At 39.7% G+C, this 275,186-nt stretch overlaps 3 protein-coding genes across 7 annotated transcripts; 2 read left to right on the forward strand and 1 right to left on the reverse strand.

Moving 5' to 3' along the window:
• The first annotated feature begins 22,237 nt into the window (after positions 1 to 22,237).
• On the forward strand, positions 22,238 to 160,012 carry LTBP1 (latent transforming growth factor beta binding protein 1). 3 transcript variants are annotated; one of them, XM_075146696.1, is made up of 29 exons: positions 22,238 to 22,823; positions 44,839 to 45,063; positions 48,594 to 48,871; positions 63,474 to 63,576; positions 69,251 to 69,322; positions 83,344 to 83,466; positions 85,000 to 85,167; positions 88,542 to 88,610; positions 90,588 to 90,610; positions 91,627 to 91,729; positions 92,302 to 92,397; positions 94,464 to 94,589; positions 95,759 to 95,884; positions 96,586 to 96,708; positions 100,224 to 100,343; positions 105,413 to 105,535; positions 107,596 to 107,718; positions 113,539 to 113,661; positions 117,298 to 117,423; positions 125,238 to 125,363; positions 127,643 to 127,786; positions 134,995 to 135,177; positions 136,495 to 136,581; positions 139,216 to 139,344; positions 140,670 to 140,810; positions 143,133 to 143,303; positions 153,846 to 153,968; positions 157,557 to 157,706; positions 158,972 to 160,012. In XM_075146696.1, exons 1-29 carry the CDS (start codon positions 22,601 to 22,603, stop codon positions 159,139 to 159,141), a joined length of 3,897 nt encoding a protein of 1,298 aa, XP_075002797.1. In that variant the 5' UTR covers positions 22,238 to 22,600; the 3' UTR covers positions 159,142 to 160,012. The 3 variants fall into 3 exon arrangements, with proteins under 3 accessions (XP_075002797.1, XP_075002796.1, XP_075002798.1); XM_075146695.1 differs by having other exon boundaries at positions 22,463 to 22,823; positions 92,299 to 92,397; XM_075146697.1 differs by lacking the exon at positions 140,670 to 140,810 and having other exon boundaries at positions 22,463 to 22,823; positions 92,299 to 92,397.
• Positions 160,013 to 174,414: 14,402 nt separating this feature from the next.
• On the forward strand, positions 174,415 to 239,568 carry RASGRP3 (RAS guanyl releasing protein 3). Its single transcript, XM_075146702.1, has 17 exons — positions 174,415 to 174,601; positions 207,334 to 207,524; positions 209,048 to 209,150; positions 209,822 to 209,884; positions 211,046 to 211,177; positions 212,466 to 212,613; positions 214,968 to 215,141; positions 215,522 to 215,638; positions 215,942 to 216,217; positions 222,797 to 222,874; positions 227,100 to 227,216; positions 229,504 to 229,619; positions 230,414 to 230,561; positions 234,064 to 234,100; positions 237,104 to 237,229; positions 237,767 to 238,131; positions 238,640 to 239,568. The coding sequence occupies exons 2-17, from the start codon at positions 207,455 to 207,457 to the stop codon at positions 238,646 to 238,648; spliced, it is 2,079 nt and encodes a 692-aa protein (XP_075002803.1). The 5' UTR covers positions 174,415 to 174,601; positions 207,334 to 207,454; the 3' UTR covers positions 238,649 to 239,568.
• A 7,362-nt stretch (positions 239,569 to 246,930) lies between these two features.
• Positions 246,931 to 265,503, reverse strand: FAM98A (family with sequence similarity 98 member A). 3 transcript variants are annotated; one of them, XM_075146700.1, is made up of 9 exons: positions 265,345 to 265,461; positions 265,071 to 265,149; positions 261,899 to 262,047; positions 260,235 to 260,369; positions 257,149 to 257,333; positions 254,662 to 254,742; positions 253,247 to 253,363; positions 250,345 to 250,512; positions 246,931 to 248,821 (listed from the first exon to the last, which is right to left on the reverse strand). In XM_075146700.1, the coding sequence occupies exons 2-9, from the start codon at positions 265,121 to 265,123 to the stop codon at positions 248,063 to 248,065; spliced, it is 1,647 nt and encodes a 548-aa protein (XP_075002801.1). In that variant the 5' UTR covers positions 265,124 to 265,149; positions 265,345 to 265,461; the 3' UTR covers positions 246,931 to 248,062. The 3 variants fall into 3 exon arrangements, with proteins under 3 accessions (XP_075002801.1, XP_075002802.1, XP_075002799.1); XM_075146701.1 differs by lacking the exon at positions 261,899 to 262,047 and having other exon boundaries at positions 265,447 to 265,503; XM_075146698.1 differs by lacking the exon at positions 261,899 to 262,047 and having other exon boundaries at positions 265,345 to 265,491.
• Positions 265,504 to 275,186: the final 9,683 nt, after the last annotated feature.

The following is a 275,186-nucleotide window of genomic DNA, read 5'->3' on the forward strand; positions in this document are numbered from 1 at the left end:
ACAGGCTGAGGTCTTCCTGGTGATACTTCTTATCGGACTGTGGTGAATTCTGAGCTTCCAACATTCCTGAAGCCTCTCTTTTGATCTGCTGGTAGGAAACCTAAAGACAACATGGAAAGTACAGTATTCTCTCTTAATCTGGGGAAGGGACTTTTACTGAATATGAGACTGTGTAAGCACTGTATTAGAAAAATTTGACTTGGAGGTAGTCTGAGGAGTTATGTTTCTGTTGTATGTAAGAGTCATAGAATGTCTCTGTTAATGAATGCACTTTTTCTCAAACTGATCCAAGTTAACAAGAGCATCTGTGTAGGACAAAACCTCATTGTTTGTTCTAACCACAAATCCATTGGCTACAGCAGTTACTAAGCATCCTCAAATAACATGACTAAGGAATCAGGCATTGCTTTGGAGATAGGGGCTGGCTCAGGCTCCACATGTTGGAAAACAATACAATAATCATCTGACTTCTCACTCAGCTGAAACTCTTCAGTCCCACCACTGTGGGGAAGTGCTGCTGAGCTGTCCTCTGTGATATAGGGCCTGTGCCTTATTCTCAGAGGACAGTTATTTACTCTGCAGAACTCTGGCTCTTTGAGGGATGGTTGTTACAAATCCCATGACTTTCCCATTTTTCCACTTTTGCAGACCAAACTTCTTGCAGACCCTTAGTTGAGAAGAAAGTGAGGGAGGCTTACAGCATCCCACTCTTTATACCTTCATTTGAGCAAAGGACACTGTACTCCTAATAGCCACTGTTATTAGGTTACTAATTGATACTGCTCTCTGAGGAACGTACATCTCTACAGTATGATCTACATTAGCTACAACTTCTTGAAGACTTGCTATTAGTAGGTTTGTTACTCGAAGATGTGCTATTACTTGCTAGGCAGTGGAACTCTGCAGCTCAGGGCCCCAAAGCAGCTCGCAGTTTCATTGCATGTGGCTAACAGCTGCACGATTTGCTCCCTTGCTTGTTTATTGCTGAGAAGCACTGTGGAAGAGTGAAAGCCAGTTTGTCTGTTAGTAAATAAATGGTTCCTACTGCTTATGGTGGCTAAATAACCTGGGTTTTGAGAGAGGGAGAAGGGAATTTCTGTTGAAAGTTGGCAAGGTCTTGTGCAGTGAGAAGCTGAGGTCTTAGGGAGGAATCTGACAGTACAAGTAAGGAACTGGGATTGGCAGTGAGAGAATCAGCGAGCTTGAAGGAATCATCTTGTTAAACAGGAAGAGGAAATAGTTTTGCTGTGAAAGGAAGCCGTGTTGTTGTGGGACATTTGTCAGAGATGTTCAATAGTGCAGGCAAAGAGAAAGTGGATGGGGAAAGTAACGTGGAGCTGGGAAACAGAAACAGACCTTCTGATGAGATGGGAGACAGGCTGAAAAAAGGGAAAAGGAACAGTGCTCTGCTCTATGGCTAGAGGGGTATGGTGAGGAAGGGAACAGAGGGGGGAAAGTCAGCTGGGCTTAGGTTCTACTTAACGTACCTGGTGTGAAATGACAGTTGTAAGAAATAGAGAGCGGTTTAAATGCACCACTGCTTCTCTGACCATTCTGGAAAGCTCTGTGTGCTAACAAAATTGAGCTCCAAATCATGACTTTGAGGAAGACTTTTTCCTATTTTTTCCCATTCCTCCCTGTTTTCTGAGCTGTCCATGATACTTCTCGTGCTATGTTGAAAAGGAAGTGATATAATCCTTGTAGTCTTCATTTGTTACGTGTTTGTTGAGCTGACAAGACGATGAGAATGCTAAATGCATGGAAAATCAGGTGCTTAATTGGAAGCTAGAAAGTTTCCCAAACTGTATTTTGAGAACTTTGAATTTATCTTTAATTTTTTACCAGTAGTTTCTAAGTCTAATTTATTAATTCTTACATCATTCTGTCTCTTCTATTTTTTTTTTTTCTTAAAACAGGATGATACCCCTTTCGTCTCAGACATTGATGATGAATCTTCATCATGGCCAAACACAGGAATATGTGATCAAACCCAAATATTACCCAGTAAAAAAAGTGATTTCAGGAGAACAGTCCACCGAGGGCTCCTTACCACTGAGGCTGGGCCAGGATCAACCTGCATCACCTTTTCAATGTGAGTACAACTGCAAAAAGTGTACTCCCTTCTTTCTCCCCCCAAAAAGCCTCCCCCCACCTTTTTAATATCCTGAAAATTTCTTTTGTTCACCTGAATTGCGGTAACACTTCAGGACAGAAAAAGGTTAAAATACTGAAGCATGACATAATTCTTAGATTAGCAAATGCTCCAATATTCTGCATCCTTTTGAGAGGCAAAACGGATTTCCTGGATGAAGAAAAAAATTGAACCTGATTCACTGCTGGAATCTCATAATACTATTTCTAGATGATAGTTTTTCCTTCAGATAAAAGGTGCTTTGTGAGCACTTGCTAAAGTAGGCATAACTGTGAGTGTAGTCAGTGTAAGATGACAGTTCCCTTTACTTCAGTATGATGGATACCGTTCTTGGAAAGCTGGAGTCCAGGACTGTGGTCTCGTTGGTGACTATTTTTCTCTATATTTAATTTATTATGTGTTTATGAACTTCTACACAGTACGGAGGCTGCATGAGAGTTTCTTCTTCATGCTTATAAAAAAGGGATTGTGTAGGTGCCCAGCTTGTGGCCTTGGCTCATGCCCCATTGTGTGGCGAGCTTGAGGACAAGTTTTGGCTTAAAAGATGAAGAGCTTGATGAATTATGGGTTAGGTATTACAGAGCGTCTGCTGGCTTGATTTGGAGAAAAGTTCTTGCAGTTAAATAATGGACTGATTAACATGGAAACCTAAGGTACTTGCAGTCTCCTGACAGACTTCCTCTGCTATAGCATAGAGAAATACGTTTTGCTGAGGATTTACGGAAGAGCCTTTCCTTCTAAATCTGTAAGTATGGTTTCTTTGTGCGAGTATCTTTGCATTTCTGTATTGCACATCTTTATGGTCTGTCCATTTATACTTAAGTGCAACCCCCTGCTTCCTTTTCCTCAAGTGTGAGTTCATCGATGGTTCATTAGAATCTTGGCCCTAATGGGAAGAACAGGGGGCAGCCAGAGGTCTTCCGATTAACACATTTAGAGTGGTGAAGTATACTGCTTGCAAAGCACATCCCTTTCTAAGAAGCTTCAAAAAGATATTTAATCACATTGTCAACATCAACCAATAGTCCCTTTTGCAAATAAGATACTATTGCTTTTCTTCCAGCCAGCTGTAATTTTCCTGCAAATAAGATGTTAGTGGCCACCGGGATTGGATTGTGTCCCTCTTCTCTGACAAAGAGTATGCAAATCCCAGATTGTATAGTTCTTGCAGTACTTGGAGTGACTGTTGCTGGTTGGATTCTGGCCAAAAAATCTTCACTTTTGCCTCCTTCTTTCAGGCTGTTTGAGTCAGTCTACCTTAGATACACTCAGCATTGCTTGCAAGTACCAAGCTGCCACTAAACGAATGGGTTGTGTGAGATTTTTCTCTTCCATCATTGGATAAGGAGGTAACTCCATGCAACTCTAAGACAAAGGAGCCAATGCTTCTAGCTCTTTCTAGCTTATTGGAGCTCCTCTGTTAATTACAGTACTCTAAGGGACATGACTGGGAGAAGGAAAGCTAGGAGCTGAAGATGTAGAGTATTTGTTATCAAATCCTAAGAAGACGCTCAGTGAGCAGTGCATTAGTAAAACATTCTACCTTTATCGGAAAGCCTATGATTCCTAAAACACCCAAAGGACAGATATTTAAAACAGTTTTCGGGGCCCGATAAGATCAGTCGTGACTTAAGTGTTGCCTCAGAGGTAAAATGCAGGACTAAGTCTGGTGTTGAAATTTCTGATACTGGGCTTTTGAGCAGCCTAAAAAAGGTCACTTTACCTATTTTGCCTCTACTTCTACATCTGTGAGGTAGGAGTCAGTGATTGTGACTTCTGATGAAGTGGTTTAGATATCTGCTAGGGCAGAGTGCAGTTTGAGCTGTGTGTTGTTAGAGTTTAAGATTGTATATCCCTAGCCTGAACAGGAGACCTAGAACATAGCCAGCTATATCTATTTAGGATGGCTTCTGGTTTCTAGAGGTGCTGGAATGGACTCCAAGTACAGAAGATTACTTATTTCCATAAAAATTGAGTGTTAAACTTCAACTGTCAGTATTTTAACGTTAGGGATGTTTGAATTTGTTACAGCGAGGTAAGATTAGGATGTGAAATTTCATGTCAGGTGTTCTGTGATAACCACCAATATGCAGTTCCTAGCCCTGTTGTGAACTGAGGGATGAGCTCCTGTGAATTATATCATTCTTATGGCAGGGTTGACATTCACTGTCTAGTTAATAGGAAGAAATTTATGAGAGTAGCTGATGATCTCATGGTATTTTGTCACTGCTGTTAAATATATAATCTTGTTTCATGGCAGAGCCTCTTATTTCATTGAGCGAAGGAATCAGTAATGGCAATGTGGAGATACTTGAAAAGGAAGAGGGGAAAAAATGTAATAATTCTATTAAAAAGCAAAAGCCAGAAAGTTAGTATTGAATACTTCAAGACCTTTTTTTTTTTCCTTATCATTAAATATTTCTTTTTCACAGAAGAGAAGAAATAGTAGCCATATAATACTTGGTGGCATTGCCTAAGAGTTCATAGTTATCAATTAGCATGGGGTACAAAGCAAGTTATTCTGTTATTTATTCTGAGCATTTCTATGCATTTTATTTTAAAGTATTAACACTGTGACAGAGATTGGCATCTATGAAAGATATACTCCATAGAATAAATATCTTTTTCCAGCTGTAGCTGCAATTGGTGTTGATTTTTGTGGACTTCTACAGATGATTTCAATACTGTGAGATGAAATGGATAGAATTGAAACTGGAACAAATGTCAGTCCTGAGATACCTTTAGAGACAGGTCTGTCCTGGTAGAGCCAAATGAGATGTGGGCTAATGGTGCTTTGGGAGGAAAACTGAGTAGGTGCTTTTGGGCATCTTCTGATTCATAGACAGTCAGTTGTGTTTGAATGTCCCATTATTGTGTTGCCAGATCAGCTTTTGGAGGTACTAGGAAAACATGTTAAAGATTAGTCACATTAAATATTTTTCAATTAAAATTCAAGGTTCCTCCTGGAACATTTACTGTGGTGTATTTATGAGCAGTTTCATTTCTCTGATAGCTTTCAGAACATGCAGTAGTCTTATTAAAGACAGCAAAATGGTCTATTCTTTTTTTGCCTCTTAAATGGAATTTTTTTTGCCTCTTAAATGGAAAGTTATATGTCGCATCAACAGAGCTTGAAAATTCAGTAAGCCATCAGGGTTACAGTAATAGCACTTAAAGTTACTCTGGGACGTGAAATGCAGTTACCTGCCAGTAGCGATTTCTACTATCAAGCATTTTGATCTTTTGTGCTGTGGGATATAAGCCTTCTCCTAAGAATAGCTAGTGTAATTAGTCATAAAGCTCACATAAAATTTTTAAGTTCTTTAGTGCTAAAGTTGTAATTCTCATCCATTTTATCTAATGGGGGAGGCTGTTACAGTTGTTCATAGTGATTTTTTTAAAAAGTCTTGTCTTTTAAAAAGAAAACAAACCAAAAACCCATGCTGGAAATAATATTAAAGATCTTGAATTAAACATTTTTTGAGTCCACCAACTCATTCGAATTTTCAGAAGTCACAATTTTACTCTATAATTAATTCTGTCTCCTTATGCCTAGTATTGTAATACGGTTTTATTTATATGGCCATATATTGCTTTTTTCAAAGGGCTCATACCACATTCAGTACAGAGAGAGAGAGAAAAATCAGGACCCATAAATATGGCATTGTATAATTTTAAAGTGCTTGTCTTCAGAGCTGAAATGCTATTCTGTTCACATGCTTCTAAATCATCTGTTGTTCAAGTTATTACACTGTAAAGCATCTATCTGATTCTATTTAATCAGTACGCTGGTGTATTTAAGCTACTGCAAATTAATCTTCAGATATCTTTGTGCAGAGTTAGCAAATACTTAAAGATAAGGCTTTGGAAATTCAGAGCCTTCTCAAGCAAATGAAAATAGCTCATGTTGGATAGACTGACAGCTGCAGAGAAAGTATAAATATGCTTTAGCACAAGTAGGAAGACTGAATATATAGTGATGAAAATAAGCTTGCAGTGGAATTGATATAATCAGCAAAGAATAACTGAAAAGGATGAGATCATGTGGATCTCAACATTTGTAATGTAAACATCAAAAATACTTTGATACATAGCTGAGGCCAGCCAAATAACCTGTCTTATATAAGCTCACTGTGAGCTCTGAGTAATTCTCATGGGATGCCTTGCTTTCTTAAAAGTACGTACCAGCACACTTGACCTATAATCTGCCTGAATATTTGAAAATTCAGGGTTAAAAATCCTCTAAGAGTCTAACAGTAGCAATGGTATCAGCACAGAAACTTCAACTGTAAAATTCTATTTGCAACTTAGTAACCTATAAAATGGTAGGAAGATGATACTTTCAGTAATTCAGGTACATCTAGTTCAGACATTTTCCACTACTCTTTTAATGGCACTGTTAAATAGTAACTACTAGTCAGCCTGAGCTGAGCATGGATCCTCTAAATATCAGTGCTGATCTCCATGGCTTTATAAATCTAATGCTGAAGAAAATTAGTTAAAGGCATTCTGTGCTGTTTCTATTGGTCTAAAATGTATAAATATATCATAATAAGCAAATTGTAAACTGAACATGTGCTTTCTAGAATTCCTTTTAACACAGTTATTGTGGTAACTGCTTATTACAGCAGTAAGAGGCTAGGAAGTTCTCAGTTTCACTCTATCCACTTCTGGTGTTAAATGATTCTTCAGAAAATACACTTAAAGGTACGCTTCATTTTCCAGCCTGAGGCAGTTGAGGGCTAGTTTTTAGTGGCATTGTGCTATTGTGTTTTGTCTATTGACCTGAAAAAAAGTGGAATTTCTGCTTCTGAAACCAGTTGTCCGGTGGTGTTGGAGTTTGTGTTGCCTGCATGTGTAGGACACTTTCAAACACCCCTCACCGGGCTATATTTCCCCATGTGTACAATGATGGTGCCACCACTTCCCTATTTTAGAGGCATGTTGTGAAAATATATTAATTAGTGGCTGAGGTGACCAGAAATTGCACTAAAAGCAAAAGGAAAACTCAAGAGTGGGTAGAGAGTACCTTACCTGCAACTGGAAAGGCATTGTGTGAAGCAAATAAAGCATGTGTTTATATAACAGAGTTATCCCAAGGATAAATATAAATTTAAGAAGAAAAATAAGCCTAATCTGTTTATTCAGGAAGACAATATGAAATGTATGTGAGTTTTGCTGTTCATAGAATCATTAAGGTTGGAAAAGACCTCTAAGATCGAGTCCAATCGTCAACCCAACACCGCCATGCCCACTAAACCATGTCCCTAAGCGCCTCATCTACATGTCTTTTAAATATTCAACCACTTCCCTGGGCAGCCTGTTCCAAGGCCTGATCACTCTTTCAGTAAAGAAATTTCTCCTAATGTCCAGTCTAAACCTGCCTTGGCACAATCTGAGGCCATTTCCTCTCGTCCTATCACTAGTTACTTGGGAGAAGAGACCAACACCCACCTCGCTACAACCTCCTTCCAGTAGTTGTAGAGCGCGATGAGGTCTCCCCTCAGCCTCCTCTTCTCCAGGCTAAACAGTCCCAGTTCCCTCAGCCGCTCCTCATAAGACTTGTGCTCCAGGCCCTTCACCAGCTTCGTTGCCCTTCTCTGGACACGCTCCAGCACCTCCATGTCCTTCTTGTAGTGAGGGGCCCAAAACTGAACACAGGATTCGAGGTGCGGCCTCACCAGTGCCGAGTACAGGGGCACGATCACCTCCCTACTCCTGCTGGCCACACTATTTCTGATGCAGGCCAGGATGCCATTGGCCGCCTTGGCCACCCAGGCACACTGCCAGCTCATGTTCAGCTGGCTGTCAATCAGCACCCCCAGGTCCTTTTCCCCTGGGCAGCTTTCCAGCCACTCTTCCCCAAGCCTGTAGCGTTGCCTGGGGTTGTTGTGGCCGAAGTGCAGGACCTGGCACTTGGCCTTGTTGAACCTCATACAGTTGGCCTCGGCCCATGGATCCAGCCTGTCCAGGTCCCTCTGCAGAGCCTTCCTACCCTCGAGCAGATCAACACTCCCGCCCAGCTTGGTGTTGTCTGCAAACTTACTGAGGGAGCACTTGATCCTCTCATCCAGATCGTTGATAAAGATATTGAACAAGACCAGCCCCAAAACTGAGCCCTGGGGAACACCGCTCGTGACCGGTCGCCAACTGGATTTAACTCCGTTGACCACAACTCTCTGGGCTCGGCCGTCCAGCCAGTTTTTTACCCAGCGAAGAGTGCACCTGTCTAAGCCGTGAGCCGCCAGCTTCTCTAGGAGAATGCTGTGGGAGACAGTGTCAAAGGCTTTACTGAAGTCCAGGTAGACCATATCCACCTTTGAATTTAAGTTGAGTGTTAAGTTTATGCAATTAAATAGTATGGAAGACTTTTTTCGCTTCGTTTAGCCTGATGGGGTTTTTTTGGTCTTCACCAAAATTCCTTATAAAATGCATTAAAGAGACTTGTCTCTTTTCTACTTTAGGTAGAAAATGAAAACATATCTCGAATTTAAGTAGTACAGGTTTCATAATGGTTAGTGAATACAGGCTTGCAGCACCCTACTATGGCAAGTGTGTTATGGCTTGAAGTTGGACAAGTACGCGTGTATGGGTATCTGCACGTGGTTCTGTGGGCAGCACTTAAATCCCTGTGTAAAGATGAAGCTGAAACAATCATATAGAAAGTTGTGTAACTGTTCTAATTATCGATGAAATAAGATTAATGTGGAAAAAAATGTCCCACCAGTTATGACCGTGATGTGCAGAATACAATTCTAATAGTAGCTTTCCTACTATTGGAAGCATAATACACTGGTAACTTAGAGAAGCTCTTTTTTAAGCTTATACATAATTTACACATGCTGATTTCACTGATGACTTCATATGTTAATTTAAGCAAAAACAGGTGTCGCTTTGAAATTTGAATTTAAACTATTTTTATGACACTTATATAATAATAATAGTATTTCCCCATCAGTAAATATGGGTAAACAGCTGTAAAACACATAAATGTTTTACTGTTTTAAAAAACGCATACAGAGATATGACACGTCCTGGTTCCGGCTGGGACAGAGTTAACTTTCTTTCCAGTACCTGGGGGATGCTGTGTTTTGGGTTTGGTATGAGAGGAATGTTGATGGCCCATTGATGTTTTGGCTGGTGCCGAGTAGGGCTTGCACAGGGGACTTTTCGGCTTCCCATGCTCTGCCAGGTGCATGGGAAGCTGGTGGGGAGGGGGGAGCATAGCCAGGGTGGCTGACCCAGCTGGCCGATGGGGTATTCCATACCATGTGACATCATGCTCAGTATATAATTAGGAGGCGTGGTCCAGGAAAGTGTGGGGGGGTTCTTGCAGCTTGGGACCGGCTGGGTGTTGGTCAGTGAGGGGTGAGCAATTGCATTGTGCGTTGCCTGCTTTGTATATTCTGTTATTGTTGTTGCTATCATTGTTATGATTACTGTTCTACTTTGTTTTATTTCTTTCTCAATTATTAAACTGTTTTTATCTCAAACTGCTTTTTCCTACTTTTGCCCTCCTGATTCTCTCCCCCATCCTACCGCAGGGGGGCAGTGAGCGAGTGTCTGCGTGGTGTTTAGTTGCTGTCTGGGGTTAAACCACGACACACGTGTTCCATGTAAATGCATCTGTATGATTTGACATTCTATGACAATTCAGTGTCTGTTGACTTCAGGGGAAAAACTCCCTCAGGTCTTCAGTGAGTCAGATATTCTTTCCACCCTTCTTGGTATTTGTTTGTGGAACTGCTTGCGTAAACAGCAAAATAATTCTCTCTAGCTTGTCTTAACTAGAGCATTGCACTGTGTTTCTTGTAACTTCTGTCTACATACGTATGGATGGCTATTAGAGTTGAACACTGGTAACTTCTCTAAATAGAACTTTTGGGAAATTTGGAGGTAAGGGAGGGATGTTAAGGCTATACTCTGATTAAACAAGGTATAGCCAGCAGAATGAGATGGGTAAAAAGAGGATGAACAGTAAGAAGACTAACAAGCAGAAATAACTGAAAAAATCACAACACAGTCTATTTGGAGGGAATGTAGAGTCAAATTCACTTCAGTCACTCATGGGAACTGATATTCATGTCTTGCTCCTGAGGTTGTACGTAATCAAATACAAATAAGGGAATGGGGTAAGTGTATAAATGTCAGGGACTTTTTTGTTTTGTTTTTTTTGAAATGCAAAACACTTGCATGTGTGTTCAATGCCTTTGCTCCCCTTCAAGAGGCGAGGGGGATTTTTCAGGGACATTCTAAAATGTTTTAAGAAAAAAATTTTTGGTGCAGTCAGGGTCAAACAACAGTGTGGCTTTTTTGATTACAAAACCCGAACAATTCTAGTAAAGCATCCTTTTCCTCTCTCCCATTTAAGAGCATTACCCATACTGCTATTGAAAGGCATGACAGTTCATAACAGCCATTTAAAGTTTGCGTTTGATTCCAGTGGGACTTGGAAACAAGAAGCTAAACTCCAAATATAAATTCAGTTTCTTAACTAGATTCAAGCTAATGCAGTTAACTCTATCAAATCAAGCAGCACGCTTACTTTGCTTTTGCTTTAAAAAGTAGAGTGACAAATTCTGAAAGAAATAACTTTAGCAAATGAACATAGTTTATTTAGCAATTATAAAAGACTATGGAGTTCTTTGAAATCCTTGGAGACAGAACAACTCTGTATAAATACAAACTGCTTCTCTCAATATACTATAGCTGCAGGCATTTTAACAATACCCTTTCTAAGCTGTCGTTGTGATTGTGTATCCATAAAGGGTTCATGACTGAGGAGGCCAGTAAATGAGCATCCCCACAAAAGTACTGTATTTTTCTCTTTGGACTCCGAAAAGTTTTTATGGCCCTGAGCTCACCAATAATTGAATGTCTGCGTGACAGGCAAAGGGTGCTGGTGCTTTTATAGGAACTAATTTAAATGTTACATTCACCCAAAAATGAATTACCATCTTTCTATGCTTTAAAATGTGGAGGCCAAGACTGATAAACAGCAGTGTGGGGAAAAATGTTGGAAAAACGGATTGGTGATCTGGCAAACAGAATTAAAATCAGTTCAAAACGTGTTACAGCTAGGGGAAAACATAGACTGAGACAAATGCATCTCAACTGCTGTGATGAAAGAGAATTGGCTCCAAAACCAAAGATTTCTCAAGAAGAAAAAGAGAAGAGGCTTTCCAGAAAATTCTGTAGGGGAAAACCTCTATGACGTGTTTGAAAAATAGTAATTTAGCTGGATATAGAGACCGATTGAACCCACACAAGTAAACATTAAAAGTCCCTTAGCCAGGCTAACTCCAGAGTTGCTGTGATACAAGTCTTGGATACCAAGAATTGGTTCTGACTGTTGCAAGTAGCTAAGTCTGGTTTTACTCATAGGAGATGTGAAAGTGCTCTTCTCTGATGTTAGTGCCGTCGCCCATGCCAGAAGGAACAAACAAATGTTGACAAAAAAAGTACTGGAAGAAGAAGGTCCTTTCATACCCAGTGAAACTGAGATTTAAGAATCAGTAACATCCTTATTTCTGTCGTTGTTTTTCACCCCTTCAGAAAATTAAAGGAAAAAAAGCTCTTGGCTTCATGCAGTGCTGAGCGCGCACCATTTTTAATGGTGATTCAGGATGCAGAGAGGGCTATGTTCATTTATAACTTAATTCCATGACATTCTGTCCTTTGTCACTGTTTACAGTTTGTTGACTTCCTCAGTGCTTTTCAAGTTGCTTCCTTTCAGGAAATGGAATGTTAAGTGAAAATACTTAGTAAGGTAATATTAATTTAATTTTCATTCCATATTCTTCCTGTAAATGGTAAACACTTTTAGAGTGGTGCACCTAAGACTTGGTTTCTCATTTAAGGGAGTCTGCTTCTTCAGAGCAAAGCACCTCTCCTGAAACAGAACTTCAAGCGTCTCATGCTTGAAAGTTCACATCCATGCTTAGGGTTTGAGGCAACTCCAGCTGTAAGCAATCCAGCACAGGATTCAGGTCCACAAGCCTTTTTTAACTCCCATTCAAGTTATCCAGATTCTTAGGTACCTAAAGCATATCCAGACCCAAAAGGCTTTCACTTGAGGGATAAGGGAACAAAAGCCAAAGAGCCACATTTAGACACAGACAATTGTCTTTACGTCTAGGACAGAAAGCCATTCTACACAATGCTCATCTCAGCTGTAATGAAGCAGCAATGACTTCACAGCCCATCACAAGCAATTTTTTGCTGATGGGGGGCTACTGCAGGTACTACTGCAGGAGTTGCATGCACAGATAGTGAAGTCAACATCTTTACACACAAACTTACAGCCTTACAGGAGCTCAGATGAACACATTATTAGTGTCATTGACACTTTAGTATTACCAGCTAAATACAAGCACTACTGTCCACTTTATCAACAGGACTCTTTCAAGAAGGTCTGAATTAAGCCTTTATACACTGGGAATGAGACTCATTCCCACCTGATCTCACTCATCTGAAATTATGCATATTGCCTAACGTAATTATCTAGGCTCCTTTCACAATCAAGACAACAGACTTTATCCTGCCCTATGATAGTATTACAAGTCTTAAGTTGGAAGAGTGCTATTTCTTTAGAAAATAAATTCTGGAGATAAACAGTTTCCCCCTGCTTACAGCTGGAGTTGCCTCCAGCCCCAAACCCTAAGCATGGATGTGAACTTTCAACATGAGACTCTTGAAGAGCTTGAAGTTCTGTTTCAGGAGAGGTGCTTCGCTCTGAAGAAGACAGGTCATCTGGGTGCTAATATTTTGCTTAATACCCACCCGGACCTGCAGCTGAAGCACTTGTCTGCCTGCCTATCCTTAGAAGTGCAGTCAACTAAGCCTTGTTAAACTCTCCTGCAGGATTAAGCTCCTTAAGGAGCACTATAGCATAGTCATGGTGGGGTTTGGAACCCAGCTGTAGTGAAGACGCCCAGTTCCTCAAAGAAATGTGTCTGAGCCCTAAAAGGATTTGAACTAAGCAGTCTTACGTCCTCAGTGCTTCCTGTTTAATGGGTTGGGCACATTCCTGTTCAGTGTGCTGGTTAGGCTGCTTGCTCCATGCAATTAATCTCTCTCATCCCTTGTACAAGAGACCTCGGACTGATTAGTAGTGTAACTCAAGGCTAAAATGTAAGCTTTTAGCATTGTATCTATTTGTGGATCTAGTCTACATGTAATACCTTTAAAACAAATAAACAAAAAGCAGCTTAAAAGAATTGTCCTCCAATAAATTCAATTGAACAGAGTTGAGGCCATTCAGTCAGACATCTCAAACCACATTGCAGTCTCTACGAGTTTATTTGGGTTGGTATATTTTTCTGGAACATCCCAAACTATGTAGAAAGAAATGATAGTTATATTTCTCACTACCAACTATTGATTAGTGTTTTAAAAATTGCTTTAATCATGGAAAATGCTGTAGTTCAAGATAGGATGTTCATTGCCTGAAGATTGCATATGGAGAATCTTTGTAGTGGTAAAAAAGACGAGGAAGACAAAAGGTGATTCATAAAACCTGCTGACAGAGATCCCAGATTTCAAATCTGTGTGATTTGTGTGTTATGCATTTGCACAGGACAAAAGTGATTGTAATTACTGTGAATTCCTGTGACTTGCCCTAAAAAGGCTGTGTCAGTAAGAGAATTTATCAGCAAAGGGCTCCTGGGCGGCATGTAAATACCACTATGAATGTCTTTCAAAACGATCTCAGCACTTGTGCCTGCATATGCTCCTTTGATACTCAAGTGATAGCCATCCATATAAAAGAAAACACAACAAGCCTGTGTTGTAGATAGCAGAGAGTTTGTAAGAATCTGTCAAAATTCATGAAGAAAACTGTCCTGGTTTCGGCTGGGATAGGGTTAAATTTCTTCCTAGTGCTGTGTTTTGGATTTAGTATGAGGAGAATGTTGATAACACACTGATGTTTTCAGTTGTTGCTAAGTGCCCTCCTAGTCCAAGGACAGCTCCCCTGCCTACTGACTGAGCTAGGTACACAAGGTGGGAGGGAACATAATCAGGACAGCCAGCCCAGCTGGCCAATGGGGTATTCCATACCATGTGACATCATGCTCAGTATATGAAGGGTGGGCGTGATCCAGGAGGTATCGATCGCTACTTGGTTATCGGTCAGCGCGGGTGGTGAGCAATTGCATTGTGCATCACTCATTTTGTATATTTTATCATTATCATTATTATTTTCCCTTATTTTTCCCTGTTCTATTAAACTGTCTTTATCTCAACCCACGAGTTTTTCTCACTCTTACCCTTCCAGTTCTCTCCCCGTCCCGCTGGGGGTGGGGGGAGTGAGTGAGCGGCTGCGTGGTATTTGGCTGCCTGCCAGGTTAAACCATGACAAAAACCTACTTAAATGGAGCAAGTTTTGCTGTAGTAAATTTCTTCAAACAATACACTGTTTACCTTAATCTTTATCTTAAATTGAGATTAAGAGAACTGAAGAGTGGGTTACTTGCCTCTCCTAGAATAGACCAGAAATTTTGCTGTATTTTAGGGTTTTTTTGGGGGGCGGTGGGGGTGATGAGGAGGAAAACAGCAGAAGTCCCTCTTCTCTCAGCTGTGACAGGGAGCAAGGAAGAGATTGTATCCCTGTGACAGTGAGGAAGGAAAAAGGCTCTTCCAGATACCTTCTTTTCAGTTATCTTCCTCCTTACCTTGGAAGCATCAAGTCTTCCAGATTATTTCTTTGCGTGTCAGTCAAGGATGCTGAAGAAGCAAGCAAGGCTTAAAAAGAGGGTAAAGAAACAAGAGTGCAATAGAAGCAAAGAAGTCTGAGAGCTCATTTCTGAATGGAGGGAGAAGATTGTGGTAGGAACATCTAAACAAGACAGAAGGAGGAAATTATGTGAAGATGTAGTGACATAGCTAGTCAGAAATAGGTGTATAGAGAAGCGTGTATAACAGCAATGGTGGCAATACGAATGGCAACAAAAAGAAGCTGTGGAGGTCACTGTTCACTTACTGTCGTAATAGGTAGCTGGATCGTGTTTTGCTCTTTGAAGCCTCATTGGTTTGTATAAAGGCAGTAGAACTGAGTACTTGAAGAGTGACAAAATATCAAAGGTTAAGCTGTATTAACTAATGAAATACCTGTAAGATCATACAAATGCAACAAAAATAAGGAGTTACAGAAATAACAAAAAGTAGAAGGAATGCTGGAATTGATTACATGTCAATAGTGTGTAGCTGTAGCTGTCTAGACATGGTAAATAAAGTACAGCTTGACATACTGCCTTCTTGTTTAGTATGTTTGACTGGGTGGGTATGCACACATACACCTCACCTCATGCAGAACTGTGGGGAGTACTTTTAAGCATCAGAGAAGGCATTGGATCTTGGATGAAATAAAGCTGGGTCATCTTATTTTTAATTTCATTGCCATGTCTAATTTCTCCCAGAGCTTGTGAAAAGAGAACCAGGTGTGAGGTGTGCCAGTGCAGTGTAACAAAGTTTCTGGAAAGAGCGAAGATGCACTGCCCTACTTGAAGATAGGCATTGTATATTGAAGCAAAAAATGAAATTACTCAGCAGCTGTGTGTTGCTTTTTTGAATCCGTGTAATTTTCAGACTTGTTTGTGCTTGTGACTGTTACAGAAAGAATAAGGCTCATATTCCGTCTGGTTTTCAGATGGGCGAGGCTTGAATGCAGGAGGTTTGAATGCAGAAGGTTTTACTCAGAGCAGAGTAAGGACTGAGTTCAGTCCTGCTAAGGTCATGTAAGGAATGTTCCACATTTACTTCACTGGGATGACATCCATATCAACAGATCAGAAAGGGATTTGGGAGATCTGTGCCCCTTTGGCCTAGCCTGCAGACTGGGTCTGAGTATGAAGTATCAATAGTGCACTGTTGGGGGAGAAAATAAGTTATACCAACAGAAGCATTTTATGTAAGCTGTATTAAGTAATTCCGCTGCTTTCCCCAACACTGATCAGACCTCAGCTGCAGTATTGTCTAGTTTTGGACAGCATATTTGAAGAAAGATGAGGACCAAGTGACTGGTATCAAAAGCAAACGAGAAAGAATTGAGGTCTGCAAAATATGACCTGTTAGACTGAAGAAGTTTAGATGGTTTTGGTCTGGAGAAAATGAGACTGAGGGAGATTCACGGTAGCAGTCTTCAGGTATGTTAGAAATCGATCCACAGAGGAATAGGGTTTTGTTGAAGTTTGCTGTAGATAAGGCAGGGCAATAATATAATTGAATTGCAACTGGGGAAATGTGAGTTAGATATTCCTAATACCTTTATAATTAGAGAGGCTGAAGCACTGGAATACGCTCCTTAGGGAGGCTGTGGAATCTGCATAATAGAAGGGTTTTGAGAATAGGCTGGACAAATGTTTTGTGTAATGCTGCTGTTTCATCTTATGTTGAAAAAAAGAAGAGAGGAGATTAGGTGCTCTCTCAGAGTCTCTTTCAGTCCTTTCTATGCCTAGCAAGGGCTGTATTCCTCTCAATGTGTAATCTGAAATTTAGGGAAGATCTGCCTCTGGTCTGTATGTGAATCTAGGGTGTCTTTATCTCTCTTTCTTCTTTTTTTTTTCCTCTCCCCCCCCCTTTTTTTTTTCTTAGCTCTTAGCATTAGTGAATCTTCCAAAATTGTCCAGACTCTGATATACCTAAGACATATGATAGCCAGTTTTCAACTTGTTCCTATCTCTGGGAACGAGGTTTTTGGGGTTTTTTTGTTTGTTTTTAATTGATGACTAAGTGGTGATAAGACAGGATGTCTTCATATATTGTCAAAAGTGTAAAAAGGTCATTCGCCAATAGTTCTAAAAGCTTAACTATTTTACTTATGTGGTTGATTTTTATACATTGTCAGCTTTTCTTTTGGCTGAACAAGCATATCTAGTACTAAGAACTAAACCAGGTGGACTGGTGAAATAACTGGGAGACACCTGTTTTAGGAAATAAGTAATTTCCTTCTGCTTCTTTCTTTTTCTTTTCTGTCAGCATTTAATTAAGAAAAAAGAGAGGGTATTGATTATCTGAGAATTTAAAACGTTGAATCTATTTGCTGTTTAAAAGCTTATCGGCTTTGATTTAAGAAGACAAATTTTCATTCCAAAGTTCTCCTCATGCATCATGGTTATCATTTGAAAACATGAAATTGCCTGAGTTAATCTATTGTCTTTGGAAAGAGAATGTAATTTAAGATAGAATCTTCAGGTCTGATGAGATTCTGTGTAGATACACATATGAAAACATACTGGGCTCAGTGCAGAAGTAGGGTGTCATGAAAACAGAGTAGTGTATATCATTCTTGGAGGTACTAATGGAAAGCCTACAGTTTGCTTAGTTCTGTTTTCTCAAGAGATTTGCCTCAGGATATTTGTCGTAAGTGAAGGTATTAAAAAAAAAACCAAACCAACCAAACAATCCCTCCCCCCAAAAAACAACAACAACAAAACCTCCACAAACCCCTCTAAAAGTAGAGTCAGAAAGACGTTTTGTGCAAGGATTATGGGAGAGGTATGTGTAAGCTCTACCAGCTGAGTCCACAGTATAAGCCACTGCTTGTGATTTTTATTGTGAATCCTTTTGATTAGATCACTGTGAAGCACAAAAACATCATACACACAATAACATAATAATTTTTTCAACACATTAAAATATTTTCTTCTCTTTGCCCCACTTGACCTATGCGACAGTACAGTGTAGTCATCTTTTTAACTGAATACTAGTTCTGCTTTCACTAGTGTTGCTAGCCCATTGTCTTCCCGCAAAACAGGGACATGCCACAAATCTTCTGAGATCCACTACAGCTATTGAATACTGTCTAGTTAAATCTTTGCAGAATGCTGGAGCTGTGAGGGCGGCCATAAAACGAAGAAAAAAATGTGTTTATAGAAATTCTTCTAGAAAGAAACGAAGGCTGAGTAGCATTACAGACAAAGGAACCAGGGAGGTTGAGGAGGAATCCTTCCCCTAATACAACTCTGCCCAGGCATGGCTGTGTGAGCTGTTGTGACCACCAGGATCTAAAACCTGTCACCTGCCTTGTCTTAACTCATTCACCTTTTCTGCTAATGCAGAAAAAAAAATCAGTTTTTCATGGTGGACAGCAGGGGCAGAAGGGATTCTATGAAGAAAGCCTTTTGCTTATATTTTCCATTTCTCCTGCAGTTGTTGTTAAATCATAAATTTATCACAGCAGGAGCTTGCCGTGTTCATATTATATCATAGTGACTTACAGAGATGGAAAGCGAATCACATAGATGCGGTGCCAGTTTTCAACTAAAATCTCATCACTTTAGCCAGGCATCTTTTTTTTTTTGAATCTGGCTCAAGAGAGTTTCACAGATTTTGGAAATTATGGGTACATTCTTCCGCTGATCTCCTTTGACAAATGTATCTTAGAGTTCTTAGGTATAAGTGGGCCTGGACTATGAGGCAGGATGATGGCGCAGTTGGCTGAGCCTCCTCATTGTGAATTTGCTGCCTAGCTCAGGGATGAAGTTTAACCCAGTATTAGTAATCCCGATTGTCTTATCTTTGTTAAAACAACAATCTGAGTTTATCTCTAGTTCTGCCATTTTTTCTGTAGCTTTGCTATTTACTCAGTGTTTGTATCTTCTGCTTTTGTTGTCTTTCATTAGGCTTATTTATTTATCTGGTCTCACATTTGTATTTCTTCAGTCTGGTGCTATACTTAAGAGCACATGTTTACAATTGGTTTTGAAGAATTTATGATACATTTCTGTCTATATATATTTGTCGTGGTTTAACCTGGCAGCAGCCAAATACCACGCAGCCGCTCGCTCACCCCCCCCCCCGCCGGGTGGGATGAGGGAGATAATCAGAAGGGTAAAAGTGAGAAAACTCGTGGGTTGAGATAAAGACAGTTTAATAGGGAAAGCAAAAGCCGCGCACGCGAGCAAAGCAAAACAAGGAATTCATTCACCACTTCCCATCGGCAGGCAGGTGTTCAGCCATCGCCAGGAAAGCAGGGCTCCATCACGCTTAACGGTTACTTGGGAAGACAAACGCCATCACTCCGAACGCCCCCCCTCCTTCTTCTTCACCCAGCCTTATATGCTGAGCATGACGTCATATGGTATGGAATAGCCCATTGGCCAGCTGGGCCAGCCGCCCTGGCCACACTCCCTCCCAGCCCCCCGCACATCTGGCAGGGCATGGGAAGATGAAAAGTCCTTGACTAGCGTAAACACTACCTAGCAACAACCAAAACATCAGCGTGTCATCAACATTATTCTCACACTACATCCAAAACACAGCACTATACCAGTTAATAGGAAGAAAATCAACTCCATCCCAGCCAAAACCAGGACAATATTTAAAAAAAAAAATTATTCCAGGTACATTGCAGTGCTGTAGCACCATCATTTTTTTCCAGAAATGAATTTGAGATAATCTAAGTTGCAGATCTTGTCACGTGTATGTTACAGTGGCGTCATCAGTAAAGCTTCTGGAGTTTAAAGAGGAAAATAATCTGTATACTACCTAAAAAATGTACTGTCCTTCTTTAATACGAACTAGCCCAAAACCAAAAGAGGTCAAGGCTATACCAGTAATGGGCTTTTTCTAGCTTGAAATTGTGGCTTTTAACATTAATACTGCCAAACCAGCTAAGAGATATCAAAGGATATAGTTTCTCACTAAGAATTAAATCATCCCCTCTTTGGAGAAGAGGGGGGAAAAAAACCAAACACGAAACTACAGAAGAAAAAAAAGGGAGAGGATTCAAGGAAGTGCAAGAGTCTAACCTTGCAGAGTTTCTGCCAAAAGCTTCCTTTCAGGAGAAGGGTCTGTGGTCTGTTTTCAGTTTAAATCTGCTTGTATTATGCTCACTGTTAAGGTCCCTAAACCTTAGGATGTGTGAGGATAGTACTGTCTACTTAGGTAGAACTACATAGAAGGATGAAGATTATGTCTCTGCCTTGAATCACCTCCTCATAAACTGGTCCATTTTCAGTTCAGAGGCCATCATTAGCTTTGTATCCTTCCTAAATGTCTCCAGAAGAATTGAAGAGATTAAAAGCTGTGGCCTGCTAGGCAAGGAGAAGAAAATAATAGTTTCATTATAGTTTTCGTAAATATGAGAAAGATGGAGAAAATCTTCCCATGTCAAAAGAATACGAAGCTGTCTTATTTCTGGCTCTTTGCAACAAGTAAAACAGGAATGTCTTTGAGAATTTAATTTGTTTTATAGCAAAAGCATTGCTGAATAATGATTTGAATATTTGTAGAGGCTAAGGCTTACATCATGTTCTTTTTCAGACTTCTTACTTCCCTGAAAAGCTGCATTTAAATATTCTTTCATGGATTCTCTTTACCTCTGTAGATACTGGCCTTTGTTGAAGGTACTGTTCAACTGCTGTTCCTATGTTGTTACTCCCAAACTTACATGCTAACATTTTCTCATCCAAAAGGGGTGAGAGGCAAATTTTCAATCTCCATTCAGTCTCATACTAAAGTGTCTCTTCTACCAAAAAAAAAAATGCTACAGAATTTTTCTGGTAAAATCTGAACTACGTGATAAAAATTATTTTAAAAATAAGATTTTTTTTGTTTTAAACATTGTGCCCAAGTTTGGCTACAGCTCAGGACTCAACAACATAGCGCAGAATACTATGAAGGAGAATTAAATAATGGTTTAGTTCCATCCATACTGGCAAAGCCAAATTTTTTTTTTCTTTTCAGTTAAGCTGGAAAACTTGTGTGCATCCCCCAATACTAGGTTTTACAGTGCAGGCAGGACTGACTTTTGTGACTCAACTAACCATGTTTTTTTAATTAGATCACATCCTAAAGGAAAAATGTTAGTAAAACATCTGAAAATATAAAATGGATTGGGCTTTTCTAGGAAAAGATATATATATATATAAAACTATGCAAATAAAATACAAAGATGGCAGTATTGCTTGTGAAGCTCTGTTTAACAAAATGAAAGCTTAGAAGTTCTAGCCTCAGAGTTCTCAAGCCACTTATGTCTATTCATTGGGAAAGGTGTATTAATATTTGTAAGAAATGTTTGGCATCCAAGAATCCAGGGTGTCTTCTAAATCGACTAAAATCACAACACTAGCCTTTAATTGAAATATTTTATTCTGTCTGGGCTGTGCTTTTTCTAACTATTGTTTGGGGAGAATAAGGTGGGAGCATCTGTATTACAGCTGCTGTTCAAATAGAGCAATGCCTTTACTGTAGACGAAACAGTTGGCACAGTTGTTTTAATTTATTTGTTTATGAAGAGGCAGAAATAAGAAGGCTTTATATTCTTTTGAAGTGGGAAGATTTTCTTCATTTTCTTGAGATTTTCAAAAAAATGTATGTCTAGAGGGTATTTCATAAACTAGGTTAGACAACTATCCAGCAACTTTTTTATTTCTATGACATGAGGAAGAAGGAGATTCTTCTCTTTCTGTGCGTCATTTCTTGGAATTGTTAGGTTTGATACAAAAGTATTTATTAATAGTTTCCACAAAGATGCTGTGATATATTTACAAGAACTTGCTGAATTTATTAGTAAGTGTGCACAGGACAAACTGTTTTCTTTTTAAATAATTGCAAATTGAATCTGTTCTTTTCCCCTAATTTTCCAAATGAGTAGTTTTAATCTCTTTTTTGTCTTCAGCTGTTAGATGAGGAATCAAATACATCTGTTTTTAAATCAAATTCTGTAACAAGAAGTTCTTCTAATTAGCTTAGTTTAAAATTAGTGTTTGCTCAGTCTTCATTACGTTCAAGTTTTTTAAATGACTGTAAGGAAGTATATAAAAAAAGAGAATCTAGTCATTTTTTGTCTTTGAGCTCAGAGTCAGTATTTTCAAGCATTGATACTTCCTCACCCTTTTCTTTGACTTATTTATTACTTAAAGAAAGGCTGACAGCAAAGCTCAGTCTATAATATGTAAATCCTTGTGGAAAAAATAGTGCCAAAGAACTGTGAAAAAATGGGTCCAGGCAGCTGCGTCACAAGGCTTGACCACTTCGGGCTGGGGTGCCAGGAGATTTGAGACAGATGTTTTCAGACATGCCGCATGCCTAAAACATTTCCAGGGGTCGAGCTACAAATAGTGACTTAATAAGTGCAGAAACAGGAAAAGTATGCAGGAGGACACAAGAGTTTATTCACCCCTAGGTGCACAGCCAGCCTCTTTACATTACATCTGCCTGTCAGGGTTGGCTATTTAAGCTGTCATGCCCTTGGTATTGCTCTTTGTCTGCCTGTGAATAAAGTGCAGCATTGTGATTACTAATCCCACTCCAGTGACTTGACTTTAAATGTGGTTTTGGAGCGGATCCCGGAGTTCTGTTTGCTAAGCTTCCTACTCCTGTTTCAGAGACACCACTGGAGATCTATGAGAGAGAGCACTGCAGACTGCCCTCCTCCTGTAGACCTGTCGCCTTTTTCTCCCCCCTGCCTTTTTTTTTCCCCCCGAAACTTTTTGAAGGAAATCAATGGATACCAAAGTGATCTGTTTATTTTTCTTTTTTTCTTTGCCTCCGCTGACAGTGGGAAATCACACTGGTCGCATCAAGGTGGTCTTTACACCCAGCATCTGTAAAGTGACTTGTACCAAAGGCAACTGTCAGAACAACTGTGAGAAGGGAAATACCACCACCCTCATTAGTGAAAACGGCCATGCTGCTGACACTCTGACAGCCACTAACTTCCGAGTAGGTAAGTACCCTGAAACTGTATTTGTCCTTAGCTGTCCTCTCTTGACTAACAGAGGGAGGAGATGCTTTGTTATTAATACCAGTTGTGCATCTGTTACTCTTTGTTTGGAGGGCTGTGCTGAGTAGGAACCATTGTGTGTTAGACAAGCTTTCTGGTATCCTTCGGAACTGTTCCCAAAAGTTCCTTTTGTGTCATAGAAAAAAAAAACCTCCCATATTTTGCATCTGAATTTTCAGCTGCAGGGCTACAACATGCTAAGCTGAAGCTTTTGGTAAAATTCATCCCTCAGAGTTTGTGTTGGTAAATAGAGAAAATGTCAGATTCCACAAAAAGTTCTGTTTCCTCTTTTTGCTTGTCGAATAGATATCAAATGCACATAAAATCTAGCTAACACAGTGAATCTGTCTTCAAAAAATTGTTCAGGAGTTTCTTAAAACTACAGTCCTTTTTAAAAATACATCAGCTTAAAACTTTTTCTTACTGCTGACAGTAAATCAGATTTCATATTTGTCATTTTTAGAAACTGAAATAATGTTAAGTCCAATTGAAGTTATTGAAGCTAGTCATTTCTCTGTTAGTGTTTATTCTTTCTGCTTGCTCAGTAAGAGTATCAGCAGTATGCCAGTCTAAACCCTACAATTGCTTGACTGTGTTTAAACAAATCCTGAAAGCTATCTAGGATAATGATTAGCATATTTTAACTGTACACTGTAGGATGTTGGTAGGAATTTGTGTGCAAGTATCAATCTTGTAAGCTAAGAGAAATACAGATATATGGATACATACCTAAACACTTTAGAATTTGTTGTTTCACATTATGATATCCTTAACTGCTCTTGGAAAGTATTATGTTGTTATCCTGAAATATCATAGTATCATTTTCTAAAAAAACTTTTAAAATTAATTATTTTGCCAGTTTGTACTCAAAGAATGCCAGATATAAACACTGTAATTTTAGTTTCCATCTAGTATAACATAATATCATGCTGGCCAATGCTGCCCTTTTTAAAGTGTACTATATTTCAGCCTTGGGGGGGGGGGGGGGAGGGGAGGGAAGCTATTCCAAATTATTATTCTTTTCATCCGGACAGAAAATACAAAGAGCAGTTCTCTCTCTTAACACTCCTACTAGACTATCGGACTGTGGGTGAAAGCTATTGAAATTAATAACACATTCCTTGATAGTATGCATGTTTGTAAAAATATATATGTTTTGGACTAATGATAATAAAAAACGTTTTAAAAGAGCAATACAGCACAGTTTGCGTTTGTTTATGGTTGTTTTGAGGCATTAAGAAAGAAAAGGATTTTGTGAAGGAATGGTAAATCAAACACTTTAAACTTGTGTTTACTGTCAGTGCAGATTTTTACCAATGTTTTGGCAAGAACCACAGCTAAGGAAGCTTTATGTTTAATTTTCTGACTACTGTGAAAGGATAGGGTTATTCTCCCCCCCTTTCATTTGACCTAATTTTTTATTGAAATTATGAAATGCTGAGAACGGGCAGTCATGTAATTTGTCTGCTATGTAAATCTGTGCTGTAACATGACCTTCTCTCAAATACTTGAAAACTTGGAGAGTGGAAATCGACCTGTGAAGACGTGTTCCACACCTTCCTTCCTGGCCTCAGGCCATGCAGCTCATGATGCACTGTGTACAATAGGCTGCTAGAAATATTCAACAAAAGCAGCTCATAATAGTATTTGATGGAAAGATAGGGGAGCGTTATGTTTAAAAATGTATAAAAACAAGTTGCTACACACGTATAGGGATTTTTAACCTGCCTGTAGCTATCTATCTTCCCTATTACCTTTAAAAGACCAAAAGATTCACCACCTCTCTAAGTATCGTCATTTTTACAGAAGCGCAATAAGAAAGAAGTCTAAACTGTGACTTCAAGGCTCTCCAGTTAAAAATAAAAATGCTGAGTGAACTTAACTTCTTAATAGCCAGAGAGGAGAGATCCTACACCTGTAGATTGAGTTCTTTCACTGATCGCAGATTTTAAGAAGCTTTTGAATCAGGGTTTAAAACATATAGTACTGAAATAATTTTTATATCTGTTCTTTAACTAGAGCCTCTCATTAGCTTAGGCTTGTCCTGATAGAAATGTCTCCTGATGCATAAAGCAGAAGTAATTTGGGTCTTCTGAGATCATTTATTTTTGTTATATTTTTAACATCTGTATTATGTTTTGCTTGTGCTTTTTGCCTTTAAGTCCCTGTTCTAAACTTGTTTACTTACTGTTTATCCAAAATGCATGGAAATTCTTACCCTTATCATTTGACATTTTAAAAGTGCAACCATGAAACAGAATGTCGTGTCAGAAAATACATATCTAAAACAGTGAACAGCACTTCTTCACTATGTTTTTTTTAAAGTATTTGTTCTTCCTAAAGCCAGAAAAGATAAATTCACATGCCCTATTTGGCAAACTAACCCCTATTACTAATAATAGATACCTGCTATGAGTGGGGAAAATAGGAAACTGCTTTAGGTTGTTAGATCTAAATGTATTTCTGTAGCAGGAGCAGCATTCTAGTACACAAGATTGAATTTAGATTCTCTGATGACAGATTGCAGTTAGCTGTCACTTTGTTTTGTTCTTAATAATCCATTCTTTCTAATAATGAACTAGCATAAAATTCTGTGTATATGTTTTAAACTTTGTGCTGAACTTTGTAAACACTTTTTATTTTCAAAGAGATATAAGTTGCAGTGCCTGTACTAAAGCTACTCAAGTTTTTCCATGGGTTATTTCAGATTCTTAAAATTCGCTCACTTTGTCATTTCAGCTGAAACTTGGTACCAGTGGGTCCAGGCAAGGAACAAATCCTGTTTCCTGAAAAAGTTACTAGATATGGATAAGCCATTAAAAACAAAAAAACACAACAAGAAACAGATTGGGGGAAATGTAGCTTTTCAGGTAGCTGAGATTTTGGCTGTTCTTATGAAGAGCTCTAGCATTTCAATTGAAGGTGATGAAAGCTTGGTATTTAAAAGGAAGCATCTCCTTGATTGCCAGTCTGCTTTAGTGAAACTTTGGGGTTTTTTGTAGTTTCATTTTGTGAATGGGATATGTTGCACAGTTAAACTAAGCAACCTCAAATATTTCATTGGCTTGGAGAATGAAAGCATTTAGTCTGAGTGGAAGCTTCTGCTGAATTGATGATTCTTATTATTCTATTGGATTGATGCATATGCAGTTTGTATGGTATTTCAGTCCTGATATATCTACCGAGGCTTGTAAAACAGGGGTCGATATATGTGCATAGGAAAGGATGCGTATAGAATAACATATGAGGTTTCTGTCTCATCCACTGTTGAAGTTACTCAATGATGTATCCTGTTTCTCCTCTAAATTATTCCACATTCCAAAATATCTATTTTTGAAATGAATTTTCTTTCTGTAAGGAGTGGGAGGACAGCAACTAATTTGTAACTGTAAAATGAAGAAGTAAGGAATTAGGAAATGCCCAAATTAATGTTCTTCATGCTCTTTAATTTTTTCCCTATTGTGCATATGTATTTAATTATAGATTTACATTCTATTTTTTTCCACAGGATCCCTGCCTCATTCATTGCACAGGAATGGCAGAACTTAGTAAAGGAAGCAGTCATTTAATATTTAGGTTTATATTCACTGTTCATTTGCAGCCGTGCGTCTCATTTAAAGCGGTTCGTTCAAACTATTATAAATGAGAAGTTAAAAAGAGTTGCATGCTATTCAGTGGAAGTGCATATCTTTCTGTAGAAATTTTGTGACTGCGCACTTGGCATTATCTGCGTCAAACAAGGAATAGCAGCATTCTGCAGATGGAGGCCAAAGAGAGTTTAAGAATTTTTTCCCAAGAAAGACGGTTGTGGCAGAGGTGGTGATAGAATTCCTGCTCTACTACTCCCCTTTATGTCACTCTTTAATGCTCATCGGTATCTTTTCTTTTAACATTCCCCTCCCTTTTCTTCTGATCTCTTTTCATATAGCCTGCACAGCTGTCCTTCCTCCTGGCTTTGCTGTGCACAACCATAGTTTACTTAGGCTGTTCTTGGGGATGAGGGGTTATTTTGTGGTGTGCTTTCCCTTGGCAGAAGGGCAAATTTTTAGGAACACTTTGTTTCTTGTTTCATTGAATTTGAGTGAAAGTTAAAGTGTTTCTCCTTCAGGTTCACTGGTCTTTGTAGGGAATTGTTGTGATGTCAGATGTGTGTGTTGTGGCCTGCAGTCCATGTGAGCCATTCTTCCTTGTGACACTAGAAGAGAATGAGATGTTTATCCATCCTCCTTTCTTCTCATCTATAAAAGGTCTATTTGCCTCTGGTCCTATATTAACATGTTAATAAAGATCCGCCGGACGGTAATGTGGTGTTATGGTGTCCGAAGTGAAAATGTATCTGGTCCTTCATATTTTGAAGGACTTTCATATTTTGAAGGACCAGATACATTTATTTAATCATAAATTTTAAAACTTTCAGCATGGATCACAGTGAACTGCATATCCTGTACCCTGTTGCAATAATGCTCAAATTATATTGCTTATTGAATTTTGGCACTTTCCCTATTGGAATTTTGTATCAAAAAATTTTCCTGTTTTACCGTGTTGACTCTGTACAAATGTTTTTGGATAATTGAGGTTATCCAGAAGTTTCCCATTATGTATAGACAGAAACTTCCAAGAAGCAGCATAAACATTTTGGTCAAATTTTATTTGGTCTTCTGTTGAAAGTAATGAAAGAATATTTGACCAATGTATTTTAAAACAATAAGTTATTCAAAGGGAATTTAGTAAAAAGACTCACGATGTAATTATTATTCTAATAGAATTTCCTATCTAGGAAAGAGTCTAGAGAGCATAATTATTTAGAACTGTGAAAATGTAAAGCAGTAATTTTACAAAAAGTTGATAGAATTTCTGAATTTTATTCAGACATACATGATCATTAATTTCTATCAATGATGTAGAAGTTAACATTGCTTTTTTCTTCAAGCACTTCTGGTCTTATAAAAGAATTGTGTTGGTTAAAAATGGCAATGACCTGTAAGCAAGCCAGCACATTTTTATTTTGTGTATGACAGGAAATCCAAGAGCAATGAATGCCGTTTTCTTGCTGCCATTTGCTATGTAATAAAGTTGTTGTTTCTTTGCTCCATGTGATACATAATACACGTATCCTACTACATTTAAGAGGTACTGTAAGACTATGACATTTGAGGAAGATTTATCAATATTGTTTGGTATGAAAAGGCATTTATTGTAAATAATATTGGAAGGCAAATTTGGTGACATATAAAGGCATATAAAAGACCAACAGCTTGTAGAAGTATTTGTGTAGATTTGTGAGAATTTACAGACTCTTCTGTAGTGTACGCTGTTCAGTTTTCTACCCATTATATTTTATTCTTTGTTTTGTTGTACTGGGTTTAGTAAGAGTTGCTAGAATGGCAACATGTTAGAAGAGATGCTTTCTTCTCTATTATGAAGCGGTGTTTACTACTTGGTGAATGGTGTCTACCCAGGTGTCAGCCTGGGTAGATGACTCATCATGTCTGATCTATGTAATTTCTGCCCCAGCAAAACACTATTCCTATGGCTTCAGCTGAGACTTAGCAGATGTACGTGTAGCTTCTCAAATGGAGGATTTAAAATAGTTGATAACAAATGTCATGCAGAGATTTTTTAATTCCTTTTGGTAACATAACTGATGAGAATTTTTTTTTTTTTTTTTTTAATGCTTTGGTTTTCAACTTGATTATGTTCCATTAGACATCCTAACAGATGAGGAGCTTATTTCTGGAATAACTGCTTAGCTCAAGAACAGCGTATGATAATTCATAGTCTGTTCTTAATAGTGTATTCTCTGTGGATAAGAGTGAAGTGTGACTTTGAAATATCCTTAGGTTTTGCACTTGAACTTGCCATAGTATCATTCTTTAGTAGTTATGATGTAAGAACCTTGCTATTCCCCCAGTATTATCAGTTTAGTCCTTTTACTGTCTCTATAGTAGTACCTTGTAGCCTTATTTGGTAAAAGTTTTGTTTCTACTGTTCGTGCAGTAATTATAATTTCTGCTCTGTCAGGCTTTATTGTTTTATGCTCTTTTTGCTGCCAGATGAAATATTTTTTCTTTTAACAGACACTGGCAAACACTTGAAAATTTCAGAATTCTCGGACAGCTTGGTTAAAAGATTAACTTTTTAAACTTTCTGCAACAGTAGTCAAGGAAGTTGGTCAGTCTGTCAGAGTGTCTCTCTCAGAAAAAAAAAAAGAAAAGGATCAGGACGTTAGAGTTTATTCACTGCTTTAGCTGATAATTCGAAGTTTAATCTGTATAAATGATGACCATGCTTGAAATATTTATTCATGCAGCAGCATTGTAACAGCTGTAACAAAATGAAGGCCAAGTATTTTTCCTCAGACACTGGACTGAGTGGCTAAAATAGAAAGAAGGACGAATAACGGTGGAACTATTTTATGAATTGTTTATATCCTCTGCCTTATAGAAGATACTAGGAAAAAGGTATTTCCCAGCCTGAAGAGTCAATGTAAAACAATGTGGGAGGAACCACTTATCATGAGCATCAATCGAACAGATATTCCTTTTTTCCAATTTCCCTTTGTTCTATAAAGTAAATTTGAGCAGACAGGAGAATGAATTCATTTGCTTACAATCTAGGTAGTGTAGTGTAGGCTTTCCTAATCTGAACCACAAGTGGACTAAAATTCTACCTGTAATGTAAATGTATCACTCTTGTAGTCTGAGCAGTGCTCAGGGTTTTAATGCGTTTTCAATTATTGGCCACCTATACCCAAGTTACAAAGAAAAATTATATCTTAAGGATTTTGTTGTTGTGATATCCACATCTGTTCAGAAGGAATGTTTTCTTTCTCCCAAGTATTTATCAGTACTTGTCATCAACAAATAGTTCTGGTTTCTACCATACAGCTTATAGCATCTGTGAGCTCTTTCTTCATAATCTTAAAATAATTATTCAACTTTGACATCTTTCCCTCTGATTGTAACAGAGACCAGATGCTAATTTAAAGAAAGTACATTGTTCAGCCAGATGATTTTAATGAGGTTGAACTTAGACAAGCCTGTTAGCAACTCATTTCCACTCCCTTGCTCACCTTAAGGACTTCAGACCATCACTGTGAAGCAAAAGTCCATCTGCTCTCAAAGCACTCACCAAACTGTGTATTATAGAGAACACAGTTTTTTGGATGTGCAGTCATAGGAAAAACCACAAATGGAAACGGTACAAAATCCACACCTGCAGCCATTCAAAAACATATGGAGTATGTTTCCCTCAAAGTTAAAGCAAAACAGGACACAAAGTTAAAATGCATAATGCTTTATTTTACTGTATATGGTTTTAATTTATAGGGATTAGTTTATGTACATCTGACTTGAAGTACTGTAAAAAGAGAACTAAGAGTGCATTTATTTGAATGATTACATTGTTGCATATTCAAATAAACACACTACCTTGTACAGCTATAATTTTGTTATTGCTAAACCAAATGTCTTTGCACGTACCTCACTGAAGATGAAGTATATGCCAACTTTGGCTTAAAAAGGAAGAAATTTGCCTTTGAATTATGCAAGCACAGAAGAGTCTGACAAATTTCTTTACTGGTTAAAATATGGAATTTATCATGGATAGATTTCTTAGCAAACGGGTTTGTATGTAATGCATCCTTTTGATCATAACACAATCAGAAAGAAGGAAGCAGCTATCACTGCTCTACTAATTGCAGTCTTTCTCTGTTCAGCCTCTCCACTGTCTATTCTGTTTTTTTTTCATTCTACTCCAGATAATTCCTCTGTTTCTGCATAGTGTAGCCTGTCTAACTTTCACCTGTCCATTCCACCTATAATTAGTTCTTAGATTTGAGTATCACTGTAATTGAGAGGCCTGTTTTGTAGCATAGGGGCACAGAGATTTCTGGATCTTTCTTTTGGAACATGAACTGTATCTTCATTATGCACACATTTAAATTCTTTGAGTTTTCTATCTATCCATAAAGAATCTGAACTGTTAAGAGGGAACTGTGAACTTTCAACCAGGGATTTACTAATGTGAATCAAGTTGAAGTCCATGGGAATTGTAAACTTTTTTTACAAACCTCTTACAAATTCTCGAGGGATGCCAGTCAATGAATAGAAGGAAAATTGGGTATTTGCTGCTTGCACAGGAAAGGGGTTGAGTTTTAAGAAACCCAGTCACAGACAGTATTTCTCATGTGTATTTTATTCAGCCAAATACTTCGTTGTTTTGTCATGTTAATTGTATTTTTAGTTTAATTTAAAGATGACAAGCTGAGCTATGAAGTCAAATTTTTTATATTTGATATTATTCAGGTACTTCAAGTTTAGGAGAACTTTCAGCAACTTTTCATGTCATAATTTAGGAACACAAGTTCTCTTACTTCTCCCTGAGAGGGACTGCCTCTGTCCATAGATTGTATAGGGCAGCGGTCTCCAAACTTTTTTGATCGCACATCCCTATCAGTAAAAGTTTTTTGAGCATGCACCCCCAATATATGTATATTTATTTGTTTATAAATTATATACATGTACTATTGTATATATCATATATATGTACATTATAAAACATATACAAAATAAAAATTAAAAATGGATGAGATAAAGATGAAGTAAACTCCATTTTCAAAATTTATTTTATTTATTAATGGTACAAAATGGTACATATTTCTTTTCAGCATCCCAGTAGGTTGTCCTGCAGACTGCCTGGGGTGAGCACACCCTGCTTTGGAGACCACTGGTATGGGGAACCAGAGGAGACCAGCTTCATAACATAAGCTGTAATACTATCTTCCTGCAGTTAGTATGTGTCCATCATGTCTCTCTTACTTATTGTTTGATTATATTAATTTCAGCCTGTTATGTTAGATGCTATATATGTAGGTGCTAGGACACCTTTTTTCAATCTAATCGGAAGTTACATAGGTACAAGAATGCCTATTGCGACAATGGGTGCAAAAGTATTTTTTGTACTTGCAAACATTTCAGCGTACAGGGTCAGGTACAGCACTGCAGTGTGAAGCTTGTCAATGGGGTTGTACGCAGCTCAGGGGAGTTGGGTGCACGGTTTAATTGCTTGCAACTGGATATGGCCAGTCAGAGTGCTGACTGCATTTTAGGTTTACACAGCTTGCGCAACAATTTATACAGCTATTATGTGTTGTTAAAAGAACCACAATGAGAAGTGTTGAAGTTGTGTGTGTTTTAATGAATTTCCAGCTGTACGTTCTCTGCAGAGTAACCTTTATCCTTCCTACTCATTAGAACTGACTCTGCTCCTTTCCTCCTTCGGAACTCCAGGATTTGAGTCTCTTGCTTTTCACTGGTCTCCTATGACCTAATTTATTACTCAAACTCTGAATACTATCCTTTCCAATATTCTCATATTGTGTCACCTCCTCAAGGTCAACTCCCTAGAAAACTTTCCAATTTTTGTGATCTAGCGAGTGCCAGAAAAATCTTAGATAGCTTATGTTTTTCATGTTTTTTAACTAGTCCAGGAAGGTCTGGATTATGAGCTATTATTTTTATGTTAATGGGTATCCACTTGAAAGAATCTCTTCCTACTTTATTCTTCTTGTAAACATTTTCACATAAAAATGAGCACTCTGGTAATGTTACAGTAATCAGAGAGCAGTCTCCTGATGTTTGGAAATTATGGAAATTTTTGTAATGACTACAGTTTTGGTGGCTTTTCTTTTTCTATTCTAAACATCATTTGGTTATTGAAGGATGTCTTGTGGCATGGGATGCAGTGGATCAAAGTTCATAGACCCTTTGGATCTAAGGTTGGGGGTTCATCCCACTTACCAAATCTTACTGGGGTGCCTGAGTCAGGAGCCTAGCAGTTGGTGATGAAAGTCACCTTTATGGCAGGATGGCCTGAACGGCCTGCTGGGTGAGCCTCTCTTCACTGACAGAGTGAGAAACCTCGGGTAACAACACTCCGAATGTAGATGGATCAAGAAGGTATAAAAGGTTAAATGGGATGAATCTCAGCTTAAACATCTAATATTCTGTTGCCAGAAATGGTAAGGATGCTGACGTCCCTGGCCAGTGTCAGCTTTGCTGCTTCTGTGGTCTTCAGAGCCTTTGCATAACAGAGGTGTGACCACACCGCTTAAATGTTTCTCAGGACATTTTGCTATTTTGTCTGATGGTAACCAAGTAGTTCGATGTCTAAGAGCAGCTCTTTTCTCCGTCTTTCACTGGGTTGTTACTTTTTTCCTCCATGCAAGAGTCCTGTACATTTTTTGGAAACAGCCTAGTAGGAGAATGGTGTCAGAACAGAGGGTCAGCTCAGTGACTTCATCAGATTGTAACAGTGCATGAGTAATAACAGTTTAGTGTCGTTATGGTCAAGTTACTCATTAATCCTGTAGTCCTTGAAGGTGGGTAATGCTGCTCACCTGATACCAGAAAGGAAGAGTACAGCCTGGAAAGATCTTGTAGCAATAAAGATGCTTGTTGTTCGTTGTTATCTGTCCTTCTGCTGAATTCTTGCTCTGTCTGTTGAAAACAGATAAATTACAACATTAACTAATACATGTTAGTATTACACATGCTCAGGCACACGTATGCTATTCAGAGGAGTAAGAGCCTTAAAAGCACTGGGAACATAGGAGGAGTTAGTTTTCATCAGACACTGGGTACCTTGATTTCAGCATTCCCACTTTGACTATGGCAATTAATAAATTATTCAGGACTGCCTCAAATGATACCTATAAAGTCTTTATATTGCAGCATACTATTTTGCAATCTGTTTACGTTTTGTATTCTGCAGGAAATTGTTTTAAGAATAATGGTTTTAAAATGTTGCTAACTCGCTACACTTTCAAACTCAGCCTTCCCTAGAAATTTTATTTCAGTTGCATATGTCTTGCATAAAGAGGAAAATTAATATCAACACACTGTAGAAATCTGAAAAAATGCCTGGAGTAGCTTTTCTGTATGTGTTAGCATCATTATCCAAGGTCTGACAGTAGCCATTTGTAGTGCATTTATTCAGATAAACAGCAATTAGTGGTTTTTTTTTTCCTTAATATACTGATTCTAGGCCTAACTCTTGTGTTATACTCAATATATCAGGATCAGCTCTAATAAAACAAATAGATTCACCAAATATGATGAGGGTAGGAGTGAGTCATCCCTTAACACTCTCTCTGTCCCCTTGCCTCTAAAAATAGTGTCTGAATCGTCTCAGATATTGAGAAGATTAGAAGCAGATTTAGCAAAGACTGAGTGTGAGCATCATGCCTGTCAGTGAGCCAGAATCTTCCTGTCAACCATTTCTCAATTACCGTAATTTTTGCTATACCGTTTTTATGTTGAGTAACCACAGCTTTAGGCCATTTTCCATGACAGAGCATGCCTTTTATTTTTCTGATAGCATTTGAATATTCTAATATTGTTTTTCAGCCATCCCATTCTTTCCACACTGTAACACTTTAATAGTTTTTTGGCATCTGCTCATTTCAGTCACCTACACACAGGCCTACAGTTGCATTTGACATGTCTGAGGGTAGCTGGCTTATCACATGAGCTTGGAAGGATATGATATGAGTCCTGTGAGACTCCCATGCCCTTCGGACCCACACTGAGGGATGAGTGAAACACATGGGGGCATAGCAGATGTCTCTTGCTTGACTTGGTGTACGCATCTTCAAGTCACTAACATCCAACTTCCTGAGGTATTTTAAAGTACTGAGTTTAAAACTGATGAAGACATAGGACTAGTACAGTGAAACTATCCTGTGTGTGTTTGTTCTGGATTTCTTGCTGATCATGATGCTCATTCAATAAATTAATATTTCTCTGAAATGTATTGCAGCCTTGTCCTTTACGATCTGAACCTGCTCCTCAGTTTTCAGTATCAGGATCTCCCATAGTTAACAAGGTAGCCTTCATTAAAGAATGACTGATACCGCACTATTGATATGCTTTCATAATGAAAAACTGAGACATAGTGGGACAAGCATATAGACTGAGACAGCTTAAATGTCAGCATCTACATATGAGGTGCATGTTGAAACTTACGTTACAGTCAATGGAGACATAGAAATTTGTTCAGCTCACTCCAATACAGACACAGAGAACTAAGGCAATACCTACTTGACAGTTTTTCTTTGGATGGGATCTCACAGCTTTCCATCCCCAGTGAAGACAACATCTCTCCCCCTTTTTCATAAGAAGACAATTCTTTTTTTCTAGTATATACCTAATTTGTTACACTTACTGCACCTTATTTACAGTGAGTTGACACTACCATTAAGTGATGCTAATCACTAGACAGCCTTCCAGCAGCTCAAATAAAGCTCAGTTATTCATGGAGATAATGATCATCTCAGAAGCTGAGCCTGTACTTACCAGCTGAGTTAGAGAATGAATTTTAAATGGAGAGTTTGGTGTTGGGAAATATGAATATGTAAAATGCCTGAAGATGTAGGTGATCTGATTTTGTGATGCTGTCTTCTACTTGCCTTCCTTGGTAATTGCTGTGTAGTACTGCGTTAAGTAGAATCACAGATATTCCTCCAATTAGGCTTTAAGGTACTACATGATTTTTTAAAGCTTGGTGCTGATAGTGGTACATGGAGGAGTTTGAAAGGAACTAGTAAAGTACAGTTTCATTTGAAGAGATACATCTTCCAAAATTGTGAGAACAGTGAAAACATTAAGAGAACAGCTAGACTGTATTCTAGCAGTGGGCTTTCTTTTTTCAGTGTTTTCTTTCTGTTTATTTTAAATGTATTATTCTAGATCTGTCATAGAATTAGAAAAAACCTGCTGTAGTTCCTGATTTTGGAACTATGTTGTCAACATGTATAGTGCAAAGAAAATGCATGTTTGTCTATGAAAAAGCATAGAAAGAGTTTATTTTGTAGAATTCTATGACTGCAGCCTGATAATGGTTATGGCTACAACAGACACATAGTATATCCGTAAGGTTTTTCTTCACAAATGTAAGCAGCAACTTTAAAATAATTGAACTGATAAATCATCAAATAGCCATAGGCATGATGACAGCTATTGAGCTTCTTTAGTACAACGTTTCTTTTTTATTATTTTTAATATGTGCAGTATGGCATTTCATGGAGTAGGGAGATTGGCAGAAAGAGAAAGCTGTTTGGGAATTTATTTTTTTTCTGTTGAGAGGAAGAATCCTTCTAGAGCAAGAACAATTCCCTAGGATTCTTGGCAGCATATTTTAAAGTGTAAAATCATGCCTGTCCAGATGGCTTTAGTGGCTATTACTTGCTCTTCTACTCAGTGATTCTCAACTATACTGAATTCAGTCGTGAGTTCAAGCTAAGAACAGTGCTTTGAATCCAGTCCTCAAAGCTACCTGCATTTTCCTCTAAATCTTCGTATATGATTTTTCTTCAGTAAGGTTTCTTTGACAAGAGAAAACTAAAAGTAGAATTGATTAGGAGAAAAAATATGGAGAAGTGTGAAAAGATTGGAATTGCTTTTGGAAGTGTTCAGTCATGATTCAGCAAGGAAGAAGAAAGACACCAACCTGATTTTGTAATGATGAGCGGGACACAGGGGGATCACTGATGACAAATGGAAGGGGGGAAAATAGTGATAAGTACAAACTAAAAGTTATTAAATATAGAAAGTTGGTAAGGACAGCTAAAGAATTCATAGAAAAATGTTCCAGGGTAGGTATTAAATATTATACGAGAAGAAGCCCAGTAGTGGTACAGGAGATAACATACGACAGACACATTGATAAAATTGTTACTGCTGATAAAATAAAAGCAGAAGGATTCAATAACTGTTTGCTTTGTGTATGGAAACAATCTGTCCAACATACGTGCATCATACAGAAATGCCTGATTACTTTCTGGAATGTTAGCAACTAGAAATACTGGTTAGAGATGGTTTCAAAGTAGACGTAGGTACCATCTAGTACACGAGAGCTGTTAAATTCAAGATAGTGATCTTAATAAAGGGCTGAAAGGATGAAATCTTATGCTTTGTGAGAAGGATACAATATTCTTTACTCTTCTTTAGAAATGTAGGTCCATGTTGGATCAACAAAAACTAGATTTCAAAAATATTTATCAATTTCACAGTGTAAGAGATATCTCTAAGTAGCCTTCAGGTTACATTAATGAGCCTTTTAAGTAGAGAAAAAGAGAATCTCATCCTCAACAACATTTAGTCCATCTCAGAAAGGGCCCAGGCATACCATTGTTACAGCATGTCCTTGGAAATTGGCAAACAAATGCTGTGTTACACCATTGGCAGGAGATGGAGGCTAAAACTCCCTTCTCCTTAATTGCTCTGCCTGGATTCCTCACGCTTAAATATGGGTATTTCATCTGTTCTGTCATAATATGATACAATGAGGGATGGATTTCTAGGACAGTTTATCTTCTCCCTAAAGCAATCCATTTTTAAAAGCCCTAGGTTCTCATAATGTTTAGAAGTTTAGGGTGCTCTCTGCAGCAAAAAATCATTCAAAGACTCATGTATCCTTGTTAGTATAGAAGTTATATATAAAAGTAAAGTGCGTACATCTGTATGTGGCGCGTATGCAGATCTCCTTACTCTGGGATTTTTAGAGGCAGCCTGCTGCTTTGGTCTTCCTGACAGAGTCGAATGTGGTTGCAGTTGGGTTAGAGCAGAGTAAAGACAGTTGTCGTTACTTGAATGTGATTTGTTCTCTTGCTAAAGAATTCCATATTAGTTGAGTTCATCCTTGGACTCTGATGTTTGCTTACATCTTTAATGTTAATAGTCTTGAAATGTCATGTGCGCTCAACTGCAAACCAATGAAATGACCCCTGCAATGCAGCTTAGCATTAATATTATTTTGTGAGAGGTGGAGATGTTAATAATAAGTGATTATATATAATTCCTGAGAGATGTCATCATTCTGCATTTATCCCTAGTGTTGTGTGGGGTTTTTTTTATAATTTTAACAGTGCAAATGTAAGAAAAACAATTTACCTACCGAAAATAACATTTACATGTGGAAAAGATTGTTTGTATTTTGGAAGTGTTAAACTTGTTTCAGGACTGTTCTTCGTGGCTAACTCTTGATTTTCTTTCAGACTTTTTTTTTTTTTTTTTAAAAATGTGCATGATCCAGACAGGCTTGTTTATTTTGGCAATAATTTGGTTTCCTTGTGTGGATAAACAGCAGTACTTATGATCCCATTCCCAAGTGGGGCTGCATTACTTTGTTAAATATCCCTTGGTAATAATAGTTTAAAAATATAAGACAAATTCTAATGAAGTCAGCGACTATGTTAATAGCTGAGAACCCAGTTTAGTAGCTGCATATTTTTCCTTATCATACCATTAGGTTTGAGCTAGGTTCCTGTTTGAAATTTTTCCCTGCAGTTGCAGATCTTACTTCTTTCCAGAGGAAACATCTGGAGTGCCTTCAGTATCGTGTTCAGCCTTTTAGGATGATTTCTATTGATGTATTGCAGCATTCAGAGTAAAAATTTGTTTGATAAGATCCTTGTTATAATATTTACACATCTACTGATAAGCAGTGTTAAGGTGACAGTGTAAGAGACCACATTCAAGACAGTTCCTCTGTATCACTTTCTGGTCAGAAGTCTGGTATAATGCCACCTTGAATGACATAAAGTAGCTTTTTGCCACTTGTGAACATTTTTAGTGGTTTTATTTCTTTCTCACTGAACAGATATGAATGTTAATGCACCCACTGAAATGACTACTGCATTTTTTCTCAAGTAGGTTTTTTTCGCAAGAATTAAGACTTGGGAGTTCATATGTGAAGGAACATGCATAAGAGCTTTGAATATATTATGTTGATGGTAATTATAACTACAGAAGTACAGAATAAGGAGAAGCAAAATCTTGGGACTGTATAAACAAACTAGATTTTGGTGTTCTTGTTCACAAATGGTATCCATGAAGTCTGATAACAGCTTCTGATAATAAAGAAATGTACTTCAGCAGGGACGTTCTTTGAAGTACACCCCTTACCTATACTATTCTGTTGTCTGTTATTCCGACTAATTTACACTTATTCGTTGTAAAAATATTACATGTTTAAATTCATGCCATTTGGGGGGAATCTATATTTGTGTAAGCTAATTTAAACTAATTAAGCTAGTAGTAAACTAAATGAAACTATTTACTAGAGGGATTTCTATATGACACCTCTTTCATGTTTTTTACTTTGTATCTTTTTGGTGTACCCAAGTGAGAAAATGTGCACTGTTTTACCCACCTTTCCTGCACTGATTTTCCAGCAACACTCTTTCTTTTACAAGCATTTTTCAGAATATAATTGCATGTTATTATGCATATTACAGGGTATTAATCTATCTGATTTCATGCCTTATACTTAAGCCGTTGTTTATGCACAAGATTGCATTCAACAAAGGAAACCAGAGGAGAGGCTCAAAACATTTTTCCCCTCCTGTTGAATACTAGAGATTTCATTAAAAACTGCTGTGATGGGGAGGCTCATCCCCCACGCCATACTGCCATTTGTCATATACCCAGACTCCTCTTTCAGCAGTAGCAGAGAGTAGCCATTTCTACAGGGTTGCTTGTGTCTGGAACCAAATCTGGTGCTGTCCTCACTGTTTGGATCAGTGAATAGCAGTGGTACACAACAAGCGATTTGTGGGTGGTAACTAGGCTATTCACATGAGCGGGGCATCACTTTCCTGTTTTCAGTGGTGAGCAGAAAAGAGCATTTTTCATCTGCTGTTGGAGCTCTCGCCATCAGATTTACTTTTAAAAATTGTGTTTGGTTGTTGCAATAGAATGTTTCTCTTAAAAGTTGTCAAAATACAAACATTAGGATAAATTCAGGGGTGAATGTAGAGGTGTTATACTATTAAACCAAGGCCACTTAAAGCTTCTTTTCTGTTCTCCCTCTGCTTCCCAAAGCACAAGTTTGTAATATCAAGATTCTCTTAATCTTACTTTAAAAAATAATTATTTGGTTACTTAACTTGCAATTTTTTATATAACACCTCTGAATTACAACCAGGAATCTGAGGAGAAAACTGTTTAGGATGAAGTAGTTAGAAAATTCAGGGACAACAAGAAAGACATGGCAAAAAAAATAAGTAGGGGAATAGGGAAGAGTCTAAACTGGAGGACAGCATTATTATTGTAGCTCATAACTCTGTGCCTTTTGTGGGTTACTGTTAGAGTTTCTGCAATTAGAAAGTAGAAATAAGTTTGGAGCAATTGCGCAGATCTATATATAGCAGCTCTGGGTTTCAATTTTTACCTAAAATGTATGGTGTTTAGAGGCACTACATTATAAAAATGTTCTATATGGCAGTGCTTCCCCTCAGGGAATGCCATCTCTTCTTTCCTATGAAAAATTGTGTTTCGTAGATCTGTGTGCTAGTCCCTGCATTTTCTGTATGCTTAGTAACAGCATGGAAGAAAGATGCCCAAACAGCTGTAGGGCATGTAGTAATGCTGGATAACCATGTAGTACTCGGAGACAAAATTAATCTGCTGATTCGTGATGCATCCAGCGGAAATACTGTAATCTAATGAGCAGTTTAAGGTTTTCCTTGGAGAGCTTGTTGATGTAATTGAATAGTGCTTACGCTTGAGTAGTTGATAGCGTGTAAGTAGAAGAGGCAAAGAGTGATGAGGGAAAGCGAGACAGAAACTCACATGTTCCCTGAGGTGTAAAAGAAAAGGCATTTGGAGAGTCAGATGAGGAACATTTCAAAACCCATCTTCATTTTCTTCAACACTGGTTACAGGAAGGGAGTTTTTATCCATCCTAAGGGCTTGTTTGGGTAAGCATGGGCTGTTTTTTAAGGATTAGGAGGATTTAGGTGCTTGGAAATTGTTTTGTTACACATTATTTTGATTAAATGAAAACATTCGGACTTGATTAAATTAGTTTTTCTGGAGCTGTTCAAGGTTGTTGGAGTGTCTTGAAAACAAATTAGATGATGTAATTACATGGACAAACTGTATATCAGTGGTTTCCTAGCTTCTTTGTTGATGATTTCATGCCCTATTCTTGTGTCTCCAACCCATAGCTGTGGCAGCTTTATCGGGATTCACGTAGCAAATGTTCTCCTTTTTTTATGCATTCAGCCTTTCAGAGACTCCCTGGGGGCGTCTCGACCGCACCTTCTCTGCTTGGCTCATTTTGAACAGTGATACCCACCAAGCTGTCCCAGGCTGGGGGGAATTAAGGCCTTTGGATGCCAGGGAAATCAAAACTTGTTATTGCCCATTAATTGCCCAAGGATGAGAAGAATACTTGAAATGTTTGTTATTCCTTAAACCTGTCTCTACATTTCTAAAGGATGGTTGTTCATTTGTATTAAGAAACCGTTAAATTTGTTCAATCATATGTTGGCTTAAGAGACAGTTGAGAGACTTGGCTTACAGCAGATCTGAATGAAGAATTTGTTGCCTTTCTTAGGTCCATTAATACTTTTTTTGTTTTGTTTGTAAGATACCCACATGTGAACTGAAATTTCTTGTCGTCTTGTGCAGACCTATCTCCACATTTTTATCAGGCTCCGAGCAGCTAGAGGATTTCACACCATAATGGATATTTTTATTTCCGGGTTGTTTTTTTTTTCCTTTTCAGAGGAAATGGCAACAGCCCAGTGAGAATCAAGCTCCAGTGCACCCTTTGTCTGAATGCCAGTTGTGAACATACGTGCAAACCCGGTATCTTCTAATGGTCTCTCCCAGCACATGGGTCTGGGTTTTGTCAGGAGTGTCCCCTATGCCTCTGGCAGCATTCAGCTGTTCTGTTTGTTTCAGTTCTTTAACCTCAATGACAAAACAAAACAAAGCAAAAACTTTCATTAGAAGTTGAGCTGTTCAAACATACCCTGGCTTTATATCCTGTTCCTATCTTAAGTGGTCCTTTCCCCAGGGCTCTTTGGTCTTTGTTAACCTGAGATTCCCAGAGCCTTGTCGAGGAAAAGTAGCGTTTCCTTCCTCTGCCTTTTCAGAGGCTTACCCCCTTCAGCTCGCTTTTCTCAAATGGTCTGTGTGTAATTCCAGCTCTGGTGAAGTTGTGTGCCTGTGATTTCCAGCACCAGTGTCATAATCAAATGTCGCCCTTTCTCCTGGCCATAAACTGCCTGAGGAAATATTGCAATTAGTGTGTGTGTGTGTGCTTATTATACCTATTTAAAATTATGACATATTTTATTTCAACATGTTTCATTCTTAATTTTTTGTGTTTTGTTTTGGTTTTTTTTTTAAAGTTCTCATAACGTTTGCCATTTGAGATTATCAAGTTTTCAGTTTAACCTGGCGATCACGTCCTATTTGTTTTTACATGGCTGAGTATAACTTAAAATGGTGTATTTCAGAATTTTTAATTTTTTTCTTACAGAATTTTATATGCTCAGAATAGATTTAATGTATTCTCATTTAAAGTTCATTCCTCATACATTAGGCCAGACCTTCAAGGATGTAAATCAATATATCTGTATATAAGTCAGTTGACTGAGTGATTTGCCTCACATGATAATGTGGGCAGCTTGGAATTTTTTTTTTCTGTTACATTTAAATACTGAGAAATTAAACATTCTTCATTATTTACCTCATACTAGACCTTTCAGTGGCATTTGTTTGCTCTTACTTGCACAAGTTATTTATGTGAATATCCACAGCAAACAGTTATGAAAAGGGACATGAATGAACTCTTTTCTATCGGTATCTTCTTTCCCAGTATTTTTAACACAAACTTTTGTTTGCTTGAAAGCAAAGCTTTTCACATGCCCGTTCGTTACTCGGCGGGCTCCTGCAGGAGAGGAAAGCCTGAAGAGCACCCTGTCATGCAGAGATACCCGCGTGACATGGCCTTCCAGACGCTGACTGCTTTATAGGAACAGAAGCTTGGAAGAAAGTAATTTATTTTGGTGGAAATATTGGGTATATTTATATTGTTTAAAAGCTGTATTTTGCACGTTACCTTGTAGGCCTTGAGGCTGGAGAGGGCAGGAAGAAAACCTATGGGATAGGCTTCTGGCACTGAAGGAATTCCTCAGTGAGACTATTTCTGTTTGCCTTTGTTTCACTGTACTTCTTTCAAACACCAAATTGCTGTCTCCTTAAGGCTACTTTACACTATTTCATTGTGCGATGTTACTTTTGCAGGAAGACCACCTTAGCTCTCAACCTTGCTCAGGCAGATCTTTACAAGTACCTAAAATTCTTTTATGTTGTCACCGTTGCAGTAAACCTTCTCGTTTGTGGCTGCTCAGGAAGAAATGGTACCAGAGAGAGAGATAGCTGTCATGCTTTAATTACTGCCGGGGTCAAAAATCCTTCATTTTGCCCCGAAGTAACAGCCGTTCTGTAAGGATGTCTTTCATACACTCAGATAAAGTCCCAACAGCGTTGGGACCCAAAAAAGTGAGGCCTGCGCTGGCGTGGACAGTCTTCCGGAGTCAACCAGGCCTTTTAGCACAGTGCTACAGCTTGAAGTACTTTCGGTCAGTTTATATGAAATGAAAAAATGAGATAAGATGAGGAAAATATTAAATATACATTTGCAGAACGGAGTGGAAAAACAATTCTGGCTGTTTACATTTGTGCGTGGACCTATCTGCTGATCAGGCAGCACCGTTCCGGACCCTGTCAGCACAATGTGAGGGTGCTCTGCGACGAGGCGGGTTGATTGCGCTGTTTCTTGAGCCCTCTTCCTGGGCCAAGTGAGTTACGCAGCTGGGTTGGAACTCCTTGGGCTGCTGAATGTCCTACTTTGTCTTCTTCTGAAGACAACACACAGGTTCCTTTTCCAATACTGATGTTTTATGCTATTAATAATAGCAATAGGCTGCAGTTGTCCAGAGATTACACCACTTGGAATAATAAGCACTAGGTTCCTAATTACCTTGCATTATCTACAGTTTCTCATTTTTATTGTAATGCAATATAGACTGAGCAATACCAATCCAGCAAAATGCCATAATTACTGTAAAGTCTAGATTCTTATTTATTTATTTTTACAGTCAGAATCTTATCTTAAAGCTGACAGATGGATACTGTGTGCTATTTCTCCAAAAATCTTGGATTTCTGCACAAATTACCTTAGTTTGTCTTGAACAAAAACTTACGTTTTTTTTCCTGTTGTTTTTACATCATTTAGTCCTGAAAATGTTGACAGCTCAGCTAGATTATGGTTGATTATAAAGTCCCACATCATATTTTTAGAAAGTGCTGAACCATGCCTATTACTGTTTGTAACTCCGAGTTAAGAAATATTTTTCATTCGATGTTGACATTTTTCATGTTTCATCTGATAATTTATATTGCTGTAAATGTGCAAGTACTAGCTGGCACAGAAGTAATTACCCTTGTCTTTATATTGGAGTTAAAATATTTTAATACTTTGGAATTTGTCACTGAAATTATTTGAGTAGAATCTCTTGATATTTTTATGATCTTCATGGGTGGGTATACAAATTAGCTTCTTTCATCTGAGAGATACATGTTAAGCAAAAATCTAGATGGTTTTCCAGAGAACAGGCAAGGCTTACAGTGAGAATGGAAAATTTATCCCCAGTACTGTCTACTTTCCAGTGAGTTTCTCCCCAGTCTTCCAGGGAAGTGTAGGTAGCCTAGGATTTTCATAAATGGGAGGCTGACTAAATAAAAATACCCGTACCGAAGTGAGAATAAAAGGTGCAGCCAGGCACCATATTAATTTAGCATCTTGCTTAATAGCATAATGAACTAAAATAGCTGGGATTTCTAAGGGAAGAATGTGCTTGCCATGTTTGTCATGGAGAGAAGATGCAAACCAGGCAGAGGTCTCACAGAGGGAAAGGGAAGTGGTTCTACCACAAGGCAATTAAAAGCGCATGTCAGATGGGTAGTCATTCTTCAGATATCAGAAGAACAAAGGGCCCCAGCCCTATTTCTTTCCCCCTTGACTTCTGCGTGATATGTGGTCAGATAATACTAAAACTAAAAGCATTAAGAAATTTTTCTTTCTGTTTTCATTTCAGTTATTTGCCACCTTCCATGCATGAATGGAGGCCAGTGCAGTTCTAGAGATAAATGCCAGTGCCCTCCTAATTACACTGGTAAACTTTGTCAGATCCCTGTGCAGACGGCCAATACTCCAAAACTGTACCATCACCCACAACAGGTGAACAAGGCTGTAGGATCACAAATTATCCACTCAACGCATACTTTACCACTGACGATGTCAGGACAGCAAGGTGTAAAAGGTAACTTTTTTCTTGATAGATATTTTTTCCTTTGGAGTTTATTTTATTAACTAATTCTGGGTATCCAACCAGTAATGATAGTGATCTGTCTACGTAGTTTGAATCTTGACACCACAACTTGAATCGTGAGCTCACCAGAATGACTGGAAAGTATTTTGCTCAATGACTGAAATAATAAGAAATAACAGTGCTATTGAAAAGAGTTTATAAGTAAATGTACTTTGCTTTTCGGTGGAATTTAATGCAGATTGCAGAGTCAAAGGATAATGGAGGGGGCTTCCTCCAGGAGTGTAGACCTGTTCAAAAAGAGGATGATTGTGGCTGAACAGTGTCCATAAATTGCAGTATACCTAGATAGAAAGTTGCGGGTGATTCCATGGTTACTAGTGGAGGGAGGAGACAATGCGTTTCAACATAACAAAATTTAAATCTAATGTAAAACTAAAAATACAATCCCCATTTATCTTTGTTATGCCATTTGGTAGAATCCTGTAAGTTAATTTTGTGGTGAACTTTTTAATGTAGACAGGCCATGATATGATTCAGAGAAATAGAACGTTCTTTCCAGGTCATGTAACAATATCATAGAAAAAAATGGTAAGGATTTTCTACTGCTAATGCTGTGAAGAAGGCAGAGGATAAGAAACAAGAAAAGCTGTGATGTTCATCAAATTTTGCCCAGTCAAAGAAAGTTCAGTCGGCTTCAGGTTTCCTAATACTTTTTTGTGAGGTGACAAATTCTGATGACCTTGAAGAGGAGTGCTGAATTTGTTTCCTGCGTTTTCTAGGACTCTAGGTAGCGTTTTACCTAGGTGAGATCCTGTCCCTATGAAGAGACACCTGCAATTCAGTTTCACAACGTATGAGTTAGTGTGAATTTTATTTGTTTATTTGAATTGCCAGATTGTTTTTTTGTTTGTTTGTTTGTTTGTTTTTTCTTTTTTCTCTTTTCTCTTGTCAAGGGTAATTTTACAATTACCACTCCAAGATTGCTACCTCTAAATAAAAACAAAATACATGGGGGAAAGATGTGAGGAGGCACAGTTGTTGGCAGCTAGTTCCTGAATAACTTTGCTAAAAGAGGCCAAACTATTTATATATTTGTGATAAATATAATCTAAAGCTGTAATTTTGTTTTCAGACAGGGACATAGCTGTGAAGGAAGTGTTGACAGTATCTTTCTGGAAACACAATATTCTATAAATGCTTTTAGGTATCTGCTCCATCTTTTAAATGGATTTGTTCTCTAGGGACTGATACACAGTCCATTGGGAAATAGTTTCCACTGACAAGTTGGAGTGTTAGTCCCTAAAGCTCCCCAGAACTTTTCTGACTCTTAAAAAAAAAAAAAAAAAAGGAGGGGGGAGAAGGGAGAAGTGAGAGAATAACAGAATATAGTTATCTAAACTTTTAGCAGAGCAGAAATTTATTTCTGTGACTATTTAATTCCAGAGCAAATTATTTGAGACAATATGGTGGACCATAAAAAAAATATTTTTAAGGCATAGTTGTTTTTCAGTTTTAGAGTTGTTGTCTTAAAAGACACAATAGGTTTCTCATTGCTAAAGAGTCTGACCTCTTGAATTTTTTTTTCCTGACCCTCAAGTCCTCATCAGAACCACCAGCAGTCACAATGCCTTTTCTTCCCGTTCCATGCCCAAATGAGGACGTTGGATTGTGGAGAGAGGAATGTTTCATTTCTTTCAAGGAAAGAATGAAACAACTCATCCTGAAATGGCTAGCAGAAATAAAATTAATCAGCACATCTAGGCAGTGATCCAAGACCTGGAGAGGATTGTGGTGATAATACTATGAGAGGGATCAGGCTAAATTTGATTTTTCAGCATCTGAACATCTGTAGGTGGATTGATAGATTAAAGCAGAACAATTCATTGCTTTCTTTTGAGGGCTAATTTATTCTTTAGATTTGTCAGTTGGAGAAACTAGTTGAAGGGATCTCTCTTCATACATAAAAAAGTATGATAGTAAGTTGGGGTGAGTTTTGTTCTTTTCACAGCCAGACTATGCTGTCTTGTCCTGCCCTGCAAAACTGGTCCAATAGCCTAAGAAGGGCCTTACTGCTTCTCCTTGTAACACTGAATCTTTTCCTTGGGGGTTTACCCGTAACAGAACTCATGTAGCATAAATTTTGCTTGAAGGTTGTTTTCTGCTACAGGCAAGATCTGAATAGCCATTAAGGCCCTGCAGCCATATTTTGCTGACTTTCTACTACCTTATTCCTGGTGTTTCTATCTGCAATATGTTGAAGATTTTCATAAATGAAACAGTGCAGGGCAGAGTAAAAATAAGTTTGTTTCTTCTAAGGAATTCCTATGTGACACCAATTAATACTGAAAATGTGCCTAGAGAAATGAAAATAATGCGAAAAACCAAAAGTAATTTCTACAAAGTAATAAAATTTTAAAGCAGCTAAAATAAATGAAATATGCTTCCTGGGAAGTGGAGCTGTGAGACTGAAATTTTTAAATAAGAACTGAAAATGCCTAATCAAATTCCAAAGAACAGTCTGGCCTCCTGGAGGCAAGGATCAATTCAGAAGACTCAACAATCCAGTATGCGTTATGGAGAAAGTATGTCAAATGATATTTGTTGGTTCTTGATATTTGGATGGGGTGTTAGATCTAATGGATTGGCTGGCTTTGAGTAGTCTGTGCAGTGCTTGCTGATGAGAGAGACCCCGCCAGACACAGTAAATGCTAACTTTGTTATGCAGCTTACAAACTATAAAACTTTTTACACACCTCTACTCCCTGCCCCTCCCCAATAATAATTTGAGTTACATGTTTAAAGGGCATTTTGTGTTTCAGTGAAAAGAAGCTTGAGGGTCGTAAACAGTTCTGTGCACATTAAGTTGACTGGAGTGGCTGAATCTATATACCCAGACTTAAAACTACAACTGTATTTAAAAACAGAAGTATCTGAAAAACATTTCCTCCTTCTTTATCTGCCAAATCCTGAATTCAAAGTTCAGTGAAGGGAGTGGTGGTTTTAGATGGTTGAGATGCTGGCAAGTGTTGCAGGGGCAAACTCAGGACTTGGCAGGTATATAAAGGTGAAGGGATGAAATCTGAAGCTTTTTCTGTGTTCCAGAGCAAGATGATGGATCTGAAAAAGAAAATAAAGCTTACTATATATCCAAAAATAACCCAGTGGAGTTTGAATTCTGGAACTTTGAATGGGATTCTTATTACACAGTATGACCACAAATATTAATGTCATACCAGCCAATTTGGACATCCATGTTTATGTAGCAGTTTTTACAATGTTATAATGTCGTTCTTTCCTGTGTGAAGAGTTTTCATTTTCTGCTTTGTAAATGAGACTCTATGCATTCTTTTAGCCTTCTCTCTAACCCCCAAATTTGGGCTTTGTTTATATTTTGGTCACTTCAAGGCACTCTATAAAAACTGTAATGTACAAAAAAGAGATGTCTTAGAGGTGCCTAAGATCTCTTTTTTGACATATTTTATTACCAATTTTTTAATGTGTTTTTCCTTCAATTATTTTAGTGAAGTTCCCTCCTAACATAGTGAATATCCATGTGAAACATCCCCCTGAAGCCTCAGTTCAGATCCATCAAGTTTCAAGAATTGACAGCACATCAACAGGACAAAAAGCGAAAGTACCTCAGCCAGGACATCCACAGGTCTCTTACCAAGGTCTTCCATATCAGAAGACCCAGAAAGGACATACTACTTACACAAATCAACAACCCATTCCTCATACGTTTCCCGTTTCAGTTAAAACTCAGCTTGGGCGCTGCTTCCAGGAGACTATTGGGACACAGGTAAGAAATGTTTGCTAAGGCTTTTCAGATGGGTAGCTTTAAAATAATATCATAAAAGAATGAAAAAATTCTTCACTAATCACAGGGAAAGGACACATTTGATATTCTTTTCCGAAAGAAAATTCTTGTGAGAAAGGACTGTAAAATTTTTTTTCAAAGTAACATTTTTCTGAACCTCCTTCTCCTTCAAGCTAATGTCTCTATTTTCTGCAGACTTGACTCCCTGACATTCTCATTTCAGTTATTCTAGCCATAACTTCTCCATTTATAAGTTATTTCTTCAAATTAAAAAACATTACTTAAATCCTAGCTCCATCACTCCTGATTGAACAACTAGGGTTACACCATCTTCCACAGTTTGTACTGTCCTTTGGTTTAATGAGTCTTTTTGCATGTGTGTCTCAACACAGCCAGTGTTTTTCAAGGAGTTGCAGTTTTCATTGAAATTCCTAGTCAACAACTTCATATGTTTTACAGTATTGTAGCCTAATGTTTTGAATCTGTTGAAATGTGACCATTGGATAGGGTAGAAAAATCGTGAAAGCCAATTGAGTGTTTGCTAGAGCATTAAAAACTTAGTTCAGTTTAAAATAATATGTTCACATCAGTTTTTACATATGACTATTCAAAATTGCATGTCTTCTTTCAGCTCTTGAAAGCTCTTTAATAAGCAACACAGCGTTATCATTTTTGCGTATTTGCGTCTATATGTAAATATACAGAGAGAGAGGGGAAAAAGCATATATGAAGAGATTGTAAAAAAGTTAGTAAGATCCTGTTATTTATTGCTTATCACGTTGCTGAAATTTAACTTTTCAAATCAATTTTTTTTTTTTACACTGAATGCATGCCTCAGGCTGAAATTTTGTGGGAGGTTTCAGAAAAATCACTTCTTTTGAGGAATGATGTTAGAGAATGAGTATGTTGCTTTACTCGGGCTAAAAAAAATAGTTTACGACTGTTCCAATGAAGATTTGGATTGTCTGAAGTAGAAACTTAAATTTAGCACAAAGGTCACTCTGCTTTTGGTCCTTCCAGTAAGATGCACCCAAAGTTAGCCAATTTTCAAGCATCTAAAAATATATCTATTTCCAATATATTCCACAAACATTTGTTAGATGTTGGCAGCAAAATTCTCCGAAAATTTCACCTGCACAGAGCATGGTCTGCCTTCCCCTCAAAGGGACAGCACCCATCATCCCTGAAATGCAGGAATGGAGCAAAATGTCCAAAAAACCAAGTGTTTCTTCTAGCTGTCAGTGAATGCTGTGATGCCAAGCGTTAGAACTGACAGCAAGGAAATTTTCTCCCAAACAGCTCCCAAGCAGCACACACAGAGACACAAAAAAAGAAAAAAAAAAAAACAACAAAAGTAAAAAAGAGGGAAGAGACCGTCACTCATAGAAGGGCAAGGAGCTTTGGAGAGGATCAGTGCTGGGGAACAGACAGGAGCCAGAAGCAGAATGCAGTCAGAAGCAGTGTGAGGGTAACGTAGGTGGCAGATCCCAAGGTAATGATAGCAATTACCTTCTGGAACCTCAAACTGAAATCACAGTTCCTTAGACTCGGTCATCCTCTGCCAGCTCCAAAGAACTGACTTCTTTTCTGTAAAATATTTTTCTCTTTTCCTTTCAGTGACTGGCTTCTGCAGAGTATTGTAACATTCCTGCTAGTGACATAATTAACTCTAGGTTCGGAAGTCACTGCTGTGGAAGTAAAGATCCCAAAACCTGCTCATGCTAGGCCATCCCATGAGGGTGTTTAAAAATAATTCATTCTGAAAAATGCTATGTAAGAAGTAAATTTAAGCGTCATCATGCCCCAAAAATGTTTCTAGAAGACCAGAGTTAAGTTTGCATATGGAACATTAAAGGCTAGTGTTGAATGCTTGATTTGGGATCCACAGTGTTAATTTATACTGATGAGCTCTTCGCGCTTGTCTGTTTCAAGAATGGTAAAACTTTGCGTTTGTTCTTTGATAAGTGGTGAAGCACATGTTCAAATGGAAGTTCATAGATTTTATATGACAAAATGAAGCAGGGTTTGTGTCAAACAAGCATTTCCCTGTATTTCCTAAGAACGAGAGATCTAACAAATATAGCATTATGATGGGCCATCATAAAATGCTGGAAATAATTATGATAATAGTTGTTTATTATTTATTTGTATTTCTGTTTGCACTCATATATAGGGAAGACAAAATTCCTTCTTCAATCTTAGGCTTGTCAGTGGGTGCTGCATCTTTTATCTCTTACCTCTTATGCTTGATATATTTCCTGTCTGTTCTTTCTGCTGCATGCATTAGTGAGGTATTGCAAATGACATATCCAAAACTTACAGTGTCCTATGCATGCCCCTCACGTTACAGTGCTTTTAAGACTAAAGCTTACTCATTGCTCGCCAGAAGACGGTAACATGCTCCTTTTAAAGGGGGAGAAAAGGGGAAATATGTTTGCATTGCCCTCATGCCTGACTTGGAATCCTACTAAATGCTCAGTCTCCGATTTTTATGTGTTTTTCAGTATTCCCCTGGCAAAATGTGTCTTTGCAGTGCTCTCAAGAAAGGGTAGTGCCTCCTAGTTTAGAATAATGCATGTTCTCATTTTTTACAAATTTCATTGATTCTTTCAGTGTCAGTCTCGGAGAAGAGCGTAGTAAGGACTTTGGAGGCCTTTTGTTATTTAATTTAATGTCAATTTAGAATTTAAGTTGTACGGTGGCATTTTGTAGAGCATTCATTTAAGACCTTGCCATAAATACAGATTTAAGCGACTCATTCACCTTTCAGATTTGAACCTGAAATGTTAATATGTTTTTCCTGCACTCAAGCAATGCATATTATTTAGTTGTATCTTAAATAGACCTTGAACTGGGAAAGAGACTTAATTTTTTTTTTTTTTTACTCTTAAATAGATCTATTCTAAAAGAATTTGGTTTTCTGTTTCTTTGATATTTGCTTTGTTAAATATGAGGGTTCTCTTTATTTGTTTAGATGAGCTGCTAAACTGAGCTTTCCCTATTAGTAGCAATGTGTTACAAGTCCTTTCTGGAGTTTATGCTGGATAATTTTGATATCTGTACTTTTTTCAACAATCATCAATGTTTATACATTTTTTTGCAGGGTGGATTGTATATTTGGCTTCAGAAATGTTTTATTAGATATCCTGGGATCAGAGGTGACTTTACTGTCTATAGAGGAGACTGATGGAAGGAGATGTGTGTGGCCTTTTGTAGGCAAATCAACCAAGTTAATAAAGACTCTGCTGAACTTACTTTTGGTCCAGGCTAAAAGCACAGGATAAAAACAGTATCAGAATCTCTACTATGGTTTTGTGTGTGTATAACCTCTACCATTCTATGTTTATCTCCATCTCTTGTTCTCTCCTTCTTCCTTGAATTTCAGCTGGTCTTCAATTACAGGTCTTCTGATTTTAATGCTTTGTTTTTTTCACAACCTTCTGTGGAATATTTTTCATCTCCCAACACATTCTTCCTCACCCCACCTTATTTAAATTCCTTTAATGTGTCTCATTCAAAAACAGTAGTCCTGCAAAAACAGTAGGATAGTTGCTATACTCAAATCCCCAGACAACCAGGGCGTATTTTCTGCAGTGTATTTTCAACAGAGCGCATACTGTTGAAGTTAGCAACTGGAGCCACCCTGAACTGAAGCTTGGAGGGCACTATGGTACAGATAGTTGAAGAATCTGGTCGTATTCTCAGGCCTCCGATCACTCCTAATTAACAACACAGAAATTCTTCTAGATCTCCTGTTCGTTTAGTTGTCTATAGTATCATAAGTGACTATAACGAAAGGCAGCAATCGTGAGAAAAGGGTAGGAAACAAACCTTTACCTAAACTTGCACCTTGTTATATAGAAAATAATGTTGAGAAATAGAGACTTGAAGACTGGGGCAATTGGTGGAAGGATCGGGAGCACAGGTAGTGTTTTCCTCGATCCCTTCGGTGGCAGGGAAGAATACTGAAGGGAACAGGAAAACTCGTCGGATCAACACATGGCTCAGGGGCTGGTGCCATCGGCGAAATTTTGGCTGCTTTGGTCATGGGGAGGTTTACACGGCACCGGGCCTGCTGGCGACAGGCGGAGTTCAGCTGGCTCACAGGGGGAAAAGGATTCTCGCGTATGAGTTGGCGGGGCTCATTGAGAGGGCTTTAAACTAGGTTCAAAGTGGGAAGGGGATAAAACCAGGCTCGCTAGAGAAGAGCCTAGGGACGGCACGCCAATGTCGGGGGAGAAATCGGTAGCCCAGCTCAAGTGCATCTACACCAATGCACACAGCATGGGCGGCAAACAGGAGGAGCTGGAAGCCATTGTGCAGCGGGGTAGCTATGACTTAGTTGCCATCACGGAAACATGGTGGGATGAGTCGCACGATTGGAGTGCTGCAATGGATGGCTATAAGCTCTTCAAAAGGGACAGGCGAGGAAGGAGATGCGGTGGGGTAGCCCTGTATGTTAGGGAGTGCTTTGACTGTCTAGAGCTCAATGATAGTGATGATAAGGTCGAGTGCTTGTGGGTAAGGATGAGGGGGAAGGCCAATAAGGCAGATATCCTGCTGGGAGTCTGTTATAGACCACCTAGCCAGGATGAGGAGGCAGACGAAATATTCTACCAGAGGCTGGCAGAAGTCTCACAGTCGCTAGCCCTTGTTCCCGTGGGGGACTTCAACTTTCTGGATGTCTGCTGGAAATACCACACGGCAGAGAGGAAACAGTCGAGGAGGTTCCTGGAGTGTGTGGAGGATAACTTCCTGACACCGCTGGTAAGTGAGCCTACCGGGGGAGGTGCCTCGCTTGACCTGCTGTTCACAAACAGAGAAGGACTGGTGGGAGATGTGGTGGTCGGAGGCCGGCTTGGGCTTAGCGACCATGAAATGATAGAATTCTCGATACTTGGTGAAGTAAAGAGGGGGGCCAGCAAAACCGCTACCATGGACTTCCAGAGGGCGGACGTTGGCCTGCTCAGGGCACTGGTCGAGAGAGTCCCTTGGGAGACAGTCCTGAAAGGTAAAGGGGTCCAGGAAGGCTGGACGTTCTTCAAGAAGGAAGTCTTAAAGGCGCAGGAGCGGGCTGTCCCCATGTGCCGCAAGAAGAACAGGCGGGGAAGATGACCGGCCTGGCTGAATGGGGAGCTCTTGCTGGGACTCAGGAAAAAAAGGAGAGTTTACCACTTGTGGAAGAAGGGGCAGGCAACTCAAGAAGAGTACAGGGATCTCATTAGGTCATGCAGAGAGGAAATTAGAAAGGCAAAAGCCCGGCTAGAACGCAATCTGGCCACTGTCGTGAGAGACAACAAAAAATGTTTTTACAAATATATTAATGACAAAAAGAGAGCTAAGGAGAATCTCCATCCTTTATTGGATGCAGGGGGGAACGTTGACACCAAGGACGAGGATAAGGCTGAGGTACTTAACGCTTTCTTTGCCTCAGTCTTTAATAGTCAGAGCAGTTATCCTCAGGGTACTCAGCCCCCTGAGCTGAAAGACAGAGACTGTGAGCAGGATAAACCCCCCATAATCCAAGAGGAAGCACTTAACGACCTGCTAGCCACCTGGACGCTCACAAGTCTATGGGGCCAGATGGGATCCACCCGAGGCTACTGAGGGAGCTGACGGAGGAGCTTGCCAAGCCACTCTCCATCATTTACCAGCAGTCCTGTTAACGGGGGAGGTCCTGGATGACTGGAGGCTCACCAATGTGACTCCCATCTACAAGAAGGGCTGGAAGGAGGATCCGGGGAACTACAGGCCGGTCAGCCTGACCTCGGTGCTGGGAAAGATTATGGAGCGGTTCATTTTGAGGGTGCTCACGAGCCATGTTCGAGACAACCAGGGGATCAGGCCCAGCCAGCACGGGTTCATGGAAGGCAGGTCCTGCTTCACCAACCTGATCTCCTTCTATGACCAGGTGACCCGCCTAGTGGATGAGGGAAAGGCTGTGGATGTCGTCTACCTGGACTTCAGTAAAGCCTTTGACACTGTCTCCCACAGCATTCTCCTAGAGAAGCTGGCGGCTCACAGCTTAGACAGGTGCACTCTTCGCTGGGTAAAAAAACTGGCTGGACGGCCGAGCCCAGAGAGTTGTGGTGAACGGAGTTAAATCCAGTTGGCGGCCGGTCACGAGCGGTGTTCCCCAGGGCTCAGTTTTGGGGCCGGTCTCGTTCAATATCTTTATCAATGATCTGGATGAGGGGATCGAGTGCTCCCTCAGTAAGTTTGCAGACAACACCAAGTTGGGCGGGAGTGTTGATCTGCTCGAGGGTAGGAAGGCTCTGCAGAGGGACCTGGACAGGCTGGATCGATGGGCTGAGGCCAACTGTATGAGGTTCAACAAGGCCAAGTGCCGGGTCCTGCACTTCGGCCACAACAACCCCATGCAACGCTACAGGCTTGGGGAAGAGTGGCTGGAAAGCTGCCCAGGGGAAAAGGACCTGGGGGTGCTGATTGACAGCCAGCTGAACATGAGCCGGCAGTGTGCCCGGGTGGCCAAGGCAGCCAATGGCATCCTGCCTGTATCAGAAATAGTGTGGCCAGCAGGAGTAGGGAGGTGATCGTGCCCCTGTACTCGGCACTGGTGAGGCCACACCTCGAATCCTGTGTTCAGTTTTGGGCCCCTCACTACAAGAAGGACATGGAGGTGCTGGAGCGTGTCCAGAGAAGGGCAACGAAGCTGGTGAAGGGCCTGGAGCACAAGCCTTATGAGGAGTGGCTGAGGGAACTGGGGTTGTTTAGCCTGGAGAAGAGGAGGCTGAGGGGAGACCTCATCGCGCTCTACAACTACCTGGAAGGAGGTTGTAGCGAGGTGGGTGTTGGTCTCTTCTCCCAAGTAACTAGCGATAGGACGAGAGGAAATGGCCTCAAGTTGTGCCAGGGGAGGTTTAGATTGGACATTAGGAGAAACTTCTTTACTGAAAGAGTGATCAGGCCTTGGAACAGGCTGCCCAGGGAAGTGGTTGAGTCGCCATCCCTGGAAGTATTTAAAAGACGTGTAGATGAGGCACTTAGGGACTTGGTGTAGTGGGCATGGTGGTGTTGGGTTGATGGCTGGACTCGATGATCTTAGAAGTCTTTTCCAACCTTAATGATTCTATGATTCTATGATTCTAAGTTGGGAAACATATAATGGAAGCAGTAGGACCAAAATCCCACTTAAGATGAAGAACAGTAGATTTGTGGAGAGCACTGTGTGTTACGGTACCTTCAAAAGCTAGAGACTGGATGTGGTGTCCTGCAAGGTCCTTTACAGCCATGTGGTCCTGTGTTTCTGAAATCCAAGGAGTCAGTCATCGTAGACCACGGATTCTCTAAGTCCTGTTTAAAAAGCAAGCAAATAAGGAAGATTACGTTTCTCTTTTTAATTCCGCCTCTTCAGCTGCTTTTCATTTAAATTCTAATAAAAATGCCTTTATTATGACACAGAATTATCTTGTTATTTCCCAAAGTACTTCTACAGTGTCAGTGGTGCACCTAGTAAAGATTGTGCGGTAATCTCGAGTCCTGTTAATTTTCCATATGATTACCTTGCATTTAAATCGAGAAAAGAATGCAGATCCCTACTATCTGTCAAAATTCATATAAAGGGAATTAAGCACTGCTTTTTTTCCCCCCTTAAGATCACTTTGAATTGTCTACTAAATATATGCATGTGTTTTCCTATGGTTACTGCATTTCACTATTTTGGCTAAAAAAGTCTTTTTTCTCAAAATTGATTTGGTCTCTTTAATGCTTAATTGTAAAGAGGGAGGCATTTTTTGCAAAGCAGTAAGAAATTGGAGAAGCTGGTATTTCCAAATTTCTCTAAAGCAGGCTCTTTCTGACTAGATTCACAAGTAGTGCTGTTATCTTCAGCAGATATTTTTGAGTATCAGTTTTACAGAAGGAGACTTCTGGTGATCTCGGCATCTATAATTTAAAAACAAAATAAAAAAGAGTTGTTATTCTAAAGAGAGACAGATATTGAAGTTGCTTACCTGGCTGACGGCAACATATGCCAAAATGTCCAGAAGAGAAGCTGGCTAAGAAGTCATGTCTGCCCATGCCTGTTCATTCCTCCTCATTGTCCCCTAGTTGTGCTGGTGTAACTGCTGAGAGGAGCTCGACTGCTCTCTAAAATGATCACTGCAAGAATTTCAAAAATACTGTCTTCTGATCCCCCCTTTTTGTTGGGGTGTTTTAAATTCAGGTCTGTTCCAGGTTGCAGTGTTCAGGGGATGTGTTCCACTCCTCGTTTGTCAGTTGTTTGCTGAATGATGCTTTGTGCTTCCCTTGCAAAGTACTTTGAGAGGTGTTGCAGAAAAGATCTGTACTTGTTACAGCTCTGTTGAGAAGGATGCCTGAAGTAGAGTTGTTCTGGTATTGTGAAGTGAAATTTGGTGTATTATAATAATACTTTGGAAAATCATATTAAAGAAAACTGAAAGATACCACCTATAGCAGACAATAGAGGCATATTTTGATAGTTTTTTTTTTTAGTAAATTAAGCTAAATAACATTAATGGTGAACACTAGTAAAGACTTTGTTGAAAATTATAAGGGCTGTCCATTTTTCAGTGTGATCAAAACGCTTACATATGCATTCAAATGTGTTTCAAATGCTGCTTAGTTCTGATAAATAACAGGTATGTCTGATAAACAGATGTTAGTTGATCAGCATCTTTAGTGGGATAAATTTCTATGGAAATAGTTTTTTAATACTGTGTTTCAGTAATGTCTTTTACAGGAAACATTTGGTTTGGTTTGAGCAACACCCTTCTCTCTGCTCTCAGACTTGGTAGAATACAAAATAAGCCAAGTGATAGGTGGCAGCCAGAAAAGGTCAGAAATTGTCAACATTGTATCATAAGAAAGATTCTGACTGCAAATCATTAAGCATTTACTTGATTCACGCAAGGACGTACACTGATTATGTGCTTGACTTTGAGAATGTACATAAAGTTTTTAGGAACTGGGCTTAGGTCACTGATGAGTTTTTCACAATGGAAAATATCAAACCAAAGGCATCAAAGTTTTTGAGTTAGAAATCATAGCAGCAAAATGTCTTGATAGCTCTTGATGCATAACGTAACATATCGATACTACTGTATGCAATATGATCATAGCGTACGTAGTCTGGAGGCTATGACAGTAGGAATATGCCAGTTGAAGTTATTCATTCAACTGTATAAATATCCCTGTTGAACTTCAGATTTAAGAAAACATTTCCTATGGAGGTAAATTTCAGGTATTTTCATTTTTTGACAGCCGTATGAAATGAACTTCCCTATTTATATTCTTTAGGCAGGAAAAATGGTACAAGTAAAATTCTGTGCTTCATACTGGTACTTTTTTTCTTAGAGCACTTTTAAAACCTTTTTTTCTTTAGAATAGTCTTAAAAATACCATCTCATAAAATAAAATAACTGTCTGGAATTCCTTGAAGCTCATGGTTTGGCTTCTGAAGTTTTTAAACAAATAGACTGTCAGAAATCAGTGTGGATTCATTTCCAGGATTAATGCTTCATTCGCAATAGATTCTTTGCAAGATCAATAACCTGAAATATCAGAAGATTAAAGATGTATCGGATACCAAAAACACCAAACATTGTTTTAATTATTCAAATAGAAAAAAGCTGGATAATTTTTACTTGCCTATGAAGAATGTTCTGCTTAAGCCAAAACAAATTCTTTACCAGTTCTTTTAGAAAGTCTGGAAGTATTTAAGTTTCTCTCCTCTGCTTATGAGACAATGCCTGTTAGTGAGCCAGTGCTACATGGGATAATACTTTTCATTTGTAACAACCTGTCATTCAGCTGGTCAGTAAGCTAATTAAGTATGTTTGTTAATTGTTTCAGTAATACGGTTTATTAAGTTTGAGGTTTCTTACTCTGTCGCGCCTATAGGAAAAAAAAGAAGCAACAATCCAAGGTCTGTGCCTGTTGAATAGTTTACAGAAAGTTAAACAGTGTATCCATTCACTTCTGCTATTGTGGTATGTGAAATGCAGTCTTTTGAGCTGAATCCCAGAGTCATTAGCTATTAACTCAGGCAAAGCACCTATCGATTTCAATCATAGTTAATCATGTGACACTCCTTTATTTATGCCTGTATTGTGGTTTTAACTAACAGCTCGTGACAGGGATTTGTAGATGGGTTACACAGGAGTGGGAGTCCCAGGAAACGTGGTCCATCGGCCAGAATCCTCTGTGGTTGCCCTGAGACTAATTGCCAGACTGGGCTCTCTACCGCACTTTACAGGGAGCTGAATAAATTCCTTCTACTGCCTTAGCAGAGGGATTTCGAGGATATAATCCTTCCTTTTCCCTGGCATTGGAAAACACATGAAACCCTGGTGGCAGTGCACAACTCAAGTATTGTTAGCGCTCCAAGACTGTGGAGATGGGGCAGAGGCTGGAGTCTGGACAGAGGAACAAAGAGGTGATGTGGCTTGGGGTGGCCTTTGTGCACCAGCACAGAGTCAGCCAGAATTTGAGTGTACCAGTGGGAATATTCAGTACTTCCTTCAGTTATATAAAATATTGGCATAGAAGCCCAGGCACGCATGGGGAAAAATACGTGGATTTGAAACAATACTTTCAGTGTCTGTGAGTGCTTTACCCAGGAAAAACTTTGTTTTATAGCAGTACCATGTTGCTACTGCTGAGCCTCTTTCAGCACAGTTGAGCTCTTTTATACCAATCCTTCATGACTTCTTTGCCTTCTGAACCAGTAAGAATTATCTCCAAATCGTAAGCTTGTGACAGATGGATCATTCATGAAAATCTGTTCTCTGTCTATGAGGAGTTTTCCAGAAGCCCTCAGGAATACAGGCTAGATTAGTTTAAAATGTGTGTGGATGATGGATAGAAAAGTGTAAGCCTAAGCTTAGGGAATGGCATCATCCTCATGCATAGTGCAAGCTGTGTGCTTGTGTTTAGCTTCCCTGCTTATTTGAGGTTCATACTTGTGTTGGAGTTGTGTTGAATGGTGAGACAAACCGTAAATAGTTATGGATTCCCCCAAGTGACTTTTCCAGTCACTTGTGACTCAGAGACTGGAACAGACTGTCTGAAGAACTTATGAGTTCTTCTCAGTAGTAGGAAGTAAGACTTTTGAAGTGGATAGAAATTGCCTAAAAGTTTTTGAGACCTGCAGAAAGAGAACTTCAGTTCATTGACGCTTAGGGTTTGTGAAAGGGAGGAGCACGTTAAGAAATTGTAGCTGGCTAGGAAACAGTTTGTGCAGTGCCATGAGTGTTGAAAGTATCTGAAGCACTATTAGATGTACCAGAGAAATCAGGGTTTATTAGCCATAGAAGAACCCTCTGTTTCTGCTTGGCTTAGGACTTTGCAGAGCAGTCATTTTTTCTGATGCATAGCTCCAAAATTACACAGATCTTACACCACTAGGAGCCCCATGTGGCAGTTGCTTTTCCTCGCTGGCCAGTTTCTACAATGATCTGGACGTTAACCAAATTATCATTGATTCTTCAAGCTTTAATTCACCATAGAGGCAGTGGGAGCAGCAGCTTTAATCATTGCCAGTTTTTACTGACAGGGCTACAAACCACAGTTGCCAGATGACTCAGACTTTGGCATCCTTATTTTTGCTCATGGTTTTTATATGGAAATTTGAAAAAGTTATGACCACAGAGATCATGATTTTCAGTAGAGTGCAAATGCTGCAGCACCACACCTAAACTAAAAGCGGGCTTTAGTCCATCTTCCTCCTCCTTTCTTTTTTTTTTCCTTCTTTGTTTTATATGCTTTTAATTTACTACTGTTAAATGACACCTTTTCTATTCTGGGGAAAAGAAAAAAAAAAAAGGGCCAGTTCATGATGGCATGTTGGCTCTCATGTCAGTGGAGTCTTGCCTTGACACACACGAGCTGCTGGGATGTGTCCTTGAGGCTTGTGACCTTGCAGAGGAACACTGGGTGTTAGGTAATGTGCCTCGCTGCCCAGATGCTCCATTTCTGAGATCATAAGGGGAGGTGCAGCACCAGCCTTGATTCCTCCCACTTCTTTTCAGAGAGATGAGAGTTGTAAAACTGAGGCGCAAGGTGGGGGGAGAAGAGTCGAGTGCAAATTGCTTTAGCTGACTCTCACTAACAGCCACAGTATATGACTTTAGTAAGTGGCTTCTCTTTCTTTGAAGAAGCAGTACCAGCTCTAGGAAAAGACTTGAGCAGCTGTAATTGTAAAGTAAAACTGAGTAGCTGTGATCATAAAGTAGAATGGTCCTTCCTAGAGCATGCTCACCTGGGATGTGGGTTGAGAAACCAGCATTGTGTAAAGATGTAACATGAATTCTCTAAGGTTTAAGGGCAGCCACTTGGAGGAGGCATTATGAGTACTCTCCAGTTGAAAGATTTTTGAGCTTCTGGGAACTGCAGCGAGTTCTGTATATCATCTAGCTAGAGGCAGTTGAAAGAGCTAGTTCCAGTTTTGAAAACAGCCGAGCTGCTGCAGCAGAGTGTGTTGTGCAGAATTCCCTGTTTGTGCATCTTGACAGCCTTCGTGAAGTGCTGGGCCAAGAGTTGCTTCTGGAAACAGAGCGGACTCTGACTGATCAGGAATGGTCAATCTTGTACTAATCCTGCCAGTGCCCAAGCCAGCGGAGCGCAAGAGAGCCTGAAAGACACGTGTTGACATAGTGTAAGTCTGGGCCTCAATCTGAAAGGTGGGATTTGCTTTGATACTTTATTGTTTTAACACAACCAAATACCATCCATGCCAGGACTGTTTCTCACCCCTTGGAACACGTGAAAATTGTCACAAGACCCTCTGCAGGTGGTAGTGTGAAAATAGACTCCTAAAGTTACACAATAACTGAGCAGTCTCTTTTAACCTGTTTGGCCACTCTAGTCTTTACGTTGTTAATGTGTCACCCTAAAATGTAGCTTAAAGTGCAAGTGGTGTTACCCCATATAAGGGTAGAGGTGAACCGTGCAGAGGTGAGCCGTAACTTCGCTAAGTTGCTCTGGTGCTAAAAGCTCCATTTCGTGACAGAGGTTGGGACAGAGGCTGGTCCTGGCTGCTCACACATCCCTTACCTGACAGATAATCTAAGCTTCACAAGTAACAAGTGCAGAGCTGCTGCAGGTTGCACATTACGGTGGTGTTTTAATGGTGAACTGGTGCTGCTTTCAGTTTGTTGCTGAGGTGTTTTAGGAGGCGCCTGGGGAGTATCTGTGAAAAAGGGGCAGAGAAGATGGCTGGGATGATGCCTTGCCAGCCCTCACCATGCAAAGAGGGGACCCTCTGATGAGTCAGAGCCCTGACGTTGTGGGTTAGCCTGCTACCCTGTTAGCAGTCACACTGTGAAGCTACACAGAGTAACTCTGTACTTTGAAAACGTGAGTGTCAGTACGATTAAGAGCACACTGGAAAAATTTTGGGAAGGTTGGAGGAAGCCGTTGGTGCCTGTGCTTTCAGCATGCATCCCCTACTGCGGAGTGACTGGGTTACCAGCTGAAGTGAAAGCAACCACAAGGCCACAGCCTGTGCCATAGGATGAGCCAGCTATCTCGAGCTGAAAGCTAAGCAGCAGTGAGCATTTGGGTCAGAGGTTTATATGCAGTCAGGAAGGGAGGTTAGATCAGGGAAGGTCTGTTCACTGCGTACTGAGGATTCACACTTCAGCACATTTGAATTGTTTGCAGCAGTGCCTATTTGTATCAGCATTTACTCTGAAAGTGTTACTAAGTGCAGCTGTTGTGCACTTCCGTTGTGCTTTGTGCACTTCCAGTTTACACCTAATTGATGGGTGTAGATGTATTTTTGTCTGCATCTCAGAAATACATTTAAGCTTTCTTTACCATGCAAAATGGAAAGAAATTGCAAAAGTCAAGAACATAACTAATTATTTTGTAAGATTCTGAAAATTAGTATTCTTACTAATAAAAAGCATAAGAAGAATATTCTTGGTCAGAAGAAAAAAAGGAATATTGACCTCAAAAATTATTGCAAGATTAATTTAAATACTTTTATGGGGAAAGACACTTGTTTGGAATAACACGGACATCACTAACTTCAGTTTCAGTTATCTTATCTGTGTTACCTTCTTTAGTATCTGGGCAGCATGATAATTTGGCAATTTTCCGTAAGTGGTCATAAACATTAAACATAAGTTGGCGGGAAGTTGGGGCTTTTTAATGGGGAATAACATTATAGAAATCACAGCCAACCCTTTTGTCTTTCTTTAAGAGACTAATTAGAAAGGTATTTGAGATAATTTATACAGCTTTTGAAAAAGTGGACGAGCACGTTTTTATGAGGAAAGCTGTAGGGAATAGGTGCCAATGGCGAGTTACTACCTTGGAAATATAGTCACTCGTTCCTATGACATACTGTTCTCTTCTGTTTCTTTCTCCTTCTTTTCAAGTTGACACAGGGGAAGATAATAATGTCACCTAATTTGCTCATGCCTGTGTAGAGAGCCATTGCAATGCATAGGCACTATTTAAGTTCAGCTAAGAGCTCCAATGAATCTTCAGCGTCTCAGCAAGACGTTGACCCAAGATGATTGAAAAAGAAGATTGTACTAGAAGCGAGCATCATATACTATCATTAACCAGAGTATTCTTTACCTGCCTATTCCAGTGTGGCAAAGCACTTCCTGGCCTTTCCAAGCAAGAAGACTGCTGTGGAACCGTGGGTACTTCCTGGGGTTTTAACAAATGCCAGAAATGTCCCAAGAAGCCATGTAAGTGCTATTTTGTTGTTATTCTCTGGATCAGTTTATGGCTTTTTTTTTCCCTCAAGTGGTATTTTTCCTTTTTCTTTTTTTTAAAAAAAAAAGGAACCTAGTAGAAAGAATATGCTATGGTTTGATTAGGGACAGGTTGCAGAAACTGGAATTCTCCTGCATGCCAGCAGTTACAATATGCAGGCACTTAGTGCAGCCAGCAAAATTAACATCGTTGCATTTTCATCCCTTCCTCCTCCTTTAAGTCAGTGATGCACTGTTGCGTTTGCTCGGTGCAGGAAGAATAATGACATTGAATCATCTTGCCTCTTCCAACTGGATTTTTTTTTTTTTTTTAAGTTTGCACAGAAATGTTAAATTATGGAGGCGCCAATTACTGCTTGGAGAGAATGCACTGACCTCTTGGGACTGCAGATGAACTTTCAAGTTTGAAGCCAAAGTTTTCCAGGCTCTAAATTGTCAGTTGCATTTTTTTTGCTGTGTTTTTGAAATATCTTCCTCAACAATTAGGCAACAACAAAGACTTTCTTCACTCTTTTGTTATGATTGACATCATATTATAACGAGAAAGAAATTTCAAATTATTTACGTGATAGGTGAAGCTAGTCTCTTAAATTTTTTGTGAATGACATTGTTGCACAGGAATAGTAATACTTCTCTGTCATGTCATATTTTCATCACTAAATGAAAGATGAGGACAGATAATGTAATCTCTGTTTTGCAGGCGGAGTGGACCTGCATTTAGTGGGCCAAAAATAGTGCAAGGAGTTGCAGTCATTCTTATCTAAGTCTTCTAGGCCCCTGCTATTCATACAGATAGCAACACTGGAAACATGTTCAGTGTTTGATTTTTTTGGAAGCATATTTTTGTCCACAAATCTTAATGTGGACATAAATACAATTCTAGCAGAAAATCTACTGTTACTCCTACTTCTCTGACTCCTCCTTCCATGAGAGAGTCTGATATAAATTTATACCGACTCAGTCTGATCTGCTAGTTTATGAAGCATTTAAATTTTGTGTTTTGGAGTATGTTTGTCTTCTGATTTGCTTCCAAAAGAGATTCTCCTTGGGGTCTTTGAGGTCCATAGTTAATAAAAGACTCAGGTATCTAAGTTTTTATTCCTCTAGTACATAAATACAGTTTCTAACAGAGACACGCATTCTGAATTGTTATATGAATTGTGAAATGTGTCCTGATTTTGTAGCTTCCTCTAAAGAAGTAACAATTTATTTATAGCTTTCTCCATAGAAGTGGCAATTTAACTTCAATTGAAAGTTTTGTTCATCAGAAGCATGTGGGCGTTCATATAGGTGTGCCATGGGAAAATCACAAAAGCCTGAAATGTGCTTCAACCAAAAACTGGTTGGAACTAGTAATACAAATTTTTGGTGCCTGGTTTGAAGGGAAGCCCATGTGCTAGTTCTTCATAGCTCAGGTAAAACACTGGTCTCCTCAGCCTGGAATCCACAACAGACAACGTGTTGATCAGGCAGCTACTTAATGCCAACATGCTCGGCATGATCTTAAGAGCAAGCAAACAGGGAAACACTAGGACAAACCATGTCCGAAATCCTGGTATCCAGATGCTTCCTAGGTGAGTGCAGAGAAGTGCCTGAACTCACCCTAAAACCTCTCCTGAAGGGAAGTCCACCACCCTTTTTTCAAAACACTGAGTAAGAATAATTTTTTGAAATGTTAATGAGATGAGCACTGTCCTTTATAATAAAAGCTTAATGGCTAGCACACTTGCTCAAGATGGGGCAATTCGGAGTGCCTTGTATCTGCCAAAAGAATTTCTAGTCTACGTTTTATACCTATGAGGAGATGCCCTAACCCGTAAAATGTAGAAACAATTCTTGGAACAGGAGTGGAAACCCAGTCTCTTTCCCAGTGTCCTTAATTACTTATGGTATGAGTCATGCTCACTCCTGCTTTCTGGCTTAATCTGGAATTCTTTTTTTGAATGTAACTGTACGATTTCAAGAGGAGACAGTGAATGTTGCCACTTGGAATAATCCAGTCCTTGTGATTAAAGCATTCCTGGAAAGTAAGGGTTTGTGTCTCCTAGACATAATGGCATACATTTCTGATCTTTCTAGGTGGGAGCTCTCACTGTACAGTAGTGTTTTAACAAGGGAGGAGGAGATGGGTGCACTGTCTGTTTTCTCCAGATTAAAATACAGTGTTATCTATCACTGCATTATATCAAGAGTATGATTTGGTAGGTGTATGCTTCAAAAACATTCACTGAATCTGTCAGGAAGCTTTGGTAGAGGTATATGTAATTTCTTCATCTAGATTGGATTTAGGAATGAGTTAAGCGTGATGCTATTCAATCATGCCATGACTTACGGCAATTCTGCTTGAGTGCAAACGGTGAATTTTCAGATTTCTAAGAACTTAAGGTGATAAATTTGGAGTGTTGCAGGAGTTTAAGTGATCTTACAGCATCTTAGAGTTTTATAGATGTTCAATTTGAACTTAGGCACACAACTTGTTTTGGATCTGGGCCTAAGTGTCCTTTGGGCATAGGTGTCAAATTAAGCCTCATGTCAGTGTCAAAGTGTTATGCTTCTATAGAGCAAACAATTTCCAAAGATAAATATAAATTTATGATAAGATTTAATGAAAGTGTGGAGTGCCTGCTTAAGGATTTATATTTCATCAAGTTTTTTTTTTTTTTTAGTACAATAATAAGAATGTTTCAGTGGTAAAAAGAGTATGCATATATATTTATATATATGTATATATGATATTGGATGGAAAAACTTGGGAGTCAAGTGAACTATTAGTAAGTTATCAGTTAAGTGGTGTCCATGGTAGCGTCTCAACAGGCAAAGCTAGTCCCACATTAGTCCGATGTCATTTTGACCTGTTCTGATACTTCACTAAATTGGTATTATCCTTTTTATTGTAGACATTTTGGAAGCAAAGAGACTTCCTTTTGGTTTTATGCTTCATAACATTCATTTAAGATTGACCTGTTTTTATAATAATACGTAATCAGTTTGCATTTAATGTGATCTTCTGCAAAACCCACTTCAGCAAAATATTTAAGCATATACTTCAGTCTCATTAGCAGGCACTTTTCTTCTCTCTTCAGTCAACCACTTAAGGATGTACTTAAGTTTGCCTGTGTCTTGTTTCCATGGACTTAAATAGGGCTTTGTCACTTTGTAAAGCTGTACTTATGTATTTTGGGTAATAGCCACTGCTCTGTCAGGGCTTCTGTCTTGTTGCAAAGTCAAGTGCCTTGGCCTGAGACAGCTCCCATGTCTGTAAATTTACGGGTTATTCAGTATTACTGAAAAATAAAAGAAGAAATTTTGGAACAGATCTCCATTTTTGAGGGCTTCCACTGAAGACAACTTTTAAGACAAAGTGATTTCTGTGTTACATGGGGAATGTTATGATTGTTCAGGCTTCTTGCTAACAGTTAATAATTACAAACAGGTTGTCCAAATGAGTAAAGGGTAAGTAATGTAGGACTCCATCCAGCTCCCACATGGATCACTAGCCATCACTGAATAAGCTCCTTACTCTACTGCGACCTGCTTACGTTGCTGCTCTTTGTAGAAGGAAGAAAACAGCTGCTAGTAAGCTGCTATTTCCTGTTCAGTGTGGGAGTAGGAGGATGAGGAGGGAGGGAGAGGTTGAAATCTCTGACCTCACTCCACCACTGCACTTTCTAAAGCAGCTGAGTCACCCTGGAAGGGAAAATGCGTTGCAGCACTGGAAAAGGCCTGGCATAGCTTATGGGCTGGTCTCCATCTACAACTGGAAGAGCTCTGCTCTTCCTCTTGTTTTCCTCCGCTAGGCTGTACTGCAGGGTACCATTCCTGCACGCAAAAAGTTAGAGAGACTCTCTTGATTTTAGTGTGAATTGAATCAGATCTGTAATGGCAAACACAGATAAGTTAGGACATAATCAGTGCAATTATGAATCTGACTCTGCCAACATGTGCATTAGGAGTTTTACTAACATTTTCAGGGACCAGGAATAGGCTAATGCATTGCGCTTTTGAAAATCTCACCTTAAATTTCAACTGTTTTTAATATTAACATTGTGAAAAGATTGGAGCTGCCTTGAAAATAAATGTGTAGCTGCCACATTTTTGGTGAGAGATGAAATTTTCAAATTCTAATTTGTGTGAAAATGGTTGTAGTCAATGTAAAGACGGAATAGTATGTGTTCAAAACTGTAAGAACATTGTTGCTGTATTTTGACCTGTACTATTTTTGTGTTTTAACCATTTTATCACTTTAAGCAATCTCTAAGGAGAATCTTAATGTTCTAATTAAGCAATTATTTTAAATAATTCGCAGCAATTTGAAATAAAACTACGTCACTCCAAAAGCTGCTACTCAAGATCATCACTTAAATTTTTCCAAAGAATAGGAAAAGCTTTAGAACTAATGAAAATAATTCTTTTTTTTTTCTTTTTTTTTTTCACCCTTATAGCCAATTTACCAGTTTTAAAATAAGCTGCAGGGATAAATGTGCAATTATATGTGAGTGAGGCATTATATGTGAGTGAAGCCAATTGAAAACATTATGTCTCTCAGTTGTTCTGTCTTACTTGACAGTTTATATACAGTAAAGATGGAAAGTAATTTGTTTGGGTTTCGGTTGTTTTTTTTTTTTTTTTTGCCTGCTGAACATTTAGAACACTTTTAAAGGAAAACAAAAGATTTGACCAAATGTAAGGTATCTCTGTTGTAGCATTCAAATTATGGAAAACTCTCTTGACTCTTATTAAAGGCACTTGTGTGATCATAGTGCCAAAAGTTTAGTCCTGTATGTTTAACAAAGTATTGGGCTTTGCCAAGAGGTTAGCTTTTAGTGCATAACCATACAAAGAAGTTACTGCTCTCATTTATGATGTTATAACAGTTTAAGAATCAATAAACAGTTTTCTGTAGTCTCAAAGGCAACCTTAAATGGAGGAAAGAAACAATAAATAGAAATAAAAATCTAGTTAACAGAACACTTTCTATTTTGGCAAAATTGAACTCAGCCTGTATTTTGCAGTGGTGTTGTGCCCTTGACAGTTTACACCAATCAGCCAGTAAGTCATAGAGTCTTCTAAAATTCAGCAACTTTGTTAAGTAAATTACAAATGTGCTTTTTTCTTCTTTTTGCCTTGTTTTAAAAGTTCATTTGCTTCTATTTCCTATGTATTTCAAATATTTTTTAATTCATTGTGGCACGAGAAATGGTACCCAACAATTTGGCTTAACACTGAAGATACTTTGCTTTCTAAAGCCGCTTTCAGTTTTAAAACCATTGAGTTTCCATCATGAATCTTCAACTTTATCTTTTCCCAATATGATATTTATAGCTGGTTTGGGAAAGTAATTATTTAAATATTTGAGAACAACTAGGATGAAAGATAATTTCCTTATTTCAAAGATTTCTTTTTTGGAAAAAATATAAATTTGACTGGATAACTGAAGACTTAAGTGGTATACATGTGGAAATAGATGGAATTAAGTTTATCTGTACAACCTTTAATTTTAATTTCTTGACCTTTTATGCTTAACCATACATTGTAAAAACTTATAATGTTTTTTTTTTTTTATAGTTACATAATAATTTGGCTGTCAGGGTCTCTAAATAAGCATATAAATCAGCAGTATTTAACTGACGTAATTTTTTTTCTTCAGCTTACCATGGATACAGTCCTATGATGGAATGCCCACAAGGCTACAAGAGGATCAATGCTACATTTTGTCAAGGTACAATAGCGCCCACAATAGATTGTGTTTATTTAGAGTACCAGTTTTCTGTGACAGGTGCTTTGATATTTATGACTTAGATGAATGAATCCAGTCCATTGATTTGTATTTGGGAAAAAATGTTGAGGCTACTTCTAACTCTTCGCAAATATTGGCAACTCCATAGAGTGGTTTTTTTTGCTCTGGGGCAAAAAACTTTTAAAACTTTTATGTATACTCTCATTTTCTTTGATGATATGTAAAGATGACTCCATAAGGATTCATTTACTTTGTTTTTCAGTAGAAACACATTGTTCTGTTAGTTCTTTTGCTAAACAGCGTACCTGCAGACTTATTCAGTTAAGTCAGATGAAACTAGCAATAGAGAATAACTTCTATAATCATGGAAGTATAGAGTAACCAGAGAACAATTCTTTTGGACTTAAGAGGTTAGGCACAACAGTACTGAGAACAGCCAGATAATGTCACTGGCAAGTGGAGATGAAAAACCGTGCGTACCTGGCTGCCAGGTAAAGCAGTGACCCACGTACTTCAAGAATGTGCATAGTGCAGGTGAGGATGTATGGAGTTAGATACTGCATAAGTAGTGTTACTCCAAGATTATGCCCTATATCTCCTGGCTGTAAGCACAGAAGTTATCAAAACATACAGGGTTGCGTGATGTGCGTGATCATGCAGCTCCACAGAAAGGCTTGGGGCATTTAGATTCTCCTGCCCTACGGCGTCTCTATCTGACGAAGCTGAACAGATGACCATAGACATACGCGCGTTCTTTCTGTGTATCTTGGAGTATTGAACAGAGGTGCCAGATGAGGATGTAGGAAGAAGCTTAATTACTTGTCCAAGTTGCTTGGCACAGCTCAAGTAAACAAGAGAAAGGAGCTCTGCAAAGATGGGAGCAATCCTACAGTGGTGCTCTGGAGAGAGATTTGGGAAGGAAGGGAAGAATGAGTTCAAGTGAGGCTGACACTGACCTGTGGTCAGGTTTATTAGTCATTGTTGCCACTGCAAGGCTAAAAGAGGTCTCAACAAATAGTAGTGGTGGTGGACAAAAGGAGAAAATGGAAGAGTAATTGGCGTTAGAGGATATATATAGGCATTTTGGAGATAAAATTAATTTTATTTAACTGAAAACTTTCAGTTAGCATGTCGATGAAGGAACGTGCAGCAGCCAGCCACATAAAGAAATTTTGCCAACTAAAAAAACACAGTTTATAGAGCACTAAATACAAACATCCTGCTGCTTCCACTGCTGAGGGAGATGCGAACTCCTGTCTGAAAGTATAGGCACTTGAGCTGATCTGCTGCTCAGTTCTCTACCTAGTGGTTTACCAGCTTGCAGATAAGGGGCATTTGGAGGATTGTGAGAGGAAATTGGGTTGGGTCAAAATAGTAAAAAACTAAATGGAGGAGAGCTGCAAATTGCATCTCAAGAGCTCGTTCCCTGATCTGCAGTGAAAGACTGTAGAGTCCTCTTAATAAATAAAAGGGATGGGGTGATGTTGGTGGCAACTTATGGGGACTGCAAAGTGAAAAGGTGAAGGAGGCGAGTGTAAGGCATACATGGGCCACCTTTTCACACCTCAAATTAAACACATAGGTGGTGCATATATTTCAGCAAGATGTTTCCAGCCGTTTCGAAAGAGATTGTCTCGTTCCGCATATTAGTTACGAGTTTTTTCAGAGTCTGTAAAAGAGAGGATTTCTAACTTTGAGCACAGAAAGTGTCTGGAAGATGCCATGGTGCATTAGTACCATCATGTATCCCTCTGAATGTGGTCCAGGAGAGACAGGAGTTTTTGATATCTCCAGTAGTTGTGTGCAAACCCCACTGTATGCACAAAGGTTTCCTAGACAGCAGCAATCCAGCAGGCATTTAAAGGCGAGTAGGGCATTCCATTTGTTTCAAGGGGTTGTTCCTACATGGAAACTAAGATCCTTAATCAGGGGCTACGGACAGTTAAAAAATGGTCTGGTGCTTGTGAAGGTTGCCAGAAGTAGGCCAGGAGGTGTTTTGCTGAGCAGTGACAGCCTGATAGAGAGGGAGAACATATGTCTCTGGGTAGGAGCTTAAGAGGGAGCTAAGACCTGCCGTGGTAGTGTGCAGAAATCGATCCATACCTGGTAGGCTAGTCATTGTTTGTTGTACTGAGTTTTGATAGTTTTTCCCCTGACACATTTTTGTACTATATAACTAATACTGCAAGAAATATGAGGCTTTAAATAGTTTGTTTTATTACTGCTGTCATTATCCCTGAAGAGAGAGCGCTGTAGTCTCTAAATATAACTTGTAGTTGATACATGGAAACTTATAACCTAGAGTTAATCAGACAATGGGAGTCGGATTATCCCACCAGGAAGTAAACTGTTGATGAATTGAGGATGGGGCAATGTCTTAACTTTCTGGAGAGGACAGAAGTGGTGACTGCTGCAGGTTCCCCATATTGCCTTATCGAGGCTTCGGTGGCTTCTCTGTAATTTACTCACCAGCACACTCCAAAAAGGAGGTACAAATAAGGAAGGAACTGAGAGAAGGAATAACCATGAAACAAAGCCAGGATGAAATTGAGTCCTATTGAAGTAAGTAACAAGACTACCATTTTCTTTCAGAGGATCGGGATTTTGACCTCTGTTTGAACGGTCATCAGGAAAGCTAGCTTCATATGTGAAAGCTGCTGGCAGGGTGTATTTCAATTCTGAAATGGTCATTAGCATGTCCTTTTCAATGGGTCAGACAAAAGTGTCCTGTTTGGTTTATCTGGATCAGATGTGCTTTTCTAGAAGAGAAGAGGACAGGGCTAATGAAGAAACAGCTGTCCATATCACAAACATGGAGCAAAGCAATAGCAATAGCTGTGAAGAGAAAACTGTTTAAGCTGCTGGCGGGGGAGTATTCGTATTCTTGTAATAATCCTTACAATGAAACTGGAAAGGAGTGGCACAGCATGTCCATATGCAAGTATACATTTTAATTAGATTATTCTTTGCTGAAGGGGTGTGCATGCTGTGTCCATGCTCAGAAACGGCCAGCATTGCCAGACCAAATAGTAATGGGGATATATTTCTGAATCCCTGCCTGCAGCTAAAAGAGATCGCTGTTTTCACCTCGATATCGTCCAACTTTCACTGCCTTTGAAAACTCAGGCCTAAAAGCCTAATTAACCTTTTGTTCTACATTGGTTTTGCAGTCAAAAGCCTCCTTAGTTTACAAAGCCTATGCAGTATTAGTGTGATTAATAACCAGGTCCTGATTTTTTTCCTATCAAGTGAGTGAACTAATGTAATGAAACATTCTTCTCTCTAATGTGTATGTAGGACAACAAAGAACCATCTGTGGGTATGCTAATTCAAACAGTTTAGTGTAATTGCTGTCAAGAAAGCTTTTTTCCCCCCTCAGTAATTATCTTTTCAATGGGATGATTTATTGCATGTGCACACATGCATGCCCTAAGGCTGATATTAAAGCCAAAATGCAGCTTATCAGAGTTGCAACTTCTTTGTCAGAATCCACATGCAATGCTGATTTCTGGTTTCCTGTTTAGAATTATACTTACTGTTTCTTCCTTCTGCTAATGGTTTTCTTGGAAAACTGAAATAGAATGAAAAAACCAGCTGGTGAAAAGGTTGGGTTCCTTTTTCAGGAAACTAACATACTGCCAATAGAGCACTTTAAAAGTCTTATCTTGAACTGGAAAAATACCTGAACACTTGTTGGTTTTCAATGAAGTAAAAAGTTGTGCATGGCAGTTCTTGAAAAGTCCCCATATGCTTAAAATCAAATATATATGAGCTTGCAGAAACTAGTGCTTGTATGTTGATGGATCAAATTCTGTAATCGTGTGCTCTGGGGACTCAAAATTTATTTTAAATCATGATGAAACTTTTTTCCCTTAGAATATACCTTAGAATATACCTGCCGTCCTACATTTGTCCCTAAAATACAGTAATAAATTTGTTTTCTCTGCATATTGTATATATATTTTTATTTTACTTTTAAGTAATAAAAGAGCTTTGCTTCAAAAGAAATGCTATTTAATGTTACTTAGCTACTAAGTTAACAACCTTCTTTCAAATAAGTTCTTTTATGATGATCATACTGAGAAATAAGTATATCTACAGAAACTGGGCTGATTTGCTGTTTGGACATTGATTATGTGTTTGAAAAGTGTGGCTCTGCAAACTTGCGTTCCAGTAAATTCCATGCAGAAGTACAAAACGAGTTGGATTGATTTCTCCTGCTCCTACTCTGTTAGCTCAGAAGAAATCAGTGGGTCATTTCTTTGAATAAGCAACTGTTTTTTCTGTAATTTTTAAAAATATATGTTCCAATAGTTTCATTAGCAACCAAACCTTGTTGTTTGTTTCTTTTACCCCTTGTTGTTCTCGCTAATCAGGTTATTATTGAAACAATCAACTATAACGGAAGTAGTAAAATCTGGATATTATATTTTTCTTAGTATTATATTAATACTGGTTAACAATATAGCTATAGCAGAAACAGTTGGAACAGTATTTTCAGTGTTGTTAGTAGGTACAGTTGTAATTGATTTTCATAAAGAGAATAAAAACTGATGCCTGCATATTGGGCCAGTCAGATGGCACTCCCAGTGAAGCCTAGCGTATACATACCATAATGAGTCAAATTTTCACAAATGAAACATAAAATATATATATTCCAGTCTTAATTTGCAACATGAGATATTGTGCATATTAAAGCACTTACTGCATGAAAACATCTGTCAAGGCAGATATTACTAAATAACATTTAATGACTGACCACTAGGTCATTTCTAATTAAGAAGTTGCCCAGTACTTTGACAAATTCTAATTAGTATATAATTGATCTAGAAGGCTTCCTTTGCTTAAGTGCAGCAAAGTGTCTTAAGTGTGTGCAGTTCTTATTGAAAGGCAGTTTTTGAAAAGCATAGAAATCTGTTTTTGGAGCTAAGTGCAGAAGTCCTCCTTCAGAAATTTACCTTTCCATGGTGCTTAGGCCTGGAATCAGCTGTGGGCTGCTGATGCTGAGATTGCTTGTGTCCTCCAGCACCAGGCACTTAGGACAGAGGGGATGAGAAAGACTGCAATACTTTCTAGCCGCAAGTTTATTCTGAATATTTCAGTGCAGCTACCAGGGCTGTGGTGGTCTGACTAGGCTTTCTGCTTCTACAAGTTCTCTTTCCTGGTCCAATTTTCATAAGAACCTTATGGATATCATGACTGTCCTAGGTGGAGGCTGTTACATATTTAGTTTTTATGCCTTGTCATCTGTGTCATGTGTTGTCTTAAATATTGTGAAATTGTAAGTTGTTTTCTTCTGTTTATGCATGTAATGTGACTTTGAGAATCTGAATTTTTCATTGTCTTTTGAGACAGATTTATTCATGATATCAAAAATCACCTACCAAATGTGTAAAATAGAAACCACATTGTATATAAATGAGATTATTGTTTCAAAAGAGGAATTATTATTGTAATTAATACTAAATACTAAACACTTCTTAGTGTTCTTCAGCCTTGTTTATGAAAATTTTAAATGTCTTTTAGTTAGTTCAACATAATACAGTAAAAAAAAAAAACCCTAATCCAATTTTGATAGTTCACACTATAATTTCAAAGTTCTCACTGCCCTTGAAGAGAAATTTGACTGCATTCTTTACATGAATGGTAGCAATGATTTCTTTTGAAAAACAAATTAAAGACTATTTTTGTTTACATTTGCATTGTTCGAAATTCTTGTAGTGACTCCTGACTTTTTTGAATTCATAGACTGTTTTTCTTGAGCAAAAATACTTTCCTTAAAATGAATAGATAGATTTAAATAACATACTGTCAAAAGATTGTGGCTTTGACCAGAACACATTAATAAACATGGACATTCCGTTCTAGAATTTTATTTTTAGGTTAAATGTTTAAATGTGGTTAAATGCTCCAAGCTGTGATGATTTTGATGAGCATAAATTCAATGCGTTAAGCATGGAGATGAAAGAATGAATTTCATTTTATAGGAGTGTTTCAAATTCGGGTATGTCTGTGACCAAATATGGGCCTCACTTGCTATCTGAAAAGGATAGAGAGTGGACTTACTCCATGTGTCCAAATGAGCTACAAGGCTGAATGGAGAGAAGACAGCTTTACACCACCTTAGTGTTTCCTGCAATTCTGCATTAGGCCAGCTGGGCTTGGGTGGTCTGAAGAGCTGTTATAATGGTTAACACAGCCAAAACACAGTGAACTTCTCTTAAATACTCTTCCAGCTGGAGGCTGCCAAAGGGAAACACTACAGGGCTGATATTCCAACCGTCAGCTTTTGTAGGTTAGTCTATAGCAGAGCAGCTCTCTGCTGATCAACTAGTCCTTCCGCACCGCTTCGGTTGGCTATAGCGGGCATCAAGCTCTTCAGATTGTGTTGACCTGTTAATGTGTAGAAGACCAGTAGGCTGTGAAGCATTTTCATGTTTGCTTGCTGAGGAATCTAAAGTATTTCAGTAAATGGGCAAATTAAGGGAGGTTACGGTAGCTTTATGATGCACCCAGTAAATCACTCAGCATGTTTTACAGTAACCAAGCAAAGCATATTCTTTCAGCAGTAAGTGACAGGTACAGATCTCATTATAAGTAGGCATAGGAATTTTTCCTAGGATTTGATGTTTACACTTGGCATAGTTTGTTATCCTTGGAGAAGGGATACTCAGGCTATGTTATGGTGTCATTAATCCTGGAATAAAGCTGAAATTATTCACTTCCTGAGTGTGATTGAATTAGGCATGCCATTGCTCAAGGAAAGGTAGGAGAACATTGCATGTATGCAATGTAGGTTTCCAGTAGAGAACCAAAGTAATGTTGAACAGCAGCTAATGCAGCCCTAAAGACTGTTTTAATCTACTTTAAAAAGCCATTCTAGAATTGGAGAATGCAAGCAGAACATTGGAAGAGAATACCTTCTGCAGCATGTCCTCCCCTCCAGCACGGAGTTCTTCCATGCATCATCATACAGTGGAGAGAGAAAGAGATTCTACTACGTTGTACCCTTCTGTACACAAATACCTATACAATAGCCAGAGGGAAACCTTCCATTAGGTGTATAAATGCTTTTCACTTATATTTAAGTACCTTAGAACAGAATTTGATCCCATATCTAACTTTTTTCCTTTTAGTTTTGATTCATATATTTCTTTTTCTGTCATCACAATTCTCCAGTGTGCAATGCATGTAAGAGAGCTGAACAAGTAAATCAATACTTGAGTAAAAGAGCCCAACCCTCAAAATATAGATTGAGATGTTGAAAAGCCACTGGGGTTTTGGATCTTTAAGTAAGGAATAACTGTTTAGAGAAAAGTAACAAATAAGGGTTAAGTTGTTTTTCAAATGTTTTCTGGTTTTTTATTTCTTCTGGACTATTCAGTCCTTCCCTAAATCACAGTTATTAGAAGAAAATAGGTTGTTGTATTAAATGTTGCCTGCGCTTAGACTTAATGAAATTTAATTTAGTATTGTGATATTCACCCCATGTAATTGGAAATGTGTGTGTGGTCATGAGTAAAAATTGAGGTCAGTTCTTCATCTGATTCTGTTAACTACTTGTGGAACAAGATTCTGGTAAAGTGCTTTCAAAACACAGTTGTGTTTTGGGGTATTTCTAATGTAAAACCTTGAAGATTGCCTTACCCTGGACAAAAATCCAAATAAAATCTCTTTGTGAACGTTCTTAGAAAGCAAGGAGAAAAAACCATGAGTAAGGTAAATTTTCATTTTGATATCTGAGTTATCCATTCATTTCCATCTTCTATCTACTAATTAATGTATGTAAAGTTCTTTGAAGATGTAGTTGTTTTTGGACTTAGTAAAACTATATATAATTACCATGGTTTATAACAAGTTCAATGTTAGCATGTGCTTTCTTGTTTAAATGAATACCATCTTACATTGTTCCCGTCTTCCTCCTTCGCTTCTGTTTGGTTTTGGAGGTTTTGGGGTTTTTTTAAGTCATGAAGATTACTTTGTTTGTAGTCACACTCTTCACTTGAGCAGACAAGCATTCAGTTAGGAAATGGTTGGTTTAGCTTAGTTTTTTCCCCAGGAAATTCAACGGCAGTGTGTCATTAATACATTGCATTTTCTGAGAGCAGATTGACCTGACACCCGGTAGACCTATAAAAATCTGTGGGAAGGTATCAAACTAACAACTAACTGTTGTTGTTAAGAGAGCCTGTTTTAAGTTCTCCTTAGTGGGGAAGATTGTGGGATAGATTAGCGGCGGTTTGGTTACAGCATCTGGGGTGTTCGAAGCTGGGAGCACTGAGGTGGCTCTGGAGGAGAGCGTGGTGGCTGACCTCGCCGTATATCAAGCTGTGTGCTTAGAAGAGGATATAGGAGGAGCTGAGACATAGCAGTCTCATCTGTGCAGTACTGCAGCACCACTGTCAAGACCCTGGTTATGGCAAAACTTCTGTGCTTTTGCATGAACTTGTGAGAGCAGAGTCACCAACAGGGCCTCTGGGATGGCATGTGGCTTCCAGTGCCATCTCAAGAGATCCAAAGTAAGAGTATGTCAAGCTTTCATTTCTTGTCAAACTTTCACGGAGGTGGACTACCAAAACTAGGAGCAGTGTGTTAAGGACCAGTTCTATGTATTTGGCATGTATGATACTGAAGAGTAACAGCAAAGGGTCAGGCTGTCAGTGCAGAATGACAATGCTTCTTTCATGCCAGTGGGGTTACACCAGAATATTACCATTGAGAAAGGTCAAGTCATTCACATTATCAAGCACCAACTATTACAAAATCAATGCTTTATTTACCAGTTCTTTATAAATCACAAATAACAGCACCTACTGTGAGAGTTTGCTGTGGAGCCATGCAAGAAGCTGTGTGGAAAAGCTCCTTGCTTAACCTTTTTTTGTGTATCACTAACGCAGAGGCTTTTTACCAGTGGAACTTCATTACTCAGTTTTCATTGGAAACTGAAAATTAATATTTAGTTGGTCTTTAGAAAGCCTTATTTACATATGTATGGTTTTCTGGTACTGCTACATAGCCCCTTAAAATATTTCCTCTGTGTAAATGAAGGTGTTTGATCAAATCACTCTACAAGCATGTCATCAGTTCGTACTTCTGCACACAAAAGATTATTCATACAAATTCAAAGCTTTTTCTCTAGTTTTTACAATGGAGCAAATGAATTCTCATTGCTATACTAATTTAAAACTGAAATATTTTTTAATGCCCATGTACAAGAAATAGAGAGCTGAAAAGAAAAAAAAAGTCTGTTAATCTTGAATCAGATTTCTTTTCCAGCTGCCTGAACAAGTTGATTCCAGTGCAATTTGCACAGCTGGGCAGGCTGGCAGGTGGTAGGAAACATTTTGGGTAGGTGGCCTTTTACCACAGTCTGAAATAAAGTGAAGTAGATAGTAAATTTGGAGCGTTGTTTTTCTTTTTTTTTTTTTTTTTACCCAAGGTTGTTACATACATACATGTAAGAATAGTATTTATTTTTATTTTGAAAATTTGAAGGGTTTTTTTATCACCTTGCGGCTTGTTTCTGTTGAATGCCTAGATAGGCTTGCATAATTCAGCATAGAGCATCAGCTCAGTAATTCTATGAGCTCATTGAGAAGACATGACTTGGAAAAAAGGCATTAAAAATACACTATAATTAAGTTATGCTGAGGCATCAGAACATGCACAATAAAGTTAACTTTAAAAATTGGACAAATTTAGCAAGAGAAATACCCGTATCAGGAAATCTAGGAGGAACATTCATTGGTATTTACATACATATAAGCCAGTACTTAAATATAGCAGTGTCCACATTAAATAGCAATAACAGAGTACATGTGAATGGGGTGTTACATTTTTAAATACTAGAACGTACAAGAACAATTCATCTGGGAAGAGATTTAATACAGGGGCAGTAATGACAGCACCTGTGAATGTTTTCTGCAGAATAGTTGAATCATTTGGAAAGAAAGATGACTGTGTATTGATGAATTATAGAAAGATCCCATCTACCTGCAAATTAGCCACTTCAGTAAGTAACGCCATGAAACCTTCACTATTAGTAGGCAAAACTCTAAAACAGGATTCTCCCAGTATCACCAAATGCATCCGATACGTTCCTATGCCAGTTTTTCTCAGCAGTGACATGAAATAAAGTTCAGATCTGTAAAAACATGCATAATTTCTATTTAGATTATATTTAAATTCATTTTACTTTAAAATTCACAATTACAGTTTATCTGTATAAAGACTTTAATATAAGCTATGTTAAAAAAAAATTCATTATAAAATCCAAATAGCACAGTTTTGATACTAGATATTCAAGATCACTCAGCTAGTTGAAGTCTGTAATCTGTAACTAGAATTTGTTTAAGTGCAAAGCCAGATTTTGTACCCTCTTCTGCAGAACAGTTTTTTTTTCTTCATTTCACTGTGAAAAAAAAAAAAAAATTATGCATTTTAGTTAAGTAGCTAAGTTATTCAAAATTTAAAAACTGCTTGAGAATTATAACAGCAGACACCATTTTTTCCTTCTACAACATACAGGTATAGTTCTACAAACTTAAAAGATATATGGTTCATTTGAGTAGTACAGATACTACTAGCGTTGTGAATAAAATGATTCAAATTCAAGTTAGAAAGCAGGTTTCATAAGTATTTTTTTCCTGTTCTTATCTACCTGTGTCTTTGCAGGATTTTACTTTCTGTTTTTTACATGCCTATATACTTTCAGTATTCAAATAATAGAATTTATCCATATATAGATTTTTAACATTCCTTAAAATGAAGCTTGATGCAAACAATGAGTAAATACATCATCTGATAAAGTAAAAGTGTCATTAATCATTTTAAACATTGAAACTATGAAAGCACTTATGTTAATCTATGTAATTATTTACCTTGCTTAAATACATGTAAAATGGTAGAGTTATCCTCTTAGGAAGGAAAAGTGCCAAATTTTTCATAATGATTACACATAAGCAAATAGCAATGCATTTTAATAGTTAACAAACAAGAGACCTGGTCTTTCTATTACCCTGAAAATAAGAACTATAAAATCAAAGTCAAATTACTATTATTTAAAACAAGTTGTCTTTTTCACTGATTTAAAATTTAAATGCTGTCTTCACTAGACAAAGCATTTCTGCTAATTCTACATGGATATATATTCCAGAAAAAGTGACAGGAAAAAGCAGTATGTTATATATGTCCCCTGGGAGATACCTTCCTTTTTTTTTCCCAGTAGTATAGGTTAATTTTCCTATAAATAAAAATATATACTTAGAATTTGTGAAGGGAGAAAGTTGTTTAAAGATGTCTGTCTATTACAATGTAGAAAGTGAGCAATTATTTTCACTATATGTACCAATGTCAACACCAGCGAGTAACTAATATTAAACGATAAAAAGCAAAAGTCAGATTAGAATGAAAGATCACAGTCCTTGTTAAAAAGATGTATCTTAATTTTTAATTCTTGATATTTTCTTTCTCCCATCTCTTAATTTCTCCTATGTTTTTCCTCTTCCCCCAAAATCTATATGTGCTTTTTGCACGTCTGTGTGTGTGTAATTTGTGTAATTGTGTTGAGGTTTTTCATTTTGAAATGAACCCGGATATCGAGATTTTTCCTGTATTCAGAGTAAAGCATACTGTCTCTTCTTCTAATTTATTTCTGACGACAGAGTTAGTGCTTCATCAAAGCAAGTAGAATTGTTCCATGGTTTAGCATTTGAGGACTGATTTGACAATCCAAACTGAGTACAGGTAGAAAATTCAATAGCGGGTTCTTGAGTGTTCCAGTATTTGCTTTGTATTACCTTCTAGGTATTTCATAGTCTTCTCCTCCGTTATGGTCCTTGTCATGGCTGATGTTTGAAGGTGGAGGGTTACCAATATGTCCTTTCTTCCTGACAACTTTACAACAGCATCAATATGTTTTTATTTAGGGATGTTTCAATAATGTCTTTAGTTTGCTACCTGTTAAGATTTAAGTTCATTCCTCGCAATAGTCACAAAAGATAATGGTATTGAAACAATGATGATCTTCCTTTTGGAATCAGTTGGCACTCTGTAGATGCCTTCAATCATATTTTGAGATTTCAGGGCAAAAGAAAGAACCTAGTCAGACTAAGCAACTGAAGAAACTGTCTGAAAAAATTTTCGTCGAATGCATCAGAACAAGTCTAGCTTACTAAATATTCTGTATTAGTGCAATCCTTAAATAAGATACTCCTGTGCTTATATGGGACATCTTCCTGCTCAAAGATTGGATGGGTCGAAAGGTAGACTGCTGTAGGAGAATATCTCAGCAGGTTTTTGTGCTCTTTTCTTACACCATTCTCCTTTTTCAATAGCCCACTCCCTCTGAGGTCAGAAAGTCATGTAGTCTGGGAATTTCACTTGAAAATTCCTTTGAGGCAGAGCTGATCCTTTGTAATTCATGTGGTTTCCTTCACATTTCATCCAAAGTTCTAGGATATAAATTATCACTCTTTGTCACATGTGGCTAAGTGCATAGAGGTGAAGTTGATCCAGGTGGTGTCAAGATACTAGATCAGGTATAGCATTGGAAGAGCTGAGGGACAAGCTTAACACTGAATATTTTGAAAAAAATCTTGGCTGACATGGCAACTGCTAGAGTCTGCTGTAGTGTGAGCTTAAGTCATGTGCTCCTGTGTAGTGGGACAGGTAGCCAAACTCATGGAGAAAAAAGAAGAAGAAGGTAGGAACATGAAAGATTCTTTCTGTAGGTTTCCAAAAGCAAACTCCAGCCCATCTGTTATAGTTTACATATTCAACTTCTTACCCTCATTGATTGTGTTGAATCAGGCAGCAACATACAATGAGGTCAAATAAAATGGTGAAGGTTTTATAAAGACTAAGAGGAAAGGTAATAAATATTATATATTTTAGATAAAAAGATCACTAATACCTGATTTCCAAGGAGCTAGCTGGAATATCTGACTTTCACTTGAAGCTTGTTTACCCAGCAAGGTAGGCATTTTTTCCTAGCTTAGGGATAGGGAGAGAAAGTCTTAAGTACAAATAATGCACGTAAACATTTTAAAGTAGGTCTGTTTCAATGTGCTGTCTCTATTTTTCTGGAAGAGGAGACATGACAATTTATGACAGAGACAATTATAGGGTGGGGAGGGGGTGGGGTTTTTTATTATTATTTTAAGGATTTGATTATCACTGCAAGCTACATCGTTAGTCTCCTGAAATAAAATCCTAGTTTGGCTGACTTAGTTACAGATGGTATCCAGATGATTGTCAGACAGGTCCTATTCTAAGCATAAGTGAATTATAGATACAACTTGAAGTGTGATAAAGGCCTGAGGCCCAATGCTTGGGGCATGGGAGAATAATTCAGTGAGACGCTGAAAGGGATACTGATGCAGGTAGCCTTCTAACAGCAAACTTTATCAAAGCAGTTGTTAATTATTACAAAGTTGTGTTCCCACAGACGCAATCCTTTTTGCTCCACATCACGTGTTCCGTGCTTCGTGAAGCATATTCTTGTTATTAAGATGGTAAGGTCTTTAGGCTAGAGATGGTGTTTTTGCATAGCGCTTCTTCCAGCACAATGAACCTTCAGGCACTACCGAATACAAATACTAATAAAAACTGTATTAAATGTGTCAAGCAGTTTTCCATCCTGTATAAAATATGCTACATCGCTTAAAACTTGTCTCTGTGAATGTTCTTGTGAGTTGTGTTTGGCTGCACAAGCAATCATCTAGTCAGGAAAAGAGGGATTGATAAGCCAGTCAAAGTGTATTAGTTTTTTAATTCAGAGTACTTGAGAATGATGTATAAATGTCATTGTTTTTCTGTTATGTTCTCAGCAGTGTTTTGAAAGGTTATAAATCAAATATTGTCAGTATGGGAAAGTGTGTTGATTGGCATGTTAACTCGTAACAGTTCTCCTGCACATATTTAAAAAACGATAAGATCACTTCTGAAGAAAGAAGAATATTAATACATGTTTCAGTATCTGATGATTTTCAATTTTCCCACAGATATCAATGAGTGTCAGTTACAGGGAGTATGCCCTAATGGTGAGTGCTTGAATACCATGGGCAGCTACAGATGTACCTGCAAAATGGGATTTGTGCCAGATCCTACCCTCTCAAGATGCATACGTAAGTAATAGTACTAATCAAAGTACCAAAATAGATACTTAGTTGCACTTTAGATGAGGATTTATTTGATTGGCCCCAACTCTTCTAAGCTGTCCCTGTCTTTTTTGCTGTCCCTCCTCCTCTTCTCATCTTACTCGCTTTTAGTCAGCCTCAGGCTCATGCCTCTTTTCTCTCTTTGTCCTGGAAGCCTTGGTCTCCACCAGTGGCTGTCCAGGATCCTTGCCATCTTTTCCTGGTTTTCTTGTCACAAAACCTTCAAGGCCATATCAAGCCTCCTCGTACACTCAGTCTTTCTCACCAGCCTGGAATTCTCCTTCCCACAAATTTTTTTCCCCCCTCTCTGCTAGTTCCCCAGCCAAAATCATCTTTGTGTCCTGCCCTCCCCTCTTCCACCTCTGCAGCTTTGACCTGGGTAGTTTCCATTACTAAACATTCAGCCCAGGATGATCTTTGGCACATTTTCCTTCTGATTAAGAAGGATTAAAAATTAAGAAAGAATTAGGAGAAAGAAAAAGTTGTGAACAGCATGAATGCAAATATTTTCCTCTGTTAATCAGCTTTTACTTGGTTTGAGATCAACTACCTTTGCAAGAAGAAAAGAAGGCATAGAGAACAACTAAAGTTCTCACCTTAAGTTTTTTGGGAAGAATATTTACTAATGAAAAATACCTCATTTCCTAAGCTCCTTATCTGAGCTATCTTTAGATTTATAAAATATAGTCTAGAGCTGTAGGTGAATTCTTTCATTTTTTCAGCATAATCATCTTATGCTGCTAGTTAATGACACTCAATTGCTGAGAAAATTTTTCAGCATTTTGAAGAATTTCTTAGAACTTTTCAGTTTAACACCAGAAAAAAGGAGTTGGTTTTCATTTTTGCTTTTACATGTCATGTTGAAAATCAAATAGTCTTTGTATTTTTTGAGTTAAGTAATAACTGTTTGTTATTACTTTTACCAAGAACTGTTAACTGTATGTGAATGTGGATGCATAAATTAGAAAGCTGGATGGATCCCAGCTTCCTGTTACCTCATACTAGTCATAGCTTATGGCCTTTGACTTTTCCACATTAAAACTAATTGTAACAAAATGTAAATATATAATTGTCTCTTCTATAAAAAAAAGTGATGTGTGATACTTAATCCTTTTGCAGTCTTATTTATGTAGCCTACTTATAGCTGAATGTTCCAGTGGCTATGTAGCTTGAAACATATTGCTAGTGATTGACCTTAGTCTTCAGTCGTTGGACTTGTGTACAAGTGAGAGAGCTGATTCTGACTCTTTATTGTGGCAGCATGGCAACTGCTGGTTTGGAAATTTTTTTTTTCTTTAAAATACTTTTTATCCATGGTCTAGGATGAGTTGGAATTCAGGAGCGTTTGATGCGAAATAAGAATTTTCTTTTATGTGTTTGAAATAAAACTTGTGCAGATGGTAATATTAATCCGTTTAACTGGTATTGGAAGTCTAGTGGTGTTTCTCTGGTTTACTTTTCATGTGAACAGTACCATCCTTTCTTCCACTTTCATTGCAGCTGATAATCCTATAGTTGCTGAAGAGAAAGGACCCTGCTACCGGTTTGTTAGTGCAGGAAAGCAATGCATGCATCCTCTTTCTGTTCAGCTCAGCAAGCAGCTTTGCTGTTGCAGTGTTGGCAAAGCCTGGGGCCCACACTGTGAGAAGTGTCCGCTTCCAGGAACAGGTAAGAACTGCCCATTAAAAATACAAGCTCTTCCCCCCCCGCCCCCGGTTTGTTATGCATGCTTTAAAAAAAAAAAAAAATCCAAGAATTGATTTTAAAAAAGAAGTGTCTATCAGTAAATTATGACAGTTCTCTATATGATAGTAGAATAATCACATACATAGTAGTTTTGTTCATAGGGATTTGTGATTAAAACAAAGGAATTATCTTTGATATGTTGTGATAGAATTCCAGATTTTCAATATTTGCATCTCAGAATATGTCCTTTGGTTCTCCATCACATGAAGACAAATTTATTGTATGTTATATTCTGACTATAGATACAGGCAAATTAACTCAAAATCTAATTAATATTCTTCAGTTCTTAAAGGCACTGGTGAAAGGATGGCAGCTTTTGAGAATTACGTTACAGAACTACATGTGTTGTAGTTTACATTACAGTTAGTGGGATATGTATGGGAGTATCTCTGCTTTCTAACCTTCCTTCATATCTTTACCATGCATTTTGAAGAATGTGCTAAGTATGGTGTTGCCTTCTTAACAATAAACTGGTAGTTAAACATTTCGTGCCACCTTTCACTTAAACAGTTCCTTACTTAATGCATAAAGCTCGCTTGTATCAGTGTTCACTTGGAGTCCTGCTGGTTTTTAAATATATAATGACTTGGTTGGTTGGTCACCACTCTCATTTAGGCTGCTCATAGATTAAGATACCACATATTATAGATACTGATTGCTACTTTCAGGTACCTTCTATTCCCTGATTTTGCTTAAAACTTAAATGACCAAAGTTGGAGTCTAGTCAAAATCAATTGAATATTATTTTTTGTCCAAATGTATGGTCAAATTCATCTTTTTTAAAAGCATCGATTGCTTATTGTAATATACATGATGTACAGCCTGTTCAGTATTTTAGCAGAGGTATTTGTAATGGTAATCTACTGTTCTTACTGAAGTTGCTGCTGCAGGTGTTACTGTTATGATACAGGTCATGTATTTCTCTGGAGTATTTTATAAAGATTCAGATTTTCAAAACTAGCTAGCTGCTTTGGGAAATCCACAGCTAGCATCAGAGACATGATGAGAGCAGCAGATTCCTTACTTTTTTAAGTTGGGCTTACAGAAATGGAAGTGACCAACATTTTTGAGCATTTCAATTGATTTTTTTAAAGCCATTATTTCTTGCATGACCATTGGGTTGCTAGATCACTGATAAGGATTTTGAAAGTCCAGTTCACTTTCAGATAAATAATATTTCTATGGCTTTTTAATGGATTAAAAAAATATAGTCTCATCAGATGACTTGTAGTTTAAATGCAGATGCTTTACATCTATGAGAATATTGCATGAGGCTTTATGCCTAATTGTGTGTATTCTGGAGCAGAGAATATATCTTTTTGCAAAGTTGACTGCTCTCTAATCATAAAAAGTACATCGTTGAGTATTATGTGGAATTGGTTATTTTAGTGATTTTTCTTAATGAAAAGACATCAGAGAGAAAATCTGAGAGTAGAAAATTCTGGTGAGCTGTTTGGGAAACACTTTTCCTATTTTGTGACAACTTTCATGATTTAAAAACATGTTCCTTTCTATAACAGGTTAAATTCATAATCTTTCAGAGTTTTCTATGAAAAATGTGTGAAAGTGGGATACTCCAGAACGGGGTAATGTATTTACTGCAGCATCCCATGTTAATTTAAGAGTCATTGAATTAAAAAGTAATGATCTCACTCTCTGATAGCTTTTAAAATATTTGTACAAAGTAGACCAGCTCCAAAAAAGAGACTGAGAGAGGCCAGCTTTGTATACCCAGGTGTTGAGAGCACTTATCAGAGCTGTGGTAGAATAAAGCTCACATTTCTATTCTGCATTTGAGAGAATATGACCTGAAACAAGATTTCCTACATCCTGAGTATGCATCTGAAGGTACAGCTGTCAAATTTTCTCTGTCTTCCTGCTTTGACCAGAATTCCCACCCTCAGTTGGGTGTTTTTGTGGCAAGTTTTGATATTAACATTTTCCAACAAAAAGTATTTAATCATTCTGAATCCACTCGATTTAATCAGTTTGATCCTTCATCTTTTCTACTACTAAGATGCTATCAGAATACAGTATGCAATTAATGCATACTGCAATATAATGTATAATTTAATGGATTGATCTGTGGAGTACCTGTAGCTAGTATTTTGTGGCTTTATTTTAGATGCTAATTCACTTTAAAACCCTGATGTGTTCAAAGCAGAATTTTTGAACTACCAATGCCCCACTCTGCATATCTGTTAAGAAGCTGTAAGAAATCACATCGGGCACATGGGAGACAATCTTTGGTGTTTCATCTCAACATAGCTTTACCTAGAGCAATGAAGACAATGAAGCACCGCCCCCTCAAGACTCCTGAAGGTCTCCCTGTCCCTGGCAGGGGCATAGCTATTATCTTTGATGGGGAGGAAAGTTGACCTGTATTTCTTTTTCATTCTAGTCTTCCACTAGGACTGCAAAACCTGATCTCTGCAGAGATCAGAGCAGGTGCTGCTGCCTGACTTTCATTACCTTTTTCTGTAGCAGCTTTATAAATGAGATTATTTCCCCTCTCTTCCAGTGGTGATTTGGCTTTTTATGATCCCCATCTTGTTTTTATCCAGCCCACTGAGGTCAGTGGAAAGACTTATTCAATTCAGTGGAATTTGGATCAGGGTTGGTATGAGACCTCTGATGTAGTCAAATGGGATCCTGTGAATGAATGTTGTTGCTGGTTGATATTCTTCTGTTCCTCTAGTACAGGGTGGTGAGCTTTTTTCCTTTGGTTTCGGCAAAATGAGAAGGATAGAAATAGTGATGTTCATTCCTAATGCAACATAGATGATGATGACAGTTTGCACATTTAAATTCATATTCAGAAAGGATATACTGTTTGAAGAGGATTAATACAAAAAAATTATCTTGATATAATGATAGATTAAACATAACTGAAGAAAGATGGTAAACTGAAGTGGAAACTTCCTCGGAATAACAGCCAGAACATGCTTTTGGGAGAATGCTCAGTCATATTAGCATGCAATGCATAGCTTGTTTTTAAATATTTTTTTTTTGTAAAAATGTGTGTACAATATGAGATTAAATTTATTAGTGGTAGTCATTATATTTTCCACTATGTCAACATATTGCACTTTTAGACTCCTAAAAGGAATATTTTCCCATCCCAAATCTAGCTGCTTTTAAGGAAATCTGCCCTGGTGGAATGGGTTATACGGTTTCTGGCCCTCACAGAAACAAGCTATATCATCACCCTGCAGTTAGAGTACAGCCACCTGTCATTGGCAAGACCCCGATTACTCAACCTGTTGCTAAAGGTACTTCTCCTCCACCTCTCCCAGCAAAGGAAGAGCCGGTGGAGGCACTGACCTTCTCACAGAAAAGTGAGACTGAGATGGCTGTGCAAGAAGGTGAGAGTGGGAAAATTTAGTCTTTCTATATTTCTATGCATGTGTCTTCAATGGTATGTTTCTTTGCGGAGTAGCTGCGTACAGTGCAGGACAAAGAAACGTCACTTCCCGCAGCAGAGCGTTCCATGTGATGGAGTGTATTGTGTTACATGATTTACTTCTGAAATTTTATGTATAGCTCCTACCAAATGCTGAGAACACCGTGGAGAGAGAGAGACTGCTTTAATCTCATTAATTTTTATGATAAATAGTAAATATTTTTTTTAAGACTTTTATAAAGGTATTTATAATCTCTCACATATAACAAAGGACTCAACTCAGGCTTTGATTTACTAGTATCTGGGGTGGCAGAAACTAAGGGGTTTTCATCATCTTCCTTCTATACACTCCTGTAGATTAGCACCACCTGATGTGGGCATGCTTCCCTTCATGTGGTCTGCTCTCACCCCTGCAGCTGTGCACTCCCTTGGCGTGACCATGTCGGATCAGCCCCTCTCTGCTGGGCTGTTTAACGATTAGTTGACTCCTCTAAGATATTTTTCTCAGACTTTGTTTTCTGCAAGCTCCACTAAGAACTTGCAGCAGCCGAAATTTTCCTGAGTCTAAAACAAATGCAGAAGCAAAGAAATGCAGAAAGCAGCACTATTATAAATACATTGCCAGCAAACTTGGCATGAACTAACTGTAGACAAGAAGAAATGTTGCTGAAGAACCCTCTCATGATATTGAGTACTTAGTAGGTTATTTCCAAGTAGCAGTTATGTATCTGTGTGTCAGGCCATTATTCGAAAGTTTCAGTCAGCTGACTTTGCAAAATTCTGTGCGACATGGGTTACTTCCCAGTTAAAATTACTGCTCTAGTTTTGCTTTCAAAAAGAAAATGGAGCTAAACTGAATCTGGAGAGAAAAATAAGCCATTCAAATATACTTACAGACTGTGCTGGATTATAAAATCTCACATAAACCTCTGGGCTTTTCTGTGGAAAAAAGTGGTGTACCGTTTGCTAAAATACTACTTCAGTAATTAGAAAGATTACCACATTCTAGTAAATCTTAAAACACAGAGAATCTGGAGAAAAAAGGAGTATTGTTTTTTTAAATAAAGAACTTTAAAAAATATGCTTACTCTAAGTCAGTAATGACACACATTTGAATTTTATATTCCATTTTTTGATATATTTGCATTTGGAATTTTTGAGATTTTATTAGAAGTTCTCTTAGTTCTGATAATCAGCCTCCCCGCTAATGCTGAAGAAATTAGAGCAAAAAGAGTCATTTTCTTAAAAAACAAAATCTATCCTGTGGGAAAAGTTGATTGTGAAAAGAAAAATATTCTTACAGTTTTTTACAGAACCATAGAGATTTTCATCAGTAAAAGACAAATTCAAAAAAGGCACACTGCAATGGAAAATAAAAACTTATATGAAATTTCTACCTCTCCTTCCCAGAAAAAGGTCCCTTTTATGGAGAAAACAAACAAACAAACCACTTTTGCTGGCTTAAAGAAAAGGCAAATTTCAAAACTTGATTTTTTTTTTTTTTTTTTACAATAAATTCTTGCAAATTTGTTAATGGTTAGTTATATACCATTATGATATTAATTTACCTTTAAAATAATTACAGATGTTGATATTCCTTGGAAGGAATTAAAGAAGTTTTATCAGTGAGTTAATAACCTGTGAGTTTCTCGGATTGTTTCTAAGAAAACAATTGAGAAACCTGTAAGGCAGCTGAATACTGAGTAAATAATTATAGGCATTGGTCAGTGTGTAGAATCTTATTCTGGTTTCAGGTTAATTTTTATGCTTGCTTCAGGAACATTACTTCCAGTTTGCACCATTTTGGAATGATGTTAGAGCCTGAATTTTTTTTGCCATGGCAACAACCACTTTCAAATGTGCTACTAGTTTTAAGTAGAATGTGTAAGTAAATGTTATGTGAAGTCTCATTCATTTTCTTTTTTCTTTCTGGTTTTAGTGGCAACTGCAGCCCCTGATCAGGTAAAACATGATGTGATTTATCTAGGAATTAGAAGTAGACCATGTGTACGAGATGTGATACGATAACTCTGAAAAGGATTTAGGATTTATGAGGAACAAACAACTCACTGTGGACTTGCAGTGCAAACCCTAAGGCAAAAAGAGCTCGTGTTATTACTATATACAGCAACAGGCAGGTGGTGAGGTACAGGAAAGAGGCTACTTTAACGTTTCTTCAGGGCACTGGTGGAGAGTCTAATACTATATTGTTCTATCCCATTCTGGAGCCTGTATTTTAAAGAGGATATTGAAAAATGCAGACAGTGTGAAGGAGAGCCACAGATACTGACAGCTAGAGAAAATGAGTCGGAGAGAAACAGTGTGAAGCTTTGAGAAGCATTTGTGACACCTGCTTAAGAGACTTGTATTAGTGCCTAAGTTAGTTTCCTAGTTTTTTTAGGGTTGCTGTGTATTCAGTAGAGAAGAGCAGGTGCGTATCTATGTTAAGTCCCCCATTCTGGAGGTTCCAGGTTCTCTATGCTGAAGATCATGGGATTCATCAGGAATAACTGCAGCTGTACTTCATTTCATATTCCTAAAGACTTACAAGCATCTAACACTTTTATGAAAAAAAGATGATCAGTGCAATAGCTTAGAGAGAACCTTTCACAGTGGTCAAAGACTTAGAGACATACGTGATTGTATACTTTTGTGTGATGCTGAACTGCAATTAAATACTATTCATAAGCAATTAAAGACCAGAGGATGGGAGAACTATGGAGAGACAAAGCCAAAGATACAATTAGAAGCTCCATGAAATATCTCCTTGAAATAAAATCAATGTTAAATTGTATGCTATTGTGTAAACATAGTATTCCATGTTTTTTCAGGCTTAAACTGGTAGTAATTAATGATCTGCTATCAAAAGCCACTCATGTGAGAATGTTAGCAGTTTCTCAAGCCAGGAGTTTGTGGATTTTTATGATAGCTAAATTAAGAGAATGTTTTCGGAACATAAATTTTAATCATTCTTTCAGGAATTAGCTTCCCTTGATCAAGAAAAGCAGCCTGATCTAGAGCCTGGGCAGCCTCAGCTTTCTCCTGGAATTTCAACAATTAACCTGCATCCACAGTTTCCAGGTAACTTGTTTTGACTTGTCTTTTAGTATGAGAGAGTGCTTACAATTCTTCAAAGAATGGGAAGGTAGCAATTGTAACAGAGGTTAATGAAAAACTGATTGCAGCTTCACAAGCAATTTTTCCACGAGCAGAATATGGAAAAAAAAATCATGGAAGCTGAAGTGGGAGGAATTGAAAGGTTGGCATTGGCTGGATGACTTGTTAGGAGGCAAAGACATATTTTAGGCAAAAGTGATATCCTGGATTACATATATGAGCATTTTAATGTCAGCAGAGTTGAGACCTTGTACCCCTTTCAAGAAGAAACTTTACTTAGGTGCCTCCTTGTAGATTTATGCATAACTTTTGCTGCAAAAGTTTTACTATTGTGCTTGCTTTCTTTAGCACCTCAGTTTTTTTCACAAGCAGTAGAATGATGGAAAATGCAATTATACTGTTTTTTCTACTCCACATCTAAGCAGAATAAACTAATGAAAAGCTCCATAGTGTCTGGCTCATTCAGTATCATGTGTGAATTCTTTAAGGGTTTTTTTTTTGAATGTGATTGATTTCCATTCCATGTCACACAGTAGTGATTGAGAAAACATCTCCTCCTCTGCCTGTTGAAGTTGCTCCTGAAGTCTCTACTTCAAGTGCAAGTCAAGTAATTGCACCTACTCAAGTTACAGGTATTGTACTTCCTTTTTAGAACTAAAATAAATTAAGACATTACTGTGAGTTCCTGACACTATAACTTGTTCTATGCTACTTCTGAATTGTAATAGCGAAGAGAGTGTAGCTGTAGAACAGAAAGGAATACTCTGGGGAGAGATAGGAAGTAGAGAGCAGCACAGCAATGAGGGTACTGTCAACAGAGCTAGGACTGGGCCCTCCCAGGATGTACCTGCCATTTTTGTGCCCGCAAATAAATGATAGAGGGAAAAATTAATAATTCCACCTCAGATTACATGATCTGCAACCAAAGTCTGGAACTGAAAACTTCTTGGCTACCAGTCATGTCTTTAGACAGTCTGCACATGTGTTCATGAAGTATACGTGATCACATTCTTTGAGGGATGTAGACTTTGTGGGATGTAGATCAACATGTTCTACAAAAAGCGGATGAGCAGTTATTGTGAGATCTATTTGAAGTGTTCTTTTGATATTTGTGCTTCTTCCTTTTTTGATGTATTAAAGTTGCCTTTTCTACATCCATGTGTCAAGAAGTGAAAATAACAGAAATGCAAGTAATGCTCTTGTCATAGCTGAAACTTGTCTAAGTGATGGCTGTGTCCAAAAGGCATGAAAATTTCACTTGCTGTACATTTGAAAACAAAAAGGTGAATGTACTATGTGTGTATACATGACAGCATTACTATGTCACATTGGCTAGTCTCTCAGAATTAACACAGGCTTTGAAGTAATTGCAATATCCAGGTAAATACTTTGAGATGCAGTACTGTATATGATAGAGATATCTAGGCTTACCAAGAGGTTTCCCAATTTGCATTCACAGGGAGAAATTGCACATGCTTTAATAAAAGTTTAACTCTTCAAAGATGGCTTTCCTTCATGCAGGAGTGGATTTTTGAGTTGCATGCAACATGCGCAGGGTCTAAATCACCCAGTTGTTTGAAGTATGATTCTGTCTGCAGTTAAATCATCCTGAATCTACTGTAAGAGTAGAGAAAATATCCTGTCCTGTAAGCATTCAGCTGCCTCCTTCAATTATCTATAATTGCAGTTCGTCAATCCGATATGAAAGTTCTACTAATGGTAATTTTCAAACCAGAATTTGGAAGTCATCTCTGCTGTGATTGTGCCCCTTCTGCCAGCCAGCTCCTTGTTTCCTTACAGGGAGAGGAAGTTACCCTGCTGGGAACTCACATCAGTTAGAAAAAAATGGTAGTTTTCCATGTTCTGCTCTTCTTTCTTTCCTCAGGAAAAGGAGTGAAGCTAGAAATTGCTGTGTGCTATAAACAAATAAATCAATCTGTTGTTCAGATATAGTTCCGACTGTTGTTCAGATATTTTAGAGATAGTAAAGTACAAGTGAAGTAGGATTTGTAGGACAAAATCCTAAATAGGATTTAAAAAGATGAATATAGTTAGAGTTGAGATGTTTTTCAGTGCCTTCATTCTGTACTTTAAGATTTAGTTAAATTTAAATGTAACCTATTTCTAAATAGTCTGGATAAATGATTCTTCTTTACAGATGGTAACTTTTTCAGGAATTACGATTTCATGCTGCTCTATAACCTTAGTTTAAATTGCAACTAAACATAGTCATTAGTATTTTTTGCAGTAACACATATTCTTTGAGAATTTCTAAAACTGTAAGGGTTTAGCACCCAGTGCTGCCCATATCTGAATCTCCTTATCTTACAAAATACATCCAAGCCATTAACAGATGAGTATTCTGTAAAAATAATCAGAAACCCACTGCAGTTATTATCTTAACCTTCGATGCAATGGTTAAATAGTATAAATTTTTATTTTATATTATCTTCATTTTACTTTATTTTTTATATACCCATTTATAGATTTTGGATAGGACATGAGAATATGTCACTAGGAAAAGCCTAGATGGTTTCTAGATTCTGCCAGATAAGGTATCCATTAGAGAAACTCAGGACTTACAAACTTGATTTACAGTTGTTTTCAGGCCTGATCTTTCTACCTGGATTACAGAATATTGTACACTTACTGAACTATGTGGGAGAGTTTAACATTAAACTTTTTTTTGTTTGCTTAGAAATCAACGAATGTACAGTTAATCCGGATATCTGTGGAGCAGGACACTGTGTTAATTTGCCTGTGGGATACACTTGCATCTGCTACGAGGGGTACAAACTTAACGATCAGCAGACAAAGTGCTCTGGTATGAATGGACGCTTTCAAAAATCTGAAATAATCATGCTATGAAATGCTTGAAATGTAGAGTCTGGTCAGGGGATATGTGCTACAGTACGGTCAGGAGTTGCTTCCTCTACTGAATGCCTCGAAACTACACAGAAACTAGTTTTTTTATGTCAAATAAAATTTGCCAGCTAGTCTTTGATAGAGCCTTTCAGCCACTCAGAACTGAACATGAATTTAATTAAATTGAATGAAAGCCTTTCCCATTGTGAGATTAGAGAAAAAGTGATTAGACAGACCATCTCTTCTCAGCTTTATATCGGGTATCTAAAATCGCCAGACTGCTAGGAAGAAATACACTTCTGTTTGGAGAAAGAATGACCGAATTAGTGTCTGTTTCTCGGAATGATTTGCCCAGCTACCAGCTCTGCAGCTGGACTAAATCCAGTCATTTTGTTAGGTCTTTCCTTTCAACCTTCTGCTGAAAAGAGAAAGTATATCGTAAACATCCCAGAAGCACATTAGGAGATCTGCAAAGTGAGGTCTTCATCCCGTTCAAAGCTAGTAATTTCTGGAACGGAGGGCTCTGATAAACATGAGGCAGAGCCCAGACTGGCTCTACATGAGCAGTTTCAGATTTGGAAACGGCTGTATCGGTATCTTTCCCGCATTCAGAGTCTGCTGGTTCCTCTGTAACTTGGATCAGGACGAGTTTATTATATCATGTTGCCAGATTATATACTATCAACTTTTCATGCTACCAAAAGTTCAGTAACTTCACACTGATACGCATGCTATCAGGTGCAACTACAGTATTAAAAAACAATTTACATGCATACACAGCCAAATGGCAACTTAAAATCCTTCTATTTCGTCCAAATCGTATTAATGTTCCATGCTTGCAGCTTGTGCTCAGCCTGCACTCAGTGTAGTGATTTGAATAGTAATCATGTCACATTCTCCAGGCCAATGCAATATTCTTATAGTCTAAGCCAATAAGAGCATTTTTTTTCCCAACCAAAACTATTTAATGCATCTTTTTTGCAACTCTGAGGGAGAGGAAAACATACACTTTTTCAAATAGTTAAAATAATTACAAGATCAGACTTTTCAAACCCATGGCATAGAATGCACAAAGAATCACAACTAAATATGTTATTCTATAGTCTTATGGTTTTATTTCTTTTATAGATATTAATGAGTGTAATCAGGCACCCCATCTCTGTTCCCTTGGACGCTGTGAAAATACAGAAGGAAGTTTCCTATGTATTTGCCAAGCTGGATTCATGGCCAGTGAAGATGGAACCGACTGCGTTGGTAATTACTGATCTACTTTATAGAAAATAAAAATGAATCAAGCAGCTTATCTAAAACCTCCTGAAGTCCCCTTTTCAGCTTTTGTCCTCAATGTCATTGGACTGATGTCTGGAAGTGTATTTAACTATCTCTCACCAGGTATTCTGGTGAAGAAAATATTTGAGTAGCTCCTACTAGTTTTCAAAATGATTATTTGTTGAAACACAAGAATTTATTCAGTATCATGCTTGTTTAAGAAAATTACCATTGAGTAAAACACCTTCTGTGGTGGAAAATACAAATATTCAAAACTCTTTCAATTGCTAGCAGCTGTAACAAACCATATTTTTTAAATACAGCTGCAAACAGCCATGGACTTTGCAGAGCAATACAAACACCCTGAATTGGCTGTGATCTTCCTCAGGTTAGCGCTGCTGTGGGCACAATATACACGCAGTGACACGCATTGTGTTTGCAACCACAGGGCTGCTCACTGGCCTTCTTTCTACAGCCTGGTTGTTTCTAGTTCTCATTCTCTCTGTGATTACAAGTAGTGAGGTAAAGATGGAACTGCTCAGTAAGAACAGCTGTAGGGCTGTGGCTTGCAAACAGCTTGAAAATCCAAACTTATGTTTAATTAAAGCAGAGTTTAGGGGAGATGCAAGCATTCAGTAATTTCATGGTGAAGCAAAGTTTCTCTCAACTTCTCTTTTTCATTTCAGATTTTGATGAATGTTCAAGACCTCATACTTGCGGGGAAGGCTTTTGTATAAATACTGTTGGCTCATACAGATGTGAATATTGTGATAGTGGATATCAAATGAACAGGAGAGGTGAATGTGAAGGTAGGTTTGGACTCTTCACCAGTAGTAATACAGTAACAGTTGCCAAGCGAAACAATTGCAATAGGAAAAGCCATTTGTTCGCCTTGACTGCTGTTTCTGATCTCAACAGAAAACTTTACATCTATTTGTTTATTTTTTAAGAAATCTGGCCATTAGATGGAAATATTAAAATAACTCAACACAGATTTTTTCATGTTTAACTTACTATTTTTCTACATGGTATATTTCTTTTAATTCCTTTCAATCTCCATTTGCTATTTGATTTCAGATGGAATGTCTTGGCACAGTGGTTTTATATCTATTCGTGCTCAGAGTTCCCTTTCCCCATCCCACTCTGCGCTTATTTCCATGGGTAATTTCTCTAGCTTAATCTTACTGCAGGATTTCTCTCACAGCTACTTTCTTCATTTAATTTGCCTTCAGATCATTTAACTTCCCCCTGTACACCAGCTGAAAATGGCAGAATGTTCAAAAGGACATTGCTTTTTTTATCTACAGTATGTCCTGGATGATGACGTGAAGTTACCATTTATTTGTATCCCAAAAACAATGCCAAATGTTACCGCTCTTTGGAATGATTAACATTGCCTGCTGTTCAAGGGAGGCTTAGCACTGCGGCTTGAGCTGAAAAGGGAGAATTCTCAGAGGGTGCAAGCTTAAACAAGAAACCTTTTTGAGTACTCTCCAATCTTTTCAGTTATTTGATGTCTGGAACCGCAATTCAATTCTTATTATTTAGATTTAAGACACTGCAAAGGAATTCCCCCACTGTGGCAGAACCATCTTGGGACAGCTATTTTAACATGGAATCTCTTAACTTTATTGTTAGTCCTTCCCTGCATGTTTAAAAAAAAAACATCGATAATTTTTCCTATATTATAACAGGTAGCAAATGATCAGTTGGCTTTTTTTTAATTTGGAAATATATTATCTAGCAGGTGTTTCATATTGTAGGAGGATCTCCAAAACTTCACATTATTTTTCAGTGTGCTTTTTTTGCTGTTCTTTTCTCTTTTTTAATTTTCAACTTGACTTGTGAACTAAAAACCACAAGCAACCATTTCATTTTAAACATAGTTTTGTTCATGCTTTAGTCTAAGTTACTTAGGACGGAGCAAAATTGCTAAATGTTAGGTTGCCTAGCAAATAAGCAACTTAAAGCTGCTGTGGATATATTTGCTGCACTGAGCATTGCTACAAGATTCCTCTTTCTATTCAGACAATTTTTTTTAATTTAAATAAATGTTTCACGCACTCCACTCTTACAACTACTTTTTCCAAATCTTCTCTGTCAGTAAGGAATCTGTGATTAAAATAGGCTAGAAATCAGAATATCACAGTGCGTCAAATTTCTTATTAGTTTGTAAATTAAGTAGTGTGGTGGTAGTCCTCTGTTGTTTAACTTAACAATATGTAATTTCTGAAACCAAATTCTCTGTTGAAAGTTATTTAAGGTTGCTTAACGGAAAAACCCTCCTACACTAAATCCATCAAACCAAGGAAATGACGCATTCGGGGAATCATTTCACCATGTCATTACACCTACACGTTATAGTTACCCTACTGACAGATTCCAGATTCCACAAATAACTCCTTTCCACCTCCTCCGCACTTCAAAAACAAAGGCAAGAATCCTCAAAGCTGCACACAATACACACAGTTCACTTACACTTCACCCCATCTTCATTTTGCCTTCAAGCTATACTCACGCAAGCTTTGTCGTGGGCCTAGCCCAAGAGTGCATGTATGTTAAACGTTGGAACAGGCTGCCCAGGGAAGTGGTTGAGTCACCATCCCTGGAAGTATTTAAAAGACGTGTAGATGAGGCGCTTAGGGACGTGGTGTAGTGGGCATGGCGCTGTTGGGTTGACGGTTGGACTCGATGATCTTAGAGGTCTTTTCCAGCCTTAATGATTCTATGTTGTTGTTGTAAAGTCTATTGTTTATGTAGAACACTGTAAGAGGCATAGCTGATAGTCACTGCATACGATTAAGTATTCCTATACAATCTTCTTGTGATTTCTTTAAGCTTTTCAGCATTTAGACTTTACTTTGACTGAAAATTTCTCTACCAAATACATCATTCATGTTGTGTGTTTTGAGGCAATCCAGGCAGTCCTGAGAACAGGTTTCAGCAGAAGTGGATTTTTTTGTTAATTAAATAAAAAAATCTCACAGCAGTTTCACTGAGAAACGTTTGCAGGTCTGCATCATAGCGGCTGAAGAGGCCTGTTGCTTTTTTTATGAGAAAGTATTCTCAGCTGGACAATCATGATTCTATGAAAAATTGTGATTTGCCCACATCCAGTGAGTTGTTTGGAGCTGGGATGTTCAATTCTCTGAGGGTTGGAGTATTGTCCAGTTAAATTACAAGTGTTGGAGGCTACATTCCTTCTGTGAGCTTGTTCCCAAAACTAGGAGTAAATTGCCTCTGTACTATCTGTGCTGGAGTAGCAGTCCTTTATTGCAGAAGACACAACCGCTAGGCTTGGGGCAGGGAAGGGACAGGAGCTTAGGAAGCTGGGTTTAGAGGCGATTTTGACAATTTCATTAGTTCCGTGCACTGCCTGAAGCAAATATTTGGTAGAAAAGGTTATAATTATTATGTAATTAAAGACCATATTATAAAATGATACTCAAGTATGGGAGCAGACTGGAATGGGGCTGTCCACACAGTTTTAATTCCAGCATCTTCTGATCATTGGTCACTTGACAGCAACTTGTCTTTGAATGTCATTTTTGTATGCAGTCTCTTTTAGATTGTATATATTGCGTTTATTGTGGGTTTCTTTGGTCTAAGATAAGAAGTTCTTGGTAGGTGCTCAGAGCCTGGACATGAGATCCATGAGTTTTTCAGGACCTATCTCTTTTTTTGTCATGGGTAAAACTAGGACCTCTCCTGATGCAACAAGTCCCTCTATCACCCTAAACATTGCCAGCCTCAGTGATGTGTGTGTTACTGTTCTTTCAGACATAATTAACTCCCTACTCCTTGTAAACATTTTTGATTACCATTCACACAATTAAATTTATAGTCCACATAATACTTACATGCATAACTCTAGGACACTGGAGAATACCAAATTCCTCTTTGCTTTGAAAAGCCAGAGTTGCAATTTTATTGTTGTTGCAATGCTCTTCCAACGTCTCTTGAGACTGACTATAGGAAGAACCTCGGGACACTTCAATATGGTAAAGGGGTGATGTAAGCAAAGTTATTCTTGCCTATCTAAGCCAGAAATCTGATCTGCTGTATGTTATGGAGGGCCTACCAAAGATTCGCAGTATAAAGAAAATACAGATTCAGCTGCATGTACTATGATCTAATTTATTTCTCAGAAGTGCCCCTTTGCTGGTACAAATCTGTGAGAACTTGTACCTTCCTGGGTCTCTTCCTTGCAACTCTTTAAATGTATTATTATAACATGAGCACAGTTAGAATAACCAGATTAGTTTATTGTTCAGTGTTTTGTTATGGCTTTGACCAGAATTTCCTTTTATCTTCTCTTTTGAAGACATCGATGAATGCCTGACTCCAACTACTTGTCCAGATGCACAGTGCATTAATGCTCCTGGCTCTTACCAGTGCATTCCTTGCAGAGTGGGATTCAGAGGCTGGAATGGACAGTGTCATGGTACGTTCAGTACTCTTTATATCTCCAGTTATAGTTCTTGTTCCGAGATGCTGTATTTCCTATGCCATCAGTGTCACAACCTGATGACAGCACTGTGCCCTGAGTCCCCATTTCATTCAATAATAATTGAAAATACGAGATTTTTGAAATGACTCGATGTTCTCAGACACAGTATATATGAGGAAATTGTGTTTTACTGTAGATAAATGAACAATTGAATCTAGACTGCAAACAATACAATTCTAAATACAAAACAAAATTCTTGAAATAAGAAAATACGGAACTGAAAGGGATGTACTATCAGTGAAATGCTAGTAGGCCATTGTTTGGAGGTATTAACAAATGGAAAAAACATGAGAGTGCTAACACATCAGTGTGACTGGCAGGCTTTTCAATAGGATATGGGAGTTTGCTCACAAAGCACATTAATTCAACTTCTTAATTACCTGTACTTCCAGCAAAACATTCAGCACATCTTAAAAGAGCTTGTCTCACCTTAGGTTACATTTTTAGGACAGATTTCTCACATTATAGTTTTGTTGATTTATTTTTAAATGTTAGATATTTTTTTTTTCCCCAAATCAGTTTTAGCTATTTGAGATACAGGTAAGAAAGAGCAAATGAATCCATTGTGCAAAAAGAAATAATCTTTTGCAGTTCTGAGTGCCACTTCCTGAGGCACTACCAGAAACTTCAATTTCACCTCGGTTGTGAAGGATCTGCTGTCTGTTATGAATCCTCCTGTCCGCTCTGTGTGTAACACTTGGCCTATAATTTGTGATGGTTGGAGTAACCATGTTACCTAAACATGGGTGTATAATAACCTACATAGGAGGTGTTTGCATTATTGTTGTAGGACAGATTGGCAGTGTACTTCCATAGCTTATTTCCTAATCGCTCCCAATTGCTGTGATTTGATTCAGTCCATGAAGCAGTCTAAGAGCATTGTTTTGGTTGAAATAGCACTGGAAGGTGGGCAGCCACTCTGCTCCAGCCACCAATGGACTTTTGATGTGGAGCAAGACTAGAGCCAGGTTGAAGTGAAGCACCTGAAAAATGTACGTTGTAGCTGCCAGACCCTCATCACCAGTTTTGCTTTACAGATGATACCTTTTTCAACCACCCTATTTTCTAATGAAGGCATATTGTAGCAAATTATTTCCGTCTGAACATCTGTCTGTTGCAATTTATCGGCATGTCACAGCTGCATTATTTGGTCTTGTCATTTGACTTATTGTGGAGGAATGTATTTCTCAGGTAATTTCATGGATTTTAACAGAGTTATAACAAGCGATGGAATGTTTACAGCAAACTGATGTGGTTCACTTAGCACACGTTCATTTTCATATTTGTTTTGCTCCTTCCCACCTGCCTGGATTCCTGCTACCCTTGCAAAGAATGTGGCACATGCACTCTGTTAAGAAAGGTTTCCTCTTATTTAATTCCTTATTTGGAAAATGTAAAGTTGATTTAATTTTGCATTCTTTCGTGATATCAAGCTTGATTTCTATACCTATTTATGAAAGTAGCCTGGTTGAAAATGCCATGGCATAACTTTCACTTGTTTCTTTCTTGCTAACCAGGTTAGTAGGATTAGAATGAGAGAAAAGAAGTCACTGCTCTGCTCAGATTTACAAGCAAAACTAAGTCATGTAAGGAATAAGTCTTGGTTCCCAAGTTGCTGATACTTTTTTTCCTTGTATTACTGCATGTAGTTTCCCTTTTTCCTTTGTTTTATGAAATGTTCTAAGCCTAGACATCTCACTTACATCATTAGTGATGTGATCAGTCTTCATTTTCTGTTTATCCTAGACTTACATCATGTTGGAAATGAGCCATACACATTTTAGAAAATGTAATGCAGACAGAGTTTGTCTTAAATCCATAGCTTTGCAACATGGTACAATTTAAATACACTGGAAAGGAAAATATTTCCCAAGTTATCTATGAAGGGTATTTAAGTCCATTGTTCCATGAATTAATTTGTTTCTGCTATTAGTTTAGGTCAGTTGTAGCTCTGCTGCTTTTCCCCAGTGTTGTTTTCAGTAACTCGGCTCATTCCTCTGCCTGTACTTGAAGCCCTAGAAAGTCTAGTGTAACAATTTTACAGTTCTTTTATGCTATTGATATTGTAATCTTCCAGGACTTAAAGCCAGGAACATAGCTACTTTTGTTTAATAAAGGCAAATCAATTGGTTCACTTCAGACTTATGTAGAATAGATTTAACTGCAGTTTAGGTGGGAATATCCAATGTAAGATGCATATTGGAAGAAATTAAAAATGGCACCTGCACACCCTGCCACCTCATTGTCTTGAAATTGCTACTGTCCCAGGTCCCTCAGTGCGTTTGTATCGTACAGGGACTATTTGCAATAATTTTTTTAAAAGTTTACTTGCAATCATGGGTTTTTTTCATCTCTCTCTCTCCACATTTGCACATTCAAATAAAGTGATATATCATGATGTATAATGACAATAAAGTAGTATGTGAATCTAGAGCACACTTCTGTGTATTGATGAATAAATGAAAAAAATTAGGTTGACAAAACTTTCTAGACTGCTTCATCCTCATGGTTGTCACTGTGGTGGATTTTGCAACTATGTTGTTAACTCACAATATTCAGCTTGTACAGCGTTAGGGACCCCATCAGAAGATTTCAAAATTAATACAGAGATCAGCAGAGCTGATCCATATATCTCTAGCCCTGCTCTAGGGAGTTTCAGTAGAATTAGCTACAGCTCTGGACTTCATCTCAGCAGATATAGTTTCTGTTCCTGGCTTTTCTGCTGGCTTTATGAGAAAATCTCTTGATTTTTTGAATTCCCTCCAAATATCAGAAATAATATTGCAGGCTTTGTTTTCAAAGTAGCTTAGAGATAAGTAGCTGAAAATGAATCTGTAAGAAGCAGATTTGTTATTCAGTTCGAAATTTGCGTGCCTGACTGCTGAATTAGGTTCTGTGTGTTTTAACAAATTCTTGAATTTGAGCATTGATCATATACATTGAGAGCAAAGGTTGTGTTTTGTTGAGCAAGCACATTTTGCAACAGTAGGGATCTGAGAAATTAGTCTTGCAGAAGGGTGTAAGTAGTATTGCCTACTGAACTGCCATAGCAGAGCACCTGTGGATCTGTGCTGTCATCTCTTGGGAGGATGTCACTTTGTGTTCTTGGCCAGGCAGCAACAGGGCATCTTATTTACAGAGTTAGAGGCTCAAGTAAGGAAACAAGAATTGTAGGTCATTTGAAATATGAACAATAATGGTGATTTTGTTTGTGTCTGGGGAGAGATGGGCTTTGTCAAAGTTAGATTGTACAGGAGCTTGTAAAGAGCCAAGAATGATAAATATATGTGAGGAAAATAATTACTGCAGATATCCACAATAGGTAATAAGAGCTATGATGATGATTTAAAGACCTCTCATCTTTTTCCAGCTCTCCCTGTGCTACAGCTGCCTAAATAGCTCAAGTGCCTCACATAATCAGTAGTTTTACTCTTTTATGTTGACAGATTTTGTGTGCTTTGTGGTGGCAAAAGACAGGGTAATTGGGAGTAACATGATTTCAGGCACATAAAAGCAAATAAGGTGTAATTCTTTTTCTGCATCAGTGAAGCTAAAAAATACAGCTTTTTCCATACAAACAGGGACACCTGCTTGCTGTTAACTACATCCCCAAAATAAATAAATAAAATTTGAAAATTAACCTTTTATTTTTTTAAGTGAAAACCACTCCTAGGAAAAAGACAATACTTATTATTTTAGAATACTGAATAAATTCTGGCTGAGTTTATAACGAAAGATGTTATTTATATGTTTGCTTTTTTCTTTGTTGATTTATACAAATTGCATTCAGAAGGAATTCTTGAAAATTATTCTTAAGTAGTAGCATAGCAATTTTCACATTGGCTAAAGAGAGTGGCCCATCTAGTTAATACCCTTCTTTCAGAGAATTATGAAAGTAGGTGTCTATGGGATAACTTATAGAAAAAAAGTTTCTTTCAAGTCCTCCTGTAAGTAAAGGATGGTTTGTGACCAGGAAGAGAGATTTTTGCTTCTAAAACTTTGGTTATAAAATTCAATGGAGTTCCTTGTTGCCTATATAGAGTAGCCTTACAAAGGCACCTGCATGAAGTGTAGAAATCCCCTTGAAATTCCTCAGGTGTCAGCTAAGTCCTTTAGAACCTGCCTGTCCATTTGAAAAATGTCGTCTATGAAGGTCTCACATATACGTGTGTTTCATATAAAGTCTTTAGTTATGCAGTGGAGAACTCCTCTAAATCCTGTATAGTAATCGACCTAATTTTAAAAAACAGCAAAAACTCAACAGCAGAAAATGTGGTTGAGATCTGTTCTAGTTTCTGAGAGGACCTGCCTGTTCCCTCGCACCCGTAGGTAAGCTCCAGGTAAACAAGTGGAGGCAGCAGGTTGAGGGATTCTGACCAGAGCACACGATTTAAAAATGGTTTCAGAGAGAACAGCTTCTATCACAGCCTTGCCAGCATGAGCTGTGTCTGCTTTTCTGGACTGTTCCTTGCAATAGCAGAAGGATTAGTGACAATGGTTACAAGGTATTGGCAGCTGCTAGTGCTTTTGTCACAGGTACATATCCTAAGAGTAAATCTGTGTAATGCAAGAATGAATGTGCCAGCACTTGCTGACCTCTTCTCTATACTAAAGCTGCACTGCTTTAAGCTACTGTGGGAAAATTATGGGCAAAATAATCTTATTCAGGTAAGGATGATGTGGACACAGTTAGTTCATAGTGCAACCCCTATTCAAAAAAAGAAAAAGGTTTGCTAGCCTAAACTGGAGTCCTTGCAGTACTGGGATGAAAGCATTGTTTTAGTCATGTAGGCTCAGAGTATAGTTGAGTGTTTGAGCACAAGGCAGCTCAAGTTCAAAGCCTTTTTTTAAATCAGAATTGCTGCAGAATTGTCAAGGTCAAAATATACAGGAAAACTGATTCTAACCACGCTTATGGCAGAATTTGAATAAATTCCCAAGCTCAACTGAAAGATGGTTGTACCCAAATTAATTATACACTTATGCTGTCTTTATATTCACAGATATAGATGAATGTCAGTATGGCAATCTCTGTACAAATGGACGTTGTGAAAATATGGAGGGGTCTTTCAGATGTATTTGTGGCCAAGGTTTCAAACTGTCTGCATCAGAGGATCAGTGTGAAGGTAGGAAAGAATATGATTAAAATTCATAAGGTTGCACTTACCTCTTAGATAATATTTTTTAACTAATAGTATTCTTTTTAATGGAGAAACAACAAATGTACAACACTGAAGCTAAATAATGAAAAATGTAAGAATATGTATTTCCATTTTATGGCTTCCATGGTCACATTGTAGATTTTGACATTTGTTACAAAGTCACGTCGTAATGTAGTACATGCAGTAATATTTATATTGCTAAATTGGAACTTCTGCAAAATCCTTGGCATTTCTGTCATTTAGGAGGTTTCAGGACAGTGGCTTTTGCTGCCTTAATTGCTTTTCTTTCCATCTTTTTTTTTCTTTCCTGTGGGTGAGTGGAATAAAAAAAAACAGGCTGCACCCTCTTGGAACCCAGCAGTGTCAGTTAACACTGAGCTGATGCCTACATTGGTGTCACTGCATTTCAAGTAGTACATTTAGTAGAGAGAGAGTTTGGTGTCGTATTTCTATGAACAGTACCTGTACCTCCAAAGTGTCAGGTTCTACATTTCTTCCACATCTAAAATTCCCACCAGGACTGTTCCAGTGGAACAAAATTAGGTCTGAAGTCAGAGCGGACTAGTCTGAGAGAGAACCTGGAGTTTGTACAGGAGGCATGAATGTCCCTCTCCTTAGGGAGACAGGACTTCTTGAAACCTCTCCCCAAAGGTGAAAATCTGGGAGAATGTCTCCAAGCTGTGGAAGCACGCAGAAACCTAAGCGTTTCTTGTCAGATGTTGTTTTTTCTTCTTTTCCCTTCCCCCCACCCTGCCCTAAATGTCTGTGTATAGCACCAAACACTTTCAGACTTCTGAGTGCTAAAAATAATACAGTAAAACTAAATGATTGTTCATGTAAATTTGTCAGGAAGTTTGAAACAAAACATCAGTGTAAGTTAAGTGTCTTGAGTGAGTTAAATATGCTGTCCAGGACGCACAGCAGACTGGTCTCAGGGAAAGTATGTAGACAAAGTTTGACTGCTTCCTCTGAGCCTTTCATGGAAAAGGGTCCTTGCCAAGCTGAGCTGGCATGTACAGACTGCGCTTCTTAAAGTGCACCCTTCTAAAGTAAGGACCCGTACACGTGCCCAGATGCTTCACGCAGCCTCACAGATTTCGGTGATCCTTAAATTCAAAACTTCTGTGGTTGTAAGGGACCATTACTCAAGAGGTCAGACTACGTAGCCATAACACAGACCTGAAAAACCTCATTGAGTAACTTTATCCTGTTTGAATTGGAATATATTTTCAGAAAGACATTCAGCCATGCCTAAATCCTAGAAGTGACTAAGAATCTACCATATCAATTTAATTACTGTTCCTTAACGAAGATTTTATAAATAAGGGAGGGAAAACAGGTTTCCTAGCTCAAACAAGACACGTGCTATGTTCTAAATTCAAAGTGCAGCTCCCCACTCTAGCATTTTGAGTTTTTCGTAGGAAAATTTAAATTTGATGTTCAAGTTCATCAGTTAACCCAGACTGACCCCAGTTTATGAGAACTGAAGCGCTGAGGGATTAGCAGTGGTTGTGGAAGCAAAGAGACATTTCCCCGTACTTAGAGGATTAATACTGTTCCAAGGCAAGTATTTAAAGGAGCTTTAAGGTACAACTTAATAGGGGAACAGCCTGTCAGTGTGCATCTGAAAACCACACCCTGTTAAAAGGTGGTGATCCTGCTGGAAAGTATTTTGTGGGTTTTGCTGATTCACTGGAGCTGCTGGCTTGTTACCTTTGCCAGATATAAAAGAAACAAAAGCAGCTCTCAAGCAGCATGTGTGTGTATTTGTGCATCTGTGTGTACCTGTTTGTGCATTGAGGGATATATTGACACTACAGGAGAGAATGCTGAATGCAGTCATCTCAAGGAAAACATCCAATCTGCAATTTCGTATATTTTTATGCATTATATTGGCTGCATTTGTTAATAAATAAGACCAAGAGAAGCAATACTGGATATTCACACTCTGCTATTTTGTTCAGAATTGGTTATTGCACCATTTGATTAGATGTGTCATGTTTTCACTGTCTCTTCTGCTACAGATATAGACGAATGCCAGCACCGATCACTCTGTACGAATGGACGCTGCAGGAACACAGAAGGATCTTTCAGATGTATTTGTAGCCAAGGCTACACATTATCATCTACTGGAGATCAGTGTGAAGGTAAGCTTGTGGACTTAAGCTACTGATTCATTCTTTTCAATAAGATCTTGAGTATTTCAGCTACAGGTATGAACTCTTTTGAGAATGGGACAGAAAGATATGTTACTGTCAACCATTCAACAGTCCCCACCTACACAGCCACATATTTAGTGGATTCTTAGAAGTAGTCCCTGTCATCTTTCCACACGCAAGAAATCAGCACATGTGTTTCCAACAGTAAGATTGGAAGGGCAGTTGACATTATTACCAAAAACAATTAATCCTTTCCAACCCTTGTTGCTCAAATTCTGACACAGAAGTTCTGTATTACAAAAGTATTCTGCCAGCATACACTGTTCACATGGGGGCCTGCTAAATTAAAACAACTTCTCCAGATGATTTTGGGAACCTGTAGCCAGCCACCACAATCCCACATGTGCACTGGCAGAAGAAAATACGTAGTATAAGATGAGCTCCGGGGGGATCTGCTGGAGCTCACAGCTTTCACTGTCTCAGAAGGCAGTCTACATACTGAGCTTGTAAAAACAAAAATAAGAGGTGAAAGATGTACAGTAAATGTAGGGAGAAATGCTGTGTTACAGAAAACAGAAACATTCTATTATCTCTCAAGTAGAATAATTTAATAGTCCAGTAATTGGCAAACAGATTTTTTTCTAGTGAATTATTTCAAAGCTACTCCCTCTTCTCCATCGTTGGCTATACCACCTGATATGGTACATCTGCTGCACTACTCATGGTCACCTTGAGCATGTGAGATTACTTACTAGCGAGCTCCAGAAAAGATTGTACCTCAGTTGCTTCCTTATCTCACCCTAGCGGGGGGAAAAACTCTCAGTTAAGATCTCACTGTACATGTGGTATTAGCACATAAAAACTTTCCAGTCTCTGGTGTGCTTTCTGTAGCTGCTGATACCATGGAAGACACAGCTCCTTACTGCTGTTCTACCTAGTAGTGTTCTGCTGCTAGGTTATCCTCCACCCAGCACTCTAGGAGGGAGTTCCCACCTTCTTACCCACAGCAATAGGTCAGGAATCCTCCTCTTCAAGTGATCCAGGCAGAAGAGCAGTTCCCCCTGAGCCAACCGAATGCTGTCTTCTCAAGACAAACCTGTAATATTAGACCAGACTCCACCAGCAGTGATGGTACTGGATTGTTCACATTTAAGGAGTGACAGCATCTCTTGAAGTTCTCACCAACAAGGAGTAATGATATCTTATAAAATCTCCTCAGCACACTGATACTCTTTGGTACTGACCTGTTTGGAGAATCTGGTCATAGAATAACGTAACACAATCTTCTCAGAGTTCCTGGTGAATACCAGCATCACTTGCATCAGCTTTAAGAAATGTGGGCTGATGATGCAAGGCACTAGAAACTTGTGTCAAAGACTTTTGCTCTCACCTGGCTTCAAGATCTTCATGAGTTGTAACAGATGCAGAGACACAGAGATATTGTGTCAAGAATCAAAGAAAAATGTGGTGGAAGGGATCACTGGTCTGTTCCTCCTCCCAAAGGCAGAACAGACCATATCATTCTGTCATTCCTGACAGGTACTCATCTAACCTGCTCTGAGTAGGCTTCAGCAGAAGAGATTCCAAACATCTTTTCAAGCAGCCTGTGCCAGTGCTTTGCTGTCCTTGTGTTAGACTTTCTTTTTTCCCAAATGTGTGATGGTAATCTTCTATTGCTGCAGTTTAATTTATGAGTTCTTACCTTGTCCACCTTAAACAAGAAAAGGTTCTTTCCTCTGCATAGCAGAGAGGGAGATGGTGAGAGAGTGGGATGCATAACTGTTTCAAGCATTTTGGTTCCTTCAACAAGAAGCCTTGCAAACCATCAAGTCTGCAGAGAAAGATTTTGAATTAGTAAATGCTGTTAGCATGTGTGAGCATGAACCTCACATCTTGTAGTGAAGAAGAGCAAATGAAATATAGAAATGAATTTAAATCCATTGTAGTTGAGGACCAAATGTTTTCCAGAACTTCTCTTCAGACTGCTTTGGTGCATTTCATACAGCCCAAGAAGTCATGGTAACTTTTGCTGCTCTCCATGACTATGCAATGGCCTGTCAGGACAGGTCCATGCTTTATCTTCATCTCTTCCTTGATGCTGTTCAAGGGCAATTTTCAAGAAAAAATAATTTCAGAAGCTCTCAAGGCAAAAGAAGAGGAATTGGATCATACAAGGAAAAAGCTGTTCCCTAACCTCAGGGTCTTCGTCTTATTCCCAAGAGTCTGTAACCAAATGTACAGCTTCTCCACCCAGTGACAGAGTGGTTAATTTCTGTAGAGATAGTGTGTTTACTGAAGATTTTCATAAATACTAACAGTTCTGCACAAAATCTATTCATCTCTTGAAGTGGAAGAAATTCTTCTGTGCTTGCATTATACGCCTTCAATATTTTCCGAAATAGAGGGTATTACAGACTGCTTTTTGCACCTTGGAAACTAAGTTTGAGCAGACTGTGCTTGTTTTGCTGTCGGTAAGAACGCTTTGTGCGACTGCTTTATCTGCTATATGTTCACCTGTCTTGTTTTTCCTGACCTTGTGATGTAATTATTTTTGATGGCTCCTTGAATTATTCAGTGCACATTTAGGGAACTCAGTTGACTACAGGTTTCAATCTCACATTCTTTTCATATCAGCGGAGGTCCTCAGCCTCACAGCCACGTTCCCATCTTCATGAAAATGGCTTTCCTCCTGACTGTTACTTCAGCCAAATGTCTGCATGGACTACAGGGCAGAGCTTCCATAAAGACGAAATTGCCTTGAGAAGACATCCAACGTTTCTCCACGTGATGGCCTTTGATTTTCAGATTAGCCTATTTACCTGAATGTTTTCTAACACTTCACAGAGAAAGCAGGAAAGAGATGACAAAAACCGTGGGTATAGCACAGCATAGTTGTGTGAAAAGAAGAGTGTGGTTCAAATTCTGTCCAGTTTCTCAAAGACTCAGGGATGGACATTTGTCATGTCAGAAGATACCCAAAAATGTATCTGGCTGTAAAGCCAATGTGATTGGCAAATCACTTGCAAGAAATGTGCTTGTTTATTTAATAAGGATTTCTTCTACTCCAGAAGTTTTCTTAAAAATGTAGGAGCTCAAGAAGCAGTTTGCTCGTTTGATCATTATACACTTGTGCAAACTTCTAGAGATGTTGCAGAATTTGACTGTACTCATTTTCAGCTGTGCTTTTTGCAACTCTGGCAGAAGTTTTTGTCTGGAAGTCTTTGCACAGTATTTCACTTATTTAAGAATAAAGGTAATTTGCAAATAATTGTTCTATACATTGGTGTATACATGCAGTATACATGCTCTGTATGCATCCTTGCACTGAACTCTTCAGAAAATGAGAAAACTGGACTGAGGCCTTCATACCTTCAGTTCTGTCTGAGAGCAATAATCCGTATGTCCATTCATATTGTAAATGCCTGTATACCCTGTTACCCAAGGCTGAAGAACTTTTCCCTTCTGCAGTACCTGTAGAGACTTGCTATTACCTGCGTGGAAATTAGTAGCCTGAAAGTATGTGACCATCCACAGGTGAGCTTCTGCGCACAACCTTCCACTTGAAGATAGAAGAAGAGGTTACTTCCTAGTAGTCAGAAGTCTTTGAGATGCATGACCACATGCGTGTTTATTTTCTTTCTGCCTTACTCTCTCATTCAACATCTCCTGTTCCTGAGATGAAGTGACATTGAGACTTTCTGCTCTGTGTTGCTCTGAACATGAGGGAACACACAGTGTGAGCACACCTGTGGGTAAAAAGTATTGGCCTTGTCTCAACTGACAGGAAGTATGAATGTGCACCAGCTGGACTTGCATATAGACTGTACATCTCAAAGAACTCGGGCTACTGGAAAACTGTCTGAAGCATCGGAGGCTCCAGTGTTCTCCTAGGAGCCTGAGATTTTGTTAGCCAAAATGCTCTGGACGTGCACCTATAAAGAGTGGTAAAAAGCACTGAACATCTCAAGCATGAGTTACTGTCTCTGATTTTTCTGGAGATTCTTGTGCAGCAACTATAGGACCTATGAAGAGTTGCATCAGACAAAAGGAGGTTTGCATCCTATACGGAAAATAATGCATTTTGACTGCATTTGGCAGAAGACGCCTTCTTGTTGTGCGACTTGGCATTAACTCCGTGCAAGGGAGTCGTTAATTTTTTCTCATGCTCCTAGTCAAAATTAATTGCTGTTTTAAATAAACCACAACTTACTTCTCAGTTGAAAATGGTTATAAAACATGTGGTTATCAAAAGGTCACAACTTTGTCAGCAGTAAGTGCAGTTTTATCTGCAATAACATTCATTTATGTAAGAAAGCTATCCTTATTTCTTATTTTTATTAAATAGATTAAATCCCAAGGATAGCTGCACTCTGATACAGTGTGGGCTTTGCAGAGATAACTGTAGAAATGAGGTCGCATCCTCTTTTTTAATTACAATTATTATTTATTCCTGCAACACAGGAAAAAGTTACAATTCTAATCGGCTAAAATCCATGCTTAAGAAGTCAGAATAATCAAAGGCAGTGGAAAAACTCTTTGATAACTGTTTTTCAAAGGAAACTATCTGCATTATCAGAGCAATAGACTCAGTGAATTACGAGGTAGGGCAGTGTGGGGGCAAAGGAAAGTTGCTTATGAGATGCTTCTCTTACTTGACTCTCTTATTTTCTGTTTTCTTTTAAAACTACAGACACAGTCATGAAATACTTTGTGATCTTTAGCTGTAGTGAAACAAAACTGTATGTCGCTGGAATGTAGTTACTTGCTGAGTTAATCCTGTACCCACAGCAGCTGTGCTCAGTTTCCTCTGGGGAAGAAAAGACTTTAGGTGGAGACAATGCCAGCGTCCTGTTCTTGAAATATTTGATTACTTTGGATGTAGTTTGTATCCTGAAACTTGCCCTGCTATGTGTCAAGTCAGCACGTTTATCCCATGGATGTCAAGACACTAGGGCAGAGTCGACGGTCCTGAGGCTTGGTGCTGGGAACGTGGTGTATAGGCAGCTGGGAGCTGGACCCTGCATGCCTTGACCCTGGAGCTGGATTTTATGGCTTGGGTGCAGCACTGTGCAAAAGCAGCTATTCAGCTTCATGACCAAGCTGCTAAGCCTGCGAAATGGCTGCATTGCATCACGTGAACATGAGCCTCTGAAAAAGCAACCATTAGCACAGCAGCACACACGGTGTGGTCCCTGTCCTACAAGCCTCCTGTCCACGTGGTTGTTTTGTGAGTAATCTCCACAAACACGTCTGGTCTGGTGTGGCACGCCAGCTATGCTTGGGCTTGCCCATATTCTGGGGGACGTCTGAGTCGGGTCACTTCCGGCTCAGGGATCTCTGTGTAGTGGTCTAAACATGTCCAAAGATGCATATTGCAAACTACAAATTTGCATTAGTAGGCACTTTTTGTGTCTGCCCTCTAAACGTGCAACTGCTTGGATTTTCTTGTTAATTGTACTGCTGTAACACCACAGTCACCATTAAAGTAGGAGAGAGATTGGTATAAAGGTCTGTTACGATAGCTTTCATTAGAGATGCAGATGGCATGCATATTAGACGTGCTTGCTAAGAATAAATAACACAAACTCAATTTTAAAGCTCTCTAGAAACACAAGAAGTTTGATGATAAGATGAAAGAAATTAAAAGGACATTCTAAAGTGTAGTCAACTTGATTTCCCTCCCCCCCACATACATAGTTATTAAACGACGTTGTAGCTTCAAATTGCTACGTTAGTATCAAAGTATCACTATTAAGAGTTTCATGAGTTTTTACATCATCTAATAATTAAGTTACCTTTTTGTTTCAGATGTTGATGAATGCCTTCAAGACAGTGGTATTTGCCTTGGAGGAAACTGCATGAATACTGACGGGTCTTACAAATGCACTTGTCCAGATGGTTTCCAGCAGATAGCGAATAGGGGGTGTCAAGGTATGAAATGGCTATAAAAAATACCTGGATTATTATTCCAAATGTGTAAGTTTGTAAGCAGAACTTGTGATAGTCACAGATCATGCTAAGGAAGAGAAACTCATTTTATTTATCATTTGTAGTACTTTCTTACTCTGCTCATTTTATATTACTCTCTCTAAATATATGCTGAGAAATTATTTCAAGAGGTTGAAATCTCAGCCTTCATAACTTGAAAGATAATCTGTATTAGAACTAACAGAAAGACAGTGCTGCGTTTTCCCAAATCCTGGGAACATTTATTTTGACAGAACCTTCTACGGTTGTGAATCAGTGATGTAACAGAAAGAGCGGTATAGTTAGTGCCAAGTCACATTAGATAAACCTCTCTCACCTTTAAAACACTTGCAGTGCTTTGTGGAGGATGGGTGGGGAGGAAGAGAATGTGTTATCTGAGTCTGAGTCAGCATTGCCAAACCCGGAAAAATACTCCCCACCTTTTAGTTCTGAACGATCTCAACTCCAACGATGGCACAACATCCAGGCATGCCTCACAACTGGCTTTTGCCATCCATTTTTATGGGACGAGAACCATGGTATTAGAGCTGGAAAGTGATAGCGTGTTTGTGCTCTAAATGACTGGAGGACCAGGAGACTGGACTTTGCTTTGGCTGCTCTCTTATGCACAGTTTAGACGTGAGCTGAAAGACTGTATTTCAGCTGATCTATGTTGAAGATCTTGTGCAACCAACAGTAAATTCCCTGTGGAAGTTCTGAGTATTATATGCGACTGCATTCTAATTCAGAAAATGTTGCTTTCAACATAGGAAGGTACTGTATTAGACCTTGCTTTAGCAGATAAAAGAGAATTGGTCACAAGCTATAAATCAATGCCAGCTTTGATACCACTCTATTCTTTTCAGTCCACTATATAAAGTAGTAATATAAATGATGAATATAACAAAACTGAAAAAACTTATGAGCCAACTAAGGGACAGACAGTATAGACAGCATTTTTAACAAAAAAATGTGAATGAAAATTGGAAATCATTTCAAGTAAGCGCGCCACACTTGAGAAGGAAGACCACCAGCACTGAAAAATAACAACTTGCTGTAGAGGGGAATGAAACTGTTTGAGAAATAGCCAGATCAATATCAAAACAAATGGAAGAAAGGAGGAGTTGATACAATGAATACTGACAAGTTAGTATAGCAAAGAACTGGACACAGCGAAAGAACGTAAAGGAAGATCTTTGACTAGCAGAATTAAGTATGGTTAGACTTTTTTTATTGTGTTGACTACTTCTTGTTAAGCTGTTAGAGGACGCAATAGTAGAATTTTTATTTGTCGTATCTCCAGTAAAAATCTCCAGTATATTTTCTTCTCCTGTATTTTGTACTGGACAAAAATAGCCATACTTACATCATGATGACTACTTTACATTTCAACAGTACCTTCAAAATATTTTAAGCAGCAGATAAACTGAGACATTTTTAAATGACTGAAGGTTAGTTCTATCAGAGTTCTGTAACAGCAAGAAAAAAACATAAAATTTTTGAGAGAATTTACCTGGAGAGATTAGAGGCATGGAATGCAGAGTGATCTTGATCACATGGTATACTAGGCGTTTCAATATATCCAGTTATATATTGAAGAAGGAATCTCAGTCATGCTTGTAGGATAGTGGACTTCATTCTGGGACACAGTCACTGAGAAGGATTTAGGGGTCAGACAGGCAGCTGAAGATGAGCTTCCAGTGCAACCCTGTGGCCAGTAGGACTAATGCACTCCCTGGAAGATTGAAAAAGCAGAATATCCAGCAGGAGTAAGCAAGGTTTGTTTACCTCTGTTTTGCACTGATACAAGTGCTATTGGCACATTGTTCTACACTGACGTTCTGGTGCCCGCAATTCAAAATGGATGCTGATCAGCTGAGGAGAGTTCAGAGATGAACCCAAAAAAGCTGATGGCCTGCAGGAAAAAGGATCGAATGCTTTTAAATTGTTTATTTTGTTGAAAAAAAATGAGGGGTGACCTGATCATAGCCTTATTACCTTCAGAGGGAACCATAATTGAAAGTAGAGAGCTATTGAATTAAACTGGCAAATTTATCACAGAATGCGGTGTCTGCAAGTTGAATCTGGCCTAGACTAGAAATTAGGAACATGCATTTTGGTAAGGAGAAAAGTTGAGAAGAGTCCAAAACATTAGACAGCGTGCAGTTTGCTCTTTCAAATGAATTATACTCTTATTTCTCTAACATTGTTAATTTTGTTTTCCTGTCTTTTAATACATCATTCTACCTTGTGTAATCAGCTGTTTTGGTTTCCAGTATTTTTCTGGCAGTTTTAAGAAACTGACAGCTTAGTCTTGAGAACCGTGTGCGTCCTGAGAAGGTAGCGTACTGTCATTGTCATTGCTGATCTCCCACCTTACCTGACTTTCAGAGAGCTTCAAGATGTCATCGGTCTGCATTTACTGTGAATTCAGAGAAGGCTTGATACATGTAGATGTTGTGTGAAGCCCAGCGCACTGACTTTTCCCTGTGCACCTCATATAGATACTAAACTTCCCCAAGCTGCCTTTTTCTTTCCACATATGTGCCATGACTTCAGGACACTGGCCTAGAAGGTTTACACACAGGATAGAATCAGTCTGTATCTAAAGAAAATTCTGTAATGGGTGTCATGGGTCTTGAAATAATGGTACTGAAATCATAATTTCTCTCAAAATTATTGCCTACTTTGTTGCATTTTGTATGGCTGTAACAATGGCCAGAATGTAAGGAATGAAAGACGTGGTTGAGAATAAGAACTTCTAGTATCTGTGATGATGATGAATGAGCCTTGTGTAAGTTTTGTTTCTAAATTTGTGTTTGATCTCAGCATGGTGTTGAAAACTTCTTAAAAGGTTTCTGTAAAGCAAAATACAAAAGTATAATTACGATGTTAATGGTAATTTATGTAAAAGTGGTATCTCCTTGATGAATGAATGCAGTCCTTAAGTTCTGATGGCAGGTCTTGTTGGTAAGATGAGGCATCAATCAGAAAGAAATGCTTGTTTTTCAGATTCAAAAGTTCGAAAGGCAGTGTTTGAAAAATGCTTTCTGGTTTTTTTTTTTTTTAAAAAAAAAAAAAAGGCAATGATGACAAACTCTTATATAGCAACCCTTTGGGACCATTCCCATTCCCCATCAGCAAAAAAGAGCATTTGCCTTTAAATCATATAAAATCAACTTACTGGGAAGGATGCAACTCCAGACCTGCTGGTAACACATGGAGCCAGATGCATAAGTTGACGAGCATGCAGCAATCACGCAACAGTGAGATGGAGCCATCTGAAAATTCTCCTAACGCAGAAGAAATATTGGCTAGTATGGAGCTTATGCTGGTATCTCACAAATCACTCTCATCTGCTCATGCTCATCGCAGAGAGTGATATAGTGAGAGTATGATGCAGCAGAACATACTGATGCCTATACAGAGTTTAAGAATGATCCCCGTTACTCTGGAAGGTTACTCTGGAAAATGAGCCCTGTTTACATAGCTATTTACAGAGCTGGTGGAAGTAAAAGCTACTTTTAAGACTCATTGAACTTAGGCCTAATATTAAGGGTATGGTGATTTGCAAAGCTGTTAATGTCTCTGTGTTTTCAGATATCAATGAATGTGAGAGATCTGACCTCTGTTCACCTCACGGGGAGTGTCTAAACACGGATGGTTCCTACCAGTGCATATGTGAACGGGGCTTTTCTGTGTCTGCAGATGGCCAAACATGTGAAGGTGAGACAAGTCACAATAATGCATTCCCATTGATTTGCTGTTATTAGTTGGGTGAGAAAAGTAATCAGTTTGGGTCTAATACCCCAAACCCACTATTAACTCAGCGATCTGCCACCCAAGGACCCATTGGTCTTTTTTCTCATAAATGCACGGGGTGCTATGTTTGCTGTTTGAATCATAAGAAGCATAGCAGGAAATGTACAAAATGGGCAATGTAATGGAGTTAATGTTTGTTACAAGCTGTGTTTTACTTTTCTTGAGTTTTAATAATTTAGCTATCTTAACATTGGATTATATTTATTTAAGCAAAAGAAATTAGTGAAAAAGAAGGAATACTAACCTAACTATGGCAAATGATGGAAAAGGAGGGATGACATTCTTATGTTAAGATATATGAAACCAGTGGACATCCGTAATAATATGAAAACCTATTCATTTTATCTTATAGAAAGGGTGGAAGGGACAAATATATATAAAATGCGTGTAAAGTGAGTTTGGAACTCAGGCTTCTGATGAGTTTCAGTGGGTAAGACCTTCCGGCCACAAATATTTAAGATTATTTAATTTAAAGCTTCTTAACTGCATTAGCAGCAAGCCTGAGCTGCCTGAACATTCTCATTGCCGTGTGTAAGACAACAAAACCGTGCTTGTCGAGACTTTTTTTTTAAAAAGATGCAGATGAAGCATCCATACAACAGAAGTAACTCCAGTGAGAAATGGTAGTAAAATGCTGTCTGTGATAGAACCTCAGGCATTCTGAAATGGCAGAAATGGAGTAAATAGCAGTAATTAGATCTTTACAGTGCTAAAGCCAGCTTATTCTTCAAGTGTATGCAGGTATGCTTATACAGGTATTTTTCATATAAGGTTGTAAAAGCTGCTCCAGTAATAACACATCAATCAGGAGCCTAGAATTTAGGCGTAACTACGGTTTTTATTTGGTTATACCATGAGAATATATCCTGTTGCTAATGGAATGCAGACACCAGCAGGAGAGCTAGTGATGCTGCTCTCCTGCACTGAATTTAAAATAGGAGACTTGTGCTCAATGATACCAAGAAGATATGTGGCTTTGTGCAGTCAGTGATGCTGACAGAAAACAAAAATTCCCCTAACTGGATGAAGTATGGCAGTTCTTATGGATGAGAGGACTGTTCAAGACAAGAAGTCTTGTGGGAAAAGTTCAGAAGGGGAAAAAATTACATGGTGGTAGTTCGGCAGGATGAATGCAGAGGAGAAGCACTGAGCAGATGATAGCTCGGTGTTAAAACCTATGGGCAGTGGATCTCAAACATCCAAGAAGTAAGCCAGCTGTTCTCTATCCCAAATTACAGTCCAGTAAATCCGTATGTGATTGGTTTTCATGGACCAGCCCTTCTCATAGTTCACTTAGGGATAGTGAAAAGGTTCTTCCTTCAGTGGAGGAGGTGTATTAAAACTTCTGTCTAACTGTTGCGTTTACTCCCCCTACTTTTAGCAGAGGAAAAACAGCATTATAGCATCATTATTTGAGCTAGCATATAACCTGCCATGTAGTTAGTAATATAATATCTAACGAAATGAAATACACTACTGGCAAGAATACTGTTATGCTGATGTAAAGGAATAAGTGCTGTATATTTAGATATAACGTGACATCAAACACACTACTAGTGTTTTAATTATTATTGATATCTAAAAAAAATCCTGCAGTATTTTTGGTGCTTTTTCCTCTTTAAACATTTACTTCATTTTGTAATCATGGCATAAGTTGAAAGAAATACTCTCTTACTGCCAAGACAAAAGCCTGGTCAAGTAGGCTAGAGAGAGCGAATCTGAATAACTCCAGAGATTGATGGACAGGCAGTATTTTGTGATTTCAAGTAATGGCAATAATTCCAAAGCATGTTCATGGACTCTTTTGACAGCATGTATACATTTCACCCAGTGTTTAGAAAGGATATGGTTAAGTATCTTCAATTTCTCTGCAAGAAAAGTAGTAGCAGGTGTTTTGCCTCACTGTTGAGCATAGCTAAAAAAAAAAAAGTGGTCAGAGAAGAATGCAGCCTGCTCTTAGAAACCAAACACTTTATTCCAAACCAAAGTTAGAAGAACAGTTATTAACCTTGTGAAATCAAACCTCAGAAATTAAAAAAGGCAGAACCGAATAGAAACACAACATAAAAAAAAAATGTCAGTGGCATCTAATTTGAGGGGATGTACTAGAAACAATGAGCCCCTCTGTCTGGATCTCTGACAGTTAATAAAGTAGCACAGTTCTCAGGGAAGGGTTACCATCACATATGATGAAATAGTACAAAGTTAATCTCCATTACTACAAAAAAGCCAAATTTTTACTAAATAGAAAAAGATGAAATCACAAGATCTTATTTCCAGGATTGTGAGTAGTTTTGGAACTTTTTAATGAAGAATAAAACAAAAAGTACAAAACCAGTTGAGCGTGCTTCAGAAGTAATTGGTGGTGTGTATGGAATACAGATCAGACTTTGTATTCAGTGCTTGGAAAAGTATTTTAATAACTTGGCGAAGCAAGGGTACTTCTAGTCTTCTGAAGCAGCAGCACTCCTTTTCTACCACGATTAGTTTCTCCATTCTGTCATTTTAATAAAAACAATTCTAGAATTGAAAAAACTCATTTGAAGGGAGCACCGATGGCGTCAGTGTTAGTATTTGTTGTGGTGTCAGCTTCATGCGAAAAGGCAAGATGAAACAAAAGGATCAGAAACAAAAGGAACGTGTGACATTCCAGGTACTGAGAAAGGATGTGGCTTCCAGCCGCAGGAGCTACTGTTCTTTACACTAGGTGCCTCTGTGAATTTACTTCTAGTTAAGTGAGTGAGAATAACTGTTTATACCATCAGAGGAAGAACCTGAGGAAATTTTGCTGGATTCAGACGCCTCTTTGTACCTGGGGAGCAGATTTTCCGTATCTCCAGACTGTTTTTGTACGAGTTTGACTCGTTTTTTTGAAAAGTCAGAAACAACAACAACATAAAACATTTAAGAACCCCATGTGGTTCAGTTCTGGTATGGAGTTTTTATGGCCATTGGCCAAAGTAAACTGAACAGCTGTGGAGACTGTGTCTTCTTCCAAGGTGTAGACAAACTTTTGTTGTAGCGGTGACATTCCACTGCCACCTGGCCCCAGGCTCAGCAATTTGGCTGCGCCAGGCTCTCTGAACAGGAGGCTCTCGGAGCGCTCCCTAGCTCCCTGTCGAGTTCTCTGGAGTTCCTGTAAAGGCAGCATTTTACCCAGTTGGCTGCTAGTCAACTGTGTTGGCAAAAATTCAAGTTAGAGGTTCTCTGATGCTTAAGTCAATACCATGCCCCAAGCGCCTCTTCTGTCTCCGTGTCCAATCCCATATGTCTCAGTGGCTCCCTCACTTTTCCGTCTCTCTGCTCGAAGCCCTGAGCTTCACTGCCTGCCTCAACAGGCACTCCAAAAAAACTTACACATCCCACCAGAGCTCTCCAACTTCTGCTTCTTCCTTTCCCCTCACTTACTGTCTTGTATCTTGTTCTCCTTTCTTCGTCCACTGAAAAAGTCACCTGTCTGAGCCTTTTGGATGCTTGCAGGGAGCATCCACAGATGGTTCTGTGACAAAAGAATAATTTACAAATCTGTACACAGAGATGCTACATTGTCCATCGTTTAAGATGACTGCATACCTAAGATGTCTGAAAATCAGGGAAACAAAGAGCAGAGCTGTGACCAGTGCATAACTGTTACCTCTGCCACCAAAGACATTTTAAGAGAGTAAATTTTTGCTGTAACTGCACATCACAACCATAATTCTGCCCATATAGGGAAGACAAGGCAGCTTTAGGAAAAGGGTATGGTAAATCTAGGACTCCTTTCGGGGCAGAGTATTATCTGTTACAGGGAGTAAATTTTATGCAGCGGACAGCTTCACAGCTTCACCAAATCTCTGGTTAAATACTGAAGTAAGAAAGCTCAGGCTTCTGCCAAACATGAATTCAAGTATGCATCTCCAGAGTGTGCCCCTGTGAGCTACCTTCATGTTTCACAATGAGTAATCACACACTTCACCAGCCTTCTCGCATTTGCTGACAGAGATGTTTTAGGGCATCAACTACTTCTTATCTGGATGCTGGCTAGAGAAGGGGAAAACAATAATCTCTTTCTTACCCACATCATCGCAATGTTGGAATGACCATCCAGCATTATTGCCTCTAGATGGCCAAAGTCTTTATTCAAATATTCATTTTTCTAATTTTCTCATGACAGTGATTTTTATGTATGGGTGTTACGGGCAGCCCTGGAAATCTCAGAATCAGAGCTCTGTTCCCCTAAGCACTGTACAGAACTGTCCTAGGAAACAGTTCCTCTTCCAGACACTTTGCCACGTAAGTAGATTTCAGCGAGACTTAAATATCACGCCTGAGGTTAAGTATGCCTTCATCTTGTTCAGGTTGGCAGAAAACAAGAACATGGTGTTGAGCTGAATAGGAGTGCGCTTGAGTGCACACACGTTTTGTCTTTCTTTAGATCCTGATGATGTTAGATCAAAGGAGTTTTGATTAAAGCAGGGAGCAGTGAGTCATGGATTCTAAAGCAGGTCGTAATTAGAGAACTGCTTTAGTGACTGTATAGACATAGGATATGTTAGTTTCATATTTAGTTTTTCCCCTTGCTTTGTCTCCATATAACAAGAGAATCGCCATTACAAGCCTCGTGCTTTACAGGGTGATTAAAGAAATAAATGCCCTTTCCGGCTGTAAAACAGGAGTCCTCTGAGTGAGCTGTCTAGACAAGGAAAAATATGTGGTGCTTGGACCTTCTCTGTAATTTCCCATACACTGAAAGATTCAGTCATGTTCAGACAAAACTGTCTTCTGTGGCTGTATTACATACTAAATTAGGACATTTGCTACAATCGCAAGTTTTGTTTCTGCAGCTTTTCAGTCAATGACCTTAGTTTACCTTTAGAGAACCAGCTGCATGATCCAATCCCCTATCTGTTTCCTTTAACATTTTAGCTAGTAAGTAAGAGAAATACTGTAATTTAGGTAATTCTAAAATCCTCAGTTGTAGTCTCTTCTGTCTAGGCTTTTAACAGAGTAACTGTCCTGTGGCTCAGGAACTTTATTTATTATTAAACAGTAGTTGGCCACTGAAAATACAAATGCTGCTTTATTGACTGTTGTCTTAAATTCCTGGCTGTCAATCCACCATTGTTTACTCATTTTGAATTCCCTTTCTTAACTTAACAGGATTTTCTGAATAAGAGATAGAGTATTCAGATTTTTTGACTGGATATGTGAAACTCTGATGATCATATGAGAATAAAAATTAAAATAAGATATGTTATGCAGGTATAATGCACAGCAGCAAGAGGGAGGGACCAGAAAAACACAACCATAAAGAATTTGTATCTTCTTTCTCCCAGTAACTCCATGTGCATCTTTTTATAATTCTGTCATTAAGGTGACTGGAAAAGGAAAGGGTATCAAAGGTAATACTTGACCGTTCACCTTTGACAGTGTCTTTAATACAGATATATATTGCTTACTCTTATTGCTGAATTCGTTCTACTAGGGAGAGCTTGTGGTAGATTTCAATAAGTTTTGTATGCAGAAACCACCCAAATTTTCATATTCAGTTCTTTGAGAATACTAGCTATTGTATTCTTTGCCAAATACAAATAACCCTTTCTAAGATAAATTCCTTCAATATTTTTCCTTTGTTTAATAAATCAAGATATAAAGAGCATTAAAGCCTTTATTGACAAAACCAACAAGCCAAATAAAGTATTCTGCCAGTTCCATCTGCAAGTACTTTTTCTTACAACTATCAATTATACTCATAGCTCCTAGATTTCAGTGTGTGTAGTGCATATAGTTTTTGCATTAATTTTGTGTTTTAGCTGAAGGTTGTTAACCAGTGGATCAGTTTAGTAGGAGAAGAGGTAAGTTTTCCATCACTTAAACATCCTAAAGTGAATTTAGATGCCTTTCTGAAAAAGATGTTAGAATTCCACAATTTACTCACAAATTTTGCCAGAGTGTTTTTTAACCTATTTAGGAGGTCAGGCTACATGATGTGGATAGTCTCTTCTGGCCTTAAAAATCTATATGCAGTTCTAAACCTGTTCAAATAGGAAATCTATATGCAGTTCTAAACCGCAGCAAATAGGAAAAGGTGGTTTTCAAGACCTCAAAAAAGCCTCTCCCTGAGGCAGGCAGAAGCACGTGTGGATGAATTTGGGCACTTGGGGAACAAGAGGGCCGCACAACAGGTAATCTATTAGGGAATGTGTGAATGGTAATGATGTGCTGCTCAGATTTGGGTAGCTTGGGAAGCTGTGACCATGTGGTTCAAAGACCAAGAATTCCCATTCACCTGAGCGTAAGACACAATATAAAAGTAAAAATGTCCTTGCTCGGTGAGCACTGTCACAAGAAGAACGAGGTGCGTCTTTGCTGACTTTTCTAGGCCTTTGTTTGACACAGCTGTGAACAGCTGTAGGAGTAGACAGGACTGTGGTTGAGCCTGCCTCTCCTTTCAGAAAGACACCAAGCAGCAGCGCTGCTCACCTGTTCAAAGCAGCCTGCTCTCTGTGGCAATGCAGGATTCAGTCCCACCAGCCCTTTAGTTCAGTGAGTGCCCTAAGGTAGAATGATGGTAGGCTCCATCTCATGAAGGTCTACTCTAATGTGCAGAATTAACGATAGCAGCTAGTACCCAGATAAATCAAAAGCAAATCACTTTAATCACCATTTAAAGTGTAATTTCCCCTGGGGCACACTGCAGAAGCAAGGACAGCGACCTTACTTAACAGTCACAATGGTTTCTAGGAAAGAAGTATAGCAATAATTTCTCTGCTTCAAACTGCAGAGGAATTTAGAAGGTAGAAGGTACTAATCCTAGCATCCCGGCAGGTTCCCAGTTTCAGTTAATGTTCTTCCTCCTAAAAACACACCATGACATCTTTAATGACCACAGATGGTCAGGGCCTTGGGTTTAGGTCTTAACGTTGAGTGCAGATAAAAATAATACATTCCTAGCACTTGTAATACACTTACAAAAATAAACCACATTCTGCCACAAGTGACTCTGCTTCACTACATGCTGATGGGCAGCTGAGTCAAAGAAGAGACTTACTCACGCAAGTGACTCTTGTAAGGCCAGCAAACCCAAATGGGAACTACAAATGAAAGGGCCAGTACAGAAGGCATGCAGGCATTGTAATTTCTTCGCCTACCTGAGTAAGATTATTCGTATGTGTAAACTTACAGGATCAAAGCCAGAAGGCTCAATCCGCAGATATTTACCACTTACACATACACCGTGAAATTCTCTTCTGTGCTGAGAGACAGAATGAGATCTGTGCAGCACTTCTGCCCAAGGGATGCAACCATACCCTTGAACTCTTCTTGTAGGCACAGCGGGTTCAGTTTCACACAGGTTGTTGACTGTGTAATGCTACACTGGCAGAATCTGTAAGCCAGTCGGAGAGATGGTCATATTTAAACTATGTCTTACTCTGTGGTATGTAGCATCATGTCATGATTGGCAGGTTTGGTGAAACAGATGGGAGGCAGTTGACTAAAACCGTTGTCTGACACAAGATATTTCCTGTGAAGTTAACACTGAAACAATTTCTTAAATTGTATGTGTGCTTATATTAAATTTTTGCGTCTTGTTCTTTGTGTTTTTCTTCCCAATGTATAGAGGGACATCGCTGCATCTGTTTGCAAAAATGGCCCGTTTGTTGTTTTTCTGCAGTCTTCATGAATGTCTGCCTTTGATTGTCACATGGCCTGTCTGATGTTAAAATTCTTCCTTGCAGATGTTGATGAATGTGCGAACGGCACAATATGTGGCAGTCACGGGTTCTGTGAAAATATGGATGGCTCCTACCGCTGCCTCTGTTACCAAGGGTATCAGGACTCGCAGGATGGGCAAGGGTGTACGGGTGAGTTCTTAGGTGCAAGTAGTCATTCCTGCAAGGTTTTAGTGCGCAAAAAGTGACATATGAGCAAAACGCATTTCTTCACGAGAAAATTTTTGCTTCCTATCATTTTTTGTTAAAGTTGTGCCACTTACCAGTAAAATAAGGTTGAGCTGTGCTTTGCTCACTGAGCTTTGTGCCGGATGGAAACTTAATTGTGAATCCATTTAATGAGAACCTGTTATTAGGATTGAATGGAAACCAACAGCAAATAAGCTGAGCCACTCATTTTATCTCTTTAAAAAAAAAAAACAAGAAAACCCACGTCAGGACCATTCACAAATATAAATCATAATAGATTGAATTTAATACTTTAGCCTGTTTAAATGCAACATCTGTTTAGTCTCTTAGCTGAATAACCAGAACTCTGTACTACCCCCTACAGGAAATAGCATGTGGTAGAAATCTGGCATGTGGTACAGCCACAGTCTGAATTAGATGGCACACCTCCCTAGGCACATCATATTTGAACAGATTTTAACATTGGCTTCGAGCACCAGGAAAGACACCTATCACCACGAAAAGATGTGAGATTTTTGTAGATGTGTAAATACTGCACATTTCTCTTGTGAGTAATAGGTTTCCAGATCTGTTGTTAATAGCGATGGTTGGACCTGAGATCCATGTGGGGCAGCATAAGTTTCTAATGTAAAATTAATACCAGATCAAGGAAAGGTATTCATTAAACAATTTCTTCAAGCCAGACTCAGGATGAAACACATTTACCAGGAATAGAGACCTAAACGGAATACTGAACAGGGAGGAGGAGTGAGAAGTTTTACAAAGTGTTTGTATGTGTTTTCTAACGTATTAAATAGATTTATTACAAAATTCTTTATGCCATTTGGCACTTAGGTTTTTTGCATACAGTGCAAAAATGTATATTTTTGCATACAGTGACTTTTCACAGATGAAAACAAATGAAGCAAAGAAAGGAGAAAAAAAAAAAAGGAAAGCAAATGCTGATGTGAAACTAAGTTTAATTTTGAGTTGCCAGTGAAGTGATTCTGTACCATAAAATAACGTCTTAGTTTTTTTTTCTTGTATACACTATATAATATAAAATACTCTTGAAGTATCTAAATTTTGATGCCAGTTATCTACCAAAACAATTTTAGGAAAAGGTAAGTCTCTTTAGTTCCTGGCCAGGCAACATTCCCCAAAGAAAATTTATTCCTTATGACAGCAATCCAGCAAAAAGGTAAAGAAAAATCTAAGTACATTTTAAAAGTGCTGAGCAAACCATAAATTAAAATGCATATTTATATAAAAATACACAAAAAACAACATTCATTCATATGACTAGATTTTCGTTCTTGCTGGATAAGAGGTAAAAAGGATAAAACATTGCCTCACAAGTTATACTTTAGACCACACTCAATTATAGAAATTTCTGAGTTGTGATACACTAATTATAATTTTCAGATTCTGTCATTAGTGGACAATGTAGATTTTCAAACGTAAACTTTAGCAACTGAAAAGACAGTACTAAGTTAAATGATCCTGACAGTATTTGGTAAACAGCAGACAACTCTCCCATCAATCAAAAAAGCATTTCAGTGTAGACTAGTTAGCAGGTATATGGAATCCAAGTTAAAAATATGTGGGGGTTTTTGGGGAGAGGAAATTTGCAGTGTTCGGCAGGGGCTCCCTGGGTGACCTGGGCATAACCCTTGTGGGTTCCAGAGCAGCCTGTGAGGCCGTACATATGAGAGGCATGTGGTGGCGGTGGGGCTGGGGAATTCACTGTTCAGTGGATGGTCATGAGGAAGAACGGGATTTTGAGGAGAAAAGGGAATTCTCTTTTCGTAGTGCAGTCTGAATCACACTGGAACTTACTCATTTTGCTCCTTGAATTCAGTGGAAGTTTGATAGTAAAGGAAGTTAAAAAAAACAAATGAAATTAGTCTGAATCTTAAATCCCAAGAAAAAGAAAAGCAAGTATTTAAAAATGAGAAAGAAACAAAAAAAACTGAAAAAAATGAAAGCCCGTGTTCTGGTCTATAAGCAGCACCTAGTCAGCACCAATAGTCTGTAAACTCTATTGTGGCTTTCAGGGGCTTTTATTTCAAAGGGCTGACTACTTGTTTATGAATCCACTTAGGTATTAGTGAGTTTTTAATCCTTCCCCAGAGATCACATCTGTAATCTGGCAGACAATATTGGCACAGATACAGCAGATAAAAGAACAAACTGTCAGTAATGGGTCTGAATTGATTTACGTTTTGGATTTTTTTCCCCAGATGTGAATGAATGTGAAATGCTGAGTGGAGTATGTGGCGAAGCCCTCTGTGAAAACGTCGATGGTTCTTTCCTGTGCCTGTGCTCTGATGAAAACCAGGAGTATGATCCAATGACCGGACAGTGTCGCTTCCGTACCTCACCAGGTAAAACACCAGTGAATTTTTGCATGTTTGGCATGATTTCCACTGCAATGGAAAGGTAAAGTTGGTTTAAATGCTAGTGTTGCTTTAACTACAACAGAAAAATTTAAAACTTTGTCTTCTTGAAAGCGTGTGCATGAGAAGAGGCGTTTCTAGGATGTAATATGTTATCAGTGAATCATTAGCGGTGAAAATATAGCAGAAACACCTTCTAAATTTTATATGTCAACAGACTTGGCAGTAATAATGAATAGTTACAGCCGTTAAGAGTAAACAATCTCTTGTTTGCTGTACTGTAACAACGAAATGTGACGAAAGTCTATGGCCTGAGTGATTTTATTTTTTGTTCACATTTTTACAAACATCCACTAGTATGCTTGGACAATGTTTAAGGGAGCATACGAATAAAAACAAAGTTTGCATATAGCGGTATCCTCTTAGCATTATCCAGTGCTAACATAAGTCCTCAGAAAAGGTAGCCAGGAAAGCAAAAAACCAAAACACTGTCTTGTTGTCAGTCTGAGTGCCTTTTTGAGTGCCCTTGCTTGTTTTACTCCATCTTTTGTCCTGTTTTTCCTAGTAGTCCATTGTGCTGGATTTGTGAACTTTTGTTAAGAGGTGTTTTTGTTGTTGCAAATAGTACTGGAAATACGCTCATTAAAAATGAGTTTAGAACTCTTAAAGTTGCCTCCACGTTTCTACACTGATCCAGTTTGGAGAAAGGAACAAGCCCACAACAAGGAGCAACAGAGTACAAGAAATGAAGGGATTTACTTGCACAGCTTTTCTTCCCCCTCCAGAATGCAAATCTTGGTATTTTTCTTATTTTGTTCTTACACTGCAGGCTGATCTAGCTTCCGGAAAGCTTTAGAATAACTGGCTGTAGTGCCAGGATACAGACTGTACAGCCTACAAGGCTGTGGCTATTTTCTCCTATTACTCATGCTCTTTCAGACTTGTAAATAAGGTTGAAATATCTGTGACCTACTTGCAACAAGTATTTAGACCACTGAATGTAGCACTCAGCGGCACTCAAGAAGTTGCCTGTGAAACAGGCTGATTGACAAACTGAAACCTTTGCAAAATCTTGTGAGAAAGATTCAGGCTTACAGGAGCTTGTTTTATGAAGGAGGAATGAAAATAAAAAAAGATGGCTGAGGCAGCAGAGCAATGCCCAGTGGTACTGCCTCCTTTTCTGTTTGCAAGGAAAAGTACTGCAGTACCTTTTCACCATGAAGCAGATTAGCTTAAATACCCACTGATGATAACTGAAGTAGCAGCATTTAAAATTCTTCCATGAATTTATGGAAGAAGAGTGTTTAAATTATATTATCAAGATTTGCAGAAGATGTGAATGCCATCTTTGTTTTGGTACTGTGAGGAGATAGTACTTGGGAGAATTCAGCTACTTGTCGAAACAAAACCAAAGCTAAAGAAATTAGCAGAGGACCTGAGCCCGTGTAAAAAGAAGTTAAGTCCAAGGAGCATTCAAGGACATACCCAAACGTCACTGTGGGGAGGGAGGGGATGAAAAACCCAGTGTGGCTGATTGTACTGCCAACAGATGAATACTCTACTGTCAGTACTACCTCCATTTTGTTGTCACCGGTGAACGTAGCTTTACTGTGATCGGTTTGGAAAGAAGCCATTCTTCCTTCCCCTCCAGCCTTCATTGGGCCCTAACAAAACATCTGCTTTATGTTTTGAAGGTCATCAAGGAGGAAGATCTCACATAGGAGACCAGAAGACATGCAAATTAGGACCCAGTGAGATGTACTTTACACCATATGCTCTTGAACTAGAATAAGGAAAAGTGGCAGTACTAGGAACAGAGATCTTACTATTTATTCTCTTGCTTTTCTTCCAAAGTAAAAGTGGGAAAGTACTGTTGTTAGTTCTTCTTAAAAAGGATTCTTGCTTTCCTGTACATCCTGCAGCCTTGCTGGTTTTTTTTCCTCTTGTCAGTTGGCTTCTGTTTCTCCAAACCTCAGAGACTCACCAGTCAAGTGGTGACACTGCCCCATGTGCCTCTGGATTTGACATTTCAGGAACTGACAATACACACTTCATTCTACATCTGCTCGCTTTGCTTGTTTCTATTTTGTTCTGGGAACCAATGGGTGGCCCTTGTGCAGCTGTCAACTGAAGAGGGAACAAAACCAGTCTTTTCCTCCCCATTTGTAAGTGGCATAAGCCCCATGAGCTCACTGCAGGATAAGCAATAATGATTATGTTGTTTTGCCCAACGATGGGTACTTCAGCCTCCCCCGAGACCAGCTGTAGCATGATCATATAGGAATAGCATGCCATCTCCCTGCAAAGAGCGATGGAACGGCCACACATCCTCTGGCTTTGACAAGCCACATACTCAAGTCAGGCGTGGTGAGAGCTTTGAGAGCTCCTACGGTGCATGTGGACGTCATCTGTCAGCATTAGCTTGCATCATGCCTATTTTCAGAAAGGAAGAATTTAATCTGCATGATCCTGCTCCAGATATCTATAGTTCAGTGTAGTTTACTCAGCTTTTGTTTATTTCTCATTTTGTATTTTTGTGCACAAAGAAATGTTCATCCACCTTTTATCAAGTGGAAATAGGTGAAGATTGTTCAAATGTTACTTTAATTTGGGAACTTTTTTGGCTGTTAGCTTTGTGGAATGGGGTGTGTTCACACTTTACTTTACTTGCCACTAGGGCTCTCGAGACTTCCTTCTATTTACGTTTCACTTGGTGGAAATTCATCTATTGTTAGCTGTGTCCTGAAACAATCCTCTCAGTGTATGTATCAGGAATTCTAGCCCGTATTGTCACGTTCCAGTAACAAACAAAAAAAAAGTAATTGTGCAAGGTTTGATTGTCTTATTCCCCTCCTCTCTGCCCTGCTGTTCACAAAATGTAGCAAATGCTTCAGAAGAAAGAAAAGATAAAGGAGGGAGGAACTCTCTTTTGTATTAGATGAAACTTTGCTGTTACACATCTTTGTACCTAAGAGAAAAAAATGCCTGGTTTGGGTTAAAGTTTTCTCATTTATTCTTTTAATAAGATACATAAAGCCATTTATGATTAATTTCTAGCAAGTACCAAGCTGAATGCAGTTTGAGTAATAATCCGTATTAACATGGTTTTAATTGTTTCTACATAAGAAAAAATGCATGTTCTAGTATGCATCTAAATTACTAACATATACTATTATATTACTAATATATCTCATTGCATTGAATCCAGAAGCTATAAAGGATAGTATATATTTGAGGATTATAATAGTTATGATTTAAAATGAGAACTGCAAACAAAAGCATGTGTGTAAACACAAGCATATCAGCAGGAATCTGGCTTACATATACAAAGGTCAGTAAGATCACAAGTTTAGTGAGTTACAGCTCAGCCAATAAAAAGAATTCTAGTGAGAGAACTCCACTAAGGTACCAGGGCCCACTTAGGTACCTACAGCTAATTTAGACGTTGCTTTCTCCTGGTTACGTGAAATGTGACCAGTTTATTTATGGCAGGATATTTAACAGTATTTACTAGGATTTATAAGTAAAAATCACAGTTTTGGTGTCCAAACATGAGTCCTTCCTAGGCTGATTTGTATTAAAACAAAATCAATCCCCCCTGCATCTAATCAACCACCAGCACAAAAAATTTGAGGCTGCCAAGTAACATTTTATAAATCTGATCCAAAAGCTTCCTCAAGGCTAAAAATTTGGTGCCTGAGTACAAATTCTAAATTTCCTAAACTTTAAGGGCTTTCTAAATGTTAAGACTTCAAAGGAAACTCTTCATATTTGTAGGTTTTTTTATGGCAATATGTGCATGGTTTTCTAAAGTAAATAACGATCTGAATTTCATTCATCTATGAACATAGTCTTAGATACCATTTTTACATGTGCATCACATCCCTGAATTGTACATATGCACGTATATGCATATACACTGCACATACACACGTTAGGTGTTGTAGCTTGCCACGTGTGGAGCCAATTGAGAAATCTAAACAAGTACACCCTGACGATAGGCACATGCCAATCTATTTTTACTGTCTTTTTGAAAATCAGGTTCTGAACGTGTGGGTTACTCAAACTGTTTGCTCAGAGTCACCGGCATCTTTGCTGAGGTTTTAGAAGTCATGAACTTGTAATGATGATTTTTGACTTTAGCAACACCTTACTGATTCCAGCTGGGAATAAGAGGCATTGGTACACAGCTGCAGTATTTAAGATCCCATCAGTTCTATGTGTTTTGGTTTTTTCAGATCACAGTTGTTAACTATTTAGGCAAATATTTAAGTGTATGCTGAAGTCTAAGCATATGCTTAATATCCTGATTATCCACTGAATCCTATATTACTAATGCACATTTTTGCATCAAACACGTGCTGAAGCATATTGCTTGATCAAGGTTACTCTAAGGTATATAAATCTATTTCTAATAAATTCTTTGGAGTTCAGTCTAGCAGCAGCTATGCAGAATCTCTCTATAGGCTGTTAATAGAACAGTCATATCAACGGCCTGATGAAATTATGTTCCTTTACCAGTGTGCCTTAGGTGGAGAGATATTTTGCATATTCTGGCAACAAAAAACCTGAAACAGCGATACAAAGAAATAAGTATCCGTTTCCTATCATATTTTGTCAACATACCTAGTGAAACCACTTTCAATAACAACCTGTTTACTAAATGGTTAATAATGTATGAGAGAGAAATTACAAGCTTGTAGACACAGACTGGTCTTGGTTTAAAAAAAAAAAAAAAAAAGATTTGTGTCTCATTTGCTTTCCAAACATTCATGACGCCTGCTTGACTAACCCTCAGTTCACAGCTGTGTAAACAACAGACTTCTAAGCTGCTGAACAGATAATGGGAGGAGAATCCAACACATCATATGTAAAATGGGAATAAACAATGACATGATGAGATTGTCTCCCCTTCCTCCTGGGGCAGCTTCTGGTGTTCTTGCTCTGGTAAACAGTGTGAAAACTGCCATGCTTTTTCTCCTGTTGAAGATTTGTCTTTGATTCAGTTAGACAGATGGCAAATGGCCAAGGAAAACGTATATTTGTGGCTAAAGTACTGCGCTCTCACCTTGGAATAACTGGTTTAGTTCAGTGGCGTTTCTGTGACACATGATAGGCTTAACGTAGTTCCTATTGGATAGCAGCTGATACCGCAAAACCACCGCACTTCATGAAATTCAGCACATTATGGAAACTTGTAATTATCTGATGAGGAGAGACCACAGGCTAAACTAACAAAGATGAAATAAGCACTCAGCTGGGTGTTTCCTTTAATGTACAACTTAGTTACATTGGCGAAACAGCAAAGGAAAATTTGCCTTGTAGGTGGCAACATTGTACTAAACTTGAATGGAGGTGTCTGCCAGCCCCTCAACCTCCCAAAACAGAAACTGTGTCACTTTTCTGAGGAAAATAGAAATAAATCTAATTGTTTGGAATTAGAAGCCAAAAGAACTATTACACACGTTCATACCACTGAAGTGCAATAACGAGCAATCCATACTGGCATTTTTAAACCTGCTTTTCTCAAAACAAATCTAATATTTGCATGTTCGGTAAAACTGCCTTGCCCCATCCGCTTGGGGGAATGTGGGTGGGCAGGGATAACAAGAGCTGGAGTTCATTTAATTCCTTCAGCATTTGTTGGACAGTCACTATCTTCAAGCTCCCACCTCACAGCCATTATTTTTTACGTGGATGGGATTAGAAGAAAATCCATCCTGTAACTGGCATAAAGAGGCTGAGCTTGACCTCCAAGAGACAACCGGAGGCAGACAGATGAGGTGGTCAAGTGAACTTGGGTCTCCCAGGTATACCAGTACTTGTAAGTGGGCAGCCTTAAGCTCTTTCTTGAAAAGAGCTGCAAGGCAAATAAAGGTAGTTTATACACCACAATCTTCTAGCGTTTTGAAATGCACTGTCACTCAGGTATAAAATAAGGTTTTGATTCCCACCTGGATACATGCGTTGCTTGAGAAATCTTGTGCTTGTCATACTGTGCGAGAGCCTGAGTAGAAATGAATGAAATCTCAAACAATGGAAAATCAGCCAAGATGCAATAATTTTTAGTAGGTTTTTGTGAATTAAACATTTGTTAAGTGCTAAGCATAAAGAATTTCCCAAGATAAAAAGGAAATAAACTAGTCGCCTCAAGATTTATCTGTCTTAAGTTCCTGAACAAAGTTTTGGTTTTGATTAAGAAATGTGAGCATTTGTAATTTCAGAACTCTCTTACCTTATGGATGGCCTATGAAAAGTTTTTCATATTGATCAAGTGTGAATAACAATTTTATGTGATAGCTCCCACTTCTGAGCTCTTGATGAGAATTTTTGTGGAAGAGCAAGGTTAGATGGACAGAGTTCTGCAAACATAGAAGCTTTAACTAGGTATTTCTTTTCAAACTGGCTTCTTGGTGTACTTTAGGAATGCCTTGCTTTAAAAGGCCTTTGACTATTAATAAGGTTTTTTACTGGATCTATGGGAGAGACTATTTTGCCTCCAGTGCTTACAAATACTGTGACAGGACCCACTCAACTGCTAAAGGCAGAAAATCTGACTTCTTGGCTGGAGGCCTATTTTAAAGTAAAGCACAGAGTCAGTTAACTTGAAATCTGCATTATATTCCTCTGCTTACTGTGGAGTTAGTTACTTTTGCAAAAATCATAAAGGGCCTTGTTTTCAAGCGTGGTACATGCTTTTTTCCCAGTCAAATTAAAATTAAAAAGGGCTGGAAATGTTCATTCTTTTAAAAATCAGGCCTTTTCCGTTTGTGCCTTAGCTCCTTTATCAGTAAAATTAGGTTGTAATGTTTGCTCACCTCTGCGAAGAGCTTCAAGATTCATACGTGAAAAGCGCTGTGTCAGTAGTTGGGCATGGTAGTTAGATGGTTAAGCATGAAAGCAGGTAGTTCATGCATTGCTTAAAAATGAAAGGCGTGTAATTGTGAAGAACCCCTTTGAGGCCAAGTTGGAGAACAGGTCTGAAGAAGTCTAAGGAAGGTTATAAACTTCCATCATTCTTCCTAAGAACAAAAAAAGTTAAACCAAAATTTGTACTTAGCCATTTTCTTCCCTGCCTGACAACGCTGCTCTTCACTGTGGTGAAATTGAGGTACTGTGGCTCTCCTGATTCTCCTGTAAAACTGATTAATTTCACATGTCATCTTACGTGGTTTATGTTTTCTTTTCGCCTTTAGAATTACCTATAGAGGCTGATCAACATGAAGATGGAAAGAAGGAGTGCTACTACAATCTGAACGATGCCAATTTCTGTGACAATGTGCTTACATCCAATGTAACCAAACAAGAATGCTGCTGTACCTTGGGTGCTGGCTGGGGCGATAACTGTGAAATCTTCCCATGCCCTGTCTTTGGAACTGGTAAGAGGAGGCCTTCTGTCCCTTTGCAAGCTTTCGAAGCATTGTGTTTATGTTAACAGTAATCTGCTTTGCCTTCAAAAAAGGCTTGCCCATTAAATCCCCTCTTCTGTAGTACTTAGTCATGACTTACCCATGGGAGACTTCCATGGAGGAAAAGTTAATAGGAATAATTCATACCTGGTGTAAATCCATTGGCTTCACTGCAGTTACCCTAGGGATAAAAACGGCCTGTTACTGAACAGCATTGTCTCCAACTGATTTTAAACAAAGATGGATTCTCACAGAAGCTTTTCCTAGGTGCTGTGGTAACATGTTAGATTTTTCCCACTAGCTGGAAAACGAAGGTAAGTATTACAGTGTTTTTGAGTCTGCAGCTATTCTTTGTAATGTTGTTTCCACAGCACTATGAATTACTGATATATATTATGACATTAGTTTTATATTTTGCTACTTACTGAACAATTCAGTTAATCATGTTGTCTGCAGACCACTGTTTAACCTCTAAATATTAAACGAGCCATATGATATTTGTCACAAATATTGAAAACAGTACTTGAAACATAAACAGTGATGGCTGAAATTCAGAATCCAGCTGGAAAAAATCACGTAAGAGAGAACACGTGTAAACTTTTTGAGATTAAACACTAAAGATTACTTTTCACACAAATGTATCATCATGTTTAATTCCTGTTTTAACTATACTTTAGAATCAGTGAAACTGAAATGAAATGTGTTACAAAAAGAGTCTCTCTGCTTGGATAGGTTTATTTGATTCTGTATAGTCTCCAAGACACTTTAAATAATTTCCCTCTGTAATCCACACCATGTTCTCCTGTTGCAGTCAATTAGTGTTTTTCCTGTATAAGGACTGAAGAATGTGGACAGGGGTTTGTATCTCAGTTGGGGTATGTCTAGATTGCAGCTTGCAGTATAGCTCAGAGAGGCCCACGCTAGCTTTAATTAAGATAATTTGGCTACTGGTATTGTTATAACTGCAGTGCACCATGAAACCCAGTACGGTCTACATTTTCCTGCCAAGGAGCAAGAGAAATTAGTTTGCATGGAGGTCTGTGATGCTGTGGGTACCCTAGCTAGGTTTTTCAAAGCTAGCTCTGCAAACTGAGAGCAGGGGAAAGCCTGGCTGTAGCATTAGCAGCCCCCATTTAGCTAAAGGTATGCGTGATTGCCTGATAGAGATGAGTAAGGCAAAACGTTGCCTCGGATTTCTCAAAATACCCTGAAACACATATGTAACACGTACATATGTGAGTAGCTTTTTCTTAACCACATAATTATTTTGTTTTCTCTCTCTCCTAGCTGAATTTACTGATTTGTGTCCTGAAGGAAAAGGTTTCATTCCCTCTGGAGAATCATCTTACGGGCTTCTTGCTCAGAATTACAAAGGTCAGTACTGACTTCTATTAAGTTTATTTCAGAAGTTCTGGTAGTTGACTGACTAGAAATGTGAGCCAGCAACGTAAACATACTAATTCAAATTTTATTAGGTGACAAAAACAGCTTGTGATATGAAACATTACTGAAAATCATCGTTTGACAGATTGTTAAGAATGTCAAGTATACAGTCTCTGTAATATTCTGGTTTAATTTATACTAAGTGCTATATACTCTGAGAGTAGGTGCTAAGACCACAAACCTCAAATACTCATTTACATAGGAAATACAGAGCCACCTTAAATTTGTAAATAAATGTATGGGGAGTTGGGAGAGAGAAAAAAAGTTCTGTTAAACATTAGACTTATAAGTGAGAATGAATATAAAAAATGAAGAGAAGTTCAGCAATTATGTTTTTATTACAGAACTTCATGAAATAAGTATCGAACAAAACATTGTAGAGAAATGCAAGTGACAGAAGGTGTTTGTGGGGGTGGGCAGGAGGGAGTTGGCATCACTAAGAAGGAAGAGTGTGATCAGTGAAATTCCTTTTCAGGTTTCAGAAGTAGCCATCAATATTAATAATTTGTGAAATTAATTTTACTTGGCATAAACACACTGTATTTGTGTTAGCTAAAATGAAGTCAACATATTATCTTTGGGTACATGGAAAAGATATTAAAGATTATAAGGCGCTTATACCCAGATTCGTTCGAACTAGTGTGGGCATTTAAATGGGGTAACTCATGTAGACCTCCACTCTCTGGAGGTGTCGCTTTGTCCACCAACTTGGAGGAAAGAACAAAGTGCCATGGAATGAATCCAGACCTGAGACTGATGGTAGCAGGGACTACTATTGGACCGACTGACAATTTACATCTAGATAAGTCAGAACACTGCCACAGAACTCATCTTAAAGGACCTAATACTCTCTGAGAGTATTTTTATTCAGGGATTGTTTAAGTGTGTTGTCTATCTTTGCAGATCTAAGATTTCTGTATATCTTTGCAATGTAGATTTGGGACATGCTGTGTGTACAGTATGTCCAAATGTGTCTCAGAGAAAATCTGCATTGTTTTTGTTGTGCTGCCTCAGGGTCGATAATATCTCTAGCTGCCATAAATATTGAAGTGTGGAAATAGTTCATCTGAAAATATCTTCCACAAATCCTTGCCATAATACGACTCTTTCTGTTTTCAATAAGTTTATTTTGTAATAACTGTAGGAATGGCACAAAGGACAAACAATAAATGTACTTTTAGTAATGCGATCTTTCTCTGTTACACTAACTCGTATGTTCCTATTGCTTTTGTCCACAACCTTCTGCTTATAGGAGCAACTCCTATTTTCTTAATTGGAATTATCTGTCAGAAGTGTATATACTCAGCTAGCCTTCCTTGACTCTACTCCCAGGCTTTCCCATTTTTCCCCAGACACAAATCCATGTTCCACAGGAAAAAGACAGACGTGTACCTGACATTTGCATTGTTCTTGCTGTTAAACAGTCAAACTTAAAATATTTAATGTTTGAAGCCACTTAGTGGCTGGAAGAGTAGCTGTAAAAATAAACAGCTTTATAGCACTTTGAGTTCTTCTGGAAAAAGTAAGCATTTGTGTAATTCACCTTTAAAACTGCTGTACAGCTGGAAATGACAGCTTTGGGCTAAAATCTGTGTTGCCTCAGAGTAAATGGGGAGTAAATCTATAGAAGACAGTGGATTAAGACAATTGGTATTGAGAGGAGAATCACCTACTTCACATTGTGCTTTTTATTGCCATTTTTAATACCAGCCTAGCTTTAACAGACTATTCTAGGTAGGTCTAGCAAATGAAAAGTAGGTTGGAAAAAAGGACGCAAATGGAATTCCAACAGTAACAAATGCATAAGTACAAGACTGGGAAAAAATGTGTACAACTGTGAAAAGCTATATATGAGCTGGCATATATTTTCCGTGAAATCTCCCTGAAAACATTTATCCTCATTTGAAAGTGTGGTAGATTCTCTTTGTCAGTTGTCACTAGGTCTATAGCAGTTGCAGCCTTATATTTAGCAACAGACACAATTGTTCCTACGTGATAGGAAGTCTCCACAGAAGTTGCGCATATAGCTTTGAAAAATGAAGTCACAAGCAGTACGGATGTGAAGATTCCCTACCACGCACAGCAGAGTCACCAAACTGTGTGGAGAGAGGAGATCAGTCACAAAGTCCATCCATAAGCATTAGTTAGTTTTGTAATTAGATGGTGCAATTAAATTAGGTGAGAATCCCTTGGGTAAAGCAAATTATATTGGAAAATACAGGCCATGTTCTTCATCTGTTTTGCTTGGAGATAAGAGCAATGTGGTACCGAAGGAAAGAAAAGGGAGCTGCAGGTTCTTCCAGTCTCTGCGTGCCACAGGACTTACTCTGACAAGGGAAAGGGAAAGTCATGGTCCACCAGTTTTCCCTTTCCCATTCTGGCTATGAGCACATCGTAGCCTCTTCCACACCGTTTTTTTTTCCTGTGGGTATCCGTGCTCCTGGGACCCTCTGTTTAAAGTGAAGTTTGCTTGAACAGAGAAGTGTATAGGCTTTATTCCATCTTGCTCCTCTGCATGGCCTCATAATAATTATGGTAACACAACCTTTAATGTTTTCTCCCCAGATGCTGATGAATGCCAACTCTTTGGACAAGAAATCTGTAAAAATGGCTTCTGTTTGAATACGCAGCCAGGTTATGAGTGCTACTGCAAACAAGGCACATACTATGACCCTGTTAAGCTCCAATGCTTTGGTAAGTTTATTTAAAATGGTCTTGTCACTATAATGGTATGCAGATGGCCAAAACAAGCAGACTCGTACAGCAGGATTCCCATCAGAACTGCGGTATTCCCAGCAAGGGGAGGAACACTGGGACTCCGAACTCCCGTAGCAGCTTTTTAAGAGGCATTGGGTCATTTCCCTTCCCTTCTGCTTGGCTGGGCAGCAATTCTGGCTGACATGGCAATGGCCTGTAGAGCAGGGCTTGCTTTATTTGCTTCCTTTCTCAGCAAATTGCTCCCAGGAATTTCCATGTCCAAAACAGCCCCTTGTGCTCCTTTGAGTGCATAGTCTAGAGCTGATAGCAGCCTTTATGCAGGCAGCACAAAGGGATCGGAGGTGGCTCCCTCCTCAAATGTGCACTGCTGCTTCACTCTGCCAAGGTACAATTTAGCCTTCTGTTCTTTGTACATGGAGTGAGCAGTGAAAGCCTGTATGTTGAAGCTCACCTTTCATTTGGTAAGTGTGCTGCTTTTACTACAATAAATCAAATTAACGCAGTTTGTTTTTTTTTTCCAAGGACACATATTTTCCACAAGAAGTTAATATGCAATGTGAAATTACAGTTCAAGTCATTGATAAGCCCATTTTAGTCTGCACAGCCTTGTACTCCTTTGGTTCTGGTATTCAACAGAGAATTACTCGTAACTGTGACGCTGGCTTTTGCTTTGTAAGCAGAAAACCATGTGTAATGTGCAGAATAGCGTAATGAAAGGAAGTAATTTTTGCAACCGCAATAAGAGAACCTTTCACCTTGGGATTCTATGGTTGTTCTTTAGAAAGGGTGGGTTTTTTGCTGATTCAATGTCATTTATTTGAAGTAAAATGGCCTGCTCTTCCCTTTGAGCTAAATTTCTGCTTTTCCTCTCCAAGCCAAACTAAGGAATAAAACTACTGTGGCTAGATAAGGTGATCCCTTCTCCTGACCAGCTCGTGAAGAGTCTCAGAGAGTATGCCCACCTCTAATGCCTGCTGGTACTGTCCTAAAGGGATAGGAACGTGGGAAGCGGCTGCAGCTGTGCTGGATGCAGGGCATGCCTAGCACTCTAACCCCCCCAGCAAGCCTCCTCATCCAGATGCTCCCTAGTACTTGAGGTTTAGAGGTCAGCATCCTGCTGATCTGTCTGTCCTCGGCCATGGGCACAGGCAGGGTTTTGCTGCCAGCAATTGGTATTTGTGGTAATTAACAAAAGGCATGCAGGGAAATCTGCTGCTAATATAGGAAAATATAAACATGGATTAACACAATGCGACTACTTTGTGCTGGCTCTCCTTGATTCATTTCCTTCCATTTTAAAGACACGGATGAATGTCAGGACCCAAACAGCTGTATTGATGGCCAGTGCATTAACACAGAAGGATCTTACAACTGTTTCTGTACACACCCAATGGTTCTGGACGCAACAGAAAAGCGATGCATCAGACCAGCAGATTCAAGTGGTATGATCCATTATACATATTACTGAAGTGAGTACACCTCTACGAGGTGCTGCTGACATGGCTACAGACCCCAGTAAGCTTAGACTGGGTCATGCTTCGATGAGCCTGCTCTTTTGGAGGATTTTGGAAGGCAATTCTTGGACCATCATCTGTTGATCCAGAAGGCATCGTGATGTAGGACTCCACAGGGCTCCACTTTGCCAATGCAGAAAGGAGATTGCTGAAACTATTAATAAGATTAGGCTTGGGCTGGGGAGTCTTCAGCCTCCTGATTCACCAGCTCTGCGTCTGCCTCGTCCAGCCTCGTAGGTAATGAGGCACAGCCTGATTGCTGTCTCACTAAGGCTGGGGTTTGGCTGTGGGCTAACTCTGGAGATTCAGTTCGGAGTTCTAACAAAGCAAGGAATAAAACCAGGAATAACAGGATACAGGAGGAAATAGCTGAAATTGTATCTGTGCTTTCAATTGATTAATATTGAGGGTACATTGAGCTCACATTTTCAAGCTGTGGGCTGCAGTGTCACTGTTAAAGTAAGGTTTTTGCATGTTCTTTTACTTTCAGTAGACACTGATTTCAGAAAAAATGTTAGATATTACGAGATTCTTAGAAATGTCTCAGAAATCCAGAGCATTATGCAGTCTGCACAGCTTTGTCTATGCCACACACATCTTTGAAACAAATGTTACAATGGGTTTGATTAATATTGGCACTGTCTAGCTATAAATCCAGACCTCTGGTCCCTGCAACTTGCAATGAATTTTCCTAAGATGCTTCTGTGAAAGGAAATGGGAATACAGACTGAATGCCTGCTTTAGTCACTCCAAATTATACGACTGATACTTTTGAGGAGTAATGTGGTCATCCTCTTGCCTGAAACTGTGAAAGAACCACAGCACTTCTATTCAATCTTCAGTTAAACAAACCAAGAGCAGGACTATCCTTTGGGTTCTTCTAGGATGTGAAGAGAATGCAAGGGCCCAAAGGGTCTTCCGTCATGCAACATCGGGGCTGATACCGCAATGATCATCTCACCCAGCACAAAGCGCTCAAGCCTCGTTATCACTACTGGCAATGTCGTCCCTAACGCAGAGGAGGAGGGGGCAGGCTGGTTCCTTTGCTGCCAGCAGAATTTGGAGTTGGTTGCAGAGACCCGCTGCTGCTCTTTACTGCATTCTGTAAAGTTCTTGGTAGAATAGGTATCTAAATTCTGATCACGTTTGCACTTTCAGAACTCACCATTTTACTCTTGAGCTAGGTTTCAATTCTATCCTCACCCATGCACCAGTGCATCACATAAAAATTCAGTTAATAGATAGGCACAGACAAAACAGAACCTTAGTTTGTGACAACACTTATTTTTCATTCTATGTTGGAACAAAATCAAAACCTTGCAGATGTCTTTACAAAACAATTGTGCTGAGGTTTTTACATTCCAAGTGGAAGATTAAGTTTGCAGTTCCTCTCCCTCCCATCAGCAGTGATCAGAGATTGCTAGGACTAGGAATTGTTCCTACTGAGATCTTTGTCAGAACTAGTATGCCTCTGAAATATTCCAGCTTTGACAAAAATACATGTTTTTGTTAATGTTCATAAGAATGTGACAGTAGTTCACAGCAGTATTCTGTCTCTAACAATAGCTGTAAGTGGATGATTAGGGACCAGAAGAGCAGATAAACAATACTTCTCCTCACCCTCCCCAGCACTCTCCCAGCCTCCAGCTATTTTCAGCTCAGGGGATTTCCTGAGCCTGATGTAGTTTGTCCATTTAGTTAATGGGACACTCTTCCAAGTATTTGTTCAGTCTCCCATTGAGCCCATGTAAAATTTTTGTTCAGCTCTGCCCTAGCTGTAAAAGTTCTTTCAGATGCCGTTGACGGCAATATAAGAAAAGCAAAATAACAACTTTTAAAGATTCATTCCGTGGATGGAGTTCCCCAAATATTCACCTCTATCCTAACACTGGTTTTTGTCAAGCTCTGTTAAATTCCATGAAAAGCAGAACGGAGTCAGTGTAAGCGTTCAGCAATGACTATTGATTTAGGAAGTTTTATTTCTTGGGAGTCCAACCCAATGTGCTTTTAAATTGGCCTAATAGTGCCAAATCAGAACCTTTTAAGATTTTTGCAAAGCTGAACACTCAAGGGATGAGCCACCTCAGGCACTTAAAAATGGTCATGACTTCTAAGCTTAAACTTGTATTCAGCGAAGTCTGTAAAGCTAGGTTATTTTTCTTAGCTAAGTTTAGAAAATTCTGCATTATGCAAGTATCTTTTTTAAGTAACAGTGCTGCAGTGATGATCTAATACTGTCTTCTCCATCAGAACAAACTGAAGAAACTGAGGTCTACCAGGATCTTTGCTGGCAGCATCTAAGTGATGATTTTGTTTGTAGTCGACCTCTGGTTGGAAAGCAGACTACATATACTGAGTGCTGTTGCCTATACGGTGAAGCCTGGGGCATGCAGTGTGCACTGTGTCCTATGAAGGAGTCAGGTAAGGAAACGTACATGGCAATTCTTGGAATAAAATCTGAAACACTTAATCAGTTTAATCCCTTTTATTTATACTAGGGCTACTAACATAAGAAAGAACAAAAAACCTAACCCTTCATGAACTAATGGAAATTTTTCTCATTAATTAAGGGGAAATCATTACAGTCTAGATTTTTAAAATGTAGCTGCTTTTATTTTCTGGCACTTACAGGACCCCTTTCCTTCAGGTGGAACTATCAGTCATTGGCAGTTTAGAACCTCAGTGGAAACAGGAGGGCATTTTAAGGGTAGCAGAATTCCTTAACATGACTGACAAATTAAAAACCATCTATGAAAATACAGATGCAGTTCACATGCACACACACGCATGATACTCTACAGGCTACTGGTTTGGATTTTTGTTGCTGGTATTATACATTCAGATGCATTTTTCAGTGCGATATTCTGCCAGGCTGGCTGCAATTAGATGTGTTTGCCTGATAAGGATCTGATAAGTTGTGGTTTAGAATCGCTAAACCTATCAAAGTATGAGTTGTTATTATATGGCTATATGCTCAGATATTATCAAATGTATAGATGAGCGATTTAAGATAGATAAGGGAAATGGAGTACCAATAAGGTACTAATTTCCAGGGAATATAACTTAATGTTAAAGAAAGCTGACTGACAGTCATATTTTTAAAAGCCTATATTTTGTTTACGTGTTTAGAAATGAGACATTGTTCCAAGATATTTCAGGTAAAAGCTTCTTCTTGTGGTGACTACAAAAGCTAAACAGATATAGACAGAAACGTTGTCATTGACACACAGGCTTACTTCTGGGGACTAGGGACTGGAGAAGAGACCAGTGGAAGCAGCATAGGTGTATGTCATGCTGTGCCTGAGATATGTCAGCCCTGGTATATACAGTCTGGTACCATACTAACTTCTCCCCCATACAAACTATTCCAAGGCCTAGTTTGGATGTAGCTTTCTTACTACAAATGTGTCTTTCAGTAATATGGTTTTCCATGTAGGAATACCATGCTACACTTGTAAAGCATTTTATTCTGATCATACCTGGATTTTCACGTGGGCTTGTGTTACTCTAACCATAATGTTGTGGCTAAAGCAGTACATGTTTTACTTGTAGCAAGAACCCTGGACTTAAAACTACATAGAGAAGCTCAGTGCAGCATTAATGTGGCTGTTTGTGTCCGCTTGGGTTTTATGTTTTTATAATTTACTTGCAAGGTCCCTGAACCTGTTTTTATATATCTTTACTTGTGTGAGTTTGTTTTGGAAGTGCAGCAACTGAAAAAAGTGCCTGATTTTGATGATGTTGGCTGGAGTAAGTGCTAGCTGATGCTTACCCCAGAAAGAGACTGAAGAAGAAAAACAGGGCATGACAGCAGTTTTATTTATGAGATATGGAAATCTCTGAAATGTCTTTGTCAGAACAAATCTTATAGGAGGACATTCCCAGGCATTGAATTACTACACCTGCTAGAATAACAATTGCAATGGAACGAAATGTAATAGTAAAAAAAATAAAGGGCAGTAGCTAATAGCAAGAATTGTTGCTATGACCTGGAGCTCCTCAGGTGGAAAAATAAAGCAGAATAAAGTTTTTCTTTGTACAAAGTTAATCATGTGGTGACAGTGACCCATCTGTGTCATGCAAGGATGCAATCCTGAGAGAAGGAAGGAAAGCTGTTCCTGAGAGAGTTCAGGTAGGTACGGGACTTGCTTCTGAAGATTTCTAGCTAGTTACATTTAAAGCAGGATAAATCTGAAAAGGAACAGAGAAAGACTACCAAGATGGTCAGGGAACAGAGAACCTGTCTTACAAGGGAAGACAAAAAAAGCCAAACCTAGATGCAGAACAAAGGCTGCAAACGGTAAGACTCTCTGCCACAGCGTGATCACGGAGGATTCCCACAAGCTTTTAAGTTAAGTAACAGTGCTGATGTGAGGAAAAAATTGGAACAAGTTCTGTCTGAACATATTTAAGCTTGAAATTAGATGGATTTTGATCATTAGGACCACAGGATTCTGGAGCAGCAATCCTGTGACAACAGTGGGGTGCAGATCCCAACTAGGTCTATGAAGAAACTTGAGAAATTCATTAAAAAAAAAGACATAAAGGTTCCTGATGGATAACATGATATTAAATGTCACTTGGATGACCCTCAGTCAAAGCTGAAAAGCATTATGTTGGATCACAACATCTTTCTTCCTCCAGACATAAGATAAATTTTAAGTGAAGTTTAATATGCATTGAAAAGTATGTGCTTTAACTGAAACTATGAGACATACCTTGATCCCAAATACTTTAAATCATCAGATTGGAACGTAGATGGTTAAAAAAATAAAAACATATTGGATCTTTATTATGTTAGAACAAACATAGAAGCTTACATTTCTTAGTGGAGGTGGTATATGCTCATGTGTCCTCACACACACGTGCACACACACACAGAGAAACCTGGAAGCCAGAGAAGCCAGAGAAACCTGGAAGCTCTCTTTTCAGGAACATTTACCAAGAAAAATTCAAAGCTGACTGAACTGAATAAATGATTCATCTGACATGTCTTCAGTTTGTAGCATTTAAAGTGATATCATTGGCCCAAGAGAGTGCTTTCACACCTCTGGGCCAGCAGGTCACAGGTTCAAGTCCTGGCTGGGGAACCTGGAATTTCTCCATTTTTAAACACTCGTGTATTTTGTCGGCAAATTTACTACTGAAGGATTTTGCTTATTTCCCAAGTTAGGGGCATTCTGAAGATTTGTAACACATGTTAAATAAGACCTGGGGATGTGAAAAGCGTTATCACCGGAAGACTTTCACCATGAAATGGGCTGGATCATAGAACAGATCATTCACTCATCTGTGGTTTCCTTTCACCTTGTTTGTACTCCCCTTGTATTTGAGGATCTAGATGCTGCACTTAGAAAGAAGGAAATACAGGCCTACCATCGTAAGTGATACATTTGCAAGTCCCTTCTAAAACAAATTCACACTTTAATAAAAATAACCTCTAACTTTGATGTCCCAGCTTTCTTGAAAACACTTCCATTTTTCATGACAAGATTTAAATGTCCTGTTTAAGTAGCATCCAGCATAAAACCAGTCAGAAATAGAGAACTTTTGTAAGAATTCACCCATACAATGAAAAAGAAATCCAGCCTTTCATCAGCATGAAAACAGAAATCTTAGCAACTACGTAAATTCTAAAATCTACTAATGAGTGCTTGATCAAACAAACCCCACTGAAAATGACACTAAACATCAGAGCCTGACACAAATAAGTAGCTCCTGTTGACGTATTGCAACTGAACAGCAACATCTTAACAACAGTAAGACTGATAAGTATTTTGATGACAGTATCAAGGAACAAGCTCAAAATACTAGTTCAAAATCCTGATCAAAATAGTGCAAACGTACTCAATCACATCACTACAGTTCTTACTTGTACAATCGATTTTGTGGGGCAGGCCTTCTTGTCATTAAACAAAGGAAGCAAAGACAGATTGTTTTCAATTACATTGGTTCTAACATTATGATCTTATGATATCATCATAGTACAGTTAAAGGCTTTCAGAGATTGCATCCAATACCAAAATGTTAACTACTGAAATGTATTCTCTCTGGGCTCGTTGTGGTGTTAAGCTGTACTTGCCCAAAGACCTTTTAGTAATTATCCTTAAGAAACCTCTGTGTTATTTGAGGTTTGTCATTTGCAATCTGCAATAATTGACCAATTGAGGAAAATTAGAAAATTGGATACTTTTGTTTTAGATAACAAAAGCAAAACATCCTTTCTTCATTGCCCCCCCCCCCCAAAAAAACCTGTCAGATTACCTGCCTTCAGAAGTTCTGCTTCCTTGGTCAATTTAGTATTAGTGCTTGTAAGACTCAACTGTCTCCATCCGGAGTCGATGCTCTAGTAACTGGCAGCAGGTCAGGCACTGATGGGTTTAGCAGCTGGGTCAAAGCATCCATGCCAGAAAACAGAGCAACTGGCCAAGACTGAAAAAATCTGGAATCTAAAATAAGGCCATACACATCTCATATTAACCTGAACATGTAACACCTGAATTATAAACCTGCTGAGCCTCCAGAAGCTCTGGTGAGATGCTTATGGCACTGGAGTGGATTTTTAGACAAGGAAATTTGAAGGGAGGAGATAGAAGTAACAGCTACAAAATGTTGAGTAAAGTGGTGTGCTGGGGTCAGTGTTTAATTTAGAGAGACTGCCTATTTTTGTATTTGTAAAATGATCTTCGGAAACCTGTCTTGGAGTTTGTTATTGCAGTGCAGTACCACCTGTGCTTCAGTAACACCTTAGGATGCTAGGAAGGTGGAATTAGGTGCCCTTGAACTAAAGATATGCCGGTCTGTTCAGGAGGGTGCTTTTGCCTTCTGTAGGTGGCTGCCTGGAGAAGTTTTGATATGGAAAAAGGGGGTAGGGTAGGACTGGGACTCTGCAGTTTTAACAGATGTTTTAATAACTATTTATTGAGGGTGGGGGTACATTACTACATCTATAACTAAGAACTTGTTGGTATTCTGACTACTAAGTGTCATGAATGCATTCTTAGGCAACTGTAAAGGACACAAGCATTCAGTTTATCAGCCTCCTTATTTGTGTAACCTTCTACATACCTTGTAGTCTTTTACTGTAAGTTTTAAATTCTAGTAGTTTGTGGGTTTTTATGGAACCACTTTATATTTAGAAGATCTGTGGAAAGTACAATGATAGAACGCCAGTCAGTAGATGTTACAGATGTTCTGTGGGACTAGAAGTTGCATAAAGAACTGCTGAAGACTCATGTTGTACTTGAAGTTTCTCTTTATCTCCATCTTAGCATTTGCAAGACTAGGAGAACACTAGGGTGTGGGTAGTGGGTAACGTGAATCATCTGGGGTGTTGTATCATGTAGGATTTCTCTTGGCCAATTTCACGTGGTTTTTTTTACACAGAAACCCACATCTGTGCTGGTCCTACCAGTTTCCCCTTCCATCAGGGAAGAGAAATAGGCACCCTGAGCGTTAGATTCCTCTGACCTGTTCTAGACATCTACTTTAGGATGAGATAGTGTCCTAGAAGTGGTTATGTCTTTCCATGGACTAAAAAGGGACACTGGAGACTACTTCAGGTGCAGACCTTTGGAGATGCCTAGATGTAGTTGTTGAATTCTACTCTTTCTGGCAGGACAGATTGTTTGGATTGCATTTTTGTTGCAAGGAACTTTGTATCCTTTGTAAACATTATGAGTTAGTTCTGGGCTGAGCTTTCATGTTATGAGAACATGGTGTTCCCTTAGTGTTTCCTGGCTAATGTCACTCATGAAGATCTGGAAGTACAGGGAAAACCAATGTGTGTAAAGGATGAGTTTCCATCTGTCTTAAACTTTTGAGATGGTAAAGAACAGCAGGGAGGCATTGGATTCATTTCTGCAGACCATTGTTCGTCTTTCCCTTTAGGATGGCATTGTGCCTCCTTCCTTTCTAGTAAGGACTCTGGACAAATGGATTATCCTTTGGGCTCAAAATATTACAGTGATTGGGCCTTGAATATTCAAAGTCTTTTGCTCAATTGTGCAGATTTTTGGCTGCTTTCATTTCTCTTGATGATGATTTTCAGTGCTTTTTCTGAAGTTTAGGAGAGACATGCAGAATAGCCTTGGAAGGGTTTTCCTCATGGAACCTCACATTCCAAGTGTACATGGGAGTCAGCAAGGAGTTAGAAAGCCATTTGCAAGGTTGTGGCAGAAACAACCTGGCTCTTACTACAACTTTTAACAATCTGCATTGAGCAGTAGGAGAGAGAAGATTGTTTTAGGAAATTTGAGCAGACTTAGTTGAGGAACAAAAGGTGACTACCAAGAGGTTTTGAAATAATCAGGTTGGTAATTACTTCAATTTTAACAAGAATTTTACATCCACTGTGAGCTTTTCTTCAGTGATTTCATTTAAAGTTATCTCCATGTGAGGATATGAATATCCTTCTTAACTCATGAAAAAAATCCTTTAAGACTGGTACCTTTCCCTTTTTCTTTAGCACCAAGAGTTGTAGAATATATGTGAATGCTGAGCACCACAAACCTCAGCATCTGTTCATGGAGGTTGTCAAATGATCTAAATTGTCAAATGGCACAATCTAAATGTAGAGCGGAGGTATCTTCAGCTTTGGTTCACAGATGATGCAGTGTCCTGAGAGAGCGTAAGTTTAACCAAATCAGACTGATGTCCAGAACCTCTGGTTGGGAAGGGACATATATTACATGTAATAAATGCTTTCTTGGCTTTGTCCGTCTCTCCAGTGATTTCTTCCATGGACAAACTGTTGCGTTCTTAAATAACTTGAAGGAACTGCCTTGGTGTTGATAGCTTTGGCTCCTTTTTTTTGTGTGTGTGATGGTGACAATTCTGAGGAGCTGGAACAGAAATAAAGCTTGCTTTATGGGCAGGAGGTAGGATTGGCTGTGGTGCAGTTGTTCCATGGTTATGTCAGGAAAAGCTTTTTTATATAATATTTTGCTTTAAATACATCAAATATGGAATATTTTTTCTGACTAGAGAATACAAAAAAGGCCCACACAGGCTTGTGCAGTTACAACAACTGTATACACAAATTAGATGCACATTTGCACAGCTGCACTTGTGCTAATGAACACCTAAAAGCCAGTCAGTCCATCCAATTCATGTTGCGTCGTCTCTGTCAGCCTAGCTTTCATCACCAATTACAGCTAACATCTGTGCCAGTACGCATTGTGCGTCTAGCTGTAATCCCCTAACACGCTGGTTTTACATGCACACATCTGACTTAAAAAAATGTCCTTTACATTTTTGGAAGCATACATCAGCTTCCTTTTATAATAGCTATCCTAAGTTATACAACAAGCTATCTCAATGCTTCATTTGCAAGTTATGAGAAAAACTTAGAAACACATGGAGCAATGTAGACTAAATTATATGAAAAATACAAGTCTTTTTTTCTTCTTGAACCACAGTTGTATTGTCCCCGATCACAGCCAGGAGATGAGCGAGCAGAGAAAAGAAATCCATATAGAAAAAGGTTTTATCATTGATTGTGAATTACAGAAAATGCCTTTTTTTTTTTTTACTTTACATGAAAGATTATTTTGAAAGTGAGCATTAATTTCTGTGACAACTGAAATGTTTTTGTCATTCAGGGGTAGTTACAGATTTTCCCTTGCTTTCTGCCCCCTTACCGCCTTCTTGATCTAAGTCTCCCACTGTCATCTCCCTAGGGCAATATCATTCTGTTCTCTCATTTATATACTTGCTGCAACTTTCTGTGCACCAGTCATGCTTTTACCCACAAACCTTACAGCACTCTCATTTAGTTCCCTTCCCTGGAAAATTGTGACCAGCACAGAGCACGTGACCCGAAATACACTATTTTTAATTTGAACTGTAGGAACATAGCATAGCAAGGGGAAAAGTTTAGAACAACAGAAATTGGATGTACGCATCTGTCTTGCCTGCCGTAACTTGTTCTATCCTCCAGAGGGGGACTCTGATGAGTTCATTTTTCTCAGCTATCCAAGTCTCTGGTTCACCTTATTTCAAAACACTGGTTCTCGTGATCTTTCCAGAATGTGGCCCCCCGAATGCCTTTCAGTCCTTGTACTCTCATCTCTGCTCACCCTTTTCTTCCCTGGAAAAAAAAAAAAAAGACAAGCTCAGCGAGGTGGCATAGATAACTTGCCATTATTACTGGTCCTGAATGTCTACTCTTGGTTTCTTAGGTGGGTTGCTGTTGCTCTCCTTGGGTTTATCTCCTCCTAGTAACTGAATCAACACATTACAAAAGACAAGAGATAAAGTCTACACTACTCAGACAACGAAACAGAACATACAGTATTAAGAGAGTATTATAGGTAGTTCTAAATCATCATGTATTCATGTATCAAAACAATGATATAAATTGTATATAAGGAGGATAGGTGTATACATTCTAAAGTGACTTAAGACTATTAATGCTCTGTTAGCTTTTGTATTAAAGCTCTATATACAAATAATGTATAAATTATTAAAAGATTAGAGTGTATTAACAAACGGTTAATTAAGCATAATAGACTTCAAGAGGTTAATAGATTATTACAGTTACATGTATAGCCTTAGACCTTGATATAGTTACAACTCCTTGTAACAAATACCAAGTTTACAGTATGTCCTAAAACAGCTCTTCATCATTTTGTAGCCACTAATTTACTCATAATGAGACCTAAAAATGCAGACATCCAGAACTTGATTGGCAAAGGACCAGTGTGGCAGGAAACAAGTTTCTATTGTCAGTATTTCTTTATTCTTCTTCAGATAATAAACAACTTTGCATTGGCAAATGTGCAATATAAAATACTCTTGCACAATCCTCTAACTACCCAACTCTCATGTACATGAGAGCTCCAGCGCTATGGATTTTCAGATGTTTTGATTGCTTCCTTCAGAAGAAGAACATTGCTTCTATTACCAGTATCACTAAGTGCAAAATCAGCACCGAGTAATCTGAGAAGCCAATGTCCACATTCTGTCCAATCCTTTCCATCAGATCACGTTCATGTGGAAGAAGCAGTGATCCCTCAGACCTGCTTGCCTTGTCCCCTTGCCGTTCACTGACTGGTTTTGCGTGGAGGTTTCTTCCACACAGGCCAGATGAATTAGTATTTTGCAGCAGAGCATAGATTTCCTTTGCCAAGAACATCTGTGTGCATCTGTGAGAAAGTGCTTTTACGCTTCTGCACAGCTTTTCTCTGTGTACGTATCAGAGCCCTTGGGCATAATGAATAGCTCAACACAAAACAATGAAGGAGTCCATCTGAGATGATAACCTGGCTGTCCCCATACGTGGATGTTATTTGGGGTTAGATGTGGGGAAGGAAGAATAGGGTGTTTCTGGTCCTACGACAGCTCTTAAAACTATGCCGATTGTCATAGTATCTCAGTGGGAAGCTGTGCATTAAGGGATGTAAGTAACCTTTGCTATATGCAGTTTATTTTCTCATGCTGGCTTTGTTTCATGTGCCATGGGATGTCTCTCCTGGGCAGTGTACTTTTTCATCTGGGAAAGGAGGGGTTTGTTTGAATATAATTATTACTGTATATAAATATATTCTGGAGGATGCACGTTGGTGGAAATCACCTTGCACTTGAAGCAGAAGGTGGCGAGATTTACAGTGATTTGTAAGTTCTCTGGGAAGTTCATTCTGCAGACTTGGACTGGCACCCATGACAGCTCTGTGAGGTGCACAGACAAGCTTTGCCTGTACTGTACAGTTTTATGCTCTCAAAGAGCCAAGTTGTTGACCACAGAATTCAAAGAGACTTTTTGAACACTTTGTTGTTTTCAGTACAAAATAAAACTGTTCCAGGTGGAGGAGATACTACCTGTGAAAATAAAATGACAATGCTGGGCAGCAAGCGGGGCTGTGCTCTGCACTGTCTAGAGGCAGTCTGGATTTATCCAGCTATTTGCTGTCTGGGACAGTTCTACACAGCATGAGGTTTCTGGCTCTGTAACCATCTGCAATTCTTGGATTTTGTATCTGCTTAGGGCTTTTTTTCCTCTCTCTCTTTTGGTGGTTTTCTTTCCTGTCCTTACTCTGCCTGATTCTCAGAACATAGGCAATCTTCACAGAAACAGATGCTAAATAGTCTGTAGCAACTGTAAAGGAGCACCTGGATTGCTGTATTTTAACAACGTTTCTATTTTCAAATAAATTGTCTTGTATATATTTTAGTAAATGGTAATGGAAACAGAGGTGACACAATAAATCAAATTAAAAAATCAAATTCTACATCAGCATTTCAGACATGGACTTTGACACCTAAAATAAAGAGTTGCTTTGGTCTGCTTCAACATGTGTAGTCTAACTATTGGAGAGAGGCAGAAAATCAGAGTATAACTATTTTTCCGTGTATTTCCTCTTGCCCTTCGAGGTTCGCGGGCAAGGAGACTTTGAACAGCACTCATACTTAAGCCTGTGGTTTGAAGATACAGTTTGCAGATGAGTGTGTGCTATTTTAGAAGGATTTTCATTCTGCGATTTCTGCAGGTTGGCTGACAGTGCCAGCAATATGGCCCCACCTGCTCCAGTTTGCTTCCTTTGGGGTGGCTTCTGCTAGCAGCCGCAATGGTCTGGGGTAGCCTTTGTTCCACCAGAATGAGGAGCGTAACCATAGCTAGCCCTGGAGAGGGGTGCATTGGCAGCGGGATACACAGCATCCCTCTGCTCTTCTTCCCCTGCAGGCCAGAAGAACCTGGCCCATAACTTTTTGTACAGTTATTGATTCAAATCTATCCCTGGTGTTATCCCTACTATGACTTAATAGTCTGTATTTGGCTCATTAACATTTTAATGACATTCTTCTTGAAGAGTGAACGCTTTGTGGAAATTGCAGATTTATGGTGTTTCTAGGAAGATAAGTTCATTTCCAGCTAATATGAACCACAGCTCACTGGGACTAATGTAATGCAGCCTGTGTTACAAGTGTGATTAGTTTTATATCCTATTTTCTTTCCCCCCTCAGAGGATTATGCCCAGCTGTGCAACATTCCTGTTCCAGGATCTCGACGGCCATATGGACAAGATGCTTTGGTTGACTTTGAGGAGCACTACACTCCAGAAACTAATCCGTACTTTGTTGAAGACCGTAAGCAAGTTTCTCTGTTATGTAAAATACTTGAAACGAGGATTGTAACTTGGATTATTTCCCTGTAGCTGGCTTCATTCTTCTGTTTGCTTCTGAGTAATGTGGCCTATTCATGTTTTAGTTATTCCTATGACACTAGCTTTCAGTCAGGTGTTCTAGTTCAAGAGCCAGTGTTGTATAAGAGTCCAGTTGGGCTCAGAGTACAATATTAATTTTTAATATAGTGAAATAGTTTCTGCCAAGTGTACTAAATTTGTATTTACCAACAGATTTACAGCTACAGGTCAAAAGGATTGCCAGTTTTCCTTCTCAAAAATTAATTTTCCTTTGGAGCATGGGACAGATTTCTTCAGAGTGCATTTAGTTTAAAAGAAAAAAAAAATCCCTTCACGCCAGCTTTCCATGATTTTCCAGCAGAATTTATATGGCGGAAACGGAGAGCATGCAAGTCGTTCTCGCTGAACGGAGAAAATGTACAGCACAGTATGATCAGAGAGCATGCATGCATATAGCCTTCAGGCTAGATGGAATGGCCTGCCGAGCAGGGTGTGAGGGATTGTATACAGCATCTCAGTTGTACTGCAGGAGTATCAGGGTTCTTTACGGTCTGGCACAGCTCATTGTTAAGACTTGTGGGAGAGGAAGGCTTACAGATCTCAGCATCTTCCTCAAAATCAGCCACCCTGTACAGATCCAGCGTATTTCATCACAATTTTAGAGAAGAAAAGTGGAGGTATCAGAAGGAACTGGTAACTTCCCGTGCTTTATACACATGGCCTACAAGTTGCCACTACGCTTTCCCAAAGTACTACTCCTGTACAAGGAGTTATTTTCAAAGTAACGGTAATAGGTCAAAACAGGGCAGGAGGATTACAACACACTATTACAAGGGCGATATGCATTTCTTGCGCACATTGCAATTTATGCATTTATACAGAACTACACAAATCATTTCTATTTAGCATCTAAATGACCTTCTAGCTCTGTGCAGAATTGTAAAATGTCTTTTTCTTTATATCCAGATGATTTTAATTAAACAGTACTGAGTGTCGGTGTCTAATTGAAATGTCACACAGATGATAACTACCAAACACAATGAAAAGCCCAGAAAGATGACTGGGTAACTAACGTGATAGATAAAATACTGAGTGGGAGAGAAGCACTTCATAAGTTATAAGCAGCAGTGAATAAATAAGATAAAATTGTGGACAGTTTTGAATCCACAGCTGAGTCCACTGTCTTAGGGACAGAGGCTTCAGAGCTCATGTTTCTTGCTCCCATCCTATCACTGAATTGGATACCGTGGCAAGCAAACGCGTAAGAAACCCCAAAAACAACAGCTGTATGACTCCGTCCTGATCAGAGGCATATTCCCTGACGGATACAGTTGCCACATGTTTAGGGCATCAAAGTCTTCAAGGTCACAATCCTGCTGTGGTATGAGGAATACGACAATACCTCCCATCCTATGGCAGGGCCATGTACTTCAATGTAATATTTGTCACCTGTGTGTAAACAACTTCTACAGAACCAAATACACATATTAGAATTACAACCTGAGTCCCATCCAGCTGTTTTGAAGTAGAATATTTTGTGAAGTAGAACTTTCTGTGAGTAATAAATATTTTGGTTTTAGCTAGTTAAAATTACAACATACTGTATTTATGAGAGAAAGAGGAAAACATATGTATATATGTGTGTACATATGTCTATGTACATGCATCTATATATGTACATATATTCTATAAGTCAAATAAATTATGCCTTTTCTGTATTTAAAAGATATCTATGTATTTGGGGGGGCACCTTTCCCTTTCTTGGCACTGTTTTCTAACTTCTTAGAATTAGATCTTCACTTTAAAGGACCATCATGAGCCCTCTGCAAGCTCTATTAGAGGACTTGAGAACGTAATGAAAATTGGTCAAGTTTCTTATAACATTTTAACTATACATCATGACAGTCTGCTCAATATTCTCAGTACTATTGCACTGAGATGTGATTTACTAGGTTCATGGAAAAGATTGTAATGTTTCCCACTTAATGTACACTTGTATACATCCTATGTGTGTATATGTTCTTGAGATGTGGCATATGTCAGCAAGTACTTATGCCACATTATGTGTTCAGTGTCTCCAGAATTTATTCAGTGTATGACTGACCAGCATGATCCTTACTAAGAATCCCACCATGCTAGAGAAAATCCAGGATAGAAACAATGTATGTAGTCAAAGAGGAGGGGGAGTAGAAATGACAGTACAGAAGTTAAATGGAGGACAATACAGCAAGGGCAGAGTAGGAAAGGCAAAGCAGGACAAGAGAAAAGAGGGCCTCAATAACCAAGACAGGATGAAGTAAATATAAAAAGACAGGAGAACAAGCACAAGGAAAGGGAGAAATTCATATTGCTAGGTAGCATTGCAAATCTACATGTCACAACTGTTGCAACAGTATCAATCAGTAAATAGATTTTAGATAAACCAATCATTTGTTTGTGGAGTCACTATATTAATTATATTAGTTATGGGGCAGATGGGGAGATGTATCCTACTCTACTCCACTCCAGCTCCAATTTCCCCTCCATTTCTATGCTATATATTCATTATGCTGGTAAACCTACAACTCCCAAATGCTCTCGACTTTTTCCTTAAGTGTTTTTGATGTGATGGGCTGCCATCTGCAGTCCTGTTACAACACTGCTCCATGAATAGAAAGCTAGTTAAAAAACTTGTGCAGGACTAACAGGAGTGATTCAGTCCTAGAGAGAATCTCTGAACATGTAAAAATGTCAAATAATTTTTTAAGTATACATCCTTCCTTATACATAAAAGCATAACTGTCAAAAAAGCCCTAAGACAGGGAGTACAAAAGGCATTGTACAAACCAGTGAATGCAAAGACAACCCTCTAGCTTTGACGACTCACCATCTAGAATGGTGACAAGGAGCAATTGGTAGATTATGGGTATTTGTACTGGCACCAGTCGCTGAAGTATCAGCCAAAGGGTTGTTAACCAAAACCACAACAGGAAAGCAGTCTCTGATTTCTTCTTACTTTCCTTAAGGCAGTTGAGATTGATTTTTTTTGGTTTTTTTTTTAAATATGTTTTCTTCTAGATCAATTAAAATACATCTCTTCCCCCTACATACACCTTATTTTTCTAGAATACTGTTTTAAGGACCTTTTACTGCAAACTGCACTACCACTTCTTACTTTGTTTCCATAAAAGTTGATACGCATACCAATTCAAGTAAAAGGTGCTATTTAGAAAACACTGATTTATCCTTCAAAAAAAATACTGTCAAATTATGCAGTTTCCTTTACAAAAAAAAAATCACAGATTTTTAGCACAAATTAAAAACTTAAGAGTTCACAAAGTTATTCAGTTTTCATCTTGAAACATATCACAGCACTTTTCTAGTGCATTTAAAGCTCCAGATGCTGCAGAACTGCTAAAGCTGACCTCTTTTCTGCAAAGTCAAGTCACATTCCAGTAAACTTCTGAGAGAATTTCAGACTCTCACTATACATTTGGGTATACTGATTCAAGAGCTCTGTAACTTACTTGTTTGCAATTCTTTCTCCACCCAGGTTTTCTGAACAGCTTTGAGGAGTTACAAGCAGAGGAATGTGGTATTCTGAATGGATGTGAAAATGGCCGATGTGTAAGAGTCCAGGAAGGCTACACCTGTGACTGCTTTGACGGTTATCACCTGGACATGGCCAAAATGACTTGTGTTGGTGAGGATAGCATATTACTTCATCTTCTTTGTTAGTCTGTCAGTTTACTCAGTCACTTGACCTCAGGAGGGGCTAGAACAAAGGGGTTACAGATGATCACCTGAATTATATTAAAGATGCCAACTTTTGTTTGATTTACTGCAAAGGCCAGTAAATATTGTTAAAGAAATAACTATGTTGGTGTTCCTCAGTTCATCTTGGTCATTACAGCTGTGTTCAGTTAAGTGCCTAGAAAAGAGCAGACACACATTTGTGTAATGAAGCTTAAACTTATATCAATAATTTAACACTAACATACAAAACAAATGTTTTTATAAGGCTTTAGTGAACTAAGAAGATGGAACTGGATCCAGAGTAGAAAAGTAATTTTAAGAGCAGATTTTTAGAGTGGCTGAATCACCTAAATATGCAGATAACCACTTGGTGGGGTTTGGCCCCTGATTCTCACTGATTTCAACGGTCAACAGACCAGACTATTCCTCTCACTCTCAAACTAGTAAATCTGCACAACTATTAACCAGGACATCTAATGACTATGTCTTCAATTAAAACAACAAAACACGGGAACAGCAAGTGTCAGTGAGAAGATGAAGCAAAACAACACCCCTCAGTGTATAAGCCTAGTAGAGACCATGCGTTGGTATTTGCATTTAAGGTCTGTACTAACCTTGCTTAGCATTATGCTTTGTAACCCACAGCTGAGGTCTCCCAGCTGTATCATGATAAAATGCCTGCATCCCTTGTAATCTGTAGGACATTACGGCAAGCTGGCCTCCTTAGTGAGAAAAGGTGTAGCTTCCTATTTCAGGCCAGTGCTGCACAATATTGAGTGTAGGTAGTTTGCTGTTCACAATTTAGTTGACAACACTGACAGCTCCTAAAGTATTTCATTTTTTAAAATACAGATATTATAGTAGGAACTTGGAGCTTCTTTCTTATAAGCCACTTTTCAGTCATCACATAAAAACCTGTAAGTGATTATTAAATTTTTGTTTTGCAGCTTAGGCTGTATTTGGACTTGGTGATCTAACAGTTTAAGGCCATTTAATACACTGTTGATTTCCTATGATAACTTCCACCTCTTCCCAATAAAATACTCTTCTGTTACAGCTTTTGACCCAGCCTGATTCCACCTGATCTGAATTGAAAATGTAGTTCTCAATGTATTCATACAGCATATTCTACTCTTGACAATGCTGGAAATAAGTGAGTTCTACCTACACACCAGACTTAAGTGCGTGTGTTTTGATGTCCCCTTTTTGCAGATGTGAACGAGTGCAACGAGCTGAACAACAGGATGTCTCTCTGCAAGAATGCCAAATGCATTAACACAGAAGGTTCGTACAAGTGTTTGTGTCTCCCAGGGTACGTACCTTCAGACAAGCCAAACTACTGCACACCGCTGAACTCAGAACTAGACAGTGAACTGGAGTAGAGGAAAATCTCCATACCCTAAGCCCATATACTCTGCACTGTATAAAGAAAAGGAAGAAAAGTATTTAACTTGAGAAGAGAAGGCACCGGAGTAGTGAACGTAAGGGGAGAAAAGAATTAAAATGTGTCAAAGGTGAGACATGATGGGCTGATTGTATATCAGCTTCACTGACGTGACAGACCAAATGGACACATTATGCTGTATGAAAGAACCAATCAAGTATATAGTGTGTTCATAAGAAAAAAAGTATCTTTGAAAATAAGCAAAAACAGTGCTGTTATTTTAAACAGAAGAGCTTTGGTTTTTTGGTTTGGTTTTTTTTTTTTTTACTATTGCTTGATTAATTTGGCATTTAAATAGTGATGGAAATATTTTATATTACTATGTCATTTTTTGATTGTTCAGTTCCTTGCCTACTGTTTCTTTTCAGACCTTTTTTCTGATCAGTACAAATTCTATGATACAGATATTCTTAGGCCATTTTATAAGAACTGTTACACAGGGTAATGCTCCTCCTTCTCTGGAACATTGGTCAGTGACTTTTTTTTAATTTGCTAGTTGTCTGCCCTGTGGAGCAGGCACCATTTGTTTTCAAATGTTTATATACCTTGGCGAAAAGTCCTTATATTCATTTTGTATTCTGTATGGTTGTTACTGCACTTAAAGTCTTTAGAACCTTTCTTGCCAAGTTCAAAGCTGCTAGTGGACAACATTGGATTCCTTTTGTACATTAAAACAAAAGATTTTAGCTCACGTCTGTATTGTAATGTGTAAATTGAACACAAGAGAGATCTTGTATGATTACCCTAACATATTAAAGCTGTATATTAAAACTCAATAAAATCACCTTTTTTTTTTTAGAAAAAAGCTATTTACTAATTGTAGGTGTTTTTTTTCTTTTATTGGTGTTTATGTTACAAGAATCAATCCCTTAGGTGTTTACAGTACTAGAATTAATTTACATTATAATAGTTATAGGGAGTTGTCTGGCTGGTTTTTCCTTCTCATGCTGTTTCAATAAGACCAGAATCTGAATTAGTTGATGCCTGAAGTTAGGCTTCCAGAGGGAAGATTTCAAACACAGACCTACAGAAACTGTTTGACTTGGAAGCTGATTCCTATGGAATTTTTCTTCTTTCCTGGTTTAGGCATGTTTCCCACTAAATCTGCAAATAAGGCTCTTCAGTATGATGGCCTGGTTTTCAGAAAATACTGAAGAGAAGGAGGAGGATTTCCTTTTCTCGATGAACTGTACCTTCTTATCATCTCTATTTTTCAGTGGAAGGAGAGAAAAAGATTAGGAGACTGACAGATGTTTCACTTTGACCTTCTCCAGAGTGAAAGAGTTTGCTTTGGAAAACCCAAAACAGGTCCTTTTGATATTTTCCAAATGAAACATTTTTGCTGTGTCTTTTAGACCTGCCCTGCATTAAAAGGAAAGGGATAACATGAGACTTTAAAAAGTGGGTTAAATTGTCCAATTGTCCAAAAATTAGATTTTTATTTCTCGTTTCACCAAAAGAAGAAATACTTGGTTTGGTTCTGAATCAAATTTCTTTTCCAATATTTAGGTCAGCCACTGAACCAAAAATATCATCAGTTGTATTCCTTTCAGTACTGCGCACTCAGTAGATCTCATTAAAGCCCATGTGCCTGTTAGCGTGCAGAAGCATCTGTCCTTCCCAGGGCATCTCCTCTCTATCTGCTGGAATTTGACACTAGGACTAGTGAAGATACTGTACATCTAAGATCTGATGGTGTGTTAAAATGCAAGAAAAATTTCTGAATAAAACTGCGGGGAGGGATCTTTAAGGAAGAGACTCTTTGTAAAGTGCCCAACTTCCTTGACTTTTTTAGAATTGAGCAGGAGAGGTGTGGAGGGGCAGTTGCTCTTCTCAGTCAAAAGAGGTAGACTACAAACACTACAGTTGGTCTATAATTACAAAAAAAAAATTCATTCTTGCTTACCTTCTGTGGTTAAGGAGGAAGGAAGGAAGGTCTGGTTTTACTAGGGAATTCCATAACTAAAGAGCTCTTAGTTGTCCTGCTTAAGGTTAATCCTAGATTTTAATAAAAACCAAAGTCACAGTTACAACCTTTCGCTGGATTCAAGGTGAGCTCTGGTCTGCTTTCAGCTATCATGAAAATTCATAGGCAAGACAGTGCTCCTCCCACTCCCACCTCCAAACAGCCGCCTCCTGCTTCAGAAACTGGCTGTGTTCACCTCCAAAAGACAGCCTAGGCCCCAAAGCTGCCATTGCAATCAGCACCACAGCCTCAGATTTTTGACAACCCAGTTCTCCTTCAATCCTTGCCCAGCTAGGGAGTTAAAATGGCAGTACATGTCTTCACTTTTCCTGGGAGTACACCAGTATGACAGCTGAGGAAATAACACTCAAACTTCAGTTCCCTTAGAAGTCTTCACTTGGGGACAAACACTGTATTGAACATGTAATTCTGAGCCACAAGATTGGCTCCTTGCTGATTTATTACATCTTTTTAAAACAACAAGTTTAGAATAGTCTGGGACTTTGCCATTCTCAGACAATATACACTCCAACCCCCTTACTTTGTGTTATTTCAGACAAAAAAACCAACCCAAACCCAAGCTGTTCCATGAGCAACCCAAACCCAAGCTGTTCCAAAACTAAAACGAAGCTTGAATTCCTATAACCTTTCCTTGTAACTCTCTCCTCAGCGGACTAACTCCAGCTCCAGCTCCTTGCATCTCTGCCACTCTCTACAAGCACAGGCAGCACGCATCTGCAGCTGTGGGTGCCAGGACAGGGTGATGAATGCACATGCATTGACATAACTGCTGCCAAACCAAATGTTGTCCATGCTCTCAGCAGGGAGGGTTAGTTGAGTCACTTGTCTCTAGCTGTTCATCAAACTTCACAGACCTCAGATTGTACTGACCTTTTCGTTCTGTTTGCCTTACACACATGGTTGAAAGCTACGAGGTTAAAAGCTACCAGTAGGTTCAGAGAGATGGCATACACTGGCTCTCGTTCCACAGAAAACTAACCAACCAGCAAACCTAAGCCTATCTTGGCCTATCAATTTCTGTTACCAGCAATTCACAAAAGAGGTTTTGGTGTGTCCAGCCACCTTCCATCTTCCCTGCCTGATTCAAGAGGGAAGCAGTTGACTCAAGCCCTGAGTGAAGCTTGAAAACATTCTTCTGGTTCAATAGGCATGTCCTCATCACAGCCGCACTCTTCTATTACAGACACTATATAAGCAAACAACATACTTTGTGCATGTTTCTGCCTTTCCCTTTTGCCTCTTCTTACCTCTAATATGCCTTAAAACACACAGGGAGCCAAAAGCAGACCAAACAGCCTAAACTCCACTTACATCCCAGTGCTTAGTATTCCACGTTGCCTGGGTCCAGGCCTTCAGAAATACTTTAACAAAGGAACCACAATTGAAGGAATTAAGTGAAATTCAGCCGATCTGACCTCAGCCTCTAGAGCCCACCTACTTTGCCCCAGTATAGCAAGGCTGGTTCTGTCATTTCACCTGAAAAGCTGCAGGGCTCAGGAATACAATTTTGATTGATAGTTAAACAAACATTTTCTTAACATCATTAAGACGAGGGATTGGACACCATGGATGTAGCCATTTTTTGTTACAAGAGCTGCGGTTTAGGTGAGAGCCCTAAAAATACAGAAACCACCACGTACAATTCCATGAGTCAAGTTTCTGAGTGCAGCAGAGTCTGGAACTGATTACAATTTATACCAAATGGCACCAATACTTTTTACATCCATATGGACCCTTTTAAAAAAAATATTAGTCCTTTTTCAGCCAGCCATTTCCTTGCTACAAAAAATAAAATTGCTGACTTGGTAGAACTGAATTTTGCTAGTTCCCTTCTAATGCTGCTGTGTTAATGAGAATGAAGTTACTACAGAACTAGTGTGACACACATTTCAGCTAGAAAGACATTTGATATGAATAGATGCTTTCATGTTGGGATGCTATTCAGTGAAAAATTAGCCAATGTTAAAACTATTCAAAGTGAGTGCTAACATTCCTTGGGAAAAAACAGTCACAGCTGGACAGATCATTTCAATCCAAGAGACAAAACTGGCAGTCATGACAAATATTCAGCTAGTCAGTGGCAACTGACACAAATAAATTCCTGACTAAGAGAAGTCCTAAAATGCTAAAGGCACCAAAGTGATTATCATGACCTATTAGCTCCCAGTGATCCTCACCCTCGTGGGGGTTTGAATCTGAGTTTTGGGTTCCTCAGTGCCCCTTGAGTGATGTCCATATGGCAGCAGAGGGGCTCCTGGCTTTGGCACTCTTTCCTAACTTCTCAAAAGGAAAGGTGACAGATCCCATTAGAGCGTGTCAGGGGCCTGATCTGGCCAGCAACTGGCCAGCATTCCTTCAAAGTGCACAACAAACTTAAAAACCCCACTGCTGCCTCTAGGAGAGACTACAGTATTGTTCTTTTAATAATGCCACCCACTTTGAAGAGTAGTTTGTACTTGCTGGGGACTCTGCTAACACCAAGCAGGCCAAGGGAGCTATTAAGGAGCAATTCAAGCAAAGAAGAGGTGAATTACTGTGTGTTACAGAGGCTACTGCTCACTTCTGAGATCATTATTTGGTATTTATATAGCTTTTTCTATCAGAAGATCTGAAATTTACCTAGGGAAGCTAAAGTCCAAAAGAGAAGCAGAGTAACTAAAAGTGAATGAGGAAAATCAGCCATTTGCTGAAGGCTTCCCCACGAGTGACGATGTCAGCTTGTGAGAGAGTGACAGCGTTCTTTGGGAGAATGCCAAGGACCGCGCTACAGTCACTGCATTTGCCTGCAGGAATAACCTCACAAAGCAGGAGAACTAGAAAATTTGGACCCTCCTGGGGCACCACCTCCACAGCTGGCACAGGCTGTGTTTGCACACCAAGCTGTGAAAGATCTTGAACTGCAACACCACACCACCCCCACCAACCTCTACCATTTGAGCACCCAGGCACCAAAAAGAGAACGTGTTGAAACAGGATTATCCTGTGACAACCTACATTAATAAGTGATTTTACTATCTGGTGGGGAAAGAATGGCGTAAACCAAAGAAATGCAGGATGTCAGCCAGATTTCCTTCAAGACCACTGAATCATCAGATATGTATTTTGACTCAGAGACCCTTAACGGCAGTCTTCAGGCTGTATGTTCTGTCCAGCTGTGTCTAGGGCCTGTGATTGCTCTGCTCTTCTCCCTCTCAAGCTGTAGGGCTGGGAAGATACCTCTGTGCCTCAGCAGCTGAGCAACCTCACTGAACTTTGAAGTTTGCCCTGCCCAAAGCAGGAGATTGCTCTAGGGGCCTCCAGAGGTCCCTTCCAAACTACATTTTTCCATGAGAGGAAGCTGTGACCTGACACAGCAGTCTCTGCTCTCTATCCTTATGTGAGACAGGAAAGCTGACAGAGGGGACGTGACCCCCTTCCCTTCTTCTCGCACCTATGCACATGCCAGGAGCGTGTCTTTCACTTTGGTGAAAACAGAACACCAATCTGCTCAGCCCATCTCAGGAGAATCCCATCCAGAAGGAGCATTTCACACAATGTGCACTGTTGCTTGCTATCAACCAATATGTTCTTGAAAAGTTAAGTGACAATCTCAGGTAGAACGGAAGTTCTGCAGTAAAGTTTTTGTCCTGACAAAAGACACAGAGGAGGGAGGAAATTTCTTTCTACACTGACTTTCCCTTCCCCTCCAGTCATGCTTCGCCACACACTGCTTTCCATTAGCTCTGAACCAAGGGGAATGGAGAGGATACTGCTAGCCAGCATGGAAAATTTCTACGTGACAATTTCAGCATCACCTCCAATCTCTATCTACTCACACTGCCAGGATCCATTCTGGGCTGGATTTTCCAAAGCACTCCATATTGATTTAGCTCTCCTCCCACCAAAACCTGTAGCACCTCCATGGATTCCAGTGGGAGCAGAGCAAAGGCTGTGCCAAGCTCTTTTGGAAAATCCCACCATGTGTGTTTAATGAGGAATGTTTCTGGCAGAAAAGTTTTGAGTACAGCTAAGCAGGTTTGTTTTTTTTTTTTTCACGTTGTAAGTTTAATTTCTGCCACTTTTCATCCAGGAGGTAACCACCTGGAAGGGTGGGTAGGACCTGTTCCAAAATCCCCAGCAGGATATAGTCTGTCTCTACCTAAAACTGAATTAAACTTTCCTGTCATCTAAATGGTCTCTGTCACTTTGTGAGTGGGCACCATTCTCAGGATCCACATCTCCCCTTCCTGCTGCAGGCAGCTATCCAGCTCAGCTCTGGCCGCAAGGGCATTCCCCACTTTCTGTCCCATTTGATACCTCTTTCCAGGGCCAGTCCTCATTGCAGTCCTGCTTCTGCTTTTCGCCTCCAGCACATCCTGTCATTTGCTCATGACTCAAAGCCTCAGGCATCCCATGCACCCATTCCTTCCTGTTGATTGGCATTGGACTCCACAAAGTAGTTTTCAGTCTCTAAATACAGATTTGGCATGTGTGAAACCGATAGCTACTATCCGGTGCTTAGAAATATCTTCCGCCAAGGTAAACTGATCACATCCGTCACAGCAGTCTCTCTCCTCACAGAAATAGAAGGCACCACCATCAAGTCAACTTTGTATTCTTCCCAAAACTACCTAGAGAGATGTGACATGTTCATTTTCCTTCTTTTACCATAAGCAAGAAATTTCAAGTCTGCTTTTAGCAATGAATGTATTCTTCTTTGGCCTGCAACATCACCAAACTAAGCTGAATAGCAAACCTGGAATAAGGAAGTTTCAAAAATAAAACAGGAAAGGGAAATCCTTCGATCTGCACAACAGTGAGCTGAATGAACACGGAACTTTCATTCACATTTGCTCATGCTTAGATGTCATTTTTTCCAAAAACTAAAGAAAAATAGAGAATTATTATTTTAAAATTCCCTTAAGCTGAAAAGAAAAAAAAAACCTACATTAACTATATTACTCATTGCAATGTTAGTTCATTTCAGTACACTGAATATAAAACAAAGCAGATGATAGGGAGCTTTTGAGGGTTTCACTATTGAATGAAACAATACATAATGCACCCAGACATATATATTAATTTCACATCTGGTAATAGTTCTGGTATTGGGTTATTCCACCAGAAGGCAACAGTAACTGTTGTTAGCCAAGCTGGCCCTTACTTCATCCAGTAAAACTTGGTTTATATTTGAGTGTTTGCTAAAAACATTACATTTACCTCATACTAGACCTAACAAAACACTTGCAAATGCGTACCACAAGGAAGATAGTCTAGGAAAATCTAATGCTATAGGTATTTTTCCTGTCTAAACACCTAACTCAAAACAGCTCCAAAAAACTCAGCAGCATACAGGGCTCAAGGGCAAGGACCTTGAGTAAGAGCTCCTCACATATGGTCTACCAGCCTCCAGGGCAGACCAAACAAAAGGTCCCTGCAGCAGCTCTCTCTCACTATGGTTCCCTTATGCTTTTAATGTCTCTGTTTTAGTTCTCTATGATTTCCACTGTTATCTCTTCATTCTTCTGTACAACTGCAATTGACAGTATCCGTTAATATCAGTATATTAGCATTTTCCCACCTGATTTTGGTGCGACTCCACTGACTTCAGTGACTCACACAGGGAGTAACTGTGCTCCCAACATATGCAGAACCACAGTAATTTTCTAACGCTTCAAAAATTTCAAAAAAAAAAACAATTCAAAATTGTGAGGAATAAAGTGTTTAAAACCTTTGAAAGAGATCTAGCGACACTGGAGAAATTTGCTAATTATAAATTTTTTCTATGTTTCAAAACAAATAGTAGCTCACTGAACCCCTCCAACTCCCCTGTCGGCAACATGAAACATGAACTAAAATGTACTTGTAATTAAAGGGCAAATAGTAAGAGTCAAACCAAACTTTTTAAACTCTGGGTTTTGGGATTTAAGTTATCTTTATATAAAGCATTTTATTGTAGGATCATAAATGGGATGAAGTATCAGCAGCCTGTTAATATTAATTATTATTTATTATTTATTAATTCATGTTATTATTAATTAATAAAAATTTATAGAATTCTCCCATTGCACAACCAGCAGAAGATCTGAATCCAGCACCAGCTGTTCAACAGCTGGACAGACATATAAGCAAATATCATAAAGACCTGGAGATACAGTAGGAGAGATTAAGCCCTTATAATTTGTTTGGGCTGAAAACTGCAGAAAAGAGGAGAGCTCCGGGGAAGCCTGCCGTTCACGGCTTTTAACAGCAAAGATACTTTTTCTCCTGCCTTTGTCACTAGAGGTCAGCATAGCATCTGAAGTGCCACATTGTTCACGTTTAAGAAATGGTAAGAAAATCCACAACTCAGAGGGAAACTGTGATCTTAAGAAACAGCTCCAAGAAGACAGAATCTCTGTTTCTGCACTGGGAGAAATGTGAACTGTGAAGCCTCAGAAAAAAGAAGAACACAGCAGCAACTGAAAAGTAAAATCAGAGTAAAAGCATGCTAGAAATTTAAAGGTTCCCACAGAGCAATTAGAGTCTAACAATGGCTATTTTTAAAACACCCATTAGCCTAAGGTAAAAGCTGTCACCTAAAAAGCCCAGCTGACTAACACTCTGAGGACTCTTCCTGATGCACGAGAAATAAACTATTTAATCTCCCTGCACAACAAAATTCCTACCCCAGGCTGTGAGCAGCTGGTCTAGCTCATGTAAAGCTAGCTCATACGTGCAGGTCAAGGAGATAGGGAAAGCATTAACTGCACTGGAACAATTCCTAGGAATGGACGGAAAAAAAAACACAAACAGACACTCATCTTCCCAACCCAACAAAACAGATATCCACTGTGCGATCCTTGTCCCCTTGAAGTCACTAGAGAAACCTCATGGTTAGGGAGTCTCACTGTGCACGCTGCTGCTATTCCTGTCCCCTGGGGCCTCTCAAAGGCCCGATTACTGTCAGCCAGGAGGTGACACACCATCACAGCACCTGACAGGAACCGTGAAGGAGCAACTCCTCCTCTTTCTTTTAGAAGAGGAGACTGCAGCAGTCAGCTGCCCTCAAGACAGGTGCAAGCAACAGAGATTTGGTACTGAAGAGATGTCACCTTGTGACAGGGCAAATCAGTCGCCTCCCCTCCTAGCCCATGTGCCAGAAAAGGGGTCCGTGTTCCAGTATGATTTATGGTGTTCAATTCACCGCTCCAACAGAAAAGCACGTTTGTCAGTATGACTCAGACTCCAACAGAGAACTGTGTAGCTATACCCCAAAAAGCCATTTAGTACAGACTGCCCTACCTCAAATGGCAGCAAAGGGGCTTAGACCACAGTGTCTTCCATAAGCTGACACAACAGCATTTAGCACAACTTAACTTGTCTCCCCTGTTCTGGCAGATACAGGAAAGCAACACCTTGAAATCCAGAAATGTTTGGTCAGCAAATGGAAGCCCTTTGGAATAGTGGCAAAGGAAACTACAGGAGAATAAATTCATGCTGACATATGGGGAAGTAACTCATCTTGGTCAATGAATTACAGCAAGCGGAAACTAGTGTAAATGAGAACCTAAGTCCATCGGCCTAACAAAAAGCAGATGGATTTTAGCCATTTTTAAATATTTTCGTTCCTAATCTACACCTGGCTATAAGGAATAAGTAAAATGGTGTGCACCCAGCTTCTAGCAACCATGAAAAAGCTAACAGATTCCTGTAGGAAAGTCTTTTTGCTAGAGATGCATTACTTGTAAAACACATTATTGCTCTTTTATTAGTACATTATATACAAAGGAGGAAACAATTTGTCACTGCTATATGTCTTCTCACTTTTTTCCTTGGAAACTTCAATTCTAAAAGACACACGTTAATATAAATACAAGAGTAGAAAAGTGGGCTTTTCAGATCAAACATCTAAAGGCTGAAGTACAGGACTATAATGCCTGAGGTCTTCTATCTACTACTATTACCTTTGAGTTATAGTGCACGGGAGTCAAAAATGGGCACCTTGTTGTGCCAAGTGCTGTAAAAAAGGCTTTCTCTGAACAGAGGTATGAAATGAGAAAATAAGATGGACACAAGTAGAAAAAGTCTACAAGGAAATAAGGAGATAATGCTAGTAATAGTGAGAGCAGCTGCTCACCCTGTACGGACAAGGGATGCAGTTAGGAATGGGGACTTTTGACATAGCATCCTGAGCAGCCAGGAGAGCAGAGAAGTCACCCACAAAGATGGGCAACACCAGAAGAAGAACTTGTTGGAGATCATTTCTGACAGTTCAATAATCTGTTGAACAAAACACCACCTGCAGCAATAGTGTTGACATTTTTGGAGGACGCTGGGACAAAGGAGAGTTTTGCAGAAGAACAGTGAGGTAATGTTGCAGTTGTTTACAGCATCTTCTCACAAGTGGGGGAGAAAACAGAAGGGTGTTTTCATTTGCATGAAAATTTTACAAGTGGGAATATAAGATGAAATCGTGAGCTGGCTGGAAACAAAGATCAACTCTGCTAGACTAAATTATGCACACTCTAAGCAGGACATAAGTAGAATGCAAAAAACCTTGAATACAAAGATGTGAATGAAAAGGGAATACGAGACAAGTAAAATACAAGGGGGGGAAAAGATGAAAAACAGAAACAACCAACAGAATGAGCTTTCCAGATAAAAGTATTACTTCCTGTGAGACCTTTGGCAAGTTACTTTATTTCCTCATCAATATCATGAAGATAATGTTTTCTGCTGTCACCACCTCCCTAAAGGCTTTAAATTCCTGGTTGGTTGTACAGAAATCAATCACAGGGAAGAGATGGGGATGTACAGAAGGTTTGGGCCCTAAGAACTTTAACATTTTGTAAATGAAGCTTTAACTTGAATCTTCACTACTATGCTGCCATCAGGTTTAATGCATGTTCTTTGTTTAAGGTACAGAGAAAAAAATATACATTGTGTTTTGGTAAGCAAGAAGGTGAAAAACAAATTGGACTTCTATTCATATTCTCCCTTCATTACCACACAACCGATCTAAAACACACACAGACAGTTTATGGCATGAGGGATTACAGACCACAACTGTGCTAACCTCATGAGGCCACAAACACACAGGGTAGACAACCAGCACATTATCTTCTAAGTGTACATTGAGCTTGAGTCTGACCTGCGGTTTTCCCCGACTTCTTTTTTTAAGATCACAATGAACTGTTCTTCAGCTTGCCCCATAGCTGGAAGCAGCAGATCTGTTGGGATATTTCTATGTTTTGATTATTTGCTTGAGTGGCGGAGGGGAGGAAAACAATACATTTTCTATATAGTGAATATAAGTTACAATTAGAAAGGCCCCTAAACTCACAGCTCCTCAGCTGCCATAAACTGGCACAAATCCATTAAAACCAATTGGCGAGATTCCCCAGACAGCTCAAATCAGTGTCGCTCCACTGAAGTTGATGAAGCAACACCAATTTGTAGAAGCTAGAGATCTGGCCCACGGCCTGCACTGCAGTCCAGAAAGACCATCTGTGTTTAACAGGATCAGAAATCATAAGGAAAGTCTGTGTCTTTATAATTTACTAAAAACTATTGAGACAAGTGATTTCCATGGTATTAAGTAAGTCAGGTAGACTAAACAAGAGCTATACTAAAAACCGGTTTATTGTTTCTTCCTCAGTATAGCTTTACCAGGGAAAGTTATGTAATTTCTTGCAACACACTCCATGAGGCAAGGAAATGTGAAGGCAAGGAGACAACTGAGGAGAGAAGAGGAACAGGAATAACTCTATAAGAATTCAAGCTATATAATGAATTATAGGCATGACAAACTAGAGTTTGTGCTGCCCTGCTCACGCTGACTTTATGTCAAACCCATTCCCACTGATGTCAATGGAAAGAGTGATGCAATCCAATGCTGTTCAGCAGCACAAAGGAGGGGCAGCATAAAAGCAGAGGAGAAGGCTCAGATAGTTTAGCTTTTTATTTTGGAAGCTGTTCTGAAAAGTTTCTATATTCAAATTTCACGGGAATTTGAATACCATGTTTACCATTCTAATTGTGAAAAGCCAGATGCAGATCTAGAACTAACTCAGTAGTCAGCACTAGTGGGGAAACCATATCAAAGCTTCTAGATTCATGTTTTGTGGCTCACTGGTAGAAATCAAAATTATTTGTGCAAAGCTCCTTTGAGGTGTCCAGCAAAAAACAGTGGTTTTGCCATGCTGCCATGGGATAGCTCAGTCTAAGTTTTCTGTAGTGAAGAATTTACGATTCTCTTTACATGAACAAGCTGACTCTGCACACAGGAACTCACTGAAAAGACTTTGCTTACATCCTTAACACATGCACACATGCATGTATTTTCAGGGCACAGAGTGTAAATGAACTGTGAAGACAAGATGCATTGAATTCCAGGGGACCAAAAACATCCCCACGACTTATGGGCACCACAGTGTTACTCTGCAACTGCTCATGCAGCCAATGTTTGTCCTAGAGTCTAATCTTTCTTATGCATTAAAGTAAAAGTAAAGTAAAGTAAAGTAAAAAGTACAGTAAAAATGGGGGTGTCAGAGAAAATACATCTCTTCTGCTTTGAGACAGAAAAATTTAACTGCACCTTACAAGCATCTGCCCTCAGCAACTCTTCCTCACCTTGCTCCTTGCTCTCTTGTGGCTCCACCAGCTACCTGACCGATTCCCAAAGGAAACTCTGAAATGGAAACTTTGAAGACCTCTCTCAAGACAGATTCTCCTCGAGACTGCAAGGGTAAAGTGGGAGTGAAAACGTTTGCATACTGAGTGAGAATTTCTTCCAGTGTGCAAAGTCAGAATGACAGAGGAGAGAAATCCTGCTTTAACCTTGCATTCTATTTTTAATGTGTGGAGATGTTTTGAATGACATTGAGAAAAGATGTGTGTGTTTGAAAGAAAGGCTACCAGCAAAATCAGCGCAAAGAGGCTCCTGCATTGGGCTCTGCTGACACCGTGCTGAGACAAGGCAAGCAGCTATTCAAGACTAAGCCTCTCCAGGGCTCCGGCAGTGCTTGGTGCTAACTGCACCACAGCGCACAGAGAATGTGTGATGCAAATTCAAGTCTGTAACCACTGGCAACTCATTGAGCAGATTTAAGGTTTAAACTAAACTACATTTGAATAAAGGTATGCACAAGTGAAATACTGCTAAGCAGCTTTGCATTTCAGTGCTGTTATATTGTGGAGATCAACTTTTCAGAAACAGGATTAGTTAGACCTATTCCACAGCAGTTCCATAATAATGAATTCTATCAACTTTTACACATTGCCAGTCCTTCAGCCTTGGTCTAAGGTCTGAAAGAGCCAGAAAGACTGCAGCTTGCCTTCAGTCACCTCCACGACAGAATCTTCTCAGCCAAACGTGCTTCTGTGCTTCCACTGAATTCAGTATTTGATCCACTGTTCACTACAAAGAATTATATTCCTCTTTGTCAGATTTGTAGTATGTGATCTGCAAAGATCCACATCTTCCTAAGACTTTAAACCTGTCTGCTAATATTAACACAAGAAAAAAATATCATAATTATTGTAACTTTCAGGTCCTTCTATAAATTAAATTACTGATTTTGAGAGGAGTTTCACTTGGAGCATTCCATTTTGGTTTAACTTTATTAAAAAGTACTTTCAAGGAAAACATTGTTCTTGAGTTATTATTAATTTTCAAGAAATCAACAAAAAAGTTTATTCACACATCACTTGCGTGTTTCTTCTTTTTTCATAAACAATCACATTCTTGTCATAAGAAACAGGATCTTTGCAAAGTTCTCAACAAGGCAGGCATTTTCCTGAAGATGCTCTTGATTTTTATATAAACTGCTCTGGCATCATCTAGTCTACCTAAAGCTAACGCAGATTTGCAAATGCATACATAAAACACCATACTAGCTAACAGTCATGATCATTGCCTACACAATATGACTGAAACAAAAGGTTTAACGTTTTCCAAATTCCTCAAATGCCACAGGTCCTTAATTCTCACCACTTTCATAGGACTCCTATGTGCGTATTTCACATACAAATCTTAAACAAGAAAAACTGCTTGTCCACATAGCAACATCTATCTTTTAAGTCTCTACCTTCCCACTAAAATAATCACCAATCCCAAACCATGCATTACAGTGTATTTTCAATAAGCATGCTGCTATTCTAACATGAAAATACCACTGTAAAAGACCAGCAGAAAGCTTTTTTACAGCAATTTACCTACTTTGTATAAATTGAAGGAAAGGCATGTACCTCATGGAAGTGGGAATAGGGAGAGGAGATAAAGCACCAGGTACAGTACTATATTATCATCTTAGTTGAGTATAATGTGAAAATTAATAATTTTTTTTTTTAAGCTCGACAGGGCCTTGGAAACTTGGTATGTATTTTTAAAACCACTAAGCTGAAAATAATTAAAATTTGAAAGCTTCTGGTCAAAAAACTGACCCATCAAAATCATTCATCTCAAATTAATTCATAAAACGTATTTGAGGATTTTAACATAGTTGCTATTCAAGAGCTATAGCTACACAGCCATCCTCATTGAATACATGCACAACAATTCTGTTTCCCTGCATGTAAATGCACTTAGTTTGCTTAAACACTTCCAACCTCTTAGTATCTGACTTGAGGCTGCAGGGTGAGTTTCACTGAGGAAGAAAGTACTCAGCTGAAATGATGACTCACAATCTTTAAACGTCATTCTTAAGCATGCAAGATCTACACCTCCTATAACACATATTTTGCCATCCTAAAACATGTTAGCCATCTTTGTTCTCTTTTCTAAGCCAAAGAAAATCTTTTTTCCAACTCTCCAGTCTCAAACAATTTCAAAGATTTAATCAAAATTAAATTCTTAAGGGAAGTGATAATTACTCAAGAGACTAAGGTCAAAAGGCCTAGTGCTACTGTGTCTCATTTTTTTGTAGAGTGCAAAAGATTACATCCTAGCATGTTTTTGAACAAGTGTTTTCCTCACACAAGAGAACTGTGTCTGCAGAGCAACCTTTATCAAATTCTTTTACTTATATTGGCGGGGCGGGGGGGGGAGGGCAAAAAAACCTTAAGATCTTTCCTTTGTTTAAATGCATTTCCTGCCTTCCTTACTGCTATAGACTGTGTTGTGGTAGGCCTATTTATAGTCCAAAGAAAGGAAAAAGCACCACTGGAGGCAGGAAAACTAAGTTGGGAAAGAATAGAAGGAAGTGTGGCTGCCATTTAGCCAAACAATCTAGAACTAATTGAGCTCAAAAGAGCCCCAGCCTCAGTGAAGCTGCTGGGAGTGAACAGAGCACAATCCTGCTTCTCTCTCCAGGGCCCTGCCAGGGCTGCTGAGCATGAGAGTCATGTACGGGACACTGCCGGGCAGCAAATAATCTCAGCATCTCAACACCATGAGAAGTACTCTTTAAAAAAAGGAGTGTGCTGAAAGATAGTTACCTATCAAATTAAGGTAAGTGTCTCCTTCTAGCATTTCTGCTTGCTGCATTCTCCATGTCTTTTCAGATGTGGCTAGACTGGTAAATGAAAAGAGAATGAGCTTTGGAGAAGGAACTGTATCTGATTTTTTATATAAAGGTTTGGCAGGATGTCTGATTTTTAGATAAAGAAATCTGAATTCAATTACAGATTCTTCAGAACTTTCCTTAAGCAAAAGAAGCTTTTGCCATATATCCATAAGATAACTTTGCTGTTTTCTTCACCTGTGTCTTGTTCATCTTATAATCTGCGATTAAGTACTAAGAGAAACGTTGATGGTAACTGTGTGCCCCAAAGAAAAATAATGAAGTCAAATCTGCATTAGGTTAAATACATAGATTTAGAGACAGAGAGAGGGAGGGAGAAGTATATGTAATATATATTTATACAAGATGTGTTAATTTAGAATACATAAACATATCAAAACATATATAATTCATAATTGAAATTTTGTGAGAATTTAGACTTATACTCATGAGGTTCATTTGAAGGTAGGTACTCATGAGGTACATTTGAAGATAGGAACTTAGCCAAAATTAAAGCCCCTGAAAGTTTCTATAGTTTTAGAATTTATTATAGCAGGTAATTTGTGTGTGTGCGTGCACACGCATAAAAATATACTATATATAGATATCGATATATATTATTCATTGTGGTTTTGCATTGCAATACCATGTAGTTGCCATTCTGAGGTCTAATTTAAACTGACAGTAGAATGTGAGTGGAAATTTTTAATCTCCTTATTTTCAGATACTATACACCGAGTTATACTATCATGACTGCATGTATAAAAAGCTCCATTTTAAGTCATACCAGTGTACAGACCATATTAATTCATTGAATTAGCATCAACAAGACAGACTTTTAAGAGGGAAAAATGAAAAGTTATTTTAAGATTGTGTTTGATTTCTTCCATTTCCAACAGAAGGAGAATAGAAGCTGTAGAATACTAGATTCAGGATTTCATCATGCAATTTTCATCTTCTTTGAATGATCTATGAGAACAACCTTTGTATTAATCTCACTTGTGTTAACACATTACCTCTATGCATATGTCATTCAGGTTATTCAGATGTTGCGTAGGATTAGTGGTTTATTATAAAAAGTTGCTGGTGAGTAAAAAGGAAGTGTGATGTGTTGTTATTCTGCTGTATCCCCGTAGGATGCTATTATGTTTAGAGTCTGCTATTGTGAAGATAGCAAGGCAGGATGTCATCCATGTAGGTGAAAAGCTGCGATAGGACAACTGTAAACAGCAGCAGTCAGCTGAAAATCTGGTCCAGGGAGGTGCCAAGCAGCAATTCCAGCAAAGCAGATCTTAGTCAATGCTCATAGAAAAGATCAGGCTTTTCTTTGTCTGATTTCAAAGTACTCAATTATTTACAGTAATTCCCATTTCCAAGAGGTTATAAGCCTGGTCTTGTGAAGAATGAAAGACCTCTAATGGGAGTAAAAATAGAAGCCTGTACAGATATTTGCAAGAGAAAGCTCTTTAGACTGCAATTTGAGTAACTAGCATAGCATGCTCTCATTCAGGTAACATTCCTTGCTTTCAATTTCAGTAACTGATTCCCCTGTACAAAGACTGAGCAGAAACCAAAAAAAGGGTTTTAATTAAAAAATGTAAGATTAAACAGTGTAACCACCGTTATACTAGATAAGCTTTTGTAAAACTCACAGGATGGAGGGAAGGAATGGAGGGAAATCTGCGGATAAATACTCACCCAAGCAAAGAAGCATTGCAATTTCTGCTGTTAAACAAATGCAATTATTTCCATGAGATGTCAGTTGCACAGCTATTGCAATACAACTGAACAGCAAACATTGGATCATTCAGATTTATTCAGGTCTGCAACACTCACCACACCATTATTTTAAAGCTCGGTTATCACTGTGTGAATGTAGCAAAACAGAGACCATTGCTTAGCTATAAGGAGAAGATCATTTGCAAATCCGCCAGTTACAATGTAATTATACAGGAAAAGATGATAAAATAATGTACTGATGCACTTGTGCATTTACCTGTGGAAAAGATATTATAGATGGTACTTAGAAAGTGCCTAATTAATACTCTTAATAAATTCATATCCTTAATGAAGAATTAACAGAACAAATTCTGATGAGAGGCACAGACACAAACCCACTGAAGCCAAGACAGTTGCTCACACCACTGAGAACAGAGTTTTTTGTTCTGAAGATAAGGACAATGTACTCCACTGGCTACTGTACTAGTTTCTGTTTCTTACAGTGTGCTGTATAGGGAACATGACAGCAGCTCGGAGCTACCCTTCTCTTTTTTCAACCCCTTCTCCCATTTTAGCATCTAAGACAGGCGCAAAGCAACTCAGAATCAGGGAAAATGTGTCAGCAGTACGGCTAGTGGTGCTCAAAACATCCTATGCTGTTTCCAAATAAGTCACATTGTCTTAAAAAAAAAAAAGGCTTAGAAATTACCGTTATGTTTTCTATCTTCGAGAACTTAAGGCCAGTGTTTTCTAGCTTGTCTCTGTAACTGCAAGAGTTAGTAACCCTAGTTTAAAAAATGGAAACTGCCTTACATAGTCACATAATTGCCCAAGTAGCAGTTTTAGAGGAAAAAAACCACACACATAAAAAGATTTGTTTAAAAACTGCATGAGTTCATAAGTTCATGAGTTCAAAGTTTGCAAACTGAGAGTTTTGTCCTGAAGATACAATAATTCCAGAAGGTCTTAGAATGAAATTTACACCCCTGCACCTTATAAAATCTTACTACCTGCTAGGGTCTAACTACTCTGCAGGAGATTCTTTGTATATAAACACTTTTGAGTGTCACAAGTACTAACAGGGTTGCAATTATTATCCAAGCAACAGGGTTGCAATTATTACCCCAATTGCAACAGGGTTGCAATTATTACTCCAAGCTAAAAATGATCTGAGAATATGATACACCAGAAGGAAGTGAAGGTTCACACGCTTTCTACCCTGCCATTATTTTGCCAGGAGATATAAAGAAGACTATGGTTGTCAAATAAATACTTCAGTCAACTGTCACTACTGTGTGGGCAGCATGGGTTTCTGGTTCCAGGAAAGCTGACTGACTTAAAGAAAAATCACATGACTTAAAAAATAATGCACTTTGGGTGACAGACAAACCATGCCATGCTTTCATGCAAAGCTAGCTCAGGTTTAGTAGGATTTATTATTCCTCATGCAATTGCTCCATTAAGTATCTTAATTTCTCCCTAAGCCCCTATTCCACTATACCAGACGCTCTTACAAGGGACCTTTGTGCTCCAAGTCACAGTCCAGCCCGCTAACATTACAGGAAAAAAAGAGCAGAGACTTAGAAATACCAGTGTGTCTGTTTGGGGCAGTCAAAGTAAGATTTTTTGAGGACACATGTCTACAGTAGTCTCACTCAAAAAACAGAACTGGGGCAGAGGGATCATAAAAAGAAACCCAGCTAAAACACAGTAAGAAATCAAAGTTCAATATTGGACAGCATCAAAATAGTTCCACAAAAAAAGCAGCTGCTCAACACTTACAACAGAAATGTCAGTGCTAAAAAATAATTTCTTTGATAATGTCTTAAAAACCCAGCTTATAACTATGTGCTGAATAACATCCTGACTGATGCAAATGTTTATACAGGTGCTTAAATTTAAGCATATGAGTAGTCCCATTGATTTCAAGCAAAATTATTTCAACAAGCTGATAAAATTTAAAGCCAGGCAAAGTCATTAGATCATCTAGTCTGACTTCAAACACAGCATGCTAATTTTACCATTCCTCTTGTCCAAAACCCCAAAGCTTGCCTGCTTACAACAGAACATATGGATATAGCATGTTCAAGATAAAAGTTTAAGGGGAAGATCATGATGTTCTACATGCATGAGTAGCGACTCACTTGAGAATTGTTCAAGTTGACATAAATCCCTTAGCTCAAACGGGAATTAAATGTTGCACAGGCTTTGTACCAGCTTACTCCACAAGGGTGAAGGTCAATGTGTGTATGGAAGATGGACTGTTTCTCACAGAAGTCTATGTGCCATCAGAAAAAAACATTAACTTTACTTCGGTTGCTTTCCTACTCTTCAAGTAGACTAGAGAAGTACTGTTGCATAAGCAAGGATGAATGAAAAAGCTGTTTTACAAGTCAATCTTCATGCCAAAGTGCAGCTATTTTTTTTGCCTTTGGTTCTCTCACTTCCCACAGACCATGTACAAATTGTGGTACAAAATAAGGAGCCACTGTTTAGAGGCAGATGAGACACAGAAGTGTTAACCAAATGGAGACATAGAGCAAAAGCGAAATTGTCAAATCTCTTATCATGACTTGAACACACACAGGCAGTTTAAAAAGACTTATTATTTGAACAAAAGACAAGAGAAAAAGTGGGAGACTTGACCTGGGGCCTCCTTTACAAGGATCAGTAACAGAGGATGTATATTACATGAACACACACAACAGCAGAACAGTGCTGTGGAAGGATACAACATACGGTCATAACAAAAAACAAAGGGAGGGGGAACAAGAAAGACCGTCTTGGAGTACAAGTTCACCTTGCCCACAATTCATATTCTGTTCCTAGGATTCAAAGATCCTTTGACTATAAAGGGTCTCCCACACTGCAGCAGAACAGAGGAGTTGGAATGTACAGCCTGCAGGGCTTCTTTGAAAACACAGCTAGGGGAAATGGGATGGCCCATGCTTTATGCGACTGAGAGCCTAAAAATGCTGAAGCTGATACACAGCCCAAGTGACTGTATTCACAGAACACCTAGAACAAAACAAACTCCACCATATGACATAGTATTACCGATGCTTGTTCGTAGCAAAATTTAATCAAAAATACAATAGGACAAACTGGCTAAAGATTCCTCCAAGGAGCCTGCAAGTTCAGTAACCATGCAGGCATCTTCATGTCTTAGGTTAGCACAAAAAATACATATTAGCTTTGAGAAGTATTCTTGTCTTTAGCTTCTTCCTATTTCCACTGAGTTTCAGGGTTGGCAATCTCCTTGTTACTCAGCACAATACTTCCTGGGAAGCACAGAGGTACCCTAGGGGAAGGAAAAACCTGTCCCAACTCTTGACAGCAGGGGATAATGGCAAGCACACTACCATGTTTCAGTCCTCAGCTCTTCTGTAAACTTATTTCAGTGATTTGCTCTCATTTTTGCACTGGATATCATCTCTGAAATGACCCTTCTCAGCCAGTTTAGTAATGGTGACAGACCAGTTTATTGCAGTAGTCCCCAAACAGACTGTGTGGACTCAAGCAGCTGCACAATACAGCTCTGCTGTAACAGTTCTATAATGCAGAACCATACACCCCCAGGAATATGAAAATGCAAATTGGCCAGTCTGTTGCCAGTATTGCAAAGAAGTGATGCCACTTGGTCAAGATAGCACAAAGGTGCTATCAGCCAGGACAGTTATGGTGTGATACAAAGCATTGTGGGTAGTCTGCTCTACCAACATGATTCAACCATATGCACAATAACTCAATTGGGGGGGGGAATTTAATGTTCTGTCAAGCTAACAGGTCTGGCATTGTCCCATTAATTAGTTCATGATAGTTTACATTATAAAGCTGTAGGTCATTTTAGTTAGAGAGAACAAAAATTAATGTGTACCAACATCTCTGTTTAGATAGCTCAGCATTCTTAGAATCCTTTATATTCTAACATGCTTTATTTTTCCAACATAGTATCATAAAATGTTTCATTGCTATTTTGGATTATTACCATACCACAATTATCTTGGGAGGCTGGAGACAAAGATACATCTTCAAAGATCAGCTGGCTCATTATTAAAAGGAAAAGGAAAACTGAAATAGCATTCAATCTCAACTGAACTACAAAGTATTCTTTATAATTTCAGAAATGGGAAGAGGCAAGGGAGGGGAGTGGACTAATGCTGAATTCTTCCAAGCTGCTTGACCTTCCCCCCAGTCATGGCTGGTCTCTTCTTTCCCTCCTAAAACAAGGAACCTCCATATCGCCTTCATATAATGCTGTAGTTTTATACTGCAACACAGCCTATATGGAATTCTGGACACAGCACTTCGTTCTATTATAGTTCTATTCTATTCATTCACATCTATTCTATCAGAGTAGGAGAGTGACTAACTGTCTTAAGCAATAATTAAAAACAGAAATAAGATGAAAAAGCAGGATAGTGTCCTCATACCATTGAGAGACACGAAACTGGAACATTAGCTACAGAGAAAGGCCCAGATTCAAAAAAGTGTAATAAATCCAGCAGAGTTATGTATACAGACACCTTGGCCCCAAGAGCTCTGGCATACAAAAATATTAAGTGTTGTGACTATAATAAGCAAATGTCCTCACAACTAATGAGCATGGAAGCAATAGTCTCTCTCTCGTCTTTGCACTGGGTACTTCATAGAGTACATAAAAGGCACAGATGGATCCAAATTCATGCATCTCACAGTAAGTTTGGAAGCATGGACCCCAAGATGTTTGCATGCAATCCACCAGATCTCAGATAGGTTGCTGGATAACATAGTCTGACTGATAAACATGCTGTGTGTTGGACTTAGCGGAGACCCTGCCAGCCAGTTCTACCAGGTTAGGCATTTGTGATCCATGCCTCATTTTACAGTGCAAGCACAAGCTTAAAGTGCTATTGTTTACAAGGGAGCGGTGGTTATTTTTTAATATTTTGATGTAAACTGTTAAAAAAAATGTTCAGTTTTTTCCTAGGGAGAGGAAGGAAACAGGCTTGGTTTTTTGCTCTTTTCTGGGTCTGTTACTAGACTTCATCATTTCCACTCTAGTAAAGTCAATGCAAATGGACTATATCAAGCTGCAAGGTGGGATGTATCGCTTGAGGTTGATACTCAGATACTCAGTACCAGCTCATGCTGCCTCAGTGAGAAGAGACTGACTTACCAAACCAAGAACCTCTGTAACATCAGTGGTGGCAACATGTACATCAAAATTAACAAAACAGAAAAAACATTGTTCACTACTTAAGTATAATGCAAAATTGGCAGAATAACATTCTCTCGGATGTACATTTTGAGTGAAAAGCATACTCAGAGGTGATTTATGCCAGGCAAAGCTGAAAGTAGTTAACTTACAATAGGAGAGACAAGTAAAATACAAAAGTCCCAGAAAACTAGGTACTTACTGTAAAACAGAAATAAATGCATTATAAAACATACATTCACTGACTTGAAAACTTTTTGTGCAACTATCATTCCACTCTCATGTCTGAGAGAGGATGTAATGAAGAGCTCTAAAAAAAGCACTGATGGCATACTCTTGTTCACTTGCACTCATTTGCATCAATTGTGGAAAAAAACATACTTTTTGAAGATTTTTAAATGGTAAAGAAACTGCTGATTAACTCAAACTTACCAGATGCAGAAAAGACAACAAAAACTGAGAGCTGCCGTACATTCAACATTGCAGCAATGCCCCATCCTTGTTCAGCAGGTCATCCACAACGAGGATGGCTGGAGAAACCTAGAAAACAAATCTCTTCTAAACGCTCAAGTCTATTTAGAAATTTTCAACTTCAGAACAATCGAGGCAGTATTGGAAAAAACACCCTTTATGACAGATTTGATTTTGTGCTTAGTGGTGCTACTGCATCTAGGTCTAGAATTATAGGAACACACTCTTCAAGCTCTGTTTCTGAAATGAGCATATCCACCCTGTGGAATATAGCTACTCAATTTAGTTGGTAATAGACAGTGAAGAGCTTTTGGTTTTTTGTTTTATTGGGTTTTTTAAACAATCATGAATATATTGTTATTGCTACAGAAGAGGTCCTAATCACCTGCTTTGAATGCATAGCACAATTTCACCCTATCCCTTAGCAAAGGCAATGCCACTACTCCTTAGCATTCACAGTGTAGAACAACTTACATTTCTCAGTCCATCTCTGTACTTCAAGGATTACAAAAGAAAATTTCTCATTTGTTTCTAAAAGAAACAAATACTTTCTAAAAATTCTTTCTAAAAGAAACAAATTCCATTTCAATAACTGACAACGTGAGAAATATATACACATTCATCTATCAGTTGCTTTGGATCGACTATTTCATGAATTCCTGCTGCTTTTGTAAAAATGGAAGTCACAGTACTGAAGGAGAAGCGTCATGGATAAACTCACAAGCCACATGCAATCTCATCATCAAACAACTAAGAATCTATTAAACAAGAAAAAGTTGCTGAAAGCACTGAGAAATTTGAAACCGAAATGCCTCATGCTGCATACTGTTGGTCATTTGGTGCTTTTCAAGACATAAGAAATTCCTCATCCTGGTCTACCCAAGCACCTTGACTGAACATCAAAAGATGTTTCTGATGCAATTCCATGTTTGATGACAATACACTGGATAAAAACCAAATTTATTGATTCACCCACACATCACCTAAAATAATTAAATAATACTGAGGGTCTTAATATTACTTTAAAAAACCCCTCACTTTCCACCACAGCCTCTCCATTGCAACAGTGAAGTTAGTGCTCAATTTACGCTGCAGGCTTTAGTCAAGGTGTTTCCTCTTACAAACATGTCCTGCAACAAGACAAATACAAAAATAAGAATTATCACCTCTCTCTGTGAAACAGAACCAAGTAAAATGAACTGGAAATAAAAAAGTCTTACATATTGTGGTCTTACAATAATTGTAATTATTTTAATAATTAAAATTTCTTACTTATGTTGATATAAGGAAGGAACTATAAATTGCCAGCTTCTCTGTGAATACTGTGGGCTTTGGGAGGGAGGGAATAAGGGAGGAGGAGAGTTGGTTTTGTGGATTTGTTTTTAATTTGAGTAGATTTGGGTTTTGTTTGAGTAGGTTTGAGGTTTCTTATGAAATGTTGCATGCATTAAAAAAAAATCACCTAATTCACCCCATTAGTCATTGCCATCCCCTTTCTAAATCTGAGGACCAAAGGTACAGAAAAATTAAGACTATCCCCTATTTTTCATGCCAAATTTGTAATCCCTAAAATCTAGTATCTCCCTATACTTCTTCAGAGAAAATATTACATGAGTTAAGTCACAATTAGCATTGACTTACAGCTGTGAGTGCACAGCATTTCCACAAACCAGAGCACAGATTCTAAGCTGGACATCAAAAGGAAAGAAGGAAAAGGAGAGGGGAGCCACTAGTGATGTACGTGAGTGAAAAGGCTGCCTTAAATGATTTGGTCATGCTATTCCCATCACTTTTATACAATCCACCCTTATCGTCAAACTTCATCCTTCCACCCCCTATCTCTACCTCCTGGATCCTCTCTTTTACTCTCATATATCTGCGCTTCACAGTTGGACTAGATGATCATTGTAGGTTCCTTCCAAATGAAATATTCTATTCTATTCTATTCTATTCTATTTCTCTCCTATCCACCACTTCTCCACTTTAGCACCTTCACTGCACTTCCCTCCTCCTAACTTCAGTAACCCCTTCTCCATATTCCCCTCCATTCCAGTCATACTGCTTCTGGGTTTTCCACTATGCAGACCAGTGCTTAGGAGAAAACTAAGAGTCAGCCAAAAGTGGTGGGAAGATGGCCAGGAGGATGGGTAGGAGCTCCTCTGGAACATGGCATGAGAAGCACTGCGGGCATGGACCATTGGCAGAGTGGCTTAGTCCCCAGAGAATTCAGCAGCCACAGTAACAAACACCCAAATCTCTACTGAGCAAGTGAAAACATTACTCAGAAGCTTGCAACTGGGCTGAATGTTTACTAGGTCAACAAAAAAATCCCCCACTGCCTGCCAAGATGCAACTGATCTGTCAAAAGGCAGGTCTGTACTTCAGAGCCTAGAAGTGTTATTGTTTTTCAGTGCCACACTTGGAAGAAATGTTTAACAGAGCACAACAATTTTTCCCCCCATTATTTCTGAGAATGGAATTATCAGATATTTTAGCTTAATTCGCGAGCTCCAAATTTCAGGTAGGTACACAGCATATCAAATTTCAGTTTAAATTACTATGTTCTCATATACTTAAAATCACTCAAAAGCATTTTTTTCCAATTGAAAGCAACCAGCAACCTGAACTCTAGGCATTGCTATAGGCTCCACCTATGACACATAATTGCTGATATCAAGAAAGGACTGATTTCAAGGGTCATATCTAAGGATGACCTAATTTGATGATACCTTATCTTCTCAGCTCTTGCTTTCTTAGCCATAACATGACTATTGGGTGTACCCTTGGGTGTGAAAGGGGAGGTATGCAGTTCATTTGCAGTACTCCTGTGCCCCCTAGAGCATTATATCGAAGAACTTGGAACTGACTTAGATTGCTAGGGATATAACATAGCCTATATATGTTTAAAACTGATTTAAAGTAATGTAAGGTTGAAAGACTTATATAAAATATTTTCAGCAAAATTTCCTTTCCATTATGTCCTTCAGATGCCCTTTAGCTGGCAGCTTAGTGTAAGAGCTGTTGGACTATATATAGCAGACGTTTTAATCGCACTTAGGTATTTATAAAACATCCTGTCCAGTGAAGGCTTCCATGGTCTGCTTTCATTCACTTCTGTTGATAGTGAAGGCTATATAATATCTGAGGCAGTGAGGTGGACCAGCAAACCACACACTGTTTATTAGTTGTGGATTCCCCAGTTAAATCATAGTGCAACCATTTAGGAAACAAATGTAGTAACGCAGACTTGCAGTTAGTATAACCTGACATTTATGCCCACTGAGAATCTTACCTCCTGTTACATAAACTCCAGAAGAACACGTTAACAGACATTTTCAGGCAACCCACATAAGCGCCGTCCACAATTGCCATATTTAGAAAATAACTCTATATTCCAAAATTTTGCACAGTATCAAAGCCCTGATGCTGAGATAAGCTTTTTATCAGCGATCAATTTATGAATGAATGCACCTACAGTTAATTAAATGACACATGAGCAAGACATAGCCAAGTATGTCTGAAAAGATAAGAGAAACAACAGTTAAAAACAAGCCATGAAATAAATGGATGCTGGATCCATTTATCCAGCACCAATAAAAGCAAACAACTTCCTGATCTCAAACTGAACCAAAATGGGCAACTGTTCCATTCTTTAGTTCTTTGTGACTTTTCTAAAAGCTATCCATACTATTTGACATTAAAATTTTAACCTTACATGCACCCATCCCTATCACAATTCAGTGCTAACCGTACTCATTTTTTGTTGTTCCTGTTCAGTATTTCTCATAGCATGTCTGAGAAATCTATGTTCATTTCTTAGTTTTTATTTGAGGCATCAATGTCCACAGAGAAAAATGTACCCTTTTCAATCCAGTCTTGAGTCATTTTCTCAACAGAAAGAGAAGCTAATATACTGTTGTGTAACAAACAGCAAAGCTTTGTCATACAGAAGATGCCACCTGATAGATATAAGAACACCACATTATATTAATTGTGTCTGCATTGGCTACGTTATCTTTTTTGTATGTTGGTATTTCTTAAAAAAAGGAAAGAACAGAAAAAAAAGAAATTTTTGAGACTTTTATTTTCAGGAATTATACCCAAATTATTTCTCTGTTCTGTTTCATGATGACTTAAATCTGTCCACCTAGGATGAGGAACCGATAGACTTTTTCCCATATAAACCGTAATCAGAGTTTATGGCATTTTTTATTGAGCCGTAAAAAATCATTGTCTACTCATTTCAGAAAGTACAAAGGCTCCTTTTCTTTTTAGGGAGTACATCCCAAGTTGTTTGTGGAATATTGCCATTCAGTCATTATCATCAAATTATGTTCCTATGTGGAGCATGACTACCAAATAAAAATAGGCAGCTATTCAGTGCAGAGTCATGACTCTGTTCTGTGTGCTATTTCAAATGGTCCAGGTACTACCAGTATTTAATCAATGATATCAGAGAGTCTTGATAAATATAAAAGAGTGAGATTGATATTGAGAGAAATGGACAAAGTAATATTAATTGCATTTGTGGACTGGTAGACTATTGTGGAACACATTTCAATCACGTTTTCTTCAGTATCAGCAGGGAGTAATTTTGTAAAAAAGTTTGTAAAGAAATTTAGGATTAATTTTAAAGCTGCATATAAAGTTCTGTTACCCTTGATCTCAGATGAAAATGCCTTTTAAGGGAAATGAAATGGCATTTATCAAAAATAACTTATTTGGTCAATGGGCCATGTCCTAAAGAACAGTGAGCGCTTTCTCCTTTCTCTGAGCGAGGCCTGATATTTTACACTCAGCTCTCTGAGTAGCCATCTGTGGCCAAGGTCTGCAGGAGCTTCCAACTCAGTTCTGCAGGGGCAGCTCTCAGTCCCTCTTTGAAATTACCATCCTGTCAGTGTCCTAAACTTAAATGAACTCATTCCTCATTAGCTTATTTCTCATTTTTAAATTCATAGTTTTTACAATCTTCTCTACCCCTCTTTTTAAAGTCTCCTTAGCAGCTCAGAAGGTCCCAGGGTCACAGAGCCCCATGCACGGGGACACTCTCTTTAGAGGCCTGATGAAAGTTCCCCAAGAAAACCTGGGGAGGCCTCCTCAATGCAGCCTCCCAGGGCGACCAATAGGAGCAACTTGTTGACGTGTTGCCAAGCCTGATTGCGCACTGGGACAAAATGGTGCTGCACATCTGCAGCAAACGTTTGCTGTTTGCGTAGCCGTTAACCTACTATTCCAGAAGCATTCCTCCTTGCGCTGCACGTACTTACGCGTTTACCAATGCAGAACAGAGGCCTGGCATCATACTACATTCAAGTGTTTCAAGCACGAGCCCACATCTCAGGCCTCCGAGGTGAGGGGTCTGAGGCGGCTGCACCGGGGACCTCAGGCCGCTGGGGGCTGCTGTGGGGCCTCCCCGCAGCGCCTCTCGGGATCACCGCCGACGGCGAGCACCGTTGGCCCAGCAGGCGCCGGGCGCCCCTCGACCCCGGCCGTCGGCCGGGAAGTCGGGCCCGAGGTGACATCCAGGGGCTCCCGTCCGTCGCCTTTCGCGCCTGCTGTGCTTCTGCCCCCTGAAATGTCTGGCCGAAAGGGCGAAGTCTCTCAGAAGTGCCGTCGCTGAGGGCGTCGCGGGGCCCGCTGGGAGGGTCCTAACGGCCGTAACGGCTGGCGGGGCGCGCGCCTGCCGCGCCGGGCGCGTCCTCCCGGCGAAAACGAGGAACGAGCCTCCCCGGCCGTAAACCGAAGAGACTTTCAACTCATGCTTCCTTCTCGCTTATTTGTTGTTTACGTACGTTACCAGGGTGTGGGCGCAAGGCAGACGAGGACAAACAAGCCACCAAACCCTGCCGCGTCACCAGGGAAAGTCGGGGTTTTGGGGTGCTGGCGGGAGGCCCCTCACTGGGATTTCAGCCACGGGTAACCAGGGCACCTTCACCTTCCAGACTGCCGATGAGGTCCCCTGACAGGCTGGGTGCGCCCGCGCCTGGCTGGGTTATGAGTCCATGTAATGCGGGAGGGGTTTTCCATGAAAATTCGTCAAGGAAACCCACTGGTTTCCCTGCAATACCAAAAAAACGAGAGACCCACAAAGGCATGGGTAATTAGCAGGAGGGCTTCTTCCCTGCTGCAGGCTGTGCTGGCAGCATGGATAGCTGCGTGGTTTCATAACCTTGTGCGAGTTTATATAATACGAGGAGCTGGGTAAGGTCAAAAGAAGCAGCCTGAGTTACCCTTTTTTGCTGCAGCCCTCATCTTCAGTGATTTGCAGGCTTTCATCGGTTTCCGACAAACGTGCCAGCTAGGTATGCTATTATAATTTAATAATTTTAACAACAGGCCCCTATCTGGCCCTGAGCGATTCCTTGAATTTGTTCAAATCTCGGTTGCGGTACTAACTATTAGTGCAGGTTGTATTTCAGAAAAATGCCATATAATGCCCTTTATAATGCTCTAGATTGCTTACCAAACAATAAAATACCATTACCACATCCTATACTGAGGAATGGCGATTGCCTGTGTCCTGTCAGTCTTTGCAATTTAAAGTACCACTGGAGTTTCAGCACAGTTTGTCCTATATGTGGGGTGGGAATGAAGCATTTCAGAAAAGTATGTTTAACATCTCACCCTCAAAATCCCATTGACAATATGCCTCTGTTCTTAAATATCTAAATATTTTTAAATATGTGACCAAGCTAAAGGGAATTAGGCACAGAGCCTCAATTGAATTTCAGTAATGTATGGCTAAATATCACCCTGGAAAATTCCATCAGAATCTGATCATTTCTTGGCTTCAGTGTTTCTCCTTCATTTGTCCTACATCTGGGAACATGGGGATAAGGATGCTTTTGTTTCCCATTTTGCTCTCTCTGTTTAGACTGATAGTTCCCACCTCAAAAAGGCTATCACAGTCTGACTAGACAATGTCTGGCACAATGCAGCCCCATAATCCATGCTGTAAAAATGCTAGATACCAACATTAAAAAGATCTCCAGTATTAATAAGGCACTCATCACTCTGCTATCCAAACACGAGAGGTAGTGGTGTTGCCCCTTAAGTCAACTAATCCCCAAAAGTGGGATTGTTCACATATTTTGCATGATCTGTAGAGTGGCCTGGTCTTAAAGACGCTGTGAACACCACAGCATTTTAAGTTACCCGGTTCCTGATGGTTTAAATTCCTAAATTTAAACACAGCAAATCGTGAAGTCAGAAACAAACCTGAAGCAATCAACAGGGATATGTTTAACTTTCCATTTGTGCTGCCCTTACTGTCGATTAAGGCTTATCTACTGTTTGGTGTTAGTTATTAAAAAAAAAAAAAAGTAGTAGTTATGGAGCGCACAGCACCACGTTCCAGTCAAATGCTTTAGCAAAGGCTGCTGTTATGAAAAGGATTTTCTAATAAGAGGAATAATGATCTTCAGATTCTGACCTCCTGGCACGGCAGTGAGATTTATCAGGAGGGGCATGTGACTAGTTAAGACACACAACCCCAGCTTGAAGGAAACAGCTGCTCATTTCATGCTTTAGCACTTGGCAGCTGGACAAGGAAGGGTGATGTTTGTGTTGAATACCTCTGCAGAACCAAGTACAGTAAGTGATTTTCCCTGTTTTTGTTTTTGGTTTTTTTCTGAACTGCCACTGCTTTCCTATTTTCATCCTAGACCTTTCGTAAAAACACTTAAGGGTGAGGCGTATTTTTGTCACTTCATTGATAAGCAGTCATTCATGCTTAGAATGCCTGTATTTTTCTGACCTATGATTAACAATAGCGTTGGTTTTGCTCTTGCAGGAACAAGACAGGTACGGTGTTTTGTCCTCATGCTAGCTGGGGAGGGAAAATAGTGTTTATTTGCTCAGATGATGGTGTGAAGAAGTTGTTTATGATGAACGTATTTTCCGTTCTCCGTAGAGCTAGTCAATAGGTAATGATGCAACTTGCGTATAGAGCAATTTCAGTATTTGGCTTAAAAGTACTCAGGTAAGGAATTGACAGTTGACTCTTTTGAGGTACTCCCTCAAAATAGTGTGATCGATCTGAAGAAAGTTGGTTGTGACTGGTTACTTTTTGGGGGTAAATGAAGAGGTTTTTTGGAAAGAAAAAGGTAGAAGCAGAGAAATACAGGAGAACAGTGAAGATGCACTGATTAAGATATAATTGATTCATTCTGGATAATAATGCATAATTAGATCATGAAGATTAAAAAAATCCTCCCTAAGAATAGAGAGCAAGTCTCCTATATATCTCCAGGTTTTTCATTCTGTGTGTTTTTGGATACTTGCATTTTTGATATTTTTGCTTCATGAATGATTGATTTCCCCATCTGATAATTTTTTACTACTGTGGTGTGAAGTTTTGCTTTAAAACACAAGAATTGGAGTATAGGATATATATAAAGGAACTTTTGATCAATTATTTGTGTAGAGATTAACTTTTTTTTTGAGGAAGACTTAGGACAAATGGGAACAAATGAATAGGTGATGGAGCTTGATATGCATTGAGACTGAAGGATGCCAGGTGCTTTGGGGAAGGTTGAGAGGGACAGAGGTGGAGAGCAGTGGGGTCCTGTTGAGGAAGGTGTATGTCAAATCAAAAAGCCTGAATTTTAGAATGGGACCAAGGGTAAACATTGGCAGGTTTAGTGAATCATGCGGTCCCTCCTTTAAAGATGGGGAGAATAATCCTGATACAAAGATTTCTCACGTAGAAAGAGGAACTTTATTTATTTCTCCCTGAAGACTTTTATTTTTCTTTTAAACCATAGTTTATGGCTTTGCCGGTTAACTGGAAATTTTATAGAAAAATGTCAATCGGTTTCAATTGTTCACAAAACCAGAAGTCTGCCTGGCTTCCTGATTGTTTGCGTCTCTGAGGGTAGATTGCCTTTGAACCAAGAGCTCAAGTACTATCAGTCTGCGGTTACACTACAACCCTCCCACGCAGATGGCACGCAATGCCATGAATGCAGCAGGCCTGCAGGACTCCCAGGTGCCTGGCTTTGTGCTCAGGAGCCTCTAGTCCCCTGGGAACCTTGGCTGCAATGGGGCCCCTCAGGCCTGTCCAGGTCTCCATCCCACGTGGGGCTGGGAGAATAATTGGTCCGCTCTCGCTTTTTTATTCTGACCCCAGAATAACTCTCTTTTTCTTCAGAACTGTAGGAATTCTTCATTTTGGGTAGAACTATGCCACGGGGCGCTTGTTTCCAGACATTGTATTTTATGTTTGTGATTAATATTCTCTGTTAAGCAAACTGCCCAGTCAGATGAAAAGGACTGTTGAAGGACCCTGCTTTGAACCTAAGTTAAACCCCAAATCCACCAGAAAACGGATAGGAGCTCAGAACGTTCCTGCTGTACCTTCTTCTTCCCTGTCTCTGGCCCAACCACTGTGCCAGGGTTGGTGCAGAAGATTGATGTAAAGCCATATGGTTCTGCATCAGCTGGATTACGAGCCTGCTATGTGTGCCTCTTGTGCAACTGATTTTATTCTCAGGCATCCCTGGGAATTAATTGCAGTACAAAAGGCAACTAGTGATGATTGCATAGTAAAAATTAGATAACTGCACTGCTGAGCTTGCTTTCAGGTAATACATGTCTGAAAACACTCTCACAGCAGTCGCTGTATTGTGTCAAAGAAATATGGTGAGGAGAGCTCAATATTGTGCCTCTATACTGTTGATTATTAAGGTCATTTACATTAAAGGAGAATAACTCAACATTTGGATCTACAAAATTTAAGGTAAACAACCCTGCTTTATTTACAGCTTCCAGCTGTCATTACTGTATCTTACTTTGAATGAAATTCAAGACTCATGACTACACTTTTAAATCTTCTGTCCACAAAATAAAGAAAACTTGATCAAGTTTACAAGATTCTCAAGGGTACAGTTGTTTCAATCCTTACCACCAACACATTTTGCTGGGGATATTTACTGTTAAACACAGTGTACTTTGAGAAATGAGAGTATTGCAGTCTTCAGGCTCTCCTCACTTTATGGCTTTTCTGATGAATTCCAACTGCAACAACTGCACGCCTTTAATGGTCCTTTCCAACCGAACTATTCTGTGATTCTATGATCTGTTACTGCAGCACCAGTCGTGGGACACCATTGGGGCACACACTGATTTTGTGCGTGAGCAGAAGACACAACCTTTGTACCACCACTCTTTTATATTATTTTATAATATCCTGATGTCACGAAAACAGGTGCTCAGCTTTTTTAATATACCCTTCCCACGTCTGTTTATGTAAGTCAAGGCAGTTCTGCATAGGCATGAAGTACATGAATTAAATTTCAGCATGCTTTGTCTGGGGAAGTGCTCAGCCCTTGCATTTTCCATTGACGAAATCTCCAGAAAGTCCAATACCTAACAGAAATTGTTTGTTCTGGAATTTTTTTTATTACATAGTAGAGGAGATTTGGTAACTGCATGACCATTGCTGTCCCCCTGCAGAAGTTCAATGCATACTCGTATCACTGAGAGCCTTGTAAGATTCCTGTTCAATCCTTTTCCTTTACTCTGAGGAAATGATCAGGGCAGCCTTACAGTTCTCTGAATGGGCATATTTCTGCTCTATAGCAAAACATCTAGCTGAAGAGTAACCATAGTTTTGCCAGCCCCTCTTTCTAGTTGAAAATGCCATTATACACAGGAGCCACTCCCAGGATGTTCCTGAAGAAAGAGAGGAAACTACTTTTAAAAATACTGAAGGGGTACTTGTGTGGTTTTCTTTTTTTCCTAAGCTGTCCGGGCCTGGCTACAGAACATTTTTATAGGTACTCTAAACAACTTGCACAGAATGTTTTCCGTTAACATATTTGTGGTATAATCACTTTTCACTGCTAAATTTGATAGACATGTTTTCACATTGGCCCTTTCTTTTAAGTCAGGAATGGCAATGTCTTAAGCCAGAGTGTTTGAATAAAAAACTGAAACAAATTCTCAGGTGTTCTGATTTTTGCTTCTCATTGCTTTTTCTATTCGATGTGAATAGCCAGTGCAGTAGTACTTTTTCGTTTGCTTATTGGTATAACATATCTAAAAACCACCTGACCACCAGATTAAAGGCATTGGGACAGGGGAGAGCTTTTGTCTTGTAATGAAGGTAAAAGAGCATCGGCTACGAGCACTGGCAATATCAACAAAACAGACTTGGCGAGTCCAGTTCACATACAAAGACTAGTCCTGCAGATGCATAGGTATTTGCTGAGCTGAACTCATGAGTAGTCCCATCAGAAAGTTCAGTTTACCTCTAAGTGTGTATGGGGTCAGGATCAAAGTGTGGGCGTGTGGAAATACTGACATGACTGATGTTTACAGCTCAGCAGAAAATATTATTACCCCTGAGAATTACTCTGGTTGTTTTGGTGGCCATCTGCTGTCTCACTTCTCTGAATAACTGCTCTCCTTGCTGCAGTGTCCTATGACCATATTCAAATAGGTGAAATGGTTTGACTCTCTCTACACTGTACTCTCCCACCTGTGATTTATGCATATTCTCTTTACTAATGACCTGGAGTTTCTCAGTCAAGGGTAGAAGGGTTCAACATCTCAAGAACCTGCCAGGCATAATAATCTGTGCAAAATTAGTGAAACCTGAGCTATTCTTGTTCAGATACTTTATATATTTAGTTCCTGCAAGCAGAAAATAACCATATAATCTTAAATTAAATTTAATATTAGTGATTCAGCAGTGTGTCTGCTTTGGACTACCACAAAAGTCATACCATGCTTAATATGCCAGTAGCTAATATATATTGATATTACGTGTTATGTATATCAATACATTTTCATATACAACTCCTTCTGCTACTGTTAAAACTGCCTCTCTTTTCAACTCTTACTATGGAAGCAGATGTTGCACTCAGAGTAGCAGTGGGCTTGTGCGAGAGAGGCTGGAGTGCAGGAAGTGTGTGCAGGAACTGGATCTCCGAGATGAACAAGGATTTTCTATTCCTTTTGAAGTATATTTTGCTCCCCATGTCTGAAACAGGTTGATGGTTTTCAGTGTAGAAAACGGTCTTAGAGGCTAGTGTTTAAGTCAGTCATATATGATATGGTCAAATAGATTGAACGTGACTTATACTGGGTATATTTGCATGCTTGCTAAACATGTTGATGAGGCTGCCTTTGACACATGACCCAAGGTTGCATATATTCTTTGTCATGATGCTTTATTCTTTTTCATATTCTTTAAAAAGATGTAACATTTCTCCAGCTTAAACTCTGGTCTCCCCAAATTGAATTTCATTAATCTGAAATAGCGTTATTACAGATAGACTTCCATTAATAACCCGTAATTCACTTAAGTCCACCCAATCCATGATCTTGGAGCTGGTTCATATGGCATGCATCTGTTTGTTTTGCAGCGATCCAATGTTTGAAGCCAGAGCTTGTTTGGAAATTTCTGGTGTTGCAAGTGGGAAGTAAAAAAACCAGTTTATGCAAATATGTAATTGATTACCAGTGGGGCAAATTACATCAGAAAATCTTTGCTGAACTAGGGCTTGAGTCAACTTACTGTCTGGATATACAGTGATTTTTGTCATCCGAATCAGAATAGCCATGACATGCCAGCCTTATCACACTGTTCATGAAATAGCTTCCTTAAAAGACTAATGATAATCTCCTCTGCTAAAGATGTCTTGCCTACTTTAGCTTGCTTACTCACGCTCTGCTTTACCGAATTCATGAACACATACTTCCTGGAACAGCTGCCACCCTTCCTAAAACTCTTGTTTTCCAGACCCTGCCCTAATGACTGTCCATATATTTTTATCTTAAGTAGGCATTGGGGCAGGAACTAGAATTCACTTTTTTTCCCCCTCTTCGTGAGTGAGTGCTCTTCCCCTTAAATTATACAGTCATGCTCTTGCTGGCTTTCTCCCTGCAGCCCAAAGAAACGTCATTATTTCATTTAATACGGAATTTCATTGATGTTCTGGGGCTGGTAAATCTACTCTGCAGTCTCAGCCAAGACAGTGGGAGATTTACAATCCTTCCACTAATGGGGAGAATTGATCCTGTATCTCTCACAGCTTTAAGGACTGTTCAGAGTTCTTGGATAAAGAGCTTTGGCATCATGGCTGCACCTATCTAGTAGTGTGACATGCTAGGTGTGACCAGCGGATGCTTAACACAGGCAAGGCAGAGGAGTTTCTGGTGTACAGATCCCAAAAGGATTTAGGACTGACCTAAGCAAGGAGCTGCTTGGTGTTGCTGACTCTGATAGGCTTCTCAAAGCCCACTATTGGGCATTTGGGGACTTTAATACTGAAAATGCAGAAAGAGGCTAAAAGCTCTAGGCGGTCATCTTCTGGGGTGAGGAGGTGAGAAGTGAGAGACTGGGCTGAGAATCACACCCCTGGAGTCAGGCCCTGGAAGTGAAAGGGAGCCAGGATTTCAGTGCTTAATCCTTTTTTTGGATCTAGTTCTCAGCTCACATTGCGGAACCAAAATAAGAGAGGTAGTTTTCAGATTAATATATCTTAAGTAAAGGCTTTTTTGCAATTTGCTTCACGTCTGTGTTTCAAAATCTGCTTCTTTTGGAATTCTTGCACTGATTTAATTATAATGATTCAGAAATTGTGGTAAATTCTGACTTGGGCACAGTTATCTGGTATGCTAGTACTTATAGAAATATAATTCATTCCTGTAAATAAGCTTGAAAAGGCGTGAGCTGTTTTAAAAACCTGACTGCAATAGCAGTCAGTCTTTCAATGCCAAATACTGGGGGAGGGAAAACAAGTCCCTAAGCCTCTAACTCATCTTCTAAATCAAGATCTTCCTAACACCTCCCACCCTTTAACTTCCTTTCCTTACTTGACCACTTTTTTCACTTCATATTGGCTTTACCACGCAGCCACAGGATTTTTTTTTTTTAATCATTATTAGAGTTAAGCAGACCCTTCAAGAAATTCTGATAAGCTCCTTAAATTTGATAAATATATGCTAAGGAGGAAATAGTTATGAGTTTCCTCTATAAACACAAAGCAAACAGACTTGGATTAATTAATAAGTGTCTTCCAAGTTACTCGTGAGGTATTTGGGATAGCCTGAACCAGCCACTGCAAAGGTATTATACTACCAATTAGCTGAAGGGGTTTTATCCACACAGCCAAAAAGATACTTGGTGGAGTATGTGATTCTCAACTGTTACAGCTACAGCAACTGCATAGCATCTCTACAAAGCATGCATTTTGGGATTTTCTATAGATCTTACTCTTTTAGGCAGAAGATACAGGTTGCACTACAAATACATGGGGTTTAGAGAATTACAGTGTTGTATCTTAAGACATGAGCATTGCAAACTTAACCAATGGGTTTTGGTAAAGTTTGTTTCTCTGAAGTCCTGTTGTCCTGTCCTGTGGTTGCGGAAGTGGGATATTTGTGTAGCTGCAATCCTGTGTCAAATATTCTTTCATACAATAAATATTTAACTACCAAAGTAATATTAGCAAACTAAAGATCAAAGTTACTTGTTTAATGTATTACTTATTAAGGCAGGAGCTGTAAGATGCTTTTCCTCTTTTTTCCTTTGAGATAGATTTTTTTTACACTGCTCCTTCCCCTTTTTCTAATTGTCTTGCTGTTCTGTATATTTTTATATATAGCACCTTCTTCAGATGAGCTTGTGTTTGTATTTCAAGACTTTTGATGAGAAATTTCTGTGTTGCCATTACTGTCTTTTTAAAGAAGGCATTTAACTTGTTGGCTGCAAACTGTCTTATTGTTAGGAAGATACATGGTTATTAAAAAACCTCACTCTGTTCCAAAAGCTTGTATATAGGAATCAACTGTGGTGACACTGTTCTTGTATCCTGTACTATGTAGACTTCTTCTTGTATCGTAAAGAGTTTTAGAGGTTTGCTGTGTGTCTTCATACGATTGTACTAACCAGTATGTATTTCTTAGTAGACTGCTTAGTAAGGAAACAAGGTTTAGTCAGCTGACTGATGGTTGCTTTGATACCTCTGAAAAAAAGTACAAAATCTGGTCAGACACGCTAGAAAGAGCAACTAATCTCGTTCCTGCTCTTCTCTGTTAGAGGCTTACTATTTTAAAAACCTCTGAACTTGCTTAAGAAACACTGTATGCCTGTGTTTAAAAAACTCTGTCCGCATCATTAAGAAATCCGAAGCCTGCCATCAATTCACCCATCTTCCCAAGGGAAACTCGTAGAAAATAACTAAATGTAAGGAACTGCCTGTGTATTTTGATGTCCAGCATTTGTTGAAAGAATTTCACAAAGAAAGATGCTGGATCTCTCCTGACCTCCAGGCTGTGTTTTTACTCTACCAGCTTTTTTGCACGCCTTTGCCTGTGAGTTGTGAGTCATCGGTGACTTCTGCAGATGCAAAACCGTAGCACTGCACAAGGCAGGCATCCCTGATTCATGTGAGTGCGCAGTAGACGGCAATTTGCATGAGTTCCTAGGATCACACAGCAGGTCTGTCTACTGGCATGTGTGTCTGTCAGTGTTTTCTAGCGTACTATTTTAATTTGCATTCTCTCTTTAAAGAGTAACTGCTCCCAGATGAATGGGAAGCTGCCACCAGGGAGTGAGAAGGGTTACTCACCATTAGCAACTGATCCAGTCTCTCTCTTTGTCTGGGACCTATTAGCACATCTGTGGGGAAATAGCAGTTACATGTGAACCATTTTCTACATTCATCAAAGGGAAAATGAGGGATGATTCCATTACAAATGCACTGTAACAGCCAAATGAGCAAAAGGAGCCAAAGTTCGGTCCCTCCCCTCTGTCCTTTTAACTCTGTCTTGCTCCATCTCAGACATTCAGCTTCCCATTACTTAAGTCTCTGAAAGCCTCCTCCTGCCTTTATTGTTTTACCAGTTGCTGCCTTCAATTTACTGCGCTGATAAGTACTTCTCAGGCTGTAAATGTGTGGTCAAGGTATTTCTGAAGCCAACCCATGTTTTGACTGTAGTCGCAGGAGGAAAGGTCAGCACAAAACTGCTCTCTACACAGGGAGGCCACTCCTCACACCAGGTTGTGAATTCATGGGGAGAGAGGTGAGGTAATGTATGGGATAACAGTGCTAAAGAGGAAAAACTAAACACACGCTTAACCTCCTCTCTTCACAAGGCGATGCCCTTACTTTTATTAGATGTAAAGTAACTGCAGTTGTTCTTCAGCTAGGGGAACACAGGAAAACAGGAAGAGTGAGAAATCAGGTATGGTCATCGATGCTGGCAATGATAGCAGGTAGGTAGGAGGTGTTGAAGTCTCCCTTCACTGGTATCTGTGACTGTAGATAATAATTTTGTCTGCTCTTGATACAATGTAGCCGCGGAGATGGAAAAGGGAAGAGGGAATGTGTTTTAACATCTCGCTTTCTGGGGCGCTTAGCTATAATCTCTGCTGTTTGGGTGACCAGCAGAAGCCTGTAGAGCTTGATGTGCTTGAGAAGCTCCATTCGTGTCTGTAATTCCTGTGGCATCATTATAATGTGTGGCGCAGATGTTTGCAATGTGGCTGTCTGCCAGCATGGGCCTAGAAAGTATTGTGCCATGAGCAGTTAGTCTACATGGGAAATAACTAGAAATTACAGAATTATATGGGGTGAAAAAGCTTCTTTCAAGGGAAAATCGATTTGGAAGCCACGGGTTTATCAGACAAGAACGTTGATACTAAACTTGCTGAATTTAAATACAAGTTAGAGGCTCTTATTTTTCCTCTTTGCCTTAAAATTGATTGAAACTGAAAGTAGTTTTGACTCTTAAAACTGTCATAAGTCTCGGAAGATTTAACAGCTTCAGAAAAGACACTACCCAGGGACTAAACTACTATAGAATAATTTTGGCTTAGTTAAAAATGAGAAAAAATAAGCTTTGTGGGGGAAAATATAAATCTCCAAGCTGAAGATACCAGAAGGCCTAGGTAAATAGAGCAGAGGATTTCTTAGTAATCTAATTAACAAATCAATGTGATTTTTCTAGCTTGGCTTTAAGAGAATATAGCTGGCAATGGTAAATATTAAAAAAATATTAAAATATTTTGTAACAGATATATGATAATAAATACACTTCTCTGTCAGAACTGAAGGGTTGATTATTTCCCCGTACGTGTTTTAAAATAACTAAAAAAATGTTTTTTCTTGGGCTGGTCCAGTCTCATTAAAGGCATGTAACAGTGTAACCAGTCAAGAATATATGCTGATAAGGTATTTTTTTCCTCTGACTTGACCTATGTGACTAGGTTAACAAACCAGACTTATTCATGAAAGACTGTAAAGAGCTGCATGCAAGTCTGTGAATAGTAAAGGTAATTGCCAAGAGTTTCTCGGAAGGCTTACAGGCAGTAGTATAACTTGTAAGAGGTATTGACAGTGTATTTATTTAGTTTCTCAAAAAAGGTTGAGTATGTGAACTCTTATTACTGTTTGCTGTCCTCTCCTGATGGATTGTATTTTGGTATTGGAGATCTCTAAAATGGCTGAAGGGCAAAGATTCTCGGAAGAGCTGCGTCTCCTGCTGTCATACACGTTAATCAAATGTCTGATATTTGTAATTTTAATTTTGCTTTACTGGGAATAGCAAAACAATTTTCGTGACGAATCTACTGAGAAGTGTGGCTGAAAGTTTTCCTCTTTTTGAAGTTGAACTAAAGTCTTCCTTTAGCTCTTCCTTTGAACCTGATGCGTTCTGGGCAATTGTGCTACCTTGACCCATGGAAAGTGGAAGTAAGGTGTCATCATCATAATACATGGAATAAATCAAGGATATATGTTCATATTTTACTGCCATTATTAGCTGGACTTGCAGTTAGAGAGACAAATGCTGACACTGTAAATTGAGGAAACAAATATAGAGGTGGATGGGACAAAGCTGAAGTATAGTAGATAACCAGTTCCATAAAATGCTAGAATTGCAATTGAGAACGAAACCTTTGTTGTTTTTACAAATCCAGTTATCAAGTTACTCATTATTTTAGGGGGTTTATAAGAGAGGAAACCTGTTTTTTTTTCCGTTGTCTCAGAAATCATCTTGGTTATATTTCACATAAAGAGATATGAATGCTAAACAAAATGCTGTCTAAGCAGCTCAAGCCTTAATCAAGTGACTTTCTGATTACTGAAAGTATTTGGTCATGTGACTGTCCATTAGCATTCTTCATGATTTCTGTAAGCTGCTCTTTTATGTTAGGTCAGCATATTTTGTACCCCATATGCTAATTTATGAACTTCTACAAGGCATTATATGCCTCTGAACTAATAGTTTTGTAGTGCATATGAGTGGATCCATATATTCACTTGGTTTCTTACCTATGGTCCTATTCATTTAACCTCTGTTCCTATAGAAGAGTAGAATTCTAGGCCCTGAAATAATTTATAATATCCTTCTATGTTCATTGGGTGATCTGTGATTACCTGAAAGTAAATATTTAGCCCAGTGGACTCTTCTCTCAAAATGAAGCATAATGAAATACATTTTGACAATTTGTAATTTGCATACTTTTGTGCTAAGGTGACAAATGCTCATCCCTTAGAGGCTATATTGGATGTAAATGGCAAGGTTTTGGCAGCAGGGGGGCTGCAGGCATGGCCTCTGTGGCAGGGGCTGCCCTGTGCCAGACACCGCTGCTTCCAGTTGTCTTTGCAAGGGACCCATTGCAGGCCACAGCTGAGCCCATCAGCTGAGTTGGTGGCACCTCTGTGAAAACATGTTTAAGAAAAGGCAGAAAATGCTGAGAGGGAGGGAACACGTAGAGAACAAGGGAATGGAGAGGTGGAGGGAACAACAGAGGGAAGAACAGAGGGAATAACACGGTCAGAGGACTAGTAGGTCCTCTGTGGTGCAGCAAGTACTTCCCTGAAGGGACTGTGGCCCATGGATAAGCCCATGCCAGAGCAGGTACACCTCTGAAGGGGCAGTGGCCCATAGAGGACCCATGCTGGAGCATAGGATAAGAGTGCGAAGGAAGGAGCAGCAGAGGTAATCTGCTGTGCACTGACCCTGACCTTCTGCACTGCTCGTCGCCTCACCGAAGGGACTGCAGCAATAACAAGAGGGAAGGAGAGCTGTCTGGAGTGAAGCTGAACCTGGGAAAGTGGGAAGAAAGGTGTTTTAATGTTTGTCTTCTTTGTCTCCCAATACCCAAATCAGTAATTAAATATTTATATTAATTAGTAATGAAATAAGTTAAATTCCCCACATTGAGTCTGTTTAGCCCATGATGGTAACTAGTGAATGATTTCCCCTTCTTTATTTTGACCCATGACTTTTCTTGCTCTGTTCCTCTTATTTTGTCCCCTGTTGGACTGTGAGGTTGGGGAGAGAGCGAGTGGCTGTGTGGGTGCTTGACTGCTAACTGGGGCCAATCCACCACAGAGATTACACTGGTTTGGGGTAGGCGAATGAGCGGAGTCTGTAGAGCTGTGGAGCCACTAACATCCCCTCTGCGGTGTCTCTTGTTAATACAAGGTTTGGCTTTAGCCACCCATCAGCAGTGTACACTTAGCCATCCCCCTGTCCTCTCCCCTTTTGAGAAACAGACGTCCCACTCTCTTTAGTGTCTTTTGAAGTTCCCCTTTGATCCAGAAAAAGAATGAATCAAAGTAATAGGGTGCAGACAGTTATTGTGGTTTATTGCGTAACTGCTCTCTCAAGGTGTGTAGCAAAGATGAATGAGTACTGGTGAGTCACATCGGATGAGCCCAAGACTCTCGTATTTAATTTTCATTCCTCCCCTGCTCCCAGCAAGGCTTGTATCTTGCATTCATGGAGCAGTACCACAATCTCTCCCTTGTTCTGTGTCCCTGCTCCACATGACAAATGTCATCGGTAAGCCAGATGTGCCATCCTGCAGCCTGCTGCATGTGATGGTTGAGGTCGTGGACTGGGACAGAAGCGGTGGCATTAGCTGCCTGGCAGCCCAGCATCGCTGCCCTTTTCTGCCTAGCACAGCTTCAGCATGTGTCAGACGCTGGAAAAACCTGACCACGTATGTCACTTGCTCAGAGTTTTCTAGAAATGGACTTGTGTGTACTGTAATAAATAAACTGGTACTCACCACCTACAAGAACTATTTAACTGCTTGAGGGGAAGAACTTCAGGAGCCATGCATTAGGCAACCTAGAACCGGTCTTGACTTGCACCCAAACAGATGTTTCGATTGCACCTGTGTAGGCAAAGGTGCAGCCGTTATGTGTCCCAGCTGGGATTCTTATTACGGTAATTACACTAATGTGTGTGGAGACTAATCACAAGAAAGGGCCTCATTGCGAGAGCCCCCTCTACATCTACAGGGTAGCAGATGAACCCTGTCCTGAAGAGCTTGCCCTGGACATGAGCAAGACAGGATGAAGAAAAAAGGTGTAGCAAGGGAAGTTACCCTTAAACCTTCTCATGAGACTCTCAGTTTCTTCTCAGCTTCTTCTTCTGCATACTGCTACTGGTTTGATTTCCCTGTTCAGCTGCTCACATTTAGCTGCTTTCTCCAGCAGCCAGGTGGAAGCCGTTTAATGCGAACATTCAGTGGTGTGTCCTGTAGGCTTGGAGGAGGGGGAGACGAGGGGAGGTCTGGCTTACTTAAACCCCCAAGAATGTCCTAATCTTGTAAAGAATATGAGTCTCCTGTGTACAGGCTTCTGCAAAGTTTATGGATAAACTGAGACCCATAGAGGTGCCTCTGTGTCAAAGTTGAACTGTTTGCGTGTGGCTCTATTTATTATCCCTAAGTAGAAGGAAAATAGCCCACTTTTAATTAATGAGGAAAATGCTACATGTATATTTACTTTGGCTTGGCTAAAAAGCTGTTTAAATTTCATTTAGCTAAATAAATATTACTTTGTATGTCAAATTTAAGCCTATTTAAACCCAACTTATTGGTTTAGCTTGCACCTGTAACCAATATAACTTGCTTGAAATCCATGTGAAAGTGCCCACACAGGGATTTGTGCTGGCTTGACATTTTAATATTAGTTAAACTGCCGTAACTTGTAGGTGTGGACCTCCCCTTAGTAGCCTCCAGCAGTAAAAGTGTTGTTTTTTGGTTTTACTAACAACGGAAGCCAACATTTAAAACTTGACTGCATGCTGCCCACTCTGTTCACACCATTTGGTGCTTTTGCATAAGACCACAAGTTTGCTGGCAGGGTATCCTGTTTCTTTTAAAAACTAATGTATTAGACCTGACCACATCTGTCTCAAGAGCTCATAGCCTCCACACTTGTTTTAAATACATCTATCAAGACAGTCCACAATAGTGCCATCTCAAGACTTCAAAAATGTTGAACACAAAATGTGATTACACTGCACAAGAGTGCTAAGGAAAGCCATCTGCTCAAAGTAACTGTCTGTATGCGTGTAGCGGTCAGGGTGACGGCAAGACTTGGAAGGGACTCTATGTTTTGTAATTCAGTCCATCACAAACTTTTAACCTCTGGGCACATCACTGCAGATGTTTCTGCTTTCCCCCTAAGTAGGAAGTGTGCATCCCGTAATGGTAATTTTTCATGAAATAAAGCATGACATGCCAGATACCATGACTTGGTTCATAGGAGTATTATGGTTGTATCTATTACCTAAATGAAGGGGGTCCTTTAAGACAAAGCTGTAGGCTTTGAGGGAGTGCTAAGGTCTATGTTGATCATATTCCTACTGGTGTAGCCTTCACCCATCCCTGACTATCACCCTGAAATCCCTTCCCAGCTTGTGGCAGGTTACCAACAAGACTTGCAGTGGAGTCTGTCATTTCAAGTGGCCCAATTAAGAAATGAGAATGGGTAGCTGTGGAGAATGGTGTGCCTTCTCTGTCCTTAATAGCCTCTGTTAACCACAGTAAACCCAATAGGATTTGTAATTCCATTATAAGGCAAAATTTTTTTTTTAGTTTCATTATAGTATGCAATCATTCACTGTGTGATCTCATTGAGTGAGCTCTGTTTTTCTTATCCAGTTTTCCTGAATCCTCTTGAAACAGCTGGATGGTAATGAGATGTTTCAGGGTTATGTTGGGAAGCACCTGGGGGCAGAGATTCTCTAGGTTATCTTTATTTGGGAGTCCAACTGCACCTTTGGCAATCAATCTTTTAATAGTAGCCACTTATTTCAAAAGTTTTTAATTCTTTACATGTAGAAAAGCTCTGCTATGATTTTTTTTTCTTTTTTCTTTTTGTGCTTCTCTTGCATTGAACCATTGACTATCAGAATATAATTTATTTAATTTATGTAGATGAAATTTATAGTTGTATTTTACTCATCCATCTCTAGAGGTTGGATACCATTGTGGCATGATATAGACAAAATGTTTATTGTTCTAGTAGAACAGCAGTGCTTAATCACACAAACAATGATGTAATGCTTGTGGTTGTTGGAGTCTGCAGTCAAGAGATGTGATATGAGGTTTTGGCTCAGCTGTGGATATGTGGCTTAGCCCCAGCCAGCCAGTTCTTCCTCCAGTGGAAATGTTTTATTCTTCTTTTAGAATAAAAAGCATTATGAGAATAAAACCCTTTAGTGGTCAGATAGGCTGTTTGGGGGGATGGTACTCTAACATCAGGATCTAGGTATCTACTAGTTAAGTAGTTGTCATATAATTAAAAAAAAACCCTGCAATTTTAGATGGAGCATTACTTGTTAATTACTATGTGGCTGCCTTTATATTGTTGCCAACAGAAGACAGAGATGATACTCTCCTATGCTATATATTATGGAGGATGGTAATACAAACAAAACTGAAAAGCCAGATGAAATCTCTTCCCCTCCTACGTTTCATGCTCAGCAGTTTTCAAGGGATAGGCAGAAAATGCAATAGCTTTTCTCAGTTCTATTTTTTGAAGAGCTGACTAAAAAATATTTTTAAATAGCCAATGTAAAATTTATTTTATTTTTCTCCTCTTGAAAAAAACCCTAAGTCAGATGAAGTTGGAAGAGCTAGATAGCTGGGTCTGTGAAAAATCAAGCCAGTAATTTAAGCACTTAGAGAAGGATTTGGGGATGGTCAAAAAGGACAAACATGCCCAAAGTGGGATTCTAGCAAAAGTTTGGTGCCAAAGTACAAAATTGTGATCTTGAAAAACACTGCGCAGCTGCTGGCGAACTCTCAAAGCAAGTAAACCAAGAAAATGCTCTACTTACTTACTTTTTTTCATTTTAAATACATAAACAGTCTTGGGAAGAAAGACTGAACCTAAGGGTAACCCTAGCTCATGTGCGGCCTGACCAGCAGGTTAGAGAGCCACGTAGCTCCCTGTATTCTCTCTCTGGTCCACTTCAGACAACTTTGGTTTTTGCATGATGGCACAGCTCTAGCAGGAAGGGTTGAGGCTGCCTGTTGCAAAGAGGAGCTCTGCGTGATTCCTGGTGTGTTCCTTCAAGAGGGGGTTCTGTACCACCAAGGGGAAAGTGCTTTCTTCTGGCTAGGAGGAAGGCACTGGGGGGGCAGGATTGAATGCTTGCACCTCTCTGCTCATGTTTCGTGTTGGCTGACCCGGGCTGTGTGTGTGCATTGACTTGTAGAAACCCCCTGCTCCGTGAGCTGTGCTTTTTTCATGCAGGGTCCTTCTCTCAGCTTCAGGGGAAACTGTTTCCTGTCTAAGTCCTTTGTTGGATGGGACGAGAAAGAATCTGGCTGTAAACACCCATTTAAAACTAATAGTATCTTTGAAGGTCTTCCAAGCAAAACGCCGCTGCATGCTTAGAGCAGCCCGAACCTTCCAGGACTCTGAAGGTGGGTCTATAGAGAACTATCCAGTGTGGGACACTTTTCCAGGTGCTGGAATGCAATACACTGTGCTGCTAGAGGGTCTCTGACCAGTTAGTGGTCTCCTAAGTGGATCTAAGGTGCAGGTGGGAGTTAGCATAGGCCAGCAATGGGCAGTTTTCACGTCAAGTCTGTCTGGGAGGTTGAGAGACTTCACTGGTGTAGGTATGGGCCAACCTCTGCTAGTTGGCCTCAGCACCTGGGAGCCGGTCTGGGCATGGTCAGTTCAGTAGTGGAGACCTAGCCTGAACGAGCAGCATTTTCTCCTCTTTCTGGGAAGTAGGAGTTGTGTCAGGATATGTCAGGCCCTGCCTTTTGCTGAGGAAGGAGCACGCCTGCCCACGCCGTGGCTGTGAGCTGCCTGGCTGAGGTGGCACCAGCAGGGCCAGCAAAGCTGCCACTGCCTGGTGTCCCTTGGGTGGCTGGACCACGGTGACGTCTGCAGGGCTGCAAGCTCACAGGGACCTAGCTCAGAGCACTCTGTGCTCGTTGTAACAGTGGCATTTGGGAGGGGGTCAGGGTGGGTTACTAAAAAGGGTGAAGGATGCCAATCCTACCAGGACTGAATTTGCAGTACGAGGTCTGTGACATGGTAGGTTTGAAAAACTTGATATTTGTGGGTGAATTAAACCAGGTATATAGTTCATCAGTGCTTTGCGTGACCAACATTAAAAAGTTATGTTACATGCAACAACTTCTGAAAAGCAATTTCCCAAATTCCTGCATTGTTTCACTTCAAGGACTGTGTTAGCTTTACTCTTGCTTTTTTTTCTAGAAAAGTTGCTGGATATACTTTGTTATTGTTTGTCACATTTCAAACACTTGTTACGGTCAGGCAGTAGCAGGGCTTAGTCACAGATAAACAATAAAATACTGATTTCTTCCCTTCTTTAAATATAACCTTTAAAATTATTTCTGAAAACTTGTTACAGAGTATTTTGTGCATCTTTCAGGTAAATGGTTATTTGATAATTAAATGCATAGTAGATGTATGGTACAATTTAGAAGTTTCTGTATGTGTTCAGCTTTCTGTGAGTATTCAGCTACCGTGGGAAGATTTATTTTAAAAAGCTGTAGGGACTGATCTTAAAGTTCTTTGAAAAATCACCTCCTAGTTTAATGTTTGCTATGAACTTCATTAAACATTTTATGCGGTCTGTGCCAATTAAGACCATTAGCATTACCATGAACCGGTAACCTTAGGAAAAAAAAATGGTTATGATTAAAAACATAAAAGCAGGCTTATTAACAAAAAGTGACTTATCAAGTGTAAATAAAATGACCTGAACAAAATGTGCGTCATTGTACATGCATGCCCTCATTTACCATCTGGTTTCTGTTTTATGACCCTTGCTATGGATTTATTTTTTGCTAGTGGACAAACAATTGGACAACACTTAAAAACACAGGCTGGAATGTAGGGAAAGCTTATGGCAGTCTTTCATGTGCTCTGTATCATGTGGGGAAAAAACAGTTTATAGAAAAGATAAGCTGAACTGTAAACATTGCATCCTGATAAGTCTTCCGTATAGTCATATAGTTATGATTTCTTTTACTTTCTTCAGATTTTCCTTGAAGTCCAGCTAAGAACACAACCAACAATAAAGTGAAAAAGCTGTGCAGCTGAAGAAGCATCCTTCTACTTGGTGAAAATGTCTCTTTTTTTTTGACAACAATTAAAGGACAATGGGGTCAAACACACTTGGGAAGGCTGCAACATTAGATGAGCTTTTGAACGCTTGTATTGAAATGTTTGGTACGCTTTTTCAATATTTGACTTTGCTTTGTTCTTGAAATTAATTTTATAATATAACCCCTGCTGTTCTCTGATTTAGCCAGTCTTTTCCTTGGCAAACAACATTTCTGTTCTGTAAAATTTTCCGTGTTTCATTTTGGCCCAGAATCACACGAGCCAGAATTTTAATCACATGCATGCTGTATTAAATTTTCTTAATACAGATAATGCACTATGGTGGATATAGTGGTTTTTAAAATGCTGGCCTTCACCAGGACAAGAATTTAGTTGAATTATTCAAGGAGTTATTTCTGGCATTGATCTTTGTCTTGAGTGGTTACACAGCTGCATTTCTGACCAGTCATTTTTTTGAAAGGTTTTCCGAATCATCATGCAATAATTGGCAAGAATATGACTTAAGGCTCCGGTAATCTTTTTACTCTTATTAAAATGTGATGTACCAGGTTTGAGGGAAAGAAGTGATGAAATAGACCTTGATCCATAACACCATTAATCATGACATATGTCACATTGCAGTCAGATGAGTTCATGGATGGGCTTAAATGCTTTGAAATGGGGCCTTAATTTACAAAGCTACATTCAGATTCTCTTGAAATGCAGGACAGCTTTTGATTGGAATGAAGTATTGATTTTTTTTTCCCTTGTGGAGAGAAAGAAGTATCTAAAGGTGAGAGACGTGAAATAATTAAGGGGCAGATCTTGCTACTGAGTGTAGTACATCCCCATATATCCATGTTTGTAGACCACTATCATCAAACCTGTTGTTCTAAATACCTAATGAGAGGTAGCAGAGCCCATAGACTTGTTGTCTGTTAGAAATCATGCCTCTCTTCCTTGTACACACACTCTCTTGACAACTGTAGTCCATGTGTTGTTCCTGTTTCATACATGCATATCGACTACTGTCTTTTAAAAGAGTGACAGACAGAAAATAACCTAAGATTGCAGATGTTGAGGAACATTGATGGTCAGCCAGCGTGCTAGGGAGTAACTCCTTCTGTAGCTTCAGTGGCTATGTTGCAAAGACACAAGGATCTGTACAGCAGCTGGAGATGGGACCCTAGGCACAGATGTGAGGTGTTGCTTTGAAACTTAATTCCTCGAGGCAGATCCCTTTTCTAACAATGTAATTGTTGGCATAAGGCTATAAGGCTGCACTAAAAGAAATATTGTAAGTGGTTGTACATAAATCATCTCCCTGCTCTTTTGGTGGAATAGTTTTGGATTTGTTCTTTGGATTACTGGCAGTCTCTTTGTATAACGTTTAGCATAGAGCTGTCCATACCCTGTTTTTCTAGCTATGGCCTGTTATCGACACTGATTATTTTTTTACCTACCACTACAATCTAGCAGTAGTTATCACTAAAGGAGCATTTGTGTTCTTTGGTTTTGTTTCCTACCTATTTGGTAGATATGCCCCAACATTTCCACTTTTGATCTTTTTTCTCTGACTCCACTTGAAGAATAAAAGCTTGTCTCTGTCAGTGAATAATGTGGTTAACTCACTTGTTTCTCTTTTGCAGATGACAAAGGAAATCGGTGCTCCAGCCATTTGCCAAGAACCTTTCTTTTAATGCACCGGTGGTATCTGCCTTCCACAGAGCTGGCTGGCAAGCTTCTGTCCACATATCCTTTCAGGAAGACTTGCAAATTGACATTACTATGCCAAAAGCAGACTGTTTCTGTGACCGCATGTAAAAATGTGTCAATTAATTAGTGACAAACAACGTTTAGGAGTGAGATTTTTTCAGCCTAAAAGGTGGAAGTCTGTAAGCTGCTTTCTGCTATTGGTTGTGGGCTTTCTCCATCTGTACAAGTTTGCTGAGGCATACTTTGAATTAACTTTGAATAAGTGGAAATATATTGCCAAGATAACATTTCAAACGTGTAACGGCCGGCTGGCCTTGGGCTAGTAGGAACTTGGTACTCAGTGGTAGCTAAGAACCTATATGTCATTTATACCTCTTAAAGTCTTCAGTAATCAGAAGTATTATCGTATTTGGTTAACCAGAGCGGGCAAGAAACCGTTCAACAGAATATTCAGAATAGTATAATAGACGCATTTTTGCTAGGGCAAAAACCAAAGTGGCAGCCAGGAAATGGTCTGTCCCTCCTAAGATGCTGTGAAAGTGAATGAAATATCAGAGCATACCGTGGTTATGTCTAAAAGAAAAGTTTGATATTTTTGTTTGTTATTCAGTTTGTTTGTTATTCAGCTGGGCTAGTGTCAAAGTCTTCTGTAGGTAAAAACAGCATTACTGAATCAAGGCACACAAAGCTTTCTTTAACTAGCCTACGTATAGAGATGCCAATGGGGAGAACTGCAATGAATTCAGATTAAAAATCTGCTATTTCATGAGGTAAGCATGCTTCTGGTCCTCCAGCATTTTGTTTTTATGCTTCTGTGAAGAGTATCAATGTAATTTCTTTTTGTAAAGATTAAAACTAAACCATGGAAATATAAAGCTTTTCTCTTCTTTTTTTTTTTAACTTGATCGCCAGTCCATAGTGAAGAGTGAATTTCTGTGCTTTGAAAACAATTGTTTACGTTGAGCCATCCAGCCTTTAAGACACTTAACTGTATTGACCTAAAAAGCTGATTGAAAACTTGCGCTATGATTTACCTGGTGTTTGAGTGTGACATCTCTTAGGGCGAGACTGGTTCCATGCCACACAGAGGAAAGACACATTTTGCTTCAAGATGTAATCTAGTGTGGTAGAGGAAGAGTGTCTCTGGGCTGTCGGCTTCAGTTCACGCACGACAGGAGTGTGTTAGTGATGTCAAAGCTATTATAGGTCGAGTATGTTCTGATCCTTGCGCCAACTGTCTCTGACCTTGTTTCTGTGGGAAAGCTTTCATGTATTAGGCTGTGCTTGTGTAGGAACATCTCTCTGTGAAAGAGAAAGCATGAATTTTTAAGCTAACAGGATATAACCTGCTTCCCTCAAACTTTTTCTTTCTTCCTCTGGACTGAGTTACATCACTGTGAAGAAAGGGAGGGAGGTATTGAAAGCAAGACTGATAAAGCCTTTTCCATACCCCCTTAAATACCAGAGGAAACATCTCATTTACGTGGTTATCATGGTAGAACTGCTACTCAAATTCATATTTTTATTTTCATTGAAAAATCTTTTCTGAACAGATAAAGTGTCTCACTTAGACAAGGGATAAGTGCAAGTGTCATCTGAGTGTCCTGGAAGCGTGAGTCAGGACACATGTGTGTGCCTTTTGTGCGTGTCACCTGAGGCATCACTTAAATTTCGCATTTCGGTAGAATGCTGCTGTGCTGCTGTGGTGAGTTAACCAAAGGAAATTATATGATAAAGTGGCTTTTGCCACTTCAGTGTCACAGATAATCACAGCAGCAACAAGTTGGGGTAGTCCACCCTCTCTGCCCAAAAGCCATTGGGTCTGAAATATTTGTAAGTCCTATTGAATAAAATGCGTGTATATATATGCAGCCACTGAATGTTACACCTGAATCCCTGGGCATCTCTGAACCGCTGTCTGTGGATTTCAGATACTGGATTTTGGAATTTCCTGCGGAGTTTAACTTGGATCTTGGGCTGATTCGTTTAACTGAAGAGTTTCGAGAAGTAGCCAGCCAGCTCGGATATGAGGATCACATCCATCTCATCGATATCTCCAGCATGTAAGCATGTTATGAGCTTCAACATCTTTCTCTCTGTCTCTGTAAGAGCAGAATTCTAGTTCTGTGCAAAATATAAAAATATTAAGGGCCATCTTGATGTCGAGAGAGCAAAAACGCAGTTACAAAAAGATTATATTTTCCTCTAAATTTGAAGTTACTAAAAAGTTGAAATTCTAGTTGTAGTGTCACAGTAAGAAGAAGATTCTTATGTGTATATAAGTTTTTAATGTAAACGGGAAAGAAATAATTTTCCTGACAAAGCTAGTGCCAATTGAGTGATTAATATTACTTTTTTCCTATAATTTTTTCATACAGAATGACAAGCAATGCAGTGACTGGCATGTTGTGTAAATCTTGCATTTTCTCAGGGAAGCTTTTTTGTTCTCCCATCAATAACCTGTTAATTTTTTCTAATGGCTTTCGGTGTACTTCTTTTCTATGATTTAACTGGATAATCTTTAGCATTCACATTTGTAGTTTTATTGCATCAAAATGATTACACTACTATTGCCTTGACACGCTGAAATGTAAGTTAACTTTTAAACATCACAGACAGGCTCTTGTGTCTCACCTGATATTGTAGATTTTCATTTAAAATATGGCATATCCTAGTGATTTTTCCTTATTTAAAAATGGCATAGTAACCTGGAAGGACAGCACTACTAATCTAAGGTTGCAAGACTTCCTGCAAGAACAGTACCAGTGAAATCACGTGAATATTGCCTCTTAAATCTTCATTTTAAAATATCATTAGCAACCTCTTTATGCTCTCTGAAGTGCTTTTACTGTATATGGGTAGGAATTATTCCATTGCTTGCAAGAAAATTATTTGCCTGTTTGTCCACCCACTTCTTACTGTTTTGTTAGCTGTTTGACTGACGGTTTCTGATGTTCCGTTATTTCATGGACCTATGGTCTTACAGAATAAAAATTAATCCTTGATGTTATTCAAGTCTTTTTTTATTCTGTATCAGAATTTGGTGTGACCCGTTCTTGTATTTCCAAAGCATTTTTTAATTAAGGCTTCCTGTATTATAGAGAAGAGTACATTGTCCTTTTGTTCTGAAACCTGCTATGATTTATCATTTGCAGTAGCGCCTCTGAAACTCTTATCTTCTGTTATGCTTCTGAATGGGTCTTACTCTGAGTGTTTGTTATGTGCCGGATGTCACAGATCAGAAGGCTCATGGTCTGCCTCTTCGTAATTTCATACTATATGTGCAAACTGTGGGCTACACTCACATATACCCAGACAGAATTGAGAATTATACCTATTTTACTGTTGCAGTCCTTCCTATGACTGGATGAGAAGAGTTACACAGAGGAAGAGAATTTCCAAGAAAGGAAAAGCCTGCCTGCTGTTTGACCATCTGGAGCCCATTGAGCTAGCTGAACATCTCACTTTTCTGGAGCATAAATCTTTTAGGAGAATCTCTGTAAGAAGCCTATAACTTTGTCACTTAAAATTAGGAGCCCTGTCCTTAAAGAGCATTCACATGTTTTAACATTTATGACTTTTTTCCCTCGACATTTCAGTATAGTAAATCTTTATAATCCTTCATATGATGTACATAGTCATGGCTGCACGAGCACTTCCTTGATCTTTTTCATGACTGATGCTTTTAGTGACAGAAGTTAATTTTGTGGAGAAATTCTGGGCAAAAATTACTGCTAAAAGCTACTGCAGCTATGTGTTGCAGCAATTGATTAAACTAATATTATTGTTCAAAATCTTCAGGTGTTTTTTTTTTTTCCTCTGAGGAGAATAGTTAATTACTTTTAAGGAAACATCAGAGTCTTTGCAACGAATAAATTCTGAAGAGACTGAAATATATATAGTCCTTCTGTAGTCTCCTTTCACTCCCAACCGCTTCTTCAGAAACTGTCCTTTCGTTTGCCAACTTAGGATCAGAATATAATTCAGGTTGGAAGGGATCTCAGGAGGCCTCTAGGCCAACTCCCCGCCTAAAGCAGGGTCAGCTCTGAGGTAGATCATGTTCCTCAGGGGCTTAGCCAGTTGGGTCTTGAAAACCTGCAAGAACAGAGACTGCACAGCTTCTCTTTCCTCCTTCTCCCATATTGGCACTGAGGAAAATTCAGATACAGTTGCTTCTTTTCACGCAGGATTGTACATGAACAAGAGGCAAAAATGGATGAAAATTAAAGTAGAAGCTAAAGCAAAACAAATGAGTAACCCAAATGCCAAAAGAAATGCTGATTTCTGCTGGCAAATACCCATATGAAAAGGTCACATGATGACACTGTATCTGGTGGCAAATGGAAGCAGCAAGTTCTCAAGAAGACATGTCCTCTTCAGCAAAAAAATGAGACTTTTTAAAAAGTGTTTAGGAGCATGAAAGAAATCAAACTCCAAGAAAAATATATGAGTTTTTTTGTTAATTTCAAGAGAGGAAGGAAAAAGAGATCAATGAGGAGCTGAGACCAGCCTAAATAGAATTGCTTTTGACGTCATTTAATAATGTTCAAAGGTTTATTACCCTAGACTTCAAATCAAACACCCTACCGTGATCTGTGCAATGCTGACCTCAAAGAAGGAGGAAGGGATAGGAAAAAAGGCATGGATTTCTAACTAGACTTAAGATATATTTTAATTCCTTTAGGAATTCCAGGAAGAAAACTCAGACCTACAATGAATTTTCTTTTTTCCTTGTTGTTTCTAATTTGTCTGTTAATTCTTTGGGTTGAATTTTGCTATCATCTTGGATGTTTCTCTGCAAACAATTAGAGTTAATTAATCTTGTACTACTTGTTATCTCAAAGCTATGTAATTGTAGAAGGTGATTAGTCTGAATCCTGTCTTTGGTTTTACCTATTTAAAAAAAATATGGGGGAGAAGGAAGGGCAGTGTTAACTATGACAGAAAACATTTAAAAGTATCTGAACACTGAAATACTGTTTATCTGCACCTCTGAGACGAACATCTGTGTAAGAGTATATGCCATCGTATGGTCTTCTAGCAGGCAATTTTTGATCAGCTAAGACCGAGAAACCCATGTGGGCTGGCATTGTAAGCAACTCCCCACACAAGCTAAAGTTATGTCATAAGCTTCTAAAAATCTGTCTTTAAGGGACAGCTGAAAAATGTTTTCCAAACATTTAAGGAAATCTAATTCTTGGGAGCCGTAGCTCTCCCATGTAGAACAATGTCCATGAACACACAGGGACTGAACAATAACATCACAAGGAGAAAGATTTATCAGAAGTAGCTCCTTGTGCAACAGAATTTTTTTGACATAGGAGGAAGAAAATGGGTGCATAGTGAGCTTCTTGGGATGCAGTTCAAGCTCCTGTGAAGAGTGACAGAGCTCCTATTGATTTCACTGGCGCCAAGACTTCCCTCTTTACATCAACAATGGAGTTGGTCAGGATATTGGAGTGGGATGAAAGCTCTTATTTATATGCTTCTTGCTTGTAGCACTAGATAATTCCTATAGAGTATCATGCCGTGAGAATGTCAAGTACAACTACACAGAATAAAATGTTGTAAGTGTTGATTAAATTATGGGAAAGATAATTCCATGGCAGTAGTAATCATGCTTATCATGCAGGCTCCTGTATTACCTGACACACAAACACTAAAGTTTTAAGTTGACATTAAGTAGAAAAAAAACAAAACCAACAAAAAAAAAAAAATTTAAGAACGAACTGATGTGCAGCAGTCTGCTAGCCCTGAGTCTCGGTCACTTTCTAACCAAGAGGAGCTTTAAAAAGTTTCAATTTGGTTCTTAAGTTGTCCACCGTTTTACTGAAAATGCCTTTCTTCTGTTAGTTCACAGACTACCAAAGCTATGTGATCCATGGCTGCTTGGAGAACAATCCTACTTTGGAGAGATCTATTGCTTTATTTAATGGTATCTCCAAATGGGTCCAGCTCATGGTTCTCAGCAAACCAACACCCCAGCAAAGGGCAGAAGTAATCACAAAGTTTATCAATGTTGCACAGGTAAGTCTTGCATATGAGTCTTTTTCTTCCAGTATAAAGCAATAATATAAATAGAGATTGCAGTAAACAAATGAACAGGATGCTCTTTGTCCGGTTTCCTCTGTGAATAGCCTCCAGGTTGTTTGTTCTGGTGTGGTATGTCTGCATTTTTAACTAGCAGACACAACTATAAAATAATTTTTCTTTGTTGTATTCTAGTTGACAACTGTCACTATTGTGTGTTTCGTGAAATGCTGAACCTTTCTGTAACATCCCCTGGTTTAGCGATTTCTGCTTTAGCAGTGACAGGTTGTCTCCTTTAGCTTGTCGTCTGTGACACTGGATAGCTGCTACATGTTTTCCCTTGATTTTTAATTACGCATGATCAATTTCTCCTGCAGAAGCTCCTTCACCTCCAGAACTTCAACACACTGATGGCAGTTGTGGGAGGTCTAAGCCACAGCTCTATTTCTCGCTTGAAAGAAACTCATTCTCATCTGTCTTCAGAAGTCACAAAGGTATGGTGGACTCCAGGATACAGACATATTGAGCAGAACATCACCTCTTTGAGGTCTGACGGGTTCTGCAGTGCAAGTGTCTCACTAGCACAATACTTGGATCATGGCAGGGCATCCTAAAAGGCACTTTGGTTGCATTCCTCTCAGTGGAGAAGGATCAGATGGAGATCCTCTGCTTGATTGCCTGTGCCAGAGGGGAAATTAACACTGTCGACACCCTGACATGAGTTGTGCTCATTTAAAACAGATTAAGGGAATGCTATGAGTGCTTTGATGGAGACTTGCTTCTCTGGCTGTTTGTAGGACTGGAACGAAATGACAGAGCTGGTCTCTTCCAATGGAAACTACTGCAACTACCGCAAGGCTTTTGCTGACTGTGTTGGCTTCAAAATTCCTATTTTAGGAGTTCATTTGAAAGACTTGATTGCTGTCCATGTCATTTTTCCTGACTGGATAGATGAGAACAAAGTTAACATAGTGAAAATGCAGCAGCTTTCCATCACCTTGAGTGAATTGGTTTCCCTGCAAACTGCCTCTCATCATTTAGAGCCTAATATGGATTTAATTAACCTGCTAACCGTAAGTATTGAGCATGTTTCAATTCACTTCTGTTATTCAGATGTTGAATGTCAGTAGGAATACTCATATCTGTAGAGATAAGTGCACATTTTTATCCCAGTTTTGTAAAAGAAAAGGGAGAGAATATGAAACAGAAACAATGTTATTCACACATGAGGTGTGAATAAAGTCAAAGAGAGTTTCATTATGGTAGTATGTGGTGACTGGAAGCAGCAACAGGATTGTTATCAATTAATTATTTTAAGGATGACAGAAAGAGGGCTGTATTTGTGTTGGAGAACTAAGTTCTCACTACTTAGAATTGAGGCTTATGTCTCCTGCGCAAAGATCGGGTGACGTGTTGACATAGACACACAGGTGAAATTCCAGCTTGGGCATCACTCTGTTCTTGCTCCCCTGTGCTTTGTGTGAGAGACAGTACTCTTCCTATTCAGTAAATAAAAATGCAGGGGTGTTAAACAGCCCCTGCGACCCCTGCTCTTTCCCCTCTCCTTCCCCCTTGGCAGTGGCTACGTTTGGGGAGGTTTGAAACTTGCACACACAAATTACAGACAAGGATTTGAATGTCCCATTTCAAACCAAAGTGAGATTTCAAAAAGACTGAATAGAACTTTTTTTTTTAAAAGCCGCAACTGACAATGCTAAAAGGAATTCTTTTTCAGTCCCCTTTTTGATATGTAGACAATAAATGTCGTTTTAATAAATACTACACTTTATTTCAAAACATACGGAAGTGTGGAGCCTGAACCATCAGGCCAAATCCTGTTTCCATTAAAATGTAGTCATTTTAGCACTGATCTCAACTGCAGTATTTGACCCAGCACCACATTTTGTTCAGGTCATGGGCAAAAGCCGGTATCTTGGAATTAAAGACAAAACCCGTGAAACTTGAAAAAAACGCATGTTGTTTGTTATAAAACAGTTGATGTTGCAAGAAAATAAAAGTCATCTACTCACTTGAGAGTAGTCTGAAACATGTCATGTTAGGTAAAGGACTCTCTTAATTTGTAATCATTTTATGCTGTTTCTGTTCTTGTTATTTGTCTTTCAGACCTGAAAGAGAATATCCTTGCTCTCCTTCAATCAATAGAATTCTTTTAAAAATAAACTTAGAAGTAAACAAGGTCTGTGTGTAAATAGGACAAATTTGAGAATTTTTCCAGTGTTCATTTTGTTGGGTAGCATGAACTTCTTGAGACCATGTTTTCGTCCAAATTTCTTTTTTCTCTTTTAGATGACAGAAAAAAATCTAGATCAAAAACCAGGGAAAGAATTTGATTATCTCTGAATAGCTGTGTCCAGAACAGGCGATGTCTCAGCATTGTCTCCCACTCCATGAGGAGGTGGAAACCAAATTCCAGTTTTTCCTCAGTCCGGTCACAGATTTGAGGTGACTCTCATTACCTAGCTCATTCTAGGTAAATGCATTAACTGGAGGACTATTGGTCAGGAGCTTTGCATTTTTTTCCTTTCATGCTTTACTTTAAAATGCTCAAAAATGTGCATATCTAGAAAGTAAGCAGAGATTGTAGTTTGTGACGGATTTGTGCTGGGACTGATCAGCTACGCTATGGAGGCTGACAAATATGAGCCTGAGCTTGGAGCTCTTTCCCTCCCTGGTTGTTTCTGAAAGTTCACAGTTTCTTACAAACTTGGCTGGGAGTAGGGGGAAGTGGAACCTCAGGCTTTAGGGAACGGAGCAATAAGAAACTGAGCCCAAAAGGGCAGAAATCAGACAATGTGAAGTGAGAGATGGAAGCTGAACTGCTGCTGACATTTTCATTAGCTGTTCTTCTCTCTTTTGGGTGACAGCCTGCTTTCCAAAAGGAGCAGAAAGCTTCAGATTTTTCTAAGACCTTGCAGGTTCATATCCATCATTGTATGAACCTGAGTTTATATAGTGTATCTGTTTTTCCTTTTTTAAAAAAAAAATTTCCTTTTTTTTGTTTGTTTTCAGCAAAATTACAGGGATTTTATTTATATTTTCATATCTAATTCAGTATATTTCATTTACCAGGAGAAATAATTGAGTGCATGACGGGTACTTTTTCACTTACGATGTTCTGATGTATTCATTCCTAATATAACTCTGCTGACTTTGGTTATAGTTGAGCTAATCTGATTGTAAATAAGTGAAGCTGAATGCTGCAATGTTGATTCCAGACCTGATCATGAGTTAAAATTAACTTGTGCTGCTTTTTACCTGTTAGCATGATTCCACGGTGGTACCTTTTAGTAATGATGGAGGCAGACATGGGTAATCTAGGTAGACAGCTGTAGGTAACCTAAAACCTTTCCAGGGTAATTCTGTCTTCATAGTAGTCACTGGAACTGTAGTTGTGGGTCAAGTACGTTTGGTAGTGTGGGAGTTTTAATTTAAGATGGTGACTCCTGGAAAGGAAAAAAAACAAATTTCTACAAAAAGTTCCTGGACCAGAATTTTGGTACATATCATAATATGCATATTCTCATTTTTCTTCCAGTATGTAGGTTTTGTCCTACATATGAGTACATATGAATACAATATGTACATAGGAATACAATTTTTTTACAGTGGTCTCTTAAAACAGTCATAATGAACTTATATAGTAGATGAAATGTTTCTGTCAATCTTTTTGTTAATAAGAAAGTTTTAAATTATAGGCTGGGGTTAGAGAAAGAGGAGAAGAAAAGCTAGGATTGCAGCCCAAAGCTGACAAGAACTGCTGACTAAAAATAGTAGACCTTGCTATGTGCAAATGGTCTTTTAGCAGATTTAGCCTCCCTTGCTGCCAAAGTCATGCTGTTTTCAGAGCCTGAAGAAATAACTATTCTGTTTATTGCTAGGTCTTCTCTCTCTAATGTAAACTGTAAAAATTTTTCTCATCTTTAACTTACTTAGAGAAACTCCCTTTCAAAATTAGTAGATGTGTATAGACGTGTAGAGTGCTTTTCATTGGCGTGTGAATCAGCTGACCCAACTATTTGTTCACTTCTGCTGTTTTCCCATTAAGCCGCTTCTATCCAGGCAAGCTTTTAGTAAGTATTTTGTCCTGATAAGCAATGTGTAAACCTCTCGCCTGGCCTCCATCCCTTGCAGTGTTGCCTTTTACACCACACTTAGCAAGTGCTAACAGCCTGGCCTGTGCTTGCCTGACAAGTAAATCACTGGGTACTGGTTTGCTAGTCCAACAACTTGCACAAAAAGATAAAATGGGTATTTCATGGACATACGGGAATTTGCCCTGGTTTTTCTTTTCCTCAGTGGTGGAGCCCCATCCGCTCTGGGGGAGCTGATACTTTTCAAGTGGCTTGGAAATGGTGACGTTTGGGGAGACTGTGTTAAGAGCTACGAAGTGAGAGCTTGACTTAAAAACTGGGGCAAGGCCTTGGTCAAGTAAACTTCAGGCCACGTGGTCAAGGGTCTTACGGGCATTTTTCAGATGCTATTGTGCATATAGACCAAAAGGGAGAACAGGGAACAAGAGGACTCTCTGGCTTCAGTGGTAGCTGCTGAATGATAAGCATTCTGGAAAGTTGGTCTCTTTCTTGCCTTAAATGTTTGCACACAAACTTAGAAGTCTGCTTACCCTGCCCCTCTTATTGTCAGCATAAAAGCTTCTAGCTCACCAAATTTTAGCTTTAAACAAGAAGATGAAAGAAGCCAATATTTTGCATGGAAGTTAACATGCCACAAATAAGGCAAAGGTTTGCTGTATGGAGGGCAGTGAGACAAATGCCAGGTTTACCTGCCTAGGAGACTGCAAAAGCTGAGAGGGAGCTCTAGTGATGCAAGTCCTCCCTTGTCATGTGTAAATGAGTCCGAGCTATATGGGCAAGAGACATAAATGTGCCACAACTCAGCTGCCGGTGAGCCAGAGTGTGTTACACAAAAATGGACTCACTTCTTAGTGCATGCTTGCTCTTAGCCTGTGTGGTTCTTCCTCCTTTCCTGCCTTATTGGCCACACTCGGTCCATCTCCACTGACTCTGTACCCGCTTCTGTACCAGTCCCTGGCATCCAAAACCTGGAGCTAAGTAGAAGTAATAAAAGAGGACCTAAGCACAAGCTTGCAGTGCACCAGAGAGGAATAATAGCTCTAATGACATTTTCATCATTAGAAAACTTACATTTGGTAAGGATGCTTAAGGGATTTCCTTACCTGCTGTGCAGTGTTTCCACATTGTTTTTATTTCACTTTATTTATGTGTATTTCATTGTATTTATGTGAATAAAAGCCTGTGGGTAAATGTTTCATCACTTTCTGTGGATTGGAAGTGGATCTCAGTCTCTCAACTAGTCTACAGTGCATTTATACTAACTGCGTTACGACTTATTTGGTGCCACCATTTTTCCCCCACTATTTTTAGGTCTCAACAGCTATTTGTCTAACCTGTTCTGAGACTGTATGCAAATGACTGGAAAGTCCCAGTCATTTGTACAGTCTAGTGAAGAGAATGAGAAATATCTAAACAATCAAATTGAAAGTCACCCTCCCTAACTTGTGTTCAGTAAGTTCCACTTACAAAAAAAGTAGTTGTGCCTTTCTGATGAGTCCCCCACCCTCCTCAATCCCCCCCAAATGCTTGGAAAAATAGGACAGCAATGAAAGTCAAATTTACTGCCACCTGCTGTAAAGGTTGTCCTAGGAAAACTCTTATTACACTTTATCCATCAGAGCAAAACTATAAATAAAATATAAAATGAGATCTTATATAACTGCATAGTCATCATGCTTGTAATTTTTTTGCTAGTATTTGAAACTTCTGTACTAGACAATACCTTGTCCACTGTGTGCTTACACATTGTGCTTAATGAAGTTATAACTGCTGCTTATGATAAAGTCAGATAATTCAGGGAGGGGGAGATACAAACTTGCTCAGTAAATACTGATGCATTTCCATCCCCAAATCCACACCCCGCTCATCTGGCCTGCTGAGAAAACTGTGTGTTTTAGTAGGAACAGGGCAAGGTCTTCTAAACTAGCAATTCTGCTGTCAGTCCCAGCCTGACCTGATAATATCATGTGCTCCAACTCAGTTCTGCTTATTTTATACCACCAAGGAACCTAAGAATACACTCACTGAATAACTAAATACATGAACGATATTTGTTACCGCAGTTACTGGATCTACGTTATCTTTAGGACAGGTCCTTACATTCCCCTGTGACAGCAGCGTGCCGGCTGGGTGAAGGAACCTGCAGGATGCTCAGGCTTTCACTGGTGCCCATAACCAAATTACGAAGGGCAAAAATCAGCATAGTGTGACAGCTAGACAAAATGAATAATGCAATATCCAGACATCTCTAAAGCCATGTCTTTGCTCTGGGATGTGGATTTATCTTGGGAAAGGGCACAACTCCTGTCTGTCTTACTCATTGCACAAAGTTCTGCCTAAAAGAAGGTGGTTCTGCAGTACAGTGTGACTGGTCCCACTTGTTACTAATTCAGCACTTCAGATTGTCTAAAAATAACCTTCTGTCACAGTAATTTAGTCAGTAGTAATTCTATCTGCCTGCTGGGAAACATCCTTTTAACTCAATCTTAGCTTAATTGGGGATTTGCAAGGTAGATGATAACTTCAAATCATGTCAATTACTCCAAAGCCAATTAATGTAGGGACATGATCACAGGAAACATGCAACGTTCGTTTCCTCTCATTGAAAAACATTAGGCACAGTGTTGATTACTTTTCTCCTTCATCACTCCAAAAGAGGACGAATTTACTGCAGACCTGCATTGGTACAAGACCCCAGCTGCCAAAGTAAAACCAAACAGATCCATCTTACTTCAAGTGTATTTATGCCCCTTCTTTTTTCTTAATAAATCCTCTAGGGAAAAGAATGAGAACATGGAAGAAAAATCTTTCATTTATCTAAAAACAGAAGCTGAAAGGGAATTTGCCTTACTTGCTGAGAGGGGATCGGGAACAGGCCAAGCTGGGCTAAAGTAACTGGGATTCTCTTCATGGAGCACTTTGCTGCATCAACAGCAGTGCCAAACCTGGCCTGTGTCTCCCAGGCCTGCCCTGCCAGTGCCCAGGGCTTTCCAGAGGGGCTTTTGCTGCACGGGCTGATCGCTGTAGAAGAGCTGCAGTACTCTGACCCTTCCTCAGCAACAAAATTTGACCAAAACACAATCTGAAGTCCTTCTAGCCTAGCCCCTTTACAACTTCTTTCCTGCGGTTTTTGTATTCACCAGGTTATTTCTCTGAGATCAGTCATTACCATTGAGCTGCTAGAAGAAAGTGTTTTGTGTAAGGGTGGTCGTCGGTGCCAATGCCCCTCTTTGGAGGAGGTCAGCACGCCGCCCCTCTCACTCAACGTGTTGGGGTGCAGGTTGTGACAGCCCCCGAGTACGGCGCCTGCTCGGCTCAGTACAGGCGCGAAGAGCAACGTGTGCTCACCAGCGTGGGTTACGTTAGCGCTGTGAAAAGCTGCTTCCCCAGCAGCTGCACGCAGCTTCGGCGTGTATCCTGAGCTCTGAGTAGCAAAACTTTTTGTTTAGCTTCAGTGGGAGGTATATCTCTGCTTACAAGCCTGTCATATCCAACCCAGACTAATAAATATTACTGGTTTTCCCTCTTTCTTACACATAGCTGTCCCTGGACCTCTATCACACTGAGGATGACATCTACAAGCTCTCACTGGTGCTGGAACCAAGGAACTCCAAATCCGTACGTCTTCTTTTACTGCATTTTGACATATTGCTTATTTTGTCTGCATGCAGTTGATTAAATTTTTAAATGAGAGTTAATGTGTTTCCTTATTCGTATTCACATAAAGCTTTTTAGTGTCTATGCTTGTACAGTAAACACAGTCACTATAGATTTCAGTGGATATTGGGAGAAGTAAATAGTGAAACATGCCAGACTTCATTACTAATTATTTTTCAACAAAATCTCTGCAAGTCCTGGAAAAGATAGTTCTGCTTTATGTGAAGATATCCTTTGTAAGGTTACATCAATGATGTATTGCGTGACCATTACTTCATTTTCTGGGTGCTGGTGCGGTTATATAAAACAACACTGAGTCCAAAGATTTGTTTTAGGTAAGGCACAGCGTTAGCTGTAGTGTTTTAAAAACTGTTTGCTTATGTAGAATTGGCTGTATCTTAGAATCATAGAATCATAGAATCGTTTAGGTTGGAAAAGACCTTTAAGATCATCAAGTCCAACCGTTGGGCTCTCAAGCAAAGTTTAAACACCTCAGAATACCTATTACTTTTTTTTAGTATGCGCAACTAAAGATAATGCTGCATTGCTGCATTTTTCATTATGCTTTGCAAGTCTGAAGATACAGATAAATCTCCTAATTAACAGTTGAATTTCATTTAAAGTATTACTCTCTCTTCTGTTGCCAAAGTTTGGGGACTCCTCTTCCCTCTGAGCATTTCATCAGTGCATTAACATCCTTATTACCTATCATATCCAGCACGTGATGCTCTCAGACTGAGCCCTCTCAAGTCTGACACCAGCAGAAACTAAGGGTGGCTGGAAATGCTTAGCAGGGTGTTAGAGCAGCATCCAGTAATCTGAGGTGATTCATTGCAGTGCTTTTTATGATTTTGAAGTATGCTTAAAAGCAAGCAAGGAAGCAGAATCCCTTAATTTCCAAGTATAGGGCTTCTCTGGGTTTTAAGATAGTTTATCACTCTTGGAGATCAGTTTGAGGACTATGTGTTTGTGCTTTCAATGGCGGATGATGAGCAATAGTAAGGAAGCTATTGAATATTTCCATAGTCAACACTAACTCAGTTTGAACACCTGGAATTTCATTACATTGTTTCATTATCCTTGTTGGATATGATTTCACCGCATTTATTCCCATTTATCACAGTCATTCCGGCTCTCTTGTGCTCCCATTACTGCCAGCAAAGCTGATTTGTTACAGCTCTATGCTGTGGGAGGACTAATGGGCCACTACTGTAAATGAAGAAAATTATCACGTTGCTGCTTTGATCTCCAGCCTGAGCTTTAAGAAGGACAAAAGCAATATCATCAGTGTTGTGAACTTTAACAGTACCCAGCAATTGTGGGAGACTTCTGCATAACAATCAATGAATAACCAGTGACATGGAGGTGTTGCAGCACCCTGATGGGTAAAAAGCTACAGCTGAATCGACAGAAGCAGGACTGTTTGAAGCATACTTCTCTCTGATGGAGTGCCAAAGCACACAAGCTGTATTAGAGGGGAAAGAATCTGTAGAGCTTTTGTATGTGGAAAAATTTGTCAAAGGCAACGTGACACCATAGTAATATCATTCCAACTGCTCCTTGATTTATTGTTGTACAGGTACAACTCCCGTGCAGGTGCACTGCAGAGGAAGTGCCTCATGCTGCTGCAGTCATTTCTGAGGCAAAAGTGGAGCTAATCCGTTAGCGTACGATCCTGCTGTCAACAGGGACTTGAGAAAGACTTTCATTCTCCTAAAACTGGGAGGGGACTCTTCAGTCATTGTAGCAGCCTAAAAAAATACTGAAGACTGACCGCCAGTTGTAGTATAGCGTCTCCCTGTCACACTGTCCTGCTTTTCCCTGCACACTAGTTATTTTCCTGTTGGGAGTTTTTACTAGTACAGCTATTGGCTAGAAGACAACTCTGCCTGGTACAGTTATGCCACTGAAGACACACTTACATAGATTTTTTGCCTTTGAGTAGAATTTATTTCAATGCCAAAATACGCAGAAGTTTGCATCCATCTGAAAATGCTTTTTCAGTCTACGATACCACTATCCCTGTGCTGGTGAAACAGACAGGAGATACAGGCTGAATCACAAAGAGCATGACCAGATACAGTGTTTCTGGGTGTTCAATAAATTCAGCTAGGTAGTCTCTGGACACTGGTTAGTACCTTTCCTCATAGCATGCATTTCAAATACATAAATAAAATTATGGTTGTTCATACAAGTCTATGAGTGAAATAGGAGGAACTGACATTTCCCTTTGGCTAGTGGGCAGTAACATGAAGTTTTTGCTGCAGTTTGTCAAAAACCACAATAAAAATTGAATGAGGCTTCAAATGAAATAGCCCGGAATAAAGAGGAATGCTCCAGTGGATTCAGTCTTTTTCCGCCATTTTGCACTCAGACCAGCAGGAGTCAAAAGCTCTCTGTGAGGACTTCGTAGTGTAGCACCACTCCGACACTTTGATACTGATGCTTTGAGGTCCTTTAGTCTAAGATTTTTTTAAGAGAAGGCACATTTCAAATTTCTTCTCTGACCACAGCTGTAAGAATATCACAATACTGGCAGGTTATATGTTATCATGTAACATGTTATCTTTAAAAGATTGCTGCATTTCTGCATAATTTTAGAGCAAAAACACTTGCCAGCTTGTTGGTCCATCACTGTGTGGTGACATTAATTTTAGAATTAAAATATTCTGTAGGTGCTTTTGACATATAGAGCTGGATATCCAGGTTTACTCTATTTCCTGTTAGACTTTAATTCTGTGGGTATAGGGATTTTCTTCTTCCTTAAACTTACCTGTGCAGATTTGTATGATGATTCAAGAGCCATTCAGGAACGGATAAGAGCTGTTCTGATAATTGAATAAGGAAAAGCCAAATGAATAAAGCAACCCACTAACACACCCTTCTTTTTTTTTCCCTACCAAACATGGTAGAGTATGACCTTATGACCATTTTTCATCTCAATGTCAAAGTCTACAATACCTTTGTTATACACAATAATAACTGTAACATTTTTAGATGGCTCAATGATCTCTCTCTTGACTCACACCAGTTCATAGGGAGACGGATGGGACCTAGGTTTCTTGCTGGTCAGCTAATACAGGGGCCTTCTGAGGTTGTGGGCCATCTCGCTTCTAATCCAAACCATGCTGAAATTTTTCTGCTTGACACTGCCTCACCTGCCGGCTGTCCAGTGGCAGATGCAGGAGAAGGCCAGTACGCCTTGCAGCATTTTTCATGCTGCCTGGTGGTTTTTGAAGCCTTATCTGAAACTGTGTTCAGGTTTGTCCTATATTTTCGACTTGAACAAGCCGAGCTGCATGCCAGAGCTTCTCCCAAAGCACCGTAGTGGCGTGGAGGCTCTGCGTGCGCTGTGCATCAAGTGAGCTGTCAGCTACCATTTCATCAGGACCAAACTGTTTTCAAAATAAAATAGCCTGGCTGGCATTACCTGGAGAGCAAGTCAAAGGTTAGCCCCTTTCTGCTCAGGCTGCCTAGATGACTTAAGCTGTGCGTCCTGGCCTACTGTAAATTTCCTCCTGTCTCTGCCCAGAAAGATTTCGCTCTTGTTCCACTATGGCGTTGGCATTTCTCTGCCACGTTGTCATAGCACGTCTTGGCTGGAAACCAGTGGGATGGCTGAGCGCGATTTTGTCCCCACCTCTGCATCCTGCCCTCTTCTTGGTGCCGCGCAGAGCAGGAGCGTTAACTTATCCAGGCCACCACAGTCCCTCGCGTGGCTGCCGGGCACGGTCCCTCCGGCAGAGTGGTGGGGCCAGGCAGCATCGTGATGGCGAGTTCCTCGGGGGCTGTACCAGGAAGAAGAAAAGCAGGTCTCTGGGCTTGCCTATTTCGGATGCCCGCTGTGTCCAGAGACCCTCCTTCCTTCCCCCTTCCTGCAAGTCTTGTTGCTGTTGAACCCTCCGGAGACAGCAGTGAGGAAAGTCTGCCTGGTTTTGCTTCTGAGCTCGCTGGGCGCTGCCGCTGCCGGCATAGCTGCGAGGTGCCACGGAGAGCCCAACTGAAGCTGTTAGCAGAGGCAAGCAACGCTTTAAAACCTTGCCTGATGTTTTCCTAAGCACATTTTTACAGCACAGGAACTCCAGTAGTTTGTGGTTGTAGCGCTGACATATAGAGCTGCTTTTAGCGGGAAATTCAACTTCATAATTCAGATTTTAAAATCTTTGTGTTCTGGTCCATCTCTCAGCAGCCTACCTCCCCGACGACCCCTAACAAGCCAGTAGTGCCACTGGAGTGGGCATCTGGAGTGGTACCAAAACCCGACCCTACCGTCATTAACAAGCACATACGAAAGCTGGTGGATGTAAGTATTTTGAAGAATATACAAGTCGAAGAGTACAATAGCTTTGATATTGTCATCATTATAATTAATTTCAAGCTTTTCAAGGGATTGTTATGGTTGGGATGAACTTCAGATATCCCGTTAACAAATTTGAGCCTTTACTGATTCTTTCAGAAATATTTATTTTATTCCTGCAATCAGTGATGGGATTAGTAAGCAGGTTTCTCGATACAAAGGAGCAAACTTTCAGGAGCATCCAAAGCCTGGCTTCTGTTCAATAGGTTTGATTAGCAAATATAAATTCAGAGGGCAAGTTGAGTTTTCGCAGATCTAGTCACCCAGTTTATGTCTGGTAACAGGCAGCTGGAAACAAAAATACTCAGAAACAAGGACTCACACATTACTAGGTCCAGAGAAGGTTTCCAGAAACCCTATTTCTGGTTTTCAACTTGCTGTCGTTTGACTGTCCAGAGCATACTACGTATGGTAAAGAAAGCACTGTCTTGGTATCACACTAAAAATTGGGCATGAGGCCATGAAGAATTATAGCTAGGATCTTCCAGCTTCGGTTTGGAAGGTGCCGTGTTAGGTAATGCAAACAAAACCAAACACTACCAGGTTCCTTTGGAGAGACTGAGCCCTGTTGTGTTGGTGTGTAAGGGACTTTTAGTGATGTGAGTCGCGTGCAGAGGAACCAGGAATTGTTGTAGATAATGAAGCAAGATCTCCTTCTGCTTTTTACAAATTAATAACTAAGTCTGGGAGGATCTATTAAATTCTGACCTCGTCTGTGTTACAGGTCATTAATTGGGGTTATATTGTTAAGATAACTTAAACAATCTTCAGTTGTCTCACTCAGACTTCAAATATATCTTGTGGTTTACTTTTTGTACCTGCTCTTTTTTAAAAAAAGTTTCATTTTTCTCTTAATGTGGGATGCCAGAACTGCACATGCTGTTCCTGTATTGCTTTTGTCAGTGCCATATGTGTTGATAAAAATCACTCCACATCCAAACCTCTCTTTGATAGCTTGTTTAAATAGGAGGTCTGTCGCAACTCCTTAATCTTTCCAGAATGTGCTGTGGGTGGGGGTTGTTCTTGTTCCTGTGGGTGGGGAGATGCAGTCCCCCATTCCACAATTTTGGCCTGGTTCAGGACATATGATCTTGAGTTTGACAGGATTAAAACATGTTTTGGGGCTGTTATGGATACAGCTTACCAAGAGGTCCACACCACTCTGTACAGCTGTCTTCGTTTTGCTAATCTTTGCCATCTACTTGCTGCTTTGAGTTGTGCTTTAAAGCATTGTTTTTATTACTAAAAGTGTTGAATACTACTTGGGTTTGTGTTTTGGTTCCTTCGTGATGATGTATTTTTGAGGTCTGCCAGTCATCGGTTACAGGTCATTTGATAGGTGCTTAGAAATTGGCTTCATCACGTTCTTGTTAAAATAAGGACAAAGCAAACACCTTTCAGAGGTCTCAGCATATTAAAATCTTGTCTTTGTCAACCAAATCGTAATCTAATGAGAGAGTTTGTGCTTCAATATGTGTCTTTCAGATAGTCATGTTGACTTTGACACTCATGTTTTTCCCATCAGCATCACATGTAGCTTTAACGCCCCTTGCACATCTCTGCAATCAGTAATACAGAATATAGTAATTCCTTACCAGCTAAGGAGGGCTTCCATCACTGTATGCGACCTTCTAAATTTGATCCCGTGTCTGTTTTTACTTAGTGGCAAGCTGGTGTGGGTTGATGGGAGGGAATGATTATTAGGTACAAAGTGCTCGTGATTTGGATGTCAAAGTATTAGTACACAAATCAGATTGAAACAGTACTGTGACAGAGCAGAGGTGACCAACTAAAAGAGAAGTGAAGCCAAAAACATCTGAAATACTCATGGAAAAGCTGCTGTTGGGTTGGTTTTGGTTTATTTCTTTTTTTGTGATTAAAAAGCATACTTAATGAAGCAAAGGGAGTATGTCACGTGGGACAGAATTTTAGTGACATTTCCAATAAAGAAGAAAAATAGAGCAAGAAAAATTATGTCTGAAAAGGTGTGGAGGACCATCACTAGATAAATACTGAGGTCAAGTTTTCTTTAAAAATTAGCCATTTTTTCCCCTACAGTCCAATAAATATGCATATTGAAGTACCAAGTAGGAATAAAAGGAATAAAACAAGGCAGCAGAGCATCTGATTAGTAATGTTGAACATTAAGTTAGATGTAATTATAAGTTTGAAGAGCTGGTATAGATTCAGGATAGGCTAGATATTAGGACAAAAATTTCTTTTTTTTTCCCAGTCTGTCTTTAGGAACTACGATCATGACCACGATGGCTATATTTCTCAGGAAGACTTTGAAAGTATAGCTGCCAACTTCCCCTTTTTGGACTCTTTCTGTGTGCTGGACAAAGACCAGTAAGTTTGGAGATTTCTTTGTGTTTTTTTTCTTTTCCTCAATTTAAAAACTCATGCAAACCAAATATTGAAGAAACAGTGTCTCCCAAGCTTCTTGTGTCTGACATCTTGCTTCAGGAACTGAAGATCACTGAAGGCTGAATTCTGTTCTCACTTAACTTCTTATGCTGTAGTCGGTTCTGTAAGCCCACCCATATTGGAGTCCTGCTTTACCTGGTACTTTAAAAATCATTTATGTAATAGCTTAATGAGGAATTCCTACTGGGACTGAATCAAAACCCCTGGAATGCCGTCAAATTACAGTGGAGATGCTGTATCCAGACCAGGCATCAGACTGATGAAACAAATAAGTTGTGTACGGGACAGGGGAAATGAGTGTATGTAGCAGAGAGAGGGTAACAAATATTCTAGGAGGTATATGTAACATATATTTCATAACCAGTTGGGCTTGATAATTCTTCTTGTCCAGAATCACTTCGGCTGTCAAGGCTGGTGGTCAGCCAGGGGCACAGCCGCTGGCTCTGTGTGAGGTCAAGATCCTTCACTTAATGGCCTGGTCTGTGCACTGATACCATGAACAGGTGAGAAACTAAGGTCCAGGCTATAAGTTCAGTGTTTGCTGCTCAATGAAGGGTAAGAACCACAAAGGCTCTAAGGGTTTTTTTCTGCCAGGGTGGTTGCAGCTCGTTCAAAGAATGTACTTTGTGTGCTGTGTGCTTTTTGCAATGAGAAAATCCTGAATTGTTCAGTGCCGTGGGAGTGACAGATCGACTCTACTTTTTTTTCCCTAACAGAGATGGTCTTATAAGCAAAGAAGAAATGATGGCTTACTTTCTGAGAGCTAAATCACAGTTCCAGTGTAAAATGGGACCAGGGTTTATTCATAACTTTCAGGAGATGACCTATCTTAAACCAACTTTCTGCGAGCACTGTGCAGGATTTGTAAGTATGTTTTTAGTAATAGTGTATCTTAAACACAACTTTTTACCCTTTAACGTAGATAGGCTGAAACTGGCTCCCCGCATCGCTAAAGTCTCTTGGCCAAATACCTCTTTGCATTCAGAAGCACAAAACACTTACTCATGTTGTAGCTGTACTATCCGGTTTTGTTTTAGTGGCTCCTGAATACTGGCATTTGTAAGAATTACTGTGGCAGGGGAAGAAATAAAATTATGTTAGCTAAAGGATATTAGAGACTATATGAATGGCCTTACTTGGTTTATCTTAAGTTCTTTAATTTGGCTTTATTTCCCATGTAAACAAGCTCAAGGGAAAATGGGTGTCTGGAACAGAGGATGTAGATGAAGCAAAAGCCGTTCTTTCTCAGGAAATTGCACATGGCAACATAGCTATGTTCATAATTCTCTGAATGACCATAACAGCCTTAATCCTTTCTCTATTGAATTAACAGACCTTCTAATTTGGTCGAGAAATCAAAAGTGCTTCCAGCAGTTCTGTACAATAAGATTTTTTTTAATTTATTTGACGTTTTTCTAAAATTTGCTTTTTCTCTCAGCCATAATTTACTAGATGCCACTTATTAGAGTGCTTTATACATAGCTGGGAAATGATTGATTTTGTGAATATTTGTGTTGCTTGTACCTCCTCCAACTTTTTCACTTCAAAACAAGTATAGTAAAGAAAAAGGAATTCCTATGATTTAAAAGTTACATTAATGTACACACCCCACTGAAATCAAATGTCCACATTTAGACAGCTTAAGCAATAAGGGCAGAGGCCCATGTTCTCCGCTTATGTGTGGCCCTTGTACAGGGTGTAAACTCAGAACATGGTCCCTGCTCTCCAGCACAGATCTGCCTCTGCTGTCGGCAGCAAAATCTCCAGCTTGTACTGTGTGAACTTTTCCACTAAGTAGTATTTTTTCGTGGCTGAAAGTAACAATAACTGCACTGCTAAGTGCAAAAACATGCCTCCTCTCAGACCAGCTCTGGTGTTTCTGCTCTTGTCCGTGCTCCCATCTTCCGCTCGCTTCTTTTGTGATGAGTCTGTCTTGTTCAGATGCTCGTGGTCCCTATCGCAATGGCTGATCAAGGCCACGGGGAAGAAGGAATTCCACCTATTTCCGCTAGAACCTTGCAGGTGACATGGTCAATGCTGATTCAGGAACGTGCGGGTGGGCTCTTGCGCTGGCAGCTCCAGCAGACCGATGGGGCAGGGGCGTTCACTGGCCTGAGCCTATTGTTTCAGGCTGCCTGCAGCCTTGGGAAGACGCCTTTGCATTTGTGACATCCAGTTCATGTTTGGAAGGCTTCCATAGCAAAGCAAGGCCCAAGGACTGCCCTGCAATGTCCTCTCTACCAGATATTTTTCTCCTGCATCAATTTGCTAATTGGCCATTGTTCGAATTTTCACGTCTCCCTGATTACATCCAGGGCAGGAATACAAACGAGTAAGGGGTTGTACAGGAAATGGAAATAAGGTCATTTTTCCTGTCAACTCACTGAAGTCATTGGCATTGTCCTGTGGATGAGTTGGGCTGATAGGACAGGAACCAACTACAAAATCTGCTGTGTGTTTGTTCTGCATTTCAGTGCTGCTCATCCTCATCCCTGGGTGGAAACTTAATTTCCAACTGATGCACTGATTCACAGTCAAAATAATGTGCGCTGGCAGTGCAGCAGGATGAATTGCCGTGACAGTTCAATGCGTGCAGTATCCAATAAATATCTGTTATTAAAATGATACAAACTTTAAAGATCAAGCTAAAACCTAATGCCATTAAACAGCGTGAAATTGATATGCCCATGGTGGGCCACAGTTCCGTCCCACAGCTTGAGTTGCACCGCATGGCAGGGTAGGTGACCAGCCATCCCACCGAGCTTTATAATACCAATTTGCACAGATCCTCTTACCTTGGAGCTGGCTCAAGCCAGCTTTGCAGCAAAGCTGTGTCAGACAGATTCAAATCTTTAGGTCAGAATTCATGACACGGCATTTCAGCTAAGCCTCACTGCTGTGTGTAATCATGACGGTGGCACCAAATTTGAGTAGGAGGAAGGTACAGAGCTAAGAAGGTGAGAAGAAAGCTCTTCTGTGGCAACAGGTTAGATCTTAAATGAAAGAAACTATAATCCATGCCTCTTACGGTGATCCTGGCAAAGAGACCTGGGAAAAAAAAGTCATGTAAAGCTGAGCAGCGACAGCCCTGCTGCTGCTCTTCCAAGAGGGGGCTGGGGGGCTCCACTGTCGCTGCCTGACCACAGGCATTAGCAGGAAAAGAGCAAGCAGCAGGCTATCTGTGGACCCTTCTTCCACCATTGTCCCTTCTGTTGTTTTATTCACCTTTCTTCCACCCTGTCTAATCTATTTTGCTTTTCCAAGTCCCCATTTTTCCTTGCAAATTCTTTTTTGCAGTTTGTGGATTTTTTTTCCCCAGAATCTTCCTATTCTGTTTATTTTACTCTTTCCTTTGTATTCTGAATGTTTTCCAGCTCTTCCTTTTGAACACTTCTTTAATGACCATATTCACCCCCTGCGTACTGTGCATGGGTTCTTATAAACATGGTGAGAAGCCACGTGCAGTTTCGACTGCCTGGATGTGCTCACCCTCCCAGGTAATGTTTTGAATGAGGTCAGGATAAATAAACACTGCAGTCCCTGATCTTTTTCCTCTAATGCTAGGGCTAGAAAAACCGCCCCTTCCTCTATCTGCCTCTCAGAGTGAAAATGCTTGTTTTTATAATGCAATGGTTGTAGATACAGCACTTCTGAGTGTATAGATAATGATTTGCTGGGGAATTTTCCTACTTCCAAGCAATTCTGCTCGTGTTGCAGTGAAAGCTTCCCAAAAGTGGGACTGCGCACATTGCCTCCTAGAAGTTTTGCATTTGGTTGTTATGTACATCAACAAGGGCAGCTTCTGGGAGGAGGCAAAGATGGAATTTAATGTCTTTTCTGCCTGTTTCAATCTTCAACATTTTTTTTAATGGAAAAAGACAGGCAGACAAATCCAATTGCTATGGCTGAGTGTGCTGGTGACCAGTATGGCAACCAAGAACCTAATTTTTATCCCCAGTGGTGTTTTCTTCTGCTGTGTTTGAATGGCACGGGTCATTCATGTATCTGGAGAATGGATGTGCACTGGAAATTCCCTCGCAGATAACATTAAGTGAGCCTAAAAGCAGAACGTGCTCTGCTGGTTTCAGTAAGCTTGATATAATGGCAATTTTTCACCCATTCCTGGAAGCAAATGTCATCTGTGTCTCTCCTTCTCTGGTAGTCCCGCTGTAAGTAGTAGAAATAACGGGGAAGCCACACAAGTCTTATCACAATTAGAGGGGGAGGTCTGCCTAACAGGAAGGGTGTTAAGAGCAGTTGTATCCTGTTTGTGCTTTTGTAGCCATTGGTACTTCCTCATTGTGACCTTGTTTTCCTTCCGGCTTTCTTTTCTGATTCCTTGACGTTCTTTTGTCTTTCTTTGCAGCTCTGGGGTATAATCAAACAAGGCTACAAATGCAAAGGTAAATAAATATTGCATGGATTTTTCAAATTATAGGTGGTGGGTTTTAGCACAAGTAGGTCAAATGTATTTTTTACTAGGATGACATCTGTTCATCCAAATTTTGCTTATACACTTGGTACTGTCCGTGAACAGTGACTGTTGGTACGCTGCGAAGTCTCACTGCATTAGGGGACATAGCACTCAGTAGGAACACAAAGATTCTGTGAGCTAAAGGTCCAAAGCAGCCACCGACTCCGTGAAGTGTCACTTTCTACCAGCAAAGACCTTGCATCTTGGTGTCCTCATCCTAACACCGAGACATCCTGAAATATATCTGCTGAGACTTGGGGTCAGGAAAAGGTCTGCTGGCAATGCTGTCATGTACATCCGCATGCCTGTAGCGAAGCCTTACTGGTCTTGCAATGCAATAGCAGCTGAGCTAGAAATAGAGAAATAGTTAATTCCTAGACTGCCCAGCAGATCTCATTGCAAGATCTTCTGCAGACATTCAGCTTTAAAAAAATCCTAGAGCTCTTACAGCCCTCTCTGTTGCTTTCATAAAATGTTTAATTTCTTAGGCAGTACTTGCACCATATTGAGCAGGTCAGACCAAGAATGGCATTGTGGTGGTCCTCATTGGCTTTAAAGTCCTGTACCTATTTATTTCTCAAGCAGCCCAGCTCTGGCTAAAGGGCACTGTTGATTTTCACAGTTGTAGTTGCATCTCAGTTATTCATAGGGGAACATTCACGCTGGGGCTTCATAGTTGTATTTACATGTGCTCTTTTCCCTTAGTCTTACACTGGCTCCCAGGAGAAGGGTGAAGAATTGGCAGGGTTGTTTTTTAGGATACACCATATTCCTGTCTCCCTCTCCACCCACAAACATCTCTTCCTCAGAGAAGGGTGGGGAAAATGGCTAAACCAATGTATGTAATTCAGCTATTCCCGACCACTCTCACCTGAGCAGCTACGAAAGGGCTAGTTGCGGTCTATACTTTTACTGGTAGGATGAGGGAAGGAAGATAAGGTTTTGTCACAGCAGCCCTGTAAACTCCCCTTGAGATCTGAAAGCTGAGCTCTGTCCTGCATCATTGCTTGTAACGGCGGCTCAGTGGAGAGAGAGCAAAAGTGGTTCTGTAGAGCCAAAATTATAGGCAATGGAGCATGAGAGTAAGAGAGCAGAGCTGCTCGCTCACATCTTAAAGCGGTCAACAAATGTAATTAGTGCCTGCCCTTTGTTGCAGCAGCTACCAGCTGCTCTATATGCCAGCATCACTGGAGTGCTGCACCCATTATGGATAATTTCTGCCTTTAAGCACAGAGCTGTCATCTTCTGTTTTGAACCTCTGACACTGTGCTAGCCGGGGGAGGGAGGGGGTTCATCTGTTCAGTCTGCTGCTTACCCCAGCACTGTGGACAATGAGATAAAGCTAGACTGTGTGGTCTACAAGTGATGAAAGAGGTTCTCCATTGCCAAGAGAGGTCTTTATTGTATCGGGGGGAGGGGGAGGTACCTTTAGGGCAGACAAAACCACAGCTGGGCAGGTACTTCTGTATTAAACATATGATGATGGGAGATGGGTGATGGGAGAAACCAGAACTCTCACCTATCACGCTAGAGCTGCTGCCCTGAGCAGAATGGTCCTTTTAGCAGAGTTATAAACACAACGTTTTGGCAATGGCTCACCTAGAACAAAATGTTAGGTCATGTAGCAGCAACAGAGAAACAAGGGAGACGGAACTTTTCAAATAAGGGCAAGTGACACAGAGGAGAGAGACCCTGTGTTTGGGGCATCTTCCACTCTTTGGCCCTTGTAGATAAGATCCGTACTGCAGTCACACTTCAGGTAAATGTACCTAGTGATGAGTGTATCTGCAGTGAGGTTAGGTGTGCAGGCACTCAGCCAGTTTCATCCAGGTGGATGATACACGTCCACAGAGCTCACTCTGTGCTGATGTTGCTTGCTGAGCTACCTGGATGAGTTTTAACCTACAATGTTGTCCTGGTTTCGGCTGGGATAGAGTTGAATTTCATCCTAGTGCTGTGTTTTGGATTTAGTATGAGAAGAATGTTGATAACACACTGATGTTTTTAGTTGTTGCTAAGTACCCTCCTAGTCAAGGACTCTTCAGAGAGAGCATAGCCAGGACAGCTGGCCTAGCTGGCCAACGGGGTATTCCATACCATGTGACATCATGCTCAGTATATGAATGGTAGGCGTGGTCCAGGAAGTAGCGATCACTACTTGGTTATCGGTCAGCACAGATGGTGAGCAATTGCAGTCTGCATCACTCATTTTGTATATTCTATCATCATCATCATCATCATTATTATTGTTGTTGTTGTTATTGTTATTATTATTATTATTACTATTATTATTATTATTATTTTCCCTTCCTTTTCTGTTCTATTAAACTGTCTTTATCTCAACCACGAGTTTTTCTCACTCTTACCCTTCCGATTCTCTCCCCATCCCACTGGGCGGGGGGGGGGGGGGGGGGAGTGAGCGAGCGGCTGCGTGGTGTTTGGCTGCCTGCCGGGTTAAACCACAACAAATGGTCTACATTGACCTCCAGCTGTCTTTCCAGAGGCTCAGAGTATGGACGCTGCAGTGTCTTCTGACCAAGTGTGTTTACTATAATGGGTCCTGCTGGGTCAAATAAAAAAAAACCCAAACTTTTTTTGGAGACTCATGCAGTGGAGCAGAGGCTTTACTCATTGCATACACAGGATCATACCAGTAATTCCAGGTGTCTTCCTTGAAACTAATTTCTGATTAAAATATCATCCCCCTCTTCCCTTCTGCTGCCAGATTTCTGTTAATGGCTGCCATGGAAATGATCCATTTTTTGTAACGCGCTTCAGACCAAATGATCCATTTCTGTAACTCCCTTTGCACCTCTGTCAAAGTATTTGTTCCTTCAAAGTCCTTCCTGGTATCTGTCTGCTAATAGCCCTGAGGGATTACCAGAGAGTTGTGGCTTTCCATTTGATGACTTGATAATTCCTTTCTTTACAGATTGTGGTGCCAACTGTCATAAGCAATGCCGAGACCTGCTTGTGCTGGCGTGCAGGAAATTTTCCAGGGGAACCTCAGTAGGCAGCAACCATGGCTCTCTGCCTAGCAGTCCGTCTCTGCCTCCAGGTGAGAGCACTTTTGTTCCTATCTTAAACCATTTCTGGAATCCTCTCTAACAGCCAGTGTCCTTGCTGCCATTTTTAATTTTTCCTTTGTCTCAACGCACAGATCAGCACACGTACTTTCCACTGCGCTGTAGCTTGTGTTCAGTGCTCGGATTACAACATCTACTTCTGCAGTGATGGCCTTAGTCTCCTGCCTGAGGCTCCCTATCCTCTATACTGGCACCCCTATTCCAGCTGAAAAGAAATAAAATTACAATTAGGGAAATTGTACTTCTCCTTACAAGCCACTTAGGGGCAGGGGCTGGGAGACAAAGGGCACAATTCTAGCTCTGCCTTATCCCCTGGGCTTGCAGATGAAGGGAGAAGGAAATGTGCACACACAAGGCCACAATCAGTTTCCAAGCAGCGTATGGATATTGCTAATTATACCACTGTTTCATATAGGAGGTTACCTCCCCCCACCCCAGGCTTAAGTTATCTTTTTGTAAAGATCTTGAAGTAGTATATTTAAAATAAACAATTCCATCCTCTCTTTCAGTCCAAGATGAAGTATTTGAATTTCCCAGTGTTGCTGCAGAACACCAGGACCTCGATGGCAGAGCTATCACCCTCGTCACTGGCTCTTCACGGAAAATTTCGGTGCGGCTGCAGAGGGCAACCACCAGCCAAGCAACACAGACAGAACCACTGTGGCATGAGCCAGGCTGGAATGATTCAGGTTCCCATACTTTCCCCAAAATGAAGTCCAAGTTCCATGGCAAAGCTGGGAAGAACAAAGGCTTTGCAAAATGGGAGAACGAAAAGCCAAACGCGCAGGCTGATATAGAGCTAGATGCCGAGGCCCCACAACACATGCAGGATCACAATGGAATAGAAACCCTCCCAGAAAGACAAGAATCTGAGGTGAGTTGCAGAAGAAGCCAAGACAGTTTAAAATCTTCTAGAGTCTGAGGTCTCATAAGGTTATTTTATGAATTCCAGGACACTTTTTCATTCAAATTTTCCATTGCTTCTTGCACAAGAGTTACTTTCAGAAGAATGCCAAATCATCCACGGATACCTATTTTCTACACTGCAGTGTGCATTTACTGCAATGCTGTAACTGGGGCTTTGGCTCTTGGTGTCAGTGTGTGCTTTTAGGATTTGGGCACTTTTCTTTTTGAAAATCATTAAAATAGCCTGGTGGATATCTGACCAAACTCTGTGGTGTTGTACCCTTGCGATGCACCGTTCAGGGCTCCATGTTAGGTTCACCAGAACTAGCATTCTGATAAGTACAGGAGTCCAGGCTAGGGCAGGATATTGGTCCGATTTCTGGTGCTGTCACCCATAAAGTTTATACTTCCAAAGCCTAATGCTTTTATTGACCATCTTTGCTAGCGTGTAAGTGCCTATTCTCTTTTGGTTACAGGATAGCTGATTGCTCACCCTAGAGCACAGAAAAATGAAGATGACAACTATAATACAGCAAGTGTTGATGGACTGTCACAGACCACATTTGGCCATGAGAAGTTTTCCTGTACCTCGTACTTTTAAATTCAACCATTGCCCTGTTTTTTTAGCTGAAAGGTGTTATAAAGCACTATTTATTTTCTCACGAGTAAGCCATTTGGATGAACATTGCACGGACACAGCAGAATGGATCTCTGCGCTCACTGTTTTCTCTTGTATGACTTTTGTGGAAACTTCCTCTACATGCCAGCGAGGATATATTTGGCCTCCTTTAAATATACTGCATCATTTCAGTATGTCTGCCAGCAACAACAATGGTGAGGACAGAAGCCAAGCATCTAAGTTTGTTCGATAACACTCCTTTTCCAGAGGCTCGTAATGATCTTTTAAGGAAAGAAGTAGGTGTGTATGTTGATTAAATCTCAAACAAAAACCTTTCACAAAGTCCTCTATGCTGAAATTCTTTGCACACCTGGGGTTTTGATTTTTGGCCGTGTTTACATTGCTACAGTGAGCATATCGGTGTGCAGCACAGTGATACCAGTCCCCAGACTGGGGATCCTTCAAATAGGCAGCAGAATTCCAAGACACTATGCATATGTCTGGTTACACTGCAGTGGAGAGGGGTCCTCTCTGCCAGCGCTGATTATGGTAAAATTAGCATGTAATAAACACTTTAGTTTTAAGTGTGTGTGTATGTATGTGATACGGTTTTCTCTGGTTCGCAGCCTGCAGACGTTAAGACTAAATGTACTGAAAAGCAACCTCCAAATTAGCGGTTTGCTAATGTAGGATATAGCACCTGAACCTGTAATGGCCTGAGAAGCAGGTTTGAAGTGGCATTTCTCAGAAGTATTGAGTTACTTAAGGAGCATAGCCCTCATCTGGAAAAAGAGAGAAAAACAAAACACTGCAAAGTTCAAACATGAAAGGTGCATTCCAAATTGGCATACACGTATTATTCTTTTTACCCCATCTCCCCACAAAAATAGGTATGTATGGGGAGCACACTCTGAATTAATGCAACCCAATTATAAGATTTCCTACAAAATTCAAGTTATTGCATCCTTCACCATATTATAAGCCCTCAAGACCAGAGAGTACTTTCATAGACTTTCCTAACCAAAACTGACAGCTGCACTCCTCTGTGGTAATTTGACTGTAATCTGCACTGCGACTACATGACGCCTGCTCAGGTTTGCATCTTGAATCCTACAGGTTTCCTGTGTTTTCCAACACAACTAGTAATGATTGTAAATCTGGGGAAAGGAAAAAAAAAAAGAACACGCTCTTACTCTTTTAAACTCAGAGAAATATGCACTGCAGGGAGCACTGATTCCCAAGCTAGGATGAGGGCCAGAAGCATCCTTCACTCTTACTGCTGTGGGCAAAGAACAGGCATTAACAAAAATATGGTCTGTATTTCCTGTGGTGGATCAGGTGACAGGTCACAACAGGCTGACCGCACAGCTACCGTTACAGTGTACAGCTTGCACACGCTGAAAATGATGTGGTAGAGAATTTGAATAGAGAAATTTGGTTAAGATCCAGTCTGTTGATGGATCTGTTGAGATAAGCCTTTTAATGCTTTATAAATGAAATGTTCATGTGCAACTTCATTCTTAACATCACGTAAGCGTTTTAAACAGCGTTTACTCTGTAGACCTCAGCCTATTTCTTGCAGGCTTTTAAAAGTTAGTTGTAACTCTTGCTCTGAAAGGTACCTGCTTTCCTATTTCTATCAGGCCCACTAACCATGTCTGTCTTCATTTCGTTGTTGGATAAGAATGTTTCTCATACATAATCTTACCTTCTCACTTACCTACTCCCCAAGATACTTACAAGCTTCTTGCCTAAACTGTTTTAAAGGGTAGGTGCTCTATGTTCTTCAGAGGAAGGCCTTTTCAATGACACATTTTTTTCCATGTATACTGTCGTCAAGGCATAGACTCACATTTAAGCAAGAAAACTGACATCTTCTACAGAAGCAGCTCGCACTTTCTGGGGGACCATTCTACTAGCAAATAGACTGCTTAAGTTTCAACCGCTGTAGAGATTTCATCAACACATCTCTAGCAAGCCTGGTGGCTTTGGTCAGTTGCGTGCTTACCTCGGCAGCAGCTGCAGATGAAGCATAGACTGCAGGCTCACAGAGCTGATCCTTCTAAGCAAAATATTGCAGCGTCCAAGGAGGACTCATGCTAGGTGAAAATTTCAAGCACCTGCTCCTGCTGGAAACCCTTTGCTTTAGGCATTTCAGGGGAACAGGAAGAAGAAGGGGAACATTGAGAGTGTGTTGCCGGCAGTAAGTGTTCACAGCCATTGGAAAACTTGAGAAAAAGGCACTGGGTAGAAGTACAGCCTTTTTTCACCTCCCTGCTCCCCAAAAAGGCATAGACTTATCAAAGACAATATAATAATTAAAAAAAAAAAGCAGCAGAACACTGATCTTCTAGTTCCACAGCAAACACCTGAGTGGGGAGAGCTGACAGGGCATGAGCAACCTTTTTAAGAAGTTGGTATAAAGTGAGCTCTTTACCCTGGAGGAGGCCTGAATACATTAAAAAAAGAAAATCTTTTTCTCTCCTTACTTCAAGCTGACATCTTTTTCTGAACAGGGGCAAGACAATTGTAGTTCCCCAATCTGGGCAAAGCAACAAAGAATTTCTTGTTCACCTCCCCTGACTTAGCAAAAGGCAAAACCTACCAGCCATTACAGTTCCCAACTGAGCTATGTGCCTCTGCTGGTCTTGGTGAAATCCTGCCTGCTAGAAGTAGATTAATTCCAGGAGAGTGTCCAGGAGAAAGCACCATAATGACAAGAGCACTGGATGAATTAAGTAGCTAACGTGAGATACAATCCCAGATGATGCTGGATACTTCTACCACATCCATTCGTCCCTGTCTCAGTCCTCAGGATCTTTTAAGAAACTGCGGGGAGAAGGGAGGTGTTTGTAAGACAAACAAATACTAATCCCACACCACCCTCCCAAAAAACAATCACTACCACCACACAGTGGAAAGAAGGAAGATTATGCCAAACCTTCTTTACAGCCTGATTTGCAAATGCCAAAGAATACAAGCAATGAGAGCAGGTGAAAAATGCAAGTCATGCACAGACCCTGTAAGAGATGATTTGGCTGTTCGAGCCAAACCCACTAAGACTTTCTGTGCTTGTGGAAAACCTGCACAAAGCCTTGTGCTGCAAATAAGGGAGCTTCAGCCTTGCTGTCAACTTTACGTAGTAGCTTTGAGTGCTATGCAAGGAGTCAAGGGGACATTCGGCTCCTTCAGAGTGAAATGCAAAACCAGGTTTGTACTGCAGGCCCATCCTCTGCTCTAGATCTCCTCAGAGTCTTGCCCTCCTCTGCCCCCTCAGTCTTACCCAGCTTTTGGGCTTTAAAAGAATAATCCCAGCTCTACAAAGAAACATTTTCCTAGACACAAGCTATCTTCTCAAAGGAGCCTTCATCAGGCAGGTGAAGTCTGAGGGAGGGGAGGTGGGGGGGACAGCGGACAGTAACATGCTTGCTGACCAGAGCTAGTCTGAAGCATAGATCTCCTCCAGCTGGGAGAGGTGAGCCTTTTTCCTTTCAATACAGAAGAAGCTGAGCTGCTGCCAAAAATTTTAGGCTGCTGTCACCCCTGCGGACTGTTGCTCAAGGACTCCTCTGTGGAAGCATGCTCTAACACAGCCCCCAAGGTCTTCCTAATGGGGAGCCTGGAAGCCTTTGGCTGAGACAGCCTGAGCAGCCACAGGAGGGTCCTCGCAACCTGCCACACTAGTTCCAAAAGCTTTAGGCATCTGTATGGAAAATAGCTGCATGTGAAAGATCCTGGGCACGGGGGCGGGGGGGAAAGGAGAACATATAACAGGCAGATGGGGAGCAAGCGTGGGAAGAAGCATGTCTCCCTCTCTACGTGACACCAAGAATGGAAGGGGATCCCAATGGAGACTGAGCAGAGAAGGAAGGAAGGAAGGACGGAAGGAAGGACGGATGGAAGGACGGACGGAGATCTGAATGCAGATTTCATGAAGACACAAGAGACAGGAGAAACAAGGGCTTGATGTTGCATGATCATCATAGCCAAAAAATCTAACCAAGGTTTGCTTCATTCAGCATCAGCCTGCTAACTGATGGGCCTCTGTACAGCACAAAAAATAGCTCCAAGTACTTCTCAAGAGAGTCTTGACAACAGAGTTGGCCCACCCGGGGACACTGGAGAAATAGATGTAACTTTGGAACAAGTTTCTTAGTTATCAGCACTGATCTGAACTGGATTTTCAAAATAAGCACTGCAGCCAACAGGCTAAACTCATTGGAAAATCTGTGTGCTGTTTACAGCTGCTGACAATCTGGTCCTACGAGACAGAAAAGCCATCAGCAAAAGGCTACTGCTGGGGCAGTATGAAATTTAGCCAAAAAGTCTGCTTTTTCCATGAGTTAAGCCAATGCCGGAAAGTTTAAAGGGTCCTTATCACCTTCATCTCTGCTTCATGTGTGAAAACGAGTTATGACCTTCCACCTGCCCACAGCACAGGCAGACTCCCTCTTTCTTTGGTTTTACAATAGTGTTTTCCTACTTTTTGTACTTGTTTTTCTCTCCTCTGTTGTGGGAAAGACCCACGTGGACAAGAGGGGAAATTACTGGACAATAAAGGGGAAACAATGACACTGACAGCACTCAGAGCTGTAAAAAGCACAAAGTAAACACAAGAGAAAAATATTTTTTCCCTTCTACCCTTGTTTGTTAAGCCATTAGAGGTGCAACTTATTTTCGGCCAAAGAGGGGAGAAGGCAATGTTTACAGCTGGTAATAGCACTTGCTTTTGCAGTTTGTCCCCCTCTGAAAAGGCATAACCTGAAACAAACAAGCACACGAGTATTTTGAGAGCCTACACAGGGGAAACAGAAGTTCACATCCACCTCGGTGTACTGCTCTCCGACCACAACACTGGTGTGATTCTAATCTAAGGGTATGCTAGGAGGCTGATAAAGCAAGCTTGCAGTTTAGCATGAGCCAGCTTGTTTGGGACTGCTAAATCACGCTCAACACCTTGAAAATGGATACATACTTCTGTAGCATCCCTGTTGTCCAAGGAAAATCAGAAGTTCAGAGAGGAAGCAGGATCACAAGCCTGACAGTTTTTAGCAGCAAAACACCAAGACTCTCTACTGCAGTCCTAAATATGGCAGAACTAAGAATAAATCATGTGCAATGAGCAGACAGTTGAGGGCTTTTGTGTGCTGGTCTCCATTAACCTAACAGGGAGCTGAATTAACTTCTAATACTCTAAGAACCCCCACAAGCCTCTTGGACACCCAAAAGAGTCATCAGATCTTAGTGAGAATCCTCTTACTCCCCACCCAACTCTTCCCACTTCAGCACAATTTAATTTTCATTTCCCAGGTGCATAACCCATATGGGGAATACTTTTACGCCACAGGACATTTCAAGCTTCAGCCACTTCTCATAACTATCTACTGACATGAATCTTGCTTCCCTTCTTCCCAGTTCTATCTTAGTGCTTGACTGGTAAGTGTCTAGTTTCTAATTAGGGTAGAGGTTGGTTGAGGCACTTGCCACTTTCATTAATTCAGATGCATATAGCAGTTTAATGGAGACACATAGCCAAAGCCCCCACCACATTAAGCAGGTTACCCCCATGCTCTGGCTAAGAAGTCTAACCCGTAGCTACAGGAGTTCCTCTGGGGGCCACCACCTGGAATGGCACATCACCCTGAAGCCGCACACTTCAGAGGTTTGACTAGAGAACCAGAGGAATCTCATCAAGCGAGCTAGGCGTTACCAGCCAACACCAATCCTAAAGATGATAAGCTACTCGGGGAACAGCTACAAGCAGAAAGGCTTCCTGGGGTGAGTGATCCATGGTGAAAGCTTAGCTTGAGGCCCTGTCCCTTGTTGCATTACTGTTTTGCACACAGTAGGGAATACATTTTTATCCATTCCGTAGACTTGCAAGGAAAACCCAACCATGACCACAGTGCATATAGATCTCGGTATTCTAAGTCACGTACTAATCTGCCTGATGTGGGAAGCAAGTATGTGTCCCACTCCCCATAGTTATTTTACTGCACAATGACAACACTTGAGAGAGGGTGATCCTAATAGATGGAATGGAAGGGCAATGCAAGTGAAGCCTTTCGGAAACAAAAGCTGCTAGAGAAGAAAAGCAGACGGAAAAACAGAACAAGATGCCTAAAGCTTGTGGAAGAAGAGTGGCAAGAACAACCATGGTTAAAAGGTAGAACACTTTGTTTGTATAAATGCTTGCTTACTTAAATGCCTTCTTGATCTGCTGGAGTTCTGCTTTCGATCATGATGCACAACGAAATCGAGCACATATATCCAATCCACCACGAGCCTAATAATCTCCAGAACCCATCCCTCCTCTCCCAGCTTCCAGTTAAGAGATTCCTTCCAGTGCAGCGGGAATCTTGTTTGGAAAGCACTAAATATCAGAGCATCATACAGACAATAACAAAGCAGTGGCTGTTTGCTTTCATTAATCAAAGCTGCTCTCTCCACATATACAAAGCTTGTTTTCTCTGGAGAACAAAGAAGTCACAGCACACTAGGAGGAAACAATAGAGTAAGGAAAAACAACAACAGCTGGCAGAAGCAAAGTGTTTTCTTTCCTGTTGGAAGAGTAAAGCCTCCTGTTCTGCCTTCTTCTGAATTTTTTTTTTAAACTTTCCCCCTCAAACAGCAATGAAGTGGGACTTAGCTTACCCTAAGTCCTGGAAGAGAGGGAGGAGAAGCAATGTATTTTGAGGAGAAAAAGCTAGCTGAAATAAGGGGGATGGGGAATCTCTGTGCTCCTACCCCACCCCAGCATCATTTCACCCTGTCACAGCGTGCAAAAGTGAGACTATCCACGGCAGCAAGTCATAGCCTTGCAGAGAAACTGGCAGCTCTAGCACAGAAGGAAGTCTCTGAAGGTGCTGATGCAACTCAGTCAGAGGCTCTCTGAAGAGCCTCCTGGGTTCCCTCTTGCTAGGAACAAGTTTGCAGCACTCGAATGCACTGACAGAAAACACCAGCCTCTTTACAGTGAGAAGCGGTGTGAAGAAAAGCAGAAGCTGTCAACTTGAAGACATTACATTCCCAGCAAAAAGTTCTTTAACTCTGTCAGTCTCTCTACCTTTCCCAGTCCAGGATTGAGCCACTTGTAGGAATCTTAATTCTTAAAAAAACACGAATTATTTTTGCATGAATGCAGCTAGTCACCAGCTAATGCTCACGACACGCATCTCTCCCACAAGGGAGATATCTTCTCTGGAGCTTCCCACTGTAAGAAACCATCAATACCTTTGTGAAGCAGCAACATTCATTTTTAGATGATCATAATTTCAACTGTATTATGCTGAGATAGATCTATATCGGTGACCAATCCATATTGGATTCAATATGGAAAAATTCTCCCTCCTCAGGCTTGTTATATTTTTTTGAAACATTAAAAAAATAGAAGAGACATTAAGTCAGATTCCCAAGCGCCTTTCACAGAGACCTTCGCCTCCAACCTGTGAATCACTAGCAGCACCTAGTGGCCGCAATAAATTAAACAGGAGATTTTCAGGTTGATCATGGCATGAAATACAGGGAAATCGGTTCTAAACAATGTTTATCAGCTTATTTACACGATTAGCTTGAATTACAGCAACACCAGCGTTACACAGATTCTCTAAAACGTTCGTGTTATTTCTGTAATCCAAGGAACTCCTCCTGCCTCCATCAACCTGGATTCAGCCCCAAGGACGCTTCAGGTAGCCAGAGGCTGATGAGCATAGCCTCTGCTACAGTGACCTGAGCACAGTAGCAGGAACCTACGTTTTCCACAAAGCTAGAGAACATCAGGAGAGTTCCCAGAGGCAGCATACCATGTTCACATGGCATGCAGGAGCATAACCTGGGAGACGGGTGCTCACACAGCTTAAGAATAACTTTACACGGCGACCTCCAAGAGAGAATACTACATGCTGCTACACCAGTTCAGAGGGAGGAATAGAACAAAACTCAGAGCAATTGAAGATCAATTCCTCCTGTCCGCGCCTGTTCTGACAGCTTCTCAGGAGGCAGAATGCACAGTACAGCTGGCACGACTAGAACATCTAAAATACAGATTAAAATGTAAACTAGATGAAGCAGACAGAAATCCTCATGAATTCCCAGCTACTGTAGCAACTGCTTTTTACTACCAAGAAGGAAAAGAAACTAAAGCAAAGGGAACATACAGATACTTTTATTGCTCACCTTTTATACAACAGCACATCTTCAGCCATTTTCTTTCACAGCTTGACAATGTTTATGTACACAAAAAACCCAGCAAGAAGCATTTATGTGGCTTTCAGTAAAGAAAAAAAAACAAAAACATTAGAACATCAAACTCAGCCAGGCTTTGTTTTCTGCAGCAATAATAAAAGGGCTTCCTCTAGGCAGGAACTAATCTTCCCAGGCCGTAGTGCATTTCTTTAAAAAGACAACCCCCAAAACAAATTGCCCTAGATTTGCTGAGCCAGTGGTATTAACTTGCAAATAAAATAAATTTCAGTTTGTCATTTCTTCTAGCTGATTTCAAGTAAAAATTACATTTGGAGAAGGAGCAACTTGTTTTGGATGGATGCAGGTCAGTTTGAATTGCTACACCTAACTACAGGCCTACACACGCTATCGGTTCACAATTTAGCTTAGTTTTAAATGATCTTTGCAGATTTTGGCGCAGTCTTCAGTGTTGAGCAGGTGGGAAAACTTTGTTTAGCAGGAAATAAGGCTACCGAACACGGCATCCACAGTAGAGCTCATACAATAGACAATAAACCTGTTTGTCAGAGGGAGTTCACTGTGCGCGCACGCATGTGTGTGTAACATCTTCGTGACTAAAACGAGAGGCCAGCAAGCCAAAAAGCAATACTCAGAACTGTTTTTAGAACACGTAATTGAACGATAATTAGGGGGAAAAATGCAGAAGTTCTATTGTGTATTATAATAAGACAAATTTGACCAGACAGGTCTTGATATTTCTCTAAATCAAAGCAGAGGGCAAACACAGCAGGTAGTTTCAGAACAAAAGTGTTTTGAGCAGAGGGAAACAAACAGTCCAACATCTAAAAAGCATGGCTATTATTTGATGTTTAGGGTGCAGTGGGTGGTGATGAAGCATTCAATGCAGACAGGTTGGGGGGTGAGGGGGAGGAGAGGTCTACAGAAAGTTGTACTTTGCTCAGTGCAAAACATCCCACCCAAAGAGATTCTACCTGCCGTGTACAAACCTGTACTAATTCAAGCAGCAATTAAGCCAGGCCTCTGAAACCAGATTTCTATTACGTGAGCTCTGCTGAAGCAAAAGTTTTTAGCAGCCTCAGCTTGTGAAGTGTCTTCCTTGTCCAAAGCCAGATTGATTATACTGATAACCTCCATGCTGGAAGTGCTGCTCAAACTGCCCTCCTTGATTAAAGTTCTGTCCACCTCTGCCCCCCCAGCCTCCTCCTTGACCTCCACGGCCACCGCGACTGCCACGGCCACCCCTCCCTCCACCACGCCCACCCCCTCGGTCACTGTGGGACCCACCATCTTGGTATCTGTTTTCTTGCTGGTAGCCACCACCACCACCCCCTTGGTAGCCACTTCCTGAATATGAAGACGACTGGTAACCACCATAGCCTCCTCCTTGGTAGCCACCACCGCCACCACCACTGTGGTAGCCACCCGTTTGAAAACCTGCATCTCTGTAGTTGCTCTCCCTGTAGCTGCCATCCTGGTAGCCACCACCTCCGCCATCTGTCCAACCTCCCTGAAGCTTGTTTCCTCTTCCACCTCCTCTGCCTCCATGATCATAACCACCACGTCCTCCTCGTCCCCCTCGATCATGGCTTCCTTGTTCGTGCCCTCCTCGCCCTCCATATGATGAGTCATAGCCTCCTCTTCCTCCTCGGTCGTGACCCCCATGGTCATAACCTCCTCGCCCTCCATATGAGGATTCGTAGCCCCCTCTTCCTCCTCTGCCGCCACCTTGTTGCGGACCAGCCTCTGGTCTTTTCTGCCACGGTGGCATCTCAGGAGGTGGCGGTTCAATTTCATTGGGCCTTCCTCCTCTGTCAGGCACTCTGCCCATTAGCACCTGCAAAGGGAAAGGGAGAACTGCCGTAGGAGTTGTAACACCTCACAGAAGAGTCACGCTTACTGACACGCACACAAACAGCAGCCGCTCAAGGGTTCTTACACCTAGAGGATTTCATCAAGGCAAACTTTCGTATATTTGAATATGACAGACCTTTGTCTCCAATTAATAAAAATTAAACAGGGATTACCGAATACTCCAAGCCCTGCTAACAAGGCACGTCTGGAGACCTGGATTTTTTGTTCAAACAGCAGGCACACCAGTAGAGGCAGCATCAATACAGTCTTTCACTAAACTATTTACTAGTGCAGACTGCTAATCTCAAACAACCACAAGTACAGTGCAACACAGTCTCTCTCCTAAATAGTGCTCTGAATTGCTGTAGAAGCCATTGGCTAAGATGATATCTTTTGTAAACCAAGCACAAAGATTTTTATTTTTCAGTAAGGACACACACAGACAAACAGGTGTCAGACAATGCTGACCAGAGTTGAGCAAGACTCTAGAAGATCTTCAGCTGTCCAAGGATGCTGTGACATTAAGAATTTAGCAAGACTTAAAAATGGGACAGTACACTTGCATTGCTTCCAGTTTTAAAGTGACATAACAGAAAAACTTAAATAGAAGCTGGTTACTTTGTTACTTTATGTTACTGTCTTCGAAAACATTTACTATTGATAATGGAGATAAGTTAACAGGATATGGATCAGCAGCAGGGCAGTACTGCATTTCTAGTAAAACATACATTTGTTAGTCACACCTGTCTTCCCACTTAATTTCTTTTACATTCCACACTCCAACTAACTAAAAAGGTGTAAAAATTATTTGGGGTGGAGGGGGGGTGGTCAAATCAGCAGACCACCATTCCATCCTAAATGAATTAGATTATTACCTGAAATACAACTGGTACCCAGTATGGAGAAAAGCATGCATGTACACCCATAAATTTTAAAGTACCAAGTACACTGCTGTACATAGTTACTGAGCTTCAAATTCAGCACATGTACTTTTGCGAGCCTATTACTCCTGTAAAATCATGATTTTTGAAACAAGGGAAATTGCTTAGACTAAATTGTATTCCTACTATGTCATTGCTAAAACTACACACTTGACTATAACCTAACCTGTGAGATCCTTGCTTTGTGACCTTAATACATTCTATTTACATAGACCAGAAACATAGTTACTACGGAGGTGTTATTGTAGACATGGTGACAGAATTAGGTAGCAGCAGTGTGATGATATCAGTAATTCTGATAAGACAAGCAGGTCTACTCCCACTGAAAGTAATCAAAGATGTTTCAGCAATTTTTTACTGCCCCTAACAAGGCGCACTCTGAACCTAAAGAGGTGAAATTGCAGTTCCCATAATGCACTGACGCATAATCTAGAGTGCACAAACACCAAGTTTCTTATCCTTTATTTCCAAATTCCACTTACAATCCTAAAAAAGTTGGATTTATTACTACATTCAAGTTACTTAAATATTCATAACAGAACAAGCCATTTGTCACCAAAGGTACCTTATTAATGGCACATGCAGTCTTCTCTCGGATGGACCCACTGCTTGTTCTCATAATCTTTGACAGATCCTGCCGAGCTGCCAAGAGATTTGCAACGGAAATAGTGCACTTAGTAGATAAGAGGGCACGTTTTGGCTGGTAGACTTTAGCCAATTTTTCTGTTTGACTCTGTTGGAGAGAAGAAAAACAAAACCCAGTCAGCTAAAGTAATAGGAAAGCAATGGGACACCTCACCAAAAGAATCAAATCAACACTGAAGAACAAGACAGTACTGCAAATAGAATAAAAATTAATATAAAAACAGTGAGAACGACTTTGTAACTAAGAATCACTGCCACAAAGCTAGCATTTGTCAAATTAATTTCTTAAGTAATATAGGAAACACTATCCTGACTGAACTGACAAGACACTGATCTTCTGACAATTTTAAGATTAACAATATATACATGCAGACTGTAGTACTTCCAGGCAGTCAAACACAGAATAGAAGCGTGTCATATAGTCATATGAATTACTGCTAATGTCTAAAAGATACTGAAGTGAAACGCTGGTCTGTGACCAGCCTCCAGACCTCCTTCTTTGCCTGCACCCTGACCCACACCCACTCCAGTTAGGCTAGCATCACCTTATCTCCAACACTGCATCGGCAGAAAAAGGCTGTGTTAACTCTTTCACACTCTTCACGCCAGTCAGCTTCTTCACAAAGGCAAGCCATCAAGAGGTACTGGCAGAACTAAAGCTCCGAAGTGCTTGTTCTAATTTAGTCCTTTGTCTCGCATACCTAGTGCCCAAGCTGGAAACGAGATCCTACACGTCAACTTTGCCTTGTATGCAATCTCTCTTCCTCTACTGCCTTTTGGCATTAACCGTACTGGCTTTTTTGAACACCTCAAAAGTATGACAGCGGCTTTCCAACTGACAGACACAACAGAAATCTGTGCTACCAGACGTGAGTTAATACATGAGTTACATCTATCTTCAGTTATCAACAGAGTATAATGTGTGATGCAGTTAGGATAAACCAGATTGCAATCTGCACACAGACAAAAGGGCTGCTTTTTGTCTGGATCCCAGATGACAGCAGTGGGGACAGACAAACCAGGTTTTCCAACAAATCTCTTGACAGGGCAAGAACTTAAAAGCAAATTTTAAAATCCTAAAATCCTATTTTCCATCTAAAGGCAGAAAACTGGAACTGGGAAGAATCGAGAGTATGCATTTCCAAGTGACTCAATGCTAAGTTTTTAGAACCAAAAGCTTCTACTTTTATATTACAAGTTGAACAGGGTTTATTCAAAATGAAGGAAAACATGCACATCATTTACCTGATGCTGACTGAAGACATGAGAAGCAACAGTATTCACCAGAGCAGTAGTATGTTTTTCCCTGGCATGCTTGACTAAGCTCTGAGCACAGTATTTTGGTCTATGATATTATTCTTTTAGGTGAAACTTGAAATTTTTGATCTTAAAAAAACCCTAATAATAAAGTTTTTACTGGTGTTTCTACTATCTGGAGAAGTAACTATTTAGTTATACTACTGTATTCTGATGCTTCTCAAATTTTAAAATAAAAAAACATAAATTACCATCATGTACTAAAGCATTGCTAAAAGTTACTGTTAAAACAAACTGTATTGCATGTCTGGAATACTATAGCCACATTCTCCAATTTCGTATTGTTATGGTCCTAAAAAATTTAGATTTGCATTTCAATAGATATCAATATCATATATACAATTTGTGGGGTTTTGTGAAAGGATTTCATATAAGGAGTCAAGTTCAAAAACATCTGAGAATTCTCCCAGAAAAAAAGAACAAACATGGATTTGGATGCCAAAGCTATAACACAACTAGAAGTCCCTGGTTTTTAACCTAATCCATACTTCTACCCATTTTCATTCACTATTAAAATATTCAAACAATCAGATAGTTCTTCAGCCATCTACTAGAAGACCTGAAGAATACGAGGTTTAAGAGATAGGACACCAGTAGAAGTCCTGCCCAGGTGATGAAACAGAAAAGGGGAGACGTCACAGTTCATTATTACAATACAGTTGCTTTTTGAATAAATCATTTATCAAGAAAAAACACTTGATGATTCATGTGTCACAGTTTATCAGTAATAACTCAGTCTCAAACACTGCCAGCAGCATAATTAACAGCATGTTAGCAGATCTGGTTTAGTCCTAGAAAGTAAGTTATAAGTACTATTTTTTAAATCTTGTCATTCCTTTTTCACTATGAAATACATGAAATAGGGAAACCATGTAATTGTTTTTAAAAGCAGAATATGTATCACATACTCAGAGAGTACAGACGTCATGTCACAGCCACTTGCACGGTTCAAAGACAAAAGAAGCACATAAAATATTACCCTGTCTATGAGGTAAGAACAAGTAGTGCCTTAGCAGCTTTTCTCATGTGCATCTGTGGAGTTGTGCTTGCAGACACACTTTGAGTTAAGGAAATCTGATCACTGTGGACAGCACAAAGTAAGTTAAGGGATGGTCAACAGGAAGATGCTCTTCTACCATCACACAGACACAGCACTTTATGATTCACATTATGGCACTCTGAAGGCAAATGGTTGGATCAGTAATCTCCTCTTACTATTTTTTTCTAGTGGTCTGTTTAACTGTATGTTTTGGCTTTGGTGTATAGTTACACACAGTCTATCTTCTCATTTTACATACTATTTTAAAATCTAACAAATCAGTTTTAAGTAAAATTTTTTTAGTCATCTTACATTGTCATAAACTTCTTCAGAAACTCAAACCAAAACCAGACAACTCCTGTGGTTATTTCTTACTCATGGAGGATGAAACAATGAAGGAGTTTTCCAGAGATACTTATTACAAAGCATTACCATCAACCAGGACTTCACAGCAAGTTGTTTGTACCTTAGCTCTATCTGACCAGCCAAAGGACTGCACAGTAACATCCAAACGTTTGACTAACAGTTTTCTTCGGACTTCATATTCGTTGACTATGGCTTGATTAATTGCTTCAATTTTTTCCTGAAACAAAAATTTGCAAACATAACCTATAGATTATAGATAAAATGTTTCTACTTAAGATAATAAACTATGTGGATGGAAGAGAATAAGACACACAGACATATTAAGCAGGGCTTAAATCCGCAATTATCCACCTTGTCAAATGGGCCCACAGAAAGCTATGCTTGCTGGCACTATTTTCCTGAAGGCTTCGAAGGCTCTGTTTCCTCAGCATTTCCCAACACCCACCACGACAGAGAAGCAAAAGTGAGAAAATAGTACATGCAACAAGCTGAAGGAGATGCAAGGACATACGTAAGTCCTAGGGACCAGGGTGTCCTTGCCTTCTTAAAAAGTAGTAAGCTTAAGGACAAAGATAAAGCAAAGATAGAGGACTAAAACTAAGTAAAGTACTGTAAGAGGATCTTGATTAAAGCACAGTCTGCATACAGACAAGACAACAAAGTGCCCTACGGGGAAAAGCCATCACTAGAAACACACCTGGTAGCAGACAGTGGTCTAGGCAGAGCAACAGTTGAGATATGCACCATTAAGGAAATGATTTATGTATTGACTGAAGCCTGCCCGGAGGAGGGCAGTGGGGCCCACTTTCAGCCTCAACAACACAAGCATTGACGGAAGCAGACTGTTGGGAGTAGATGAGCTTCAACCTTAAGCAAGGGACACAAGAGAGACTCGCAGTCTTGCAGCAGCAGCCATAGCTTTGTGCTGGTGCAGCAGCAGTATCTAACCCAGGCACCATCCTTCTAGAACAGCAGGTGACAAAACCCAGCTGGAGATAATTGTGGCTCTGGTGCTGGGTGTACAGCCTCTCCCAGCTTCCACCTGCACACCCACTACTTCTTGGAGAAGAGGCTATGAAGGAAGTAGACTACTCCAGCAGGACAGAAAGAGAGGAGGAAATGATGGGAAGACCCACAGGTTAGCTGGAAAGAAGCCATAGGAGGGCACGTGACACCGTCTCAGCAAGGCTAGGTCACACAGACAGTGCTGGCAAGGGCCAGGAGAGGAAGGCTTAAGCTATTGCACAAGCATGCAGGTCAGCACCACCACTGTAAATCTCCTTTATTTCGGAAAACTTCTACCAGCATCTGGACATACAGATTCATAAGCCTAAGATCATACCAGTTGCTGAACATTTATTGTACCAACATATATGTAAAATACTGCAAGAAATTGTCTTCTCATCTTCAGAAAGAGATGAGAAAAATAATTGTGCAACATTACACACAGAATCAAGATCAATACTTCATATACCTGAAAAAGGGAAATGGGCTCCAATACCTGCAACTACTTACCCAGTGAGCTGGTCCCAGCTGTTTCTTCAATAAAGGTTTTCCAACATGATTAGGTGGAACCTTTGCTAGGGTTTCCTTCAGCTGTCAGGAGACATATAAAAATATAAGCATTGGCTAAAAAAAATTAGCTTTTTAAGATCCAAATTACAGGAGAGGACTCTTGGACAGTCATAGGCATGACAAAACAACCTCCAATATCAAGTTGTTTTCTCTGGGACAGAGAACCAAGCACACCTCTTTTGGAAAGCAATTATTTTTGTATTTCTGGTAGTCTCAGCTATCATTATTTAAAAATTAAGAAAAGGGACTATAGAGTAGATCTACAGTTAAAATAAAAAGATTCCACGAGGTAAAGCTCCCCTTGAAGACAGAGGGATTATTCTACACATCATCTCTTTAATTCAGGAAAAAACCCCACACTTGTATCAAAAAGGTTGTATTAAGACTATGTGAAACATAACACCACCTAAAGAAGGACCCCTCTTTACAATCAAAAGGAGAAAATCTTAAATACGAAAATTTAAATTTAATTTGCATTTTAAAAGTTTGGGCACAACTTAGGTTATCTTTCCCATCTCAGAATTTCTGAGGACTTCAGAAGGAAGAAACAGAGTAGCAGCAACAAAAACTTGGATCAAAGCAGATTGGAGTTATGAAACTTCACTTTTCCACTGCTGCAAATGACATTTTTCAACTTCCTTGGCTGTTCATTCCAGCAGTTGATTTAACACATTCAGTGACCTGGTTTTCCAAAGGTGCTGAGCCCAATTTGTTTAACTTGAAGATTTTAAAACCAAGTGCTTTAGGAATAGCAGAAGTAGCAGTTCATTGAAGTATCAGCAGTTTCTTTTTTTAACGTGGTGGATCATTAACAAAGAGAGTCAATTTTACAAAGATCCTACTCCAAACTGTATTATGTATGTGCAAAGAAAAAGGTAGCTTGATTTTCACAGGCTAGATCAGAATATTGCCATTCTAAGACTCATTTTTTAAAAAAAAGAAAACTTTAGGGTGATCTCTTGTTATAACTATCATCTTACAGTCAAGAGTAAAATCTTCACTCTATGTTATTTAAGTTTTCACATTTTGTTCAACTTTGTGATGTATTTTCATTTACAAAGTGAAATCAGTTCAGCTTTACTTTCTCCTTCTCAAATACTACCAACATCTGAAGTGTTTGGACTGTAAGCACCACAGCTATGTATGATTTCTAAAAAGCTCTGTAGGTTAGAAATTCCTGATGTATTTTATTACACTATAAGGACTGTTCACTTTTTTTTTAGCATAACCACCTATGGATATAAATCAATGAGATAGTACTCATTTAACCTTAATGATCTTGCAAGGTGTATGCAAGTTTGACTTTAAAGCAAGACAATGTAAAAGAAAAGTCAATTAGTAAAACATAACAGAATTCCCAGATTAAAAAGATTTTTATCTAGTTTCTAGTCTGTATTTTTATAGTCTTTTTCACCAGCAAAGCTTGCTAGCATTGCTCATTGTAATTAATATTTTCTACCTTTTATAGAAAATGGAAGCACACATTTCTTATGTATCTAACTATTTAATGCCCATGACAATGCCAAAACCAGAAAACAAACTGCTTCCATTCTACACCTCAGACTCCTGCTGAAAACCATCCTCCTCTTCTTAAACAGGTCAATCCCAACTGATCTCTTGCAAAGAAATGAAGCATTATTTTCAGTTGCTTGGATTTAAGTACAATGCAACTAAAAGGTTAGTCAAAAAACTTCTCTGAAAGTATTCTGGGGAGCTTTGTAATCATATCTGTTCTTTAAAGTTCACAAAGGTTCTCCTCTGTTGTTCTGCTCTCCCCTATCCTGCAAGTTAAATTACTGAACGTAACTTAAAAACTTTCTGTCCCCCACCTTTGGTCTGTGCACTGGACATTCCACTTCATTTCTCTGCTTTACAGAAGTTTTCAAACAAAAGTAAATTTCTTTAAAAAACCCAACATCAACCTGGAGAACACATACATGTAAAGGAACAAAAATAAATGGAACCACAAGAACTGATGAAGCCTTAGGGAAAAGGTGTAAACTTGACTTTAGTTGCAACACCTTTTAACCTGAACATTTTTAAAACAGTAGGTTCCTGTAAAAATTTGTTTAGGTGTATTTCTTGGAATACATTTCTCCTTAACGTTCCTTCTGAGGCCAAAGTTCAGCATTTTCCATGTCTCCTGCAACAGGTGATGACATTAAAAGCTAGAGCAGAGTAAGAAATACCTCACCCCGTAAGGCAATGATAGCAGTAGTCCCTGACCTCGTGCCTTGGCGTGGAAAAAGCCTTTAAATTCATTTTCAAAATCCTGATTCTTGGCATACTCAATAAACCATGTTAACTCTCCTTCACAATTCAAACACTGGAGTTTCACAAGAGGCAAATCTCTCCCTGGTAGCAGAACTATTTTCCATCAAAATAGTAACATCATAAATATTCTAGTTTTGTTCCTTTGAATCTTACTTTTTTTTCAATTCCACTGAAGAACTGGAACATCGTTATGTTGGCTGGAGGCTTGGACATGCCTAAAGCAATACAAATGCCTTTTAGCTCCTGAAAGACTTCACTGCCACCTCCTTCCTGTGCTTTTTTAGGAGGGGCGTTCACACACAGCATTCTGGCAGCTTCCAGTTCTGAGATGAGGTATGCTGGGGTAAGAAAAATTAGATTTCAGCATCAGATATAGCCGAGTTAAATTATTTTAGAACCAGTGAGAACTCAAGTGCTTACAACCAACAAATGTGCAAATGGACTGTTTTAGAAAGAGTTAGGGCTATAATTTTGGTATCCACAGAACGCTCATATTTCTAATTATCACTGAGCCCAACGCTAGAAACACAACAAACAGGGGAAAGGTTTAGTACAACCAATTAAAGCCTGGAAAAAATCCCTATGATTCCAACAGGTATTAATCACAGAGTTCAACAGAGCACAGCTCTTTTCCTTCAGGCTTTGCCCAGCAAAGACAGGAGACTAGGAACATGGAAATAAGCAGGATGAGGGACTGGGACATGCACTTTAAGCTAGACGAGCAAGCACTCCTTGAGGTTCTAGGAAACAAAGCAAGGAAATGAGTAGAGAGAAGTTAAATGTTGGATGAATCTCCTCTACTTCTCCAGGCAAGATGCAGAGTGCAAAAATAACCCCACTTTTAAAATTACTATTGAGAATTCAGGTTTATAATAATTCCAGAAAGGAAGGCAGTAACTGATGAGATAGAAACTAGAATGCCTGCAGTGCTCTTCAATATCAGAACTGCAAGAGCCTACCATCACATTATAACTCCTTTATCAAACAAACAAAAAAAATATTAAAATCACATAATTTTGGAACACGGTCTACATCCAAAATTTCAGCACTAGGTGTAGGTTACAGTGATATAAATTTAGCGCACAGCCTTTGCTTGCAATTGTCACAACTTTAAAGTTTCAATTGGAAAAAATGCACAGGTTTAACAATACTTTTATCATGAATCATACTGGGTGACCGTAACAGTAACGGAAATAATTATTTCTAAAAATAAGGATTAAAAAATAGATACTGCACTGATAAAGACAGACTTGTGAGCAAGGATGTAAACCCATGGCTATACAAAAGCAGCTTACTACCTATAAAATTGGGACAGATCAAAAGATTAAGAAAAGAACAAAGCATTTTAATGATCTCTAGAATTTCTTCTAGATCTCTAGAATGTCTTCTGCTAAAGATACAGAACACCTTATAAATTATAAAATTCTTAAAATACATAAAGCAGGGAAGAATTCTTTGTAAGTTTTCAATTGTACTTTATACAGATTTTTCTTGTATTCAACTTTCAGTAATTTACACCACATTAGGACCTCCTGAAAAAGAAACTAGCAGCAGAATTTTGTTTCAAGAATTCAGAGATCACATCAACCTCTTCTGACAAAGACTGAAATTTTTAAGTCTGTCACTGTAAGACGTAAACATTCTCCAGATAGTGATTCTTTTTTGAAGAATTTTCTGAACCAACCTGAAACTCTGGTACTTTTTATTTTTTGAAGATGCCAGTATTGTATTCTAGTGATGCTGCACACCAAGAAAATCCTAACCACTTACGTTTATTTGGTGCTTTCCTCTCCCAGAAATACTGCTAAATCTTCCAATTGATATAAACTGTGCTGCATCTTGTTAAAATGTAAAATACCCTGGCATTCCATTAAAGAGGGTTATTCTGTTTTTCCTGAAAAAATCTGGGTTTATGGCTCACCATACAACAGGATACCTAATAAGTTAGCTTAATATAGGTAAAGAAAGCAATGCAAAAGCTTTAGGTATTACTATCACGGTACACACAAAAGCAATTTGGCATCTATTTCAATTCCACATTTGACAATAAACATGGTATTCCTGCCAGATGGGATACCAGCGTTCAGCTTCTGAATGTGGCCTTATATTACCAAAACGTACATCACAGAGGACCTCTGGGATAATCAGTGTGTCACCGACAAGCCAAATTTACTGAATGCCTTGGCTTACAGAGAATAAGCTGAAGGGCAGATTGTCTGAGTACAAAATTTTTTGAATGCAATAATTACCTCACTTCATCTTACATTTTTGAACATACTATCAAAACAAATTCAGATTAAATCTTACTACTCATCTTTCTCCTACTGTTGAAATACGGGAACCTACTCTGTAATTCATTTCTCGCATCTCAGCTGAGGGCAGAACTAAATTTCTGTTTTGAAAAGTTAAAGAATCAGCAGCAACTGAGGAAGCAAATAAAACATGAATTTACGTGGCATTTAAGATCAGATTAAAATTAGTATTACAATTTCTAACTCTGATACTTGTAAAAATCTTTTTTTTTTTTTTAAATGTGAATCAACATCACACACTTTTTCTAAATTTAAGTACCATTTCTTCTCCTCTAACATTTCCTAGGCAGAGATAAAACCTATTTAGGTATTGAGACCTGCTGGGTGGAAAAGTAAAGGCAAGACATCACCGTTGCTACTGCTAATTTCTTTTCAATCAGCAGAAAGCAACATTGAAGCTATTTACTAAGGGAGGTGATTAAAAGAACTGGGAGTTGGGATAAAACATTTTCTCTTGTTCACAACAATTCCAACTGCTGTCAGAGTGTAGGAAAACGCAAGTCTTATTGCACTTTGCAAGTCATCATGGTGGGGGCTCCAAACTGATGATGCATTTGATGTTAGTAGTCATTTTTACAACCCTTCTAAACAAAGTCCAGCGGCTAGACCTTGGCAGAAGTCTTCAAACTATTCCCTCTTGCAGAGGACCTTTTGAGAAGTAATAGCACAGGCTTTTTGCTAGTGAACGTGAAAAAGGTTAATATTCAGAGTACTTTCCACATATACTGGCTACAGAGTGACTGGTAAGTTTACGAGACCCAAAAGTATAATATTCTGACACTGTAAATTACAGAAAAATATAAGTCATAATTTTAGGTAACTGTTTTTATACATTGCGGTAAAAAACCCAGTATCTCATTAAGTATAAGAAACAATACTGATTTTCACACAAAAACAGATTTGCTTGCAAGCACCCTTTTAACTTACTAAGCAGCAAGAGACAGTTCTTTTGATTATGAAGGCGTTTTGTCACATCTCCTGATGTTAATGATGCATATGGACAGTTCATTTCAGCCAGCAACCCACTCATTTCGAGTTGAAATTCTTCTGCTTCGTTTGGACCTTAGAAGGAAAAGAATAACAATTTGTTTACAGCTAATATATGTGTCTCTGGCTATGATTAGAATGAATTAGCTCTTTTTAAAAAAAAAAAATAGTAATGCTTTGCTCCAGTTGCTAGTTAACATTAAAACCCTGCTTTTAATGGAAGCCAAACGTGTTCTTTGGGTTTCTCAAAGACACAGCACAACCTGTTTGGAGCCATGATATTCCTCATTATTGTAAAATTACGTTTCACTGACAGCTTTTCTCAGCTACAACAGACAGCCACTGGCAACTTCTACAATGAAAAGCGACATTAAAAACATCACAAATTTTACAGGGGTATTTTAAGTAACAACTAACTGTTCCCACTACAAATGTATTAGATAGTTCTGATAAAGTCATGAATAATATGGTTTATGAGCTCTCATGTTTTTACTACTTCTCCCTGTAAGCTCACATGTGTCAGAAATTAGTGAAACCAATCTGAACTTGTTAAGCCAAGTTATGCAAAAAATAGTGATAAATGAGAGGTAACAGTTTTCCTTCTTTTCAAAAAGGGACTTCAACCCAAAATGTCTTTTATTTATAAACTCAAGTCACACAAAATGAAGGTAGGACTTGACGGTACTACAGAAAAAATGTTTCTATCCCTGTGTTTAGAGAATTTGAAATAGGTGTTAGAATACTGCTGGATTGTATTTTTACACAAAATGTACAATAGGAACCTTATACTACTAGAAGAGGTGAGATGCTGTATTGTTGTAGAGAAAGAGAGTCAAATACACTCAAAGAAGAAAGGATGGACATGTCAAAAACAGAGAGAAAAAGGAAAAGAACAGATGTTGAGGTGAAAGGCAGCAATCTTTGGCCACTGAGTAGATTGAAAGTTAAGCTCATAAAGGCATTATGAGTTAATACACTAGATATTCAGAAGTACAGGTTATCATACCAATTTAACAATTTAATCTGTAGAATGTCATGACTAGTTGACTGAAAATAGCATTTCTGGAAAACTAAGGTTTGCTTCCTCCAACAAAATGATAAAAAAACAAACAAACATTTTTCAGACTCCTTCTCACAGAGTGTTTCATAAAGAGGGAAAAATACACAGTAAGCACAGAGTTAAGGTAACCAACAATAAAAAGAAAATATGGTTACTATAGTCATGAGAATGTTTCCTTGAACAGTAGGTATTCTTTACATCAAAATTACAAACAGAAGTGTTGAAATAAAAGTATTCTCATGATCTAATTAAAAAAACCCTACTAATGTTTCCTTAAATCCATCCAAGAACTTTTAAAAAACTCTATGGTTGAACAATTACAAGAAAAAGCTAATTTCAGAAGACAGACTGTTTGATCCTCACTATTATTTCAAATTCTACTGGCTGTTCATTAGGCAAGTTTGAGGTGGAAAATATCCAAAACCTGACAGTGTGCAGATGATTCTCCCTGGTACAACAGATTTAGCAATGGTCAGCCCAAATCTTTATGGCATGCAAGAACAGACATTAACTGCACGTTTGTGCTAGAATTATGGCTACTTACTGTTAGTTGCCTGCACATTTTCCTCTAGTTTACAGAACAGCCGTAACTCGGATACCAACCAAGCACAGAGTTTGGTGAATTCAGGGGAACTGGCTCCACGAGAGACTGCCTGAGCCAGCGCTCCGTCATCTAACAATGGACCTTTGTAACTGACAAGTAAAACAAAAGCACAGTTTATTAACGTTTGCTATGTCTGTGATAATTTATTTTATGCTGTATACATATTGAGAGCTACACCCTCATCACATCTGCAATCACCTAAACTGATCACCTAACTGATCACCTAAACTGATCAGACTCCTGCACTGAACCATGAGAAAAAGCATATTGAAAACATCTGAGTAAATCCAGCAGTTCCATGCACATTCGCTTGCTGCCAAAGAGACTGTGTCACAAAATATCATCATCAAAGGTTTCATCCTGGAGAATGTTATCACATACAGCGGCAACATCTCTGCCTCTATCTCTTGAAGATGTTATTTACAATATACCGATCTGGGGCAACTGCAGTTTCAAAGTATCATTCTTGAGCACTGCTTTACAGTATGTTGAATAATTACTGCTGAACTAGTGCATCTTTTCTGTCGTTTCCGATCACGTATTAAAGGGTTGCCCTGCAAAACAAAGCCTTCAATACAAATGTTACAAAAGTGACCTGCAAAACAATATCCTCTTTTGAAAAGTTACCTTCTTAAATGGGCACAAAAAAAAATAAATTGAATTAGTTCTTTGCATAAACAAGCCAAAATCAGGCCTAGTGTAAGAAAGCATGAGTCTACAGATCAGGTCTTAGAGGACATAGTTTTCAGGACATCTGTGTACTGATACTCTGTCAGGAGGAGGAAGAGTAGGGAGAAGACTGCTTTATTAACCAGGTAGAAGCACAAAGTCAGAGTTTACCAGAGTATTTAAGAAAAAATGCAGTGTTATTCTGATATACTGCACCCAAACCAGAAAGACATCCAAGAGTGATCATAATCAACCGAAATCCCCCTTTCGCACTTCCAGGTAAAATCACCCACTATGTCACAGCAACCCAGTGAGTCCAGTCAACTCTTGGCAAACCTCAGAAGTAAAAAAGTCTCTCAAAGAGCAAATTAAGATGTTATTCTCCACACTTTGTTCTTGTGCTTAACACCACATATAAAGGATTTGGTCTTCACTTGTAACAGCCTGTTACTTCATCCAAAATGAAGAAGCCACACTCAAAAATAATTTTTACCTCACAGAGCAGCTTGATTAGTAACACAGAGTTAATCTACTAGCAGCTGGTGGGAAGCTGTAATCTGATGTATTACAACCCTGCTACATTACCACAGTAGGCCAGACAATTCCAACAGGCTAATTAGAGCAAGTTTAAGTCCCGTCCCACAGAGGTTTCAGACCTACCCGTGTATAGGAACATCTGGGACTCAGAATAGAAACATCCAGTTATAGATCAAAGTAGAAGGGAAGTGATGACAAGCCTCTTGCTTTGGCAGAATCTGGATTTAAGTCACTGGTCACATCAGAGAATCCTTTTCTTTTTTGACAGATATGACATCTTGACTATGTTATCTCTGATAATTATGACTTCAGCTACACATCTATGGGCCAGTAATCCAACTTGCAGATTCCTGACTGCAAGCAGCTTTTTCCTTCCATTCCTGCCAACAGCACATGTTCTAGAGCTATGCTACTCTTTTGGTAGCATTATGCTGTCTGGTTTGTTTGCTTTTTCAATAGTTCAACAAACTGACTTACAAGGCAAGAAGCCACTATTTGAGCACCTCGAGCACAAACCCGGAAAGAAATAACTCTTTGATGTGCAATGCTATTAAAAAAAATAATCAAGTAATATACTAGAAATGTCTTCAGTATCTGGTTAGAAAAAATAAGTTGAGCTGTGAAGGATCATGGAGCTTAAAACCTCAAACACCCCAGCCTTTCCAGACACAAGGAAACAGAAAGTCCTTTAGTCACATGCAGTAGTTTTCCCAGTTGTTACCAACACTGTTGAAGCCCCGTGTCTTTCGCCCTCCAAACTTCCTTTTCAATCATTGTTGCCAGTTCTTGATTGATATGACTTATTTTTTAATCTTCTTTCATTGTTTGCTTTATTTATTTATGGTAGAAATCGACAGCAACACTTTCTGTCTATAATTACACAGATAAGGAGCGCAAATCACAAATTCTTCAAGCCAGTAATATCCTTTTAAACATACGGCAAAAAAAAGAAGCCGATCACGGTATGTGCATCATGGCTGAGACCTTTTCACATTTCAGTCAGAGAAATACCTGCCAAAACAGAAGCCTATTTGTCAAGCTTTGGAACTATCATCACCAACTTAGCCTGGAAATATAATCCTTGTTGGAGCATAATGACTCTAGCCACAAAGTGATTTATGGGAATGTGGCCAATGTGAGTAAATACAGCTGTTTGCATAGAACCAGCAGCAGTAAAATTGTAACTGCCTCTTGTCTGAACTCTCAACAGTTTACAGACATGCAAGCTTACAGTAGAGCATGTTCTCCTTGCTTGCCCTTTCATATTTATATGACTTTTACTGACTCTAACAGAGTAACAGGCTTAAACAACAGAAGTTTCCTGTGCTATATTATATTAAAAAAGAAAGTAAAGGAAAAAAAATACTGTGTTGTTTACCATTTTTTTTGCTGTCTATTATTTTTCACTAAACATGAAGCCTAAAAGCTTTCCTCTCCCCTGACTTTTCTTAAAAGGTTTCTTTCTCCCTTCCCCACCCCCGGCTAGGACCACTCTATTGAACAGAGGGCTCAGGGATGAGATGGCATCACGGGAATCGGGGAGATCAGCACGCAGGAAGAGGCAAAATGTTCGCAAAGGCCGTACAGCCAAAAAACTGCCTGTGTGGCTTGGTGCTTTTCTCAAGCCCAGCCGGCACCGGCACCAGCCCCGCTACAGGGCCGGTATCTCAGCTCCGGTGAAGAGGGACCACCCCAGGTGCTGCCCTGGGCCGCGGCCCTGCGGGGGGACACCGGCCCCCCGCGCCCGGGGCCCACACCAGGGCCGCCCTCCTGCTCCCGGTCCACTCCGGCTGCCCGGGGACGCCACGGCCCCGCCAACGGCCGCCCGGGGACGCCAAGCGCCCCCTCCCCTTCCCCCGCCAGCGCCGGCTCCGGGACCGGGCGTCGCTCGGCCCCGGACACCTACCCCAGGTCCTCCAGCGACTCCAGCACGTCGCTCTCCAGGAGCTCGAACTCCATCCTGCGGCGGGGCACGGAGGGGGAACCTGCGCGACAGCGGGACTCAGCGCACCCGGTACCCGCAGCCCCGCCGCCTCCCTCCCCCGACCGCGCCCCCACCCCCGCAGCCCGGCCCCGCGGCGGGGCTCAACGGTCGCACCCCGTCCCCGCCTTGCGGTGTCGGGGGAGCGAAGAGCCCCCACCGTGTGCCCGTCCCCCCCCGCCCCGGCGGCCCCACGTACGCTGCTCGCACGCTGCTGCGCCGCCGACTGCCGGGTTGGCATGTCAGGGTGGAGGGGGAGGGCGGGGGGGAGGGAGGAGCAGGTCCCCGCCTGACCCCTCACCCGGCTTCTCTCGGGCTGCCCCGCCGCCATGCCTGATCGGCGCGGCCTCCTTCTGCGGCGGTCCCCGCCTACCCGCCGAGACAGGCAGCGTTGGTAAACGGAGGCGCGGGTGCGAAGACGGGCGCCGGGGTGTTTCTGTGGGACAGGGGCTGGGGACGAGCCAAGGATCCCACGTTTCTGTTCAGGCGGCACCTCGGGCAAGCCCGGAGGAAGGACCCCTCCCCCCCGCCTCCCCGCCGCGGAACCCTCGCTGGAACCCACGCTGGAATGTGCTGTGGCGAGCGGTGTCGCGGCAACAGGCGGAGGGGGACGGGGTGGCAGAAGGGTCAAACTGCGTCAGCGAGCGAGCGCTTCCCCACCCAGGAAGACTCCGCGGCACCACCGGGACCGCAAATCCCAGCATGCCGTGTGCCGCACAGGACCCCTCCCGGCCGCCGTAGGGCCGCCTCCCGCCGCTCCTGTGCGACCGGGCCGCCGGGGCAGGGCGGGGGCCTGCTGCGCTGGGCCCGGGGGCGGCGGGTGGAGGCGGATGCCGCGGGAAATAAAAATAATAAATTGAAATCGCTGCTTCCGCGGGTCTGGGTTCTCCCTAGGCGGGTTTGCGCGAAGCGGTGGGTGATGGCCTGTTTCTGTCGAGGCGGCTGGGAGGCCGCGGGGCCGGAGGCAGAAAAACTCTTTAAGGCAATGCTCTGGCAGCTTTTTAGAAATTATTTTAAATTTGGGGGGCCGGGGACGGTGTAACATCGTTCACTGCCTTCAGTTGCTTCGTTGCCAGCATCTTCAGAAGGAAAGCCATGCACGTGGATAAAGATGCATCATTAATAATGGAAAACTCAACTAAACGATTATCGGGGATAATTTTTCTTGCTCTTTCTAGTTCTCTTAGGCAGCATTGCAATATTGCCGGGGACAGCAGTCCTGCAGAAAGCATGTCTGTACTAAAAAGGAAGCATGGATAAGAGAGCAGAGTATGTCGTAATGGCTAGGCTGTGCCAGAGAAAACCAAAAGCGCTTGGGCCAAAAATAATCCCAGTGCGTCAACAGCAGCGAGTTGATGCTCCAGCAGAGGAGTCCTGGCTGCCCGTACTTCATGACATTGCCCTTGGCAGGCATAAAGAAGAAAAGCTGCAGTCAAATAAGGAGGGATCTCGTAGCCCCAAGATAGGCAGGAGGACAAAGAAACAGTACCTCGAAGGGCTAGAAAGAAATAATTCTTCACTAACAGACGGCTCAGTCACTGGTTCTGCTATTAAAGACAGGTCAATCTGCAAATTCAGGGGAAAATTACCTCCTGAAGACTAAAAGCTTAACGTGAAAGGAATAGTATGGTGTACTGGTTTTGACTGGGAAAGAGTTAATTTTTTCCATAGTAGCTAGTATGGGCTATGTTTTGGATTTGTGCTGGAAACAGTGTTGATTACGCAGGGATGTTTTTGTTACCGCTGAGCAGTGCTTACACAGAGTCAAGGCCTTTTCTGCTCCTCACCCCACCCCACCAGCGAGTAGGCTGGGGGTGCACAAGAAGTTGGGAGGGGACACAGCTGGGACAGCTGACCCCAGCTGACCTAAGGGATATTCCATACCATATGACGTCATGCTCAGCATATAAAGCTGGGGGAAGAAGGAAGGGGGGGACATTTGGAGTGATGGCGTTTGTCTTCCCAAGTAACTGTTACGCGTGATGGAGCCCTGCTTTCCTGGAGATGGCTGAACACCTGCCTGCCAATGGGAAGTAGTGAATGAATTCCTTGTTTTGCTTTGCTTGCATGTGCGGCTTTTGCTTTACCTATTAAACTGTCTTTATCTCAACCCACAAGTTTTCTCACTTTTACCCTTCCGATTCTCTCCCCCATCCCACTGGGGAGGAGTGAGCGAGCGGCTGTGTGGTGCTTAGTTGCCAGCTGGGGTTAAACCACAACATACGGGCATTTCTGTTTCTTTGTATATTTGCTTCTAGGTGTATAGTGGTTGGTAAAGAGTAGCCGTAGGCTATTTCAGTTTTTTAAAAAACAAAAACAGATTAAGGCTCCTGGCAAGCTGCCTTAGCACCACTGGGCTAAACTTGGCTGTAAGAATTTCCTGCCTTGACTTCAACCCATTCGTTTTGGATTTACTCACAGCATCTCAGAAGTTCTGTCTGGGAGCCTTGCCTGGGTGCGTATTCTAAGCTGGAGGTTTGGGGGATTGGATTTTTTCCTCCCGAATTCAACACTGCAGCTGAAGGTTTATGACACTTTTTTGAGGTAACGGTTGCGTTCAGCCTGCTTGCACAGCTGGAAGTATACAAAGCAAGGCAGTATGTCCGTAGCCTGACCCTGCTCCTCAGTTGCTGCTGCTTCTGGGCATAATGTTTAGCCCTTATTTCTGAGCTTTTTTTTGTCTTTTTTTTTTCCATCTACCTTTTGTTTATTTCTCTCTTTGATTCAGTTGTGGCAATACTGCAGGGTAGGACAAGATGGAAGGCATCTTCTCCAGTCTGTATCCAGTTCCACAACTGCCTTATTTTCCTTTCGATGCTGTGGGAACCAGCAGTTTCTTGAAACCCATATGGATCTTGTGGTTGGGGAGAAGAACAGTCGGAGGTGTGATGCTAACCCGGAGCAGGCAGTTAAAATTTCCCCTGAGGACAGGGAAAACAGCGTTGCTTTGTCATTCTGTGACTTGTCGGTTGTGATTTTTTTTTTTTTCCTAGCTACACAGGGTTTTTCATCACCCAAATTTTGGAGGCATGGGAGGTGTGAATGGCAACTGTGCAACATCCTGGCCCCTCTAGAAGAAATTCACTCGGACACTGTGCAGTTAGTGTTTGTTTTGCATACAACTGCTTCTTGAACAAACTAATCTTGTTTGCTCTCTTGCAATGAGATCCATGGTTTTGCAGAACGGTTACTTCTGGGAGCAGCAGCCACTCAGGCTGTCAGCTCGCACCAGGGCTGTAACTGGGGTAGCTGATTTCCATGGGCTACCAAAGGCTCTGCAGAAGATTTGTCAAGCTGCAGAACTGAGCTCAGCTCTCCTCGTGTTTGTTCTTTCCCTGGTTGGGTTTGTTACGGCTCCTTCCCTCCCCACCCTCACTGGGAGCTGTAGCTCTGGGATTCCACATGGTCCTCGGGCAGCTTCACTGCAGCGTCCTGGCTGGAGCCGTACATCACTCCCTACGCTGTGCCAGCACTGGAAAAGCCATGTAATACCAATTTCCCCTACGGGAAGAATCAAACCAGCCCAGGCTGCTGCTCTCCTGTCCATTGGACCCCTGTAAACCCCTTCCAGCCCCCTTAGTCCTGGAGATGTGGATGTGTATGGTGGATCTTGGTCAGGTGCTCTCAGGCTGCGACATATAGGTTAAGGAAGTTGGCAGCCTTTGCATGGCCTGAGGCTGCACAGCGGCCAGAAATAATCATTCTGAGAGGTGTGAGGTGCTCCACTGCTCTGATGCCAGTTGTCATTTAACAAAGACAATTGTTTTTTTGTGTATTTGCCTTTTGTGATTGATTGGCTTTGGTGTCCCGGATGATGTGAGCTCTGACTGAAGGACTTCCTCCTGAGCAGATTCTCTCACATCTAACAAAGCGTGAGCTGATGTTGCAGCCCCTCCTTCAGCTTTGCACCAAAAGGACCTGCCACCATTGTGGAGGAGGCTTGTTGAACTTGTCTGGAATGGGTCACTGAGTTTCAAGATACACACCCTGATGGTTTAAACCTCACTTCAATTAGAAATCTGGCCAAAGATCGGACATTATTTCATTACAGCCAAATTATTTTCACAGTGTTTACACCACCCCATCCCAGGTCTTGCCTGTTTGCTCTGTGGTTGTCAAAAATCCCCATGACAGAGGCATCCTGAAATCTGCACTTGTGGAACAGCATGAAACACACTTCAGTGTTACAAGGTGCAGAATGTGCACCTTAAAGTGCTGCTAATCACTCTTGTATCAAAATCAAATTTTTTACTAATTTCTCTGAGGGTGCTGCAGCTTTTCCAAAGTGCCCAGGTGCAGCAGAATCCAGCCACTGTCTTGCAGAGAAAAGCCCACTGGCTGCCAGACATACAGCTGTATTTACCAGGTATCTAGGAAGTTCAGCTCTGGCTCAGACCACGCTCTGGTCAGCTGAATAGTCTGTTGGTAGTATTAACTAAAACCAGATACCATGGGAAGATCAAGAGCAGGACAAGGACATATGACACTTCCCCTAATAGTCTTCCAGCCTCTGACTACTTTCAGCTCTCTGGACTTTTCTTCAGTCCTTACTGCTGCCCTGCCTGAGAGGATGAGAGATGAGAGGGCACAAGGGCCAGCTACTGGGTGGACTGCCTAAGGCCACTTACTGAAGGGATCCACAGCCTGTGGGCGTCTGTGTTTGTGGGTGCAAGGGGTCTGAGTACCAGCAACCTGAGTGGGGCAGTGGGCCTCGGGGGCTTGTATGACCAGGTGTCTGCAGCTGGAGAGAACAAGGATCCGGGGCCAACTGGATGAATGAGCATCTAAGGCCTGTTACTGGAGGGACCCATGTTGAATGTATGTCTCTGTGTTCCACTAAGGGCCTTCATTCCAGAGAGGGGAACAGGATGATGCTGTTGGTCCTGTTTCCATTTGCAGAAGTGCTGTTTTCTGGTTTTGTATGTGTTTATCTGTGTGGCTGGCCATGTGTATACATATACACGCGTTTGTGTGTGTGCGTGCCTACTGGGACTACACACTCAGCCTTGCCTACTGGCTGGACCTGGGGAGATGGAGCTGCAGGCGGCTTCACCTCTGTCAGGCCACCGGGTTTAGCAACTCCAGTCAACACTTCTCTCCTACTGCAGGCAGCGGGGAATTTTTGCTAAAGAACAAGGTTAAAACGCAGCCTTTGTGTGACAGTTTTTCACTGCTATACTGTCGCATTTTTTTCACTAGCTACACTGTAACATGTTCCTGACTACCTTATCAGCAGAAATACACGCTTATTTTATTTTCTAGAGTAGCTGGATCTCTGCTACTCTGCCGCTTTGGTTACTGGAGAAAGGGATGAAAGTACAGGCAGTCTGTTCTAGACAGGGTGTTCGAATCCATCCCTGGATTACACCTCTATTAGCCAAAAGATGTCAGTGCTACGATAATTAGTTTACCAGTCAGCCTCTGCAGTAGTAAATTAAGGAAGGAGAAAGGGAAATTTGATCTATTACACAACAGCAAGCTGAAAGCTGGCAATTCAATACTTAAGATTATACAGATGGGTTAGACTTACCAGGGACTGCTGCTAGGAAACACGTTAGCATTGTGTGGAGCTTGTGTGGGGAAAATAATTTCTAAAGTGCTCACCTTCCCTGAGCAGCAGCAACAAACTAGTCGTGTTTTTTCATCACATATAAAGCAGGATGAGCCTACCTACATACTGTAAAGCAAACTCTTACATATTATTTTCTAGAATAATCAACAGCTATAATCAATCTATGCAAAAAGCAGGCTGTCCGTTGTTTGTCTTTATTCTTTTACATGCTTAGTAGCTGCTGTCAGGACATTTTTGTTGGTGAAACACAGCACCATCTCCCTCAGGTGAAATAATTGCAAAGAGTTAATAAGGGACTTCTATGAACATATGACAAAAAAGTTTGCATGGTAGCTGAGTTTAAAGATAGCTGGAAGATTCCAGATTAAGTATAGAGACAGGAGTTTTAAAAAGCCTTTTTCCCTACTTCAAGTAGCTCTTCCAAGAGATACAGGAACTACGTTACTGTAGGCCTATAAAGGCCCTATGAATTAAGAAGCTTCAGAGTCTAGTGCCCTCTCTTGCCACTATTAATACTTTGAAGTAGCTTGCACTTTTTAAATCTTCTTTAGAGAATAATTTTTAAACAAACAGCACTCAGGATCCAGTGTTATTTCACAGAAGTTTAATGTTTGTTTTTAGAGTAATCCTGTTTAATCAAGAGAAAGGAAGCATCCACACATACACAGTCGTCTTGGATGCTGGCAAAATAACTTACATTACAGACATCCCCATGAACAGCATGTTTAACCATTAAGAATATAGAAAAAGCCTCACTGATTAATCATATTAATAATAACGAAAAGAATGTGCCCTCATACCAAAGAGAAGAGGAAGAGATACCATTCCAGTCATGCAAATCTGCACCCACCTTCTCAGAACAGGATTCCAGCAGTCCAGCAGTTCCAGATAACATTTTCTTAACTCCTGTGGAAATTAACCAAAAGCCAGCAAAGAAAATGGGCTTGTTACAGCAAACTCGATGCTCATCCTAAAATCCTGCTTGCTGAGCATCTGGTGGGTTTGACTGTTACATTCCCAAATCTGAGGCCCTTTTAATTGTTTTCCCCTCTGCATCAAAAGCTTTCAATACCGAAAGCTTTTGATGTAGTCTGGAAGAAATCTGGTGAGCTTAATACAGAATGAAAACAGCTGTAGTTGAACATACTGTGAATGTAGGTAGTACACTAGGAGAAGAGATTTGTAAGAACTAGGATAACTAAAACCTATGTATTTGATGCTTTGGTCTAGGATGCTAACCTTATAAAGCAGAGGGTTTCATCTTACAAACCTGAAATAAACTTTCAACCTGTGAGCCTTTACTCAGTTCTGAAACACAAATTCAACTCTTAGAGGAATAATTACAGGTCATTTAGTATCTTGGATGATCTCTCTTCTGTAGACATTGTAGCCAGCTTGAAGCAGGCTGTCCATACCTGTATCTTGTATCAAATGCCAGATAGATCAAATGTGAATTATAAAGTACTGTAGCAAATGCAGATATGGAATTTACCTCCCTCCCCAGCCAAACTGAATCCTTTGCATGAATTCATTGCACTGAATGCATGAAATAGAAGTGCGAATTACTTTTGTAATCCTATCTTGGATGATATGGCTAGAGACACAATCAAGATATACTGGTTTTGAACCTCTCATACACTTGGTAAAGCAGTATGATCTGTGAAACTAACTGGCAGAGGACATAAACAGTACCTGGAAAGCACCATATTAAATGGGTTTAATTGCATTAAGTCTTCCGTTCTTATGAGAAAAAAGCAGTGACTGATACTCCTTTGCTAATGGACTTTGTTCTTTTTTTCCCCGCTAATCAAGCATTTCTAAATACCCATCTTTCAGGTGCATAGCTACATGAGTCCTTCTCTCATGTAATTATCTGGCATTTACCTTTAATTTCTGTTTTTTCATATCTGACAGGAGATTAATACAGAGCCTAATGTGAGTCATGATGTGAGGATCATCCCCAGATAGCTGTTACAGGTCTTTTCATATTCTTCACAGCTAGCATCGCTCCTAAAGCGTTATTTTGTTTCTACATTCATCTAAAGTTTGTAAACAAATTAGGCAGGGTGGTATCCCAAGTGATTGGTACTAATTTCAGCGTTGCTTAGGTTCTGGCTAAAGCTCCCCCACAAAAGCAGTTTCTTGAGGAAAAATTGTATTTGATTAAGAATTAAAAACATTACCTTGTGTGTGTGCTTCCTGTCTGAAGATTCTTCAGTCAGCCTACTGGAAAAAGGAACACTCTTTCCCTTGAAGCAGCTCTGATACAGGTTTTATTTCCTGCAGGTATTCAACTGTTCTCCACCACCCACGCGAGCAATTCTAATGGCCCTGCTCTCTGCATCCCCAGTTGCTGTACAGCTTCATGGGAATTATTACAGCAGCTTGACTCGTTTTAACAGAGCCTGGAACTGCTAACATATGGTAATCAGTCTTCTCACTGCAAGCAACAAGACAGCCCAAGAAGAAGTGGAGGTGGGATCGCAAAACAAAGCCCAGAAACTAATACTAAATATGGAGCCTCGGTTTTCTGCTCTAAGGCAGAATTTAACAGTCTGCAGCTGTGTTATCTCGCTCAAGTTGGTTATAGTCAGGAATACATCCATATTGGCTGAAAATAGCTAACAGAAAGGATCGTCTAGCAACAATAACCTGCATCTCGCTCTCCTTCCTCATGTTAGAGGCAGAGGAATCAAGTAAAATCAGTTTTATGGCTGCTCTATACTCCCGCAGTGGTGGCACGTAGGCTGTTTGCACTTACTCTGTGCAGCAGGCAGAAGAGGACTGAATTCTATCTCACGGAATGATTTTGCTCCCTTTACCTTTCTGTAATGCTCTGAGAGAGTAATAAACCAACATTATTACATCAAGTGCCACATAAAAACCTGTCTCATGCAATTTCTTTAGCCCTTTGCACTAAAGAAATACAGTTTTATCATGCTTTGGGATGCACTAGTTTGGTGGATGGTTGTGGGTTTGTTTTTTTAAAGACACTTCTGCTATCATCACTTACTTTCACTTGCTATTTCTGAAAACCACTTGGAGTTTACCAAGGCTAAAAAAAAATCTGTCTTTGCCCACTTTCCTACTATCTGTTTCCATGGCCAAAACTTAAGATCTTTGTGCAGCTTCCCTTAGCTAAGAATTAGGCATTTATTTCCTCCTTTGGCAAGAATTAAGAAATGGCAGAGACCTTATATCTTAATCTACTACTTGTACTTTTACCACTAAGACACAAATGCATTTGGAAAAAAATAATAACAGAATGCTGGTTGATACATTTCTTCGCTGCTCACATGCCACTTAAAAGTCTAAAACAAACAAAGAAACAATCCCCCCAAAAGCCTATCTGCTGCTCAGTCAAAACTTAGTCAAAGACAAGATTCCAGCAAGCTAGAAGCAAGATATATCTGCCCAAGAGACTACCGCAGGAAAAAAAATTACTGTATTTTGTCTAAAACATTACTGTTGCTTTTAAAGTTTTCTGCCAATTGTAAACATTTGAAGGCTGCTCCTCCTTTCCAAATGCAGCCACGGATGTTAAAAAAAGGAAACTGGAAGAAGTATTAAAAAAACACCTGGACTTACAAGAGACTGACAGAACACCAGCAGCTTTTACACGGCTCTTCTTCCACTGCCTCTTTATAAAGCTTGGTTTTGCAACAAACTTCATCCAGGAGAAAGGCCTTTCTGCCAGCCTCCATCATAGCAAACCAAAGGCTGCAGCATCACATGAAGGCTTAGAGTTAATCCATTGTCATTTGAATTTACTAGTTATTTGTGCCTGGTTTGAAGTAGTGTAAAGAAAGATGCATTCAAACTACGTTTATTTCCTCCCTATCAGCAGCTTTCTAAAAATCAGAAGAAAGGTAACTTCTTATGACTTATGCAGCTTTTCAAGAACTAGGTCAGGAAGGAGAGGTAATGCTGTATTGCACCATTCAAACACACAAGTAAATCCCCTCCATTAACTCACCCCTCCTCCTGAGGATCTGGAGTCAAGAGTCCAAGGCCAGCCTAGAACTTAAGGCTTCCCAGTCAGTGCACTATGCTACAGCTCTGCCAGCACAGGGAACCAGTACAGTGGATAAATCATTTACTGCATGCCTCTGGAAACCATAGCAAAAAAAAAAAAAAAAAAAAGGAAAAAAAAGAAAAAAAAAGAATACATAAATAAAAATACATGCCATTTCATGAAATTGCAAGACAGTGTTAAAGCCTCTGTCCGCCGATCTGCCTAGACGTCGTCATCTACACCATCCATTTTGTTCTTGTCCATTCCAGCAGTTCCAGGAGTACCTTTTACTCCTACCTCAAAAAAGACCAAATTAATCTTTCTTCCAGTGTGGAATAGAGAGCCCTACTCCACTCAGGGATAGAAGAACATTTGATGAAAGGACATGAAGAGAAGTACTATTTAATTTGTACTATAGGAATGTTCAGCTTCTGGAAAGCTGCAGACAAATACG

Source organism: Calonectris borealis, chromosome 3 (genome assembly GCF_964195595.1).
Source record: "Calonectris borealis chromosome 3, bCalBor7.hap1.2, whole genome shotgun sequence".
In the NCBI taxonomy this organism is placed as follows: Eukaryota; Metazoa; Chordata; class Aves; order Procellariiformes; family Procellariidae; genus Calonectris; species Calonectris borealis.

What these genes read in the sequence shown, in the direction of transcription:
- LTBP1 (XM_075146695.1), top strand. Translation starts at nt 22,601, where the DNA reads ATGGATACCAAAGTGATCTGTTTATTTTTCTTTTTTTCTTTGCCTCCG. An exon ending in CAACTGCAGCCCCTGATCAG is followed by an intron (nt 90,611 to 91,626) that starts GTAAAACATGAT and finishes TCATTCTTTCAG; the next exon opens with GAATTAGCTTCCCTTGATCA. An exon ending in AGATGGCCAAACATGTGAAG is followed by an intron (nt 117,424 to 125,237) that starts GTGAGACAAGTC and finishes TCTTCCTTGCAG; the next exon opens with ATGTTGATGAATGTGCGAAC.
- RASGRP3 (XM_075146702.1), top strand. Translation starts at nt 207,455, where the DNA reads ATGGGGTCAAACACACTTGGGAAGGCTGCAACATTAGATGAGCTTTTG. An exon ending in AATCTTTTAGGAGAATCTCT is followed by an intron (nt 212,614 to 214,967) that starts GTAAGAAGCCTA and finishes TTCTTCTGTTAG; the next exon opens with TTCACAGACTACCAAAGCTA. An exon ending in TGTGTGCTGGACAAAGACCA is followed by an intron (nt 229,620 to 230,413) that starts GTAAGTTTGGAG and finishes TTTCCCTAACAG; the next exon opens with AGATGGTCTTATAAGCAAAG.
- FAM98A (XM_075146698.1), bottom strand. Translation starts at nt 265,476, where the DNA reads ATGGCGGCGGGGCAGCCCGAGAGAAGCCGGGTGAGGGGTCAGGCGGGG. An exon ending in CGCAGCAGCGTGCGAGCAGC is followed by an intron (nt 265,150 to 265,344) that starts GTACGTGGGGCC and finishes GCTGTCGCGCAG; the next exon opens with GTTCCCCCTCCGTGCCCCGC. An exon ending in AGCTGGGACCAGCTCACTGG is followed by an intron (nt 253,364 to 254,661) that starts GTAAGTAGTTGC and finishes TTTTTGTTTCAG; the next exon opens with GAAAAAATTGAAGCAATTAA.